Source organism: Hemitrygon akajei, chromosome 13 (assembly GCF_048418815.1).
Source record: "Hemitrygon akajei chromosome 13, sHemAka1.3, whole genome shotgun sequence".
NCBI lineage: Eukaryota > Metazoa > Chordata > Chondrichthyes > Myliobatiformes > Dasyatidae > Hemitrygon > Hemitrygon akajei.
This window is the reverse complement of record NC_133136.1, coordinates 28,056,821-28,325,305: the sequence shown is the minus strand read 5'-3', so window position 1 is coordinate 28,325,305 and position 268,485 is coordinate 28,056,821. Positions and strand designations below refer to the sequence as shown.

General features: G+C 40.5%; 1 protein-coding gene and 1 long non-coding RNA gene across 3 annotated transcripts; one reads left to right on the top strand and one right to left on the bottom strand.

Moving 5' to 3' along the window:
• Window positions 1-104,623: 104,623 nt before the first annotated feature.
• On the bottom strand, window positions 104,624-108,886 carry LOC140737728 (uncharacterized). Of its 2 annotated transcripts, none has more exons than XR_012101242.1 (2): window positions 108,749-108,886; window positions 104,624-104,814 (listed from the first exon to the last, which is right to left on the bottom strand). It is a non-coding gene; the product is annotated as an uncharacterized lncRNA (long non-coding RNA). The 2 variants fall into 2 exon arrangements; XR_012101243.1 differs by lacking the exon at window positions 108,749-108,886 and adding an exon at window positions 106,639-107,661.
• On the top strand, window positions 107,992-252,577 carry npr2 (natriuretic peptide receptor 2). The gene is made up of 23 exons (XM_073064307.1): window positions 107,992-108,363; window positions 108,462-109,242; window positions 110,417-110,616; window positions 111,598-111,711; window positions 128,297-128,432; window positions 155,572-155,666; window positions 157,805-157,940; window positions 160,639-160,723; window positions 162,053-162,173; window positions 180,536-180,610; window positions 189,491-189,568; window positions 189,659-189,763; window positions 201,242-201,313; window positions 207,667-207,826; window positions 208,099-208,254; window positions 211,525-211,693; window positions 212,029-212,175; window positions 221,712-221,835; window positions 225,470-225,538; window positions 235,955-236,129; window positions 238,653-238,751; window positions 241,870-241,961; window positions 251,942-252,577. The coding sequence occupies exons 2-23, from the start codon at window positions 108,462-108,464 to the stop codon at window positions 252,002-252,004; spliced, it is 3,252 nt and encodes a 1,083-aa protein (XP_072920408.1). The 5' UTR covers window positions 107,992-108,363; the 3' UTR covers window positions 252,005-252,577.
• The last annotated feature ends 15,908 nt before the right edge of the window (window positions 252,578-268,485 follow it).

Below are 268,485 nucleotides of genomic sequence, written 5' to 3'. Positions count from 1 at the left end.
ACAGCTTGACCCAACTTTCATTGGACACTGGGGGGAAATCCAGCAGCCAGCACCAAATCACTTCCATAATCCAATTTTGCCAGTACTTCATTACTTCATTGGAGCATAAGCCTTGATTTATCTTTGTGTTCAAGTTCCATTCTAGATTCTTAAATCCAAAAATCTCTTGTCATTTACAACAGTATATAGATGAGTCTCATGAGTGAAGAATGACAGAAAATTGTCATTCAATTTCTTGCACATGTCTTTGAGTATTTCTTCTCTAAACCCTGATTTTCATTTTCATAAAGAATCCCTTTTTTGAATGAGTTAATTCTTCAATATGCATTAGACAACCTGCATGCTTTCAGTTTGACTGATCATGGTCACAGTATTTAATATGCATTTCCAAGAATATCTGGTTAATGTTTTTATAAGTTTGTTTACAGTGTGAGCAAAGGGCAAATAGTAGTAATTGGTGACTGTAGCCTAGCAACTCAGAGGTTGCAAGATCAAATCCTCCCCGTGGCAAGTTGTGAACTTGAAATCCAGAAATCTGTTCATTATTATCTAGCATCATTTTCATTGCTAGATATGAGGGACTCTTACTCCCTTTTCAAAGAGACAGGCAGCCTGTCCAGCTCATGCCCCAAAATCCAATAAAGTATAAACTACGAAGGGTCTTGGCCCGAAACGTCGACAGCGCTTCGCCCTATAGATACTGCCTGGCCTGCTGTGTTCCACCAGCATTTTGTGTGTGTTGTTGTTTGAATTTCCAGCATCTGCAGATTTCCTCGTGTTTGCTAACTATGAGTGTTGCTTTCTTTCCTACACTTGCCTATTTGGACACTATGCATTGTGGTGTGGATGTGCAACAAAGGTTATCCATAGCCTGTGATGATGAGTCGCCGAGTCCAGAGTTCGAGGCCTGGAGTTCAGCGTCCATCATTGGTCAGTTCTGAAGTTGAGGCCTGAGCCTGCTGGGGAAGACAGAGACCCAACGTCTGTGAGTCCAGTGTCCCGGGGATGTGTGTGTGTGTGTGTGTGTGTGTGTGTGTGTGTGTGTGTGTGTGTGTGTGTGTGTGTGTGTGTGTGTGTGTGTGTGTGTGTGTGTGTGTGTGTGTGTGTGTGTGTGTGTGTGTGTGTGTGTGTGTGTGTAAGACAGTGGGTGGGTGAGAGAAGAGGGTGTTGCTTTGCTGTTATTTTGTTCCTGGTGTTCTCCTAATGTTGTTGCTTATGTTGTTCTGCTGAACATTGTCAGCATGCTCTGTCTGTGCCAAAATGTCTGGCATAACTTGTTGGCTGCCCCCAGCACATCCTTGAGCTATCATAGTTGTTAGCTCAAATGACACATTCCACTGTATGCATCAATGTATATGTGATAAATAACTTAACCTGAATCTGGTCTTTTTCCAAAGCAATAAGATTTCAAGTCCAGTTAAGAACCAGAAGATGCCTATGAGGACTAGAAACTTGCAGATGCAGAAGTCAATAAAAAGTTGGCACTATTAGATCATGGCTTAAAAGATGGCAAATGGAATCCTAGGTCTGTATAGTAAGGCAGTGAATCCAAGACGAAGGAAGCAATGTTCAATTTGTTCATGACTTTTAAGAGAGTTATTGGAATTATGCAGGTCTTAAAAAAACAAGCTTTTTCACTGAAACCAAAATATTTAAAAAGTCCGATGAGATATGATCTAGGTCTTTGAAATCCTGAGATGCCAATGAGATTGTAATAATGAAATTTAGGAATAAAAATACAATAAAAATGCAGATAACACACACAAAACGCTGGTAGAACACAGCAGGCTAGGCAGCATCTATAGGGAGAAGCGCTGTCAACGTTTCAGGCCGAGACCCTTCATCAGGAATGCAGAAATGCTTTTCATGAATCTCCCCTGAGAGTTTATCATTTATCCATAAAATAGAATATGAGTTAATTAACAACAGTAGTATCCTTATTATTTTTTATGTCTTTAGAGATTTATTTAGAGATCTAGCTTGGTAACACCCTATCTGGCCTAAAAAGCCCATGCCACACAATTACACTCATGTGGCCAATTAAACTACTAACACATGCGTCTTTGGAATGTTGGAGGCAACCAGTGCACTGGGAAGAGACCCACACGGTCACAGGAAGAGTGTACAAATGCCTTACAGACAACAGCAGAAGTGAACCCGGTTTGCTGTCACTGTAATGGTGTTACACCAGCCACCATGCTACTGTGCCACCTTAAGGATTTTGCATTAAGATTTAAAACAATCAGCTATCCTAAAGGTCTTTAGGATATACAGTTATTAGCTTAACACCAAGCTTTATATTTCTGGATGGGGGCAAATATTCTGTAAAATATGGAACTGCATTAAAAGTTAATGTAAAGTCTTTGTGGTTTATTTTTAATTGCATGAAGGGATTGATGAGCTATTTTGAACATGTACATGCTGATTTTTAACAGTCCATCATTTTTATTGGGTCCAGACAGTATTCGACCCCCATCTCTGAAATTACGCTATGGAATGCAAGGCAGAATGCTTTTGCAACTGACACCACATTTATATAATCTAAACTGTAAAAGTTAGGTGTCACCATATCAATATCACATAGAGTGTAACTCTGTTGCCAATTCAGAGATTGAGTGAATGGTTCTCCTCAAGGAATGTCATTCAATATACTTGAGTGTGTTGTCAGGCCCTGATGTTGGATTTGGGCTGTACTTAAATTGCAGTATTGCTACATAGCTACTGACAGTGTACTGGCATGAAAACGCCTTCAGATTCCCAAAGTTTAAACTAGCCTTTCATAATTTTTCACTTTGGTTATTTTTATTTTGCAAGACAATAAAAGGCGACATTGTGAAATACTTAATATTTTTGATTTACACTTTAACATTTCTTGAAACATTTAATGTCAGGCAATAAAGAAGCAAAAATAAAGGGGGGGGGGTTCAAAATTCCTGACGCCTCTGAGGGACCTTATCACAACAAACTAAATAGGATTTTGAGTGCCTCGATGTATGCCATTGAATTTACATAAGTGTAAGAAAGATTCCAGTTTTGTGAGTCACTTTGTCAACAATGAAGTCCTGTGTACTCTTCACCCAGAGAAAGGTACTGCAGTGGTAGAGAAAATCAGAATTGCTTCTATGCAAACATCCTGACTGCCCTCTAGGGGAGAGAGGAACACATTAACTATAAATACATTCTTCTATTAACCGAAGATTGTGCTGTTTTTGTTTATTTTCAGGTAAGTCGTGTTGGTGTCATTCATATAAATTTGGTATGTCAATGTTTAAATTCTGATATTAGTCAGTTAATTTTCCAAGGTTCCTCTAACCAATTAATCCAATTGAAAATATATTACAGAAATGATAAAAGTTTAATATGTGCCAAGTACCAGGGTGGGGGTGCGTTAATTTAAATTTGTTGGCTTTCAAAATAATATGCAAGTGCGTTCTTAACATTATGGGTAAACAAATGTATACTTATCTTTAATCTTTTATTTCGTCATGTCCACCCTTCCACCCATCTCTACAACTTTGCTCACTCCTCTGCCACAAACCCATGGCAGAGATACAAAATGCAAAAAGTCCTATTTCTGCTGGCCAGTTATTGACAATTGGCCTTTACTTGATAGCTGACAACTTTCCGGCTGAAAGACATTGTTAAACTGATTTTTATAGGTTTCCTAGCAATCAGGTGAATAAAAGGAAATACATATTTGCATATGATGGACAGTACTTACAAAACGAATGCATATGTGTATCAAATAGGTACACACTTGGGTGTACCAAAAGATGGGCCACTGTGATAATGTAACGGTTAGTGTAATGCTATTACAGCCCAAGGTCTTCTGGAGTTTGGAGTTCAATACTAACCGCGTCTGTAAGGAGTTTGTACGTTCTCTTCGTGGGTTTCCTCCAAGTGCTCCACTTCCCTCCAACAGTCCAAAGACATACCGGTTAGTAGGTGAATTGGCCATTGTAAATTGTTCTCTGATTAGGCTAGTGTTTAATAGGTGTGTTGCTTGGCAGTGTGGCTCGTTGGGCTGGAAGTGCCTGTTCTGCACTGTACCTCTGAATAAAATGAAATACTAAATCTTACTCCTATCAATACAGTCTAGCTAATGTGTCAATAGGATAGGGACAGACTTGATTTTATACTTGGATGATAAATTTACATATTTGCCCTTTCAGCCTGTGGCTTTAGGTACAGTTGTTTGCTTCTATATTTCCATCTAGATCAGGGGTTCCCGATCTTTTCTATGCCATGGATAAATACCCTTAAGCAAAGGGTCCGTGGACCCCAGGTTGTAAACACATGATTTGGATGAAGATTAAATGTGATTTAATGTCAAAGTAAAAAGGATTACTTTTTTAAGATGGACTTTTTGAATCATAGTTACTCTAAGTATAAACGTGCATGATTTTCAAAAGAATACAGAGAAGTGTTCAACAACTCCACATTGCAATTCATCTTATAAAGAGCCACAATCAGGTTTAATATCACTGACATATGTCTTGAAATTTGTTGTTTTCAACAGCAGTGTTTTGCAATACATAATAATAAAAACTATGTTACCTGTAATGTAAAGATTCATGTAAAGACCTGTAATGTATTCAACATTCATTCAATCTTTACATTTCTGTTTGCTTCTTACTTAGCATCACCTTATTTAATCTCTGTTTTAGATAATGATACTCTAAGCAAAAAGCTGAGTTTGGGGCTCTGCAGAGAGGAACTCAGCATCGAATCAGGTCAATGTTTCAACACAGTGAGGTTTCATTGGAGTTTTTGCTGATTATTTTCAAAAAAAAAGTTTTTCTCTGTTTTAGTCTGGATCGCCAGCAGATTTTGGTTTATCATCTGATGCTCCAACTCAAACAAAACATACAATTAAACTTAGTGTCTTGCCCTTTGACCTCTGCAAGTTCCTGCCTAACGCTTCCAAGTTTGGCCCTGATCCAAGTTAGGACCTTAACTCATATCAATTTTAAAATTAACAGAATTGTAGGCTTTGGTCACAAAATGCTTCCCCATTGACACTTCAGTCACTTGCCCTACTTTCATCCCTAAGAGGAGATGCAATGTTGCGCTAGGGTTTTTTGATTAAGGAAGTTTTCTTAGACACAGCTGACGAACTCCATGCTGTCCAAACACTTTGCACTGTGGGTGAAGCAATTAATATTAAGGAAGATAAAAGTCTCCCACTATTGCAGCCTCATCAAAGTAATCATCATGTCGAAGGGTTTTGGCCCAAATATCCAGTGTACTTCTTCCATAGATGCTGCCTAGCCTGCTGAGTTCCTCCAGCATTTTGTGTGTGTTGCTAGGAACCCTTTTTTGTTTCTAAGTTCCACTCAGATAGCCTCATTGGCCAATTCTCTACAAAAATCCACTCCAAGCACTGTTATGTCATCCCTCATTAAAAAGGTAATGACCCCCCCTCCCCCAACCCCTAAGCTCCTCGCTATCTGTACCTCCAATCACACCAGTTGCAGCTGTATCCTGGAACATTGAAGTACCAATTCTGCCCTTCTCTTAGCTAAGTTTCTGTTATAGCAATAATCCCCGGAACCAATCCACACACAGAGTTTGGCCACCTTACCTGTAAAGCCTCTTGCATTGAAATAAATGCAGTTTAAACCATTGTTCTTTCTTCTCTCTTTGTTGTGCTTTTGACCATCCTTACAAATGAACCAGCCCTCATTCATTGCAGTACTTATTCCCAACTTCTCAACGTCTACATATACCACCCCTGCCAATGTAGTTTAAACACTAGGTTAAAATAAGGAATAGAGACCAGAATTGGATATTTTACCTATTGTGCCAACTTCGTTATTCAAATAAGAACTGATCTTTACTTTTTTTAAAACTTGGAGATACAGAACAGTAACAAGCCCTTCTGGCCCAATGAGCCCAAGGTACCCAATTCCACTTGCGTGACCAATTAACCTACTAACATGTAGGTCATTAGTATGTGGGAGGAAACCGAAACACCCAGAGGAAATCCCTGCAGTTAGAGAGAGAACGTACAAACTCCTTACAGACAGCAGCAGGAATTGAACCCTTGTTACTGTAATGACGTTACACTAACCACAATGCTACTGTACCACACCAAAAGGTCAATAGCTCCAAACTATTTTCCAGTGCTAACCCTTCATTACCAGATTCCCTATTATCCAAAGAATCTTGTGGTCTCTATTCTGATAGACTCTTCAAATGAAACTCTACAGCCATCTGGGTTCAATACGCCTGGGTGTAAAGAATTCTTCTCATCACTGAATTGCATGGCTAATCATTATTTTGATAGCATAAATCCTGGTTCCAAAGCATCCCAGCCAGGGCAAAATTTGCTAAACTCCTGAATAATCTTGGACCTTTCAATGACATGACCTTTTATTTTTCTGAACTCCAGTCTATTTAATCTTCCCTCATGCAATAAGTCTTATATCCCAGGGATCAATCTGCTGCACTCCCTCTATCTCAATATCTCATATATGGTCTCACCAAGACCCTATTTATATAAAGAAAGACATAGAGTCACACGGCACCAAAACAGGCCTTATAGTCCAATCAGTTCACACCAACCAAGATTCCTATCTAACCTAGTCCCATTTGCCTGTATCCATCTATATCTTTTCTGTCCATGTATCTGCCCAAGTACTGTTTGTTAATGTACATTCCTCATGATTGCTTCTGGCAGCTAATTTGAAATACTGACCATCCTCTGAGAGAAAGTTGTTCCACAGATTCCTATTAAACCCCTCCACTCTCAAATTTAACCTATGTCTTCCAGGTCCTCTTTGAACAATCCTGGGGAAAAGGACTGTGCACATTCACCCTATCTCCTTCATGATTTTATACAGCTCCTTAGAAGCAGCCCTTGTTCTCCAACACTCCAATGAATATGGACCCAAACCTGCTCAATCTCTGTCTATATATACATCAGTTCCTCAAGTTCTGCCAACATTTGTATAAATCTCTTCTGGCTTAATGGTATCTTCCCTTTAGCATTGTGATCAACACTGAACACAGCTTTCCAAATGTGTCTTCACCAATAGCTTGTGCATCTTTGCTCATATACTCAAATCCTCTTAGCAAGAGGTTTACAAGGATGCTGCCCAGATTGGAGGGTTTGTGCTATAATGAGAGGTTGGACAAACTTTGCTTGTTTTCTCTGGAGAATGGAGGCTAAGGGATCTGATAAAGATTGATAAGATTATGAGAGGCATAGATAGAGTAGAGAGACAGCATCTTTTTCCAGGGTTGACATGTCTAATACCAGAGAGGGGATATTTAAAGGACACAAAGTACACTGCAGATGCTGTGGTGAAATCATGACGTACAAAAAAGCTGGATGAACTCAGCAGGTCGGGCAGCATCCGTACAAAAATGTTGGATGATGAAGAGTCTCGACCCGAAACGTCTACTGCTTCTTTCAACGGATGCTGCCCGACCTGCTGAGTTCATCCAGCTTTTTTGTAGGTATTTAAAGGAGGTGTGAGGGGGAAGTGTTTTTAACTGAGGAAGGTGTGTGCCTGGAATATGCTGCCTTGGTAATGGTAGAGGCAGGTACTTTAGGGACTTAAGAGACCTTTAGACAGGCACATGAATGTGAAGGAAATGGTAGGCTATGGACATAGTGTAAGCAAAAGGGTTTAGTTTAATTGGCCATGCGATTACTAAAGTATTTGGTTTAGTACAACATTGTGGGCTGAAAGGCCTGTTCCTGTGCTGTACTGTTCTTTGCTCCATGTACTACGTAAACATGACTAACATGCTGCATGACTTTTGCTATGTCTCCATGCTTTCAGTGATTTGTGTTCAAAGCAACCTATTTCCCTTTAAATGTCAACACATTTCAAATCTCACCATTCAATAAAATATAAAATGATTCCATCTTTTCCTACCAGATTAAATGACCTCACATTTTTCTACAGTATTGTCCTCCTCTCAGGTCCTCAGTTATTTACTTAACCTGCCTATTTTCCTCAGAGGTTTCATAACACTTATTGCAGCTCAGCTTTGCATTATCTGCAAATTTGAAAAAACTAGCTATATTGCACTTGATCATTTCATTCATGTTGTTGGTCTAGGTGCTTCCAGTACCAGATAAAGTGCCCTCTGTGTGTACGTGCAGGGCCTTCTGCTGCTGTAGCCCATCCACTTCAACATTCACATGTTGTACATTCAGAGGTGCTTTTCTGCACAGCACTGTTCAAACATGCGGTTATTTGAATTACCGTCACTCTCTGTCAACATGAACCAGTCTGGCCACTCTCCTCTGACTTCTCTCATTAACAAGGCATTTTCACCCACAGAAATACTGCTCACTCGATGTTTTTTGTTTATCACACCATTCTCTGTAAATTAGAGACCGTTTTGCATAAAAATCCCAGGAGATCAGCAGTTTCTGAGCTATTTCCACACTCCGTCTGCCACCTACAATCATTCCATGGTCAAGGTCACTTAGATTAATTTTCTTCCCTATTCTGATGTTTGCTCTGAACAACAACTGAACCTCTTGACCGTGCCTACATGTTTTTAAGCATTGAGTTGCTGCCACCTGATTGGCTGATTAGATACTTGCAGGTGTAAAGTGGTCACTGAATGTATATTCTAGTCCCCTGAAAATTAATGTTAACATCGTATTTGCCTTCCTTGCCACCGACACAACCTTCAAGTTAATCTTTAGGGAACCTGCATGAGGACTCCCAAGTCCCTTTGCACCTCTGATTTCTGAATTTTCTTCCTGTTTAGAAAATGCTCTTAGGTGCATGACCCTGTACTTCCCTACACAATATCGTATCTGCCACCTTGCTTCAAGAAACATAAGATGGTGGCATGCTTGGACTCAGAAGCCACTGCAAGTCCAATTAAAGGTGCAGTTTCATCTTTTATGTCTTTTTTTATTATTTCAAGTCACTGCTGTTCATGAAGATCATCAAGTACTGCAGATCTACCCCTTTAGCAAATTAATGGCTAGTGATGGGGGTGGACTTGTTATATGTGGTAGTTGTGTTGTCACCTGGTCTTGTTGCATACCATTGTTGTGCATAGAGGCAGTGCATGATACAACAGACAGAGTGAGTAATTGGCTTGGATGTTTTTCTTGTGATCACAAGACCCTATTGAACTTTGGCAACATGGAATATTGCAAGGCAGGTTCACTGGTTCATTGGTATGTCCAACGGTGGGAAAAGCTGTGTTGTCTTGGTTGTGGCAAGGACCAGCCCTCAGACCGCGGTATTACCTGCTGGAGCCACCCAGGAGTGGAGATACCAAGGCGGTGAGAGAGAAAGCAAAGGCCTCTATGGACCTGCCTGCTGGGTTGGAGGTTGACCCTTCCATCGGTGCTGCTCTCCAATGTTCAGTTGGTGGAAGAACAATCTGGACTAGGACAACATCTCATGCACCATCATTCTACTAGCCATTCAGGGACTTGGAATATATTATTTTTTTGTGACTGTATGTTTTCTGCTATTATAACCATATGTCCTACGTGTTGTGTGCTGTTGGTAATGTGTTTTGCACCTTGGCCCCAGAGGAACGCTGTTTTGTTTAGCTATATTCATGTGTGATTATATAATGAACTTGAATTTGAACTTGAACCTCCTTGTCTAGTCCCTTAATTAGTCTAAATCCTTTTTCAGATGCCCTGTTTCTCAACACTACCTGCCCCTTCATCTTTCAATGTATCATCCTCAAACTTGGCCACAAAGCCATCAATTCCATCATATAACATGAAAAGAAACAGTCCCAACACTGACTCATGTGGAACACCACTAGTCACTGGCAGCCCACCAGAAAAGGCCCCGTTTATTCCCACTCTTTGCCTCCTGCCAGTCAGTCAATCTTCTATCCATGGCAATAACTTTCCCTTAGGAACAAGTGGTCTCCTATCTTGTTTAGCAGCTTCATGTGCGGCACCTTGTCAAAGGCCTTCTGAAAGTTCAAGTAAGCAACATCCATTGACTCTTCTTTGTCTATCCTGCCTGTTATTCCTGCAAAGAATTCCAACAGATTTGTCAGGCAAGATTTCACCATGACAAAATTATTCTTAGCTACTTTGATCTCCATGGTACATCTATAGAAGTTCTTCAGTGTATTTGTTGATATGCCAAATCTCTTCAAACTCCTAATAAAGTATAGACGCTGTCTTGCCTTCTTTATAACCACATCGATATGTTGGGACCAGGTTAGATCCTCAGTGATCTTGGCACCCAGGAACTTGCAGCTGCTCACTCTCTCCACTTCTGATACCTCTATGACGATGACGTACTTAATTACAGATTCCAGTAATTTTCTCTCTTGTATTACTAATCCATTTCATATCCCAAAGATCTTTACAGAAAACCATTTTTGAACTGTTGTTGCCATAAATATTTTTGTACATGTAAATGCACACTCTTCCAAGAGGACCACGACTTTGTTGTAGTTTAGCAGTTTATGACCCTCAGTGACCCAGAGTGCTATGTTGGCTGGATTCAGGGCTTCAAGCTTTAGCTCTTGGTAGGGTCACCCAAGCCAAACAGGTCAAGGGTGGAGGCCAAACTAAGAGCGGTCCACTGATCCTTCAGGTTCAAGGGTTCAGCTCGGGGCTAACAATGCTGACTGATAAAACAAAATAGTTATGGAGACAACAATGAAGAATCCTTCTATATCTGAATGTGATGGAGTTTCTTATTCTCATCCCGGGTCTTGCATGTCTAACAGTAGGGGAAACTGAGGAAAGTGGAAGCTACCGACATGATTAAGGAAGCCCTGAACACCACCGAAGATGGAAACTTCATTGCTTCCCTAAATGCCAGCAGCATAATGTGCAGTAAGTAATTACACACTGAGTCAAACAGTCTGTTATTAGGCATCGTTTGAAGGATCAGTATTGGCAAGAAACTGAGTATAACTTTCCTACAATTTTTCAAGATACAGTGGGGATTATTAATGCCCAACCTCAAAAACAGATGGGTTCTATGCTTGATATCTATACTAAAAAATTGGGAAGAGAAATTATGAGGCTACAAGGCTAGAACTTGTGGGTGTGAATTGGGATGATGTTTTTGCAGGGAAATGTGCTATGGACATGTGGTCGATGTTTAGGGATATCTTGCAGGATGTTAGGGATAAATTTGTCCCAGTGAGGAAGATAAAGAATGGTAGGGTGAAGGAACCATGGGTGACAAGTGAAGTGGAAAATCTAGTCAGGTGGAAGAAGGCAGCATACATGAGGTTTATGAAGCAAGGATCAGATGGGGCTATTGAGGAATATAGGGTAGCAAGAAAGGAGCTTAAGAAGGGGCTGAGGAAAGCAAGAAGGGGGCATGAGAAGGCCTTGGCGAGTAGGGTAAAGGAAAACCCCAAGGCATTCTTCAATTATGTGAAGAACAAAAGGATGACAGGAGTGAAGGTAGGACCGATTAGAGATAAAAGTGGGAAGATGTGCCTGGAGGCTGTGGAAGTGAGCAAGGTCCTCAATGAATACTTTTCTTCGGTATTCACCACTGAGAGGGAACTTGATGACGGTGAGGACAATATGAGTGAGGTTGAAGTTCTGGAGCATGTTGATATTAAGGGAGAGGAGGTGTTGGAGTTGTTAAAATACATTAGGACGGATAAGTCCCCGGGGCCTGATGGAATATTCCCCAGGCTGCTCCACGAGGTGAGGGAAGAGATTGCTGAGTCTCTGACTAGGATCTTTACATCCTTGTTGTCCATGGGAATGGTACTGGAGGATTGGAGGGAGGCGAATGTTGTCCCCTTGTTCAAAAAAGGTAGCAGGGATAGTCCAGGTAATTATAGACCAGTGAACCTTATGTCTGTGGTGGGAAAGCTGTTGGAAAAGATTCTTAGAAATAGGATCTATGGGCGTTTAGAGAATCCTGGTCTGATCAGGGACAGTCAGTATGGCTTTGTGAAGGGCAGATTGTGCCTAACAAGCCTGATAGAGTTCTTTGAGGAGGTGATCAGGCATATAGATGAGGGTAGTGCAGTGGATGTGATCTACATGGATTTTAGTAAGGCATTTGACAAGGTTCCACACAGTAGGCTTATTCAGAAAGTCAGAAGGCAAGGCATTTAGGGAAGTTCGGCCAGGTGGATTCAGAATTGGCTTGCCTGCAGAAAGCAGAGGGTTGTGGTGGAGGGAGTACATTCGGATTGGAGGGTTATGACTAGTGGTGTCCCACAAGGATCAGTTCTGGGACCTCTACTTTTTGTGATTTTTATTAACGACCTGGATGTGGGGGTAGAAGGGTGGGTTGGCAAGTTTGCAGACAACACAAAGGTTGGTGGTGTTATAGATAGTGTAGAGGATTGTTGAAGATTGCAGAGAGACATTGATAGGATGCAGAAGTGGGCTGAGAAGTGGCAGATGGAGTTCAACCCAGAGAAGTGTGAGGTGGTACACTTTGAAAGGACAAACTCCAAGGCAGAGTATAAAATAAATGGCAGGATACTTGGTAGTGTGGAGGAGCAGAGGGATCTGTGGGTACATGTCCACAGATCCCTGAAAGTTGCCTCACAGGTAGATAGGGTAGTTAAGAAAGCTTATGGAGTGTTAGCTTTCATAAGTCGAGGGATAGAGTTTAAGAGACGCGATGTAATGGTGCAGTTCTATAAAACTCTAGTTAGGCCACACTTGGAGTACTGTGTCTAGTTCTGGTTGCCTCAGTATAGGAAGGATGTGGAAGCATTAGAAAGGGTGCAGAAGAGATTTACCAGGATGCTGCCTGGTTTAGATAGTATGCATTATGACCAGAGATTAAGGGAGCTAGGGCTTTACTCTTTGAGGAGAAGGAGGATGAGAGGATACATGATAGAGGTATACAAGATATTAAAAGGAATAGATAGAGTGGACAGCCAGGGCTTCTTCCCCAGGGCACCACTGCTCAATACAAGAGGACATGGCTTTAAGGTAAGGGGTGGGAAGTTCAAGGGGAATATTAGAGGAAGGTTTATTACTCAGAGAGTGGTTGGTGCGTGGAATGCACTGCCTGATTCTGTGGTGGAGGCAGATACACTAGTGAAGTTTAAGAGACTACTAGACAGGTATATGGAGGAATTTAAGGTGGGGAGATATATGCGAGGCAGGGTTTAAGGGTCGGTACAACATTGTGGGCCAAAGGGCCTGTACTGTGCCTTACTATTCTATGTTCTAAAATGACAATATCTCTGCACTAGAGTGTTTGCATATATTTCATTAAAATGTAATTACTGATGATGCCTTGCATTGCTTTAAAATGCAGTTAGACCACTTCATGCATCATTGTTTACATTTTTTCATTTGCCTTTAACAGGATCATGGAGAGCAATGTGTCAGTTTTCTTGCCCTGCTCCCCATAACAGAATCAGTGCTAGTGTGGAACCTGAGAATAGCAGGTGAAACGAAACCGACAACAATCTAAGTCCAATACAGTTCTCATAACATCTCAACAATGTTTTTCATCTCTGGAGACAACCTATCTATTGACATCTTTTATAAAGCTACCAGTTCCCACGGCTGTTTTGATAATACCTCTTCCCACCATGTCTCCTGTGAAGATGCTAGTTCCCTTTCTCACTAGTTCCCTTTGTCAGTACCTTTGTTTCTACTACATCTGCTCCCAGGATGAGGCTTTCATTCCCAGGATTACAGAGATGTGCTTCTTCAAATAACAGGGTTTCCCATCCTCGATCATTAAAGCTGCCGTCAAGAGCCTTAATAGCCCTGTTGGAGTAAGTGCTTTAAGGGCTGGTATTTCCTTATGTATCATTTCTTTATTTGGAAGGCCCTGACTCTTAAAAGTGATTTCCCTACCTGACAGAATGTTGGTGTAGTTGGTATGTTGAGTACAGGTACAAGATGCAAGATGAATGGCAAGTGTGAAGAGGGACAGTGTCCTGGGATGGGTGTGTCTATGCCAAATTGTGTTGTGAAGCTGAGCAATTGTTAGACTCTGAATGTCACTCACTGGATATTCAGTTCCTAAGCCTACCCATGGTTCCCAAGGGTGGTGAAGTTGGTATGTGGTGCCGTATGTGCTCTGGATGAGTTCCTTGCCCATGCTGGTCGGTAACAGGGGTATTAAAAAGGAAGCAACACACACAAAATGCTGGTGAAATGCAGCAGGCCAGGCAGCATCAATGGGAAGAAGCGCTGTCGATGTTTCGGGCCGAGACCCTTCGTCAGGACTTCTATTAAAAAGGAAAGATGTTTTGAATGATAGCCTTTCTCAACATAGTGTGGCCAAACTGTCCTGGGAACTGATTTTGATGGCCTTAGATTACCTGCTCACAGTGGAGATTGGTACTTGTACCGTTATTGGTCAAGAATGCTGCACCTACATTCCTGATGTGTCAGGTAGCATCATTCATTTGGTTGATCACATCAGAGAGTAAGTGTATAACATTAAGTAGGGGAGCCAGCTCATAGGCTATCATATTCCAGGGTGTGGCTAGTGGCCTGTGGGGGCATAGAGAGGCTGGTGGAGTACTGTAGTATACTGGGAGGTGATTATTGGGTTTACAGTATTGGGTATTTGTTACTTAGGGAGTTTGTGAGAGTCATACTAGTCTGAGGGATCGTCACGTTTGCAACTTTCAAGGGGTGGAGTGTCCTGTGGGGGCGTGCTTTATTCTGATTAATGAAAATCACTTTGTCATGATTAGTTAGTTTACAAACTGCAGTTGCTTTCCTATTGGTTAGCTGCCTGGTGTCCAGTTTCAATCATCCTGGGTATATAGAGAGCACATGTGGGATGTTCTTTCTTTTCCTTTGTTTAAGGCAAGCATTGCACATGACCATTGGGAAGGTATGCTCGGCTAAGTATGTTTGTTGAATGTACATATGTTTGTTGAATATTCAGCTTTGTAGTGTCTGTAACTTGGGGAACATGAATGTTTGGTCGATTTGTAATGTTTGTAAATAAATGATTAATATACTAATTCATAGTCAGTGCTTTCTATCTCACTTGCTAGACCAGCGAACCTGATTTAGCATTACACCTACCACCCTATGAGCCTCCACATCCAGCATATCATTCTTTGCAACTTCTGCCATCTTCAGTGGGATCCTACCACCAGGCACATCTTTACCTCTTCCCCCCACCTCCCCACACTTTCTGCAGGGCTCCCTCCATGATTTTCTTGTCCATTTGTCTCTCCCCACTAATCTTTCTCCTGGCACATGTCACTGCAAGTAACAGAAAAGCTACACCTACCCATTCATCTCCTTCCTTACCTCCGTTCAGGGCCCCAAGCAGTCCTTCCAAGTGAGGCAACATTTCACCTACAAATCTATCGGGGTTGTCTATTGTACCTGGTGCTCCCAATGCAGCCTCCTCTACATTGGTGATGCCTGATACATTTGTGGGGTCCTCCACTCCAATCACCAAGGGTGGAATTTCCAAGTGGCCAACCATTTAAAATCCTACACAAGGAAATCTGCAGATGCTGGAAATTCAAACAACAACACATACAAAATGCTGGTGGAACACAGCAGGCCAGGCAGCATCTATAGAGAGAAGCGCTGTCGAGGTTTCGGGCCAAGACCCTTCCTATCCCTGTTCCGATATGTCAGCCCATAGCCGTCCTCTTTTGCCATGATGAGATCACTATCAGAGTGTAAATATACCTCATATTCTGTTCAGGTAGTCTACAACCTTATGGCATGAACATCAATTTTTCCTTCCAGTAACTTTTCCCCTCCCCGTTCCCTCTTCTTCTATTCTCCATTCTGGCCTCTTACATCTTCTCTTTGCCTGCCTATCTCCTCTCCCTGGTGCCCCTCCTTCTTCCCTTTACTCCATAGTCCACTTTCCTCTCCTATCAGGTTCCTTCTTCTCCAGCCCTTTAACTTTCTCATCCTACTGGCTTCACCTATCACCTTCTAGCTAGTCCTCCTTCCCCTTCCTTCACCCTTTTTATTCTGGTGCCTTCCCCCTTTCTTTCCAGTCCTGGAGAATGGTTTCAGCCCAAAACTTCGACTGCTTATTCATTTCCTGACCTGCTGATTTCCTCCAACATTTTGTGTGTGTTGCTCCAGATTTCCAGCATCTGTAAATATCTTATTTTCCTGGTTTCATGCCTTTTTTTGTCAGGACATGTGCAACTTAATGTTACCAAGAACTTACTGGACCCTGATTTTTGTTTGGATCATTTAGATCATTTGGAAACAGGATATCTTCCTGTTTTGGCTGATAGTCCTACCTCAATATTGCAAGGATAAGGCCCTACAATTCCAATAGTGATGCACCATCAATAACTGACGCTGAGACTTAGGAAGTGAGATATCGGCTTTTATTGACTGGAAGAATAAACAGCACTACATCCTGGGGAAAATGAGGGAGAGCAGCAGCCCACAGTCACCTTTATACAGGGGTCTGTGGGAGGAGCCACAGGAGCAGTCAGCAGGGTCTGTGGGAGGAGCCACAGGAGCAGTCAGACAGGTATATCTAGTTCACCACAAACAGTCCATGTTGCAGCTGCTTTGTATACTTCCATGGAACTGAACAGATCAAAGCAAGGGAGGTTTTAAATTTGCTTTGCATTTCCTTGTGACCATTGAATGAATAGATTTGCCTTCTATCTCACCTGTAACTTCCCAATGGTTTTCTGTAGCTAATCACCAGATATTTCCATTTAACCACCATATACGCCATGACAAAACCCAGATCTGAACCTGGGATGTTTGAATGGGCTAGGAGCAGCAGGCCACAACTAATCATATCAAGAAACCCTCATGGAACTATTCAGACTGCAAAGTCAGAATCAGGCATCATGAAATAGGAATTATACTAAAATCAGTCACAGGAAACAAAATAAAGATTGGAATGTCTGGAAGAGGCAATACATAGAAAAAATAGAAGAAATTGTAGATTTTTTAAAAAATGGTCCCCAATGTTAATTTCATTCCAAGAGAATGAGATTCCACAGTCACAGAATTAAAACTTCTGGGTCTAGTTCAACAGTAATTATCCATTCACATGCCATTAAAAGCTCAGTTACATCACATTCCTGAAGCCCAAACTCTTCCTTCTGTCCTCAGAGCAAGAATAGCATTGCACAGCAGTGATTTCTGTACATGTTCCATCTTAGAAGATAAATTGGTAAATAGTTTTATTATTGTGGCATGAACCAAGGTACAGTGAAACATTTGTCTTGCATACTGTTCATGCAGATCAATGCAGTACAGGAATGCATTGTGGTAGTACAAGATGAAATAATAAGAGCACAGAAATAAAGTGTTAGAGAAAGTGCAGTGCAGGAAGAGAGTAAGATGGAAGGCCATAATGAGGTAGATTGTGAGGTCAGGAGTGCAGTTTATTGTATAGGCAACCATTCAACAGAATGGATAGAAGTGGTTCTTGAACCTGCTTTTATGCTTTGTATCTTCTGTCTGATAGGAGGGGAAGAGGAGAGCCTGCCTTAGGTCATATGTTGACTAGCTCCATCACAGCCTGGTAAGGAAACACTAAAGCCCTTGATCAGAAAATTCCACAAAATGTAGTGGATACGGCCCAGTCCATCATGGGTAAAGCCCTCCCCCTCATTGAGCATATCTACACCGAATGTTGGAGCAGGAAAGCTGCATTCATCATCAAGGAACCACCACCCAGGACATGCTCCCTTCTCACTGCTGCCATCAGGAAGAAGGTACAGGAGCCTCAGGACTCACACCACCAGGTTCAGGAACAGTTACTACCCCTCAACCATTAGGCTCTTGAAGCAAAGATAATAACTTCAGTCAACTTCACTTGCTCCATTATCGAAATGTGTCCACAACTTCTGGGCTCACTTCCAAAAACTCTTCATCTCATGTTCTCAATATTTATTGCTTATTTACTTGTTATTATTGTTTGCTTCTTTTTGTATATGCAGTTTGTTGTCTTTTGCACACTAGTTGAAAGGCCAAGTTGGTCCAGTCTTTCATTGATTCTATTATGGTTATTATTCAGTTATGGATTTATTGATTATGTCTGACCTGAGGGTTGTTATGGTGACATATCCAGTTTGTACTTTAATAAGAAATTTACTTTGAATTTTGCTGGTGTCTTTGGTTATGTTTTGGTTGACATGGCAACTGATCAACTGACAGCACCTTTATATTTTCATGCTTAATGGTGGGATCATCGGGTACCAGCGTGGGGGTCTAAGACACATTTTAATGGCTGTGTAAACAGAAATCATTACCAGTGGAGCAAAATCTACACTAGTATCTGAACAAACTGAAGCTTGGATAACTTTGATCAGAACCAGGATGGAGCTCCAGTACTGATGATGGACGGAAGCATCAATAATCAGAAGGGCCTGTTATCATGATGCATCTCTGTGGTAAACTATGTATACCTGTCTGGACATGCCCCTCTGCTGACTGTTCCTGTGGCTCCTCCCACAGACCCCTGTATAAAGGCGATTGGAGGCACTGCTCCTCCCTCAGTCTCCAGGATATCGTGGTCTCGTTTGCTGCTATTAAAAGCCTATCATTCACCTCCCATCTCCGAGAGTTATTGATGGTGCATCAATCTCTAAAAGATTTCTTCCTCCTGCAGATACTGCTTACTTCAACAACATATTTCATGAGATATGCAAGTGATATTAAACCTGATTCTGATTAACCTGGTTCCTCCAACCAGGTTGTTTGTTGCTCCAAATTCCATTATCTGCAGTCTCTTGTGTCTTTTGCCTCATATTTGCTTTCAATAACTTGTCAGGAAAAGTGTAAGGAGTGCTGCACATCATCAAAGGAGCATTCGGGGTGGCATTCATGGGCGTTGGCTCAACAGGCTTCAGTGAGAACAGGCGGAGGCTCTAAGTAAGTTTCAAGTAAATTATTTTTTCTCCTTCTTTGTTTAGCTAGTGCATTGACAATAGATTGAGGGTAAGTGGTATGTCTTTTGGGTGTAATGTGGGAACTCTGGGAGACCTCTGGTCTCTCTAATAAATACAATTGCATGAAGTGCATTCGAGCTGCAGCTCCTTAGAGACCATGTTAAGGAACTGCAGCTGCAGCTCGATGATCTTCAGCTCATGAGGAGGTGATAGATAGGAGCTACAGGGAGGGAGTCACCCCTATGTTGTGAGAGACTGGTAGCAGGCTGACTGAAGGAGAGGGAAGGGGAATAGGCAGTTAGTGCAGAGTATCCCTGTGACCATTCCCATCAATAACAATTTTACCACTTTAGAGACTGATGTGGGGAGGGGGTGGATGACTTATCAGGGGAAGCTGCAGCAATAGGATCTCCGGCATTAAGTCTGGCTTGGTGGCTCAGAACGGAAGTGGGGAGAACAGGAGTACAGTAGTGATAAGGGATTCCGTAGTGAGAGGAACAGGCAGAAGATTCTGTGGATGTGAAAGAGACACCCAGATTTTGTGTTGCCTCCCAAGATCGAAGGTCAGGGTTGTCTCAGATCGGGTCCATAACACTCTGGAGGAGGCGGGTGAACAGCCAGAAGTCATGGTACATATAAGTACCAACAACATAGGTAAGGAATAGAAAGTGGACCTGAGGAGATAATATAGGGTGTTTGGTAGAAAACTGAAAAGCTTAACCTCCAGGGTGAAAATCTCTGAATTGCTGCCTGTGTCACATATCAGTGAGGGTAAGAATATGATAATTTGGCAATTGAATGCATGGCTGAGGAATTGCTGCAGAGGACAGGGTTTCAGATTTCTGGATCATTGGGACCTCTTCTGGAAAAGATGTGACCTGTGCAAAAATGACATGTTACACCTGAACTCAAGGGGGACCAATATCCTTGCAGGTTGGTTTCCTAAAGCTACTGGGGATGGTTTAAAATAATTTGGCAGGGTGAAGGGAACCGTAGTAATAGAGCTGAGGATCGGGTAGTTGGTATGCAAGTAGATAGAGTGTGTACTGAAACTGTGAGGAAGGACAGAGAGATGATAGGATAAATTGCAGTCAGAAGGATGAGTTGAAATGTAACATTGAGGCAAAATTGAACTGGTTGATGAAAACAGAACTGAAGGCATTATAGTTGAATGCACACAGTATATGGAATAAGTTAGGTGATCATGTAGCGCAGTTAGAAATTGGCAGGTATGATATTGTGGGCATTTTTGAGTCATAGCTGGAAGATCAAACTTTGGAACTTAACATCCAAGGATAAGTATTGTATCAAAAGCAGGTAGATGAGGTGGGATGGGTCTGTTTATAAAAAACTGAATTCAAATCCTTAGAAGGAAGTGACATAGGATCAGAAGATATAGAATCCTTGTAAGTAGAGTTAAGAAACTGCAGGAATAAAAAAAACCCTGATTGTGAGTTATATACAGGCCTCCGAGCAGTAGCAAGGATGTGGGTTACAAATTACAATGGGAGATAAAAAGGACTATCTTACAATAGTCATGGGGGATTTCAATATGCAGGTAGATTGGGGAAATCAGGTCAGTGCTGGACCCAAGGGAGAGAATTTGTTGAATGCTCACAAGATGGCTTTTAGAGCAGCTGGTGGTTGATCCCACTAGGGAAAGGCAATTCTGTGTTGTGTAATGAAATAGATTTGATTGTGGAGCTTAAGGTAAAGGAATGCTTAGGAGACTGTGAGCATAATAGGATAGGATTCACCCTGCAGTTTGAGAGGGAGAAGCTAAAGTCAGATGTATCACAGTGGAGTAAAGGGAATTATGGAGGCATGAGAGAGGAGCTGGCCAAAGTTGATTGGAAGAGGGCAGGGATGATACTAGTATGGCTGGAGTTTCCGGAAGTGATTAAGAAGGCGCAGGATAGAAACATCCCAAAGACGAAGACGTATTCCAAAAGGACGATGACACAACTGTGGCTGACAAGCAAAATCAAAAGCAGCATAAGAGTAAGTGAGAGGGCATATAACATAGCAAAATTTAGTGGGAAGTTAGGGAATTGGGAAGCTTTTAAAAAATAACAGAAAGCAACTAAAAAGCCATAGGAAGGAAAAGATGGAATATAAAGATAAATTAATCAATAATATAAAGGAGGATGCAAATAGTTATTCTCAGATACATAATGAGTAAAAGAGAGGTGAGAGTGGATATCGGACCACTGGAAAATGAAGATGGTGAGGCATTAATTCGGGACGGATTAATGGCGGATAAACTTAATAAGTATTTTGCATCAGCCTTCACTTTGGAAGACACTAGCAACATACCAGAAATTCAAGAGTGTGTGGGGGCAGAAGTGAGTGTAATTGCTATTAATAAGGAGAGGGTGCTTGGGAAGCTGAAAGGTATGAAGTCACGTGGACCAAATGGGTAACATCCCAGTGTCCTTGAAGAGGCAGCTAAAGAGATTATGGAGACATTAGTAGTAATCTTTCAAGAATCATGAGATTTTGGAATGGTTCCAAAGGACTAGAAAATTATAAATGTCACTCCACTCTTTAAGAAGGGAGAGAGGCAAAAGAAAATAAATTATAGGCCAGTTAGCGTGACTTCAGTGATTGAGAAGGTGTTGGAGCAGTAGATAGCTCTGGGTCTGTACTCACTGAAGTTTAGAAGAATGAGGGAAGTCGTTCAAATAGTGAAACCTATCAAATATTGAAAGGCCTAAATAGAGTGGATGTGGAGAGGATGTTTCCTATAGTGGGGGAATCTAGTACCAGAGGGCACAGGCTCACAGTAGATGGACATCCATTCAGAAGAGAGATAAGAAGGAACGTCTTCAGCTAGAGGATGGTAAAGCTGTGGAGTTCATTGCCAGAGATGGTTATGGAAGCCAAGTCACTGTGCAATCATAAAGCAGAGATCGAACAGTTCTTGATTATTCGGGGTGTCCAAGGTTATGGGGAGCAGGCAGGAGAATAGGGTTGAGAGGGATAATAAATCAGCCATGATGGAATGGTGGAGCAGAGTTAATGGACCAAGGGGTCTAATACTGCTCCTTCGTCTTCTGGTGTTATGGCACAGTAGTCAGCATAGTCAGCTGGTGGTGCAGTGACATCAGTGCCAGACTCCGGGTTTGAATCCAGTCAGGCCATCTGTTCCCAAGTGTGCTTTCCATCCATGCCAGGTTGAGTGTTGAGCTCGCAACTCGACCTCATAAAATAAAGAAAAATACTGCAAAATGTCTGTGTGAGGAGTGGCGCAACGCACAGTCTATTATTCCGCGCCTTGTAAGGCATGAAAATGCCCGACGCTGGCCTCTCAGGCCTGAGTCAACATCATCATCATCATCATCATTTACAGCATCAGTGACTGGGGTTCAATTCCTGCCGCATTACCTTCTACAAGGAATTTGTAGGTTCTTCCCATGAGCATGCGGGTTTCTTCCTGTTTTCCCAGTTTCCTTCCACATTCCAAAGATGTATGGGTTAGTATTAGTAACTATGTTTGCCTCAGAAGCATGATGACGCTCCAGGACTGCCCCAGCACATCTTGGGACTCTGTTGGTTATTGACGCATTTCACTGCATTGTTTCAATGGTTTGATGTATATATGACAAATAAAACTAATCTTTATAATGCCTTCAATGCACATCTTTTACCCCACAATCATTCCACCAATGTAACTGAGACTGACGCCATAAGTTATTGCTAGGTCTTGTGTTCATGTATTTGTAAATGATCAATATGTTTTCTGTATTGGTAGATAAAATGCCAAAAAAGGGACTCCCGAAAACAAATGAAATTTCCAGTACATAGAAAAATCGCAAGAAAGCCAGGAATAGCGAAATTCATTCATTTTTGTCCTCTGAAATTCGTTTAGTTGTTTGGGGAGTTGTAAAGCCATTTCACTGAATACTTTCAAAAATGCCTTAATTTGTTTTTCCTTGAATTCTTGTCTCTTCCAGCAGATTAATTTATGGCTTGGAGGTCATTTGGTGGTTTGCCTGGCTATGCAGTAGTAGAATGGGGAATTCCAGATGGATTGAATTGCTTTTCCTGTCCTGATTTTGAATGCATGCAAAAGAAAAAGGGAAGTTAAGGGTAGTCGTAACACTTTTAAATGATGTAAATGAAATTTAGAACTTACCCAGAAGTTTGCACAATGACAGTAGCTTTTGAATCGTGGATTTGCTAATGCTACAATATATATATATCAATTAAATTATTTGCAGATTAAAGATAACAATCTTTCCCCAAGTATTCAAAATTGATCAAGAGGAGAGGAAGTACTGTATGTGAATAGGCTTTTATGAAGCACCATCATATTTATGAAGTTCCAGAAAATACGAACTGGATGGTAAATGAAAAATATTGCAGATACTGAAAATCAAAAATAAGAACTGAAAATGCTGAAAACCCTATAGCTGGTCTGAGAGCATCTATGAAGATAGAAATGAATATTCTAACATTTCAAGTTTGACTCTAGTCAAGATAATATATTTCCTGGCTGGAACATAGCAGCTGTAAAATAAGTGGAGCATGAAAAGTATCTTTATAATAATATTTATCACTAATGTTGACAGATTAATTGGTGGTTTTCAAGCTGTAGTCAATGGCTCCCTGGAAGTGCAGTCCTGTTTTCCTAGAGAGCATACAATGTCATATTTCTATCCAATCAGTTTTATTAAGATCAAAGTCACAGGCAATAAACCAGAGAAACAACACTGAATTCAGTAATGAATAAAGCCAAGAATTCAACGTCTTAGAGAAAATCACCAAGAAGATCACCCTAGATTTAATCTCTCCATACGACAGGTTAGCAAGTGAAATCAACAGTGCATTTCCTCAGACAGCACTTGAGGGATAATCTTCAGTCTCTAAGGTCAAGATCATTCAACCACGTAGCAGCTCTTCTCCCTTGTTATTCCTTTATTTTAACTCCTTACTTTTGTAATTTTATGACTTTGTGATGCTGCTGCAAAACAGCAAATTTCATGTCAGTGATAATAATTCTGATGCTGTTTCTGATTTTGCAACAAGTCACAAGAGCAGGAATGGATTTTGTTAAATTAAATAATCAGTACAAATCAGTGTTTTCAGCAGTGCTGTAGATGCAAGTAAAAATTTTTTTAAAACATTGTTAGGTCACAAGTTGAACCTATAGCTGCCATTGTATAGTATCTTATAGGGGAATGGGTTTACAGAAATGTTCAAATATGTTCACTGAATATAAATTACTGGATTTAACCAAATGAGAATATAAATGTTACGCAGATCTGGAGCCGCCTGGCAGAGAAGTTGTGGTACAGTATCTTTATATATTTAGAAGAAACTAAAGCCTTAATAATCTACCCAAGAGTTATAGACTTGTAGTATTTGTGACGATTGTATAAACTAACGCAGCACTGGATTGCAATATTTAAAAGCTTTAAAAAACTTTTAATGTATTACCTATATTTCCTCAGCTCATTATCATAGCAAAGTGGAATTTACCTGTTTTTGAATCAAAAGAAAGAAGTGTTATTTAAAAATTACATTTTTAAGTTCTTGATCTTTTTTATCCACCTGGAAATCATTAGTTTTACCAGTGACCATGAGAAATTCAAAAATAATGTTTAAAAAAACATTTATAAGGAGTAGAAAATAAGAAAAGTTTGATAATCCTGGTTTGATTGTCATTTTGTTAATATATCCAAGAATGATTGAAGCAGGCTTATTGGTCCAAATGCACCAGAAACTGTAGTTACATTTCAAATTTCAATTAAATCCAAGCACAACAATTTGAATAAAACCCAGTTCCAGTGGAAAACTGATCAGTACACTAACCCTCCTAGTGATTGGTTGAAGGTAGCAGGATTGTACAAAGTACAATATCAAAATGGATTGCACAGTAAAATAAATTGTGACAGTAATGGAACAGAACAGCATATGACTGTAGAGTATATCATTGAATTGGATTCAGAATCAGAATAACTGGTGTATGATGTGAAGTTTGCTCTGCAGCACTGGTACAGTGCCAGACATAAATCGTTTAAATACAGGAAAATGGAGGTAACCTTCAGGGATCCATGGACCATTGAGAAATCTGGTGACTGATGGGAAGAAGCTGTTCCTAAATCACCGAGTGTGGTTCCTGATGGTAGTATGAGAAGAGGGCATGACAGGACAGTGAGGGTTCTTAATGATGGATGCCAACTTCTTGAGGCACCATATCTTGAAGACATCCTTGATGGTTGGGGAGTATTGTGCACTGATAGCCTGGCTGAATCTATAAGCTTCTGCAGCCTCCTGCGATCCTGTGAACTGGAAGCTCCATACTTTGTCAGGGGCCTTGCTGATGTACGAAATCTCCACCAACTCCTAATGAAGTAGGGCCATTAGTGTGCCTTCTTCATGATTGTATCAACGTGTTGGGTTGATACTCTGAGGTTTTGAGGTCCAGGAACTTGAGTCTGTTTACCTTTTTCATTGCTAACTCCTCAATGAAGCCTGGTACATCTTTTCTTGACTTCCCATTCTTGAAGTCTCTGATTGTTCATTCAGTTCCTTGGTCTTGGTTGTAAGGTTGCTGTTATGAGTCCACTCTACCAGCAGATCTTTCTCACTCTTGTAAGCCTTCTCCGTGTCTTCTGAGATTCTATGAACATTGATGTTGTGTCATTGATGAATTTATGGATAACGTTTGAGCAGTCCTGAGCCATAGAATTATGAGTGTAAAGAGAGTAGAGCAGTGGACTAAGCATGCATCCTTGAGGTGAGCCTGTGCTGATTGTCAGTGAGGAGGAGGTGTTCTTTCCAATCTGCATTGACTGTGGTCTCCCAGTGAGGAAGTCAAAGATCCCAATGCAGAGGGAGGTACAGAGGCTCATGTTTTGAAGCTTGGATATTAGTACCGAGGGAACGATGGTGTTGAACACCAAGATTTAATCAATGAACAGCAGTCTGACGTATGTCTTATGGTTGCCTAGCCACTCCAAAGCAGACTGGAGAGCCAGTGAGATTGCGTTGGAGTCTCGCCTGTTGCAGTGAGCACAATGTACAAGTGCAGCTTAGAATAAGTAAAGCAAGATATACAGGAAATGCTGGAAGTACTAAGCAGAATAGGAAGAATCCATGGAGTGAGGAAGAAAGAAATCATAAAAATGAATAAAACAGGAAAAATCAAATGGCAAGAAGCATACTATAGAACACTTTATATTGCACGAAGATGTACATAAGTAGTCTGGTCAGTTGGGCAGAATGATGGCAAATAGAATTCAGCTTAGAGAATTAATTGTGGAGGATAAAGCAGGACAAGATAAGGAGTAAAAGATAAAGATGAACTTTATTTGTCAGATGTTCATCAAAACATAGAAACATACAGTGAAATGCTTCATTATGTGTCAAGGATGTGTTGATTGATCTCTGAGACTCCAGATACTGCAGGGATTTACGCAGGTGTAGTTTTATTTTCCCTTTCAAAACGTGCATAAAAGGCATTTAATTCATATGGGAGAGAAGCGTCTCAGCAATTCATGTTGGGTTTCATCGTCAGAAGTAATGGCCTGCAAATCCTGCCAGAACTGACGTGTATCCGATTCCAACTCTAACTTCAATTGGAATATTTTTTCACTCTTAGAATAGCTTTCCATAGTTCCCACCTGGAATTCTGATATAATTCTGGATTACTGCTCCTGAATGCCACAGAAGTAGCCCTCAGCAGACTACAAATCTTGCATTTCATCCACAGCTTTTGGTTTGGGTATGCTAAGTATGTTCTTGAAGGTACACGCTCATCCACACAGGGCTTGATGAAGCTGGTGAAAACAGTGGCATATTCATTCAAATTTGAAGATGATTCCGAGTATTGTCCAGTCTAACTACTCAAAGCAGTCCAGTAAGCATTCCTCTGCCTCCCTTGACCACTTCTTCTTGGTCTACACCTCTGCTGCTGTGGTCTTTTGTTCCTACCTGTATGCTGGGCATAGAAGTACAATCAAGAGATTGGTCTTTCCAAAGTGTGGGCGTGGGATGGGATGGTATGAATTCTTAATGGTCTTATAACAATAGTCAAGTGTGTAGGCTCCTGGGGTCATGTTGGTGGTAGTTGCTCAGAGACTTCATCAAGCTGGCTTCGGTGAAATCCCCCACAATAACAAGGAAGGCATCCTGGTGCACTGTTTTCTGGCTGCTAATCATGGTGCTCTGCTCCCCTAATGCCTGCCTGACGTTGGCCCGAGGTAGAATATACACTGCTACCAGGAAGATGGTGAAAAACTCCCTCAGCAGATAAAATGGACAACGATCGACCACCAGCTGTTCCAGGTCAGGAGAGTAGGCTGAGTAGAACTGGCACGTCTCTGCACCACTATGAGTAAATCATAAAGCGTACTCCACCACCTCTACCTTTAAAATTCTGAACTGGCCTGTCTTTGTGTGGCAAGGACAGTTAGGACCTAAGTACTGGAGTAACTGAGACAAGGATCAAAACACAATACAAGACTGAAATGAAGACAGGGTTCTAAACTAGATGCAAGATGAGAATCCAAAGTTCAGCTGACGTTAGAGCACTGAACCTCAGGTGCATGTTTTAACAGGAACCCCGACCCTACAGCTGACTGCCGATGGACCTGTCTGCCCAGAGAGAAGATGATGGTAATTATAAATGAGAGCCGGATCCAAGATGTCCCTGGGATCTCAGGAACCCAGCACCGTTCCTCTGGTCCAAATCTGTCCCAGTCCACGAGGAAATGCCAAACACTCTGAACCATTCATGGATGTAGAATTCTTTTTACAGTGAAGATCAGTTCCCCATCGACAAACCTGAATGGCTGCAGGACCGATGGTGGTCGGGTGAAGTGACTGGTGCTTATAGGTTTTAATTTGGAAATGTCGAAGGTGAGATTGATCTTGAGGGTCTTAGAGAGCTGCAAGGTGTAAGCCACTGGGATTACTTCCTTAAGAACATTGATAGATCCAAAGAACTTAGGTGCCAACTTCATAGACTCCACCCAGAAGGCAAATCCTGAGTAGACAGCCAGACCTGTTGCCCAAGCTGCAAAGCTGGTCCCTGTCTTCTGTGGTTAGCCTTATTTTCATTTATCCGAGTAGAGGCCAACAAAATCCCACTTGCCCTAGTTTATTTCTCCTTGCAGCATTGGATGAGATTTTTGGCTGTGGGTCTGCAAGCTCAGCCTCCTGCTCCGGGAGAAGTGATGGAGAATACTCACATCAAATGGTTGCACCACTTGTTTAGTTTTTCTGAGGCCAGGCATCTCCTGTTCCATAAACTGGTTCATCTGGCATTGGACTGTGGGCAAAACCCTGAGGAAAGACTGGCTGTTGGTCCAATCAGTGTACAGAATGCCCTCCAAAAACATGATGCAAAGTGAGTACCACAATTTGACAAAATGTCCACTGGAAACTCGTGGATCCCCAAGACCTCATGCAGGACAATTTCGGCCACCTCAGCCATAGAAGGTAGATTGTCCAAGGCAATGAATTTGCTGGCCTTTGAAAAATGATCTACAATTACTGTGATGACAGTCTTGCTCTTGGAAGGTGGAAGACCCGTGACAAAGTCCATGGAGATGTGAGCCCGTGGTCTGTCCACAACAGGCAAAGGGTGCAGGAGCTCTTGAGGCTGTGTGTGGGGCTCCTTGTTCTGAGTGCACGCCTCACATGCCTGCCTGTATTGTTGGACCTCTCTCACCATTCCGGGCCTCCAATATCTTCTCTTGATGAACTCGAGGGTCCTGGCAATCTTTAGGTGGGCACTCATTCTCGATGCATATTCCCATTGAAGTACCTGAGACCTGACAGAACTTGAGACAAACAGACGACCCAGAGGACCATTCTTAGGAATCTCCTCTTGCACCTGGGCCTTGGGAACATGTGCGTCGGTTCCCTCGTGAAATGGTGCTAACACCTTGGCTTGGGGCAAAATGACGGTAGGGTGCTTCTCATATTCTGGTTTGTCAAACTGACAAGCAAGGCACCCAGTTTCTGTTTTTTTTTACCCCAGGAGATAGGTCAGAATGAAATTAAAGTGGTTAAAGAAAGTAGACCATATGGCTTGCTTGGAATTCAGTCCCTTGGCCTTCTGAATATACGCTATGTTCTTGTGATCTGCCCATACAATAAATGGGTACTTGGCCCCCTAAACCCACTGACGCTACTCCTCCAGAACCAACTTGACCATGAGCAGTTCTCTACTTCCAATGTTGTAGTTCATTTCTACAGGGATAGTCAACTGGAGAATGCACACAGGTGCAATTTATTGTCCGATGGTGTTGGCTGAGACAGCACTGCACCACTCCTGTGGGATCCACGTCTATGATGAAGAGAAGGTACAGGTCAGGTGTAACCAAAATGGGAGCCATCATGAACCTCTGTTTGATTTCTGCACAGGCACTCTCCGCTTCGATAGTCCAAACAAAAGAGCCTGTGGATTCCTTGGTTAATGCTGTCGGCAGAGCCACCACTGAACTGAAGTTTCTGATGAACTTTTGGAAAAAGTTGGCAGATCCCATGAATCATCAGACATGCTTCTCACTGGCTGGTTGTTGCCATTAGAGATGATAAAACCCAAAAATGAAATGGTGGTTTTGTGAAATTCGGCTTTCTCCAGCCTGACGTAAAGTCCACATTCAAGGAGCCTCTTTAAGATATCTCTGACATGAGTAGCACACTCCTCCATGGACTTGGAGGAAGTCCTAGCACATGTTTACCGAGAAGATAAGTGGACACCCGGTAGGATAGCTACAAGAACTGGACCACTGATGTACACGGTGAACGTTGGAGATCAGACGGAGACGTCATGTGCACCAGATACTAAATGCTCAACCGAAGAACTCAGCTGTGTCGACTGCATCCAACAAGACGGACACATTACAGTCATCGGAGTTACCTCTCAGTGATGATGTCACTGACAGCAACGTGACACCGGAAACCAAGAATGTTGTCTTAGACAAGACAATCACCAAACCTGATGCCAGCCCACAGGTCCAGAGGCGCTATCCTGAAAGAAAGAGAGCACTGCCCAAAAGACTGAATCTTCAGAACTGTGAAGTTAGATATGGACTGTTATTGTGAAAGCATCTTTATTTGGAATGTGCGTTAAGAAAGGGAAATTGAATGTTTTGTATATACATATAGAGCTTATATTGCAGTAATCTAAAGGGAGAGGGAGGATGGATCTATTTCTTTTAGAGCAATGACCCTGCTCCCAGCACTATATGTTGTAGTGTTGTCTGCGCATGTGTATTGCTCTCTCTCTCTCTCACTGCAATATGAATACACCAGTTAAGACCACATCCCATGTACGTGCTTTTAATTAATTGATATGTAGTTGTGCACAGACACAACACTGTCTAGAAACCTTCTCACTGAGGTTGGCAATAACGGACAAGAGGCTTTGATAGCTGCTGGGTCCATGCTCAGCTCAATCACACTGTGACAGGAGACTGAGGCAAGGATGGTTAGGACCCAAGTGCTGGAATATTCGAGACTAGGATTGAAACAAAAGACGAGACTGAAACACAATACAAGACTGAAACAAAAACAGTGTTCTGGCCACCAGAAGAAAATCCAAAGTTCAGCTGACGATTGAGCGTCGAACCTCAGTGCAGGTGCTCTTCAAATATTGAAATCCTGGTACCTAAACGTGACTGTTAATTAGCAGGGCAGGCCAGAATCTTTAAAGGGACTGCACCGGCTCTCCATACTCTGGAGAGTTAGAGCAGCTATACCCTGGAAGCAGGCACAATCAGGTGTATCTCATAACACTTTGCAGAGAATGGTGAAGTAATTGGGCTGCAGTGCCGTGTTCAAAATGACAGGCATGAGCTATGCTTCTATGAAGCAAAGTACACTACAGTCTCTGATGTTCGTCTGGTACTGCCATATTCCTCAGAGATCCTGAATTTTATTTCCCAAAGAATGCTCAGTCAGCAGCAGGAGAATCAGGACTCCTTGCAGATTCCCCTTACAGATAGTGGTTAAATTGAACCCTGCCATTGCAAAGTGTTATGCAAACTGCTACGCCTCTCTGCTGAATACACGTGAATTTAAAAAAGATGCCTTAAATGAGAGCAGCAGAGGAACTAACAATCCCAGGAATGAATGCCCAAAGATCCTTGAAGATGGTTAAAATGGTCCATTTTCTTCATTTACTGAGGCACAGAACATAAGCATATAAGTTGTGGTAGAATTTAATATAACACTACTCGGACACCACTTACTGATTATTGCATACAAATCTGCTCATTATAATACAGGAAAGATGCATTGGGGAACATCCAGAGTAGATATACGAAGATGTTGATAGGACTGGAAAATAAGTAGCTATAAGACTGGATACAGTAGAGTTTTTTTTTCTTTTGAGCAGACAAGGGCTAGACAGACAAAATGAAAATACATTAGATTGTGAGAAGCCTTGATAAAATAGGAAGGAGACAGTTTTCTTAGTAAAGAGTTCAAAAACAAAAGGAAATAGAGAGAAGATAATCAATAAAATAATTAGAAAAAGAAGAACCTAAATTATTTCACCTGTGGGGTGGCAGCATTTCGGAACTCATGGCCTGAAAGAGTGGTCAGAGCAGAAAGCTTCATCACAATGAAATATACTATGGAGTCAGGTTAATTGGGACACATCGGGACCAGTACATTTTGCCCAGTTGAGCAGCTGCCCCAGTTAGCCAAAGTTTCATGGAACTAGGTAAAATGTATTAAAAAGACAAACCACTGAGTACCAAATTATGTATTTAAATGAAATACAGAACAATTTAGAATATTATCAATACTACTAGGGTTCTATGAAACTGTGTTAGTTTCCTATAATTATCAACAGAGGAATTATGCTGCCATGTTCATACGATTGATCATAAATGAACAAAATCAGTGCAAATACCGAGTGAAGATAATGGGACTGCCTTTATACAATTTTCAACAATTGCAGCCTCCATATCTTCATTTTCATTTTAACATTCCAGATGATTTTCGATGCCTTCAAATTCTTTATAATGCCTAACTCATTTTCACAACCGGCCATTCCTGCCATCTCCAAGCCTGAATGCTTTAAACCGCACGGCAAGCCAAGCAGTTCTGAGTTGGCTTGCTGCTTATTACTCACCAACTATCAGAGACGAAAATCACTGCCTTTTGACCACAAACACTCATAACTGATGCCATTTAAAAACTGTTTGCTCTAAGCACTGTGTAGTGACCAACATCCACACAAATGAGTACATCTGATGTTGGTTATAAATTGTATGGCAATAGTCTCCTGTCCCAATTAAGTGGCATAGTGTCCTAAATATGTAAAGGGAAGATTGTGTTTTCTTGGTTTTTCTTGTTCTTTAAGAGTAATCCCAAATAAGCAGCTGCCCAATTAACTGATGGCTCAATTAGCCAAAATCCATTGTATATGGATGTGTTTTGAAAACCCATTATTTGCAGAGCCTTAGACTAAATGTTAGAAGGAAGGATTAGGCTGGGTGTACCTTTTACAGCCAGCATGGTTGAAATGCATGAAACAGCTCATTTCCGTGTCCAAAATTTTCCATGATTCTATAATGCTATGAAAATGTTTTGGGTTGATAGCCTTTCATGGAAAGAAAACACACAAGCTCTTCCTGTAATATTTTCTTTAATTAAGATGCCTCCATTAAAAATAAAATAGTTTGTTTTCTGACATTTTTTGAATAGTATATTGAGCAAAGAACTGCACGGCATATTTTAATATCATTGTTCGAAAGAATGGGCAGCTCTGTGCACTGAGTTTGACAGCTGCTTTTCATTAAACTCATGACTGGCAAACTATTTAACAAGCATCCCAGGATAGTGCTTGTTTTTCTACTCCTTTCATAATAAAATTACACCCTTGTAAATTGATCAATTAGGAGCTCAGTAAAAGCTATACTGTATGTTAATCAGTTGACCAGTGGGTTCCTTTCCTCTGTTTCTTAAGACATTTTATAGTAACATAATAAGATCAGATTTCTGGCCAAAGCCATGGCAATACCTAAATATTCGACCACAATCCATTCCATTGTGTTGGTAAAAATACTGCCATCTGTTTCAGGATGTCATAAGTTTGTGTATGTTTACAGACCAGTTTCCGTCAGGAAGTAGTCAATGTTCCCAAAGCTGTCAATCACTTTGCCCTGTCGGGAAATTTAGATTTTTAAAAAAATATAATACTGTGGCGACCCACTCTCTGCGCAGGTGAACCGGCTCACAAATAGCCAGCGCCGCGAAGTTTGAATAAACTAGTCTCGAAACAACTTACCAACTGCGTGTTGTTATTTCAGCGCTGTGTGTAGCACATCACTACATTGGTGACCCCGACGGTCCAAACGGGATTTGGACCAAAGATGACCGACTCTTCATCTGTTCACGCAGTTTCGCTAAAACTGCCGACTTTCTGGACGCTGCGACCACGCGTGTGGTTTAGCCAAGCAGAAGCCCAGTTCCAGATTCGGCAGATATCTTCTGATTCCACGCGTTACTACCACGTGGTGAGCGCCCTTGACAGGAGACGGCCGCCCAGGTTGCGGATTTCATACAGTCGCCCCCGGAAGAAGGCAAATATGAAGCATTCAAAGCGCTGCTCATTGGGACCTTTGGCCTCTCACGGCGTGAGCGGGGTGCCCGCCTGCTTCACCTGGACAGTTTGGGAGACAGACTGCCATCAGCACTGATGAACGAGATGCTGGCCCTGGCTGACGAACACAAGCCATGCCTCATGTTTGAGCAGGCGTTCCTAGAGCAACTGCCTGAGGACATACATCTGCTGCTGGCCGACGCAGATTTCAGCGACCCCCGGAAGGTGGCAGCCTGGGCAGACGTGCTGTGGAAAGCCAAGAGGGAGAGCATGGCATCCGTCGGTCAGATTACCAGGCCACGCGCCCAACAGCGGACCAGACCAGGCCTGGCAGGGGGATGCACACAACACAGAGGCAGGAGTGATGAGGACAGTGAACAGTGGTGTTTCTACCACCGGCGATGGGGCACAAAAGCCCACGGTTGTCGCCTGCCCTGCAAGGGCCAGGGCCAGGGCCAGCAGCCGCTAATGACTATGGCGGCTGGCCACCAGGACAGCCTCTTGTACGTCTGGGACAAACAGTCGGGACGCCGCTTCTTGGTCAACACCGGAGCGGAAATCAGCGTCTTGCCCCCGACAGGGTACAACACCCGCAACAGGAAGCCAGGACCCACCCTGAGGGCTGCAAACGGCAGCACGATACGGACCTACGGCACCCGCACAGTGCAGCTGCAGTTCGGCACCAGCTGGTTCACGTGGGACTTCACACTGGCCACCGTGGCCCAACCACTCCTGGGGGTGGACTTCTTGCGAGCTCACATCCTGCTGGTCGACTTGCAAGGGAAAAGACTGGTACATGCCGAGACTTTCCAGACGTTCTCCCTGGGTGAAGCCAAGTTGCCGGTCCCACACCTGGACTCCATCACGCTGTCGGACAATGAATTCACCAGAATCCTGGCGGACTTTCCATCGATTCTGGCACCGCAGTTCACGGCAGCCATGCCCAGACACGGGGTACAGCACCACATCCCGACCCAGGGACCAGCCCTCCACGCCCGCGCACGAAGGCTCCCCCCGGAAAAGCTCCGCCTGGCGAAGGAGGAGTTCCAGAGGATGGAGGAATTGGGGATCGTACGGAGGTCTGACAGCCCATGGGCCTCCCCCCTGCACATGGTGCCCAAAGCAGCTGGGGGTTGGAGACCATGCGGCGACTACCGCAGGCTGAACGAGGCTACAACTCCAAACCGCTATCCCATGCCGCACATACAGGACTTTGCAGCAAACCTGCACGGGGCAAGAATCTTTTCCAAAGTAGACCTCGTCCAGGGATACCATCAAATCCCGGTGCACCCTGAAGACATCCCCAAAACAGCACTCATCACCCCGTTCGGCCTGTTCGAGTTCCTCTGAATGCTGTTCTGCCAGAAGAATGCCGCACAGATGTTCCAGCGGCTAATGGATGCGGTGGGACGCAACCTGGACTTTGCGTTCATCTACTTGGACAACATCCTTATAGCCAGCAGTAGTCGCCAGGAGCATCTGTCCCACCTCCGCCAGCTCTACTCCTGCCTGAGTGATTTCGGCCTCACGATCAACCCGGCCAAATGCCAGTTCGGTCTTGATACCATCGACTTCCTGGGCCACAGGATTACCAAAGACGGGGCAACACCTCTGCCCGCCAAGGTAGACGCGATCCGCCACTTTGCCAGGCCTATGGGAGTTCATTGGTATGGTGAACTTCTACCACCGTTTCCTCCCCTCAGCAGCCCGTATTATGTGCCCTTTGTACACCCTGATGTCGGGTAAAGGCAAGGACATTTCTTGGGACGAGGAGGCCGCGGCTGCTTTCGTTAAAGCCAAGGAAGCCTTGGGAGATGCCGCAATGCTGGTGCACCCAAGAATGGACATTCCGACTGCACTCACGGTGGACGCATCTGACACAACAGTCAGTGAGGTGCTGGAGCAGCTCATCGAGGGGCGCTGGCAACCCCTGACGTTCTTCAGCAAGCACCTACGACCACCCGAACTCAAGTACAGTGCTTTCGACCGGGAGCTGTTGGCACTGTATCTGGCAATCCGGCATTTCAGGTACTTCTTAGAAGGCAGGCCATTCACCGCGTTCACAGACCACAAACCGTTGACCTTCGCATTCAGGAAGGTGTCCGATCCCTGGTCGGCTCGCCAGCAGTGACATCTGTCCTACATCTCCAAGTACACGACGGACATCCAGCATGTCTCGGGGAAGGACAATGTCGTGGCAGACGCACTCTTCAGACCAGCTGTCCAGGCCCTGTCCCTGGGGGTGGAATATGCAGCACTGGTGGAGGTGCAGCAGGCAGACGACGAGATGCCCAGCTACAAGACAACAGTCTCGGGTTTGCAGCTGCAAGACTTCCTCATAGGCCCAGGTGAGAGGACCCTCCTGTGCAACCTCGCCCCATCATCCCGGCAGCCTGGAGGTGGCGAGTTTTCAACTCCATACACGGTTTGGCGCACCCATCTATCAGGACAACCATCTGGCTGGTCTCCAGCAAGTTTGCGTGGCATGGACTTCGCAAGCAAGTCAGTGAATGGGCCAGAACGTGCGCGCAGTGCCAAACAGCCAAGGTGCAGCGGCACACTAAAGCCCCGCCGCAGCAGTTCGAACCCACCCACCGGAGGTTCGACCACATTCATGTGGATATCCTGGGCCCCCCACCAGTGTCCCGAGGAGCGCGGTACCTCCTAACTATGGTAGACCGGTTCACGAGGTGGCCAGAGGCGGTCCCGCACACCGACACATCTGCCGATTCCTGCACCCGAGCACTGATTGCAACCTGGGTAGCACGCTTCGGGGTACCGGCCCACATTACCTCCGACAGAGGCGCCCAGTTCACCTCCAGCCTGTGGTCGGCTGTGGCCAGCCTATTGGGAACACACCTACACCACACTACTGCCTACCACCCACAGTCGAACGGACTAGTGGAACGCTTCCACCGTCACTTGAAGTCGGCTCTCATGGCCCGCCTGAGAGGACCTAACTGGGTGGACGAGCTTCCCTGGGTCCTGCTTGGAATTCGCACAGCGCCCAAAGAGGATCTGCACGCCTCGTCAGCCGAGTTGTTGTAAGGTGCACCCCTGGCCGTCCCGGGAGAGTTCATACCAGCCCCAAGGGGGCAAGAGGAAGAACCCGCAGCAGTCCTGGACAGACTACGTGAAAGGCTCGGCAACCTGGCCCCCGTACCGACTTCACAGCACGGACGGACCCCGACCCATGTACCCAAAGATCTGCAAGACTGTAAGTTTGTGATTGTACGAAGGGGCGGACACCGGGCACCGCTACAGTGGCCGTACGAGGGGCCGTTCAAGGTGATCAACAACAATGGGTCCACGTACGTGCTGGACATTGGGGGAAGAGAGGAGGTTTTCACAGTGGACTGACTCAAACCAGCCCATGTGGACTTGGCACAGCCATTCGAGGTTCAGACACCGTGGTGCAGAGGCAGACCTCCCAAACAGAGGCTGATCCAGACTGTGGACATTGGGGGGTGTATCGCCGGTTCTGGGGGGGGGGGGGGGTTATGTGGCGACCCGCTTTCTGCGCAGGCGAACCGGCTCACAAATAGCCAGCGCGCGGGGGAGACTTTGGTAATGCACCTCTGATGTCATTTCCGCCGGGAGAGGGTGGACGCTAGGGATTAAATGCCAGCGCCGCGAAGTTTGAATAAACTAGTCTCGAAACGACTTACCGACTGCGTGTCGTTATTTCAGCGCTGTGTGTAGCACATCACTACAATATCAACATTTGCAGGAACAGGCAGCTCAGATTCTAAATTTACCATGTGTATTGGAATCAAAATACTTTGCATGTTCCCTCATATCTGAAAATATCAGTTGCAGTCATAAAACTTTTCCTGAATCACTGAGAACCACTCAACTTTTTTGTTCCTTCTTGTTTAATAGATATACAAACAGCTAAGTTGGCATCATGATTATGGCACTTTGCTAATAATGCAGAGAACTGGACTAGCTGTACAAAGATAAAAGTTTAAATCCCACCTCACCACCTGGGATTTTTCATCTTATTGAACCTAATAATCTTAAAGTAAAAAGTTTCTGTCAAGTCATGAAGCTAGAAAATGGTTGTAAAGCTTTAGTTGTCTCACTGTGCTTCCTTGGGAAAACAAGTCTGCTGCTGACAGCTTATCCGGTTTATATGGACTACAATAATGTGGTTGATTTAATGTATCCTTTGCAATAGTTGACAAACCACTTAGTTGTGCAATAGGAAATTACAAGAACAAAACCAGATAAACTGCTTAGGCACTGGTCATGACAAAGACATTTAAAGCCTTCTTGCTAACGTCCAATTCGGGAAAGTTGTTCCACAGACTAAACAACTGACTCCTCCAAAACCATCACTGGATAGACCCTTTTCCTCCAGCCAGACAGACCCATCAGAGGTAGCAGTGTGAATACTGCTAGTATAAAATTATTCTGGGGATCCGAAATGTGTTATGGAGTCATAGAGTTATATAGAGTCCAACTTGTGCATACTGACCAAGCTGTTGTCCTGAGACAGTCCCATTTCCCTTCACTTGGCCTATTTTCTTTGAACCCTTTCCTATCCATGAACATGTATAAATGGCTTTTAAGTGTCGTGTACCTGTGTCTATCATCTCCTCTAGCAGCTCAATCCATATGCCCATATTTGTATGTGTGGAAAACCGGCCTCTTAGTTTCTCCTTAAGTCTTTTTCCTCACGCCTTAAATGTACTGTATTTTGGATCCCCCTAATTTCCCTTAACCTGGAGTAAGACTGTGTAACCTTCCAACATATCGTTACTCCTCATGATTTTGTAAACATCCACGTTCACCTGTCAGCCTCCCTCATTGCAGGGAGAACTGTCTCAGCATTTGGCAGTCTCTCCTTATAGCTCAAGGCTTCCAGATAAGAGCCATTCCCCACTGATAAACAGAAATGCTGGAGGAAGTCATTCAGTCAAACAGCATATATGGAAAGATAAATAGCAAATCCTTCCTCAGAACTGGGGTGGTGTGCGGGGTTGAGTTTTTAAAACAGAGCTGAGAGGGAGGAGTAAGGTGTAAAACAAAAAAATAAGACAAATCAGGTAATAAGCGGTATGAGTACTGACCAATACCATGACACTTTAAAGAAACAGACTTAAAGAACAGAGAGACTACAGATGCTGGAATCAGGAACAAAACTGTAGTTCTCCTTTTGCCTCCACAGATGTTGCTCAATCCTCTGAGTTTCCAACAGTTTGTTTTTATTTTTGCTTAGACAGCAACAGGTTGAGAAAGCAAAGCAATGATAAAGAGAAAGATAAGGGAGAGGTGTTTACCCAAAGTTTACACAGAACATTGATTGGTTTCTCCTTCTGTAGATGCTGATTGACTGGGAGTTCCTCCAGCATTTCTGTTTTTTATCTGATTCTTACACCTGCAATTTTATTTGTTAACCATTCCTCAAAAATTGGTATAAAAAATGAATATATTTCTGAGATTTTGAATAAGACTTTCCCTGTAATTAATGGTTGCAATCTACTTGTCCTGTTGGGAGTCAAAACCACTTTCTTTGTATACAATAAAAATCTTCTATTCTATCGGAAATCAACAGCAGGATATTGCATCTGAAGTCAAAGTTATTGTATATTGAGTTTTTTTTTGCTATAATTGCTTGGTTAACTTTTAATTGCATAATGAGATTTCACTGACAGAGGACACAGCAAAAGGTTCTCAGAAGGACTTTAAGCAGTTGCACAATTAAGTAGCTAAAAAAACAGTGGCTAACAAAATATATTCTAAAACAGTAGTTGACATACATATTCAAAAAAAATTAAGCAATTATATAAGAATAGGGAGATTCAAAAGTCGAACTTATTACAAGTGATGGCTCAGCAGTTTCAAAGTTTAAGCAATGTTGCAGAGTAATAATAATGTAATACTGTGCTGAAATAAAAGTTCCAGACAAGGATAGTCAATTTACCAGACTGAGGCTTTATTGCATCTTTAAGCAAAGTGTGACCAACATAAAGCAGACAAGCTGACTCTTGATGAAGGGTTTTGGCCCGAAACGTCGTCACTACCTCCTCCCGTAGATGCTGTTTGGCCTGCTGAGTTCTGCCAGCATTTTGTGTTTTTATTTATTTCCAGCATCTGCAGATTCACTCGTGTTGACCATGTCTGCATGCTTTTATGCATTGAAACATAGAAACATAGAAAACATACAGTACAATACAGGCCCTTCAGCCCACAAATCTATGCCAAACATGTCCCTACCTTAGAACTATATTGGCTTTACCCATAGCCCTCTATTTTTCTAAACTCCATGTAGCTATCCAGGAGTCTCTTAAAAGACCCTATTGTTTCCGCATCCACCACCGCCAGCAGCCCATTCCACGCACTCACCACTCTCTGTGTAAAAAACTTACCCCTGACTTCTCCTCTGTACCTGCTTTCAAACACAAAACTATGCCCTCTCGTGCTAGCCAATACAGTCCTGGGGAAAAGCCTCTGACTATCCACACAATCAATGCCCCTCATTATCTTGTACACCTCTATCAGGTCACCTCTCATCATCCGTTGCTCCAAGGAGAAAATACCAAGTTCATTCAACCTATTCTCATAAGGCATGCTCCCCAATCCAGGCAACATCCTTGTAAATCTCCTCTGCACCCTTTCTATGGCTTCCACATTCTTGCTATAGTGAGGAAACCAGAACTGAGCAGAGTACTCCAAATGGGGTCTGACCAGGGTCCTATATAGCTGCAACATTACCTCTCGGCTCTTAAACTCAATCCCACAATTGATGAAGTTCAATGCACTGTCTGTGTTGTTAACCACAGAGTCAACATGTGTACCAGCTTTGAGTGTCCTATAGATTCAGACCCCAAGATCCCTCTGATACTCCGCACTGCCAAGAGTCTTACCATTAATACTATATTCTGCCATCATATTTGACTTACCAAAATGAACCACTTCACACTTACCTGGGTTGAACTCCATCTGCCACTTCTCAGCCCAGTTTTGCATCCTATCAATGTCCCGCTGTAACCTCTGACAGGCCTCCACACTATCCATAACACCCCCAACCTTTGTGTCATCAGCAAATTTACTAACCCAAACCTCCACTTCCTCATCCAGGTCATTTATAGAAATCACAAAGAGTAGGAGTTGTAGAACAGATCCCTGAGACACACCACTGGTCACCGGCCTCCATGCAGAATATGACCAGTTTACAATCACTCTTTGCCTTCTGTAGGCAAGCCGGTTCTGGATCCACAAAGCAATGTCCCCTTGGATTCCATGCCTTCTTACTTTCTCAATAAGCCTTGCATGGGGTACCTTATCAAATGCCTTGGTGAAATCCATATACACTACATCTATGGCTCTACCTTCATCAATGTGCTTAGTCACATCCTCAAAAAATTCAATCAGGCTCATAAGGCACGACCTGCCTTTGACAAAGCTATGCTGATTATTCTTAATCATATTATGCCTCTCCAAATGTTCATAAATCCCACCTCTCAGGATCTTCTCCATCAACTTACCAACCACTGAGGTAAGACTCACTGGCCTATAATTTCCTGGGCTAACCCTACACCCTTTCTTGAATAAGGGAACAACATCCACAACCCTCCAAACCTCCGGAACCTCTCCCATCCTCATTTATGATGCAAAGATCATTGCCAGAGGCTCAGCAATCTCCTCCCTCCTTTCCCACAGTAGCCTGGGGTACGTGCCTTCTGGTTCCAGTGACTTATCCAACTTGATGCTTTCCAAAAGCTCCAGCACATTCACTTTCTTAATATCTACATTCTCAAGCTTTTCAGTCCACTGCAAGTCATCACTACAATTGCCAAGTTCCTTTTCCGTTGTGAATACTGATACAAAGTATTAATTAAGTACCTCTGCTATTTCCTCTGGCTCCATACACACTTTTCCATTGTCACACTTGATTCGTCCTATTCCCTCATGTTTTATCCTCTTGCTCTTCACATACTTGTAGAATGCCTTGGGGTTTTCCTTAATCCTGCCCGCCAAAACCTTCTCATGGCCCCTTCTGGCTCTCCTAATTTCATTCTTAAGCTCCTTCCTGCAAGCCTTATAATCTTCTAGATTCATATCATTACCTAGGTTTTTGAACCTTTTGTAAGCTCTTCTTTTCTTCTTGACTAGATTTACAACAGCCTTTGTGCACCACGGATCTTGTACCACACCATCCTTTCCATGTCTCATTAGAATGTACCTACTCAGAACCTCACACAACTATCCCCTGAACATTTGCCACATTTCTTCAGTACGTTTCCCTGAGAACATCTGTTTCCAATTTATGCTTCCAAGTTCCTGCCTGGTAGCCTCATAGTTCCCCTTACCCCAATTAAACGTTTCCCTAACTTATCTGTTCCTATCCCTCTCCAATGCTATGTTAAAGAAGATAGAATGGTGATCACTATCTCCAAAATGCTCTCCCACTGAGAGACATGACACTAACCAGGTTCATTTCCCACTACCAGATAAAGTACAGCCTCTCCTCTTGTAGACTTATCTACATACTGTGTCAAGAAACCTTCCTGACCACATCTAACAAACTCCACCCCATCTGAACCCCTCACTCTAGGGAGATACCAATCAATATTTGGGAAATTAAAATCTCCCACCACAACAACCCTGTTATTATTACTCCTTTTCAGAATCAGTCTCCCCATCTGTTCCTCGATGTCTCTGTTACTATTCAGTGGTCTATAAAAAAAACACCCAGTAGAGTTATTGACCCCCTTCCTATTCCTAACTTCTACCCACAGAGACTCAATAGACAAACCCTCTATGACTTCCTCCTTTTCTGCAGTTGCTGTCACATGATTGGATGATTAAATATTTGCATTAATGAGCAGGTGCATGTGGCTGTAATAAATATATGCAGGTTAGTAGGTCAATTGGGCACACAGGTGTAATTGTGTGGCATGGACTCATTGGACCTGTTACCATGCTGTATCTCTAAATTAAATTAAATTGAAGTGGACAGAATATACGTGTCTAACTAATCTGTTTGATCCCTTGATTTGTGTGCCAATTCAGTGTGGATTTAAAACTGAAAAGAATACAAGAAATCACAAATAACAAGACAAAAAGCACAAAATGCTGGAACCAGCCAAGAAGTTAAGAAGCCTCGTGGAAAGACAAACTGAGTTAACGGTTCACATTGAAGAGCCTTTGTCAGAAGGTGGATCTGCACTTCCAGCACAGACTAAGGCAATGCATAGATGAGAAACGTTGCTGCACTCCCAATTGTAACAAGAATGAGCCTTAAAGAAAGGTTTCAAAAAAGACATCAGAGTGCAAATAAATTGAAGAAAAGAATCAGGTAAAATTGTAAATATTTCATAGGATAAAGCAAACCCAAAATACAATAGACAAAAGCCAGGAAGTTCACAACAAATTACTGGAAATTGTTTAAAAATAATCATCAGAGAAAAAGTTTTTTTTTAACCAGGAAGCCAGCAAAAAGAAATATTTTGTTGTTGTTGAAAACACAACAAAATGATAAATGATTTTAGAACAGATTTGACGCAAATAGTTGAAGATCCAACCAACAGTGTTTCTATTCTCTTTTAATAAATAAAACTGTTGGTTTCTTTTTATGTGAGGGTCAAATTTTCTGGTGTTTTCTGGCTTGTTTCTGGCTTGTCCCTTACCAACTCAACACTCTATTTCCTGATTTTTCCTGTCCATTGACAATATTGAGCTCTTACAATTTATAATCTTACTCTCATTGATGTAAAATACACAATACAATTATTGAAAACAAATCCAAAGAACAAATTCAGATTTATATGCCAACTTTCTGTACATTCTTTAAGAATATTTCAGAAGTACAGTATTTTGGGGAAGAACATAGCAATCAGTCAGTTCAGCGTTGGCCCAAGTACACAGGGAGAAACGGGGAGAAACATTGCAATCTGTCAGTTCAGTGTTGGCCCAAGTACACAGGGAGAAACATTGCAATCTGTCAGTTCAGTGTCAGCCCAAGTACACAGGGAGAAACGGGGAGAAACATTGCAATCTGTCAGTTCAGTGATGGCCCAAGTACACAGGGAGAAACGGGGAGAAACATTGCAATCTGTCAGTTCAGTGTCCGCCCAAGTACACAGGGAGAAACGGGGAGAAACATTGCAATCTGTCAGTTCAGTGATGGCCCAAGTACACAGGGAGAAACATTGCAATCTGTCAGTGATGCACCATCAATAACTTTCAGAGACGTGAGTCGAGATAGGCTTTTATTAGCTGGAAGAAAGCACCGTCAGCAGCGTCAGCAGCAAGAGACCACCACACAACATCCTGGAGACTGAGGGAAGAGCAGTGCCCCCAATCGCCTTTATACAGGGGTCTGTGGGAGGAGCCACAGGAGCAGTCAGCGGGGGGTGGGGGGGGGTGTCCAGACAGGTATATGTAGTTCACCACAGTCAGTTCAGTGTCAGCCCAAGTATACAGGGAGAAATGGGGAGAAACATTGCAATCTGTCAGTTCACTGTCAGCCCAAGTACACAGGGAGAAACGGGGAGAAACATGGCAATCTGTCAGTTCAGTGTCGGCCCAAGTACACAGGGAGAAACGGGGAGAAACATTGCAATCTGTCAGTTCACTGTCAGCCCAAGTACACAGGGAGAAACGGGGAGAAACATTGCAATCTGTCAGTTCAGTGATGGCCCAAGTACACAGGGAGAAATGGGGAGAAACATTGCAATCTGTCAGTTCAGTGTCAGCCCAAGTACACAGGGAGAAATGGGGAGAAACATTGCAATCTGTCAGTTCAGTGTCGGCCCAAGTACACAGGGAGAAACGGGGAGAAACATTGCAATCTGTCAGTTCAGTGATGGCCCAAGTACACAGGGAGAAACGGGGAGAAACATTGCAATCTGTCAGTTCAGTGTCGGCCCAAGTACACAGGGAGAAACGGGGAGAAACATTGCAATCTGTCAGTTCAATGATGGCCCAAGTACACAGGGAGAAACGGGGAGAAACATTGCAATCTGTCAGTTCAGTGTCGGCCCAAGTACACAGGGAGAAACGGGGAGAAACATTGCAATCTGTCAGTTCAGTGTCAGCCCAAGTACACAGGGAGAAACGGGGAGAAACATTGCAATCTGTCAGTTCAGTGTCCGCCCAAGTACACAGGGAGAAACATTGCAATCTGTCAGTTCAGTGATGGCCCAAGTACACAGGGAGAAACGGGGAGAAACATTGCAATCTGTCAGTTCAGTGTCGGCCCAAGTACACAGGGAGAAACGGGGAGAAACATTGCAATCTGTCAGTTCAGTGTCAGCCCAAGTACACAGGGAGAAACGGGGAGAAACATTGCAATCTGTCAGTTCAGTGTCGGCCCAAGTACACAGGGAGAAACATTGCAATCTGTCAGTTCAGTGATGGCCCAAGTACACAGGGAGAAACGGGGAGAAACATTGCAATCTGTCAGTTCAGTGATGGCCCAAGTACACAGGGAGAAACGGGGAGAAACATTGCAATCTGTCAGTTCAGTGTCGGCCCAAGTACACAGGGAGAAACGGGGAGAAACATTGCAATCTGTCAGTTCAGTGTCAGCCCAAGTACACAGGGAGAAACGGGGAGAAACATTGCAATCTGTCAGTTCAGTGTCGGCCCAAGTACACAGGGAGAAACGGGGAGAAACATTGCAATCTGTCAGTTCACTGTCAGCCCAAGTACACAGGGAGAAACGGGGAGAAACATTGCAATCTGTCAGTTCAGTGTCCGCCCAAGTACACAGGGAGAAACGGGGAGAAACATTGCAATCTGTCAGTTCAGTGTCCGCCCAAGTACACAGGGAGAAACGGGGAGAAACATTGCAATCTGTCAGTTCAGTGTCGGCCCAAGTACACAGGGAGAAATGGGGAGAAACATTGCAATCTGTCAGTTCAGTGTCCGCCCAAGTACACAGGGAGAAACGGGGAGAAACATTGCAATCTGTCAGTTCACTGTCAGCCCAAGTACACAGGGAGAAACGGGGAGAAACATTGCAATCTGTCAGTTCAGTGTCCGCCCAAGTACACAGGGAGAAACGGGGAGAAACATTGCAATCTGTCAGTTCACTGTCAGCCCAAGTACACAGGGAGAAACGGGGAGAAACATTGCAATCTGTCAGTTCAGTGTCCGCCCAAGTACACAGGGAGAAACGGGGAGAAACATTGCAATCTGTCAGTTCACTGTCAGCCCAAGTACACAGGGAGAAACGGGGAGAAACATTGCAATCTGTCAGTTCAGTGTCGGCCCAAGTACACAGGGAGAAACGGGGAGAAACATTGCAATCTGTCAGTTCAGTGTCAGCCCAAGTACACAGGGAGAAACGGGGAGAAACATTGCAATCTGTCAGTTCAGTGTCGGCCCAAGTACACAGGGAGAAACGGGGAGAAACATTGCAATCTGTCAGTTCAGTGTCGGCCCAAGTACACAGGGAGAAACATTGCAATCTGTCAGTTCAGTGATGGCCCAAGTACACAGGGAGAAACGGGGAGAAACATTGCAATCTGTCAGTTCAGTGATGGCCCAAGTACACAGGGAGAAACAGGGAGAAACATTGCAATCTGTCAGTTCAGTGTCAGCCCAAGTACACAGGGAGAAACGGGGAGAAACATTGCAATCTGTCAGTTCAGTGTCCGCCCAAGTACACAGGGAGAAACATTGCAATCTGTCAGTGATGCACCATCAATAACTTTCAGAGACGTGAGTCGAGATAGGCTTTTATTAGCTGGAAGAAAGCACCGTCAGCAGCGTCAGCAGCAAGAGACCACCACACAACATCCTGGAGACTGAGGGAAGAGCAGTGCCCCCAATCGCCTTTATACAGGGGTCTGTGGGAGGAGCCACAGGAGCAGTCAGCGGGGGGTGGGGGGGGGTGTCCAGACAGGTATATGTAGTTCACCACAGTCAGTTCAGTGTCAGCCCAAGTATACAGGGAGAAATGGGGAGAAACATTGCAATCTGTCAGTTCACTGTCAGCCCAAGTACACAGGGAGAAACGGGGAGAAACATTGCAATCTGTCAGTTCACTGTCAGCCCAAGTACACAGGGAGAAACGGGGAGAAACATTGCAATCTGTCAGTTCAGTGATGGCCCAAGTACACAGGGAGAAATGGGGAGAAACATTGCAATCTGTCAGTTCAGTGTCAGCCCAAGTACACAGGGAGAAATGGGGAGAAACATTGCAATCTGTCAGTTCAGTGTCAGCCCAAGTACACAGGGAGAAACGGGGAGAAACATTGCAATCTGTCAGTTCAGTGATGGCCCAAGTACACAGGGAGAAACGGGGAGAAACATTGCAATCTGTCAGTTCAGTGTCGGCCCAAGTACACAGGGAGAAACGGGGAGAAACATTGCAATCTGTCAGTTCAATGATGGCCCAAGTACACAGGGAGAAACGGGGAGAAACATTGCAATCTGTCAGTTCAGTGTCAGCCCAAGTACACAGGGAGAAACGGGGAGAAACATTGCAATCTGTCAGTTCAGTGTCCGCCCAAGTACACAGGGAGAAACATTGCAATCTGTCAGTTCAGTGATGGCCCAAGTACACAGGGAGAAACGGGGAGAAACATTGCAATCTGTCAGTTCAGTGTCGGCCCAAGTACACAGGGAGAAACGGGGAGAAACATTGCAATCTGTCAGTTCAGTGTCAGCCCAAGTACACAGGGAGAAACGGGGAGAAACATTGCAATCTGTCAGTTCAGTGTCGGCCCAAGTACACAGGGAGAAACATTGCAATCTGTCAGTTCAGTGATGGCCCAAGTACACAGGGAGAAACGGGGAGAAACATTGCAATCTGTCAGTTCAGTGATGGCCCAAGTACACAGGGAGAAACGGGGAGAAACATTGCAATCTGTCAGTTCAGTGTCGGCCCAAGTACACAGGGAGAAACGGGGAGAAACATTGCAATCTGTCAGTTCAGTGTCAGCCCAAGTACACAGGGAGAAACGGGGAGAAACATTGCAATCTGTCAGTTCAGTGTCGGCCCAAGTACACAGGGAGAAACGGGGAGAAACATTGCAATCTGTCAGTTCACTGTCAGCCCAAGTACACAGGGAGAAACGGGGAGAAACATTGCAATCTGTCAGTTCAGTGTCGGCCCAAGTACACAGGGAGAAACGGGGAGAAACATTGCAATCTGTCAGTTCAGTGTTGGCCCAAGTACACAGGGAGAAACGGGGAGAAACATTGCAATCTGTCAGTTCAGTGTCAGCCCAAGTACACAGGGAGAAACGGGGAGAAACATTGCAATCTGTCAGTTCACTGTCAGCCCAAGTACACAGGGAGAAACGGGGAGAAACATTGCAATCTGTCAGTTCAGTGTCGGCCCAAGTACACAGGGAGAAACGGGGAGAAACATTGCAATCTGTCAGTTCACTGTCAGCCCAAGTACACAGGGAGAAACGGGGAGAAACATTGCAATCTGTCAGTTCAGTGTCGGCCCAAGTACACAGGGAGAAACATTGCAATCTGTCAGTTCAGTGATGGCCCAAGTACACAGGGAGAAACGGGGAGAAACATTGCAATCTGTCAGTTCAGTGATGGCCCAAGTACACAGGGAGAAACAGGGAGAAACATTGCAATCTGTCAGTTCAGTGTCAGCCCAAGTACACAGGGAGAAACGGGGAGAAACATTGCAATCTGTCAGTTCAGTGTCCGCCCAAGTACACAGGGAGAAATGGGGAGAAACATTGCAATCTGTCAGTTCAGTGTCGGCCCAAGTACACAGGGAGAAACGGGGAGAAACATTGCAATCTGTCAGTTCAGTGTCGGCCCAAGTACACAGGGAGAAACGGGGAGAAACATTGCAATCTGTCAGTTCAGTGATGACCCAAGTACACAGGGAGAAATGGGGAGAAACATTGCAATCTGTCAGTTCAGTGTCGGCCCAAGTACACAGGGAGAAACATTGCAATCTGTCAGTTCACTGTCAGCCCAAGTACACAGGGAGAAACGGGGAGAAACATTGCAATCTGTCAGTTCAGTGTCGGCCCAAGTACACAGGGAGAAACATTGCAATCTGTCAGTTCAGTGATGGCCCAAGTACACAGGGAGAAACGGGGAGAAACATTGCAATCTGTCAGTTCAGTGATGGCCCAAGTACACAGGGAGAAACGGGGAGAAACATTGCAATCTGTCAGTTCAGTGTCAGCCCAAGTACACAGGGAGAAACGGGGAGAAACATTGCAATCTGTCAGTTCAGTGTCCGCCCAAGTACACAGGGAGAAATGGGGAGAAACATTGCAATCTGTCAGTTCAGTGTCGGCCCAAGTACACAGGGAGAAACGGGGAGAAACATTGCAATCTGTCAGTTCAGTGTCGGCCCAAGTACACAGGGAGAAACGGGGAGAAACATTGCAATCTGTCAGTTCAGTGATGACCCAAGTACACAGGGAGAAATGGGGAGAAACATTGCAATCTGTCAGTTCAGTGTCGGCCCAAGTACACAGGGAGAAACGGGGAGAAACATTGCAATCTGTCAGTTCAGTGTCGGCCCAAGTACACAGGGAGAAACGGGGAGAAACATTGCAATCTGTCAGTTCAGTGTCGGCCCAAGTACACAGGGAGAAACGGGGAGAAACATTGCAATCTGTCAGTTCAGTGTCGGCCCAAGTACACAGGGAGAAACGGGGAGAAACATTGCAATCTGTCAGTTCACTGTCAGCCCAAGTACACATGGAGAAACGGGGAGAAACATTGCAATCTGTCAGTTCAGTGTCAGCCCAAGTACACAGGGAGAAACGGGGAGAAACATTGCAATCTGTCAGTTCACTGTCAGCCCAAGTACACAGGGAGAAACGGGGAGAAACATTGCAATCTGTCAGTTCAGTGATGGCCCAAGTACACAGGGAGAAACGGGGAGAAACATTGCAATCTGTCAGTTCAGTGATGGCCCAAGTACCCAGGGAGAAACGGGAAGAAACATTGCAATCTGTCAGTTCAGTGTCCGCCCAAGTACACAGGGAGAAACATTGCAATCTGTCAGTTCAGTGATGGCCCAAGTACACAGGGAGAAACGGGGAGAAACATTGCAATCTGTCAGTTCAGTGATGACCCAAGTACACAGGGAGAAACGGGGAGAAACATTGCAATCTGTCAGTTCAGTGATGGCCCAAGTACCCAGGGAGAAACGGGAAGAAACATTGCAATCTGTCAGTTCAGTGTCGGCCCAAGTACACAGGGAGAAACAGAGGCACAGACTGAACAGTTTACTGTGTTTTGATAAGAACAATACAGAACAAAGGGAAATAATAAACGCTAGACCAATAGGGCTGTTAGCTAAAAACTCTCAAAATAATTTAAAATTAATGCTGTCACTGTGATTAGTAACCTAGAACTAAATTAATATGGCTCCTTTAACAGTGCCTATCTGAATCATAATCTTCTTCCCTCGAATATGGACCGAGGTAATCAGGGAGAGTATCATCGCTGTGCTTTGATCAAGACTTGATAAGATCAAAACAAAAAGAAGAGAATTAAATACCATTACAAAGAAAATCCTAATCAGAAAGGGTGAATACAAGACTGAAGGTGTTATACTTGAATGTGTGATGTATAAGGAAAAAGGTAGACAAACTTGCATCACGGAATCACGGCTGAAAGAAGATTATAGCTGGGAGATTAATGTCCATGGATACACGTTGTATCAAAAGGACAGACAGGAGGGCACAGGGGGTTGCATTGCTCTTTTGGTAAAAAATTAAATCAAATCATTAGAAAGAGGTGACTTAGGGTCGGAAGGTGTTGAATCATTGTGGATAGAGCTAAGGAACTGCAAGGCTGTAAAGACTCTAATAGGAGTTGTATACAGACCCCCAAACAGTAGGAAGGATGTGGCCTACAGATTACAATGGGGGACAGAAAATGCATGCCAAAAGGACAATGTTACAATAGTAGTCGGGGATTTCAATATGTAGGTAGATTGGGAAAATTGGGTTGGTACTGGATTCCAGGACAGGCAATTTCTAGAGTGCCTACAACTTGTCTTTTTAGAGCAGCTTGTGATTGAACCCATTAGGGGATCAGCTATTCTGAATTGGGTGTTGTGCAGTAAACCAGAAATGATTAGAGAGCTTAAGGTAAAAGATTTTTAGGGGAAGATGATCATAATATGATTGAATTCACCCTGAAATTTGAGATGGAGAAGCTAAAGTCAGATGTATCAGTATTACAGTGGAGAAAAGGGAATTATAGAAGCATAAGAGAGGAGTTGGCCAGAATTGATTGGGAAAGAATATTGGCAGGGATAATGGCAGAGCAGCAATGGCTGGAATTTCTGGAAGCATTTTGGAAGCCACAGGATATATACATCACAAAGAGGAAGAAATATTCTAAAGGAGAGATGACACAGTGGTGACTAACAAGAGAAGTAAAAGCCAACAGTAAAGTCAAAGAGAGGGGATCTAATAGAGCAAAAATTAGTGGGAAGTTAGAGGATTGGGAAACTTTTAAAAACCAACAGAAGGCAACTAAAACAGTCATTACGAAGGTAAAGATGGAATACAAAGGTAAGCTAGCCAGTAGTATTAAAGCAGATACCAAAAATGTCTTCAGATATATACAGTGTAAAAGAGAGGTGAGAGTGGATATTGGACCGCTGGAAAATGATACTAGAGAGGTAGTATTGGAGGACAGTGAAATAGCAGACAAATTGAATAAGTATTTTGCATCAGTCTTCACTGTGAAAAAAACATTAGCACATTGGTGGAAGTTCCAGATGTCAGGGAAGTTACCATTACTAAAGAGAAGGTTCTTGGGAACTGAAAGGTGTGAAGGTAGGTAAGTCACCTGGTCCAGATGGTGTACACCCTAGAGGTCTGAAAGAGATGTCAGAAGAGATCGTGGAGACATTAGTACTGATCTTTCAAGAATCACTAGATTCTGGAATGGTTCTGGAAGACTGGAAAATTGCAAATGTCTTTCCACTCTTCAAGAATGGAGAGAGGCAGAAGAAATGAAACTATAGGCCAGGTAGTCTGAGTGGTTGGGAAGATTTTGGAGTCAATTATTAAGAATGTTGTCTCAGGGTACTTAGAGGCACATGATAAAATAGGCTGTAGTCAGAATGGTTTCCTCAAGGGAAATCTTGCTTGATCTGTTGGAATTCTTTGAAGAAATAACAAGCAGAATAGACAAGGGAGAATAGGTTGATGTGTATTTGTATTTTCAGAAGGCCTTTGACAAATTGCCACACATGAAGCTGCTTAACAAGCAATGAGCCCATGGTATTACAGGAAAGATTCTAGCATGGATAAAGCAGTGACTGATTGAATTGAATTGACTTTATTTCTTACATCCTTCACATACATGAGGAGTAAAAATCTTTATGTTATGTCTCCATCTAAATGTACAATGTGCAATCATAGCAATTTATATATAATTTATAACAAATAGAACAGTCAATGTAATATAGAGTACACTCAAGTCAGTGTGAGTTCATCAGTCTGATGGCCTGGTGGAAGAAGCTGTCCCAGAGCCTGTTGCTCCTGGCTTTTATGTTGCGGTACTGCTTCCCAGATGGTAGCAGCTGGAATAGATTGTGGTTGGGATGGCTTGGGTCCCCAATGATCCTACGAGTGCTTTTTACACACCTGTCCTTGTAAATGTCCTGAATCATGGGAAGTTCACAACTACAGATGTGCTGGGCTGTCCACACCACTCTCTGCAGAATCCTGCGATTGAGGGAAGTACAGATCTCATACCAGGTGGTGGCGCAGCCAGTCAGGATGCTCTCAATTGTGCCCCCTGTAGAAAGTTCTTAGGATCTGGGGGCCCATACCAAACTTCCTCAACCGTCTGAGTGAAAGAGGTGCTGTTGTGCCTTTTTCACCACACAGCTTGTGTGTACAGACCACGTGAGGTCCTTGGTGATGTAGATGCTAAGGAACTTGAAGCTGTTTACCCTCTCAACCCCGGATCCATTGATGTCAATAGGGGTTAGCCCATCTCCATTCCTCTTGTAATCCACAACCAGCTCCTTTGTTTTTGTGACATTGAGGGAGAGGTTGTTTTCTTGACACTGTTTCAGACAGATGACTTCTTCCCTGTAAGCTTCCTCATTATTGTTTGAGATAAGGCCAATCAATGTAGTGTTGTTGGCAAATTTAATTAGCAGATTGGAGCTGTGGATGGCGATACAATCATGGGTATACAGGGAGAAAAGGAGAGGACTCAGTACACAGCCCTGAGGGGCTCTTGTATTGAGAGTCAGAGGGTTGGAGGTGAGGGAGCCCACTCTTACAACCTGCTGGTGATCTGACAGGAAGTCCAGGATCCAGCTGCACAAGGCAGAGTCAAGGCTGAAGTCTCTGAGCTTCTTGTCGAGTCTGGATGGAATTATGGTTCCATCCTAAAGGATACAAAGTGTGGGAATAAAGGGAGCCTTTCCTGATTGGCTGACAGTGGTATTCCACAGGAGTCGTGTTGGGACCAATTCTTTTTACATTATATGTCACTGATTTGGATGATGGAATTGATGAGATGAAGATAGATGGAGGGGTAAGTAGTTGAGGAAGTGGGGACGCTACAAAAGGACGGACAGATTAGGAGAATGAGCAAAGAAATGGCACATGGAATACAGTGTCAGGAAGTGTATGGTCATTAACTTTGGTAGAAGAAATGAAAAGGTTGATTATTTTCTAAATGGAGAGAAAATACGATAAAACTGAGCTGCAAAAGGTTTGGGGAGTTCTTGTGCATGATTCCCTAAAGATTAATTTACAGGTCGAGTCTGTAGTGAGGAATGCAAATGCGATGTTAGCATTCATTTCAAAAGGACTAGAATATAAAAGCAAGGATGTAACGTTAAGACTTTATAAAGCACTTGCGAGACCTCATTTGGAATATTGTGAGCAGCTTTGCATCCCTTATTTTAGAAAGGATGTGCTGAAACTGGAGAGGGGTCATAGGAGGTTCACGAAAATAATTCCAGGTTTGAACAGCTTGTCATATGAAGAGTGTTGATGGCTCTGGAACTGCATTCACTCGAATACTGAAGAATGAAGGGTGACCTCATTGAAACCTAGCGAATGGTGAAAGGCCTTGATAGAGTGGATGTGGAATGGATGTTTCCTATGATGGGAGAGTCTAAGACCAGAGGACACAGCCGCAGAATGGAGAAGTGTCCTTTTAGAACAGAGATGAGCAGGAATTTCTTTAGCTAGGGAGTGCTGAATCTGTGGAATTCATTGCCACAGGCAGCTGTGGAGGTCAGATCTTTATGCATATTTAAGGCAGATGTTGATAGATACTTGATTGGTCATGGCATGAAGGGATATGGGGAGAAGGCAGGAGAATGGGTCTGGATCAGCTACTATGAAATGGCTGCGAGACTCGCTGGGCTGAACAACCTAATTCTGTTCCTATTCCTTATGGTCTTATGATATAATTGGCTGGAATATGTGCAGTCTTGTGCGTGTGATTGCTGTCTTCTTTCAGATGCCACCCTGCGAGAACACCCAGACTTTGTGATGGTGTCCGCGGTTGTGACAGCAATCAATTCGGCTGCATGGGAAGAACGTTGCGTTTAACATCTCAGTGTTGAAAATTACATTCATGTGCCTTTTTATCACAATTATTCAGTCACCTAATATTTCAGTCAGATTTGGTATGTTGGTATTACTAGCAGTGTTAATCTTTGTTGCCCATTCCTATTTGAGAAGATGTGAAGGTGATTTTCCACCATGTTGTTAAATAGGGAATTCTAGTACTCAAAGCTGGCTCTCTTAAACTTCTGAGTGATTCATTTTGTGCGACTTGCTTCCAGATAAAGCTTGACATGGTTATTTCTTGCATTGCTAGATAAACACACCCCTGCTGTAAGATTATGATTGCGATAAGTACGTCAGATATTAAGAAAAATCCTTATCAAATGGTCACCAGCAGAAATTTTTTGCTAATTACAGATATGTTTATGGGAATACATATCCCTTCTCAGAAATTCAATCCAAAACAAAGCAAAACACACAACAATCTAACTCTCTTTCTTTTAGGATACAATAAATGACAGTTAAGTCATTTCCATTTAATTATTTTGTCAAATTTAATGAAAGAAACTGATTCCAACTGGAGCATTCCTTTCAGAGAAATATTATTCTAACCCACTTGGTGATGGTTAAAGTTACGAGCCTTATAGGCTCATCAGGCCACTGCTTATGCCGGTTTCCATGGCGTGAAGCAACTGAGAGTATGACACTCCCCCCAGACAGGATCTGGATGCCAGTCTATCATGAGGTTAACCCTCAGCATTTTGCCGGTACCCATTTTCAGCTGCGTGGACTGGAGCAATGTGCGGTTAAGTGTCTTGCTCAAGGACACAACATGCTACCTTGGCTGGGGCTTGAACTCACGACCTTCAGATCGCTAGTCCAATGCCTTAACCACACGCCACAGACTTGGTGATAAAGTAACCAAAATTAATTGTTTGCCCTTTAAAAGTCCTAGAATGATAAAGTACAGAATCAGGCTATTTGGCCCATCAAACCCCTGCCAGCCATCAGCCAGTCATTTTATTGTCTGTTGACTCAGTCTAGAGTACTATCCATGGAGATGCAAAGAAAAAATCTAAACTGATCCCCATTACTCTAAATGATGTTGTTATTCACTTTCTGGCTCCAATATCCTTGATGGATATTGGATTCTCCCAGATTCTCAGTGCATCTGTCAATAGATTCAAATTACTCTGATCAAAGTCTAACAAAAACTCTAGAGATGGCGGGCGGGGGGGGGGGGGGTTAGAAAGATGGGGGTGGTAAAGGGTGGCAATAGTTATATGGCAGAATACCTTCTTCCCCAAATATTTTAAGGATATTAAAGACCCAAATGCAAGTGCATACACTTACTGTACACAAACACTTACAATTCCTTCCATTACAGATCAAATTTTAAAATATGTGCATGTCTCTGTCTGGAATTAATGATAAAAGAAAACTGTTTATCCTCAGGAGGGAATCGGCCAAAAAAGTTCTTTTCTCTCTTATTTCCACAGATGCATAATTTCAGTAGTGGTCACTGGATGGTGATCATGAGCAGAAACAATTCTCTCTCCCATTTCAGAATATAATGGCCAATTATGCGTCAATTTTGCTATTCTGTGGATCAGACATGCCTCAGCCTCTCTGTGAATAAACTGCTACTGTTTCACAAGAGCACCTAATATTTCACAGGCAACTAAAACAGAAGAGTTTTGGTTATCCAATGCACCATTGGTAATAATTCCTTAACAGGGAGTCCACTCCAAGAATAAAAGTTTCAATTACATTGAAAACAGTCCTTTAACTTTCTCCTTGAAACCCAATTCCTTGAGCAAGCCTTTGATGCTCAGATTTCCTTCATCAGTTTGCTTTCCCTCCATCTCAAGCACTAAGCTCAGGTTCTTTTTAATGTTTGAAAGCAGTATATAAAGGCAAGTTGTTGATTTTCCAGGCTTCATTGACTGCAATTAAACTGATTATAACTTGCATTGATTTTTCCATCGTGGAAAGCAATAAACTGTGATATGAAACCAATTAAAATACCTTTAAATCTTGTGCAAAAGCACAGTGATGTATATATGGTTTCCTCCACTGCAGGATTTCAATTTAAGGAAAATATATGTATTTAAAAATCCACATCATCTTTAAACACCTTGTTCTTTATTCACATGATAAAGAGGTTGTTCATTTTGCAAACAGTATGCAGTGTGGGAAATTTTCCTTGCCCAGGTTTCAAGATTTGTAAAGTTTTAAAAACAACCTTGAAAGTTACACTTTTACCTATAGCCTCAGGGTGGTGGCAGATTACATAAGTGCTACAGACCATCACTACTGGGGAAACAGGTTGGAGACAGAATTAATGTTGTAGTTGAACAGTGATGGAGAACTATCACCACCACTGTCTGTTTCAGTAATTCAGAAATCAATCCCTTTCTGCCTTTATTTTATTTGGACTAAAAGGAGTTGGGGAGTTTGTCAGGGTCTGCAGCACAGATTGAAAACAGAGGAAAGATACATTGTGCAGTGAGAGCACAGAGTCATTCAAAACACAAATGGTCATGTGGATCAGGCTCCTGAGAATTGCTGCTGAATATGACCAGAGCTGTTGTCAAAACCCAGTCTAATAAAACATACGTGGATGTATAACCCCAAGAAATTGTACAGATCCTGGAATCCAGAGTAACACATACAAGTTGCTGGATGAAGTCAGCAGGACAGGCAGCATCAATGGAAAGGAATAAACACTCGATAGTTCAGGCCAAGTCCCTTTATCAGGTCAGTTTCGACCTTTTCATAAATGCTGCCTGACATGCCGAGTTCCTCAAGCATTTTGTAGTTGTTAATGTATCAGCCACTCCTTTTTTAGGTATGTCAAAAAATTCCTTTAAAAGTCACTTTTACATTAGATTTATGTTAATCCTTTCTCAGTCTATTCTGAATATGTGATTGAGTATATAAAAAGCTGATGAAATACTGAATTCTAATTAGATCTATATGGAAAATGAAACAATTGCATTCATAGAGTGCTTTCCGTGACCAAAGAGCACTTTGGAAATACTATCACTGTTGCAGTGTAGAAAACTGTTCAGGAATTTAGACACAGCCAGGTCCTATGATGCAGATAATCAGCTTCAGTAACGGTACCTAAAGGCTAAATATTGATTATTATATCCCCTGTCTTTTGAAATTCTACCATGAGACTTCTATTTCCACCTCAGAGGTTATACCAACAGCCCAAAATGTTCTCGATACTTTACCTATATAGGTCAGCCTAGATTATTGTAACTCCATAACTTCTGCCTCGGGGCAGACATACCATTAGTATGGTCACAGCTCACAAAATCAATGATGAATGCTCATGCTGCTTTCCTGCATATTACTTTTAGCTTGTCATTAAACCATTTAAAATAAATGGGTCAAGGCCCTTTTGAAAATAATATGAAAAGTAAAGAAAGTCTGTTAACTGTCAGCAAGGAACTTCATTGATTGGAAATTTTATTCCATGGTTTACTATTTAAAATAGACTCTTGTGGTATTCCAAGTCTCATTAACATCCCATGTGCTACAATTCGGTGTGCATAATTAATTTTAATTAAATACCATTGTGCATTTTCTGTCACTTTAAGAAGAAGCTGTTGAAAGTGTATGCCATTCTTTCTGCCAGCATTGCTTCAAAGATCGTAAATGTTGGCACTTCTGTTGTCGATCCACATTCTTACAAACATGCTATCCTTGTGTGTCCCAATTTAAACTAAATTCAAGTGTAGTAATGTACCATTTTAAGTTAATGAGGTTTTACACCCATATACATTGTCTGTTGATTAATCCCTATAAATATTTTCCATTTCAGGAATTCCCGCTGTGCAGAAAAACACAAGCAAAAGATTAGAGAAAAAAGCAGTTTGTCACCTCCTGCTGTGGTCGGTGCCATTGAGGTATTATGTCCTGTTGCCCCAAACTGAAGTAAAATGAGAAGAGATTGAACTGGGTTGATTTTATAATTGGAAGTATGCAGTTTAAGTCATGCTTACTTTTAGATTGTTTATGTCAGTTGTGTCTCATTATACATTGTGAAGGGAGTAAAATATCAATGCGCCTGATGGAACAGAGAGAACAACCACCACATTACCACATTCCAGTTCAGTTTGAAATAAGTGAAAACACACGGCAGTTTCTGCAGACAATTATGATTTGAGTAAACTGTGCTGATCTAGTTATCAGTGTTGTTTTTACCAGAGATCAGCTAAACTGTTGGAAAGTAAGAGCAGTACATGCTAAAGTTCTGAGATTGGAGCCTGCATGCTTCTGATTTTTAGATCTGTGAGAAACAGGCATTTTCGAAATTGAGATACTCATGAGCTGAGAATTGAGCAAAAGTTTCCCCAGTTCTTATTTTATTTCTTTAATATCATGATTAAACCATCTCATCTACAATACCATCCAATAAATATATCATCACTGCATTCCTTTGTTCTCCTTTATATTCTATTAATACTCCATTCATCTAGTAATTTCAGTCCCAAATAAAGTATTGAGGTAAAAATGATGGGGCCAAAGCCAGGCTGGACTGGCACATGGAGGAAACAATTATAGAATTTGCAACACTGGAATCAGACATTTGGCCCAACAACCCTGAAAGAAAGCAAATTTATTCACTTACTGAGTATGTGAATTACCACCAAGCCACTCCTAGTTGTCCTTCAAAAAGTAGTGGTGTGTCATCATCTTGATCCACTGCAGTCCAAATGGCAGTATCATGAAGCAACAACAATATTTGTCAGTCAAGATATTGTGTGACTTTGAAGAGAACTTCTAGGTAGTCGCATTTTCATATGGGTTCTGGCTGATGGACTTACCAAATGTGCCAGAAAAACATTAACAAATGCTGATATTTACATTCCACATAATGTTTTTTACTGAATTCATATTTTGTGCACGACTTACTTGACATAGAACATAGAAATTCATAGCACATTACAGGCCCTTCGGCCCACAATGTTGTGCCGACCATGTAACCTACTCAAGAGACTGCTGAGAATTTCCCTAGCACATAGCCCTCTATTTCTCTGAGCTCCATGTACTTATCTAAGAGGCTCTTAAAAGACCCTATTGTATCCGCTTCCACCACAGCCACTGGCAGTGCATTCCATGCACCCACCATTCTCTCTGTGGGAAAACATACTCCTGACACCCCCTCGGTACCTACTTCCAAGCACCTTAAAACTATGCCCCGTCATGTTAGCCATTTCAGCCCCGGGAAAAAGCCTCTGGCTATCCACACAATCAGTGCCCCTCATCATCTTATACACCTCAATCAGGTCACCTCTTATCTTCCATCGATCCAAGGAGAAAAGGCCACACACTCACTGTAATTCACAGTTTCTTTCTCTCTGCTATCGCATTGTACTGCTGCCGTAAAGTTAACACATTTCACAACATATGCTGGTGATATTAAACTTGATTCTGATCTGACAACTACCTAAGAAACACTTCTGACATTTGTAATGGATCTACTGGGAAGTAGTCTCAGGTACTGGAATACTGGAATAGAAAGAAGAAGAACTCTGTGGCCCACTTGTGTAACTGTTCCTACTATGGTACTGTCCTTTTGTTGTTTCTCATGCAATAAGCCACACAGCAGCTGGCAACGAGAGGCCAGGTGGAGAGTAGGCAGAGGAAAATACCATTCAGGCCTATTCTGTTATACCGATTGTTTCAATTGCAATTTTAGACTGTACAAATCAAACTCTGTAATTTTAGTCTTATCAATTTTAATACTTTATATGCTTTTATATGAAGTTTTATTATTAAATTTAATTTGCTGTGAGAAGTGAAGATTTGTAGTTTTCTTCAAGACTGGAAAATAAGTACAACGTGTAAATTCAAACTGAGGTGCTGAAGATTTTATGTAGTGAGTGAATAACGACAAAGGGGGAAGCATGGTGATGTAGTTGTTAGCGTGATGCTATTACCGAGCCAGTCACCTGGGCTCAATTCTGCCACTGTCTGTAAGGAGTTTGTACATTCTCCCTGTAACTATGTGGGTTTCCTCCGGTTCCTCACAATTTCCAAAGACGTACAGGTTGGTAGGTCAATTGGTCATATGGGTGTAATTGGGAGGCATGGGTTTGTTGTGCTGGAAGTGCCTGTTACCGTGCTCTATCTCTAAATAGAAACAATAATGACACAAATATTTAAAGCTCTGAATAGGCTATGTAGAACCTGTATGAATAAATGGTGAGAAAACCCCTGGTGCTCATCAGTGAGTGACTTTTTAATGCACGCTTGTCAACAGGGGGATTATACATACAGTGGGAGCATGGGCACCTTGGCATTTAGCCATGTGTCCAGCAAAATCAAAGGCATCAAAAATCACCTCTGCTGATTTCCATAGCTATACTGCTGGAATATTACAATGATACAGGACGAGGACATTCAGCTCACTGGGTGTACACCAGAACAGTGGGGAGTAACCCTTTGATCACATTCCCCTTCTCCTTATATCCATGTGCACTCGGAATTTAACTCTCTCACACATGGCCAACAAGTCCATTTTGATTCCATGGTCTTTAACCCATAGGTTACTGTTCACAATTGTCCTACCATTACACCTTTGAAATGTAAACTGGAGCACCTAGAGAAAATGATCCTTATAATTACTTCAGTATAACAACAGTATGGCCACTTTACATTAAATGAACTTCATTTTATCTTGTTCAGATTGTACTCCTTCATGCAAAAATGTTTGTATAGTTTATGCCTTGTGGTGAACTAGATATACCTGTCTGACTGCTCCTGTGGCTCCTCCCACAGACCCTGCTGACTGCTCCTGTTGGCTCCTCCCACAGACCCCTGTATAAAGGCGACTGTGGGCTGCTGCTCTCCCTCTTTCCCCAGGATGTAGTGTTGTTTATTCTTCCAGTCAATAAAAGCCGATATCACGCTTCCGACCTCTCAGCGTGAGTTATTGATGGTGCATCATGCCTACTGTAATTTATATTTGAATCTTGTGTATCTGATACTGTGTGCCTGTAATGCTATCGCAAATAAGCTTTACATTGCTGCTGTGCATATCTGTACTGGTGCATGTGAAAATAAACTCGACTGTGAAAGCACAAACTCCACACAGACATGAACCGAGGTCACAATCAAACCTGAACAACTGCTGCTGCAAGATAGCAGCACCAACTGTTGTGTCGCACCCTGATACACTAAATACTGTGGGTTCCAGTAATGGGGACACATTGAAAGTAGTACATTTGGCCCAATTAAGCAGCTACCCCATTTAGCCAAAGTTCCATGGTAATTGTTTAAAAGGTATAAAAAAGACAAACTACCATTTAAGTGAGTAATAATTTATATATTTAAATGAAATACAAAACAAATTGGAGTATTACCAAAACACAACACTACTATAAAACCATATATTAGTTTTTAATAGTTAGTGATGGAGGAATTTGTCAAATGTACACTGTGTGTTCTTTTCATTGACTGTAAATGGACAAAATCAGAGAAGACACCCAGTGTAGATAATGGTCTGCTTTCATGCAATGCTTTCAATGATTCCATCCTCCAAATCTTCATTTTCATTGTAACTTTCAAGATGATTGTTGATACCTTCAAATGTTTCATAGTGTCTAACTTGTTGAAGTAGTGAAATTGTTTCATTTCCACTCCTGGCATCTCTGACATCTCCAAACCTAAATGTTTGAAACCGCAGTGAGCAAAACAGCCTTGAATTATCTTACTGCTTATTTCTTGCCAACTAATATTGGCAACAATCGCAGCTTTTTGAACACAAACACATATGTGATGCTATTTAAAAGCTCTTTACTCGGAGTATAGCGTAATGTCTTATAACCCTGCAAGAGCATACAACTGACACTAGTTAGAAACTGTTCAGCAACAGTCTCCTGTCCCAGTTAAGTGCCATAGTCTCCCAAATAATTGCAGGGAATCCCAACTATTTTCTCAATAAGTTTATGTTCTTTTAGATTGGTCCCATATAAGTGGCTGTCCCGATAAACTGATGGTGCAATTAATCAGAATCCACTGAACTGATATATTAAATTCACCAACTGATTAATGAATAGCATTGATATTTAACACACACAAGTCAACGAGCTAAAGATTGAAACATTAAAACATAGAGGGAAATGTGCTGTTTGTGTCAACAAGCAACCAAGTCCAAGGTGCCGCCATGCTTCTGGTGCCAACATAGCATGCCCACAACTTACTAACCCTATCTCATACATCTTTGGCATGTGGGAAGAAACTGGAGCACCTAGTGGAAACCCATGGGGTCATAGGGAGAATGTACAAACTCCTTACAGACAGCAGTGGGAATTGTACCCCGATTGTACAGCCAGCACTGTAAAGTGTTATGCTATCTACTACTCTACCTTGCCGCTCACTGCTAAGATATTTACTTGTCCTTAGGCTTGATCATTTGTCAGTTATTAATGCACTCAGAATTAAAAGATTGTGGTTTCAAATCCTGTTCCAGAAACTTCAGGATGTTATCCAGGCAAATACATCAGAACAGCATAGTACTGATCGAATCCAGCTAGTGACAGAGGTGCTATATTTTTAGATAAGACAATAATCTGAGGATGGGCAGGGTCCTTGTGGAAGTAAAACAAAAATCTGTGATTGTTCTGGAATAAGAAAGGAAGTGTCTGGTTAGTATTTATACATCAACCATGGAATATCTGGTTATCATCACACTGTGGGGCCTTGCCATATGTCTGTGTGGGTGTTCTCCAGAGAACAAACAGACTGGGTCTTCGAAACAGCAGAGATTGCATAAACCACTGATTCAAGTGCAGGATGCCAGTTGTGGGAGGAGACGTAGAATGTTTGCTACTTTGCATATCTTGATCTGATTAGAAGAAACTAAAATCCACACGGTACAGCTGGTTACTGTCAGTTAATAAAAACAAGAGGGAAATGTAACAGAATTATGGCAGATGAAGATTTTGCAGAGTGATGAGCAGGAATGGCAGAATTTCAACCAAGTTCTAAGGGAAAATTAAATCCTAGTGAGGGACAACTAGCTTTTATGGTATGCTTTTTCAGAAAGTTAAGAGATGCAGGAAAGCTTCCTGCCCAATGGAAAAATACAAGCTGAGGAAAAACCGTGGAATTAAATGGATTTGTTTTTTGAGATTTTTGAGAGATTTAGAAGAGTAAGGATTTAGGTGGATTGGGAGAAGGTGTAGGTGATTTTCTGTTTTTAGTTTTTAAGGTGGGCATCAAGTTGGTTTCAGTGTGGCTTCTGTGTAGGTGTGGACGGGGTGTTTAGTGGAAAATTACTCAAAGCTATAGAATTAATCACTGGATGTTAGCAAGCTGTACTGTTAATAGCATCCTTGCAAGACCTTCATAACAATATTAGGGTGTAAGAGATTTGAGAATGGGCTATTCATCCTCCTTTGTGGAACCTGCCATTCACTAGTGCCATAGCTTACCTTTTACCTCAGATGGTTGCAAAGATTCACTTGTCTTTGGGTTTCTACTCATCTCGGTCTTGAATGGCTGACACCTTATTGTCAGATTGCACACCTGCTTCTAAACATGACAACCAGAGCAAACATCTTCTTTGCATTATTTAGGTTTATTTATTTTATTTTGTTTAGTGATACAGTGAGGTGTAGGCCCTTTGGCCCTTCGAGTCACACTGCTTCAGCAACACCTGACAAATCTGATTTAACCCTAACCTCATCACAGGACAACTTACAATTACCAATTAACCTACCTGGTATATCTTCAGACTGTGAAGATAGACTGGAGAACCCAGAGAAAACCCACACATTCTAGTGGAAGGTGTACAGAAAATCCTTTCAGAATGGTGCCAGAATTGAACTCCAAACTCTGGAATTCCCTGAGCTGCAGTAGCATCGCGCTAACCATGACAATATCATACTATGTGCATTTCTGGTCACTGCACTACAGAAAGGATGTGGGGATAAAGAGTGTAGAAGAGAGTTGCCAGGATTTTGCCTGCAATAGATGTCTTTACTTATAAGGAGTACTGTATAAAACCCTTAAGATTCATGTCTATTTCAATTCTTTTAAACTCTATAGAGAAGCTCTCATTCCTTCTATACTCTGTGCTTAATGTTCCTCTTGGAACAACCCCCCACTTCAACAATAAATCCATTAAACGTTTATTGAATTTTAAATTCTTCCTCGGCACTCAGAAGAAGATGGTGCTATGAAAAAGACAACCAAAGAGTAACATCCTCCAGACGATTCGCACTTCAAATGTGGTTCTGCTACTGTTGGAGCCTGTGATCTACATTTTCGTGGTGTGTTTTCTGGCCAGTTGAGCAATCTAATGCTCTGCTTTCTCCAAGGGCTTGTTTGGTGAGGTTTCAAGCGAAGCATATGGCCTTGAGGCCAAGAAGCCTAGAGATGGGGCACAAACCCATTATACACTCTATTTCTCACTGACTTCACCATTAAAGTGATTAAAGCTTCAAGGAAGATTGAAATCATCGAGATGAGAGCGGAAGGTGAGTGGGTGTTCAGCACTGTTCACCAACCTCTTGCTCGCTGCTGCAGAGGGAAGGTGTCTGCATGTGAAGATCTCTCTTTCTCTCTTCCTTTCACTTGCTCCTCCTGGAGGAAGATTCTTGCATTCGAATGGTCTCTCTCTCACCCTCCCGCTCAATGCTGCTGGAGTCCTGGGTCTTCAGCAAGGTTTAATCAATGCTGTTTGTGGATTGGACTCTGGAATACACATTAAGATATCTTTCTAGTTTCTCATCACTCCTTTTGTTGCTGTTTTGGGTGATTTTGAATTAGGGCCGACTGCAGGTAATGAATTAGATTGAACTGAACTAAGCTGAACTGAATATGACTGGACTCTTTCAATTTTGTATTTTATATTCTGTGTTTTTCACTCATTTTTTCCTATTTTTCCCATTTGCACGATTTGTTATTTTTGCACGTGGGGTAGGTTGATGATTTCCTTTGAATGGGTTCCAGTGTTTTCTTTATTTTGTGGCTGGCTGTGGGAAGATGAATCTCAGGGTTGTATACTGCATACGTTCTTCGATAATAAATGTACTTTGAATCATTGATCTGGTCTTCTGATATAGATATGAAAAACATCTGCAGATGCTGGAACTCCAAAGCAACACACAAAAACAGCTGGAGAAACTCAGCAGCACAGGCAGCATCCATAGAAAGTAATAAACTGTTGACATTTCAGGCCAAGACCCTTCATCCGGACTGGAAGGGAAGGGGAGAAGTCAGAATAAGTAGGTGGGGGAGGGGAGGGGAGGGGAGGAAGAAGTACAAGGTGGCAGGTGATAGGTGAGAGGTGAAGTAAAGAGCTGGGAAGTTCATTGGTGTAAGAGATAAAGGGCTGAAGAAGGGGGAATCTGATTGGAGAGGACAAAAGACCGTGGAAGAGAGGGAAGGGGGAGGAGCACCAGGGGAAGGTGATGGGCAAGTAAGAGGAGAAGGTGTGAGAGGGGATCAAGAATGGGGAATGGTGAAGTGTGGGGGCAATTACAAGAAGTTTGAGAAATTGATATTCATGCCATCAGGTCGGAGGCTACCCAGTTTGAGTATAAGGTGCTGCTCCTCCCACCTGAGCGTGGCCTCATCCTGCTGGTAGAGGAGGCCGTGGACTGGCATGTCAGAATGGGAATGGGAAGTAGAATTGAAATGGGTGGCCACCAGGAAGTCCCACTTTTTGTGGCAGATGGAATGAAGGTGCTTGACGAAATGGTCTCCCAGTCTATGTCAGGTCTTAGAGGTATACAGGAATCCACACCGGGAGCACCGAATTACAGCCCCTTCTTCAATCGACAATAATAAGGTTCAAATATAGAAGTATTTTCCAGTGTATGGGAAAATGGAAGCAAGCTTTACCACTAATGCAACTGCTATTATTCCCTGTGAAATAAATGAAAGCTTATTGCAGCTACCAACTCAATTGTTTCTGACAGTTTATCTGATCTTAGCGGATATCAAAATGAGAAAATTAGTGTAGAGAGACACTCTGAATACATTTGGTAGTCTACTGGGATCATCAAATGCCCAGGAGAGACTTAAATGGGAACACGTTTCATATGAGAGGGAATTGCAAAGGAGTTGGGTACACAGGGTGGAGGTGCACCGGAGATGATGGGTTGCACAAGAGAAAAGATTAACAGGGGGTGAAGTTCAGCGGACATATACATATTGTAGGCTTTACAGATTTTCAAATTCTTTGACCTCTTGGGTGAGTATAATAAAGTGTTATAAAAATATATTGATTGTTGTAAATAGAGTCAAAGGAGACTCACGTGAAGCATGCTTATTTTATAGGGTGAATGGTCTTTTAATCTACTATATAACTTTATATGAATATAGAACATAAAACATTAAAGTACTGTACAGATCTTTCAGCCGATAATGTTGCACCAACCTTTCAATTTACTCTAAGATTAATCTAACCCTTTCTTCCATCATAGTCTTCCATTTTTCCATCATCCATGTGTCATGTAAGAGTTTCTTAAATGTCCCTAGTGTATCTGCATCTACCACCTCTCCTGGCAGTGTATTCCACATACCCACCACACTCTGAGTGGAAAACCTACCCCTGACCTCCACCATTCGAAGCAATGAAACTAGAAACTAAATGACAAATCCAAACAAGGGAACGGTTGAGTGTTGCTGGTATTTTCTGGGGTTTTTTTTGTTTCGGGTTTCCAACATTTGCAGATTATTGGGTTTTGATTGATTAGGAAAGGGTTTGGGAGTTTGGAAAAGTTGCTCCATATGCATTTGGTGCTTTTTGACCTCACTACTGATGCTCTCAGGTATTGAAAAAGAAAGAATGAGGTGGGGAAGGAAGTTACTGAAACTATTGGCATGATGATATATTCATATCTAATGCCTCACTTTACATTACCAAAGATACTCACATAACATCACTGAACCTAATCCTGAAGCATCTTGGGATATCAAATGTCACTATTTCCATCAGGTAGTCTGGATATGCTCTCTAGGTCTCCATCAGAAGGTAGATTCTCACCCACACTGCCAACCAATATACATCCATAGGTTTATTCTATGTGCTCCAACCTTCTTTCTTTTATTTTCTGTGATGACATTTTGCCCTTTCACTGGATACACCTGTGTTTCCTCTCTCACAGCTTTGATTTTCTAGCCTTAGAACTGGTACATGGGTCATAGTGAAGACTGCAGACAAGCATTGTACCAGTTTAGAGGGAGTGGGATGGGGATGGGGGTAATGGGGCTACAAAAATAATGGGAGAAGGCGACGACAGCGAAGGTCTACTAAGAATACATTTTCAAGGTTCCATATAATCTAAACCCTCTAGAAAATGAAGATATTACAACAATAATTTTTCATGCCTTAATGAAGCTGACAGCCATGATATTCCAAATATGTTCAATAATATCTGTAACAACAAACATAAATTATTAAATTTTATGTGATACCTTGGAGGGTTATATATTACACAAAGCCTAAATCTAATAGCACTGGAATCAAATTGAAAATAATCGAACAAAACTTTATTTTTCACAAGTTACTCATTTAGTCAGAGACACAGAGAAGGGCTACATATGAGCAATTTGCAACGATGCCCAAGATATCAAATAGCCATTATGTTGAATAATTTTGCCATGCCATGATGGATTTAGCCTCATTCATTCTCATCTGTTTTCACTTCTACATTATTGACAACAATTCCATGTATGACGTTGCAAATACAGCAAGAAAGAATATACAAATTAGTTCAGTGGATAGAAAGACTCACAAACGATGTAGAAAGCAACAAGGGGGTTTTGTGGTAAAATAATAATATAATAAATATCTTGAGACAGGTCAGTTTGCCTATGGCCTTTCCAACATCCGTGAGGACCCTTCAAAGCATTGCTCATAAAAAATACTTTACATTCTTTCCCTGTGAATGGCACATATTTGTGATTATTCTTTTGGGCTGATTTTGGACAGGGTTTGGATCTGTTGCATTTATTTCTGTCTCACTGCTAATGTTGGAGAAAAATTCTGATATGAGCTTACTTCATACCAAATAGCAAACTCCCTGCTGTGTTTCACTTGGGGGAAGATTCCTTATACTTTTGTCAGTCATCCTTTCGAATGTGGGCTTCTGGCAAAGATACCATTCATTACCCATATCCAACTGCTCATGAACTATCTGGCTACCAGTGAAAGCAATTAAGAGATAACCACAGTGGTGAGGGAGTGGATTGGTTTACAGCTCACACCAAGTAAGAAGAACAGATTACTTTCCTTCCCTAAGGATAATTAATGACTAGATGGGTTTCATGTTTTTTGTGGTGTTCTACTTGCTGTTATTGATACTGGCTTTCAATTCCAGTTTCTTTTTTGTTTTGATTAGGTGCATTTAAAATCCTATTTAAATTTAAATTCAAAGTTCAAAGTAAATATATTATACTACCTTGAGCTTTATTTTCTTGCAATCATTTACAGCAAATAAAAATAAATATGATACAATTTAAGAAAATCTATATATAAGCAAACAGAAGAACGCTGACAAACAATGCGCAGAAGAAGAAGAAGACAAGCTGTGCAAATAAAAAACAATAATACTGAAAACTTGAATTGTAAAATGTCCCTGAAAGTGAATCTGTAGGTTGTAGAATTGGTTCAGAGTAGCAGTGATTAAAGTTAGCCACCCTGCTTCAGGAGCCTGATGGTTGTAGGCTAATAACTGTTCCTGAACCTAGAATGTACTACATCAGACTGGCAAAACCTCCTTACATTTCTCTATAGTGTGGCTTGCATTTACTTTGAGTTTATGATCCATCATCGATATCCCAGCAACGAACAGTCTGCTGGAGAAACTTAGCAGATCAGGTAATGTCTGTGGGGGAGCAGGAACTGTTGACATTTCAGGTCAAAACACTGCATCAGGGTTGATTAACAAGTTGTTCTTCACGTTTCCAGCATCACTTGTGCTTCCATTTGTACCTCAGCCCAGGGAAATGTGTCTGCGCACCCACCTTAGCAGGCTCAGTGAATATTTCCATGGGATGACCTCTCAGTACTTTAAACCCTAGGAAGTATAAGACCAGTTTGCTTAATCTCTCCTTGTACAATGAACCCACCATCTCAAAAATCAAACCGTTGTAATGTCTCAATCATATATACCTCTGCTTTTAGGCATAAACTAGATCTATACACAATATTCCACAAGTCATCAGGGTCACATCTGGAATCAGGAATAGTTTTGTATTTAAATCCCTTTTCAATAAAAACAGAGATATTATTTGCCTGCTGTGTTATATAATTCATGAACAGGAACACTCCTTCTGAACATTCAAACCTTTCAAGCTCTCACTGTTCTTTACCTCAAATGACATCACACGTTTCTCTATTATATTCCCTCTTCCATGTCCATACCATTTATATATACATAAACATATTAAACTAATAAAATATTGTCATATTAATATGTATTAAAATGTAATATTCAAAAATATTAAAACTTTATATATACAAACATTTGTATGTATATATACATACACACACACACATACTGTGTCAGTTTGTTGTGTGTTTGGAGAGCCCTTCTGCACACCACTTTTGTAATGCATAATTATTTGAGTTACTGTCACTTTATTGCCAGCATGAAGCAGTCTGGGCATTATCTTCTGACCTCTCTCATTAACAAGGCAATTTCACCCACAGAATTGCCACTCACAGGATTTTTTTTTTGTTTGTTTGTTTTTCTCACCATTTTCTGGAAACTCTGGAGACTGTTGTGTATGAAAATTCCAGGAAACCAGCAGCTTCTGAGATACTCAAACTACCCCATCTGACACCAGCAATCATTCCATGGTCAACGTCACCTAGAACATATTTCTTCCCCTTTCTGATGTTTGGTCTGAACAACAACTGAATCTCTGGACCTTGTCTGCATGCTTTTATGCATTGAGCTCCTGTCAGCTGATTGGCTGATTAGATATTTGCATTAATAAGCAACTGTACAGATTTACCTAATAAAAGTACAGAGTGTATATCTTTTTCTTTAGGTGGTTTTTCCTTTCAAAAATCCATGCTAACTTTGCCTGAACTAATTATTATTTTCCTGCGCATTGTTTTTTAGGGTGGCAGGTCCACAGCTCACAGAAAGTATTGGCACGGCTGGAGAGTGTGATGAACAGGGCATTCGGTATGCTGGCCTTCATGGGTAGAGAGCTTGCATATAAAATGTAGGATGCCTTGGTCCAGCTGTACAAAATATTGACTCGACCACACGGAACATTGTGTACAGTTCTGGTCACCACACTACAGGAAAGATGTGGTGAGAAAGAAAGAGTGCAGGAAAGATTCACCAGCATGTTGCTTGGAAAGGATGGCTATAGTTACTTAGAGAAATTGGAAAAACTGAGTGTAGTTACAAAGAGAAAATGGAGAAACTGGATGAGGTATGCTTATCTTCATTGCAACACTTAAGGTTGAAAGATGACCTAATGGAGGTATATAAAATCATGTGGGACATAGGTGGGGTAGATAGCCAGAGTCTTTTCTCCATGCCAGAGGAGATCAGGACAAGAGGACACAGTTTAAAGTGAGAGGAGAAAAATTTAAGGAAGGTCTGAGAGGTACAGTTTTCCATGCATAACAGAGTGAATATCTGGGACAAGCCAACAAATGATGCAGAGGAAACAGATGCAATTTTAACATTTAAGGGGCATTTGTGCAGGTACTTGGATAGAAAAGACAGTGATAAATATGGGCAAATGGGATTTAAATATATCAGTATCGCTCTCCATGGGCAAGGTGGAGCTAAAGGGCCTGCTTCTATAATTCCATTACAATAATTGTGAGTGAGATATGCCAACTATTGGGGTAGTGCCTTAGCAACAACCTGGCACTCAACATCAGTAAGATGAAAGAGTTGATTGTGGACTTCAGGAAGGGTAAGACAAAGGAACACGTACAAATCCTCATAGAGGAATCAGAAGTGGTGAGAATGAGCAGCTTCAAGTTCCTGAGTGTCAAGATCTGTGAAGATGTAATCTGGTTTCAACATATCGATGTAGTTATAAAGAAGGCAAGACAGCCGTTATATTTTATTAGGAGTTTGAAGAGATTTGGCATGTCAACAAATACACTCAAGAACTTCTATTGTTATACCATGGAGATCATTCTGACAGGCTGCATCACTGTCTGGTATGGAGGGGCTACTGCACAAGACCGAAAGAAGCTGTAGAAGGTTGTAAATCTAGTCAGCTCCATCATGGGTACTAGCCTACAAAGTACCCAGGACATCTTTATGGAGAGGTGTCTCAGAAAGATGGCATCCATTATTAAGGACCTCCAGCACCCAGGACATGCCCTTTTCTCACTGTTACCATCAGGTAGGAGATATAGAAGCCTGAAGGCACACACTCAGTGATTCAGGAATAGCTTCTTCCACTCTGCGATCTGATTCCTAAATGGACATTGAATCTTTAGACACTACCTCACTTTTTTTTAATATACAGTATTTCTGTTTTTGCACATTTTTAAAATCTATTCAATTTATGTAATTGATTTACTTGTTTATTATTATCATTTTAATTTTATTTATTATTCTTATTTTTTTTCTCTGCTAGATTATGTATTGCATTGAACTGCTGCTGCTAAGTTAATAAATTTCACGTCACATGCTGGCGATAATAAACTTGATTCTGATAATAGTATTGAGCATTTTCCCGACGACCGAAGTCAAAGTAACAAGTTTATAGTTCCCTATTTAGTCTTTGTTCTTCTTCTTTTTCTTCTTCTTTAAATCATGTGATACTACTTTTGTTGCTTTCTAGTGTGTGGGAATCATTTCAATTCCATGGAATTGTGAAAGATAAAAATTGGTATATCCACTATTTCCACAGCTACTTCCCTTCAACTATTAAGATGCAGGTCATCACGTCCTGGGAAGTTCTTACCTTTCAGACTTACTGATTACTCCAATATATTTTATACTGATTCTAACCCATCTACCCTCCTCATTCACCTGAGGTCTGTGGTCCCACACTACTTCCAGGAGCTCTTCTCCCTTCTTCCTTGAAGTTAGGCACAAAATATTTGCTTATTTTCACTTGTTATTTCCTTAGTTCCTAATATAATTTCTACATCTTATTCCACAAGGGACGCACATTAACTTCTAATAAGCTTTACCTTTTTACACATCTATTTAAAAAATTTACAGCCTATGTTTATGTTTCTAGCTGGTTTATTCTCCTAGTTTCCTTTCCAGATTAATTCTTTTGACCTCTTTTGCTAAATTCTGAAAAGGTCTTACTCTTTGGGCTTTCTGTTTTATAACAATATTACAAGACTTTTCAATTGATTTCCAACTATCTTTGTCTTCACTTCATAGTCAGAGGAAGACACTTTTTTGGTGCTTTTGTTTACCTAAAAGCGAGAGATACTATTTGTGAACTATGTACTAATTATTTAAACATCAACCATCATGGTCCACTGTCATCCATTTTATGTAGTTTTACAAGTTATCATATCACTTTGTAGTTTTCTTTATTCAGATTTTAGACCCAGAATTCAACTTAACCAAAATTTATATAAAAATCCTTTCCTATTATAATCACTGCTCCATAAAGGTAACTTAACTCCAAAATCTTTCCATTCAGATGAAGAATCTCAACCCAAAATGTGAACTGTCCATATAGCTCCATGAATGCGGCCTGGCTCACTGAGCTCCCCCAGTGTTTAGTGTTCCCTTTATCTTTCCGGTCGGATGCAGGATCTCAACCCGAAACCTTGACCATTCATTTCCCTCAATAGATGCTGCTTGACCTGTTGAGTTCTTCCAGTGTTTTGTGTGTTAACTACTAGACCGTTACGCTTTCTCCTTACACAATACTAGAACTAAAATGGCCTGTTTGCTTGTTAGTTCCTCAAAAAACTGATTTTAGAAACCAAATGATGTGTACTCAATGAATTCATGTTGCTGTTACTAGTAAGTAGGTTTGCCCATTTTATATGGAAACTAAAGTCCCCCAGATCTATCGCATTTTTTTTGTCACAATCATCTCTATTTTCCAGCTCTATACTATGCTCTGCATTATCACTACTGTTTGTGGGCTTGTTGACAACATATTGAGATGCAAGTACATACACTTACTGCCACAAGCAGCATAGTATACTGATAAGAAAGTGGCCAAGACTATGTTTCTTTTATAATCACACAATATACCAATGAAAGGTTCTATTTCTTTTCTTTTCTGATAACTCACAGGAGTGTCTTCTTCCCCTTGATTTCCCTTAACTGTGTCCAAGCTTTTGCATTTCTGAACAAAGAGTATTCTTATAACGCTTCTCAGGCTTCCAGCCGAGTACAGCTATCAATTTTAACTGACGTTTCGATGACAAAGTCTGCCATCTTCATCGGGAAAGATGACAGAATGTGTCATCGAAATGGCGGTTAAAATTGATACTTGCACCTGGCTGGAAACCTGAGAAGAGTTTATTTGTTAGATACGCCAGGAAAATACTAGATCCTTTTTCAAAGGTTATTCTTCTGCTCAACATTTATCCCATGCTTCAAAAACAGGGCTAACTTGCCCTCCCCGTTGAAAGACATGAAACCTGGTATATTTAATTCTCTACATCGGTCTTTCTGCAACTATATCTAAAATGACTTTTAAATGTATTTATATTTGTGGCTTTAATTACCTGTCAGGTTCCAATTGTTTTCTGCACTCAGAGAAAAAGCCTTCATTTACTATTTCCCCTGCTCTGACTCTAACCAGGCTTATTCCTGTTTCATATGCTTTATCTTATTCTGACAAGTTTCAGAAATCACTCCCACTATGTTGCCTGAATTATGGCTTTATTTTCATCACACCACTTCCTTACTATCCCCACCTCATCTCTTCTCCCCACCACTTAGTTCAGGACCTTATTTACATTCCCATTATTCAATTAATTAGGATGTTGGTCTCAGTCCAATTCCACTGAAGAGGCACTGGAGTTGAGGTATCAGACGTACGGCTGAGGATGATAAGCATCAAATGGACTGAGGCAGGGCAAACTTGAACAACGTAACAGAAGTGGAATTTGCTTGTCTTTATGATGATGAAGATATCACATTTAAAATTCAGCTCAGGTTGAATATGTCTTGCTGCACTTGAGTATGTAGTTCTGGTTACCACACTACAGAAAGAATGTGGGGGGAGAAAAAGTATAGAAAAGATTTAGCAGGATGTTGCCTGCAATGGATGTCTTTACATTTAAGGAGAGATTGGAGAGTTTGGCTTGATTACCACAGGTCATAGGAGGATAAGGAGCGACATTACGGAGGTTTATAAAATTATGAGATGCATGGATAACATAGATGGTCAGAGAGATGTTTTCCTCTGGTGGAGTCTAAACCTAGGACACATAGTAGATCTGAGGTGAGAGAACGCCAAGTTTTTCCACACAGAGGGCAGTATCTGGAATGAGCTGTTGGAGGAAGTACTAGCAGTAGATAAGCTGGTAATGTTTTTTTTTTATTTAGCAATACAGAACAGTTACAGGCCTTTCTGGTGCCACAAGCCCATGCTGCCCCATTCCACCCACGTGACCAATTAATCTACTAACCTGTAAATCTTTGGAATATGGGAGGAAATCAGAGCACCTGGAAGATAGTCACGTGATCACAGGTGGAATGTACAGTAGCAAAATTGAAGTCAAGTCACCAGTGCTGTAAAAGTATGATGCTGACCACAACACTACCATGCCAAAAGGCATCTGGACAGGAAATTAAATTTGCTAAGAGTAGAAGGGTATGTGCCTAATGCAAGCAGCAGTTGGCATTGGTGAGCTGTGACAAAAGGGCCCATTTCCACACTGTACTTCTATTAAACCTAATTCCTCTATTTTTGTTCACTGCATCTTTTTGGTGCTTGTATTTATTTACAGAAATTTTAAACTTTTGAGGCATTTTATACATTGTGCCATTTTGTGAGATGTTTCTGAGTAAAATTTCACCCAGCTTTTTATGAAACGCTGCCAACTCTGTGGCTCACCTCCAGCACTGCTGTTTGTTTAGATAAGTCTAAGTGTTTTAAATGCCTACATAAATCAAAATGTTTTGAATTGTCAATGGAGACCATGTGTTTGTAATTGCACGTTAAATAATTGCAGATGTCTGCTTTCAACTTCAGCTCTGTGGTTGTCCCCTCACCCGCAAAGCACAAGGTAGTCAATTTAAGTTCGGCTCCAAAAACCAGAACACACAATCCGGGTTGACACTGCCATAATGCTTTAAAGCACCACCCGGACTGCCACCTCAGATGGATATAAACGTACAATGACATCATTAGAAAAGAACAAGCAAAGTTTCCTTCATTCTGGTCAATATCCCTCAGCCAACACCAAGCTAACAGATCATTTTCCACTGATTTTCAAATTTACTGTTCAATTTTCTACATTAAAACAGTGACTGCATTTCAGAAAAACTTCTTGACGCAGCGAGAATCTAAACATTAAGACATTTATGGTGAACTATAAGGCCTCTATAAGTTCTCTATGACTTGGTCTTCTTTCTATATTCCCCAATAAAAAGAAAGAGTTGTATGGTGATTCTCACGTCTGTAAAACATCACAATTTGATTTACAGACAATAACCTCTCTTTCTTGTTGTAAGCCATATAAGCCATGTGCAGTTTCAAGATTGTAATGGCACCTCCGGTGGGCTGATTTTTTTGTCAATGTTGTCTGCCACATTTTTCACAGTAAGAATAATAAATTGACGTCACTTCCATCAATTAAAGACTGTCGCAAAAGCAAAGCGAACCCCACCAACCCAATGGAAGGGTCTTAAGGTTATTTATTCATTTTCTTCCAGAGTAGACGGGAAGGCTTATGTAATGATATAAAAGTCATCTAGATAAGTACGTGCATTGAAAAGGTGTGGAGAGCTGTCAGCTAAACACGGGCATGGTGACTATTGTTGGGCTTTAAATTCTGCCCTGTGTTCGTTTAGGAAGAGAGACAACCAACACCGGAATATTACAAAACTTGGCTTTAATGCAGAAGCGTAACTGGCACAGCGAGGAGACAAGTCCCCCGCTGGAGAAGGCGCGTTCTGGCCTCCCCTGACATTCTTTTCTTATTTATACCCCTTTCCCTTAGCCCAACCCTCGCTACACATATTTGGTAATGCTGGACACTTGTGTCCTTGGTCCGATGCCATTTCTTCACGAGTTCCCTGTTTTACTGAATCACGTGACACTAGCAGTTTCGAAACAAAGGATCCCTTGTTTCGCTCCCTCCCTTGTATTTCTGTCTGCTAATATCACGCTGACCTGAACTGGCAGTCGCAAATTAACCCTAACACTATCTTACTGGGCAGCACAGTTGGCATGGATGAGTTGGGCCAAAGGGCCTGTTCCAATGCTGTATGACCCTATGGCTATTTCTCCAATTAAAGACTTCCTCAAAGGATTGCATTGTGAAATGTTATTGATAGAGTGTGGACAACGTGTTGGGCATCATGCCTGACCAAAACTGGTCCAAACGTTGAGATTTTTGATGGTCATCACTCACCACATGGCATAGTGCCCTTTTGGTGGGTTTTGTTGCCAACGCTGCATATATCCAAAGCCCAGTTCCAAGTTTCCTGAATTTTCTTTATTAATTCTGTACTTTGCCCTTGTTCCTTGTTTCTGCTGTGTTCTAGTTTCCTAAATCCATAATACTTTTTGCTACTGCCACCTGGATTAAATAAAGATGCTGATAGGATCTTAGTAGCAGTGTAATTTGTGGACTTAACACAACCACCTGGAGTTAAACTTACTAACCTTTCTGACACTGCGGGGAAATTATTCTGGCTACCTACTGAGAGATCTGTAATTATTTCATTACTTTGGTTAATTATTCACTTCTTAATTAATGTCATGATTCTGTGAAGGCATTTAAATATAATGGCTTTTGGCCTTAACATTTCAGATCAATCATTGTTACCATGTCTGCAGAAATGAAGGGATCTGAAGTTGATTGATACCAAGGCGTTCTTTAATTGGCAGCTGGTTTACATTTTCTCTTTTTGACCACTGAGGACAACAAGTTTCCACTCAACAAGTCTGTTCTTTGAACCGAGTTGCAGTTTTAATAACATGGCTGTACATGTAAAGGCATCTAGACCTATAGGAGATACTTAAATTATTGTTGTTTTCTTGAAAACATACAACAGTTACTTTTATAATAAAGAAAGAGAATGCTGGAAATTTAACAGATCTGCTTTGATATTAGATCAGATAGCAAACAATTCTAGTGCCTCCATTCAACCCTCCCAAAACACTAAAACTGTTTTGTTTACTGTTATGTTCTAATGGATTTAATAGCTCTTTTTTGGTGGGGAGGGAAAACTAGGCATCACTCACTAGGCCAGCATTTATTGCCCAGCTTGAATTCCCTCTGAGTGCAGCCGAAGGGTCTCGCTCCGAAATGTTGACGGTACACTTTTCCATAGATGCTGCCTGGCCTGCTGAGTTCTCCCAGCATTTTGTGAATGTTGCTTGGATTTCCAGCATCTGCAGATTTTCTCTTGTTTGAATTCCCTCCAGGAAGGGATGGTGAGCCATTTTCTCAAACCACTACATCTTCTTCATCAAGCAATTCCCTGATGGTGCTTGGTACAGATTTCTGAAATTTAGCCTCAGCAACAAGGAAAGGCCAGCGATACATTCCCAAGTAAGGACAATGTGTGATTTGGAGGGATACTTGCAGTTGTTTTGTTCCCATGTGCCTGCTGCCCCTGACCTTCCTGATGGTAGACGTTGCAGGCTTCGGAAGTCTAGGCATATAACCCAGAGAATTCCTAACCTGCGTCTTGTTGAAAGGCTTTGAGGAGATCAGGACTGAGCCATTTGTTGCCAGATACCTGGACTCTGACCTGCTTGTGGCCACCATACTTATGTACCTGGTCCAGCTGAAGAATCAGTCAATGATGACAACCACTGGGATGTCGATGGGGAGGAGAAGTTGGACAATAGTAATGCCAAGGATGGGCGGTTACATTCTTTCTTGTTGATATGCTCTTTGCCTAGCACACGTGATGTGAACAGACTAAGAGGCTGAGGGAGTATAAGAGCAAGGACTTGAGTGACTGAGGGAATATTGAAAGCAAAAGATTGAGAGGTCAAAGAAGTATGAGTGACAGGCTGAGAATCTGAGGGAATGAAAAGAGTGGAATGTTGAGATATCAATAGCAGTAAAAAAACACAAGATTCAGAGTCTGAGTGACTTCAGGAATGAGAATCAAGGAGACTATAAGCGGGCTGAATGAGAGCAGGAACCTGAGAGTGTGAGGAGATACAGACTGAGTGAGCATCCAGTGGAAATCTTTGTTAGTGGAAGAGATAGATAGATAGATAGATAGATACTTTATTCATCCCCATGGGGAAATTCAACTTTTTTTCCAATGTCCCATACACTTGTTGTAGCAAAACTAATTACATACAATACTTAACTCAGTAAAAAATATGATATGCATCTAAATCACTATCTCAAAAAGCATTAATAATAGCTTTTAAAAAGTTCTTAAGTCCTGGCGGTAGAATTGTAAAGCCTAATGGCATTGGGGAGTATTGACCTCTTCATCCTGTCTGAGGAGCATTGCATCGATAGTAACTTGTCGCTGAAACTGCTTCTCTGTCTCTGGATGGTGCTATGTAGAGGATGTTCAGAGTTATCCATAATTGACCGTAGCCTACTCAGCGCCCTTCGCTCAGCTACCGATGTTAAACTCTCCAGTACTTTGCCCACGACAGAGCCCGCCTTCCTTACCAGCTTATTAAGACGTGAGGCGTCCCTCTTCTTAATGCTTCCTCCCCAACACGCCACCACAAAGAAGAGGGCACTCTCCACAACTGACCTATAGAACATCTTCAGCATCTCACTACAGACATTGAATGACGCCAACCTTCTTAGGAAGTACAGTCGACTCTGTGCCTTCCTGCACAAGGCATCTGTGTTGGCAGATATAGATCTGCTTACTAGAGAGCAGGTTCCTAGGAGAGCGATAGGCTGGTCACAACCTGTTCCTGACTGTTCAAGTCATGTTTGTATGCAGCGACCAAACCAGGTACAAATAAAGTTGCAATCTTTCACATCATTTTTATAATTGCAAGACACTGGTAGATGCCAAAGACATCAAGTACTGTGGGACTTTCCCATCAATGAGTTGCTGAATAGTGATAGAGCTGGGCTTATTGTTATATTGTTGCCTGGACCTGTTGTGTCCTGTTGTTGTGCTGAGACAGTACGCGGGCTGAGTGATTGTCTAAGGTATTTTTATTGTGATTGGAAGACCCTGTGGTACATTGCTAATGTAATGTACAGCAAGTCCGGTTCACTGGTTCATGGGTGAGAAGGATGGCGAGGTAGCTACATTTTGTTGGTTGTGGCAAGGGCCAAGCCCTCAGACTGCAGAGTGGCCTGTTGCAACTGCCTAAGGTAGGAGACACAAAGGGGGTATGGGAGGGAGCAGAGGCCTCTGTGGGCTCTCTGCAATCCATCCTGGTTTGGGGGTTGGATCCTCCCATCGATGCTGCTCTCCAGTGTTCACTCGGTGCTGCCCTCCAGCATTGCTCGGTCGAAGAACAAGCTGGACCAGGACAACTTACCATCAATTTGCAGGCTATGCCTCTCAGGGACTTGAGCTATATCTTTTCTCTTTGTGATTGTACGTTTTTCTGAAATCACAGCCACATGTGCTACTTGCCGTGTGTTGTGTGCCGTTGGTAATGTGTTTTGCACCTTGGCTGCTGAGGTACACTGTTTTATTTGACTATATTCATGTATGATTGAATATTAATTAAACCTGATTTTGCACTTGAACTTGGCACTGAGTGGCAATGTCACATGAAAGTAGGTAGGTGACTGATGGCTGTTTCTTTCCAGACTCTTCTGAATAGTTGAGAGATTTAAATCAAGGGGCTGTCAATGCAGCTTAGAAGTTCACAATTAAGATAATTAAACCCAAACTAATTAAGTAAATTAAACGGCAATTGTTGGGCCAATGATATGTTGCAGCTGTAGCACTTAGAACTGGTAATCCTCACTGTGGTAAACAATGACCATATCTGTTGTGAGTGTTGGCTGCTTGAGGAACTCCCAACTCAGAGTTCATGAGCTGAAGCCTGAGCTTCAGACTGTCAGGGTAGGGAGGGAGAGTGGGAAATAATTATCCTGACTGCTCCAGAGCCAGCCACACCCTTAGGTTATTAATTTAAGTTTGATTCATCATCAAAAAAAGGAGTTATGGGTGCGAGAGACAATTAGAGGTGTCTAGGGGGAATCTCTGAAGGAGTCTCAGCATTTACCTTTAATTAACAAATACCAGGTTTTTGCTCTGGGGAAGGTTGATATTTCCATAAAATTCTTGTTGGAGGAGATTATTGGGGTAGGGGAAGCAAAATAGGAAATACTACATAGGTGACTCCCCCCTCCTACACACACGGTCATGGAGATCCGTCCTTCCAGAATTCACAAATCACTATCAAGAAGTCTCTGAAATTGAATAAAAATTCACTTACGAAAATTATGTGGAAGGTGTGAATAAATAAACAGAAAACCTTTTCGATTTTTAATTTTTGACACATGTACAGATGAAGCATGTTTGTATTATGGAAAGTCAAGACTCAGACCACTTTATAGGAATGCCACCCCTTCCTCCCCCCATAAGGTGGGGAAAGTGTGATGTAGAGCTAAGGGACAGACACTGTTCTCTCCAGCCAAAACAGAGGGTTGATAGCTGATCTGTTCCCTCAGTGACAGTGCCTCATTAATTGGATCTCATTTCTCCTCCAGCAATCTTTGAGCCATGCATTACTACTTAATATTATTTACCCTCTGTCAATCAACACAATTGGTCAGATAATCTGGAGATGATTACTTTTGTGGCTCTGTTTTTTAAAATTTTGCCCTGAGCTGCTCATAGTCCTTTAGCAATACCTCATTCCCAGCCCTATCTCTGCCATTAGTGCCCACATAATCTGCAGAAAATGGATCCATTCCTTTCTGTTTTAAATTCCTCTCCAGACTAGAAGTTCTTAAATTAGTACCAGACTGTTAATGGTTCCTTATAGTCACAGGTACCAAAATACAGTGAAAAACTTTGTATAGTGGGGATAGCAATAGGGAAATCACAGAGGAGAGTCACCAAGATGTTGCCTGCAAAGAACAGCTTCCTTTCTCTTTTTTCCCTTCTTTCTGCTTCTGCACTTTCATCAATCTCCCTCAACTTACATCTCTTCCTGGCCTTAACCAACTTCTAAATTACTAAATAACTTTTTAAAAAATTACTCACACAGCATGAATGGTATTGCAAAACCATCTTTGTTTTGAAAATTGATACAAATTGGGTTAACTTTTGTATAATGATAAATCCAGCTATATATCAAAAACAGCACATGATGAAAGATGATTTTGGTGTTTTGGAAGGAGTGGGATAACTACAGGAGCAACGGACACTGGAATATATTAATATCTGAAATAATATAGATTCAGATCTATTGTATATTGATTCCCAATAGCTACGGTTATCTTTGAAACTGTTACAAATGAGTAATTATTTTTTGTAATAATACCTCACTGCTCCAACAAAATGCTGCAATCGTCTTGTACACAACAGTCAACTTCTTTGATGACAAGTCCTCGGCCTGCAACCTCTATTACAAGTGCAGCAGAATACCACTTTCTCCAAGTTCCCGTGCTGGTTACACAGTCTCTGAAACATCTTATTGTTCCTTAATTGCCAATTGACTGTAGTCCTCATGTTAAAGATGAAATCGAATGCAAGGACCGCTGTGATTTAAAAAGCCAAAACAAAAGTACAATATGTTGGAAATACTTGGCAGGTCAGGCCGTATCTATGAGGAGAGAGTCAAATCTTCCTCAGTTTTAATAAAGACTCTCAGACTTGAAATGCTGACTTTGTGTCTCATCCCACAAATGCAACTTGACCTCCTGAGTATTCCCAGCATTTTCTGTTTTAGCATCTACAGTTAATTTTTATTTCCACTTGCTGGTCTGAAAAGGCAGCTTACTGGCTCCAGGCCAATCGTTAGTAGACATCAACATCCTGGGAATCAATGTAAAATGAAACATAAATGGCATCATGAAATTTTATAATGCCCAGCAGATTTATAATGGAATAAAATATGTAATTGGTACTGCTGGATAAATCTAGACATGTAAAACAAAACAAACCACTCCAATCACAAAGCTATTCAGTGATTTCTGAAGAAATAATTAAATGAAAATTCCAATGGGCTTCTATGTCTTTTAGACACATAATCAAGTTTTAACAATAAAAGATAATGAAAAAATTGCAGACTCTATTTGAACTCAGTATTGAATTCTCCTATTTTAAGCAGCTCAATCTCTCTAGATCAGAAATGGCAATTTCTGATCATTGGGTTATATTTTCTGATTCTGCAAAAATAGTTTAGCCTATTTGACACATCCTACAACAGGGGTGGCGAACATTTTTTTGAGAGCATGTGCCCAAATTGGCAATAATATACTAAAAAATGTACTCATGGGTCACAGTAATTTTCAGCAGATCTTATTATTGATTAACAATTTAGTTACAATAAATATGGACATTTTTAAGAAAATAGGATGAACGTTTTTGCTTATTTATGTATATTCAAAGTACATTTATTATCAAAGTATATATGCAGTGTAAAACCATTAGATTTGTCATCCCACAGAATCAGCATGGAACCCATTCAAAGAAAACATCAAACACCCTGTGTGCAAATAAAAAAGGACTATTTGCACAAATGGCAAAAACGGAGGGAAAAATACCGAATATAAAACATCAAACCACAGAGTCTTTGAAACAGTCCAGGAATGTTCAATTTAGTTCAGTTCAGTTCAATCTAGCGTTGACTGCAGACCGCAGAGCTAGGCCACCCTGATCAAAATCACACAAAATAGCAATTAAAAAAAAGAAACCAGAAATACATATAACATGAACTGCAAAGTCCAATCGACAAACCGCATTGATTAAACCTTGCCCAAGACTCAAGACTCAGGCAGTATCGAGCAAGAGGGAGAGAGACCGGTCAAGTGCAGGCACCTTCCTCTAAATGCAGTGAGAGAGAGAAACCAGACACACACTGGCACCTTCCTCCAGAAGTAGCGACTGAGAGGGAGAAAGAGATGAGTCAAATGCAGACAGACGATGCTAACAACTACTTACCATCCGCTCTCATCCCTGTTGACTTCAATATTGTTCGACACTTTAATTGAGGAGATTGGTGGGAAATGGAATCACTCATGGGCTCATGCCCCATTTCCAAACCTCTTGGCCTCCAGGCTGCAATCTATGCTCAAAACTTCACCAAACTCTGTTGGAGACAGCAGAATGCCAGATTGCCCGAAAACACATAATCAAAATGTAAGTCTCAGGTTCCAGTTGCATGCAGCTTAGTTCTAATGTTCTACACACGTAGTACTAATTTCATCAGTAAGTCTACTCCTATAATTAGACTTGACCAAGTTTATCACTGGAAACAATGATTCACATGAATATGTCAATGAAAATATAGTTAATATTCCCATTGCAAAAATTTTCAGACAGTTAGAAATTTCAGGAATGGAATTCAAGAGTTTCAGAACCTCATTGTCTGGATTGTTAGGCTTTGATCTAGTCACTAACCGATCACTTTCAATATTTTCTAGTTCAGATCTTAAGTTGACCAATTTTTTACTCTAAATTGTCCTACTTTATAAATCAAGCCATTGCATTTCAAAGCTATCCAAGTCAATTTGCTGCAACATTTCCAAATTCAGTTTGTCTAATGTTACACTGTCTGCATACTTTATGAATTTTGCAGTTTCTTCAAATGACCTGAACCTAGTGAATCTTAAAGAAAATTGTGCAGCCGTTGAACCAATGAACAAAAACTTACATTGGAAGGCTTTGAATGTCTGTCTTTTCAGGAATTTCAATAACTGCCATGTGTTTTATTTTATGTTTGGGAAATATGTAAAATATTTAAAAGTGCCATTTTTGGCATCATATTTAATTACTTACAGTTTGATTTCAAAGGTTTTTAAATTCTCAAACATAACATCAAGTATTTTGCCAGACCCTTGTAGTTTGGTGTTCAAGTCATTTTAAAATGAGGAGAAATCTGCAAAAAAGAGAGTCAATCTACAAATCTACACACCATGATATAATTCTTGACAAGAAAATAATTTATTTGCGAAAACAGTCAGATTTCATCCAGACACTCAAGAAATCATTTCAGGACAGAACCTCTATGAAGCCAACAAATATTGTTGTACTTAAGGAGTGTTATGTACACCGAGTTTGCCTTGCTCAGTAAATTATGAAATTATCTTTTTTATCAAAGCATGCCCTGAAATAAAATTAATTACCTTGGTTACAATATTCATCATTTCTTCATGTTCCTTAATGCCAGCTTTTGCACACAATGTCTCCTTGTGTACTATAAAATGAAAGCCTAACAGTGGATGCCCAACATATTTTGCAAACAGATTGACAAAGCCTGCCTCTTTATCAATCAGACAATTCTCTTATTGCTGTCTTACATATTTCAACCCTGTGGTGTAGTCAAGTAACACTTTCAAGTTAAGCAGTTTTTCGCATATTTCATCATCCCTACAAAGCCATGGCTAGCCTAGCTGATGATGTAACATCACTGCACTCAACAAAAGTGGAAGGAAGTTTACATGAACATCTTGTATTAGTTGTTTTGCTACATTTTCCAATTACTAATACTTTCTCTTTTACTGTGTTTCTGCTCACTGGTAATCCTTAATGTGCTGAATAATCTTTTCTTGTTCTGGAAAACTGTCAAAAAGAAAAAGAGAACATTCTAGTCATGATTCTTTAACATATTCCCAACACTGAGTGGTTTTCCATGTTGAGCAACAATCTTTGAAACCTCAAAACTGGCAGCAACTCAGCTGTAACTACCTGAAATAAATGTCATCAACATATCTGAGCACGTTTTTGTTTGTTACTGATTTCTCAAGAAATGTATTCATCTGGTTCCTGCTCAATTTAATTGCAAAGCAATTTATGAACAGTTTCATAGTGTCACTTTACAAAGTAAGTTCTGCACACTACTGTTTTAGAATATACAAAGTAAGATGCATAATGCTTGATCACAAACAAGAGAAAATCTGGAAATCTGAGCAATATGCACAAATTGCTGGAGGAACTCAGCAGGCCAGGCAGCATCTGTGGAAAAAAGTACAGTCGACAATAGTTTCACAAATATAATTAAAATATGCTTACTGCAGAAAAAAGAAATCACGGGAGCAGTAAACTACATACAGCATATACCAATGTCATCACTGAATATGCCGTGTTCATTCACAAATGACAGTAGAAATATCAGCCAGGACAAAGCCAATGCTAAATGGCCCAACTGTTTACTATACAAACACTGACCTGTACACCAGGTTTGCGTTGATTTCAAAACCTATCATCCAACATCATGTTTTCGCGCAACCATCTAGCTGGGTGCCAAGCTGTGAAAACTTCTCAATGCTCTCAAGTTGTAAAAATTCATTTATTGCTTCATTTGGCAGAAAAGATTATCAGGATTTTTTAACTTATGGATAGGGTTGGGGTTTAAAGAATCGGGGAGCGCACTGCTTTATACAGGCCAACAAAAATGTTTGCACGTGCTATCTTGGGTATGCGTGCCACAGATACAACACCCCCCAACAGCTTTGTCTCACCATTTACAACATATCACACAGACAAGGAATCTTATTGTGCTTAAAAATATGTCCACTGAACCATTTAGATTTACACTATCAGAAGTATTTCCATTGTTCTATGCATACCGCCCACCAAATGCATCCCCACATCTGAAACACATGAGGTTCTGCAGATGCTGGAAATCCACAGTAACACACACAAATGCTTGAGGAACTCAGCAGGTCAGGCAACATCGATGGGGAGCAATAAACAGTGGATATTTCTAGCCGAGACCCTTCAACAGGAAGTCCTGATAAATGGTTTCAGCCCGAAACATTAATTGTTTATTCCTCAACTGAAAACTACTTGTATTTCTCTGTTTTTCATTCTGATGAAGGATCTCTAAACTGAAGCATTAACTGTTTCTCTTTCCTCAGATGCATCCTAATTTGCTGAGGGTTTCCAGCATTTTCTTTTTTGTATCAAATTTTATCCAATTCATTTTTAAACATCCTTAAATTGCTGGTAACAAATACGGAAAAACATTGCAGAACATCATATGATTTATCAAAAAGAAAATCCAACAGGTTTTTAATAAAATTGAAAATGCATGAAAATATTAATTGTTCAAATCAGTCAGTCTTCAAACTCTGGGCTACGTTTTGCTTCTCCTCAAGAAAGAAATGTCTTCAATATTGGTATAAGTTCCTGTTTAAAATGAAAAGATGATTTGCAGGATGGGAGAGAGTTTATTACAGTGACATTTGCCCTTTTTCTTGATGATTCAGTGTTAGAGGAGAAGCAGGGATCAATTCTCATAAAGCTTAGAGAAAGGAAGACACCTGGCTGCTGGGGAATGCAAAAGCCACTGTGCTCACCCTCCCTACCCTGCTGCTGCGCTCAACAAACATGCTACCTTGAAACTAACTCACTGATGGAACCATGAGAGAAAATTTGAAATTAAACAGTACTGCAATACTAGTCTTTTTTATAACCCAGTGAATTAAGCCATTTCCTGGAGCTTATTACATTAGCACACAAAGTATTAACAACAGTGATTTAATAGATTGCACATCCTTCCTAGTATCTCAATGTCTACCCCTAGCCTAGATTGTTGTTTAATAGATTATGTCATTATGTATGAAGCAAATCATTTTATTTTTATTTGGTTTCCTACATTCCTTTATACTTCAACCACTTAGAAAGTGTTCACTAAATTCCTGGGGCAAATTGGAGGTGCAACACCCATTATTCTGTCTGGGTAGTCTCCAACTAGATGATATGAACACTGATTTCTTTAATTTCTGGTGACCACTCCTGTTTTTTCCTTACCTATCACCCCACTTCCTTTTCTTTTTCTCACCCCCTCCCACCCTCATGACCTTCTCATCATCTTCACCTTCATCCCTCTTGTTCCCCAAATTGTTCACTCATTCCATAATCTACTGTTTTCTCCCATCAGACTACTTCCCTGCCTATCATGTCTCAGCTTCTCACATTATTCCATTTTTCATCCCTCTTTCCTTCCGCCTGTCTTCCCCCACTCACCTGGATTTACAACTTGCTCTGCTCCTTTCCATTCCCCTTCTCTTTAATTCTGGCTTCTGGCTCCTTCCTTTCCAGCCCTCATAAAAGATCTTGACCTGAGACATCAATAGTTCATCTCGATGCATAGCCTGACTTTCTGAGTTGCTCCAAATTGCCACGCAAGTTGAGAGGGTAGTTAAGAATGCACACGGTGTGTGGCTTTCATTAGTCGGAGGACTGAGTTCAGGTGCTGAGTGTTAATGTTGCAGTTCTATAAAACCACATTTAGACCACATTTGGAGTATTGTGTTCTGTTCTGGTCACCTCATTATAGGAAGGAGTGGAAGCTTTCAAGAGGGTGCAGAGGAGATTTACCAGGATGCTGCCTCTACTAGAAATCATGACTTATGAGGACAGGCTGAGTGAGCTACAGTTTCTCTCTTTGGAATAAGGGAAGATAAGAAGCAAATTGACAGAGGTGTACAAGATGAGGCATAGATCATGTAGGTAGCCAAAGAAACACACACAAAATGCCGGAGAAACTCAGCAAGCCAGGCAGCATCCATGGAAAAGAGGTCAGTCGATGTTTTGGGCCAAGGCAGGCGACCTGCTGAAGTGTCTCGATCCAAAACGTTGAATACACACTTTTCCATAGAGCTGCCTGGCCTGCTGAGTTCCTCCAGCATTTTGTTTGTGTTGCTTTCATTTCCAGCATCTTCTTTTGTTTGTGATTGGATAGCCAGAGACCTTTTTATCTGTCAGACCAAACATGGCTAATACTAGGGGGCATAATTTTAATATGAATGGAGGAATATAGGGGGAATGTCAAAGAATATCAGAGAATGTCAAAGTTCTTTGCACAGACAGTGGTCAGCATGTTGAACGCATTGCCAGGGATGATAGTAGCGGCAGCTACATTACAGACATCTAAGAATTTCTTAGTTAGGCACGTGGATGGTTTACAATTGAGAGTTATGAAGAAGAAAAGGGGTAGATTAATCTTAGAGTAGGTTAAAAGTTTCCATATCATGAGCCAAAGGACCGGTACTACTCTGTGATATTCTATGTGCTAATTTTGTATGTGTTGATCCTGATTTCCAACATCTGCAATCTCTTTTGTATCTTGGAGGTGATTTTCATCCCTGGTTTCGGACTGCAACAGATGCTATCAAATAAAACATTCTGCGCAGAGCTTCTGCTCCAGCTGCCACCACTGCAGTCAAAGCCTTGAAAACAAGCAGGGAGGACTCTTGTTTCAATGGAGCAGGAGCGTCCAATGAACCAATGGGACCATGAACTCCTTCATTCACATTAACATGGTGAGAACCCAGTGGTGAATCCAAATAGTGCTTCAGGTGTTAGGGTTCAGAATTGAACCGCCCAACAATAATCAAAGGGGAACTCATTAGCAAAGAATCAGACCATTAGCAGCTCTCCAGAGAGTGTAAGATTTCCAAGAACTAATCTTATTTACTCACAGTAGGTCCACCGCCTTCCATATCTTGGCTATTCAATTGTTTGTCTTGATGCTTTTTAAATGCCTGCACCACCATCTCAGGCAACACACTCCAGATTCCAGCTTTACTGTGTGAAAAATGTTCTATGATCACATTACACTAACACAGAGTTTAGAACATAGAAAACAGAAGATAGTACAACACAATACAGGCCCTTCAGCCCATGATGATGTGCTGTCCCTTTAACCTACTACAAGGTCAATGTGACCCTTCCCTCCCAAATAAGCCCTCCGTTTTTCTTTCATCCCAGTTCTGATCTAAGAGACTTTTAAATGTCTCTAATGTATCTTCCCTGGCCATGCACCTACCACTCACTGTGTAAAAAACCTACCTGAGGTAGACTTTGTTTTTTTTTTGTTCTAATTGTGTTATTTCTTGTAAACATTGTGTAGAATTTAAGCTTAATTTATGTTTTATTCTTTTGAATTCCGCTTAGAAGATACAATGTTGCTGGATGCTACTGCAAGTAAGCTTTTCATCGCACCCACGCATTCATGTACTTGTCCACAAACCTCAATGACAGCTTCTACCCCGTTGTAGCAAGACTATTAAATTCTTCCCTAGTATGATATAATGAACGCTTGACCTCAAAATCTACCTCATTATTGATTTTTTTATTTTATTTACGGATACAGCACAGAACAGGCCCTTCCAGCCCAATGAGCTGCATCGCCCAGCAAACCACCTACTTAATCCTAGACTAATCACAGGACAACTTACAATGACCAGTTAACGTACTATCTGGTACGTCTTTAGGATGTACGAGGAAACTGGAGCACTCAGAGAAAACCCATGCCCTCATGCAAAGGACGTATAAACTTCTTACAAATGGCATCAAAATTGAACACCCAACTTCAATGCTCTGAGCTGTAATAGTGTTGCACTAATGGTTATACTACTGTGGCACCCCTTACACTACCATGGTGACAAATTAAAAGACAAAGAACAAAGGGGTTGTGATCATCTTACACCAAAAACTAAAAGTTCAAAGTAAATTTATTATCAAAGTACACGTGTGTGTATGTATATACATATAATATCTGAGTTTCATTTTCTTATGGGCATTCATAGGAAATACAAAGAAACACAACAGAATGAATGAAAAACCATGCACAGCGAAGACAATCAACCAACATGCAAAAGAAAAACAACTTTGCAAATACAAAAGGGAAAATAAAACAAAATAATAATTATTAATAAATAAGCAATAAACATTGAGAGCATGATTGTAGAGTCTTTAAAAGTGAGTCCAAAAGTTGCAGAATCGGTTCAGTGAAGTTATCCTGGTTGAGGGTAATAACTATTCCTGAACCTGCTGGTGTGAGATTTGAGGCACCCAGCAGCAAGAAGAGAGCATGGCCTGGATGGTGGGGGTCTTTGGCGGTGGATGCTGCTTTCCTGTGACAGCTTTCCTTGTAGATGTACCTAACAGTGAGAAGGGCTTTACTTGTGATGGACTGGGCTGCAGCACCTACTTCTTGTAGGCAAAAATAAGACATTCCAGAGATAAAAATAACAAATAAAATAATCAGATCCAGGGGTACAATACTTGCTGCAGAAAAAGTTTTAGAAAAATACAGAATCAGCTATACTATAATTACTGAAAAATTCACTGAAGAGATCTGGACTCATTTACTTATCCTATGTACACTGAAGCATACAGTGAAATGCATCATCTGTGTTAATAGCCGACACGATGTGATAAAGGCAGCCTGTAAGTGTTGCTACTCATTCCAGTGCCAACAGAGCATGCCCACAATGCCCAGTGAAACCACAAAGCAGAACACAGCAAGCAACAAACCAACAACAGTGAAACAAGCCCCTTTGCTCCCTCCCATCCATGCGTATACACCGTCCTCCGACCCAGGGACAGGCTGTCTTCAGCCTCCAGTGAACTCACGGATTTACAATTTCCATGTATAAAAGGTGATTATATAAAAAATACAATCAAGCACAGGAAAAGCTAGACTATGAGAAAAATAATGATTTTATACTCCAGTCCAACACCTCACTATTTGAAAAGGTGAAACATTATTTAGACAACTTGACTCGGGTGAAGAGATTCTCTCTCCGGGCTTGGCTGAACCCAGCAGTCTAATTTCTATGTTTGCCAGCAGAGATCAGATACAACAGCAGTCGTGGCTTGACCAGTGCAGTCCATTGGAGTATTAAATAACCACTCCACGTCCTGGGGGGGTTTCAGAGTGGTCTACTGCCTCGTGCACAACCTCTCCGCACAGGAAGCGGAGCAGCTGCTGGCAGATGGAGAGGTCAGTCTACCACAGGGAGCTGACGAACAGCATGGTGGCAGGACTCCAACGTCAGCCGGCAGCCAGAACTCTGTGCCAACGCTTCACTGAACTTCCCTCACCTAAACGATGCCTGCGACCACAGCAGCGTCCATTGCTCACCTAGAAATTCAGTGTAACCAGCCTTTCTTCCCACCTGCAAAGAGATTTAAATTCATTAAATCACCATTCATGAGCACGTCACCTGGCTTTGCCAAGACTACACTTCGACAACAACACTTGGCAGGCACGTTCATAAAACAAGCATTTTGAACTGTAATCATGTTCATAAATGCCAAAAGAAATAATAATCACTCAGACTTTAGCTTATAATGGATTTTTAGGTTTATTTTCTCACAAATACTACAAAGTACTGCTAGAGGCAGCTAAGCTTTAGACTTTGAGGGGATAATATCTGGCAACTTCTTGGGGCTCGATTTTGGAAGATCTGGTTGTAGGTGATTTATTTATTTTATTTAGAGATCCGGTGTGGAACAGGCCCTTCCGGCCTTCGAGCCACATCACCCAGCAGTTCCTGATTTAACCCTAGCCTAATCCTGGGACGATTTACAATGACCAATTAACCTACCAATCAGCACATTCTTGGACTGGGGGAGAAAACTCATGCTTTCCACAGGGAGGATTACGAACTCCTTACAGAGGACACTGGAATTGAGCTCCTAACCTCGACACCCCAAGCTGTAATAGCATTGCATTAACCACTACATTACTACTCCCTGCTGTCTTTCAAAATTTTGAATCTTCTCCCCATGACTGCATGAGTTTTGTCCAGGTGCTCGGATTTTCTCCCACAATCTAAAGACATGTTGGTTGGTAGGTTAATTGGTCAGTGTAGATTGTCCCACTATCAGGCCAGGTTGCTGGGCAGCATACCTTGAAGGGCTCAAAGGGCCTATTCCACACTATTTCCCAAAAAATAAATAAATAGCATCTTTGCGGATGTTGGGGCAGTTGACCTCAGCTACATTTCTGTCAACATGCCAGACGCTACTTGGTGGGATAGGGATGTGACTTGCTATTATCAAGAGCCAGGGCAAAATATGTTACTAAGGCATAGAAAGTTCAAAGTAAATTTATTATCAAAGTACCTATATGTCACCAAATACAATTTCCCACAGGCATTCACAGTATATACAAAGAAACACCATAGAATCAATGAAAACCTACACAAAAACATCACAGACAAACAACCAATGTGCAATCATTGAAGTGAAGTGGCACCATTTTACAACATATTATCGGTAAAATCCCCAGCAGATGCTCCCAGATTTGAAGACATTGTTGAGGAAATATTGATGAAAAGGTGAGGAGGTAACACAGAAATGTTCGATCCCAGCTCCAGCCAATTCACAACCACTCCTCAAATGCTCAACATTTCAGGTTGAGACCTCTCATCGGGACTGGAAGGGAAGTGGATAGAAGCCAGAATAAGAAGGTGCAGGGATGGTAAAGAGTACAAACTAGCAGGTGATACTTGAAACTAAGTGAAGGGGACTGTGAAGGAGATAGCATATTTAACATTAAGTTGGATCTTGATCAACTGGGCCAGTAGCCGAGGAGTTGGATTCAGATTAATGCAAGGGGTTACAAGGTTAGACAAACTCGGGCAGGACTTACACAGCAAATAATAGGACTCTGAGAAGTGTTGTAGAACAGAGAGACTGAGGGGTAAAGATACATGCTTTCTTAAACATTGGTAGACAATAAAGAATGAAGGAGGTATTTGGCATGCTTGTCTTCATCAGTCAGAACACTGGGTATCACAGTTCAGGTGTCACGTTACATCTGTACAAGACGTTGGTAAGGCCACATTTAGAATACTACATATATTTCTGGTCACACTGCTGGATGTAATTTAAACTGGAGAGGGGGCAAAATGATTCATGGGACTGTTAATGAGTTTGAAAGTCTTATGTTATCAGGAGAGGCTGGATAGACTAGGATGTTGTTCCCTGGAGTATTGGAGGCTAAGGGTGTGGTGAATGTCATGGTTTTTCGTGCCTTACAAATGACCAGGAGACGCAGAAGATTCTTCAAGAAGGGTTAAACTTTAATTTGCAAATCAAAGCTGAGACAGTCATTGAACTAGTCGCTGATTGCCCCCCGATCCTCGGACACAGCGGCTTTTAAAGCAAACTCTAGCTGCATTTTACACGTGCTGCACGTACACTGTGCATAGCAAATAATAAACTCAGAACTGAGCAATGTTCTAGTCTACATTTCTTTAGTTCTTTAGCTACCTCTCATTAACACACCATTGTCTTCCACATTTTTAAGATCTCTGTCTCCTACCAAATTGAATACATGCATAGAAAATAATAAACTCAGAACTGAGCAATGTTCTAATCTACATTTCTTAGCTACCTTCCTTTAACACACCATTGTCATCTTCAGACTGCAGTCTCCTACCAAATTGGGTACATGCATAGCAAATAGGAAAACTCAGAACTGAGCAATGTTCTAATCTACATTTCTTTAGCTCTTTAGTTACCTCTACATTCCTAAGATTTCATTCTACTAAATTGAGTACATTCATAGCAAATAACTGAGTTTATACTTTTTAACTGAGTTTATACTTTTATACTCCAATATGAACTACATATACCTGTCTGGACACGTCCCCCCCTGCTGACTGCTCCTGTGGTTCCTCCCACAGACCCCTGTATAAAGGCGATTGGAGGCACTGCTCCTCCCTCAGTCTCCAGGATGTTGTGTGATGGTCTCTTGCTGCTGATAGTGCTCTCTCTTCCAGCTAATAAAAGCCTATCTCTCGCCTCACGTCTCCGAGAGTTATTGATGGTGCATCAAAGGGTTAACCTTGGACTTACAAAATCATGAAGGACACGAATAAGTGAAGAGTTAAAGCCTTTACACCAGGGTAGGGGAGACCAAAACTAGAGATGATTGGTTTAGAGAGAGAGGGGAATGAGCCTGGGGAGCAATTTGTGCTAGTGAGCATACCAAATGCTCACGGAATAGAATCAACAGGAGGGCCTGAGCTTAGCTTCACACACCAGATGTACAGTAAGTGGTCACGAGACAGAACCAGAGGAATCTACAGTTTCAGGACCAGACAGAGAAGCAACCTTAGTGAATCTTAGCTTATGGCAGGTGAGGGGGATCACATTGCAGAGACAGCAAAATGGATATTCTCAATATTTTATATTAAGTGTTCAAGTTTCTGGAAAGAACTTGAATGCACGATCTTCAGAATTTCAGATGGAGGTTTGATTGCTGTATATTAAGATAGGACCTGGTCCTGGTTAGGTCTGGAGCATAAACAAAAAGCAAAGAGAACATACTTTATCTTAAAGGATGCATTTTTCATCATAAAGAAATCATATCCATTGTCTATCATGCAGTTCTGATGAAAGGTCATTGATCAACAATGTCAACTTGTTTCTTCTCTTTTCAGTGATGCAATCTGAGCCGGTGGGTATTCTCTGCATTTTCTGTTTTATTTCATGGTGGGTGGGACAACAGTAACATGATTACAGTTTCCAGTCATTACATAACTGAATGTAACTCAAGTTGATAATTATATTTTAAAATCAAATTTCCTAATTATTATTATGTTCTCACTGTTGTCAGGAAATGCAGAGGATGCTTGACTGAAACGAAGAGCAGCAGAGGCGTTTCAACAGTGAACAATCACTTTAATATTGTGGCTCACAAGGAGCCAGAAAAGAAGAGAGAACAGATACTAAACTCAAGGCAACAAGGTAACTGAAGGCTAGGAGAAAGTGGTTCAGGTTGGCTAGTTCAATGAGTGAACCTGGATGAGAGCTGGGTTTAAATAGGTTGCAGGTGACGAGTTGGAAACAAGTGGCAGGTGCCTCCGGCCAGTTGGGTGGAGACCGTGATGTGCCTGCCTGTGCAGGACTGATAGGTTTACTCTCCCATGGCCAGCACCCAACAGCCCAAGGCATCTGGATGGGTCTGGTGGAAATCCTTGAAGAGTGATGGATCCCAGATGAAACTGGATGACACCCAAGACCCCTCTTATGGCCTATTATACTCTGTGAGCAGCCCAGCATTGAATTCTGAAGCTGATAAATGAATCTCATGGCTGTACATGGTGACATAAATAGCCTTTGATAATAAATTTACTTTGAACTTTGAAGAAGGTCCTTGGATCTACCTGGTGGTGCGGTTTTCCCGGATGCAGTTGGCATTTGACGCATGGTGATCGGCGGCTCTGCAGTAAGTGCACAAATTGTTTCTCTAATGATGTTCATGATCTGGAGAGTCATTCCATGAGACATTTGTCAATTTGAAGGGCCAGAGTGATAAGGCTTTCAAAGTTAGTGGACATTTCTTGGGCAGACAGCTCATCATTCCGAGAAGCCATGATGGTAACGGGTCAGCAGTGCTTCTCCATTCCAGCCGCACTCTGTCGCAAGGGTCCTGAATTCCCCAGTGTAATCCAGCAGAACATGTGCTTTGATGCAGGCAAAGTATCCATCCTCTGCCTCCCTTCCGCTTCCCAGATGGTCAAAAAACCTGGCGCAACTCAGCAGTAAAACTTTCTTATTGGTTTCAGATGGGAGCTTTATTGTCCTAGTTAGCAGCGGCACAGGTCAAAGCTCACTCAGTCAAGTGAGAAATGACTTAAGCAACCTTGGCTCAGTCTGTAACATACAGAGATGGCTGGAGCTTGAAGTGTAAGGTGCACCAGGACAGGAAGTTGTGGCATTAGGTTGGGGAACTATCAAGGCATTTGAGCAGTGGAAGCCAGGGCTCTGAAGGAGGAGGTTGACTGGAGCGGGGATGTTGTAACAAGATGGAGCGTTGGTTGAGTTTGGTGAGCAGATATTCAGTGGTTTCCTGCTGCTTCTGGATCACGTACCCTTGTGGATGGACAACATCCTTTAGGCATGCAAACTCTGCTGGGCCAATCGCTGGTTCACTCATCCTGTCCGGAAATGTAGAGGCGGCTTGACCCAAACATGGAGCAGTAGAGACAATTCAGCAGTGAGCAAAGATATTAATAAACAAGAAGCCACTGAAAATGTTCAAGATCATAACGAGACCAAGAGTCCATCTCATTGTACAAGAGATCCATACAAGAATCTGTTAACAGTGAGATAGAAGCTATCTTTGAGCCAGGTGGTACATGCTTAAACCGACTCCAATCCATGTGGTAAAGACACTAAATTGAGACACTGGATCCACTCGCACCCAATTTTCATATGCATCAAAAGTAACTGCACTAGTGGTCTCTTCTGGGTGAAACCCCATCCACTGTAAAACAGTTCCACTCCCAAATTACTTCAACATGTCTGACTTTATATAGTATCATCCCAAAGCCATACACAACAGCATTAAACAATCTGGCTTACACAGCAATATTTATGTAAATCTCCAGAAAGCCACAATACTAAGCACCACTAGAATAGTTTGAAAGTTCCAGGAATTGTGCAAAGAGTGCACTTGGCTATGTCCGTACTTCAGGCTTTACCAACTTGAGTTGAGAAAAAATATATAATAATAAGTTAGTAATGAATAATAAGGGTTAATAAATTTCACAACACATGCCAGCGATATTAAATCTGATTCTGATATAGAGAATATGAATTGTAGCGTCCTTGAAAGTGAGTACAGAGATTGTGAAATCAGTGTTGAAGTGATTGAGGCTAACCACTCTGGTCCAGGAGCCTGATGGTTGAAGGGTATTAACTGTTCCTTAACTTTGTGGTGTGGGACCTAAGACTCCTGTACATCCTTCCTAATGGCAACAGCGAGGAGAGAGCATGGCCTGAATGGTGGGGTCCTTGATGGAGGAGGCTGGTTTTGTGGCAGTGCTCCTTGTAAATATGCTCAAAGGTGGAGAGGGCTTTTCCTGTGACGGACTGGGCATAACCGCCACTTGAATTGGAGCCTTTGGATGCAACCCGCAAGCTCCAGCATCTGTGAACAGTCACAAAGTTATTTCACTGCATTTTTACCTGTTTAAAAGGGACACTGGTGACAATGGGATCACTGATGTATCAGCTTCCGATTTCAATGCTGAGTGTAACAGTAGGTCTTCTTTTCATTGCATTTAGCTATTCAGAAGCTTATTAAATGGATGCTTCAGTGATGCCACTGTTGGCTGTCTGCTGTGAGTAATCATTCTTTCTAAGTTGCTACTAACTCTGCACCAGTACCAGCAGCTGTCACACCAGTGCTAATTATCTCTGTACAAAGTAGTATCCTATTTGCCTTAAATGAGGATGCAGCTCAAAAAAGATAGTGTGTTTAGATTCTATTATAACAGAAAAACAAGTAAAAATCTCAAAACGTCATTTTTTTCCGGGAAGTTGTATATGCTAGCTCCTTTCATATTTTGCGACCTTGTTTGTGGTTTTGATGTCTTACTTCCACATTCCAATGTCTCCCCTGTGGCTGCAGCCGACCTACTTGTCCACACAGACAGCCCTGGAAAAACTCTTGCCCTATGTGGGAAGGCATCAGGCCACGGCCCATGGCTCTCTGAGGGATTGGCTTGCTGTGAGTCACAGGGAAGAGGTCATGGTGGAAGATGAAAAGCTGTGTGTACGAGAGGGGGTGGGGGGGGGGATTGTATCAATGACCTAAAATTGACCGGTGACTTGGATGCACAAAACCATGAAGGAATCCAGCGTTGAAACAGGCCATTTGTTCCATCAGTCAGGAGGTACGGAATCCTGAAGTCCCACACCAACAGGGTAAGGAACAATTAGTTTCCTCCAGCCCTCGGGTGCTTGAACCTCCCTGTTCAACTCTAATCCTACCACAGCAGTGGGATGAGACAACCCACATCTGTACACTACCATGGACTTGTCTTTGATTGTGTCGTTTGTTTCCTTTTGCACAAAGTCCTGCATTTACAATCATTTTTTCCTCTTATTCTCAATGTATGGTATAATGTTATGTATAATTTATACATAACGTATATTCTGTGCATCGTCTGGGCATTCATGCTATGATGCTGCTGCAAGTACTACACAGCGTACCTGCGCACGTCTACCTCGACTGGGCTTGAGTTCCTGCCGGCCGCCAAGCATTCGTTTACACTGATCCGATACTAATCCTTTTTATCTTTCCCACATTCATCTCATCCCTGATTCTTCCACTCACCTACATTTAGGGGCAATTTACAATGGCCAGGTAAACTACCAATTCGTGCATTTCGAAGATTTCTATTTATTTATTTATTGAGATCCTGCACGGAATAGGACCCTCCAGTCCTTTGAGACACACGACCCAGCAACCCACCGATTTAACCCAAGCCTAATCATAGGACCAATGACCAATTACCCTAATAAACAGAACATCTTTGGACTGAGGAGGAAACATGAGCACCCGGAGGAAACCCATGCTGTCTCTGGGAGAACATACAAACTCCTTGCAGTCAGTGGCAGGAATTGAACCCAGGTCATCGGTATAGTGAAGCATTGTTCTAACCACTGCACTACCGTGCCAACCCCAAGATGTGGGAAGAAATGCAAGAGATCACAGGAATGTAGAAACTCCGCACACTCAGCACCACAGGTTAGGAGTGCATCCCAGTCACTGGAGAGTGAGGAAGCAGCGTTGACTATATCATCCTGACCTCTCTCTCTCTCTCTCTCTGAGCAGGAAGTGCTGGCATTCAGTCCACTCCACCCTGACCTCCAGACCCAGCTCCTGGAATCCTAGCCGCAGCGTCTGGTCCCTTCTCTCCTCCGAGTTGTATTTGCCCACTCTGAGCAGGACTCATGATGGTGAAGGGAATGAATCAGGGAAGGGATGGCAGCCAAGGACATGACTCTCCTCCTTCACAAGCGGAACAAGTCTTTTACTGCAGAAAAGCAATCTATTGCCAAGTACCATTTCACCGTTCATGGGGGACAGCTATTCATTCACATGCAGCATCACCCTTACTCCTATAGAACTGTAGGATGTTCATTAATAACAAATCTATGCCTGTGAAGAATGTTGTGGCTAACTAAAACTGAGCTCAAAGTTCAGAAAGTTCAAAGCAAATTTATTACAAAATACGTACTGCATATGCCACAATATACAACAATGAAATTCATTTTTTTGTGGGCATACTCAATAAATCCAATATCCATAATAGAATCAATGAAAGACCACACCAACAAGGCGGACAACCAGCGTCAAAAGACAACAAGCTGTTCAAGTATAAAAAGAAAGAAAAATGAAGAAATAATAATAAATAAGCAATAAATATCAAGAACTTGAGATAAAAAGTATTTGAAAGTGAGTCCATAGGTTGTAGGAACAGTTCAGTGATGAGGCAAGTGAACATGAGTGAAGTTTATCCTCTCTGGTCAAACTCCTGGAGGGAGAGAGTCTAGGGAAAACCAAAAGAATCGCGTTCTCCTGACAGGATGAAGAGGTCAATACTCCCCAATGCCATTATGCTTTACAATTCAACCGCCAGGACTTAAGAACTTTTTAAAAGCTATTATTAATGCTTTTTGAGATAGTGATTTAGATGCATATCATATTTTTTACTGAGTTAAGTATTGTATGTTATTAGTTTTGCTACAACAAGTGTATGGGACATTGGAAAAAAAAGTTGAATTTCCCCATGGGGATGAATAAAGTATCTATCTATCTATCGATCTATGATGTTTTATACTTTGTCTGTACAAAGATAACAAATTTTTAACTCCAGTTTCAATTGCTATAACATTTGGAATATAGTTAGATAAATTCACAGAAAATTACATATTTGCAATGGCAGCACATATTCAAATTTGTTGTCTGTTCCAAAGGCTAGATGCTCAAAATATAAACAGAAGAGATTTAGCAGAAGCTGGAAATTCAGAGTAACACACATGAATTGCTAGAGGGATTCAGCAGGTCACTCAGCATCTATGGAGAGGAATAAAGGGTCTTCGTGTCAGGACCTGATGAAGGGTCTTTTCCCAAAACTGATTCTTTATTCCCCTCCATAGGAGCTGCCTGACCTGCTGAGTTCCTCCCGCATTTTGAATGTGTCGCTCAAAATACCCATTTTATTACCGTGCTGAAGGATGGCTACACAACTAACCAGATGAATGAGTGACTATCAGAATTAGAATCTAGTTTAATATCACTGGCATAGATTGTGAAATTGCTTAACAAGTCTGTCCTGTGCTGTGCCTGAAGTGGCAGGGAAACACCTTCAACCATATTCTAATAGCAGGAACATTCATCTGTTGTCTTTCTCTATGTAGTTTCAATGGGACAGAATCGAATGATTGGTTTCATTAGCCACAAATATCAGTTGGAAATTGCATACAGATTTTATTTCCAAAGATTGGTGTTCATTTTGGTTAATCCATAATTACGTTATCCATAATTTCATGACCTGAAGATGAACCCTAACAAAGGGCAACAATCAATTCATGAATAGCATCCTACTGCTCAATGAGAAAAGTGAATTGGCCTCTCCCTGCTCGAGGGAGACACCAAGCTGCTTACTGAGAGCACATTACTATTCTCCCAGAGCTTTGAACTGTTTGCATATGACAGAAACCAGACCACTATCTGAATGTGGGGCAACTGCACAAAAACAGTGAAGTTCATGCAACCTCAGTCAGTGCCTCTGTAACAAATGCCCATCGAAGGCAGAGTGGCCATCTGTCTCTACAGAACCTCCTGTGGGAACATGGAGATGGATTCCCTTACGATCCATAATATCCCATAAATTTGGTGAGTTGGGTCTGACAGCTTGCTTTGCATCTTGTGTACGCCTGTGAAGCCTAATGATGGAATTGTCCCAAACATGCGTGTCACCCGAGTTTTCTGGATTAGTACAGATACATCCAGCAAGCTCACACGCCTCAACCCTTTTGACTCATGTCAGGCAGCTGTCCACTAACCCCAGGCAGCACAGTAGCATAGCAGGTACTACAACAGCACCAACGATCTGGGTTCAACCCCCATTGCTGTCTGTAAGGAATTTGCATGTTCTCCCTGTGATTGCTTGGGCTTCCCCTATTGCTCCAGCTTCCTCCCACATTCTAAAGACATAGGGTTAGTATGTAGTGGGCATGCTATGTTGGCACCAGAAGTGTGGCAACACTTAGAAGCTATTCCCAGCACATCCTCAGACTGTGTTGGTCTTTGATGCCGACAATGCTGGAGGAACTCAGCAGGCCAAGGAGCATCTACGGAAAAAGTACAGTCACCGTTTCCATAGATGCTGCCTGGTCTGCTGAGTTCCTTTAGCATTTTGTGTGCGTTGCTTGGATCTGCAGATTCTCTCGTTTGTGACGTACTTTGCTGTATGTTTCAATGTTCTGATACACTGTACTTTGCAAAAATATCAGGCACATATATAAAGTTAGGGTGCCTAAGAATTTTGCACAGAACTGCAGTAGTTTTATGTATTGCACTGTACTGCTGCCGCAAAAAAATACAAAGATTTCATGATATGTGAGAGATGTTAAATCTGATTCTGACATGGGTCTCTATTGTGGACTGAGGGTGAGTGGGAAGGGGTCAGGGAGAGGGGAATCATGGTTGGGAAAAGGGGAAGGGAATGGGAAGTACCAGAGAGACAGTCTGTAATGATCAATAAACCAATTGTTTCGAATCAAATGATCTTGCCTGGTGTCTCAGGGCTGGGTGTGTCTGCACCTGCGACCCCCACCCCTGGCTCTTCTCTGCCACCAGTCCCACACCACTCCTGGAGCCCTCCACCAGGGCTCACCATTCCTAACACTTTTGCACCCGCCAGATTTCAAAACTCACTCTCCACTCCATGTTGACAAATACAGTTCTGTACAAAATCCTTAGGCACTCTTGTTTTACATATGACTAAGACTTTTGCACAGTATTGTACGTGTGACAAATAAAGTTAATCTTTTAATCTAAACCATTGTAAGCTCATTCCGTGAGGAGTCAGGCACAAAGACCCACTTTTGGTCATATTCATTTTCTCTCTTAGAGCCATGGAGTGACCATACCCAGAGTCAGAGACATGACTCGTGGTCATTACTTTATCACAGTGCTGGTGAAGGAGTTCGGCCCCAAATATCAACTGTTTGTTCCTCTCTATGGACGCTGCCTGACCTGCCTAAGTTCCTCCAGCATTTTGTGCGTGTCATCCATGTCAAGGAAGGCTCCTACTTGAGCGAGTCCCATTTGCTGGGATTCATCCAACGTCACCCAAAACCTTTCCAATCCATGAACCTGCACAAATGTCTTCTAAACACTGTATCGTATGGCACAGCACATAATGAACAAATAATTTATACATATCTCTATCAGTTCCTCCATTGCTCATTATACCCTCCACCGTCTGCACAAAATATTTATTTCTCATGTTCCATTAAAATATTTCCCCTCTTGCCTTAAACCTACATCCTCCAGTTTTAGACTCCCCTAACCTGGGTAAAAGACAATTCGTCTTACCTCAGCTCTTCATGATTTTATAATTCTTTAATGTCGCCCCTCAGCCTCCTACAGCAAATTTAAATAAAAACAGCCTATCGGCTTCTACTCGAAATGTGAGCCACCCTACCCCGGCAACATCTTTATGAATCTGCTCCGCACTCTTTCCAGCATAGTTAAAGCCTTCCAATAGCTACACAACCAGAACTGTACACAATACTCCAAGTACGGATCACTCACAGATGTAATGATATTCCAACTCTTGCACTTAGTGTTCTGAGCAGTGAAGACAAGCATGCTGAAAGCTTTTTTCATCATCCATCATGTCAACCCCTGTGTTAACACTTTCATGGAACAATGCATCCTTTAGAGTCATAGATTCATAGTGAAGTACAACACAGAAACAAGCCCTTTGGCCCATACGGCACATGCCAAGCCATTCAAACTGCCTACTCCTGTTGACCAGTGCTGACTGAGACAATGACCCTCCATACTCCGGCCATCCATGTACCTCTCCAAACTTCACCTGAAATGTTGAAATTGAGCTTGCACACACCAGTTACACCGGCAGCTCATTCCACAATCTCAAAACCCTCTGAGTGAAGAGGTTTCTCCTCATGTTCCCCTTAAACTTTTCACCTTTCACCCTTAACCCATGACCTCTAGTTGTAGTCCCACCCAATCTCAGTGGAAAAAAAGCCTGCTTGCTTTTACCCTGTATCCCTCAATTTGTATATCTCTATCATATCTCCTTTCAATCTTCTACGTTCCAAAGAATAAAGTTCTATCATTCAAGCTTTCCTTATAACTCATGTCTTCCAGTTCCAGCAACATCTTTGTAAATTTTCTCTGCACTCTTTCAACCTTATTTACATCTTTCCTGTAGGCAGGTGACCAAAACTCCACACAATACTCCAAATTAGGCCTCACCAATGTCTTATACAACTTCAACATAACATCCTGTACTCAGGTCAATGTGCCAAGATCTTTCTTTAGGACCTATTGTGGTAAACTATGTGTATACCTGTCTGGACACGCCCCTCTGCTGACTGCTCCTGTGGCTCCTCCCACAGACCCCGGTATAAAGGCAATTGGAGGCACTGTTCCTCCCTCAGTCTCCAAGATGTTGTGGTCACTTTGCAGCTATTAAAAGCCTATTGTTTGCCTCCCGTCTCCGAGAGTTATTGATGGTGCATCACCTATCTCCTTGTGATGCCACTTTTAATGAATTATGGACACATATCCCCAGATCCCTTTGTTCTACCACGCTCCTGGTGCTCTTAGTTCACGGTGTAAGATCTACCCTGGCTGGTCCTACTGACGTACAACACCTCTCATTCATCTGCACTCCATCTGCCCTTTTTCAGCCCGTTTTTCCAGCTGGTCCAGATCCTGCCGCAAGCTTTAATAGTCTTCCTCGCTGTCCACTATGCCTCCAACATTGGTGTCATCCGCAAATTTGCTGCGCCAGTTAACCACATCATCCAGATCATTGGTATCTCCTAGTCTTTCGGCCCACTTATAACTAGAAATACAGACACATTTCCTGCGTCCCCCATTCGCCTAAACCTAATGGCGTAGCAGTTAGCGAAACGCTTTGCAGCGCCAGCTGTACGATCCGGTTGCCGTCCATAAGGAAGTCTGGTCGTTCTCCCCGCGACTGGGTGGATTTCCCCCCGCATTTCGAAGGGGTTGGTAAGTCGTCGGCATGCCGGGTTGGCGCCAGGAGCAAGGCGACATTTGCGGCGTTACTCCGGTACATTTTGGGGTGGATGACGCAAAGCAACGCACTTTGCTATGTTTTGATGTAGGTGTGACAAATAATCTTTATCTCGAAACATTCGACATTTTGTGCTCCCAGCGACACAGCACTGGATTCCGCGCCACTCATTCAGTGTGCAAAGTTCTCCTGACACTTGCCCTAGTCAAAATTCCATAGACCTGAATCAGCCACAGTACCCGCAATTACCAGGAAACCAGTTCCAACTATTAACCGCGCAGCTTGTTTACCATTGACTAACACGGAAAGAAACTAAAAGGTTAAAGAATTGCAAAACCCAGAAAGATCACAGAGACGTGAAACTCGACCCACCAGACCCCAGATTCAGTGTTCTGTAAATGCAGCACTTCCTACGACAGTCTTAGTGCCATTCTAAGGTTTCTGAGCAAAAATATCCTGTATGATGATTAACTAAATTACAGGAACGGTAATTTCAAAACATGAAGATGCAGTTATTTATACTGAAGAGATGTTTTTTTATTCCTGGTGACTTAAGTTTGCACTAGCCGCACCGATGCGTTCAAAATCAGTGATTTAGGACAAGTGAAACTAATCTTTAATTAAAAAGCAGCATTTTATTGATGAAAGACGTTAGGGACGCTTGAAAATATTTTGGATTACAGCAAATAAATTTAAGAACGCCTCGTTAATTTATTCCACACGACGCGACCAGAAGTAACGAAATTTAGTCATTTGATTAACATCGGGAAAACAATATTATTAGACACCACCAGATGGCAGGCGAAGTCCGAAAAAGCAAGCCAAGGGAAAACAGAGACGACTGCAAATATTTCCAAAAGTTGAGCGTTTATGGCGACCTGTTTAAAAAATAGACAAGGGGAAACATGTCACAACAATTTAAAGATAATATTTGCAACAGTTTGGAGTCAAAATCCTGTTTATAAAGATCCGACGCTTCCCCGTCCTACCATTCAGAGAGTATCTGTTCTGATTTTTATGATTGTCCCTGTAACGTTAGATTTGATTCTTTTATCATGAATTATTTAATTTGACTTTCCAAATTGCACATTAATTGTGTTAGTACGCATTATTTAGTTTTGCGCGTTATATCTTAGTTTTCAAAGTTTACCACGGCCTCCGTCAAAAGAGACGTACCTAGGTGCAGAGCTCCCAGTACATACAATTCCACTGCTGTGTACAAATGAGAATATTAAATGAAAATAGTTGTTAAAATATTGCTAACGACATGTGAAGAAGCGATGAAAAAAACTAAACATGCACGAGGGCAAGGTAAATTCTCGTCAGCGTCCAAGCCTCGCTGATGAGTTTCCACGTTACTATATATCAGGGTTTAACTCAGTGGAGAACTATCCAATACTCAAATTATCGCAATCTATGATCTAACTCAGAATTTATTTTTTTTTTAAAAAGCTATGGTTTAAATTGTTAGCATTTCACGTGGTAACGTGCCAAATTCAACCTGCATTGCACGAGGCATGTTCCTACCCTGATTGCTAAATCGCTGAAAACAAAAACGCTTTTCCGTGCTTCGGATAAATCTAATTTGCTATCCAAGGATCCATTCGACATTTTCTGTTTCTAACATATATATTCTTTGTTGTATCAATATACATGAAATTTTACTGAATATTAATAAAATCGCTGTTTTGTATCGTTATCCATTGGACCCCAATAAAGTTTGTTTTCCTGCATTCTGAATTAAACTAATTGTTAATGCAAAACTCCCCTCCTCCATCAATTAGCTGATAACTAATCAATACTTCGACCTCATGAACGAACCATGGCTACCTTGGTCTACAAACCCTTCACCAAATAAAAATATGCCCATCTTTTGAATAATTCGTTTGGCACAGCATTTACAATCAGACGGGGAAAGAATTTCCAACATTCACCGTGCTTTACGCTAAAAAGTAAATGCCTTGACTTCGGGGTGAAACTTTATTCTGTGTCAGAGGGTGTGTGCTGCGGGGTGGGGGGGCATCTTCCTTTGGTCTTCGATCTCAGTTAAATGAAGCGTCGTCCATTCATCATTCTGGTGACACAAGCTTCAAATCCTCTTATAGCTATGTATAAATTAATATAAATGTAAATACCATTAAAGAAAATTTAGCATTCGAATTCCTCCTCACATCCAAAGTGATTGACTCATACTTTTGCGCATTGAACTTAATCTGGCACAGATAATTTGCCGCGTTTAATGTGTCTGTTTCATTGTGATTTCTCAGGTCATCCGCACAATTTGCTGTCACTTGTCATTTAATCCAGTCTGAAAATTTGGGAGATATCCTTTTCATTCTTTCATCCAGGAGACAGAGATCTGAAGATTCCGCTATCAATTCCCCCAAGGAACAACACATTTTACATTCACCAATCAATATGCACTCCCTTTCAGTTTCCGACATCTCGGATCAATTGCCAAACCAATTAATAATAACCTGATGTAGCCTCGCGTTATTCGGTCATCACCTTTGTTAAATAAACAGATTCCAAAAACTGAGGAAAAAAATCTTAAAATATTCTACAAAATCTTTTAAAATATATTTAATATTCAATTTATACTTGTATTTCGTGGTAGTTGCGTTCTAACGGAGAGACGGTAATCACTGGGTAGCATTTGAATAATAGTTATTAAATAACTATTTAATATCCGTTCAACTTACTGAGAGGCTCGCCGCGCAACCTTATCATATTTAACTTCCCTCTTCAAAGTGACCTCTATAAAGCAGTGATAGCCTGATTGTGTGTTTCTTATAGTTACTGGCACAGGAACAACATTTCTTCTGGGAGGCGGGGAGGGTTACTGTGCCGTACAATATGAGGAGAGAGCGGATTATACCGTTCCGTGGGGTTAGAGGAAGCTTCGCGCATTTCGTCGCTAAATGAAAACAGCTGCCAAACAACGAAACACTGTAAAAGAAAAACCCCTCCGATTCCATCCGAATACTCGTCATATTTTGATTACTACGTTTTGACAAAAAAAAGCATTCGGAAGAACACGGGTCGCGCGCTTCCGCCGACAGTTCCGGCACCAGTAGAAAACTAAATTAATCCAGATTTTGTCCAAGTCTCCACAACTGTTCACGAAAGGCGCGGTCTACAATTTTCGCGGCCAATTCGTGTGATTTTTAGCATTCCGCTGCAGTTGACCTTTATCCCACTGTCGTTCTGTTGCTTCGCAAAATTCTTTCAATAATTTTCTCTCCAGGTTCATTGTGTATAATGACCGAAACATCTCTTCAAAGGTTTGTCACTATTAATACAGCAGGTGTCTTGCCTTTCGCTTAGTTACTAAATAAGCCTGGTTCGAAACTCGGTTTAACTAGTGTTGGGGTAGAAACCTTCGAAGTTTAGTCTGTAAAGATTCCACCGTCTCCAATAGTCTGCCCTGCATATTATTTGTTCCCCCAGATTATTTCGTGCCCCATGCCTTTACTTGAACAAGCAGCACAAATGATAGAAGTCAAGAGAAAATCAGCAGATGCTGGAAATCCATGCAACACGATAAAAAAAAAGTCACGACTGCATCTCCCCCCTTTTCGACGCGATTAACACCACGAGTCAGTTAGAGGGAAATTACGACCTTCGGCTGAACATTAATTCGTCTTAGCGGGATGGGTAGCAGATATGCTTTAAAAAAAAAACAGCGGAGTGTGTTCTGTTCTTGAGAAGACGGAGTTAATGTTGACAACATTTACATTTATATTTACATTTTGTGTTGACTAAATTCGGCATATTTAATTATTGATTTGGTACATTAGATCTGTCCAAACGGTGCGACCGAGCAGCGAAGCCACCGAGCGGAAAAGTGTTAAAATTCCGTATCATTCTTGATAAACTTCCTTCAAGTTCCAGTAAGCTTGCCCCCTCCTTTTCTCTATCCCCTTCTTAATTTCCTGCTAGAAATGAACATTGTAAAATCTTTGAGTGTGACTGACTTAACGAAACTGGGAGGAGTACCAAATAACGGGTAACGTACGCGTTTGCTGCTGGCAACGTACTCGCCAGCCATCCGTTTATTTTATGCCGTTTTATACAGCCCTGGAGGTTTCGCGGCAGTGAGAGGCGAGGATGCGGTGTTGGGGTCGGCTTGCACCGGCAGATGGCGCTTTAGCCCCGCTTGACTCCAGCGTGTTGCCTGTCGCTGACGTGCTCGCCAAGGGCTGATCGCACCAAGTGGAGGCCCTCTATGGTAATGACTGGGGTTGGGAGGGATTCTTTCCCCCCTTAAACGATCGATGTAGATCGGGAGGCGAGCAAGAAAAAAAGATGAATGAACCAGGTCTGATCAATTGTCACAGAAACGGGACAGCTCAGAGCCGAAGAATGAAGACGCGTAGAGAACTGGTGAATGCCGTTTGAACGGAATAAGAGGTGCTGATGACCAAGTAAGTAAAACAAGGGTTTTCGTCAATTTCGTCACTTTTGCTCTTTCTCAGCAACCTTTCCCAGTTGCATGACTGCACTTTTTTGTTCTCCCTTGCAGATGCCTGCCTGGAAAACAAGGATATTTTTAAAGATACTGATTGGTTTCCTTGCCATACATTGTTCATTCGCGCGAACCATGAAGGTGCGATGTTTCTTTATTTTATTCTACTTCGTCACCGGCACGGGCCGATCGCAAGGAGCCCTTAAAACCATCAATATGGCCATCCTGTTGCCCCACAACAACACCATCTATCCCTGGGCTTGGCCGAGGGTAGGTCCCGCCATCCAACTGGCCATAGAGAGGATTAACCAGGACAAGGAGCTGCTGAAAGATTACGAGCTCACCTACAAGTTCAAGAGCAGCGAAGCGGACGGCTCGTGTTCCAATTACGCCGCCCCTTTCAACGCCGTAGAGTTTAAGATGACTGGCGACCCCGATGTGTTTGTGGGACCCGGCTGCATGTACGCCACCGCCGCGGTGGCCCGATTCGCCAGCCACTGGAATCTACCCTTAGTCACCAGCGGTGCACCGGCTTACGGCTTTGACAACAAGACCGGAGAATACAACACCACCATCCGGACCGGCCCGAGCCACACCAAACTTGGGGAATTTGCCAGACACATCCACGAGACTTTCAACTGGACCTCGAGGGCGGCACTAGTTTACTGGGATTTAAAATTGGATGACCGTCCCTATTACTTCACAGTGGAAGGGATTTATACCTCTCTGGAGTCAGAATTTCGAAACATGACGGTGAGACACGAAAATCTTATGGACAATGAACTGCAGCCGTCGGATATCATAGAAATTATACAATTCATTAAAGACAATGCCCGGAGTAAGTGTATTTCTGGACCCCACCCCTTCTGTGTACATGGTGACAGTAAAGAGGTTTGATGTTATTTAGGCGGTAGCGTCGCACCATAGTATAAGTAAGAGAAATGCGCCTAGTCTTCGCTATTTTCCCAAAGTAGATGATTCAGAGGGACAATGTCAACAAATGATGTTATATTTTATATCCTAACCATTGATATTGCGTCTTCTCCATTCACGCCCCTACTTCATAGCTTTTTAATAAGCTGTTTCTTTAAATTACTAAACCAACCCACTGTGATAATAGATTTCCGGCGATCCTGAGGTCCAGAATATTTCGCCGAGTCCATTTAAATCAGATTGAAACCTCGGTTTTGTTCTGCGGACATAGCGGAGATGACTCCGTCCCCGCTACCGAGAAACACGGAATCAGAGGAGCTTTAAGATGTGAGGGTTTACACTGGGTTTAAAAGGATGGATGCAAATAAAGGGGTTAGTGTAACATTTCACTTGTTAGATCAGTGGCAGTTCAGAATCAGAAAGTATCACGCGTTCATAGTGGCAAACATTGTATCCGGTGTTCCACGTGTAAAGTCAAATGCAATACAGCAGTTACTAAACTGTTAGCCAAAACAATTAGGAAGTTGACACTTTGAGGAAAGGGGTTACGCCGCTTGATAAATTTGCGATGAAAAAGAAAACTTTTTGATGATGATATGAGAAATCTCTGGGAGTAGGTTAATGAACATAATAAATTGAATTGCACACTACGAGCGGAGCGCATTGCACTGGAATATAATTAAGGTATTGTGCGAGTGTTTTGGACCACAAATAGACTGCAGACAGATGTACCACCTAACGTTTACAGTTCGCAGTCACCCATTTCCAGTAATGAACCGTGCGTGACACAACCCTGTATCTGTAACAGACAAGGGAAGCATTTGAACGATCGATTAAACTGCCCATTACCCAGCGCTCACAAAGTGCCTCGCGATATGAATCTTAGGATATTTTTCTGAGCGATTACCTCAATTTTATTTAGAATTGCTGAACTCAGATACTTCATCCTACTTGACAAATAATCACCCCTCTGAGTTTTTGCTGTGCTGAAGTTAAATGATCGGTTTTAGTTTAATGAGGGTTTTATTATGTACAAATGGCGCTTTGATTTACACGGCGTCGCATCTCTTTTTTTTTAGTTGTGTATTGGTGTCTTCCTTTGGAAAAGTTTCGGCAGATTTTGTGGCAAGCGCAAAAAGAAGGGCTGACGGACGGCGAATACGTGTTTTTCTATGTGGATCTCTTCGCCGAGAGTCTCCGAGTGAAGGCGACCGGACAGTCCACGAAATATTGGGAAATTAAGCACAACAACGAACCCCTCTTTCCAGAGGTTTTCAAAGTAAACACAGGTTTTTTTTCCAACTCATTTAACACATGGTGTACAGATACCTTTCTCGTTCTATTAGAGGTCGTTATGCCGACAGGGAGACTGTCATGCAGATTGCAAAACTTCTAGTCTGTGTTAAAGCGTTGTTTAAAGTGCCGTCGCAATCTGTTTTTACCTGTCACCGAGCGACCTACATCTAAACGCCATTAAAGGAAGCAGGGTTATTAATTCAACCACCGAGCTCGTCTCCCCCCCCCCCCCCATTTAATGGTTAATTAACCTAATTTAGCCGTTGTTTAATATCTCAAGGTTATGTTGCCTATTAAAAAATAATTTTAGAGCGACAATATATAGCGAGGATATTCTAAACAAATAATAACTTTCACACAAAATGCTAGAGGAATTGTGCAGGCGAGGCTGTATCTATGGAAAAGAGTAAACTGTCGACGTTTCGGGCCGAGACCCTTCATCGAGACGTTTTTTCCATCGATGCTGCCTGGCCTGCTGAGTTCGGACTCTGTGTGTGTGTGTGTGTGTGTGTGTGTGTGTGTGTGTGTGTGTGTGTGTGTGTGTGTGTGTGTGTGTGTGTGTGTGTGTGTGTGTGTGTGTGTGTGTGTGTGTGTGTCTCTCTCTCTCTCTCTCTCTCTTTGGATTTCTAGCATCTGCAGATTGTCTCGTCTTTATAATCAATTTCACTTTGCTTTAGGTTGTCCTACCATTGTTATGTGTCTTACCGCTTTATTTCTAATGGTTCGTACCCTCACATTGAACCCCCGAGCCATGTCGAGAACTCCACCTTCATATTTTACTGGACTCAAAAAGAGCTTAATCGTTTTCCGATATACGGTTTTCCTAGTTCTTTGGCAGTGGTTTCTGCGCCGTGTTGCATGTTTAAAAGACTGGAGGCGAAACGTTTTGATTATGGCCGAATCGTTATATCCGCAGACGCTGCTCTGGACGCTAACTAAACCATTTATAACTATTTTTCTTCAGTCAGTGATGATCATTACCTACCGGCATCCCGAAGACCCTAAGTATTCTGATTTCCAAGAGGATTTACGTGAAAGAGCCAGAAATGTGCCGGGCGTTGATTTCGACAACTCTCTGGTAAGCGTTATATTGAAATAGAGACAGGGTATAGTTGGTTGTTAGTATCAAGTTAGTTGACAGTATTAATCAATTGATTAGAGAAAGAGGAAGAGCTCGATGGCATTGCAAGTAGCTGGAGGGATACCTTGCACTGATGCCAATGAGCATAGGACATCTCTCAGATTTGCTCTGGGACCGGCGTCTGATTCTCATCCTGTTGCAATGTAGCCACTGAATGCGCTTGACATGAGGTATGCCCTGTGAATGTATGTCCAAAATACCCTGGTTTACTTTTTCTTCGATCCAGTGATGTGCACAGCAAGTTGGTATGATGTTACCTTGAAACAAATATCAGTGCATTTCTAGTATATTGCAGCCCATCTGAAAATAACTATCTCGCCGAACCCGTGGTAATAAGTATATCACTATTCAATTTCTTACGTGTTTATCTATTTCATAGAAGGGTCGATTCCTGTAGGAAGTATAGTAATAGCAGAAATACAGGAAATTCTATAGTTTTAAGTAAACTAACAACAATGTTCATGTCGTCGTTGACTCGCAAACAGAATAGACTTCAATTTATTGTTAAATTATGACACTTTTAGACAAGGTTTTCTGATACCGTGTCATGCTTAAAGTGGACATGGCTGCTCCTGGGCCAAATGAAATGCTAAGCTGACTGTTCTTTGCTGATGGTTTTGGGGTTGGGGTGCTGATTTCAGCAAAGAAGTTCCTTGCTTTAACCTGTACTTCTTAAATGCTGACCCTCTGAGAAATGTCATTGTTACTTTGTTAATTTTCTTTCTCCAAGTCCATCCATTTTTTGCAGTGATGTATATACTCTTACATTTAATTACACTGTGTATATATATATGTATATATTTCATGTTATTTATTTTGCTACGAAGTGTTTCCAGTGAACAACCAAAATTTAGTAATATGAATTGAATTGCTGAATGCTTTGGGGTCTGATGTTTCATACTGTTTCTGTTCAAGAATTTGTATCATTGACAATTGTAAATTTTTTTCGAACACGAGTTCTGTTTTGTTCTTCTGTTGGAGCTTTATATTAATGTATTCATAACGACACTGTTTTTGCAAACCTTCATCCAGTAACCATTAGATCTAGGCCCATTCTTTCGTCAGTTAATTCCATGATGTGTTATATCATGCTGCACAAATGTAATCTGAACTATAAAAGTCTTAAAACTATTGCGGTACATTCCCAGACAATGTCTAATCGAGTTATGCCATCTTTCTCACGTAATCCACATTTGCCACCACAACAAATATTCAACACCAGTGTCTCATTATTAGTCAATGCTTCCATTAGCTCTGTTTCCTGATATTCAGTAGGTATATTCATGCCTCTGTGAAACTGACCATGATTTCTGTTTACCACACCAGTGCATTTAAATGCAGACATCTAGAAGTTCTTCTTGGTCCTTCGTACTGTGTTGCAGTCTCTGTCAAAAGAACCAAAGCTGAATCAGGAATTGAAATGAACTTCACTGTTTCATATGTAACAGTTCATATATAGCAGGTTTTACAGCGATTCAATACATTAATTCTGAATACTGTAATAGAATTGAAGACAAACACAATTTTAAAAATTCCCCGTACTTTAAGTTGATAATTGCTCTTCTCAAGTTTCTGACATGAAAGGCAAATTAACTATGGTCATGAGAAAGTGTTTACAAATCTGTGTAAATGTTGGTGCTTTTTATTTCTGATTTGGGGTATGGCAAAATTCTTAGTTCTGATTAGAAATCCATCTCAATGGGATTATTATTCTTTGACAATGTGGATCCCCCCCCCCCCATGCTTCACCCCTCAAAAAAACTGCCTCTTGATAACTGCACACTTGGGAATGGAGAGGTCACCTCACAGAGCCGACAGAAGGTTTCTGCATGATTACTTCAGTGTAAGCAATGAGCATCATTACTTTGCCATTGATTATACAATTCTGGGCAATGTACTTTATGTTAATTAATTCAGTAACATGCTAGTATTAAGTTTACAGTTCCTAAATTTAAAAATGTAACAGGCAAGGAATAATAGAAGTTTGTGATTCAAATATGCAATCCTTCAGAAAGCAAGCAACATGAAGCCAGTCACAAATATTTTTGTTCCCTATTTTCATTGTAAATTTATTTAACATACTGTATCCTATTGAAATAACTAAAGACTAGTTGTGGATAAATCTAAATCGATTTCACTTATCCACCACCACTTTCAGAGATTTTAAATTTCGGATGTAAATTCAGTTTCAGCATAAATACCAATGTATTTGCCATGTTATGAGTTTAGAAATTAATTAAATTAAACACAATACGAACAATGAAATAAGATTACACTACCGATACAAGATAGAAGTACATGAAAATTTTAAACATTATTTTAGAATAAACTTCTTTGTTCCTAACCAATTCATTTGTTTTCAAAATTCAATCCAATAACACTGATTCATGGAAACAAACATAGTCCAAAAATTTTGAATCAATATCATAGATTTAGAGTTGAATTTAACAGTAATAAAATTAAGCATAAATGCTGATAGATACATTCTTTAGACATGGTTCTATATGGCTCTTGATGGATTAAGTGCAGGCTATGCAATACTATTTGGTATAAACAAACAAATCAAGTGGAAGATAAATAATGGTTATTTCTACCAATATGTATTTTTATGGGTGGTTATCTTGATTATCCTTTTTAATCACATTGGATTTTTCTACCTTAAAGAGCCCCAACACCTTCAGTTAATTTACCTAACATGTGGATGTTGAATAGACTGGGTGTACTACTGTTAGAAGTATTAATGTGGAAGAGTCAACTTTAAACGTTAGAATTTTTTTTGGAGTTTTGGCTGTATAACTTTTCACTTAAGTGAAAGATAAACCTCATCAGATAATTTTTCAGCTTTCATTGTCACATTCTTTAGATTGTTTGAAAAGATAGTTATTGAAAATCACTCCCTGAGAAAGTTTCAGTCAATTAACTTGTAGTTCCTGTTGCTGAGATCTAAACATTCCTATTTCTGAAGCCCTCTCAAATACAAAATTCAAAGTAAATTTATTATCAAATCAAGTATAAGTCACCATGAGATTCATTTTCTTACAGACATTCACAGTAAAACAGAAGCACAGTAAATTCAACTGAAAACTACACACAAAGACTGACAAGCAACCAGTGGGCAAAGAAAGGTAGACTTTGCCAGGGATTCTCAAACTTGTTTATGCCATGGACACTTACCATACCAAGGAGACCACGGAATCCAAGTTTGGGACCCCTGTACTATGCAAATCCAAAAAAATGATAATAATAAGTAAATAAATAATTCTGAGAACGTGAGTTGTTGAGTCCTTGAAAGCGAGTCCATAGATTCTGCAAAATCATGCAATTTAGCATGGTGAATAATTGTTGGCCTTGCCATAGGTATCCAATCTCAGGAATTAATCAGTAATTCAGAACCAGAATTTGGGTTTGAAGTTTGCCTTGAATTAAACTATATTCACATCGCTGCATCATCAAGTACTTTCTCTTTTGTAGAATAATTATAGTAATAAAATTCAGCTCAGATTCATTCTCCAGACTTGTCTTTGTGTACATCTCCTGAAGGATCAAGAATGATTCATAAAATAGAACCTAGAACAGTACAGCAATGTTGTGCCGAACTACCTAAAAAGCAAATCAAAAACACCCAAACACTAATTCCCTCTACCTCAACCATGTTCATAACCCACCATTTTCCTTGCATCCAAACATCTCTTAAAAGCCTTTCACATATTTACCTCTACCACCATACCAGGCAGCACATTCCAGGCATCCACATCTCTCTGAAAGAAAATCTTACCCCTCACATCCCCCCCGAACCATCCCCCTCTCACCTTCAATGCATGCCCTCTGGTATTAGACATTTCAACCCCGGGAAACTGATACTCTCTGTCTATCTATGCCTGGCATAATCTTGTTAGCCTCTATCTCCCCTCAGCATCTGACATTTATTTTGAAATAGTATTTATTTGCAAATAAGTAAAGTAGAATTTCCAATGAAATATACAGGAAGATGATGTTTCCTGTTTGGCATTGCTGTCTAATGCACTTCAACAGTGCCCTTAAGTTAACTACAGGGTCATCAACCAGGGTCCACCATTCGTTGATGTTTCACTCCCTTAGCCTTGGTAATAAGTCAAGTAAAATTTCAATAATAATGATGATAAATATTGTAAAATGTTCTTTCTGTTCAAATGGATCTGTGTAATTATTTGAGTGCTTAGCAATCTTAATTAGGTTAATATTTGTGCTTTGAAATAGCAGAAAGTCCTCCAGTGTTCTGGCCAGGACAGAGGGTCAAAGGCGCATCTGAATTTGCATTTGTGGGGATCTTCGTGGGTACCGAGATGTGATTCGTAAACCATAGATAATGGTGGCAGCTGGGAATTGCACTCTAGGCTAACTAGAATTCCATTAAGGCCGAACAATCTGCTTCTGTTCTTTCAAATTTTCTTAATTCAAGTTACTGGTCAATAAAGTAGTGGTTAGTGGTAATTGGTTTATTGTTACATGCACTGATAAAGTGAAAAGCTTATTGGTATGAGGGAGAAAATGAATGCAGAATATATTGTTGAAGTTACAGAGAACAAGCAGTGCAGCTTTAAAAAGGTTAGATACATAAAATGTGCAGGACAAAGTTTACTCCTGGGATCTGGAGTTTCTTCTGAATTCATAGACTGTTTTGGTGGAATATGCTAAAACTGAGGAAGTCAATGGAAAGCTTACATAGCATTTGCACAGGTCATCGAAAACAAGATTCTGCTATGTTTTGTTAAGTTTACAGTTCAAAAGTTGGCAAGTTATATTCATAGTGCCATCTCCCCATCTTACTTTGTCATTGGGAATCATACAAATGGGAATTCTTTGCAGACCTACAAGAACACTTAAAAGAAGCAAGTTTTCTTTTCGGCCATGAGGGTCTTATCTAAACAGCACAACATACATAAAATGCTGGAAGAACTCAACAGGACAGGCAGCGTCAATAGAAATAAAGAAATGAGTGTTTTGGGCTGAGACACTTCAGGACTGGAATGGAAACGGGATAGAATAGTGGATGGGGGGAGGACTAGCTAGAAGCTGATGGGTGAAACCAGGTGGGTGGAAAGGGTAAAGAGCTGGAGAAGAATGAATTTGATAGGAGAAGTGTTTGGACCATGGAAGAAAGAGATAAAGGAGGGGGGGTACAGGGGGAAGATGAGATGATTCAAATAAAAAGGAAGGGTTTATGAGAGTACAGGAGATACCAGGAGGTCAATACCAGGGCAATGATTCGGAAGTGGCAGAAATATTATTATTATTATTATTATTATTAAATAATTTGGGTACTTATGAGATAATATAACTGGACATTGCTTTAGATTATAAGATAAATAATGTAATGTATTTAAAATAGAAAATGAATGTGTATGTAAAATCAAACCCTAAGAATTCTAGGTCTTCAGGAACAATGCCCATGCATTAAAAGAATCTAAAGGACTATGGATACCTAATTAAATAAATATATTTAAAAGGGGATACAATATGCCTGGTGAAATATTGACAGCATTCTTTCCTTCAGTGGTTAGGGTGTTAAATTTGAAAGTAGGAAAGGCATATTGTAGTTGCATAAAATTCTGGTCAGCCCATATAGAAGAAAACCTACAGGATAAGACAGGCCTTTCGGCCCACAAAGCTGTACCAAACATGTCCCTTACCTTAGAACTACCTAGGTTTTACCCAAAGCCCTCTATTTTTCTAAGCTCCATGTATCCATCCAGGAGTCACTTAAGAGACCCTATCGTTTCCACCTCCACTACTGTAGCCGGCAGCCCATTTCCACACACTCACCAATCCCTGCGTTTAAAAAAAAAAACAAAAAAAAACTTACCCCTGACATCTCCTCTGTACCTACTTCCAAGCACCTTAAAACTAGGCCCTCTTGTGCTAGCCATTTCACCCCTGGGGAAAAGCCTCTGACTATCCACATGATCAATGCCTCTCAATATCTTGTACACCTCTATCAGGTCACCTCTCACCCTCCATCACTCCAAGGATATTTGGAGTATTGTGTGCAATTTTTCTTGCTGTGAAGAATGTGGAGGCTTTGGAGAGCATGCTGAAGAGGTTCTCCAGGATGTTTCTAGAATTAGATCATTTCATGGAGTTGAGATGTTATGACGCTGTTATATGAGATGCTGGAGTGGCCAAATTTAGAGTAATCTGTGCAGTCCTGGTCACCTATCTGCAGGAAAGATATCAATAAGATTGAATGAGCATGAAGAAAATTTCCCAAATGTTGCTGTGACTCGAGGACCTAATAACAGTAAATACCCCACAACCATCATGTTCTTGAACCAGAGGGGATAACTCCACTCAATTTCACTCATCCCATGACTAAACTGTTCCCACAACCAATGGATTCACTTTCAAGGGCACTACATCTCATGTTCCCAATATTATTTGGTTATTTATTTATTATGTATTTATTATTTTTCCCTTTTTAAATTTGCAGATTTGTTTTTCTTTCGCACATTATTTGGGTTTTTTTTTGGTCCTGTTCGGTGTGGTCTTTAATTGATTCTTTTGTGTTTCTTATATTTACTTTGAAGTGCTTTGATAATAAATTTCCTTTGAACTTTGAAACTTTGAGTTATAGGGAAAGGTTGAATACGTCCCTGGGATGTAGGAGAATGGAGGAAGAAATTGAGGGGTAAAGATAGGGTGAATACAAACAGGCTTTTCCCACTGAAGTTGAGTAAGACTAGATCTAGAGATCATAGGTTAAGGGTGAAATGTGAAATATTTAAGTGGGAACCTGACGGAGAGCCTCTTCAGTGAGAGGGTGGTGCAAGTGTGGAACTAATAAGTTAGGACTTTATTCCCTGGAGTGGAGGAGAATGAGAAGAAATTTGAGGTATTCAAAATTATGAGAGAGTATAGATATGGTAAATGATCAGCTGAATATGTAAATGCACATATGATCCACATAGAGATAATCTAGTTTGATCTGATAGACCTTATGGAGACATTTACAAGGGGATCAAAACTGGGAACTCAGTGTTCAGGGATATTTGATAGGTAGGAAGGAAATGGATGTTGGATTTGTTTGCTAATGAAAACATAATGAATTCAAAGTGAGAATTACTTTAGGTGTAGAAGGTGCAGAAACCCTTTGGGTGGAGATAAAAGCTTGTAACAAAAAGTTGATAGTGGTAGGAGTGGTGTACAAGCCCAAAGCAGAAATCACAAAGACTGTAAATGAAGGAATAAGGAGGAGGAGGGCAAGAGAGTAGAGTAGTGCACTGGTTATTGGGTTACCTTAATTTTCATGTAGATTGAGTTAATAAGTTTGGGAATGTCTTGAGAGTGAACTTGAAGTGCATTTAGATTAGTTTAGATTAGTGTCGGTGGAGAACATTCAAGTGGTTACATCACCATCTGGTATGAAGGGGCCACTGCACAGGAGCAGAAAAAAGCTGCAGCAAGTTGTAAACACAGCCAGCTCCATCATGGCACTAGCCTCCCCAGCCTCCAGGACATCTTCAAAAGGTGAGGTGATGCCTCAAAGAGGCAGCATCTGCCATTAAGGACCTTGATCACCCAGGGCAGGCCCTCTTCTCATTGTTACCATCAAGAAGGAGGTGCAGGAGCCTGAAGATACACACTCAATGTTTCAGGAATAGCTTCTTCCCCTCCACCATCAGATTTTAAAATGGCTATTGAAACCCATGAACTCTTCCTTAGTATTTTTCCCTCTCATTTCCCACTACTTATTTAATATTTTAATATACTTTCTATTGTAATTTATAGTTTTCATTACTCTGTATTGCAATATACTGCTGCTACAAAACAACAATATCACGACATATGCCAGTGATATTAAACCTGATTTTGATTCTGTTTTCCACAGCAATGGGAACTAAACCACCAGAAAACTGGTTACCGTATTTTGGATCTTGTAATCTATAAAGAGACGCATTTAATAAATGATTTCAGAATAGTGTATCCCCAGAAATTGATAATCATAACATGATGAAATTTAGCAACCAGTTTCAGAGTGTAAAACCTGAGTCCCAGTTTGAGTGTAAAACTTGAGCCTGAAATACTTGTCTTAAAGCCACATAAGAGAAGAGGGACTGCATAGTATTGTAGTGGGTAGTGTAACATTTTACAGTGCCAGCTGGTCTGTAAGTTCCCCCATGACAGTGTGGGTTTCCTCCTGATGCTCCAGTTTCCTGTCACATTCCAAAAACATCTTGTGCGTTAGAGTTAGCCTACAACACATCTCGAATTGATGCGAACATTGCATTTTACTGTATGTTTTGAGGTGTGTGATAAATGAAGCTAACCTTCAGATCTTTAGTCTGAAATGACTATGGAATGAAGATGGAGTTGGCTAAAGTGTACTGGGCAAATCTGTCAGCAGGTAAGACAGTAGACAGGCAGTGACAAGTATTTTAAGGAGGTGATTCATGATTTGCAGCAAAAGAAGTAGCAATCCCGATAGAAAGGGAAGTTTCAAAGGGGGTGAGAGGAAAGGACAAACCATGGCTAACTAAGGAGGAAATTAAAGTGAAGGATAGGATGGCAAAGGTTACTGGTAAACTTGAAAATTAAGTGAAAATCCTGTAATGAAGGCAAAAATAAAAGTGAGGTCAAATTAGCATGTAATATAAAAACTGACCTTCAGCAAAGGAGGAGAGAAGTTATAGTTATTTGGAGAATGTACCAAAGGAAATAATTATGGGAACCTAGGATATTGCAGAAAAATTGCAAAGATACATCGCCTTAGTCTTTACCATAGGAGACACTATGAACATCCTACTAATACTAAAAGTACACCTCAGTAAGTTCCTAATACATGTTCAAGTGTATATGGTGAATAACGTTGATGCTTGAAATGATAGGGTATTAGCAGATAAGATTAACTACCATCATTAAAGGAATAACATTAGGTAAGCTAATATGTCCTCTGGACTAAAGGTTTGTATCCTCAAATCTCAAAAGGAATGGGTGTAGAAATAGTGGATACTGTAGCTGCAACCTTCTTAAAATCTATAGGAGACAAATCGAAGGATTACAAAATGCAACTGCAATACCCTTATTCAAAAAAAAAGGTAGGAGGAAATCAATAATACATCATAGGAGGTAAGAACAGAACCTTTGGAAGTTCATAACCTGAATTTCCAAAAAGGCAAACAAGAGAAAATCTGCAGATGCTGGAAATCCAAGCAACGTTCACAAAATGCTGGAGGAACTTAGCAGGCCAGGCAGCATCTATGGAAAAGAGTTGACATTACAGACAAAGACCCTTCAGCAGGACTGGAGAAAAAGAAATATGGGGAGTAGATGCTGCCTGGCCTGCTGAGTTCCTCCAGTAAAGGCACCATGGTTTCATGGATGTGAAACAATTTTATTTGAGGCAGCTAGACTAGACAAAGAAACCAGCATATATTTTGTATTTAGATCTTCTTAAGCTATTTGACAGAGATCATGCTCTGCAGTGTTGGAACTGATTAATGATTTAGAAAGAAGGAAGTTAATGTTCTGGAACCAGATTTGGAGATAACTCAAAATTAGGAGAGAAGAGAAACTGTATGAATACAAACCGTTTACAAAAAAGTCTTGATAGAGGGGGAAAAAGTTAGCAAGTGGATTAAAAAGTGGCAAAATAGGAAGTTGTTCATGTTCTGATAAAGCAGATTATTTATTTTTCCAAAGAATATAGGTTGTTGATAGCTGAAGGAAGAGTTTTGATAGAATGGATTCTGAGAGAATGCTTCCACTTCTGCAGAGAAAATAATCAAATATATTAATCAAAGGAGAGTCATGCAGAAATCCAATGGGGACCTCGGGGGAGACTCTTTTTTTTACTGCAAAGACTGGTAAGGATGAGAAACCCACTACCCCAGAAATTATTGAAGAAGATCATTGTATTTATGGGGATGAATATGAAGATGAAGTGAACAGCTAGATTTAACAAAAATATAGGATGAGGTTTGGACATATAATAAATGCTGTGCCATAACTCCATTGTAAAAACAAATTTAAAACCTACTTTTATCGTAAATGTCTTTTTCCTCTCGACCTTTACAAAAACAAGTTTACAATAAGACAAAGATGGAAAATGTCCCCATGAATGAACTCCTAAGAAGTGGCTCAGATGTGCTTAGAATGCACAAACCTTAAAAGCATTTTAAAGATTTTCCTTATCGATTGCTGAGCAACGCAGAGAAATTTATAGCAGCCTGCGCTAATTGCATTTATTTGTTTTTGGCCAAGGACTGTCGTGCTAAGGAAAAGTAATAAACTGACAACACAGTTTTTCTTGTCACAGTTTCTGATTTATTTCTGTTGGGTTGTCCAGTATGGTCAGTTTTGCTATGCTACAATGCAAAACATTATGTTTTGATCAGCATTGAAGCTTAACTACCTTATTAAATACCTGCATGAATAGAACGAAAATAGATGTTTGTGAATCTGCCAATCTTCTATTAGCATCAAATATCTGTGAGTTATTTTGATATGCTTCCCAGCTGATATATTACTTAGGAAATTCAGTGGCCATTATGTGAGCAAACAGATCCCCATTAACTTCTCCATTATTATGATTACTTTGGGGGGGGGGGGGTGGATAGTGGAACACATTACTAGGTATGGAACAGTTCCTGAGTAGAATTTCATTCTCTGGTGCTTGATCAAGTGCTGCAAATACAGTTAGCTGCCCAACAAACCACGATAATAGAACATTGACCACTATGACACAATACAGGCCCTTCAGTCCACAATGTTAAGCAGAACTTTTAATCTACTGTAAGATCAATCTAACTCTTTCCTCCTACCTAGCCCTTCATTTTTTCAGTCATCCATGTGACTATCTAAGAGTTTCTTAAATGCCCCTAGTGTATCTGCCTCTACACCCCAGCAGGGGCATTCCACACACACATGTGGACTATGTGTTTAAAAAAAAACTTACCTCTGGCAACCCCCTATACTTTCTGCCAATCACATTAAAATTATGCCTGGTGGAATTAGCCATTTCTGCCCTGGGAAAAGGTTTCTGGCTGTCCACTTGATCTATGCCTCTTATCATCTTGTTTGCTTCTCATCCTCATTGGTTCCAAAGAGAAGAGCTCTAGCTGATTCAACCCAACTCCGCTCCCACCATTTAGCTACTTCTATTCTGCCTATTTAGTGCCTGCAACCTGAACAAATTTCTTCCACGTTTTGTTCTGAAGAATAACAGCTGGTTATGTCAAAGAGCACGGGACCTTAAACAGCTTGATCTTGGCTGAGGGAGACATCCTGGACTGATTACTGGGTGAAATTCCTGCTGCTCATTGCATGTTGTTACAAGATATTCAACGGAGTAGGTAAATAATATTCAACTTAATGTTCCAGTTGACATGTCAAGTTCTGAGCCGGAGGCTTGAACCTTCAACGTCCCTATACTGGAAGTTTAAGATGATCACCTGAGCCTAGAAGGCATTTAGAAACTCATAATGAATAACTATTCAGGTCATGTGTGAATTAAAGTTCCATGCCATAACACTGGCAGAACTGAGATCATTCTGCTGGACTCTGATGACAACTGTCTTCCTCTGTCTTCAGCATTAACCTGTTCTTTTGACTGATCTAGTGCCACATATACGTTTACATTGCTGTTTAACCTTGTGTTGCACCAATTCACCAAGAATACCTCTTCCTATAAGCAGGGTACTATTACGTTTCTATTTAATCCCTCTCACAGGTTAAAACACCAACTTCCATTCTCTCAATTTAATATACTTCTCCATCTTTATCTTTTACACATTTTAACAACATAGAACTTTGCAGCATGAATAAATTCTCAAATTCCTTCTGAGCCATCATCTCCAGATCGGCCTAGATCCCAGTGTAAAGGAAGTTAACATTGTTCTCACTTGCATTTTCAAATCACTCCATGCTCTTACTCAATTCTGTGTTGAAAATTATCTTCAGTAGTGACACTCAGCCATTTTCATTTTGTACTCATTTGATTCCAGTTAATGCCTTTCAAAACTCTAACTTCTTGATAATGCATTTTGCCAGTTACTTTTCCTTGCGTCCTACTTGGTGTCAAGTTTTACTTCCACCCCCTATCTGCCACTGCAAAGTGTTCTGTCATGTTCAAACGCACTGTGCATACAAAAACTTATCCTTTAACATTGTTGAAACCAATGCTATATATGTTAATGGCCAACGTTCATCTTGGGATTCACTGCTTTCTCTGCACGCATACACTCAGTGGTCACTTTATTAGGTACACCTGTACACCTGCTTGTTAATGCAAATTTCTAATTAGTCAATCATGTGGCTGCAGCTCAGTGCATAAAAGCATGCAGACATGGTCAAGAGGTTCAGTTGTTGTTTAGACCAAACATCTGAAATGGAAAGAAATGTGACCATGGAATGACTGCTGGTGTCAGGCAGTGTGGTTTGAGTATCTCAGAAACTGTTGATTTCAGGGGATTTTCACCCACAGCTTAGAGTTTATAGGAAATGGTGTGACAAACAAAAACATCCAGTGAGCAAAACATTCTGTGGACAAAAAGCCTTGTTAATGAGAGAGGTCAGAGGAGAATGGCCAGATTGGTTCAGACTGACTGGAAAGTTACATTAACTTGAATAATCACATTATAGATGAAGAGCATCTCTGAACACACATGTCGAACCTTGAAGTAGATGGGCTACAGCAGCAGAAGACAATTAACATACAGAAATACACTCAGTGACCGCTTTGTTAGGTACCCCTGTGCCTAATAAAGTTCTGACTATTAAATCACTTTAGTAATAAATGTTATACTGCTCATGTTATTCTCTCATATAGTGCTACCTCAGCTTTGGTAGAGATATATAGAAAGAGCTTTCATCAGTACAGCAAAGACTCATTCATAATCAGAACACAACACCATGGATGGAGAGATGACTAATGCGATAGGGACTGCTGTGACCTTGCTTAGAGAAAGTTATGAATTTCTCTGAATTTCAGCAGCATGAAAGGCAGAATTTAAAAAAAAACTTGGTGTTGGTCTGCTGCAATGCCCTGGCGAATATTTGTTGCTCAGGAAACCTCAATAAGTAACAGACCATTTGGCCATTACCACATTGCTGTTTGTGGGAGCGTGACCAGTTTTAGTTTGTTGCTATGTTGCCTGTCTTGCACTGGCAGTCATCTGCCACATCAGTGATGGTTTTTAAAATTTATACAAATGAGCATCTGCATTGATAAAGCACAAGAAGTGCTGGAGGAACTCAGAAGGTCAGAAAGCACCTATGGAGAGGAATAAACCATTAACGTTTCAGGCTGAGACCATTTACCATGACCTTGAAGAACTATGAATTGGGAGCAGGGTTAGACCAGAAGCTTACTCCAGCCTCTTTCACCATTTACAATGATCACAGCAGATCAGATTATAACATTCACTCTGCATTCTTGTCCACAAGTCCATCATTCCAAGTGCAGATCAACCTCTGTCTTAAAAAATTTCAATTTCTTCCATTGCTCTTTGAAGAAATGAGTTCCAATGACTAACAGCATTCTGGGAGAGTACAAAATGCCTTGTTTGTTTAAATCAGGGGTTCTTAACCTGGGGTCTGTGAACTTGGATGGGAAAAAAATTACATCTTTATTTTCACTAACCTCGAACTGCAGTTTAGCATTTCCTTCAATTATGAATTCAGGCAACAAACCAGAGTAGTTTCAGCAGTACCTGTGACTTCGTCAGCAACAAAAGTCACAGATATTTTCATTTAACATTGCAGTTGATACAAAATATCTCAAATAAAATGTAATTTAACTTGCCTATATTTTAAAAGCGTAGTCTTGTTACTTAATGTTATAATAAAAAAGCACATATAGTACTATATCACAATTTTAAAACTATTTTGATAACTGTATTTCAGTATGATTGGTTTCTTTTGTAATTGTGTATATTTTATTTTATATATTTAAAAATACATTATTTTGAGAAGGGGTGCATAGACTTCACCGGACTGCCAAAAGGGCCCATGGCATAGAAAAGGTTAAAAACCCCTGGTATAAATGGTGATGCTGTGGCGACCCACTTTCTGCGCAGGCGAACCGGCTCACAAATAGCCAGCGCCCTGGGAGAGACTTTGGTAATGCACCTCTGATGTCATTTCCGCCCAGAGAGGGTGGGCACTAGGGATTAAATGCCAATGCTGCGAAATTTGAATAAACTAGTCTCGAAATGACTTACCGACTGCATGTCACCTCTAGCTTTGTATGTAGTACATCGCTACAATGCTTTATTTTTAAACTCTGACCTCTAGGGGCAGTAGAGCAATGTAGCAGTTCACAATTGTTTTACAGCACCTGCAATCACCTTTTGAGGCTGGATTCCTGCTACTGTCTGTAAGAAGATTGTATAATCTCTCCATGACCATGTGGATTCCTTATGAGTGCTTTGGTTTCCTCCCACATTCCAAAGTGTGTAGTACTGTTAGGGGTAGTAAATTGTGGGCAGAAGCTGCCCCCAGCACAGTACTGATTTAATTCAAAGCAAATGTATGTTTCAATGCACGTGTGGTAAATAAAGCTTATCTTTATCTTTACTTCTGGATTCTCCCATAAGAGATATTAATCATTTAGCACCTTTTGAGCTATTCCAACACCAACCCCATTTTATTTTCCCACATTCCAATCAATTCCTTCTGGCTTCTACCACTCTCTGATGTGCCGGGGAAATTTACAGTGGCCAACGAGCCAACTTTTAAGTTGAGTGAGGCCATCAAAGGAGCAGGCGGAAGCACGCATGATCACAGGGAGAACATTCAAGCTCCACGTCGACAAGCAGTGATGCTTACAGCACTGGTAATACTAATGTTTTCACTGCCCTCTGAAAGGACCCAGCAAGTGGGACAAAGAATCAGACAGAAAAATTATTGTGGACATTTCTCATCCAGCAAAAAACTGCCTTTTCCTAAGGCTCCCTTCTGCTAAGTGTGATTGGGCTATTAAAACAAAAACCTCACACCATTTTAAATGTTTCTTTTCCCTAGGCAGTTCATCTCATTAACTGTTTTAGTTAGACACCCCCACCCCTTCTATCTATTGCCTCAGTCACTGTACTGTACTGTAACACCTTAAACCACGTTTCATAAATTTGTTTACATTGTAAATGTGCTGGTATTAATGTATTTGTGTACATGTTATTCCATATCTGTACTGCTAACTTTATTTTTATATAATTCAACAATTATACATAATAAAGAATGTTCCCTTTTTGATGCAATTCACACTAACACAGCACAGCAATTTCCTAATAAATGTATATGGTGAATAAAGTTAGTTCTTGAAGATAGTTGATTGCATCACATTACTGACTATGTAGGCTGCAGTGATTTAAGTGCAACCAAAGATGGACACGATGTCCATATCCTGTAAGTAAACGAAAAATAAACTGTAGGAGAATTAGCATTTAGGAAGAGTTTGCTGTATACCTGCAGTTGCATAGTTGATAATGATGCCACTATATGGCTCAGGTGGTTGAGAGTTCAGGTTCTAGCTAGCTTAATGAAATATAGAGAATGTGCTCCAATAAGCATCTTTCAGGTGAGACATTCATCTGAGGCTCTGAATGTAGAATATAAAAGATGCATATGTACATTTCTGAAGAACAAAATATTATTCCTAAAGAGAGGCATTATCTGTCTGTCACAACATAGCTTTATAGATATTTCTTATAGATAGTCAAATTTGTTGTTATTGTTTTTAAGGTTATGATGAGCAAATTTCCTGCTGCATTTCTTATACTGCTGTCATGATTAAACTTTTAAAGACCTTCATTAGCTATAAAGTGCTTTGGGTAGACTGACTGTTTGGAAAATTTTAGTGTGAAGTTTTTTGTATACTTTACTTATACTAAGGATGGGGCTGGGAATCCAGTGGGGGAGGATATGAGGTTCCCCTTTATTTTGTAGAATTGGAAATACCAAGTCTCTGGGCTTTTCACATATTATCTCCTTTGAAAATGGTACTGGACCTAAGGAAATATCCTATAGTTCCAAGCACAAATTATCTCCCCAATAGGCTAGAAACTGTAGAAACCACTATGCTTTAGCTATATAAGTATAAAGGTATACAGACGAGATTTTAGATCTAGCCATTATTCACGCAATCAATAGAGCAAGAACAGGCAAGCTACCTGGCCCCTTCAGGTAATGTAGCCAGCATATCCTTCTTGCTGGATAATTCCAGAGGTTCACTACCCTCTATGAGAAATTCCTATAGATGTCAACTTTCAATGACAATCTCCCAATTCGGTAACTACGTTCTCTGGTATCTCCTCATTCCAATCTTCCCATCGGTGGAAACATCTCAACACCTACTCTGCTATGCCCTCTTAGGTCTTCTATATTTCAATAAGATCACCCTTGTTCTTCAAAATTCTAAAGAATGCAGGTCAAATTTGTTTAGCCTTTCATGAATAGATCAAGTATAGTAAAGACAACCACCTCCCGACCCCAACCATCAGTCCAACTGAAGCTGTTGACTAAAATTGCATTTTCCATTTTTACTTTTCAGGTGAATTTTATTGCTGGTTGTTTTTATGACGGGGTTTTGCTATATGCTAGGGCTCTCAATCAGACACTAGCAGGAGGAGGGTCCAAAAAGGACGGAATGTTAATCACAAGGAAGATGCTGGACCAGCAGTTCCAAGGTACGTTAGAAGATCCATTACTGATGCTTCTGATTGATAATTTTTAGTTTGCTTCTTACTGCTGCCTATCAAGGTGCTGGTTCTTAAAATTCATATATCTAATCCAAAAAGGCATATCTTTAAAATACATTGCAGTTAATATATAACAAAATGTTTGGTAGCATTATAACTATGTGCTTAATATTGTTTTGTTTAAAAGCACAAAATGCTGGCAGAACTCAGCAGACCAGACAGCATCTACGGGAGGAGGTAGTGACAACGTTTCGGGCCGAAACCTTTCATCAGGAGTGAAGTAACATGGGATGGTCGAGGGGGGATAAGAAGTGGGGGGAGAGATGAAGTAGAGAGCTGGGAAATGATAGGCTGAAGGGAAATTGGATGGGGGAAGGTGGAGAATTATGGGAAATAAAAGAGAAAGAAAGGTAGGGCTGGGGGAGATTATAGTGAGGGGGGAAAAAGAGAGAGAAAGAGAACCAGACTAAAATTATAGATAGGGATGGGGTAAGGGGGGGGGGGGGGGTTGGTATCAACGGAGGTCTGTGAGTTGAATGTTCATGACGGCAGGTAGGAGGCTACCTAGGCGGGAGATAAGGTATTGCTCCATCAACCTGCGTGTGGCCTCATCTTGACGGTAGAGGAGGCCATGGACAGACATATCGGAGTGAGAGTGGTCTGTTGAATTGAAGTGTGTGGCCACAGGGAGATCCCGCCACTGCTGGAGGACAGCAGTCCTCCGAAACAGCAGATTGTTTTGTTTATTCGTTTTCTGGCATCTGGGCATCACTAATGAGGACAGCATTTAATTGCCATCCCTAAATACTCTCTAAGATAGTGGTGAACTGCTATCTCGAACTGCTGAGCTCTTTCTTGAAAAGATGCTCCCAAAATTACAGGGTTTTTACTTGAATATGGACCCAGTGACAATGAACGACCAGCAATGTATCTGTATGTTAGAATGTTGTCTTGGAGACAGATCTGCCTGGAAACATAACTTTGCACATCCTGCCTTGGTGTAGCAAGCAGAGTAAAATGGATTTTTAAAGGCCTCTGAATTCAAATTGACTGCTGTCAAGTTTCAAATGGATCAGGCCCACTCTAGTAAAAAAAAACAAAATGCAGTTTCCTACATTGCCTATTGGTAAATTTGCAGTGTCATCTTACTAAGGTCATTATATCGTTCTTGAGTGCCAAAATTGAAGCAACTTGCCAGATGGAATCTGCCCAAAACTGTACAGCTGAAGTATAATTTTCATGCCTCTGTGTTCCAGCCTCATTGAGATTAATGGTTACATTCTATTTTCTTTTAGTTTTTCATATCTATGTGCAGTCTTTAATGATTTATACAAATGGATAAAAATCCATTTATTCCTGAGTTAGTTTTAATTCATTCCAAGTTACTGAGTCTTTTTCTTCAATCCAAAGTGAATCATTTAGTACTTCCTTACATCAGTATCATCTTCCACAGTTATACATTACTGGAAGTAGGTTCCAATAAAGACTCAGCAATTTTGAGTGTCTCCTGATACTTGTTTCAATTGACATCAATGTCTATTGACTATGTAATTTTTTTTATCTTCTGACCTCCATCTACATAACTATTGGTCCTAACTTAATGTCACCTGTAAACGTGGCTATAGTACTCCACTCTTTCATCCAAGTCATTGCTTTTTATCGTGGAAAACAAAAACCCCAATACAATACTGTGCCAAATTTGCTAGTAGTACTCTAATTTCTACTTCTCAACCAATTGACAATCGATGGCCCACAGTCACCTCCAAATCTATCTACTCTTATTTATAGTTATAATCTTGTGTGTTAAGCCTTGCTAAATACTTTCCAAAGACTACATCGAAAAACATATGTTTATACATTCCAAATAACATTCTAATGATAATCTCAAAAAAAAAATCCCACAAGCCAAACTATATTTCCTTCTGGAAATTCACATTGATTTGCTTTGAGAGATCTGCTTGTAATTGTTAAAATATTCACCAACTTTCCAGTTCTAGATTGAGAGAGCTTAGAAACTCTTAACTTATGCTATTGCACTTATTATTTATGATTCTTTTAATCAAGGAGTCCATTTAATTTGTTGAGATCAATAATTGCCCGTTACCAGTATATGTATATACAGTATATAAAATTCTGAGGGTGCTCATGGCGGCTTAGCAGTTAGTGTGGCGCAATTACAGCACCAAAGTTAGGAGTTCAATTCTGCCACCACCTTTATGGTGTTTGTATATCCTCCCCGTATACGCTTGGGTTTCTGGGTACTCCAGTTTCCAACCACGTTCCAAAGGTGTACTTGTTAGAAGGTTAGCTGGTGATTGGAAAATGTCCTGTGATTAGGTTAGAGTTAAATATGTGCTGTCTGGGCATTTCAGCTTGCTAGGCCGGAAGGGCCTGTTCCATGATGTGTCACTAAATAAATAAATAACTAAATAAATAAAATTTCCATTTTTTTTCCCCTCTTAACACTTCTGGAGCTTTCATATGCTGTTGGTAGCTTGTCTCAACTCTTGGTTGTGGAAAAATATACAGAGGGTTTATTTAGTGAGTTTGACATTTGCATGTCATCCATTATCGTCGCATCATTACTAAAGCAGCTTTTCATAAATACCAATTCCCGTTTTGGCATCTCCCCTACAGCTTCTAAGGCCATGCCTTTAAATACGGTACCTTATTTTTGTTTTCCACGATTAGTGTCAAGTTTCTCCTCAAGATGTCTTTTTTTGTCTTACCCTACCATTGTGTAACTTGTACATCGATTTCATCCGTCGTTATACTCTTATGATTTTATCACTGCAACCCCCCCCCATGCCACGCTTCATAACAATTTTACAGTTCATGTCATTTTACAACAATGACTGCTCTTCAAAAATGTGTTTGAAATGTATTGTGTGTGGCATACTTACTGACATTGAAAGGTGCTATAAAAGTAGTATGACATATACAGTTCCATTCTCAAGTTTATTTCAGATTTGGTATTTACTTCCATTAACTAATTTTGCCACTGTAAAAGGATTTCTTTCTTTTGTCATTCTTCATCTCTGTCTTTCATTAAAATCATGGCATTCGATCTCTCTGGATCTAAAACCCCGAGCATTATTTTGGATTTCTGATTATTTTTGTAATTCTCTCAGCGTTCACAGGCCTACTTTACTCCCATTATTATCAATTTCTGTAGCTATTATAGTCCTTCAGCAATTCACACTCCAGCTCTCAAGTTACCCACCTTTTCCCTGCCTTTCTCTTGACTTATATGCCTCCTCTCTTCAGCTTTTATACTCTGTATTTTCATTCGACTGATCACCATTTCTCACACATGCAAAATGTTGGAGGAACTCAGTAGGCCAGGCAGCATCTATGGAAAAAATTACGCTCGACTTTTTGGGCTGAACCCTTCAGCAGGACTGGAGAGAAAAAGGCTGAGAAGTAGTTTTAAAAGGAGGGGGAAGGGAGAGAGAAACACCAGGTGACAGGTGAAACCTGGAGGGGGAGGAATGAAGTAAAGAGCTGGGAAGTTGATTGGTGAAATAGACAGGAGGCCACGGGAAAAAGAAAAGGGGGAGGACAAGGGAAAGGGAAATGGTGAAGGGAGGTGGGGGGGGGGGGTATTACAGGAAATTTGAGAAATCGGTGTTCATGCCATCAGGCTGGAGGCTACCCAAATGGAATATAATGTGTTGTTCCTCCAACCTAAGTGTGGCCTCATCACGACAGTTAAGGAAGTCATGGATGGACATATCGGAATGGGAAAGGGACGTGGAATTAAAATGAGTGGCCACTGGGAGATCCTGCTTTTTCTAGTGGGCAGAGTATACCTGCTCAGCGAAGCGGTCTCACCAATATAAAGGAGGCCACAGTGGGAGCACTGAACGCTGTAGATGACCCCCAACAGACTCACGGATGAAGTGTCGCCTCATCTGTAAGGACTGTTTAGGGCCCTGAATGGTAGTGAGGGAGGAAGTTTAGGGGGCAGGTGTAGCACTTGATACGCTTGCAAGGATAAGTGCCAGGAGGATGATCAGTGGGGAGGGATGAATGGACAAGGGAGTCATGTAGGGAGTGATCCATGCAGAAAGCAGAATGTGGGGGGGGGGGGGAATTGGGGAAGATGTGCTTGGTGCTGTGGTCCCATAGGAGATGGCGGAAGTTTCGGAGAATTATGTGCTGGAAGTAGAGGCTGGTGGGGTGGTAGGTAAGGACAAGCGGAACCCTATCCTTGGTAGGGTGGTGGAATTGATGGGATAAGAGCAGACATATGTGAAATGGAAGAGATGCAGTTGAGGGCAGTGTTGATGGTGAAGGAAGGGAAGCCCCTTTCTTTGAAAAAGGAGGACATCTCCTTCGTTCTGTAATGAAAAGCCTCATCCTAAGAGCAGATGAGGTGGACATGGAGGAATTGAGAGAAGGGGATGATGTTTTTACAAGTAACAGGGTGGGAAGAGGTACAGTCGGCCCTCCTTATCTACGAGGGTTTGGTTCCAAGACCCCCTGCGGATACCAAAAAACACGGATGCCCAAGTCCCTTATTCAACCTGCCTCAGTCAGTGGTCTTTAGGACCCAGCAGAACCTCGGACTGTATTTAACCTGTCTCAGTGCGGTGGACATTAGGACTCGGTGGTGTAGCTCTGAATCCGCAGTGTTTCTGTTCACGAAAATAATCACGATCACAATTGAAATTAAGGTGGAAGGAATAAAGTGATCAGAAAGAGGTGAAACGCCATCGGTCATTGGAAAAGCATTAGGCTACAGTCGGTCAACGATCGGAACAATTTTAATGGAGCATGTGAAAGACCCTGCCCCGATGAAAGCTACAATTATTACTAAGCAACGCAGTGGTTTAATTATTGAAATACGTATGTTTCTTAAGTGTTGTATACATAGAAAGGTAAAATATGTACTATATACTAAGAAAAACGTTTGACTAACTGACGCTAAATAGTACCAGATGTACCTGTTCCGACTTCAAATCTGACTTAAAGATGCACTCAGGAATGGAACTCATTCATAACCCGGGGATTACTTGTACTTTTAAGTCATTTCTAGATTACTTATAATACCTAATACAATGTAAATGCTATGTAAATAGTTGTTATACTGTATTGTTTAGGGAATAGCGACAAGAAAAAATAGTCTGTACATGCTCAAACAATGAGTGGTGGAGAGAGAACTTCCGGGTTTTCCTGGTCCGCGGTTGGTTGAATCCGTGCATGCGGAACCCGCAGATAAGGAGGGCCGACTGTATAGTCCAGGTAGCTGTGAGAGTCCATGGGTTTATAATAGACATCAGTGGATATGCTGTCTCCAGAGATAGTGAGATCGGGAAAGGGGAGGGAGGTGTTGGAAGTAGACCAGGTAAATTTGAGGGCAGGGTAGAAGTTGGAGGTGAAGTGGATGAAGTCGATGAGTTCAGCATGGGTGCAGGAAGCAGCACCAATGCAGACATGGATGTAATGTAGGAAAAGTGTGTGGCGGTCACCAGTGTAGGCTTGGAACATAGAGTAGACTGTTCCACATAGTTGACAGGCAGGCAGGCAGGCATAGCTGGACCCATGCCCATGGCTACCCTTTTGTCTGAAGGAGTGGGAGGAGCCAATGGAGAACTTATTTTGAGTGAGGACAAGTTCTGCAAGGTGGGGTACAGTGGTGGTGGAGGGAAACTAGTTAGGTCTGGTGTCCAGTAAAAATGGAGAGCTTTGAGGCGTTCCTTGTGGGGGATGGAGATTGCTACTGAAAATGGATTTTAATTACTATGATGGTGGTGATCTTCATTATTAGCGGTTAGTCTAGCAGTTGTTTGTAATATTTTCCAGTTACTTCCCCCTCTTTTCTCATGCGTCCAATGCCAGTGAATGAAAAGCAGTGATCCCACGGTTACTTTTAATTTCTTGTTCAATGTAGATATCCAAGAATCTATGCTTGGCCGTCTTCTTCCTCCTGCACTTTTGGAGACATCAATAAACATTTTTATTATTCTTTAAGACATCAATCGGATGGAAAATATCTTGCTTCACCCCTCGACTTAAGTCTTCCCTTTGTTAAACTGGAGAGAGTAGATTCTTTTACTCGCAATTTAATTTTGTCCTTCTTGTTTGACACCGTGCTAAATGTGTCCAACGATCTCCAGATAACCATTGGAAAATGCATATTGGTTTCATTTACAGTCTGTTCCCTTACTTGTATTCCATTTTCATCAATTTTTTAGCATTTAGATACAACATGGAATTGGCCCTATCGGCCCTTCAAGCTGCACTGCCCAGAAGTTCCCCAACTTATCGCTAGCCTAATCACGGGACAATTTACCATGACCAGTTAACATACTAACCAGTACATCTTTGGACTGTGGGAGAAAACCAGAGCATCCGGAGGAAACCCACACAATCATGGGAAGAACATACAAGCTTCCTTATAGCCTATGGTGGGAATCTTAACTAAGATGTTGCAAGAGATTTGTAGTTCGGGTTGAGGATACTGTTGTTGAGTGGCTCGCCAATCTGGCTTATTAGCTTGCAGATGTTTCATTATTCAGCTAGGCAACATCATCAGTGCAACTTGGAATGACATGTTGGTGATCTACATTGTTCATCTTTTTATGTGTCCTGTGATTTTTATGCAATCAATGATGACAACGTTAATCCTACATAACGATCAACTAACACAGCCCGGACAACAATGATCACCTAATCAGATTTTAACAAACCAGTCACGGATTACATAATCAGTAACGAATAGAAATGGCACATATACCCACACACACACACACACACACACACACACACACACACACACACACACACACACACACACACACACACACACACACACACACACACACACACACACACACACACACACACACACACACACACACACACAAACGGACCAATCACAGGACACATAAAAGACGAACAATGTAGATCACCAACATTTCATTCGAAGTTGCACTGACGATGTTGCCCAGCTGAGTAATGAAACATCTGCAAGCTAACAAGTCAGTTCGGCAAGCTACACAACAACAATGTATTACTGTAATTTCCAGGCTACTGCTATAGAAAAAAATCTGCTATTGACCTTTTTACAAACCATTTATGGTTTGTCAAAATTGTTGGTAGAGCCAATAGTTATTGGCCTTTCATAATCATTGAGCTGCCAACTTGGAGCATCACTGTTTTTGTGGTGAAGATACCCACAAGCCACTGACATGTAAACTTTAAGTACTAAATTTAGGTGATTGTCTTGTCTAGATCAGTGCTGAGCACTGTGAATACTTGCACTCACCCAGACAAGTAAAAATTATCCCATCACAGTCTGCCTCAAGCATGGAAAAAGGCTGAACCATTAGGATCTGAGTCACTTTCTGCAGAATGCTGAGGCTCCAATTTGCCCTTGAAGCTGGAACATTTGCAGTATATGAATGGTCCAGGTAAGTTTCTGATCGCTAGAGATCTTTAAATGTTGATGTTGAGGAAAAATGGTGAAATGGTTGATGTTTAGAGAAGGTTGTTATGGAGATAGTCATCAGTTGTTAGTTGCCATTCTTAAATGCTGTTTAGGCCATAATGCAATTAGATACAAACTGTTCAATTTCTCACAACTTTGTGTAATCTTCTCCAAACTTTCTTCTTGCTCCCTGAGCTTATGCCAAAAGGGTGGTCACTGCTAATGCCATTTAACATGTTGAGGACTAGGATGCTATAACGAGGAAATCACAGGGCTAAGAACACACCTCTTCAAGTAATAATCCTTTTCCTTTGTGTGAGTTTTGACTCTGAACTGTGAGTTTTCTTCTTCCTTCCCAGTGTCTTTCAATTACCAGGGTCATTCATACCTCTTTCAGGAAAGTGTCACCAGCATGTAAAGGACAGTCAATCTCTCATCACATCCCAAATCCAGCTCTTTCATTGACATTTGACAAAAGGCTGGAGTGGGCCTGGTGCAGAATTAATTAACCATTATTGGTAATTGAGGATTGTTGCCACATGGCCAAGTGGTTAAGGCTTTGGGCGGGCGATCTGAAGGTCGTTAGTTTGAGCCTCAGCCGAGGCAGTGTGTGTGTCCTTAAGCAAGGCACTTAACCACACACTGCTCCTGCATGTTCATAGCCCAGTGGTGGCGGTTGGTGCAGTATGGACAAGAGACTGTAGAAGCTAGAATCTGGATCAACAAACCACAGGACCACAAAGCATAGGAGCAAAATTAGACCATTCAGCCCATCATGTCTGCTCCACCATCCCATCATGGCTGATCCTAGCTCCCACAAACCCCATCCACCAGCCTTCCCACCATATCCTTTGATGCCCTGACCGATCACTTAACAATCAACTTCCACCTTTAATATACACATGGACTTGGCAGCCACTGCAGTCTGTGGCAGGGCAATCCACAGATTTACTACACTCTGGCTAAAAAAATTCCCCTTTACCTCTGTTCTAAAGGGTTGTCCCTCAATCTTGAGGTGTGACCTCTAGTTCTGGATACCCCCACCATAGGAAGCAACCTTTCCACATCCTTTCTATCTAGTCCCTTCAACATTTGGTAGGTTTCCATAAGATTCCCTCTGCATTCTTCTAAATTCCAGCAAGTACAGGCCCAAAGCTGCCAAACACTCCTCATGTTAACTCCTTAATTCCCAGAAACATCCTTGTCAACCTCCTCTGGGCTCTCTCCAATGTCAACACATCCTTTCTGAGATATGGGGCCCAAAACTGTTGACAACACTCTAAGTGTGGCCTGACTAGCATCTTATAGAGGCTCAGCATTATCTCCTTACTTTTATTTTCTATTTCCCCGTGAACTAAATGCCAACATTGCATTTGCTTTCTTTACAATAGACTCAACTTGTAAATTAACCTTCTGGGAGTCTTGCACGAGGACTCCCAAGTGCCTCTGCACCTCTGATGTTTGTACCTTCTCCCCATTTAGATAATAGCCCACACAGTACACTGGAACAGGAGCTCCGAACCTTTATCATGCTACGGAACCCAACTATTAACCGATGGTCTGTGGACTCCAGCTTGGGAACTCCTGTACTAGAAGAACTCCATGGGTTGAGCAGTATCCGAGTAGAGACAGAGCAGGAATTATTGATATCTTGACTCAAAACCCTGCATTAGGATTGGGGGTTGGTAGGGAGATGGTTTGCATGAAGAGGAGAGGGGTGGTACCATCAGGTGATTGGTGGGCCAAGGTAGGTTGAAAGAACATGGGCAGCTGGCTCATAGAGAAGGTGAAGAGGTTCACTGGCCATCACCCTCAGTTCTGATGTAAGTTTTTGACACAAAACATTAGCGATTTCCCCTCCTATTATCACTTGACTGCTAACTTCCTCCAACATTTTGTGAGTTGCTCAAGATTGCAAGTATCTGCAGAATCCCTTATATCCTCCAGTAAACGACTTGACAGTAATTTGAATAAATCCTTCCTTAGTTAATTAGTTAATTATTCAGCTGGTAATTAACTATACACAGCTGTGGCATGTTCTGATTTTTCCTCTCAACAAACTCCAACTTGTGCAGAGTCCACTCATTGAATACTATTAACACATAATAGCCTTTAATAAAATTGAAGGACTGCAAAAAAATTGGTCAAGGGATGGAAGCAATTTTTTTTGCCCAAGAGAGTAAATGCTGCTGTTCCTCGTACTCAACAAGAAGGTTCTGGTTATTGCTGATGTAAACAATGTGTGCCTGGGCTATAATTTCAGTCTGCAAATGACCTAAAGCTCTGAAGTGTGACAAAAGGTGATAAGGAAAGTAACTAATTTTCGGAGAACTTGGAAATGGAATTGGTTTATTGTTGTCACAAACATTCAGTGGCCACTGTATTAGGTACACCTGTACACTTGCTTGTTAATGCAAGTATCTGATTGGCCAATCATATGGCTGCAACTCAATGCATAAAAATATGCAGACATGGCCAAGCAGTTCAATTGTTGTTCAGACCAAGTGTCAAAATGGGTAAAGAAATGTGATCTAGGTGACTTTGTGGAATAATTTTTGGTGTCAGAGAGGTTAGTTTGAGTATCTCAGAAACTGCTTATCTCCTGTGATTTTTCATGCACAGCAGTCTCTAGAGTTTGCAGAGAATGATGCTAAAACAAAAAAAGTCTAGTGAGTGGTAGTTCTGAGAATGAAAGTGCCTTGTAATGAGAAAAGTCGGGGTAAATGGCCAGATTCGCTCAAAGTAAGTCAATAAGATTTAGGAGTAGAATAGGCCACTTAGCCCCTTGAGTTTGCTCTGCCATTTCATCATGGTGGATTCATTTTTGCATTCAGCTCCAATCTCCTGCCTTCTCCCTGTATCCCTTTCTGCCCTGACCAATCAATAATCTATCAACCTTTGCCCTAAAAATATGTAAAGGCTTGGCCTCCTGTAGCAATGAATTCCACAGATTCACCACTCTCTGTCTAAAGAATTTCTTCCTCATCTCGGTTCTAAAAGGATATTCCTCTATTCTGATGCTGTGTCCTCTGGTACTAGGCTCTCCAACCATAGGAAACATCCATTCTATTAGTGCCTCTCAACATTTGATAAGTTTCAATTAGGTCACCCCCATTCTTCTGAATTCCAGTGAATATAGTCCCAAAGCTATCAAATGCTCTTCTTAAGACAAGCCGTTCAATCCTGGAATCTTTTGTGAACCTCTTTTAAACCCTCTCCAGTGTTGGGACATCCATAAGAGGCCTAAAGCTGCTGATAATATTCTGTGAGGCATCACCAGTGCTTTATATAGCCTCAACATTAGCTCCTTGCTTTTATATTCTAGTCCTCTTGAAATGAATACTAACATTGCCTTTGCCCTCCTTACCTCTGACTCAACCTGCCCATTCTCCTAATCTGCCCAAGTCTTTCTGTAACCTCTCTACTTCCTCAAAGCTACCTGCCCCTCCACCTAGCTTCGTATCATCTGCAAACTTTGCAACAAAGCCATCAATTCCATCATCCAAGTCATTGACATATAATGTAAAAAGAATCAGTCCTAACACAGATCCCTGTGGAGCACCACTCATTCAAGCTGACAGAAAGGCGACAGTACCTCAAATAAAAATGTGTTACAACGTTGGTGCATAGAAGAGTATCTCAGAATGCAGTACACCTCAATCCTTGCAGTGGATGGGCTACAGCAGCAGAAGACCATGAACCCCACGAAGTGGCCATTTTATTAGCCTCAAGAGGTACCTAATACTGAGTGTATTTTGATACGGTGAAAAACTCAGCTTTGCAGACCATCCATGTAGGTTATTTCAATACATTAGTACATTGAGGTATTACAAAGGAAAATCAATAACAGCATACAGAATATAGTGTTACAATTAAACAGAAAGTGTAGATGTAGAATACAAGGTTCAAGAGCCTTGATGGGTGTTTTGGGTTCCCTTTGCCCAATTTTGTTGATAGTTGGTATATCTTTGGATACTCATTGCCTCTTGGAAATTTTCACAGACTCCATTCCTCCACTTCAGCTTATAATCTCTCTTGAGAATGACCAATGTATCAGTATTGCATACATTCTAGTTTTTTTTATATAGTTCAGTTTTCAAAACAAAAATGATGTTCCAATTAACAGCAAGTAGGAGGACAGCAGGAAGCATTATATTACACTCAGTACTGTTGATTCAAGCAGTTGTCTCTGTTGTCTTTCAAGCAAGGTTGCTGCACTCTATAAAGTGGCCATAATTTATTTTAAAGAAAAGGATGGAAGGTCAGTCTGAGAGCCACTAACATTTCTCTTTTAACTGGTCAATAATTATCTTGAAGAAGGATATGGTTGCAGCTTATAAAAGTTAATGTTGTGTAATCAGCAGTATTTATCTTGCTGTATTTCTTAATGGTATTAAATAATCCATCTTAAAACTAAACTCCATAAATATTTAAAATTGTTAGGTAACCGGAAATCTAGAGTTGAAAATAATGTGCCTTATATCTGTATTTAACCCCCAAAGCACTCATCACACTTGTGGCAGCTGCAGTCATTTCCTGTTTACTTTGCAGAGAAATAGTTTATTATTTTCTTTTCTAACTCTGTAATCTTCAAAACAACTGATTTATTTCTTGCAACATCTATAAAGAGTATAATTATGTGAGAAATAGGAGCTAGCAAATCTACATTGCATTGGCAGTTGAGTCACTGTTTGGCTAAGGATCAGAAAAGCTGCTCTCAGGAGTGTCTGAAGGCTAAATTAGACATGTTAGGAGAAAACAGTGGAAATGGGGAGATTGTTCATTAAGTTGAAAAATATCCTACAACATCCTCAGAGGGGAGCACTGTTTTAAAACTCAAAATCATAGCTGCTGGAAATTTTAAATAAAAAGCAAAATAGTAGAAATACTCAGTGGGCCAGGAAGCATCTGTTGAAAGAGAGGCGGTGGTATGTTTTAGGCTGAAGACCGTTCATCAGAACAGGAAAGTGAGAAACCCTCTTGGCTTTAAAACAAGGCAGAATATTTCTTGGAGGCATCTGCAGACCTGAGCTTTGGATAACCTTACACGAAAATAGGCTGCACTGTCCACAGTAAGGCAAACAAAATTCAAGATGCAAGATTGTTGATGGTCACTCTTCAGTGCATGTGTTTAAGTGAATAGTTTCAAGCATCTGGGTGTTAACACCTCTGAAGATCTATCCTGGGCCTAACATATTGATGCAATTACAAAGAAGGCATGACAGTGGCTATATTTCATTAGGAGCTGATTCTGATTCTGATAAAGGAGAATTAAATAATTATTACTCCAGTTCTGATGCAGCATAAAAAGAACACAATAAATTTAAATACATAAGATTAGCTTACATAAATCAATGATTTAAAAACAAACAAACAGCAGTTGAGGCAGCATTTGAGGAAATGGGTAATATTTTTATTGGGATCAGGCAACAGTTAGAAATCAAACTTGTTTTAAGTTTGTAGGGGTTGGAGATGTGGTGGAACTAACAAAGGGAATGCTTGTGATATTGTGATGATCAGGAGAGATTGAATAATTCGTGCAGTTGCGGTGCCAGATGAGCGAGGATGGTGAAGGATTGATTGTTAATTACAGCTGATATGTATAACCATATAACCATACAAAGGAGAACTCGATGGAAGATCTGAGAACAGAGGAAAGGGGTGAGGGGAGAGAATGTTGAATATGGATACTAAATTCTGCCGATGCTTGAAATTAAAATAAGAAGAGTTGATGGATCCACTCAGCAGGTTGAGTAGCATGTGGCGTGAGAGGAAAAATGGAGTTAACATTATTGGTTGCTGACCTTCTGGTAAAACTAGAATGCCTGGTTATCTGAAATTGTTGAATCCATTATTCCCTCCCAAGAGCTGTCTTGTGCCTTGGTTGAAGATGTAATGCTATTCATTGAGCATAGGTACCATGTTAGATGTAGGATTATGAAGGAGAATTAAAGTGAAAAGCATCTAGAAAGTTAAGGTCACACATACAGAGAGCTGCTCTGGAATGGGGTCAACCAAGCTGCCTTTGATTTTTTCTGATGTAGAGGAGGCAACGTTGTGAGCATTAAATGCAATACATTAGATTCAAAATAGTACAACCAAATTACTCCTGCACCTGGAAGGAGTGCTTGGCTGGCTGAATGGTAGACCAGGAACAGATAAAAGGGTGAGTATTGCATTTGAAAGTGCCATGAGAGAGGGAATACATGTTGATGGAGATAGAAACATGACTCATTGAACTGGAGAGCGACCACCAGTCCTTTCAAAAACCTAGTAGGGATGATTTGTACAGAGGTTTTTTTATTAAATAGGAAGAGGTATTTAGTGGAACCTAGCTATATGTAAGAACATTGATGTAAGATGTATATTTATAGAAATGGAAGAGTTAAATAAGTTTTCAGTTAAAAGCATTAGTTTATCTAAATTTCTTTCAAGGCCTGTCTGCATTTGTGACATCTAATATGATGAGTTTTTCAAATTGATTACACAGGACAGGTGCAGTTGAATCATTCGTGAATATTTTATTGCTGATAATGACAAAAGTATTTCAAAAGTTCAGATTAACTTTATTGTCTAAGTACATATATGTTACTATATACAAGCTTGAGATTTCTTATGGCCATACTCAGTAAGTGCAAGAAACACAACAGAATCAGTGAAAGACTACATCCAACAGGACTGACAAACAACCAATGTGCAAAAAGCAACAAACTGTGCAAATACAAAAAAGGAAAAAAAGAAATAATCATAATAAATACATTTTGAGAAAATGGGATGAAGATCCTTGAAAATGAGTCCATAAGTTATGGGAACAGTTCAGTGATGGGTCTACTTAAGTTACCCCCAATGGTTCAAGAGCCTGATGGTTAAGGGGTAATAACTGTCCCTAAACCTGCTGGTGTGGGTCCTGAGGCTCTGGTAGCACCTTCCTAATGGCAGCGTCAAGAACAGTGCAAGGCCTATGTGATGGGAATCCTTGATGATGGATGCTGCTTTCCTGCAAGAGCACTCTGTGTAGATCTGCTCAATGGTGGGAAGGGCTTTTCCATGATGGACTGGCCACATCCATTAATTTTTGTAGGATTTTCCATTCACGGGCATTGGTATTTCCACACCAGACTGTGATGCAGCCAGAATATATACTCTCCACTACACATCTATGGAAGTTTCTCAAAGTTCTAGATGTCATGGCGAATCTTTGCAAACTCTTAAGGAGGTCGAGGCACTGCTGTGCTTTCTTTGTAATGGCCTAGGGCAGATCCTCAGAAACAATAATGCTAAGTAATTTAAAGTTGCTGACCCTCTCCACCTCTGATCCCCTGATGAGGACTGGGTCATGGACCTCTAGTTTCCTCCTCCTGAAATCAATAATCAGCTCTTTGCCTTACTAGCGTTGACTGAGAGAATGCTATTGTGACACCACTTTGCCAGATTTTCAATCTCTCTCCTATATGCAGGTTCGTCACCACCTTTCATTTGCCCAATGACAGTGGTGTTGTCAGCAGATTTAAATATGGCAATGGAGTTGTGCTTAGCCACACAGTCATAAGTATACAGCTACTAGGGCAGGGAGCTAAGCTCACAGCCTTGTGGTACTGACAGCCTAATAGAGCTCTTGCTGCCAATCCAAAAAATGACTGGTCTCTGCAAGTGAGGTATTGAGGCCAAGGTCTTGAAGCTTATTGATTAGATTTGAGGGGATGATGGTATTAAATGTTGAGCTGTAGTTGATAAAGAGGATCCTGATATATGCATCATTGCTGTCCAGATGTCCCAGGGTTAAGTGAAGAACCAATGAAATGACATCTGCTATGGATCTATTGTGCAGGTGGGCAAACCGTGTGGAGCCAAGTCATTTCTCAGTTAGGAATTGGTATGTTTCATCGCCAACACTCAAGGCACTTCAGTCAGTGTAAGTGCTACTGGATGATAGCCATTAAGGCAGATTATCACATTCATCTTGGGCATCAGTATAGTTGAAGCCTGCTTGAAACAGGTGAATACCGCAGACTGATGAAGTGAGAGGTTAAAGGTATTGGTGAAAACTCCAATCAGTTGATCAGCATAGGTCTTTAGTACTCGGCAAGGTACCTCATCTAGGCCAGAAGCTTTCCATGGGTTCACACTGCTGAGCGATGCTCTCTCGTTGGCCTCAGAGACTGAGAGCACAGGGTGATTGGGAGCTGTGGGAGTTTGTGATGGTCAAAGTGAACACAAGGCATTGAGCTTACCTGGGAGCAAAGCCTTTTTGTCATCTATGTCATTTGGTTTCATGTTGTAAGAGGTGATGGTATTCGAGCCCTGCCACAGCTAATGAGCATGCTTCAGTGATTAAAGTTTGGTCCAGAGTTGCCACTTCACATGTTGCCAGACCTGATGGCACTGATCTGGCTCTTAGCAGTTTGTGGATCTCATGGTTCATCCAGGGCTTCGCGTTTGGGAAGATGCTGACCGATTTTGTGGGGACACACCCATCTACAACTGCTTTTTATAAAATCTGTGACAACCCTGTTTTTTTTTCATTCAAGTTCTCTGAGTCCTTGAACATATTGCAGTCCACCAACTTGAAGCAGTCTCTCCTCTTCTGCCACCCGAGACCACATCTTTGTTGTCCTTATCTGTGGAGCCTTTCTCTTGAGCCTGTACCTGTGTGCAGCTCGGAGGAGGACAACTGAGTGATCAGATTTCCCACAAAGCGGTTTCGGCATGGAATTGTGGGTATTCCTTATCATAGTATAGCAGTGGCCGAGTCTGTTGGGACTCATGGTGCTGCAGACCTGGTGATGGCCACGTTCAATATCTTGAGTGCCTGATTAATGCTGGCCTTTGGTGGTATTGAAACTGCATTAAGGATCAAGGAGGAGAACTCTCTTAGTAAATAGAATGGTCAGCACTTAATTGTTCAATGTTCTGCATTGGGGAAATACGACAGAACTGCCCATCCAAGTACCGCAAAGAGTTTATCATGAAACATGGATCTCCAATTTTTGTCTTCTCTGAATCAGCAGTTCAGTCCATCCTTGTATGGGGAAGCCCTCGAGTCTTACCAACACATCTGGCTTGTCCGGAGTGAGCCATGTCTCCATGAAACACAGAACACAGCAGCTCCTCTTTTCCCTATGATGCAGCAATCTTGCCCTTAAATCTGCAATCTTGTTCTCAAGCAATTGTGTATTTGCTGCTGGATAGAGAAAGTTTCATTCCTCTGCATCTGAGCCTGGTATGGAGTCCTCCCCTCCGTCCTCTTTCTGTCTGCTTAAATGTGCCGTACCTGTACGATGGACGGTTACGTTTGCTGAGTCTTTTAGAGGATGATAAAATCACCACGTCTTTCAGAAGATCACATCTCAAAAGGGAATTGAACAATAGAAGCAGTTATGAGAAAATGATGATTGCAGAAAAGGTGAAATGATGTTTTATGCAAAAAAATGTAAATGTGCCTAAATTTGTGGAAGGTGTTATACTTTATGTGCTGTTTCTCTGTCAGTAGCTGTCTGAGATTTAATACCAAAAAAAACCTATTGCTCTCACAATAGCGGCTAGGAATGCACCATAGCTTCAGTAGGCTCCAATAAAAACAGAATCAGAATCAAGTTTAATATCACTGGCATATGTCAAGGCAGTACAATGCAATACATGATAAATAAATATAGAGGAAAAAACTGAGTTCCATTAAGTATATGTGTGTCTATTAAAATAGTTCAGTTAAAATAAATAGTGCAAAATAACAGAAATAAAAAAGTAGTGAGGTAGTGTTCACGGGTTCAATGTCAATTTAGAAATCAGATGGCAGAGGGAAAGAAGCTGTTACTAAATCACTGAGTGTGTGCTTTGAGGCTTCTGTACCTCCTGATGACAACAGTGTGAAGAGGGCACGTTCTGGGTGGTGGGGATCTTTAATGATAGACGCTGCCTTCCTAAGGCATCCTAAGACAAAATGATTAAGGCAGGAGTTTTCGTGAAACCTCTCCCCTAATAATGTAATTTTGGGAGACGTGTATGTGAACAAGTTTTCTGCCTCAGTAGTGCTATGTTCACACACGAGCACGGAGATAACCTCTTCACCACAAAGCTTCAGTCTGTAACAATTGGCTCAGCAATTTTTCTGGACTCATCCTGATGAAGGGGTTTATTTTCAATACAAAAGAAAATTAATAAACACTAATTGATAAATTCCTAAATAAACACTGAAAAAACACTCAATTGTTCCCTGTCTGCAGAAGAACCAAGTTAACTTTTTATGTCAGGATATCAAGTTATGGATTGCTGTCAGCACTATGTTAGCACCAATAACCTGTGATAATATCTAAATTTACATAACTGTTTCTTCCAGCAATACCTTTTTTTTTCCCATTCCCTGAACTAATATCCATGGTGCTTCACAATGTGACACTCTTTGATATTAGATGGACTGCATATTTTATATTGAACATGATCAATGAGGAACTGGAGGTCTGCAGACTTCTTAAATTAATTTTACTTTAGAATTTCAACAATCATCTGAGAAAGCAGAATTCCTTCAAACAACTTGAGCTGGATTTGACCTTGCTTATAAATATGGAAATATAATTTTGCTATTCATGGTACCACCCATTTCCTGATCTTGTTAGATTTGGTTTGGTTGCACCTTTGTCTGTGTCCTTTATATGAAGAAGGTTCTGTGTATATTAATTATATTACTGGACTAGCAACAAAGTCACTACTGTGCAACTATAAGCATAACCCTTCCTTTGTCAGAAGCATTTTATATCAAATTGTGATTAAATATATCCCTATTAGGGTAATTGCATCACACAGTCATTAGTGTCTCAGAGCTAGATGCCAGATATCTCTAGATTAAAAATGCTACCTTCAATATTGTATCAATAACAAATACATTAAAATATTTATTTTGAAATTATTTTAAGTACTAGTTCATGAAGTGTTTGCTTTTTTTTCTATGTCTGTTAACCCCTGTGAAACAAAATCCACAGTGAACTGATTGATGGATTCTAGTCAGGCTGTGGAATATAATCAGATTTATTTTCAAGTGCACTCAAAAAACATTCAGAAGTATGATGATCTTTTTTTTAAAAAAAAAGCACATGAACAGAAACAACTTGATTCCTCAGAATAAAGCTTTTGTGACCATTTCCAGGTCAAATCGTGACATTTTCCTAAATTTGAATGGCCATGCTTAATTGCCCTTCACCACTTCACGTCAGATGTAATGTACACGTGAAACTTGCTTTCTGATGATGATACTCTCTATGCAAGGATGGAAGGCATTTCAATGTACCTTCCCCAAACATAGATTATGGTCTATTGCTTGTGTCATTACTGTTGAATTCCCACCGTGCTGCTAAGCCTTGGACACCTGAATAGTACGGGTTCCTGTCTCTTTCACCCCAGACCTGTGTTTATAGCACAGACGTTATGTCTGTAGAAGCAGATACAGCTCACTACAACTACTTTATTGCTACTCAAGTTCTGGTATAAAGTTGTTAAATTTGGGTTTGTTTCAAGCAGACAAGCTGACTCTTGATGAAGGGTTTCGGCCCGAAACGTCGTCACTACCTCCTCCCATAGATGCTGTCTGGCCTGCTGAGTTCTGCCAGCATTTTGTGTTTTTATCTAACTTGCTTAGTTCAAGGAAGCTTGCAGGCTAGATAGATAACAGCATATCAAATAACTGATGTGTTTATAGATGGAAGGTTTATGTACTCAAGGAGGTTAGCTTTACAGCATTAATTGTGAACAGTGATTGTTAAGCTGAGGATTATGCCTCCAAGATGTTTTTAGACTGTTTGTGTTAAAAGGGTATCTGAGGAAATATCTTACGCATGTGAAGACATCCAAGTGAGAGAGGACATATAAGTGTAGAGAACAGTTCACACTTATTAGGAATGGGATAAGGAACATCAAAAAGAAATGTGGAAGAAAGACGGTGAACTAGCTTCAGCTTCTGTGACAGACAACTTGTTTGTCTGCATCATGGTATGGCATTTTAGTGTATAGGGTTGTACCTGTGTTCTGAAATCCATTATCCTTTGTGCTTTGTGTTTTGGAAATAGTTTGTGTTTTAGAAATAGTTAGTAATTTGGAAATGTTTAATATAGAAATCCTCTGTAAAGTTTAACTGTTGTTTGGAGTAAAATATGTATCACTGAAAATAAATGATCTGGGTTTTATACTGCTTTCTTAGCTGAAGTATCTTCTCCTTGGTAGAATAGTGGGTTTTGGCAGCTAAACTCACCATGGAGAATAAACAGGAAAGTAAGCCAGTCTTTGAACGATTGGGCAGCTGCAGTATAATATCACTTTAGTGAGAGTACTTGTGGCTATTTATGTCCCATGGGGCTTAAGATCTTTGAGTTTAGAACTCTGAAGTCAGCAAATCTAATACTATCACAGCAGCATCCTGGTAAATCTCCTCTAAAGATTCCACATCCTTCCAATAATGAGGTGATCAGAACTGAACACAATATCTCAAGTGTGGTCTAACCAGGGTTTTATAAAGCTGCAAAATTACCTTGCAGCTCTTGATCTCAATCTCCACATTAATGAAGGCCAACATACCATACACCTTCGTAATGAAGCTTTCCGGAGTTTGTAGGACTTCTTTTTAATGGGATCCCTGATTGAAATGTTTTTATTGTCATATTGCCAGAATGCTGTCTTCAACTGACAGTTCTATAAAATTTGCAAAACATGCCATATCTGCATCTAACACAGAGAAGGCTCACTCTCGCAAGTTGATTGATCATGGCAGTATCTATACTGATGACAAAAAAGGTGTGCACCTAGTGTGATCCTAATGTAACTGGCAAACTTGTAATTCTGCAGATTTTCTAGACCACTTTGTTTTAATTCTCTGTGAAATATCATAACTGTCTTGAGATTTCTCGAAGCTTCCATTCTTCTTTGTTATAAATTGACTTTGAAGCATGCAGGCAATAATTTTTGCAGATGTTCTTTGACAGTATGGTTTATAACTTAAATATTGTAAAGAACTTTCAGTGCTTAAAGATTAAGGATTTGTTTTTAAAGATGCTGGAACACTAAATTAATTTAAGAATATGAATAAAGTTCTAATAAAAACCTCAAATTCTGCAGTGATTTTGGGAGGGTAACTCCACAGTACTTGATAAAACTTGCTTGATTACTTTGTTGTTGACTCTTCATGGGTGTTGAAATAGTTCCAATGAGTCCATACAGTGGTCAAATGGATTAAGCAAAAGTCAGAACATAGTTTCACATAAATTATGGTTTTGAAATTGTTGGATCTGGCCTGATTAAAGTATGTTGTAATTATTGCAACATTTTAGTCTTTGGGGATTTAGAAATAATGATGTTCTCTATGACCGTCTATACTAGCGAATCTTCCATGGCATTGTTCACAGAACGTCTGTAGTTACTGAGACATTTGTTTTTTTTAAAGCCAACAAGATGATTTATTCTTTTGTGATCAGTTTCTGAGGAAAATGGTACAATTAAGCAAACTTTAGTTATATGAGGTCAGTCAGAGACCAGTTCCAACTACCTGTAAACTTATGAGAAAGTTGAGAGTGTCTGATTTTTTTTTTAACTTCTCCTTACCCTTATAATATGTAGAACTTAAAGTTTGAAATTTGGTGTTCACTGGCACAGATGGGGAGTATTTACAGATGTGTAAAACAGAATTATCTATGGAATGTTAAAAATTTGCATATCATATCTGCTTCCTGTCTACAAATATTATTTCTACTTGTCACAGTTTAGTTATGTTTTTATGTCAACATTTATAATTTAGTTTCCACTGAGTAGTTATTTTCCTTTTCTAAACATTACTCTTAGGATGTTCTGTTAACCATTGCCCAGTAGTACCATTTTGGTGCCAATTGCTGCCATCTTGTTTGTTCCCAATCTGTTTATCAGATAGATAGATATTTATTCATCCCCATGGGGAAATTCAACTTTTTTTCCAATGTCCCATACACTTGTTGTAGCAAAACTAATAACATACAATACTTAACTCAGTAAAAAAAATATGATATGCATCTAAATCACTATCTCAAAAAGCATTAATAATAGCTTTTAAAAAGTTCTTAAGTCCTGGCGGTTGAATTGTACAGCCTAATGGCATTGGGGAGTATTGACCTCTTCATCCTGTCTGAGGAGCATTGCATCGATAGTAACCTGTCGTTGAAACTGCTTCTCTGTCTCTGGATGGTGCTATGTAGAGGATGTTCAGAGTTTTCCATAATTGACCGTAGCCTACTCAGCGCCCTTCGCTCAGCTACCGATGTTAAACTCTCCAGTACTTTGCCCACGACAGAGCCCGCCTTCCTTACCAGCTTATTAAGACGTGAGGCGTCCCTCTTCTTAATGCTTCCTCCCCAACACGCCACCACAAAGAAGAGGGCGCTCTCCACAAATGACCTATAGAACATCTTCAGCATCTCACTACAGACATTGAATGACGCCAACCTTCTAAGGAAGTACAGTCGACTCTGTGCCTTCCTGCACAAGGCATCTGTGTTGGCAGTCCAGTCTAGCTTCTCGTCTAACTGTACTCCCAGATACTTGTAGGTCTTAACCTGCTCCACACATTCTCCATTAATGATCACTGGCTCCATATGAGGCCTAGATCTCCTAAAGTCCACCACCATCTCCTTGGTCTTGGTGATATTGAGACGCAGGTAGTTTGAGTTGCACCATATCACAAAGTCCTGTATCAGTTTCCTATACTCCTCCTCCTGTCCATTTAATTCAAAGAGTTTAATTCAATAAACTGAATCATCAGGACATGATTCTTTAGTCTTCTTCTGTATTAAAGCTGCCAGAACTACCAAATTTTGCTTGACACAATGATGCACCATCAATAACTCACGCTGAGACTTAGGAAACGAGATATCGGCTTTTATTGACTGGAAGAATAAACAACACTACATCCTGGGGAAAATGAGGGAGAGCAGCAGCCCACAGTCACCTTTATACAGGGGTCTGTGGGAGGAGCCACAGGAGCAGTCAGACAGGTATATCTAGTTCACCACACACCATTTTCGAAATTTGTCCAGTTTATTTATGTTGTCTATCCCAAGTCAGGAAACTCCTAGCAATCTTGTCTTTCTTTCCTCATAGTCCCTTTAAGGCCTGTTCCTATTTCAGCCCATCAAATCTAAGCTGGCTCTCAGTGCAATTCCATCAGTCCTTTACTTGTTTGTCTATAAACTTTTATTTGTCATGTCTCTATGACTTTTCACTTATTCTCCAGCCACCCAGCTGTACTGGAGATAATCTTCAGCTAATTAATCTATCAGTGTGCCTTTGGAATGTAGGAGGAAACCAAAGTTCCTTACAAAAACCCATTTGATCACTGGGAGAATGTGCAAACACCATACACAAATCATTGTAAATCAGAACTGAACCTGAGTCCTCGGAGCTGTGTAATTAGTGTAGTAGTAGTCTTTACTATTGTGCCAGGTGTTAAATTGGCTATCTTCAGTTTACAACCTCTGCCTTTATGATCTTCCTTTATAATGTCCCACTGTGATCTCTCAAATTCACACCTCAAATTCATAAGCTCCAACAACCCTACAGTTACTCCTTATTTTGCTAATTTATGAATTTGTTGTTAAATCATTTCATTTCTCAACATTTAATTTCCAATTGCCCACTGCAGTTTTATTTTCAAAATCTTTCTGGTTTTCATTGTCCCATGACTTCTGGGGATCCAATATTTCATGAAATAGTTAACACACTGATTGCTGCTTATTCGAGGGGCATCTTTTAGAATGGAGATGAGGAGGAATGTCTTTATCCAGAGAGTAATGAATCTGTGTAATTCTTTGCCAAGTCTTTATGCATATTTAAGGCAGTGGTTGATAGATTCTTGATTGGTCAGGGCATGAAGGGATATGGGGAGAAGGCAGGAGACTGGGGCTGAGAGGAAAATTGGATCAGTCATGATGAAATAGTGGGGCAGACTCGATGGGTCAAATGGCCTAATTTTGCTCCTGCTTATTTCTGCTGTAGTATTCTTTTGTTGTTGGTGATTCATAAGACACTACTATTTGGTTACACAGCCCCAGAACTCTTTTGGTGCAGCATCATAGAAAATTTGAAGGCAGGAGAGAGCTATTTATTAAGCCTATGTCTGCTTTCCTTAGAGCAATCTATTCAGTTCTATTGTCTACTCTTGCATCACCTAAGGCTCTGATCACTGAGATGATTTTGGATTCTGTACAGATCAGTTTTAGTAACTGTGCTTTGTTCCAGTTAATTCTGCTATCACATCTTCTTCTTCTTACTCGACTCAGGCCTAGGAAGCCAGTGTCGGGCACAATGACAGACTCTCCACTCCTCCCTCTCCCTCATCAGTGTGTTCAGTTCATCTACATTAGCCGCGCCGCTATCTTCTAGAAGTGTGTTGACCATAGTTTTGGGAGAGCGCCCAGGGTTCATCCTCCCATGCTTGGGCTCCCATGTGATGGCAAGGCTGGCAGGTAGCCCAGGTTGGCATAGACAGTGCCCCGCTAGTTGCAATCTTCTCACCTTGATTTTAGTAGTGAGCATCGGTAGGTCATCATAGAGCTCGACGTTCATCATGTGCTGTTGCCAACTCACGTCAAGAGCCATCCAGAGCATTCGTGTATAGCAACCATCTAGTGACTTTCTCATGGTCTTGGTGAGTGTCCACATCTCGCATCCGTATGTCAGAATGGACGCTGTGACTGCTATGTAGATCCTCTTTTTGAGCCCTCTGGTCAGGTTCAACCTCCATATTTCCTTCATGTCATTCATAGCTCTCCACGCCAGCACCTTCTATATCTTTATGTCCTTATCTGAACTCATCATTCTTGACTGAGATACTTGTAGTCTGAGACTTTCTTAATAGTGTCATTCCTTATGGTCTTGAGAGTACCATCGTCACAGTTGAACACCATGTACTCTGTCTTTTTAGCAATAAGGTGAGATTCAACTTCATTGCACTCAATTTCCACTTTTGTCAGTAGCTGCTGTGCTTCCTCCATCTGGTCAGAGAGCAGGACTATGACATCTGCAAAATCAAGATCTGTGAGCGTAACTGGTCTGACCCTTTTGGTTCGTCCTGGTTTTATGGTAAAACCAAGTTTGCCATGATCTTTGGTAGCTTGACATAGAGCGTAATCAAGGACGATTATAAAAACGTAGGGTGCCAGAGTGTCTCCTTGCAGCACACCAGCTAGGAGCTCGAACACTGTTGTTTCTCCGTCTGGTGATACAACTTTCGCCATGGTCTTTGTATAGCTGGTAGCAGTGTCAATGCAAGTGAGACTGAGTCTGCGGCAACCCAAAGCCACAGGTCCCAAGAAGATAGACAGAAGGCATTCTCCTCACAACTTATTCTTCAAGCCCAGTACACTGTGGGAGTGAGAAATCGCTTCGGCCCACTGGAGAGGGAGGAGGAAGAGGCTGCCACTGACCGCTATCAACGGCTCATAGACACACTCACAGATGCGACAAAGAGTCTGCCTACTGTGAAGCGAATCAAAAAGAGCCAGATCTTGAAACATCCTGACGTCGTCGCAGCAAGAAGTGTGGTCAATGCTTGTCATGCTGAACTTAGAAGGAGCGAAACAGAAGAGCTAAGAGACAAGCTCAAGACAGCAAAGAAGAATCTCTTTGCCACCTACGAAGGAAGCGAAACTAGCTGAGAGGATTAATGGGGTAGAGGCTGCTAATGAAGACAAGCAGCATGGAGAAGCATGGCGCCTAGTCAGCAAGATCAGCAGACGGAAGAAGTCCCCGTCAGGTCAAATAAGTGGCAAAACAACAGAGAACCGTGTCTGGACATGGTTTACCCACTTCAAGAACCTGCTGGGAAGCCCTCCAACGACCACGGAAGAAGAAGAGGACATACCCACGATACTAACGCAAGTCGACATCAATGATGGCCCATTCACCATAGGGGAACTGAAGAAGGCCAGATATGCACTCAAACAGGGCAGGAGCGCTGGACCAGATGGGATACCACCAGGTGTCCTGAAGAACTGTGACCTGGACGACATCTTGCTGGACATGTGTAATACGGCACTGATGAAAGGCGACAAACCAGAACAGTGGTCACTCTTAAACGTTATCCCTGTCCCCAAGTCTGGATCCCTCACGAAGACAGATAACTACTGCGGTATCAGCTTGACCTGCATCTTAGCAAAGCTATACAATTGGATGTTCACTGCACGCCATTGACCCTAAGCTAAGATTCAATCAGAATGGTTTTCGACAGAAGCGCACAACAGTAATGCAAATACTTGCTCTCCGTAGAATCTTCGAGGAAGTCAAGAAGAACAACCTACCAGCTGTGTTTACTTATAAGATTTTCGCAAAGTATTTGACTCCATTCACCAAAGTAAAATGCTGAAGATCCTGAAAGCTTATGGAGTGCCAGACTGTCTCCTGCTAATCACAAGTGGAGCTAATAAGGTGTGGAGTTGGCTGCCCTTCCTAGATCCAAAATTGAAGTTGGTGGGACCCTTTGCAACTGATTGAATGTACACACACATTAGAATGCTCTTGATATATAGAGTTTGATTTTTAGAGTTTGGGAGGTATTTCAGGTGGTGGTGGTGGTGTGCACATTTGATAGCCCTCTTGGGTAGATACTTTTTTCTAGATCTGATTTTTTAACATTGATCTTGAATTAGGATTAGCAGGATTAGGGATCAAAGGCAAGATAATTTTAAAGTTTTTCTTGTGTGGAATGAGGTGAAGGCATGAATATTGGTCCAGTGACAATGGGGGGGGGATATATATTTCCAAATAAGGAGATCTATGACTTAAGATACGTAACTTGTACTTGTGGATGAATTAGATTACAGGTTTGGAAGTTGTGGTTGAAAAAGCTTTGGCAAGTTGGTCCAATGCATCTGCCAAACCAGGAGGATTGGAAATGGAAGGCTTAAATATTCCCTGTGCCATTCCTGACCCTGCATCATAAGATTTAAAAAGTTTATTAATAAATTGCTTTAGGGTTTTGACTCCTTATCCCCAACATTAAGTTTGAAATGTTCTGACTGCTCCTGCCTGCAAGTAGATGTTTAAAGTTCCAATGTGAGTCTGATGAAAATCAAGTAAAATTCCAGTATATTGAAACACTGACAGAAAATGCTGAACAAACTCATCAGATCTGGAAGAAGCTGTAAAAAGAGAAACAGGGTTAATATTTCAGACATTTTGAAAACTGATAGAGAAATCAAATTAATTTTGATCTGCAAAGAAGGTATAGGAGAAATGGATGGGACATAAGGAAGTGTTGAAAGACTGAGATCAGGGCTGCTCAGTGGAGAATTGATAGGTGTCCAATGATTTGTGCACTTAACGGAAGAACACTGCCAGTTATCTAAGTACAAACCTTTGAGAAAAGTGTAAGATGTTGGCAAGTAAGTTCCATGAGCAATTTTAACTGGTTGATTTCTAGTGAGTAGCCAGAGTTAAAATATCCTCCGACTTGTGAGAATACATATCACAATATAGGAATTGTATACATGCTATTTATCAAAACAATGCTCAATACTTGCAAGAAAACTCTGGTAATCACTGCCAATCTACTAAAATTAAAATTTGAATGAGTATTATTTCTTTAAAACACATTAAAATGTAATATTTCTCAACATTAAGTTATTTCAGGTGTATAATTGCTCTTCTTAAGTTATTATTTATTTGGGATGTTTTGCTTATTTTTAATTCTAGGTGCTACTGGACTGGTGACGATTGACAAATATGGTGATAGACTCATTGACTTTAGTCTCTGGAATATGGTCAACACAAAAACTGGGGAATATAAAGTTAGTCCTTTCATAATTTTTTATTTTGCGTATTTTGTTATATTTGTATTGGTGATAGATTGGTGCAAGTATACAATCTTCAAAATGGTGAACAGAATAGTAAATTAGAATTTCATAAAGGGGGAATTCAATGATTATCTTATTCAGTGAGAGCTCAGGTTGGAAACACTGAAGTGTCACTTCTGTAGCACAACAGTGAAGCTGGAATTTCACGGTAGCACTGAAAGAACTCAGCAAGTCAGGCATCATCTATGGAGAGGAATAAATAGTCAACATTTTGGTTTGAAACGCAAAACTTTCACTCTTTATTCCACTCCATTGATGCTAAGTTCCCCCAAGATTTTGTGAGTGTCACTTCTTTTTCTGGGCCTTGCTCCCAATGAAAAAAAAAGCTAGATTAGAAAATCTATTTTATATGTATTTAAAATATGGTGGAGAAAACCTATTAATGTGGACCAGTTGTAGAGTGTTCATACTTGAAGCATATGGACTAATCAGAATTTATATAGATCTATAGTGCACAGGAATAGGCTCTTCAGCCAAACTCATCCTGTTGGCCAAGTGGACTTCCTGAGCTGGTCTCATTTACCTGCATTTAGCTCATATCCCACTAAATCCCCCAATCTATGAACCTGCCCAAATATCTTTCAGTCTCGGTGTTTTCAAACCAGACACAAAGGATGAACCAGGAGATCCACTACCTACTGAAGTCCAAGACTGGGGCATTCAGATCAGATGACCCTGATCTATACAGGGTAGCAATCATACACTCCAATCAAAGTAATCACTCCCTTCCTATTTGTAAGTGCCACCCTCCAACCTTACTGGACATTCTCTCAGGAATATCATCTCTCAGTCTATAATATCCACTCAAATCAAAATTGAACACACACACATGCCCTTACTTCTACCTCTAGCAGACTTGATGTATATAACCTGGAACCACAAGTCCTGCCTGTCTGTTCACTAGATTTCCATAACAGCTGTGATATCACAATCACACGTTGTCAACTATGTTCTGTGCTTATCTGTCAGACTTGCATCAAAGTAAGTGGAGTGTAGCTCATCAGACCTTCCTTGTACTCTGTTGTATTCCTGCGTACTGCCTAATGGACTTGCTTTAAATTGAATATTTCCCTCAACTTTCTCATCTGGCACACTATGACTTTATCTACCAACCCCCTATTAGACTAGTTTAAACCCTCAGTACATAATCCATATAGGTTTTTATCTTCCAGATACTAATTTTATGGTAATTATTGGGATCACTTCAACTTAAATTACTAGTGTGAGTTACTGTCATTATTCACAGGTAGAATGTGGCATGACTCAAATTCATTGCTCATCCTTTATTTCTGCAGGGAAGGCTGAGAGCTGCTGCTGCTGCCTTGACCCACTGCAGTCCTTGTAGTCACTGGCAGGGGGAAACATTTCAAACTGGGAACTGCCTATTCAATGCAAAGCAAAGAACTATAGTGATATTACTGGGCTACAAGCGGCCAACTTACTTTTGTCAATGTGCTACCGGCACCTGCTTGAAAACAGATTTGTATTTTGAGGGCTATCAAAGGAATCTGGGCAGGAGGGGAGACTTGATTTGAAGTAATGTATTGGACCCCAAAGAAATCTGCTGAGAATTGTGGAACAAATTGACTGGTAGATTGAGTGCCATTGCACAGAGTATATTTAAGAGCCCTTAGCACTGGAATAAGACACCTCAGTAACATCAGTCTCCACCTTGAGTGATAAACCCAGGGAAATATATTGATTTTCAAAGGTAAGCTTCACTTGCTTACACAAGTTCAGCATAAATATCAACAAGGCCTTTAATGGTTTAAAAGTTTCCAATTAAAAGTTTCAGCAGGTTCCAATCTCCTCATTTGGACAATATGCACTTCCATTAGGCTGAGTTCTACACTGAAAGTAAGCATTTATAACATTGAATACTCTTTTTTTTATCTTGGGGTCACCAATACATTTTCAATAATTTCTGGAGCAGTCGGAGAGGTATGCAAGTTCACATTCACTTTTATTGTGATTTCAGAATATGCACAACTATAGTTGTTAAATATTTGATTATGTCAGAACAGTGAAGGCCAAATGCTGTAAATTTAACAGAATTTCATTGCTTTGTACAGATTGTTGCTCACTATTTGGGAACGAAAAAACAGATTTACTGGATTCCCAATGTAAGGATTCTTTGGCCATTGGGCTCTGTTCCAGAAGACAACCCGACATGTGTGTTTGAAGCTGATGAAACAATCTGTGAACAAGGTATTGTTTCTTGCTGTGTGAAGTTTTGAGGCCTTTCAGTATCTTCAGAATCACCACATATGATTCTATGGTATAAAAGTGTAGAATAATATATGATAAAAAAAAGCAGTGTGGTACCCAGTGCTGGAGAATAATAATCAAAGTTTTTTTTAAATCTTATTGACTTGAACAGCTATTTTTTTCCTAGAACAGTTTTTGCAATGGATTATTCCCCAGAGCCCTGTACTTAAGAAACAGGACACGGTGTTGAATCTAGTCCCTCAAGCTTGATCCACCATTCAAAGCAGTGAAATTTATGATCTAATATCCTATCTCTACTCTTTTTCTGTCCCTTTTCAAAGTTCCAAGTAAATTTTATTATCAAAGTACACATATGTCACCACGTACAACCCTGAGATTCATTTTCCTGTGGGCATACTCAGCAAATCTATAGAAGAGTAATTTTAACAGGTTCAATGAAAGATAAAATAGAGCATAGAAGTCAACAAACTGTGCAAATGCAAATATAAGTATAAATAAATAGAAACAAATAACGAGAACATGAAATAACAAGATAAAAAAAATCCTTAAGTGAGATCACTGGTTGTGGAAACATCTCAATAGTTGAGTGTAGTTATCCCCTTTTGTTCAGGAACTTGGTGGTTGAGGGGTAGTAACTGTTCTTGAACCTGGTGGTGTGAGTCCTGAGATAAAGTAGTGACCATAAATAGTGGCCTAATCCTTAATCAGACAGAATAATATAGAATCATAAAATTGATGAAGCACAGGAGAAGCTCATCTAACCTATTGAGCCTATGACAATTCCTGGAAGAAACATCTCTACCATCCAATCTCTCTGCTCTTTCTCAGTCTCCCAACCTTATTCTCTGACAAATGTCTATCTAAATCCTTGATTTATCCCGTTTCTGCCACCATTTCAGTCAATGAATTCCAGTTTCTCATTACACTAAATAGTTTTTCCGTGTATCCCCATTGTAACATTTTATGTGATTTCCCCCCCAGTCATTGAAGCATCAACCACTGCACCAGCTTTTCTCTATTAACCCCATTTACAATCTTGTACTCCACTATCAAATCTCCTCTCTACCTTCTTTGTTCTAAGGTGAACAGCTCCAGCTTCTCCTATAACTGAAATCTCTCATCCCTGGAACACTCTAATAGATCTTTTCTGAGCACTCTTGGGGATCTTCACATCATTGCTAAAGCATGGTGAGTGGAAGTGGATGGAATACTCCAGTTATGACCTAGCCAATATATCATGCAGTTCAACGTAACTTTGCATGTCTTTCAAATGCTAGGATATGTGCAGATGATCACCCTTCAGTACTGCGTCATTCAGTCAAAAATGGCTCTCCTTATTCTTCCACCAAAGTGTATGGCTTTTCATTACTTTGTATTAAATTTAAGCTGCATCTTGTCTGTCCATTCAATCAGATTGCTACTTACTGACTCGCAAACTATGGCTATTTTCCTCACTGCATACAACACTTTCTCTGCGTATATGGTCATATTACCTTGCATGCCCATGTTTAATGCATAATTGTGTATAGCACTGACCTAGGAACCATCATTTTCCACTATCTTTAAATCTGGAAAATCTACTTTATCTATACTCAGGCCTTGAATCCAGTTTTCATGCTGTTTCTGATCATTAAGCACAGTGCATCTCAGCTTCATTAACTGGCCATCTGTTAGGACTTTATCAAATGCTTGAAATTTTTTTAAAAACTGCAGGTGTTGGAGACCTAACATTAAAAAAATGCTAAAATATTCAGCACATCAGGCCATATATGTGGGAAAAGAAGCAGAATTAATGTTTCAGGTCATAGAATTGTACAGGGAAGGAAAGAAAATAAATTTTGTAGAGAGGGTGGGGAGTGGGGGATTGTTACCATGGAAATCAATGTTATCTGGTCAATGGGTGATTGTGAGCAGTTCAAGGGCGAGGAAAGAACAGAGGTGATAGATTGCAGTAGTTGCAAAATTCAGAGCAGGAAGGCAGGCATGGCAGGTCAGGTTGGGAAGTTTTCCACTCCCAAAGGAGGGAGAACAAAAACAAATGAATGGAGTAAATAGTGCAGATGGATGATCGATACAGCGAAATCAAGTAACCCAAAGTTGTAGAACTTAATATTGAATCTAAGATGCTGCAGAATGTCCAAATGAAAGATGAGTTGCTGTTCCTCAACTTGCTTTGGGTCTCATTGAGGCAGTGCCATACTATGGGGGCATCCTATATTGTGACCATGAAGATGAACAGGATGTTTCGACACACTTGTGCCATCATGCCAAAGTCTTGTATCGTTGTGATAATTGTAATTGGCCGAATCAAGACTGGACGTTAATAATTACCTCCATCCTCAATATTTTTGACCAAAGGACTCACTGCAAAATACCTTCATCCCAGTAAAAACTGGACAAACTCTTTACAACTTACAGCAAAAATATAGGTGGCAAGTGAAATTTTAAAGCCTGCACTGGATTTATATGTGATAAATGTTTCATTATCTATGTATCTTGGGTATATCATTATAACTGAAGCAAAGCTATTCCCATAAATGTAATGCTGCTTTATCTTTTTAAATAGGAATGAGAAGCTTTTTGTTTTTCAAGGTGTCTTTAGGCAAAGTATGAGTTTCATATTGAGTTGAGTAACCAGGTACTGCTTTAAAATGTTTTACTGTTGTTGCTTCCTTAGCTGGTTTATCAATGTTGGGAATTGTCACACTGGGAACTGGCTTCATTCTGGCAATTTTTGTGATCTCCAGTTTCCTTGCTTACCGGTAGGTAAAGTGTTGGAGTTCTGTACTTTAAAAAAAAAAGATATTTGACAAATTCTGATTTTGTTTTTTTAAAAAATAATGCTTTCTATTCTTTATTTAAAGCCATTGAGATTAAGAACTAAAACCACATTAAAACAAAAGTATGTTAGAATAACAAGCTGTTAGAATCTGAAACAAGAAATGCATTGCCTACGGAATTCAATGGGTCGTGCAGCAGTTGTAGAGGCAGGAGTAAAGTGAGCTGCATGTTGAGACACGTTCAGGACTGAGAGTGTAGAGGAGAGGTAGCCAGTATAAAGAGGTGAGAGGGAGAAGGAGGCAGAGGCTGATATGTGGAACCAGTGATGGGTAGATGGAGTCAGGTGGGTGGTAGAGAAGGAGGGAACGAGAACCAACGGCTGAAAGGTGATGTAGAGCTGTCTGACGCTGCTGGAATCTGTTAAGGTAGGTAATACATGGAAGCATATAAGGATGCTGGGCAGATGGAATCACTGAAGGAGGGGATAGGAGACCCAGTAGGTGAAATGTGTGGGTATTAATTAGATGGAACTAGTTGGGGTGAAACAATGTATTTAATATTTCAGTAATATTTGAGTAAGCATTTTTTGTTTGTTTACATGATTCATTTATAGGTTTATAGGTGTAGGCCTCTGTTAGGATCGATAGAAAGTTTCCAGGGCGCAAGCCTGGGCAGGGTTTTTTTTTATGGAAGATCGGCAGTTGCCCAAGCTGCAAATCTCCCCTCTCCACGCCACCGATGTTGTCCAAGGGAAGGGCATTAGGACCCATACAGCTTGGCACCGGTGTCGTCACAGAGCAATGTGTTGTTAAGTGCCTTGCTCAAGGACACACACTCAGCTTCAGCCAAGGCTCGAACTAGCGACCTTCGGTTCACTAGACAAACGCCTTAACCACTTGGCCACGCGGCAACACATGGGTTATAGGTAAAAATAACACGAATGTCATATGTCATTACGCAACCTCATCGTATGTAAGCGATACATTCAAGAAAAGGAAAATAAAGCTAAGTCGATATGTGATCCCGACTATTTTCTGGAGTTAGAAAACAAAATAGGGATTGGTAAAAGATAGGTGAGAAAATCTGTGTGGATCAGAAGGAGAGAGAAAGGGTGGAGGCTGTGGGTTATCTGAAATAGGAAAAATCATGTTCATGCCTTTGGGTTGGAGACAGAACATGAGGTACGGTTCTGCCAAAGAAGATGTACCTGTGTTGCTAATTTATTACTTTAAAGAGACTTAATTGTAGAGTTGATGTTGCATAGCTATTGCAGGAGTAATTCATTGCTCAGCTTAATGATACCTTAACAGCAAACTAAAGCTGGAGAAGGAACTGGCCAGTATGCTGTGGCGGATCCGTTGGGAAGAATTGCAAATGGGGAACACCGATAAGTACCGGAAGAGTGCTGGAAGCAGGCTTACATTATCCCTGGTAAGTGTTCACACGACTATTACAGTGCAAATTCCCAGGCTCGATGAAGTGTATCCTGAAATACTGTGGGAAGCCAGGGAAGAAGTTACTGGGGCATTTGGAAAGGTTAATGGATAATTTTAAAAAATGCTCTCGAGGGATGTGGGCCAAATGCAGGCGAATGGGAATGGTAGAGCTCATCTCAGGTAAATAACTTGGCATGGTTGAGTTGGGCGAAAGGACTGTTTCTATTCTATGACTCTGTATCCATGAGACCAGTAACAAGTCATGAAGGCATCATAATGCTGCATCCTGGACTTGTAGAGCTGCTATACATTGACTACTCTAGAAGGCACGGGCAGTTTAATCCCACTCAGGAGACTGTACCAGAAAAATCTAGGTGTAGGTTTGAAGGTGTGCTGGACAGTTGAGTGTTCCGTTTCTTTTTCTGGTTTAGATGATAAGGGACCATCAATTTGGCCTCTTTAATTTAAGCTAAAGATCTTGCTGTATTATTGTGAAGTAGTGGAGTTAATACTGGTGCCCCAGAAAATATTTTGTAGCCCAGGAAAAATACACACTCAGGACAACAAACACTTTTTCAGATCTTCAATTCCTTTATCTGTTTTAAATGTCTTAATGCAGAAAGAAGTGTCAAAATAAAAACAACAAAATGACTTTGAAAAAAAAACACAGTTCCTGCTGTTACAATCTCAGTTTAACTTCACTGCACAGATTTGTGTATCAACTAGTTACGTATGCAGTATGAAAATAAATATACAAATCCACTACGGAGTGGCAATTCTAAATAAAAATACAAACATTAGAATCCCACAAATCCTGTACCTTATACACAACATCAAAGATACGAATAAATACTCCTCATCTTAATTAAGAGGTATTCTCACTTTGGCACACGTATGCTTAATTTCCAAACAAATATAGGCTATACCCTGAAACAAATCGTTCACATTGCATGAACAGAGATTAACGCATTCACATTACTCCATGACCGAATATGAATGTAACGAAACAATAAAGTAAGACAAAAATAAACTTGTACTATATACTGCCTTGTAGTTAAATTACTTGAAAGCCTTCTAGGCTAATAAGGAACTTCACACAACCATGCCATCCAGCGTTAATACTTGCGAAAATCTAAAGCATTCACATGTAAAACATGTTAAATTACCAAATATTCTCGATTTACAAAAAGTATAAATGAATTTGTGTGGATATTATCAAATATTGTTCATATCTCCTCACCATACAACCAGTATGTACTCCTAGGGAAAGAAACAGCTCCCGGTACTTAATGTTCGTTTTTCTAGAACATTGTAATCCTTGCTACTCCACATGTGCATAATGACTTCACCATTTTCTCTTAAAGGCACAGGCAGCTACTTTAGCAATACCAATGTGAATGCATATGTGCAGTTTAACAATAAAAAATTATATTCAAAGTAAGAAGCAATTCTTGGGTTTTTTTTGGGAATTTGCTGTGCATAGATTGGCTGCTGTATTTTCCATATTGTTGCATTGATTAGACTTCGAATGTATTCCATTCATTGAAAAGCCGTTTGGAATATCTCAGAGCTCTGAGGCTATTATTAATGGAAGTCTATGTTCTTTCTGTTCTGCAAATGTTCATCCAATCAGCCGTTCTCTGTGTAACCTGAAGAGGCTGTATGTATGTCAAAGAAGAGAGGGAACATGGCGGCTGAGACTGAGCTGGATCTTCTATGGGTCAGGATTGCAAATTCTGGCTCCTTTGCTCCTTTGAGCAAAGAACAGAGGCTATGTTTTTGTTATTGCTTTCTCGCTTGCAAAATTCAGTTGCACTCAAAGCCCAGATAAACGTTGTGTACGTTGATGGCTGATGCTTTGTTACAGAGAACCAGGGTGACTGGTGGCCACAGGTCTGATTGAATCTAACATATCGGCTGAATAAAGAAACTCTGGGATCAAGTGGTTATGATTGCATAGTTCTGGCATGAACGGTTGAGGGCAAGTCACAGAGTGAAAGGCTTTGTATGCCTTGTTATCTCCCTCTTTTACTGTCTATGTTACCCGAACAATGTCAACAATTTGAACTATTGGGAAAGGTCCTTATTTCACACAATGTAGTGTACAGGGTCAGTAACATCCTTTACAGTCACAAGTGTCATTACTTTTCATCCACATTCACATTTCTGGAACTTCACATTGCAGAAACAATGGAAACCACAATTCTTAAAGGTCTAATGGAAATTTGTCTGACATATATATTTATAATAATGAATGACAAAATGGAGAAAAAGGCCAGCGAGCTAACCCATCTCCGAATCTTTACATTGGCACAAAGCCTTTGATGCATCTTGGCAATTTCAGATTCCTGCGCATCAACATCTCTGAGGACCTAACCTGGTTCCAATGTATCGACACAGCTATAAAGAAGGCAAGACAGAAGCTATATTTTATTAGCAGTTTAAGGAGATTTGGTTAGTTATCCAAGACACTCAAAGACTTCTACAGATGTATCATGGAGAGCATTCAGGCAGGCTCCATCACTGTCTGCTATGGGAGGGGGTGCGAGGTGGGTGCAGGGAGCTACTGCACAGGATTGAAAGAAGCTACAGAAAGTTGTAAAATTAATCAGCTCCATCTTGGGTTCCAGCCTCCATAGTATCCAAGCCATCTTCAAGGAGTGATGCCTCAAAAAGGCAGCATCCATTATTGAGGACTCCTATCACCCAGGACACATCCTCTTCTCAATGTTACCATCACGATGGAGGTACAGAAGCCTGAAGGCACTCAGCGACTCAAGAACTGCCATCCAATTTCTAAATGGACATTGAACCCATGAACACTACTTTTTTTATTATTTCTTTTGTTGCACTATTTTTGATTTATACATATACTTACTGTAATTTTTTAAATTATCTTTTTCCATATTTAGCATGCATTGTATTGTACTGCTGCCACAAAGTTAACAGATTTCTCGATGTACTCCAGTGATATTAAACCAGATTCTGATTCTGTTTCTGGTTGGTAGTTTGTTTTTTTATTTGATTCTATTTATGTGCAGTTGTTCAGGGACTCTGATCAAATTATGCTGCAAAGCCAAGTGAGCAGTGTGTGTTAATCCTTCTGAGGTATCCTTTATTCTCTGAGAGACACCCTCCTGGCTCAGGGCATTTTGAAATCTGGGCTCTGTTATATCGGTTGTAGGGCTGCCCTGGACTTTATCTTTGCTCTTGGTGGTGACAGGTCTCTGGTATTTCTGTTTTGGATGCATTTTTTTTAGTCAGACTAATCACAATACATCACAGGCACTACAGTACATGAGGCACAGCCTTAAGAAGACAACATCTGCCATCTAACATCCCTACCATTAGGGTCATGCATTTTCACGCTGCTACCATAAGGCAGGGAGGTACAGAAGCCTTAACTCCCATACCACCAGGTTCAAGAACAACTACGTCCCTTCAACCAACCAGCATAACCTTGATCACTACGGTTTAGCAACAGTATGAACCACTTACCACTATAAAGTTGACTATTTTTATTATATCTGTGTCCTTTCTTGTAAAATTTGTGCATAATTTATAGTCAATTTGTGTTTTCCTTGTGAGCACTGCTTATATGATGCTATGCACTGTGATGCTGCTTCGCTGCAAGTAAGCATTGTTGCACTTGTGCATCTGACAAGACTTCGCCTCCAACTTTCCACAGTTATACTTCCTGTGGATGGAAGAAGAGTTTTATCTTGTCTACATAGAATTGTTCAAAGTCCATTGGCTGGGGTATTGAGAGAAATTAAGATGCTCCAGTAAGGGTCTGATCAACATGATCTGGCTGTCTTGGAAGACTGTGGCTCATTCTCAATGATCAGCACTTTGACAATGTCCCAAATCAGGCAACAATTCCTTTGAGCTTGGCAGTGGCTGTTTTCTAAGTCTCCCGAGAACTTGAGAAATGATCATCTGTAAATGAAAGAGTATTTCTATCGGACTGAAACGGGTCAGGTATAACTATTGGTCAAGATCAGTCAGGCATTAGTTGAGAGCAAAGGGCTTCCGTTATCAATTCCATTGTAGAGATCTACACTTTGTGGCATAGTTCCCGTCTATTTTGGGCTAATTGCATAGCAATCAACAAACAGAGTTCAATTCCTGCCGCTGTCCATAAGGATTTTTTATACGTTCTCCCCGTGACCACATGAATTATTCTCCTGGTGTTCCAGTTTTCTCCCACATTCCAACAACACACAAGTTAGGGTCAGTAAGTATAGGCCTGCTATTTTGGTGTCAAAATTATGGTGACACTTTTGGGTTTCCCCCAACACAATCCTCAATGATTCGATTTGACCCAAATGATATATTTCACTATGTTTTCATGTATTTATGACAATTAAAGCTTATCTTTCTTTATCTTTTTCCCAAATTCTGGGGTGGCAGCTGTTCACTCCCAGATGTGAGCAATGCATGTGAGCTACCAAGTTGTTCCTACATAGCTCGAGAGTGATGCCCTTGAACCTCTGATCACATTCCCTTAGGTGCCCAGTTCATCCTGCTTAGGAGCTGGGTTCATCTTGCACTTCGACTATTTCCCTCCTATCCCAGTCATTGACTGCATTGCTTCATTCTGTTTGGTGGTTGCTTCTGTCTCCTGCATTGGTAATTGAAATATTCGACTGTTTCTGGCATTTTGAATACCTTCAGCTCATTTTCCTTGGCATTGCTTGTGTCCTTGGCTAACCTCTGCTGCCTGTCAGTATTTGACACACTTTCAGGCGAGTAATCACAACAGAGCTTTATTTCCAAACTAAAGCAACACATGCTGGAGCAACTCAGCAGGGCAGGCAGAATCCATAGAAATTAATAAACAGTTGATGTTTCAGTCTGAGACCCTTCTTCAGTACTGAAAGAAGGGGGAAGATGCCGGAATAATAAGATGGGGGGGGAGGGGAAGGAGGCAGGGTAAAGTTGATAGGTGAAGCCAAGTGAAAGGTAAAGGGCAGTGCTCACTGCTTCTCCTCTGTGACCTCTGCTGCCTCTGACTCTCAATCAGACCTGCTACCACAGCCACGTATCCTTCCTGGGAGCTTGTCTTTGCAGCCATCTTGTTCCACATGGCATATCAGATTCCTCTGACTTCAGCCTTTCCCACCCACGTGGCTTCACCTATCACTATCCAGCTAACCTCCTTCCCCTCCCTCCTCCTTTTTATTCTGGTATCTTTCTCCTTCCTTTCCAGTCCTGAAGAAGGATCTCAGCCTGAAACATGAACAGTTTATTCACTTCCATAGATGCTGCCTGACCAGCATTTTGTGTGTGTTGCTTTGGATTTCCAGCATCTGTAGATTTTCTCATACTTTTGTTCTACTTTATTAAATTCATGCGCAAACTGATGATTTAGCATTCACCATTACACTTGATGTACTATTACCAAATTGACCCTCACTTGCAAACTGGCCAGGTTCATGATGAGGGGTTTTCATGACTCCATCCCAAATGTGGGGTGATTACTTTGTCTTGGCTACTGCTTTGTCAAGTCTCTCACGTACTCTCTAGATCACTCCAGTTTCCTTTGCAACCAATTGTAAGGCAATAAATTCATTTCTTCTCCAGATGCAAACTTGTGTTTCCAACTTCTTCACTTGTGATCTCCACTCCTTACCTTGAGGTTATCTTTTGGCTTTACAATCCATCATCTGTACCGTCATTCATAGCAAGTTGAACAGACAAGATACATTTGTCTTATTATGCAACACTGATAACTGGAGGTCATTCCATGTTTCCCACAGCTCTGAGTCTGAACTTCCAGCCTAGCCAACTCCTGGTCTGGGGAAGCTCCACTCTTCTAGCTTGTTGGGATACTTGACACCTCTGTTTGCTTCAGATACGCCTTTTCCTGGAGAACACTGACCCTCACATTCTATGCCTACATCCTCTCATGCATTCTCTGCCATCTCATTGATTTCCATTGACTTGCGATCACTGTGCGCATATAGTGTTCTGCTGTGTTTACCTGTCATTCATAGGTCACAAAAAGATGGTTTCTTCATCCTGTAATCAGCATCACAACATCCATCAGTGTTCTGCTCCTGTGTGCTATCAGCTGATCTCCTACAAGACTGTTGGTCATATTCGTGACCTGGTCTTGTTTTTATCTCTCCACATGTCCGATCTCCAGAATATTTCCCGAGGTCTCTGTTTTTATCTCTTTGAAGTGTGTTTTCTTTCAGTACACTAATCCCAATAGCAGGTGAGAAAGCTTCTGCTTCTGACAAAATCTTCATCTGGTTCATTTGATAGATAGATAGATAGATAGATAGATACTTTATTCATCCCCATGGGGAAATTCAACATTTTTTCCAATGTCCCATACACTTGTTGTAGCAAAAACTCATTACATACAATACTTAACTCAGTAATAATATGATATGCATCTAAATCACTAACTCAAAAAGCATTAATAATAGCTTTAAAAAAAAGTTCTTAAGTCCTGGCAGTTGAATTGTAAAGCCTAATGGCATTGGGGAGTATTGACCTCTTCATCCTGTCTGAGGAGCATTGCATCGACAGTAACCTGTCGCTGAAACTGCTTCTCTGTCTCTGGATGGTGCTATGTAGAGGATGTTCAGGGTTTTCCATAATTGACCGTAGCCTACTCAGCGCCCTTCGCTCAGCTACCGATGTTAAACTCTCCAGTACTTTGCCCACGACAGAGCCCGCCTTCCTTATCAGCTTATTAAGACGTGAGGCTATAATATACCATTTCTTACATGGCTTTGATGATACATCCCCATGCATCTATTACTCAGATAAACCACAAATGAAACCAGTCTGTTGCACAAGGTCTCTGGTCTTGTACAAATACCAGATCACTGACTCTAAAATGAGTGCCAGCTCCAGTGGTTCACCAAATCCAAATACATTCAGCCTACTTTTGATTTCTCCTCTTGCATCTTTTTATTCTGTCATAGACTGAGCTGCCCTTTCTGTCAACTTGTTTGAAGCTGGGTGGCATGGAATTGCATGCATGTGCTTGAACCATTTCCACCTTGGGAATTAAACAAGTTAGATCCTGACAAAAGTCTGTCATAAATAGCAATAAAGACCACAAGAAACTATTCTCAATTTTGAAGTTGCCATTTGATATAGAAATATATATAGGAACTGTTTTATTCATCTTGCTTATGATCACTTTTCCCATCAATGGACCTGCAAAATATGTACTCTGCTCATCCAGGGTTTGTTCATCCATGGCCAGAGGGGATTTACTGGTGAGCTCTTGGAGTGTTCTTGAGAGGGCACACATTTCATCCAAGTATCTTCCCTATTGCTTGCCTATTCCTGACTCAAATAGAACATCTAGAAACTAGATATTTCTTGGTGTCCTTCGTGCAAATGTATCTCTTCCTTGTGGTGTAATAACTCTGAGTCACCAAAGAAACATAAGAAACTAGCTGTCTAACTATACTACCAAAGTGTCATTTTCCCATTCTCCATCCCATTGGCTACGAGGTATTGCAAAATTTAAAGTAAATTTACTTAAAAGTATAGTCTCATTTTATTAGGTCACTTTTTAAATCAAGGACTTATATGTGTCCAGGGCAACGATGTGGGCAGATAAAAATCATTGTGGATACTACCCACTCTGCAAACTGCCTGCATAAAGTTGATCCCTGATCTTGCTAGCAAGTTGTTGGGTTGTATTGGGTGTGCTGTCCATCAAAGGCACACTTGCCCAGTGATTTGCCCACTAATTTCCAATAGAGTCAGTGCATCCACATTCTGATATTACTCCTGTATATCATATAGTTATCATAAGCTGGCAATGTTTATGCAATGCTCCTCAGACAGGATGAAGAGGTCAATACTCCCCAATGCCATTAGGCTTTACAATTCAACTGCCAGGACTTAAGAACTTTTTTTTTTTTTAAAGCTATTATTAATGCTTTTTGAGTTAGTGATTTAGATGCATATCATATTATTACTGAGTTAAGTATTGTATGTAATGAGTTTTTGCTACAACAAGTGTATGGGACATTGGAAAAAATGTTGAATTTCCCCATGGGGATGAATAAAGTATCTATCTATCTATCTATCTATCTATCTCTGCTGTCTAGCTGCAGCCATCAGGGTACATGATTATGATTTTCATACTGCAAGCTACTTATGATGAATCCGAAGTTTCAACCATAAAATATTAATGGAATTTTGTCACCCTCCAAGCAAAATCCTAACTACCTCAAAATAGCTGAGTATTAGCAGCCCTCCTTTAGAATGGGGCTTTGATGATAAAATCAGTTGGTACCATATCTCCAGTCCCAGTAGGTGTGACAAGACTATTCCAGCACTCTAAGGTTTTACACCAGCAGTAATGTGGCTGGATCATAACAAACAAGAACATTTGCACATGGCAGCAACTTCAGTCCAAGAGCACAGGTTGATGTTTTGTGATGCAACAATACATACAGGCGTCTGTGCACTTTGTTTACAAATAGTTTACAAATATGATAGAAAAGCGTCATGTGCTTTCTTCACTAATCAGTAAGGTTATGGCTGATCTTTTACTCAGCCTCACTTTCCTACACTAATCTTGCAACCCTTGATTCCCTTAATATTGGAAAATCTGTCAATCTGTATTGAATATATTCAGGGGCTGTGCCTGAACAGCCTTCTTAGTTAGGGAAACCCAACAGTTCATCATCTGGGTGAAGATATTTCTTTAAATCTTAAACCTGAGTGGCAGTCCCGTATTTTGTAATACTAACCCATGGTTGTAGCTGTGCCCATTCAGGAGGAATGTTGTATCTAACAGCTACCCAAATCAAGACTTACAGAACCTGAAGCCTTAGGCAGATATTTGATTCAGTAAATTGGCCTACCTTCTTCCGGCACTAAGCACGCACAAAATGCTGGAGGAACTCAGCAGATAAGAGTCATAGAGCATTACAGCACAGAAGTAAGCCCTTTGGCCCATCTAGTTTGTGCCAACTTATTATTCTGTCTCGTCCCATTTAGCTGTATTAGAACCATAGCCTTCCATATCCCTCTCATCAATGTACCTATCCAAGCTTCTCTTAACTGTTGTAACTGAACTTGCATTCACGACTTCTGCTGGCAGCGTGTTCTATACTTGCACCTCCCTCTCAGTGGAGACGTTCCCCTCAGTTTCCCCTTAAATATTCCACCTTTCAGCCTATACCTATGATCACTAGTTCCAGTCTCATCCAACCTGAGGGGAAAAGTCTGCTTCTGTTTACCCCATGGAGGGAAATAAACAGTAGCAGTCTCTTCATTGATACAACTTGTCCTTTTGCCTCTTCTTCCCAGTCTTTTCCTGCAGGCTGTAAGGCACATTCTGCACTTAAAAATCTAGCATTCACCTTCTGGCTAATATTGGTTATTACACATCGAATGCTTCCAAGGTCATTAATGTGCTTAACAAGCACAGATCTTCATTCTTCTGATCTTTCTCTGATCTTCCTTTGCATACATGTTCACAGATTATTAGTCAACGAACAATCATAGAGGTACGTGGGTATTCTCTCAGATTCCTCATATAATTTATGGGTGGTAAAAAGGTAAATAGGTTTGGAGAGGCATTGACCAGATGATATCCTGCCTGTAAGCTGCTACTGAAGCTAGAATGTTTATGCAGTTCTTCCGAGTAAGTTTTATTCAGTCATAAACCTGTGAATATTGACAATGATGATTTGATGTCAAAAACCCAATTGAACATCTTGCATTCGTTTTATGCCATGCCGTATAGCCATGATTGCTCTTGGCAAATGTTTCTACAGAACTGGTTTGCCATTACCTTCTTCTAGGCAGTGTCGTTACAAGATGGGTGACCCCAACCATTATGAATTCTCTTCAGAGATTATTTGCCTGGTGTCACAACCAGGACTTGCAATATGCACCAGCTGCTCATACAACCATTCACCACCTGCTCCCCTGGCTTCACAAGACCTTGATCCAGGGGGACAAAGCAGGTGCTACACTTTTTCCAAGCAGGTTAGTTGAGGGAAGGAGTGCCTTACACTTCCATTGGTAGAGATGTCTCTCTACCCTGCTACCCACTGTTGAACAGACAGACAGACATACTTTATTGATCCCGAGGGAAATTGGGTTTCATTACAGCCGCACCAACCAAGAATAGTGAAGAAATATAGCAATAATTAAATAATAACAACTTAATCATGCCAAGTGGAAATAAAGTCCAGGACCAGCCTACTGGCTCAGGGTGTCTGACACTCCGAGGGAGGAGTTGTAAAGTTTGATGGCCACAGGTAGGAATGACTTCCTATGACGCTCAGTGTTACATCTCAGTGGAATGAGTCTCTGGCTGAATGTACTCCTGTGCCTAACCAGTACATTATGGAGTGGATGGGAGTCATTGTCCAAGATGGCATGCAACTTGGACAGCATCCTCTTTTCAGACACCACCGCCAGAGAGTCAAGTTACACCCCCACAACATCACTGGCCTTACGAATGAGTTTGTTGATTCTATTGGTGTCTGCTACCCTCAGCCTGCTGCCCCAGCACACAACAGCAAACATGATAGCACTGGCCACCACAGCCTCGTAGAACATCCTCAGCATCGTCGGCAGATGTTAAAGGACCTCACTCTCCTCAGGAAATAGAGACAGCTCTGACCCTTCTTGTAGACAGCTTCAATGTTCTTTGACCAGTCCAGTTTATTGTCCATTCGTATCCCCAGATATTTGTAATCCTCCACTGTGTCCACGCTGACCCCTTGGATGGAAACAGGAGTCACCGGTGCCTTAGCCCTCCTCAGGTCCAGCACCAGCTCCTTACTTTTTCACATTAAGCTGCAGATGATTCTGCTCGCACCATGTGACAAAGTTTCCCACCATAGTCCTGTACTCAGCCTCATCTCCCTTGCTGATGCATCCAACTATGGCAGAGTCATCAGAAAACTTCTGAAGATGGCAAGACTCTGTGCAGTAGTTGAAGTCCGAGGTGTAGATGGTGAAGAGAAAGGGAGACCAGACAGTCCCCTGTGGAGCCCCAGTGCTGCTGACCACTCTGTCTGACACACAGTGTTGCAAGCGCACGTACTGTGGTCTGCCAGTCAGGTAATCAATAATCCATGACACCAGGGAAGCATCCACCTGCATCACTGTCAGCTTCTCCCCCAGCAGAGCAGGGCGGATGGTGTTGAACGCACTGGAGAAGTAAAAAAACATGACCCTCGCAGTGCTCGCTGGCTTGTCCAGGTGGGCGTAGACACAGTTCAGCAGGTAGACGATGACATCCTCAACTCCCAGTCAGGGCTGATAGGCGAACTGGAGGATGAACTAGGCTCTCTTGATGGAGGTGGTACTGCCTGACACTTGGTGGAGTGAAGGTAACCACTGGCATGTGTCCTAACCAGAATGTTGTTTGGAACTTGCATGTGAATATAGACTGCTTTGTTAAGATTGCATTGATCAATTGCGTTTTTATTATTTTATGGAATGTGGATTTTGCTGGAAAGGCTGACATTTAGCTGCTCATTCCCAACTGTCTTTCAGATGGTGGCAGTGAGCCACCTTGAACAGCTGTGGTCTGTGTGTTGAATGCATTCCCACAGCGAAGCTAGGGATTGTGTTCCAGGACTTGGTGTCACTGCCTGGAATATAGACAGCATGGAAGTTTTGCAATTCACCAGAGTAAGCCTGAATGCCATCTATGTCTTGTACTTTAGGACTGCTTCATTATTTGAGGAGTAGGGAGAAGAATTGAAGATCATGCAAATATTCCCACTTCGGTATGACGGAGGGAAGGTTGATGATGAAGTAATTAAGAGGTTGGCCCTGGAACATTACCTTGACAAACTTCTGCAGCAAAATTCAGGGGTTGTAATACTTAACCTCCAGCAAGTACAGTCCTCTTTCTTTGTGTGAAATAAGGTTTTAAACAGTGAGGATTCCCCTAACCCCCACTCCCTCTGATTCTCCTTGATTTCAATTTTACAGTTCACTTTGCTACTTACAGTTAAGTGTTGCTGTGATATTAAGCACATATACTCTCACCACACCCTAGAATCCAGATCCTTTGTCTGTATTTGGACCAAGGCTCCAAAGGTATCTGCCTCTGTATGGTCCTGCCAAAAAGGAACATCAGTGAGCGAGCTTTTGTTGGAGAAAGGACCAATTTTATAGCATCCTTGCCTATGCCTTCCATACCTTATTGATGACTGAGAGTGGCAGAAGTGATCTTTTTGGTGACAGAAGATGCATGGGGGATTTAATGCATTGTTTGAGTGGATGCTGTTGTTGTAGCTGAGTAAGAGATGCAGCTATTGTTCCTGTTTCCTAAGGTGGGGGAGTCTAAGACCAGAGGACAGTGCCTCAGAATAGAACTTTTGAGGGACTTCTTTGTCCAGAGAATGGTGAATCTGCAGAATTCATTGCCACAGGCGGCTTTGGAGGCCAAGTCATTGGGTGTATTTAAGGCAGGGGTTAATAGATTCTTGATTAGTCGGGGCATGAAGGGATACGGAGAGAAGGCAGGAGATTGGGGCTGAGAGGGAAAATGGATCAGCCTTGATGAAATGGCAGAGCAGACTTGATGGGTCAAATAGCCTAATTCTGTTCCTATGTCTTGTGATCTTAAGTCCGATGCAGACAACTGTTTATTGATATTGAGAAGTTATGCCTGGTCTACCCAAGTCGAGCTTAATAATGTGTATCATCAAAAAGAAACAATGATTATGACATTGTCTCCTGAGGAACTTCTGTCGTGGTTTCTAGAAATAACCAGGAGACGCAGAAGATTCTTCGAGAAGTTTAAGCTTTGCAACCAAAAGCTGAGACAATTAATGAAAGTGTCACTAGTTGCCTGCCGAGCCTAGTTCACAGTATTCTTTATAGTACTTTCTTATCTCAGTTACATTAGCATATACTTGTTCTAATGCCTTGACTGGTTTTCACACCATCACACCATCGCACAATCCTGTCTAGTCTACTCCTTGGAACATGTGTCCCCCTTCCCGGCTTTGACTAGTTTTCATACCATCACTCCACTCCACGATCCCGTCTACCACCGTTATCTCTACATGCTTACTTTCACTGTTAGCTACCTTCTTAAGGCACTGATGCATTCAATAGTACAGAGACAATACAGAGATTACATTCTGGCCAATAAATTGGATACATAGCAAATAGCAAACACAAGGCTGGCCACATAGCAAACGTTGCAACTTTATTCTCCAATTCTTCCCACCAGCTTGAGAAGCAGTCATTTATTTTGACTGCCTGCTTTCTACCCTCAGCCAGTTTTGTTTCCAAACAGTCGCTGCTCATGGACTATAAGTTGAATATGGTACTTCAGAAATGCGAACTATTAAAAATATAATACATAACACATTTTCTCTATTAATTCTCACCTAGTATGTTTTTTAGTCAAGTACAATTTGCCCTTTAGGAAAGTCATGTTGGGTTTCACCTATCAACTCATACTTAATTAGTTTTGGATTTTTTTTTCCCAGACGACTTCTTCTCAGTGTTTTCTCACACTTTTGGAGCTATGGGCCTAATGCAGGTGGATCAGAATCAGGTTTATTATCACCGGCATGTGATGTGAAATTTGTTAACTTAGCAGCATCCGTTCAATGCAATACCTAACATAGAAGAAAGAAAAAATAATATTAATAAATAAAGTAAAATATAATAATAGCAAACAAGTAAATTAATTACATATATTGAATAGATTAAAAAACATGCAAAAATATATATAATTTATATATTGAAAAGTGTGGTAGTGTCCAAAGCTTCAAAGTCCATTCAGGAATCAGATGGCAGAGAGGAAGAAGCTGTTCCTGAATCGCTGAGTGTGTGCCTTCAGGTTTCTGTATCTCCTACCTGATGGTAACAGTGAGAAAAGGGCATGTCCTGGGTGCTGGAGGTCCTTAATAATGGACGCTGCCTTTCTGAGACACCGCTCCCGAAAGATGAGCTGGGTACTTTGTAGGCTAGTGCCCAAGATGGAGCTGAATTGATTTACAACCTTCTGCAGCTTCTTTCAGTCCTGTGCAGTAGCCCCTCCAGACTGTGATGCAGCCTGACAGAATGCTCTCCACAGTTCAACTATAGAAGTTTTTGAGTGTATTTGTTGACATGACATGGGATAAATGTAGGTACATCTTAGGCAGCATGAACAAATTGGGCCAAAGAGTCTGTTTCCATACTGAATAACACTACAAATCTCTTTTAGTTTAACTGACCTGTACACAGAACATTTTTTAGAAGTCCTTCCCCCCCTATTGAATAGGATGCAAGATTGGCAATGTCTATAGTTTTCCTATTGAGATAAGTAAAGTTGTGATATTTGCCGCTTCTACATTTCCTTCCCTTGATAACCTGGATTGCAGTCAAACTGGATAAGGTGGTAGTTCTCTGTTGAACCCTACCAACCTTCTCATAAATTCCTCCAGTTCAGTTTCTCTATTGCTGTTACATTGATTTTGGCAGCAACCACTTTGTTGGTGGAGACACTGTGGAGCTGTGACTAATAGAGTTCAGTTTTAGGACACAGTGTTATTGCCTTATGCTAAAAATCATAGGCTTGACACACTGGAAACAAAGCTGTTCTTACCAAAATATTATAACAAAATATAATTATATATAATCTACTCCCCTCAGCTGGTGAATACTACTTAATTGGACATTAAGCTGACAACTTTTGAAGAATGACCTAACTAGCAAATAACTCATCATCTAAAAGTATATTAAAACAAAATACAAGTATGTTGCTCTTCTGTACAGTTAATTTATTGGTGCTAGTTGACTGACTACATAAACAGTTTTAACATGCTTTCTCAACATTCTTGTAGTTGCTTAATAAAGAGGCTTTTATTCCCTTTCAACAGAGTCAGAGGTTTATAGTGGTCCATCATGGAAAAAGACCCTTCTATGAGCCCAACTCATCTATGTTGATCAAGATTCCAACCTACACTAATTCCATTTTGTCCATATCACTATAAAACTTACATATTAATGCACTTGTCTAAATTATTTTTAATGGTGTAATTGAACATCCTTTTAAGCTTATTCAATATTACCACCAGAGACGTGCCCCTCAAATCTCCTTAAAATCTTTGCCTCTCACATTAAACCTATTCTCTCCACTTTCAGACTCCACTACCATGGAAAAAAAAGATTTTGCCTATTTGTGCACCTCATAATTCTATAAACTTCCACGAGGTCACACCTCGTCCTCCTTCACTCCATGAAAAATAGTCCCACATATGCAATCTCTCCTTATTAGTCAAGTCTTATATTGCAGCCAACATTCATGTGAATTGCTTACTCTCTAGTTAAATCACATCCTTCCTACAGCACAGTGACCAGAACTACACATAATATTCAAACTGCAGCCAAACAAATTATTTGTACACTATAGCGTAATATTCCCAAATCCTAAATGCAATATCACATTATGAAGACAAACATATTTCACATCTTCATCTCTCTGTTTACCTGGTGCTATCACTTTCTGGAAGTGATTTTATATTTATCCTCTGAGAGCTCGCAGTTGCAAAATACACCTCAGGGTGGATTGAGTTTTTGGGCTCCAGGGTTGTATTTTTGAATGGGTTATAGCCTTGGCCAGCAAGGGGTTCCCGAATGCACTGTGTCCAGCCGTGTGAGCAGAGTACTGGGCAGGTTCTGTGGAGTGTGTGCAAACATCTTGCTGCCTAAATGAGCCTAGTATAGGGAACAGCTGTCTACTGCAATAAAAATGACACTTTGGATATTCTCAGTGAGTGGAAGTCCATGAAAAGAAGCGACAAATAAAATTAAAAGCCTATGGCAACCAAAGAATCACAGATACTTAAAGAAAAGCAGCAGATGCATCCACAGTAAAGGTCAGAAAGGGAATGAAGTAAAGAGAGACCAGGTGAAAAGGGAAGTCAGCATGTAACGGAGCAGGAGACAGCAAGCAAAATAGTGATTCTTAACACTGAGGTCATACATAGTAATATGAGTGTATTTTTGTGCCATTATAATTATTCGAGTTATTAGGCACATGCGTTACAGCTTATGGGAGCTGTTTCTGAATTGAAGGTGTTGTTAAGAAAAAGTGGATCAGAACAAATAATACAATATGTGTAAAAATAAGAGGATAGCTGATAAAGCACCAATTATGAAACATGACCCCGGGTTGACATTGTATGAATGAGACTTGAATGAAGAACTGATTAAATCTGAAGTGAACACTTTAGAGAAGTGCTGTTTGCAGTGATGAGTTTTGAGGCAGAAAGCATTTTCAGACTGAGTAAGCATACATTTGGTTAAATTTACAATTATATATTTATAGCTTTGTGAATAATTAATTGCACAGTTTCATATGCAAACAGTGGGAACAGTGTAGTATGTAAGAGTAAGCATGTCTTTGAAGAATTGAAAATATTATATAACCTTGATGTATCATGGTTCCTGATATTCAGTTAGAAATGCTTGCCTTCAGCTAAAGGATGTTCTGTTCCTGGTTCTGCACTGTTTTGGTGATAATACTGGCAACAACACCAAAGCAACTCCCAAACTCCATGACCTGGTTATGTTTTCACAGGGAATGTGAGAACGTGGGAAAATAGTTTGATGCAACAGAAAATTCAAAATATGGATATCTTAACTTGTGACAAACAGTTTCAAAGTTCAAAGTGAATTTATTATTGAAGTGCATAAATATGTCACCATGTAGAAGAAACACAATCAAATTAATGAAAGACCACACCCAACAGGGTGGACAACAACCAATGTGGTAAAAAAAAGCTGAAAATATAAAAAGAAAGTGAAAAGAATAATAATAATAAGTAATAAATATCAACAACATAAGGTAAAGAGTCCTTGAAAGTAAGTCCAGTTCAGTGATGGGAGCGAGGGAAGTTTTCTTCATTGGTTCAGGAGCCTGATGGTTGACGAGTAATAGCTGTTCCTGAACTTGGTGGTGTAGGCCTTGAGGCTCCTGATGGCAGCAGTGAAAAGAGAGTATAGCCTGAGTGGTGGGGGTCCTCGCTGTGACAGTGCTCTGTATGAATGTGCTCAATGGTGGGGAGTGCTTTACCCATGATAGACTGTGGTATATCTACTACTTTTTTTAATATAAGGACATTGGTGCTTCCATATCAGGCTCTGATGCAACCTGACAATGAACTTTCTACCACACATCTCTAGAAGTTGGTCAAGTTTTAGGAGACATGCCGAATCTTCACAAACATCTAGGAAGGTAGAAGCACTACCGTGCTTTCTTTGTAATGGCACTTATATGCTGGACACAGGACAGAGCCTCTGAAATGATAATACTGAGGGATTTAAAGTTGCTGACCCTAGCCACCTCTGATCCCCCTTGTTTAGGGATCAAACAAACCCAACTTTTACAATCTGCTTTTTGAAATGGTATTTACATCAAGGAATTAGAATTTTTAATTATGTGAGGGATCTGAAAATCTAGGATTGTCCTTAAACAGAAAAGATTTTAACAGAAGTATTCAAAACCATGAAGTACTTTGATGTGGAAAATTATTTCTGGTGTCCAAAGGTTTGTTAACCAGGAAAGATGGTGGTGAGTTGATAAGGGCAAGGAGATGTGGAAAAATAATTTAAAAATCAGTTGAATAATACACTATCTTTAAAAAAAGCAGAATAATAAAAGTGATTAGAGTTGTAAAAAATAGGCATGGAGTCATAGAGCAGAGAAAACAAGTCCTTAAGCACAACTCATCCTGGCTGATCAATTTGCCAATCTGAGCTAGTCCCGCTTGACTTCATTTGTCTGATATTCTTCTATCCATGTACATATGCAACTGTCTTCTAAGTGTCATAATTGTGCTTGTCTCTGTCACTTCCTGGGAATATTTTGTTTCTGAGTACCTCCAACTGACAGACTGCTGGGCGGCAGATTCTGTGTGGGAAATTGGGTGTTAATGCTTGGACAAATGTCTAATAAATCAAACTAAAGGGTAATTTGATTTTGCAATGCAAGTGTAAAACACTTACTCCTGAAGTTTCAAGCTTTGCTGTGCCTAATGTCCTCTGTCAATTCAGTTAAAAGTTTCTCATGTTTAGAATAGATGGAAAGATTTCACTTTGGTATAAGCACTAAAGTTTCTGCTGAAGCTGGAAATCCAGAGTAAGCACGGTTTCTCTTTAGTGTGATTTTTAAGGGTTTTATTGCACAAGTCAGGGTGCTCTGCAATTTAAATCTATAATGGCAAGTGTATCTTTAATATATGAACTTCAAGCTTCATCAGCGGGAAAGATTGGTTTGATTTTTTTTGGAAGCTATTTAATATATTACTAGGCTGTAATTCTTTCAAGGTTAAAATGGACGATGTATTCTTCAATAACGCTCTTCCGTTTCCTTTGTTTCTGTTACAGCGAGGCTCTAGTTATTGCTCGTTAGTAACAACTCAAGGGAAATACCAGCTTTTTGCAAGGACTTGCTACTTTAAGGTACTCATCTCATTTCCTTCTTCAGTGCATCCATTTGCTTTGTGCCAGTGATGTCAGACTTTCATATGAGAAAGGGTGTAAGAAGATATAGAATATGCAATGTGCACACCAGTTTGCTGCTAGACATCCACAGCCGACGGGGTGAAATCTCGCGGTGAAATCTGTTTGTCAGATTGATGTAATGCTTTAAATTCCCTCGGGTATCCATGGTCAGGACCTGTATCTACAAAGTATGTCACTGCTAAGAGCTGAACAAGGATGGAAGAGCGATCAGCTTTCACTCTCCCCATGTAAATAAGGCACAGACAGGAAAGAGCTTCACTGCATAATTAATGTAATTGCAATAAACCAGATTCAAAATGGGATGTTTCTCTTTCTCAGCAACAATCTGACTCTCTTCTCTTGCCCTCTGCCAATCTGTATTATATTGCTTACATCTCTTGCTTTCAGCATAACTGCGCTAGACATTATATAAATAGGTTTAATCTGTTGCTAGCAGAATGAAAGTGCTCTGTCTCCTAGTTCTGCTTCTGCTTTCAAAAACAGGGGTTAAGAGACAAGTTAATCTTCACATAAAGCCATAGAGTATCAAATAATAATAAACCTATCATTCAGTACAATTTCTATCTTTACCACTTCTGCACTGAAAGTACAGCTTAATGATAAAGCAGTAGAATTATTACAGTGTATGTAGAAGTAAAGCAGTATCTGCACTGCCATCTTGTGAGTCATTGCACTTTCTACAGGTGACAAAATGAGTAGACTGCATCTTTTCAGGTGATCGGTAATCAGTTAAAGACTCGTCAATGATCAGTCTTTCAATCAGAGAAACTCTTGGTCATAGGGTATTACAGCATAGAAACAGGCCCTTTGGCTCATCTAGTCCATGCTGAAACATTACTCTGCTTAGTTCCATCAACCTGCACCTGGACCAGAGGCCTCCACACCCTTCCCATCCATGTACCTATCCAATTATTTTCTTAAATGTTGAAATCAAACCTGCATCCACCACTTGTCCTGGCAGCTGCTTCTACACTCTCACCACCCTCTGAAGGGAAAAAAAGTTCCCCCTCATTTTTCTCTTAAACATAGAAACATAGAAAACCAACAGCACAATAGAGGGCCTTTGGCCCACAAAGCTGTGTTAAACATGTCCTTACCTGAGAAATTACCTAGTGTTACCCATAGCCCTCTATTTTTCTAAGCTCCATGTACCTGTCCAGGAGTCTCTTAAAAGACCCTATCGTATCCGCCGCCATCACCGTCTTTGGCAGCCCATTCCACGCTCTCACCACTCTCTGTGTAAAAAATCCTACCCCTGATATCTCCTCTGTACCTACTTCCAAGCACTTTAAAACTGTGCCCTCTCATGCTAGCCATTAAAACTGTGCCCTCTCATGCTAAACATGTCATTGGAATTGAAAAGAGTTGGAGATATAACCAGGGTGTAGGGAGTAAAGTTGGGGTTTGAGGATGATGGGTGGGGACATGAATGCATACCAATAGGGAAGTGCATAATAGAAGAGAAGACAAGAAAGATTAAATGGAAAGAGAATTAATGATGCAAGGCAAAAAAGTCAAGTTGTAAAGAAATGGTAGGTATAAATAGAAATAGAATCACTATCACAGTCAACATTTAGCAGTCTAATCAAGAAATGAGATATTTCTTGTTGATATCATAATAAAACCTTCATGGAATAGCCCAAGAGGATGAAGACAGAGGTCAGAGTGTGAGTGAGATAGGGAATTAAAGTAACAGGTGACCAGATGCTCAGAGTCACACTCTAAGACTGAATGGCAGTGTTCTGCAGAATGGTCACCTGCTCGATGTTTATGCATGCTGCTTCTTGTGCAGTATATTGAGTACAGTGGACTGAATGAGTCTCTGCTAAATCATTGATTCATTCAGAGTCTTGGATAATGAGAAGAAAAACGGTATAATCAGTGTAGCTGAGGGATCCAGTGATCTATGACTTGATTGGAGTTTATCCACCAAAAGGGAGAGTGAACACAGCACAATAAGATAGAATTCAAATAAATGCAGTAAATAAGATTACAATACAAAGTGTGGAAAAGCTATAGTGAATTTCATATCACCCTTTGCACAAAATTGCATGTCTAAAAAAGTGTGCATCTAGTCCCTTTGTCCTGTCAATATTACTTTCATTCGGGTTTTAATAGTATAGTCGAAGCTGTATTACCTATCAAAATGTTTTAAGTTGGTGAATCACTTAAAGCCTCAAATTCTAGTCTCATGCTTATGATGTTGATGCACCATCAATAACTCTCGAAGACGGAAGGTGAACGATAGGCTTTTATTAGCAGGGAAAGGGAGCACGGCCTCCAATTGCCTTTATACAGGGGTCTGTGGGAGGAGCCACAGGAGCAGTCAGCAGAGGGGCGTGTCCAGACAGATATACATAGTTTACCACAGATGTAACATCACCGTAATGCAGATAATGAAGATAGATAGGTATATTATGAAAGGAACATTACATCATGATATTTACAAAAGAAATAAGATAAAAATCTAGAAGACAAAAAGAACTATAGTTTTATAGAACTTTTTATTATCTTCTTTTTATGGAAGACAAAACGTTACCAATAACTTATGCATGACTTTACCAGCAAAAGTTCAGATGGATAATTTCAATGTCAAGCAGTAGGAATGGAGATAAATGAAGTGCTAGAAATCATAATTTCAAAGTCTACTTTCTGAAACATAGAAATAGATTTAGACCATAAGACCATGAGATATATGAGCAGAAATAGGCTATTCTGCCCATCGAGTCTATTCCACTATTCAATCATGGGCTGATTCAATTCTTCCAGTCATTCCCACTCCCCTGCCTCACCCCATACCGTTTGATGTCCTGGCTAATCAAGGACCTATCTTATCTCTGCCTTAAATACACCCAATAACTTGGCCTCCACAGCTGCTCATGGCAACAAATTGCACAGATTTACCACCCTCTGACTAAAGTAATTTCTCCGCACCTTAGTTCTAAAAGGACATCCTTCAATCCTGAAGTCATGCCCTCTTGTCCTAGAATCTCCTACCATGGGAAATATCTTTGCCATATCTAATTTGTTCAGGACTTTTAATATTCAGAATGTTTCTATGAGATCCCTCCTCATTCTCCTGAACTCCAGGGAATACAGCCCAAGAGCTGCCAGACGTTCCTCATACGGTAGCCCTTTCATTCCTGGAATCATTCTGGCTTTCTAAATTAAGGGGCCCCTTATAGAGCCTCAACATCACATCCCTGCTCTTATATTCTATACACAAAAATACAACTTCAGATGCTGTGGATCAAAGATGCCAACATTGCATTTGCCTTCTTCACGACCGACTCAACCTGGAGGTTAATCTATGGGCTATCTTGCACAAGGGCTCCCAAGTCCCTCTGCATCTCTGAATTTTGAATTCTCTCCCCATCTAAATAATAGTCTGCCTGTTCATTCCTTCCACCAAAGTGCATGACTGTACACTTTCCAACATAGTATTTCATTTGCAAATTCTTTGTCCATTCCCCTAAAGTCTCTCCGCAGGCCCTCTGTTTCCTCAACACTACCCACTCCTCCACCTGTCTTTGTATCATTGGCAAATTTAGCCACAAATCCATTTATACCATAGTTCAAATCACTGACATACTTTGTAAAAAGCAGCGGTTCACTGACCTCGGTGGAACTCCACTGGTAACCGGCAGCCAGCCAGAATAGGATCCCTTTATTCCCACTCTGTTTTCTGCCAACCAGCCAATGCTCCATCCATGCTAGTAACTTATCTTGCTAAGCAGCCTCATGTGCAGCACCTTGTCAAAGGCCTTCTGAAAATCCAAGTACACCACATCTACTACATCTCTATTGTCTACCCTGCTTGTAATTTCCTCAAGGAATTGCAGTAGGTTTGTCAGACAGGATTTTCCTTTCAGAAAACTATGCTGGCTTTGGCCTATCTTGTCATGTGCCTCCAGGTACTTCATAATCTCATCCCCAACAATCGATTCCAACAACTTCCAAACCACTGATGTCAGGCTAATAGGTCTATAGTTTCCTTTCTGGGGCATCCCACCCTTCTTAAGTAGCGGAGTAACATTTGCCATTTTCCAGCCATCCGGTACAATGCCAAAATCTATCAATTCTTGAAAGATCATTGTTTTTTTTTTGATTTTTTAATATAGTTACATGAAATAGAATAGTAGAATAATGATATATATCAGCCCTCCCCCTCCCCTTCACCCTCCCCCCCTCTTAACATCCCTATCTAAAAAAAAAAGAAAGAAAGAAAGACAGACTGACTGGATATCGGAAGATCCCCACATGCTCCATGGAATTCAAAATAGCTTTAATATATATATATTTGATTCTTTCCCCAGATGACTAATAACTTTATCTTCAGAGCACCTATATATTTAATCCTATCTTTTGTAAGGGCACCAAATTTCAGAAAAAGGTCATATTTATTTCTTAAATTATAAGTAATTTTTTCAAGTGGAATGCAGCTAAAAATTTCATTATTCCCACAATCTATACTTAAGTATGAATCCGATTTCCAAGTAACTGCAATAGTCTTTTTGGCTACTGCCAATGCAATTTTTATAAATTCTTTCTGATATTTGTTCAATTTAGGTTTCGGTTTTATCTCTTCAATATCACCCAATAAAAATAATATTGGGTTATGTGGAAGTTGTGTTCCGATAATTTGTTCCAGTAAAACTCTTAAATTTATCCAAAAAGGTTGAATTTTAGCACAGGACCAAGTAGAATGTAACTTCTGCGGCAGTTTTATTGGTAGTGTTTGGAATAAATACTGTAATCTAGGAAATATATTTATTTTTACAGCATTGACTCTACCTACTAATGTTATTGGTAACATCACTCATTTATCAAGATCTTCTTGAATTTTTTTCAGTAATGGCAAATAAATTAATTTATATAAATTCTTTATATCGTTATCAACTCTTATACCTAAATATTTTATATCATTTATCGGCCATCCAAATTGAGTTACTCATGGACATTGACTATAATCTCCTTTAGTAAGGGGTAAAATTTCACTTTTATCCCAATTTATTTTATACCCTGATATTTTCCCATATTCTTTCAACCTAAAAGAGAATGCAATGGGTTTGTTAAATAAATCAGAACATCATCAGCAAAAAGATTAATCTTATATTCCTCCCAATTAACTCTGAAACCCATAATATCTGAATCGGTTCTAATTAATTCAGCTAATGGTTCTATCGCCAATACAAATAGAGCAAGTGATAATGGACAACTTTGTCTAGTTGAAGTTTGGTGTTGAAGTTTGGCCATTTGTCACTACTTTAGCTTTGGGACTAGTATTTAAGGGTTTAATCCAGTTTATAAAAGATTCTCCTAACCCATATTTTTCCAATACTTTAAATAAAAAATCCCATTCCAATCTATCAAATGCTTTTTCTGAATCCAAAGCAACTGCCACGCTCATTTCATCCCTCTTTTGTGCCAAATGAATTATACTAAGTAACCGAGTTACATTATCTGCTGATTGTCTATTTTTAATAAATCCTGTTTGATCCATATGTATTAATTTTGGTAAGTATTTAGATAATCTATTAGATAAAATTTTTGCTATTATTTTATAGTCAGTGTTCAACAAAGAAATAGGCCTATATGATGTTGGTTTTAAAGGATCTCTATCTTTTTTTGTCAATACTGTTAAAATCACTGTCGAAAAAGATTCTGGAAGTTTATGTGTTCTTTCTGCTTGATATAGAAACTCCATAAAAGGAGGGATTAATAAATCTTTAAACTTTTTCTAAAATTCAGGCGGAAAACCATCCTCTCCTGGAGATTTATTACTCTGGAGAGATCCTAGGGCTTCTTCAACCTCTTTTAATGTAAAAGGCATATCTAATCCCTTCTGTTCTTCCGAATTCAATTTTGGAAGAGTTTTTTGTGATAGAAATCTTTCTATCTCAACAACATCATTTTGTGATTCAGATTGATATAATTCAGAATAAAAATCTTTAAAGGTTTCATTAATTTCTAAAGGTTTATAAGTAATTTTATTTGCACCTTTTCTAATTGTGTTTATCGTTTTGGAAGCCTGCTCTGTTTTCAACTGCCAAGCAAGAATCTTGTGTGATCTTTCACCTAATTCATAATATCTCTGTTTAGTTCTCATAATTACTTTTTCTGTTCAGTATGTCTGGAGCGTATTGTAGCTTCTTATTGACAAGTTGTCTTCGTTTTTCTTCTGTCGTATATCTTTGAGATTCTTTTTCTAATTTTACAATATCTTTTTCCAATTGATCCATTTCTACCATATATTCCTTAATTTTAGAAGTATAACTTATTATCTGGCCCCTCAAATATGCTTTCATTGCTTCCCATGGTATAAATTTATCATCAACTGAATATGAGTTTGTATCCAAAAAAATTTGAATCTTTTTTTCCATAAAATCACAAAAATCTCATCGTTTTAATAATATTGAATTAAATTTCCATCTGTAAATCAATTCCTCCTTATCCATCATTATCATTATTATCAAAGGGGAATGATCTGACAGTATTCTCACTTTATATTCCATACTTTTCACTCTTATCCTGAATATTCGCTGATAATAAAAAATAATCTATTCTTGAATAAGTTTTATGTCTATTTGAATAAAATGAATAATCTCTTTCTCTTGGATTAATTCTTCTCCATATATCAATCAAATTTAAATCTTTCATCAATGATAAAGTTAGTTTTACTACTTTTGATTTTGTAATAGCAGTCGATCTGTCTAGAACTGGGTCTAGACAAAAGGTAAAATCTCCACCTACTAATAATTTATCATGTGCGTCAGCCAAATTCAAAAAAGTTTCTTGTATAAATTTTGCATCATTTTCATTTGGTGCATAAATATTCATAAGAGTCCATAATTCCAAAAAGATTTGACAATGTATAATCACATATCTCCCCGCAGAATCAATTAATACATTTTGTATTTTAATTGGTAAGGTTTTATTAACCAAAATTGCAACTCCCTTCACCTTTGAATTAAATGAAGCTGCAAAAACACTTCCAACCCAATCTCTCTTTAATTTCTGATGTTCTATCTCTGTTAAATGTGTTTCCTGCAAAAAGGCTATATCTACTTTCATTTTCTTAATGTATGTTAGAACTCTTTTTCTTTTCACAGGTCCATTAAACCCATTAACATTTAAACTTAAAAAATTCAGTATATTAATCATTGTTTTTAACAAGGTTACTCCAATCTATAACAGTACATAATATCTCAACTCTCATAGTACCTTGGGGAATCTCTTTAAAATTTTTCATGTTGCTATGCGTCTCCCCCCCAATCATCCAGGCAAAGAAAGAAAAATAGAAGAAAGATAGATTATAAAGAAAAAGATAACAACATACCCCCCTACTAATGTTGTGAATGGAAAAAATCACAACATTACCCCCCTCCGTTTTACGGGTCATGGCAATCACCATGATTACACACGTGAATCCCGTAGCAATCGATCAGAAGCTTCCCCAGCTCCCCATAACAAAAAATATATATATAAGAGAAAAAAATTAATATCACTACTCCCGATTAATATTCCTCAAATTTTTACCTTCCTCCCCTGCTATCATATAATTAAAATATATTTGTATATTCTTCTACCCTTACATATCCGTCAAATCCATTCCCAATTTCAGTCTTCATCTTTAATCCATTTCGCTTCCATAAATTCTTTATTGTATCTAGCGAATAGTTGAAAGTTCTTGTGCAAACTCCTCCACTTTCCGATAATCAGTAAAAAATCTTCTTTCTTCGTCATCCAAAAAAATTACCAGCATTGCTGGGTAGCATAATATAAATTTGTAACTCTTTTCCCATAAGACTTTTTTCACTGGGTTAAATTCCTAACTCCTCTTCAAAAGATCAAAACTTATGTCGGGATAGAAAAGAACTCTTTTCCCTTCTATCATCAATAGCCCATTTCTCTTTCTGGCATCTTGAGCAGCCGCCTTCAGGATCCTTTCTTTATCTTGATATCTTAAGCATTTTATTAAGATTGATCGCGGATTTTGATCATGTTGGGGTTTTGGTCTTAAAGCTCTATGAGCCCTTTCGATTTCAATTAACTGACTTCCTTCTTCCATTTCCAAAGTCTCCGGGATCCATTTTTGAAAGAATTTTATTGGATCTTCTCCCTCTATACCTTCTTTAAGACCAACAATCTTAATATTGTTTTGTCCGCTAAAATTTTCAAGCACATCCACTTTTTCCAACAACCGTTTTCTTTCTGATGTCCAGGCAAGGATATTATTTTCCATCTTGTCCACTCTATCAATGGTGTCTCCCGTTATTTGTTCCAGCTTTTTAACTTTCTTATCTGTTTTCTCCTGTTTTTTCACAACCTTATCAAGCGTAGTCTTTATTGCTTTTAATTCATGCATTATTTGTATCAGGGCTTCTCTTATGTCTTCAGAAAGTCCTCCCTTTTTAATTTCTTCTGGTTCTTCTTCTTCCTCTTTTTCCTCATCTGTGTTGTCATTCAAGGACTTCTGAAATCCATTTTCCTTGCATACTAGTCATGAGCAGATTCTGAGCTAATGGAAACTTTTTATGAATTAATCCATTGCACGCTGTTGGACAATTCAACTGTTGTTAAATGGATTTAATGTTCCAATATTGATATGAATAAAATGTTTGTAAAATGTAAGTAATACAACATGGAAGTAAATAGTGTCAGATTATTATTTGTATCATTTATTCAAAACTATAAAATACTTTTAAAATATTTCCTCCCATTTCTCTAAATAAAGTTTTGACGCTGGCAATAGATTTAATTATTGTATCTTGGCCACTGCAACTTAAATACTAAAATATTCATCTTTATTTTCAGGGTAATTTAGTTGCAATAAAGCATGTGAATAAGAAAAGGATTGACCTCACCAGGCAAGTGCTATTTGAATTAAAACATGTAAGTATGCAAATTTCTGAGCGTCTTCAGAAACTATCTTATCAACTCTGTGCGTGAACTCAAGTATTTCTAATAATTTGTCTGTTACAGATGCAGGATGTGCAGTTTAATCACTTGACAAGATTCATTGGAGCCTGCATTGATAGCCCAAATATCTGCATTGTGACAGAATACTGTCCTCGAGGAAGTCTTCAGGTAAGATGGTGACACCATTGAGATTATAGCAATTTTGCTTGAAGCATAGCTACTTGGTCACTGATGTAGCTTGCTGCAAGAAATCACTTTACTAGTTTCAGTTTTTACTTGTTGAGGAATCACTTATAGCTAATGGGTTATTAAGGTAAGAACTGTTATTCAATGGAAAATGATACATAACTTTTGGTTGCAAGTGAAACTTGATTTGAAGGGACTGTAACTGAAATCATTCACATTGTCAACATAGTATGCTATTATATTTAATGCTTTTGTGAAACAGGGGTGGAATGAACTGGACTTCAGTTGGCAATTTCTGAGAAACTGCTGGGTAACAGCAATGTTGGGACAAGCTCATCTCTGACATCCATGTCTGTACATCGGAAAGCAGAATTCAGAGGTGAGCTGGAGGTTAGATGCCAGCTTATCTGACCTCACTCTGGCCTAACCACTGAGTCCAAGAGCTAAAGAATTCCAGTCTTGAATTGTGGGCTTGGATTTGTTTTTGAATCTAGGTCTTTCTATTTTATGCATTGTGACCACGATCCCTTGAATGAGGTCACTCATATTGCTTAAAGGGTAAATGCAAGTAAGTCTTCTACATTCTGTTATTTTTATAGAGCTCTCTGGCACACAAAGAGGCTCTTTAGCCCATCTAGTCCACGGCAGCATGATCTTCTGCCTAGTTGAATCTATCTGAACTAGACTAAGGTCCTCCATATCACTCTTATCCAAATTTCTCTTAAATATTACAATTTGACTTGCATCTGCCACATCATTCCACACTTGCACCATTGTCTAGTTGAAGAAGATCCCTCTGAAGTCCAGTAGTTCACCTTTCACACGACCTGTGTTACGGATTCAGCAACAATAAATATATGAGTGAGGCAGGGGTTTTTATAACAATTAAAACATTTATTAAACACTGAAAAACAAACCCCCAAAAGTAAACAAATCACTAACGTAACTGGAAATCAGCTGCTGTGCAGCAGCTTAAACAGTTCTTAAAGCAATGAAGCTTAAACAGTTTTTAAAGCGATGTTGCAAAAACAGTTCTTCTAAGTAATATTGCAAAAGTTCAAAATGCTTCCAGTCCATTTAAGGGAGAGACTTTTTTAGACGATTTAAATTCTCTTTCACGTCGTGTCGTTGCGATTCCCAGTCGAACTATACTTTTCCCACGGAAGAGTTTACGAAGATGGAAAATGAAATGGCTTAAAGGCACTGACCTTTCCTTTACAAAACTGTTCCCAATCCTTTCTGCTATTCACAGGGATTAACACGGGGACAGTCAATGAATTCCTTCCGAATGAGGATCAAACAAGGTTGAACCTGTTTCACCGTCGAAATCAACTTTCCTCGATCTTTTAACTCCCGAACTCCAATCTTCACTCTCTACTGATTTTTAACTAGCAGTATTATAAAGAAACTGCTGGCAATGACCTTTTAAACTTTAGGCATTAAATAAAACTCCATCTTTCAACTAAACTGCATCATAACATTAAATCACACAGTGGCATGAAGTCAACATGGCAAATCCAGCCACGAACTGCCCCTCCTCACAGGGAGGGGTCCTCCTTTTATACCCTGTAAAAAAAAACTGTCACATGACCTCTACTGGCAGGAAAATGACGTTACTCCACCATCACAAGACCATTACCTCAAGTCCAGTATAGCGTCAACACCTGTCACGTGACAAGTACACCACTGTTATGTGTCACAGGTACGTAACACCTGTATGACCTCTCATTCCAATCTTACTCAACCTGAGGGGAAAAAGCCTACAAGCATTCACCTTGCCTATAACCCTCATAATTTTGAAGATCTCTCCTCATTCTTCTGCACGCCAGGGAATAAAGTCCTAATCTTTTCAACCTTCCTTATAACACAGGTCCTCAAATCCTGACCACATTCCTTTAATTATTTTCTACATATCAGATGTAATTAGCAATAGTTTGAAGAGGTCTTTGCTAGTGGGGAACTGTTAAAAGACCATGTTAGGAGAGGGGCCTGCAAAAGGAGTGGTGAGGGGAGGAATGTAGATACAGAAACCTGGCCTCATCAACTGATTTCATGGAACTGCAAATGTGAGTGTATCTATGAAAGATGCAAGTGTTGAATTTACAATTTTAATGATGCTCCTGGTAGATTTTGACTTCAAGTGCAGCACCTGCCTTATTATTATTCCCCCAAAGACTGGAGCAGTGACAAATCTACTGCTGCTGATTCACACTGAGCTCCGGCTGTGGAGTTCAGAATTGAGTGAAACATGGACTTTCCACTCCCATTGCAAACATGGTGCATTGTATTTACTGAAACTGTCAAGCCACATAGCCACTGTAAACCATGTAAAATTGTGGGTTGTGCCATTTGTAATTACAGAATGCTCATAATATAGTTTGTTGGATTCTGACTCTAAAACTGGATCAGGCTTGGATTTATAGTAAGATATGGTTTATTTTATGATTTTGTATTTTAAACCAAGATTTTGGTGAATGATGTTTTTCACTTGTTTTTGCCTGTGTAAGTAATCAGATTGTGTTAAACTGCTACAGGATCCTTTAATGTGCTGGATTGTTTCTGGTTTTTCATGACATTTTATGTATTTATTGGCTTGAATTTGTTGGCCTTTTATCATGTACCTTTGATAATTTTTCTGTTAACCACCTGGTCCTGTTTTGCCGCAAGGAACCCTTCTGTCCCTGGAAAGAGGTCTCCAACTCTTTTTTTCTTGCTTTCCTTTTGTATTTGCACAGATTGTTGTCTTTTGCACACTAGTTGTCACGCCACTGGTGTGATCTTTCACTGATTCTATTATGGTTATTGGATTTATTGCATATGATCACAGGAAAATGAATCTCAGGGTTATATATGGTGGCATATATTGTGTGTACTTCAATAATTAATTTAATTTGGACTTTGAATCGTTAGAATTTAGAAACAAAAAGTATGTTGTACAACTGAAAATAGAGATCAGGTGAGGAATAGCCAAATGGAAATTAGCTTAATTGTCTAAGCTGAATTTCTTGATTGAGTGTGATTTCTCCCTGAAATGTATTAAAGATCACTCTGCTTATGCTTATCTTTGGTGACACTCTGCAGAAAAGAATCTTTTTCATTTTATATATCCGAGTACCAGCTGAAATTAGTTTCAGGGTTAAAGAATTCAAAACAACATTATATTGCTTCTCTGTTTCCACAGATTCTCCACTGCTTATTGAAAGAAAGATTTGAAACTTGGAATTTCTCCTTGGCTAAATTTATCTGTATTGATCTGGCTTAAAAAATGTATTTTCATTGCAACTGTGCTCAGCAGTAATGAATACAGAAAGTGAGGCTTGTTGGAACAGCTAATAGGAATTCTGCAGCAGTAAACAGAATTCTAAAGCAGAGAGTCTAAATCCTCATTGGTAGAAAGAATGAAACTTAAAGATGAAACTGAAGAAAATCAAAATATATTGAAGTGATTGAGCTGATTTTTTATTACCAGAAGATGAATTAATAGAGAAACTTATGGAGAGAATTACATACCCAAAAGCCTGGAGAACTGAAAACACACTGTAGATGTCCATGATTGTACAAATCAGGGATGAATGAGAGACCAGTACAAATGTTAGCTGCAGGGCTGGTGATTAGACATAGGGAAGGGAAGAGCTATGGTGATATTTGAAAATAAATGAGAATTTTATATTTTTCTCATCCTCACAAAGAAAGCCAGTGTCTGTTAGCTAGAACAGGAGTCAGCTGTGAATGGGGCTTAGTGTGTGATAGTCAGAGTTAAAGGCCCTTTGAGGTTTGTGGAGGGTAAAAGTTGGCTGAATTTCCAGGAGAACTCCTGAATAACAGAACCTGGAAGTGACGAAAGGGTTGATTAGCACAAATGAGTGGTCTGGGTTGTTATGGGAGATAGAAATAGATGAAAACAAAAAAGAAGGGTGAATTTTTATTTTATCTATGTTTTAAGGTGGACTTCTAAAAATCAGTCATGTAAGAATATTTTATTCAAGGAAAATAAGGCATGTATGTAATTTTATTTATCAGCCATCAAGTGGCCAGCATACAGTTGAAGGCAATCTAAACAACCAATAATCACTGGAAGGCAATTTTTTTTCAGACATGTTACTTCCTTATGAATGTTTTGTAGTTATGATAGATCACTGGAAGCTGAACATAAATGTGAATTCCAATTACTTGTATCACATAGGAATTTGGAGAAACAGGAAATGAACTGTTATTGAATATGATGCATTTAATTGCATAATGGTACTGATCCTTTGCAATAGTTCAAGCTAAAACTGTTCTGTTGATATTCTTCACTTGTACTCAGTGTTTGAGGCTTCTTGCTTAAGTGTCCAACAATAGTCATCCAGCCCTGATGGATTCCAGTTGCTCTGATACCTTTTCTCCATGACCGCAATGACCAGGTGAAACGTTTCACCATGCTCGTTACTGACAGCACTAAGATTTACAAGGAAGAATCTAAATGGGAATGCAGAAAATGAATCTTTAGTGACACGTTGCATTCATGGGGTTGTATGCTTGAAGCATGTTGTCATCCAGCTTCACATAGTTTGGTGCTCTGTAGTTGCCAAGAAAATTTTCAACAACAGCCTTCAATGCCTTCCATGCGATTTTCTCCAGTCCCACTAGAGGTACTTTGAATTGCCTGTCATTGGTGACCTGTTCAATTTGCGGACCAACAAAAATGGCTTCCTTATCTTGGCTTCAGTTATTCTGGGAAACATCTTTCTCAAATATTGAAATCCTTCACCTTCTTTGTTCATCACTTTCAAAAATTTTTTTAACAAGCCTCAGTTTTAAGTGAGGAGGAGGCAAAAATATCTTTCTGTGCCACACTTTTATGCCCTGAAATCAACTGCTTATAAAGGCCGATCCTTTTTGATGTAATGAGATTCCTTAGCATGGCTATCCTGTTCACAAATGAAACAACAGTACTTGGTGTATCCGAGCTGCATTCACAGTAGTGGTGTTACTGTTTTCAGATCAATACCGATGTTCCAGTTATAGTTGCTGTACTGTACGTGTTTCAGCGACTTCCAAATTTCAGCAGTTTCCTTTGATGCGTACTGCATAACCAATTGAAGGGTATTGAAGGGTGGACATAATGTCATGTAACAGCACAGCTTTCAGGCTTAACACTGAAGAATCAATAAAAAGATGCCATTGTGGGTCATCCTGGAAACCCAAAGTATGCCTGGACAAGACTGAAAACTTTTCAACTTACAATGAGGGCAATACTTTAATTGATGTGATTTATGAATTGAAATAAAAATATATAGATGATTCCAAAATAATGGTGCAAGATAAGGAACTTTCATGGCAATTCTCATGATCAGCAGCCCACAATCCATAAGATATTTTCAAATAAAATACAATCCCCAATATATTCAGAAAGCAGAATCTTTGTTGTCCAGTATAATCAATGGTATTCACAGTTTAAGTGTGTGCGCATATCTAACACCAGATTCCCGAAATGGACACTCAATTCCAAGTTCTGTTATGGGGAGAGATTATTAGTAAGACAGAGAAAATAACTTCAAAGAAGTACTCAAGGCTGACTTGAAGAAATGCAATATTCCCACTGACTCCTGTGAATTTTGGGCCCTCAGTCCTATGATCATACATGGTGGAGAAAGAGCTCTCAAAATGATACTAGCTACCAGCTACTAGCTGTCCATCTACTTTCCACTTAATGTAGAAAGCGGCTGGCATTCTTAGGGTTGTCCTCATTAATCAGCCAAGGGCTTCAAAACTGGAGAGTAAAGGAGTTATCCTTGACTAGAGGAGACTGTCAAAGTAGGAGGAGGAATTGAGGGTTACAGAAACTGGCACAGAAGAGAAGTTGGGACCAGAATAAATCATTGATGATTAGATCAAATGACAGGGCAAGTATGATGGACCTGGTAGCCTGCTTCCCCTATTTTCTTGTGCTCTCGTGTCCCTTGGATATATTGCTTCTGTATTGTACCAAACTATCTTATTGATAGTAGTAGATGCCTCCTTTAAGAAGGGAAAATAATAATTATAAACTGTACAGAAAGAGAAAATGAAAAAAAAAGTTTGGCATTCCAAAGTGGTTCCTGGTTATTTAATTTGTTCTGCTTTAGGTACCAAGTGGTATGAGAGCCACTGAGCTAAATCAAATCTCTAAATGTATATGAAACCATTACTGTATTTGCAATGCATTTTGTAGCCTTTACAAGTTCAGAGTGGATGCTGTTGGCTTTGCCCATATTCGTTATGTCAGAAACATAGGATCGCAGCTAACTATTATGTGACCTCAGACTAAGATGTTTTTATATGACTGCCCCATCCAGACTTGAACACAAATATTCTGGTCACTTAGTCTGGGCCCAGCATGCACAGATCTGTTCAGGATATTGTATGGTGCTGGTAAGGGCAGGAAATTAAGTAATGTGAGGTTGTTTTAATCCTTTTGCTTATATGTTGTGTATGAAACCAACACTGTCTGTAATTGTGCATCCTTGACAAGAGTGCAGCAACTTCTTTCACAGAGGAGTCCATTATTGAAGTATTTGAAATGGGAAGTGGAAAAAAACCTCCCTAATTGGGACTTACAGCTGCTGAAGTGCTCAAATTACCAGGATGCTATACCAATGCAATCCTTTGTCTATGAGCACCACCCTTTTGCCACCCCCTCACCTTTATTTTACAATCCACATTGTTTGCTACCTGGGTGGATCAACACGCGTTTCTCCTTTCTTTCTTCCCTAGAACTCTGATCTGAATGAATCCACATTCTTAGTGATTTCAGGTGCCATCTAGCCTCCTTTGCACCAGCCTTTCCCCTGAACTCCTTTACACTTTTATCTTCACAGTACATTACAGCACAGTACAGGGTCCTTGGCCCATGATGTTGTGCCGACCTTTTAACCAAATCTAGGATCAATCCAATCCTTCGCTCCCACATCGCCCTCCATTTTTCTGTAATCCATGTGCCTATCTAAGAGCCTTTTAAATATCCCTAATATATCTGGCTCTGTGTGTGTAGGCCTCCGTTAGTCTCGATAGACCATGGAATTGTGCCTAGGAAAGTTTCCGGGGGGCAAGCCTGGGCAAGGTTGTATGGAAGACCGGCAGTCTTCCATGCTGCACCACCATGCTGCAAGTCTCCTCTCTCCACGGCACCGATGTTGTCCAAGGGAAGGGCATTAGGTGTCATCGCAGAACAATGTGTGGTTAAGTGCCTTGCTCAAGGACATACACGCAGCCTCAGCCAAGGCTCGAACTAGCGACCTTCAGATCACTAGACGAACACCTTAACCACTTGGCCACTTGGGCTTGTATACACTGGAATTTAGAAGGATGAGAGGGGATCTGATTGAAACATATAAGATTATTAAGGGATTGGACACACTGGAGACAGGAAGCATGTTCCCGCTGATGGGTGAGTCCAGAACTAGAGGCCACAGTTTAAGAATAAGGGGTAGGCCATTTAGAACAGAGATGCGGAAAAACTTTTTCACCCAGAGAGTGGTGGATATGTGGAATGCTCTGCCCCAGAAGGCAGTGGAGGCCAAGTCTCTGGATGCATTCAAGAGAGAGTTAGATAGAGCTCTTATAGATAGCGGGGTCAAGGGATATGGGAAGAGGGCAGGAACGGGGTACTGATTGTGTATGATCAGCCACGATCACAGTGAATGGCAGTGCTGGCTAGAAGGGCTGAATGGCCTACTCCTGCACCTACTGTCTATTGTCTATGTAAAAAAAAGTTACCCTTGACATTTCCCTCCCCCCCCAATACTTCCTTCCTTGGCAATGCTGGCTGTTTGAATTGCCACTTGCAGGAGTTATGGACTTGCTCCCTCGACCTCTGTACACAAGTGTTCCTAAGTGTCCTGCTTGTCTGGTTTAAACAGTATCATCCATTTCTCTGCCTGTATTTCCAACTGGTCTGTATGCTGCTGAACCCTTTTACAACCTTCCTCGCTATCTACAGTTCAGATCGTTTTTGTCATTTTGGATAATTGCTACTCAGTCCAAGCATTTTCATCCAATTAATTTGGAGGTCCTTGTACTGATCCTTGCAGAACAGCACTCTATCTTCTATGGCTCAGCCAATTTTACATGGAACCTACCAAGTCACTATTGATTCCATGTCCTTTAATCTTCTGGATCAGCCTACAATGACTGATCTTGTAGCAGGCTTTACTAAAATCCTTGTATACAATCGAGACAAGAACATTCTTCCTCTTCTTAGGTTTATTTGATTACTTGCACTTAAGTTTCACCACTGCTGTGTTGAGATTCAAGCTGTGTCTCTGGATCAATAGTATAAAACTTTAAACCGTATTCCAGTAATTTAACCTTGCATAAGTCATCCCCAATAAGTGCATTAACAAGGACGATATTAAGTTGCAGCTTTAGTAGTTTGTTTTCTTTCATCTACAAGCAGAAAAATCATTCTATTCTGAACTGAAAGGAAATGAATCATTTTCATATGAAGGCATCACCCATCTGAAAAATTGGAGGCACACCACATTGCGATGGCAATCCCCTTAGCTTAACCTAGGACAGATCCTCTGAAATAATAGCACTGAGGGATTGCTGACTTTCTCCATCTCTGATCCCTCGATGAGGACTGACTCATGGACTTACAGTTTCCTCTTCACAAAGTCAATAATCAGCTCCTTGATCTTGTTGACATAGAGGCTTTGAGAAATCACCAAAATAACTTAAGGCCACATGAACATAAATTTGACCAAGCTGAGAGAAATATTAATAGGAAGGAATAATTTCTGAAATACAGCACAGTTTTCTCTTTTCAGAGTGATTCTGCTTTGACCTGATGAGCTTATGCTTTTTTCATTTTCAAAGAACAAAAGGTGATCCCAAAGAAATATATAACATTCCAATGAGCTTAACAGGGTAGATGATAGCTGTGGAGACTCTGTCAGTAAGAATATTTGCAACAAGTAATGATAGATGTTGGAAAGTAGCAAAATGCTGAATGGCCTACTCCTGATCCTTTGCCCCTATATTCTTATAAGGTAGGTGTGGTGAACTACATATACCTGTCTGGACACGCCCCCTGCTGACTGCTCCTGTGGCTCCTCCCACAGACCCCGGTATAAAGGCGATTGAGGCCTGAGCCCGGCCTCTCTGTCTCCAGGATGTAGTATGGTGGTCAACCACTGCTTGTTCTTTCTTCCAGTCAATAAAAGCTGATATCTTGCCTTCACATCTCAGAGAGAGTTATTGATGGTGCATCAGTAGGACTGTTTACAAACAAGGCTATTAAGAAAAGTTAAGAACCAGGCCTAGGATAATTCATGGACCAGTGAGGTGAGGAACATGGAATTACTTTGAGTTTAGTTACAAGCAGTTTTTTAAAAAAAACAAGGAAGTGCCAAACATCAGTGCTTAAAACAAGGGTTCCCAGTCTGGGGACCCCTTGTTTAATAGTATTGGTCCATAGCATTAAAGAAAAGTCAGCAACCCTTGGCTTAAAGTGGCGGGGGGGGGGGGGGGAAGGAGGAAGAACATAGCAGAAACCTACCAGCGCCCCAACATTTGGGGAAGCGTACATAAGTTAGGACAAAATTAAGCAAAAAGTTACAATTTATAGAACAAGTAAAATCATATTAATGCTTAAAAGAAATGCTATTTCATGGCTGAAATGAAATAGAAGCAATTTAGAAATGAGGAAGGTGGAAAATTGTTACTAATGGGAACTGAAGCATTAAATTGGAGTAAATATCATGTTCGAGTGATTTTGCTGAATAGAGCCAGATTGGAAGATACTGAAAGGAGTGATAGTGTGTGTAAATTGAGACTTGTGCTCTGAGCTTCACAGAAAAGGCACTGATTACTTAAGGTGATGCCAAGAGATTCTTGCAGCGGTTTAAAAAAAAATACCTAGCGTATTTCCAGAAGAGAAAAAGAATCTAAGCAGTTTAGAAAAGGTGAGCGATACAGAGAAAGTAGTATTTTAGTATAAGAGCAATAAAATAAAACTTAATCAAATGTTAGAAATATAAATCATAAAATCTGAAATGGCATTAGTTAACCAAAGCAAAATTTGGAATAGGTTTGATGTGTCCTCAGTAATGGGCCAAATAATGACAGACAAATTTAACACAAAGAACAACTGCAATTGTACCAAATGGCAAGTGTTGTCACACACTCTCGTATGATCTACTAGCCTTTGGCATTCGCAAGCCATTATACCTTTCACACCCAGAAACTGGCATTCAATTGCTTATTGACCAGCTTCTTATACAAAAAAGTAATGTATTACCTGAAAATTATTTTAATACAGATCAGAAATTGACTAAAGGGAAAAATTAAAGTTTGTCTTTTTTCTGTATTTTGTTTTCATCTGTACAAATATATTATTATAAATTTAAGTTCTATTTAATGGTCTGGAGCTGATGTCATACAAGTTTCAGTGATGAATTTTATTTAAGCAAAATGATTTGTAAAGTTTGCGTCATTGAGTAGCACCATGTAAATATCAATGAAAATTATATTACTGGCTTAATATATTTATCAAAAAGACTTTCTCTACCAATGTCATTTACACTATGCATCACAATATAAATATTTGGTAAATATTTCCCATGTAAAGTGCAGCTATATTACTGAAAGTATTGCAATAATTGTTTAAATTAGCACCTTATCAAATATGACAAAGAATAGCAAGTTAGGACAGATAATGCTGACGCCTATATAATGCCCCTTTGCTCTCTGGACACCCTGTTTATGATGGGTGGTCCTTTTGACCTGCAGAGGGCACTTCTCCACTCGTTAGAGCATCCATCATAATATTCAGGACCTCATCAGTAAATGAGGACTTCCTACACCATCCTCCCTTCAATTTGCTTGTTCCGCTGCACCCATTGTAATTATTCTCTATCATAAATTGAGAATCTTAGTAAGTGACTTTATTGTTGTTTCTTTTTCTGATCAGCTACACAACTGTGCTTTAGTTGTAAGCCATCCAGTCTCCAGAAATGCATTTTTGTGGTTCTATAACTAGACTATAAAAAACAGAGAATATACTGAATATCAAATTATTTCAGTGTTCTCATTGCACTTTAGTTATAATTGTTGAAAAATTAATTTATTGCTGTTAAGTGTAGTTAGTAGTCCTAATGATATTTTTGCATAGCTCAGTGAAATCATTTCATCATCATCGTCCACCATACCCACTCCAATCTCATTGAAGCTTTCTGCAAACTGGGGTCAATTTCTTCAGCTTTGCTCCTGAATGCCAACATAAGCCAAAGGCTGCAGATTTAAATTGCAATATCTTCAGACCATGCTGACAGTGGCTTTGTTTTAAAAACAACATTTAGATAGAGAAAACATTTCAAAAATTATTCTAATATGTTGGCATGAAATATCTATTTAAGGAATAGATATCATTGCAGATTCATTACAAATGAGAGAAGATCATAAGTTTAAATTAAAAGGCTCCTATTTTTGTCATTGCAGGATATACTTGAAAATGAAAGTATTAATCTTGACTGGGTCTTCCGCTATTCACTAATTAATGACATTGTGAAGGTAAGTTATAGGAGATCAATATATTATAGAAGGGGCTGACTTGAATTATGAGGTATGTAATTAAACTGGTTCAGTAAATCACACCTCCAATCTGTTGCAAATGAGCTGAGCATAATAAGACAAAACATAGAACATGGAACATAGAACAGTACAGCACAGTACAGGCCCTTCGGCCCACGATGTTGTGCCAACCCTCAAACCCTGCCTCCCATATATCCCCCTACCTTAAATTCCTCCATATACCTGTCTAGTAGTCTCTTAAATTTCACTAGTGTATCTGCCTCCACCACTGACTCAGGAAGTGCATTCCACGCACCAACCACTCTCTGAGTGAAAAATCTTCCTCTAATATCCCCCTTGAACTTCCCTCTCCTTACCTTAAAACCATGTCCTCTTGTACGAGCAGTGGTGCCCTGGGGAAGAGGCCCTGGCTGTCCACTCTGTCTATTCCTCTTAATATCTTGTACACCTCTATCATGTCTCCTCTCATCCTCCTTCTCTCCAAAGAGTAAAGCCCTAGCTCCCTTAATCTCTGATCATAATCCATACTCTCTAAACCAGGCAGCACTCTGGTAAATCTCCTCTGTACCCTTTCCAATGCTTCCACATCCTTCCTATAGTGAGGCGACCAGAACTGGACACAGTACTCCAAATGTGGCCTAACTAGAGTTTTATAGAGCTGCATCATTACATCGCATCTCTTAAACTCTATCCCTCGACTTATAAAAGCTAACACCCCATAAGCTTTCTTAACTACCCTATCTACCTGTGAGGCAACTTTCAGGGATCTGTGGACATGTACCCCCAGATCCCTCTGCTCCTCCACACTACCAAGTATCCTGCCATTTACTTTATACTCTGCCTTGGAGTTTGTCCTTCCAAAGTGTACCACCTCACACTTCTCCGGGTTGAACTCCATCTGCCACTTCTCAGCCCACTTCTGCATCCTATCAATGTCTCTCTGCAATCTTCGACAATCCTCTACACTATCTACAACACCACCAACCTTTGTGTCATCTGCAAACTTGCCAACCCACCCTTCTAACCCCACATCCAGGTCGTTAATAAAAATCACAAAAAGTAGAGGTCCCAGAACAGATCCTTGTGGGACACCACTAGTCACAACCCTCCAATCTGAATGTACTCCCTCCCTCTGCCTTCTGCAGGCAAGCCAATTCCGAATCCACCTGGCCAAACTTCCCTGGATCCCATGCCTTCTGACTTTCTGAATAAGCCTACTGTGTGGAACCTTGTCAAATGCCTTACTAAAATCCATGTAGATCACATCCATTGCACTACCCTCATCTATATGCCTGGTCACCTCCTCAAAGAACTCTATCAGGCTTGTTAGGCACGATTTGCCCTTCACAAAACCATGCTGACTGTCCCTGATCAGACCATGATTCTCTAAATGCCTATAGATGCTATCTCTAAAAATCTTTTCCAACAGCTTTCCCACCACAGACATAAGGCTCACTGGTCTATAATTACCTGGACTATCCCTACTACCTTTTTTGAACAAAGGGATAACATTCGCCTCCCTCCAGTCCTCCGGTACCATTCCCCTGGACAACGAGGACAATAAGATCCTAGCCAGAGGTTCAGCAATCTCTTCCCTTGCCTCGTGGAGCAGCCTGGGGAATATTCCATCAGGCCCCGGGGACTTATCCGTCCTAATGTATTTTAACAACTCCAACACCTCCTCTCCCTTAATATTAACATGCTCCAGAACTTCAACCTCACTCATATTGTCCTCACCGTCATCAAGTTCCCTCTCAGTGGTGAATACCGAAGAGAAGTATTCATTGAAGACCTCGCTCATTTCCACAGCCTACACTTTTATCTCTAATCGGTCCTACCTTCACTCCTGTCATAATTGAAGAATGCCTTGGGGTTTTCCTTTACCCTACTCACCAAGGCCTTCTCATGCCCCCTTCTTGCTCTTCTCAGCCCCTTCTTAAGCTCCTTTCTTGCTACCCTATATTCCTCAATAGACCCATCTGATCCTTGCTTCCTAAACCTCATGTATGCTGTCTTCTTGCAGCTGACTAGATTTTCCACTTCACTTGTCACCCATGGTTCCTTCACCCTACCATTCTTTATCTTCCTCACTGGGACAAATTTATCCCTAACATCCTGCAAGAGATCCTTAAACATCGACCACATGTCCATAGTACATTTCCCTGCAAAAACATCATCCCAATTCACACCCGCAAGTTCTAGCCTTATAGCCTCATAATTTGCCTTTCCCCAATTAAAAATTTTCCTATCCCCTCTGATTCTATCCTTTTCCATGATAATGCTAAAGGTCAGGGAGAGGTGATCACTGTCCCCCAGATGCTCACCCACGGACAGATCTGTGACCTGACCCAGTTCGTTACCTAATACTAGATCTAGTATGGCATTCCCCCTAGTCGGTCTGTCAACATACTGTGACAGAAGTCCATCCTGGACACACTTAACAAACTCTGCCCCGTCTAAACTCTTGGAACTAATCAAGTGCCAATCAATATTAGGGAAGTTAAAGTCACCCATGATAACAACCCTGTTATTTTTGCACCTTTCCAAAATCTTTGCACCTTTCCAATATGCTCCTCGGTATCTCTGCTGCTACCAGGGGGCCTATAGAATACCCCCAGTAGAGTAACTGCTCCCTTCCATTCCTGACTTCCACCCATACTGACTCAAAAGAGGATCCTGCTACATTACCCACCCTTTCTGCACCTGTAATAGTATCCCTGACCAGTAATGCCACTCCTCTTCCCCTTCCCCCCTCTCTATCCCTTTTGAAGCACAGAAATCCAGGAATATTGAGAATCCATTCCTGCCCTGGTGCCAGCCAAGTCTCCATAATGGCTACTACATCATAATTCCATGTATGTATCCAAGCTCTCAGTTCATCACCTTTGTTCCTGATGCTTCTTGCGTTGAAGTACACACACTTTAGCCCTTCTACCTTACTACCTTTATACCCTTTATTCTGCTGCTCTTTCCTCAAAGCCTCTCTATATGTTAGATCTGGCTTTACTCCATGCACTTCTTTCACTGCTCTATCGCTCCAGGTCCCATCCCCCTTGCAAATTAGTTTAAACCCTCCCGAACCATGCTAGCAAACCTACCAGCAAGGATATTGCTCCCCCTTGAGTTCAGGTGCAACCCGTCCAATCTGTACAGGTCCCACCTTCCCCAGAAGAGATCCCAATGGTCCAAAAATCTAAAACCCTGCCCCCTGCACCAACTCCTCAGCTACGCATTCAACTGCCATCTCCTCCAATTCTTACCATCACTATCACATAGTACTGGCAGCAATCCTGAGAACACCAGCCTTGAGGTCCTGTTCTTCAGCCTTCTGCCTAGTTCCCAAAACTCACACTTCAGGACCTCATCCCTCTTGCTGCCTATGTTATTGGTCCCAACATGTATCACGACTTCTGAACATGTATCCTGCTTTCCCTCTTGTACCAGGATGTCAAAAATGAATCATTTGTTAGGAAAACATATTCATAACATGTGTCCACATGACTCCAGGAATAATAGTTATGTTTGTAAATATAACTGACAAATGAATGGCTTCTGATATGGACAGTTATAAACAGACTTGCTTATGTTTCGTAATCAGAAAGGTACTTGTAAAGAGTTTCAAACATGCTGTTCTTTTTAATGTTGGAAACCAGCAATTGAGTAGAAAGAGAGAGAGAGTTAACATTAAAAAAAACACGAAATGCTGGCAGAACTCAGCAGGCCAGACAGCATCTATGGGAGGAGGTAATAACGACATTTCAGGCCGAAACCCTTCATCAGGAGATGAAACCCTGATGATTAACATGATGCTGTCTGGCCTGCTGAGTTCTGCCAGCATTTCGTGTTTTTTTTATTTATTTCCAGCATCTGCAGATTCACTCGTGTTGCCAGAGAGTTAACATTTTGTGTCAGTGACCTTTCCTCAGAAGTGTTCTGACAGATTGTGTCCCTCCTGCAATGTTAACACTTAATCATTTCCATGTGTTTATTCTCCAGCCCCACAATACCATTAAGTATTTCCAGCAGTCCATTTTTATTTCAAATTTCCTGCATCTGCGGAATATTCTTTTACTTCCAGTAGGGCAGTCCCAGGCCTTTGCAAAGACAACATTCCCAGGCTATTCCATCTGTCCTTACAGATAAAAATCTCCAGTCCTGCCAGAATGTTTGTACATCTTGTCCACAGCTTTTTCTGTGTGATCACATCTTTCATGTAACTGGGTGATCAGAACAAAAACTATGAATAGTCTCGTGGCTTCTTGACCAAATGATTGGGCTCCCGTCCCATGATCCTTTCCCTTCTCCAGCTCTGTATCCCTTTTGCCAATCACCTTTCCAGCTCTCAGCTTCACCCCACCCCCTTCCAGTCTTTTCCTATCATTTCTCATTTCCCCTCCCCTTCCTACTTTCAAATCTCTTACTATCTTTCCTTTCAGTTAGTCTTGATGAAGGGTCTCGGCCCGAAACGTCGACAGCGCTTCTCCCTATAGATGCTGCATTTTGTGTGTGTTGCTTGGTATTTTATATTTTGATTTTGTAATCTATGCCTCAGCTAATTAAGCAAATATCCCATACTCCTCTTTCACCACCCTTATCTTCTTTCCTGTTATATTTAAAGACCTGAAGATGTACATGCCAAGATATCTTTTTCCCTCCACTGTAATGATCCTCCCACCTACTGCATGTACAATATATCTTAATGCACCCACTCAAATACATAGCCTCAAACTTGATTAATAACTTCAGCCATTTTTCTGCCCAAATAGACATGCTACACGCTAACATGATTTTCTTCTGGTCAGGGATGGGTGCCTAAGATTGTATCATTTTTAATTTTGTTATCCTGAGCTCTTTATATTGGATAAACTGTGTGGAGATTTTTTTTTTGGCGTTATGATGATGTGAAACAGTCAAATTCAAGATCTGATAACTCCAGCAGTATTGTGTTGGTACTCGTTGGGTTTTGACTCAGGATACAAAAGACACTTAACTACTGAGTGAGTTTCTCCCTGATAATCAGTTCTATGTACATTATGTGGTGGGTGTAATCTGGTGCGTCACTGTATGTAGCTCCCAAGCAGGGGAAGTTAGCGTGAGTGGGATTAGAAGACAGGGCAGGTGAATGATAGATGGAAGCAGACAAGGAGAGAGAGAAGAAAAAGGGGAATAAAGAACAGATGGAGCAAAGTGAGGAGAGTGTGAAGACACGCAGTGGTTGCAGGAGGAATATACGCAGGAACACAAAGTGCTACCAGTCCTGGACACTGCTAAGCAAAGAAGGTGAGAGTGTGAATCATTAGAGGAGAAAGGTGAACAACAGTTGGAGTCAGATTGCAGTGCTGGGGGTGCAGAGGAAACCTGTGTTTGATGCAACCCTCCACCTCATTCACCTGCCACTGTCTTCCAACACCACCATTACTCCCCTACTCTACCTGACATGACCTGCCTGTCATCTTCCTCGGCCCACCATTTCCTCAGAAACCTTTCCCGTCGCTCTCTTTCTCCTCCTTGTACTAGCCATCTCTCCTCTCTCTGCCCTAGTCCTGATGCAGGCTATCAACCCAAAATGTTGTTAGTTCCTTTCCTCCCAAAGATGCTGCAGGACCCACTGAATTTCTCCATCAAGATGGAGTCACAAGACGTTCTGCAGATGCTGGAAATCTGGAGCAATGCACACTCAGCAAGTGAGGTGGCATCTGTGGAAGGAAATAAACAGTCGATGTTCATTTCCTTCCGGGGATGCTCTCTGAGCTGCTTCATTCCTTCAGCTTTTTGCATCTGTTGCTACATGGTTCCTCCAGCAGATAGTGTATGCCTGACTTTGGCACTCATGAATGTGCAGATACTGAACACTGCCGAAGTACTGAAGATTGTATCCTTTATGGGTGACAGGGATGCCAATAATTAGTCATTTGCCACCCAGTGTTGTACAACAGGTGTAAAGCAAAACCATGGCAAAAAGACTGGCATTCAGCATGATTAGTAACAGACTTATTGATATATCTCTATGAAATTCAGGTGCCTCTTACTTTTTTGCAAAGTCACAATCCCAATTTGGTAACTTGGGTAATTGTTCCCTTGATACAAGGGGAAAAAATATGGTATAAGAACAATTACTATTCCTATTGAACCATGTCTGTAAGTTACTTACCGGTTGATATACGAAAAGTCTAAATTTAATCATGAGTGAGTTAATGATCAACTGAGAGCGAGTCTATACCAAATCAAAATCGGTCTGATTTAAAAGGTGGTACATATTCATTTGTGACTTTTCTTTCACAGTCATTTAGCTAAAGAAGTTCTTGACTGATTTGATCACCTTTATTCCACAGGGAATGTCATTTTTACATAACAGCATAATTGGGTCACATGGAAATCTTAAATCATCCAACTGCGTTGTTGATAGTCGTTTTGTGCTAAAAATCACGGATTATGGTTTGGCGAGCTTCCGTTCAGTGTGTAATAATGAAGATTCATATGCATCCTATGCAAGTAAGTTTAAGATGTGTCTAAGTTTTGCAATGGAATCACCATTTAAATTTTATATTTGCATCTTTTGAAGTTTGGAAGACTATCAAGTGCAAATAACAACTGGTGAAAATGATTTTTGTGTGAGCTTGGTTGTTGTATCCACATGTGACTCAACTGAGCCATGGACTGTTAAACTTGACAGAGCTGATTGTCAGCTTTTATCAGCTATGCATGGCATAAACTTTGGAGGGTGCAATTAAAACTTCCAATTTAGTGCTCTTTCTTTGCAACAGAGAAACTTTGGACGGCACCAGAATTAATTAGATGGGGCAGAGCACCACCTCAAGGTACCCAGAAAGGAGACGTTTACAGCTTTGGTATTATACTTCAAGAAATTGCCTTCAGAAATGGACCATTTTACATAGAAGGAATGGATCTCAGTCCAAAAGGTATGCTTTGTCTCTCAAATGTCCTGCCTTGTACTATATGTCAAAATCAAGAGCGATCTGACTACATGAGATAGAATAGTGAACATGTTGTAACCCAGAAACACTGTGAGCATTCAAGAAGTCCACTCATCATCACTCCTTCAAGGGCAATTATGGAGGGAAAATAAATTAATACCGACTTTACCGGTGATGCCCATTACAGGAAAAATAATATATTATTTTAAATTGCCTCAGCAAATTTTTCAAGGGAAAAAGGCAGCCAGGATTCCTGATGATGGTAGTGATTGTATGTGATTAATGGAAGAAGTCTGTAGGCTGTTCAGGGACATGTTACCATGAATGGCATGTCATAGTGCTCAGCACTAAGGCCATGACTTTTAGAATATGTGCAAATGACCAGCATTGAAGGCATGGTTGCTAAATTGCTAATAATGCATGGATAGGTAGAAAAGCATGCTGTGAAGATGTAAGTTGACTAACAAACACAAACAAAAATCCTTGTAACTGCAAAGGGAATATTAATAGGTTAATCAAGTGACAAAGTTCTGTAACCGGGTCAAAATTGTGGAATGATGTGAAATTGCTCATCTGGGCAGGTCAAGAAACACGGATCTATTATCTGCATGGTGAGAGATTACCGAGTTCGGCAGCTGGGTGGCCAAGTGCAGTTTTAAGAAAGCTAACAGGATGTTATTTTTTATTGCTGGGGAAAATTTTACATAAAAATTATGCTTCGGTTGTACATGAATTTGACAAGACCGCAGCAGGACTATTGTTCAAAGTTCAAAGTAATTTATTATTAACGTATATGTCACCATATATAACCAAGAGATACATTTTCTTGCGGGAATACTCAATGTCCATAACAGAATAATATGCATAATAGAATAAATGAAAGACTGCACAAACTTGAGCATTCAACCAGTGTGCAAAAGACAACAAATTGTGCAAATACAAAAGAAAGAAATTAAAATAAAAAATAAAATGTCAAGAACATGAGATAAAGAGTCCCTGAAAGTGAGTCATAGTTGCATACTGCATTGATATCCTTAATTAAGTAAGAATATTAAATCATTAAAGACAGTTCAGCAGAGTCAAGGGATATGGGAAGAGGACAGGAACGGGGGTACCGATTGTGGATGATCAGCCATGATCACAGTGAATGGCGGTGCTGGCTCGAAGGGCTGAATGGCCTACTCCTGCACCTATTGTCTAATGTCTACTAGACTAATAGAGGGATTAAACCATTTGGAAAGGCTAAACTTGTATCTATCAAAGATCGGACAAGTGAGAGGTTGAAACACATAAGATCTTGGAGGGTCTTGGCAGGATGTGGAGAAGATATTTCGGGTGTGGGAAAATCCAGAAGTTTAAAAAATGGAAGATGGAGAGCTGAGGTGATTTTTGCTATCACAGAGACTCTTCTGTAAAGGAAGGTGGAATTAGAATGTTTGTATCTACCTTTGCCTTAAGTATATTCTTTCTTGATAAGCAAGAGTTAAAAAATCATGGAACATAGATGGGAATGCTAAACAGAGATTGCAGTCAAATCTTCCTTGATTTGATTGACTGGCATGGATTTAAGGACAACTGATTTCATACAAACCTTTTAATGAGTCAGCTGATGGAGTTTATAAGGATAATGCTGTCAATATATTTTATATGGACTTTGAGAAGTCTTTTGATCAAGCTATCAGCAGATTTGAAGCATATAGCCTGAAAGCAACATAAACAACATGGACATGAAATTCACAGATAACAAAGTGTTAACACACAAAATGCTGGAGGAATCTAGCAGGTCAGGCAGCATCCATGGATGGAAATGAACAGTTGACGTTTTAGACCAAGATCTGAAGTGAAAAAAAAGAGAGCAGAAGCCAGAATAAAAGGGTGGGGGTGGGAATGAAGTAAAAGCTGGCAGGTGATAGGTGAATCCAGGTGAGAGGTGGAAGGTAGATGGGTGGGGGAGGGGGGAACGTGGGAATGATATGAGAAGCTGGAAGTTGAGAAGCGGCACAACAAAGGGCTATTGGACTCATGATAGAGGACAGTAGAATAAAGGGAAAAGGTGGGGAGCCAAAGAAAGGAAGATGTGGGCGATGGTCAGGTTATGAGAGCAGTGGAGGGGTAAGAGAAGAGGTAAAGGGACCACAGAGATAAGGAAATTTTAAAAAAACAGTGGAAGACAGAGGACGTGTTTACTGGAAATTAGAGTAATTTCAGCTTGGAGACTGAAAATATGGAATACGAGGTGTCGTTCCTCTAATCTGCATCTGACCTCAACTTGGCAGTAGAGAACCCGCAGCAGATGGTTTTAGAATTCAACCTCTAGGATGGGCCCATGTATGTTTTTTTGTGGTTATACTTTTAAACAACTGAACTTCAAAAATGTTTTCCCTTATTTCACAAACGTTGGACATTGTAAAAAATTGAGACAAAGCTGGTTTTCTCTGTCTTTGTAATGGTCTGTAGTTTTTGGTTCATTCCCTTACAAGTTATCCACAATTGGCCTGATTCCTCGGATTCTCAGGAGCTCTACACAGTGATTGCTTCACTGGAAATTCAGGACATAACAATCACTACCTTCTTCCAGAATTCTTCCTACTTTAAAGGCAATTTTGTTTGTCCCAGTTATCAAATAAAATGGGGTATTTTAATTTAAGAGCCAAATGTTTTAAGTCACCAATGGGAAGAGCAAAATGCCACACTTCCACTGCCCAGTGATAATAATTGCATAATAATTGATAATAACTCCTTAAAAGGGGGTGGTAAGATGTACCTTCAAGGAATTTTGGTGAGACGTGAACCTTGCCAGCCACTGGCTATGGGCACTGAGTCTGTGCTTGCAATTCTTATTGAATAAAAGGTAAACATTAATCCAGCTGTTAGAGATAAGCAGCACTTATGAAACAAGGCTAACTTATGTCTTTTAAAAAAAAAAGAAATTAAAAGTCTGACGTAGAAAAATTCCTTCTCAGCAAAAGTAAAGAGCTGTTCAAAATTTTGGCAGTATGCTTGAACTTCTGAGTAAAAGATGTTTCCTGTAATTATATTGATTGAGTGTAAAGAAAATAGACCAATAAAATATCAGAATTAGAATTTAGTGGACAACTGTATTAATTTTTCTCATTGTCAAAAGTCCATATAACATTGCTTTCGGAAAAATACTGAAGCTGAGCCCTTCTCCTTTAAAAAATGATGGTTGAATATATTTTGTTATCTTACAGAAATGCTTTTACAAGTTTTATTGCAAGTTCTTAATCTTTTCAGAAATTGTGCAGAAGGTCAAAAATGGTCAAAAGCCATATTTTAGGCCAACAGTTGATACCAATTATCACAGTGAAGAATTGGGTAACTTTATGGAGAAGTGCTGGGCTGAAGATGCTGCTGAAAGGCCTGATTTTAACCAAATTAAACTTCAGATAAGAAGATTCAATAAGTAAGTAGTACAGCACACCGTGAATACTGCACGTATTTCCAGCAATGCATGGAATAAACTGAGACCTGATGCTGAGCTGTAATGTGATTAATGTTATATTTATAAATGAAGGAAACCAGAAGAAAAAGTACTGTTAATTGCAGTAGTGAAGGTAATTTTTCTTGGTGTAACTGGTGTATGTCTTAAAGCATATAAGGATATTGTTTGAAATGGAAATGAAAACAGATCTTACATTTGTATCCAAGCCTCGCACCTAAAGAGTCAAATTAGCCTTCACTCCTTTGTGTGGTGATGCCGATCGCTCAGTCTTCTTTCTTTGCTTCCAACAATTTCAGCGAAAGCAGGGGCAGTATCCTAGATAACCTGCTGTCAAGAATGGAACAGTATGCCAATAACCTGGAGAAGCTTGTGGAAGAAAGAACACAAGCCTACCTTGAGGAAAAGAGGAAAGCAGAAAATCTGCTCTATCAAATTTTACCTCAGTAAGAGCAAACTTTCAAGCTTATAATCAGAACACGCTTGTCTAATGAATTCCTGCTGCATTCCTTGTTATACAAATGATGCAATATTGCTTTAAAAACCTTTCTTAGAGAAATTACCTGAATTGAAAACCAAAACCATAACTGGAAAATTACAAATCTGCATGTGTGTATACATAGCTATTTAATACTTCTGACAAGGCTTGTGAAATATTACAAATAGTGTATAGGAGAAATAGCAGTTACTCACATACCAAAAGTAGTATGGTGTTTATAGAAAGTAATGTGGCACTAAGTATAGATTCAAAATTCAATATTAGACCATAAGATGATAAGATATAGGAGCAGAAGTAGGCCATTTGGCTCATCAAGACTGCTCCATCATTCAATCATTGGCTGATCCAATTCTTCCAGTCATCCCCATTCGCCTTTTCCCCATACCTTTTGATGCACCAGCTAATCAAGAACTTCTCTCTCTGCCTTAAATGCACCTAATGACTTGTTATTATTTAATGTCATTTCCTGAATGTAAGTGCAAAGAGAATGACCTGAATAAGGAAGTGGAGGGATAGTAAGTTTGCTGATGACACAAAGGTTGGAGGTGTTGTGGATATTGTTGAGAGCTGTCAGAGGTTACAGTGGGACCTTGATAGGATGCAAGACCGGGCTGAGAAGTGGCAGATGGATTTCAACCCAGATATGTGTGAAGTGGTTCATTTTGGTAGGTCAAATATGATGACAGAATATAGTATTAATGGTCAGACTCTTGGCAGTGTGGAGGATCAGCGGGATCTTGGGGTCCGAGTCCATTGGACGCTCAAAGCAGCTGCGCAGGTTGACTCTGTAGTTAAGAAGGTGCATGGGATATTGGCCTTCATCAATTGTGGAATTGAATTTAGGAGGCGAGAGGTAATGTTGCAGCTATATAGGACCCTGGTCAGACCCCACTTGGAGTACTGTGTTCAGTTCTGGTCGCCTCACTACAGGAAGGATGTGGAAGCCATAGAAAGGGTGCAGAGGAGATTTACAAGGATGTTGCCTGGATTGGGGAGCATGTCTTATGAGAATAGGTTGAGTGAACTCGGCCTTTTCTCCTTGGAGCTACAGAGGATGAGAGGTGACCTGATAGAGGTGTACAAGGTGTTGAGAGGCATTGATCGTGTGGATAGTCAGAGGCTTTTTCCCAGGGCTGAAATGGTTTCCACAAGAGGACACAGGTCTAAGGTGCTGGGGAGTAGGTACAGAGGAGATGTCAGGGGTAAGTTTTTTACTCAGAGAGTGGTGAGTGCGTGGAATGGGCTGCTGGCAACGGTGGTGGAGGCGGATACGATAGGGTCTTTTAAGAGACTTTTGGATAGGTACATGGAGCTTAGTAAAATAGAGGGCTGTAGGTAAGCCTAGTAATTCCTGAGGTAGAGACATGTTCAGCACAACTTTGTGGACTGAAGGGCCTGTATTGTGCTGTAGGTTTTCTATGTTTCTGTTTCTAAATAATTGTGACTCCAGATCCAATCCAGCACAAAAAACACAAAAACACAAAAGATAAAGAACACAATAAATATAAATACATAAGATAGCATATCTGTAGATTGGTTGTATGGCCGTAGAACCAGTGGATTACTTTGAGTTATTTTTGCTTGATAAATATAAAATGATATAATGTGTATATTTATCTGGAATTCACCGTATGCAACCAAACCAAGCCTGTGGTGTAGATTTTCTGCTGCAGAAATACAACATTGGTCTCGGTACGGAAACTCCACCCAATCTGTTCCAACATGGGCCTTTCCTTGGAAGAAGGCCACTTCATTTCAGTATTAACTTAAAATCAGGCGAATCCTGTACATAAATTCCCATTACTCTGGTGATATCCATTCAATATTTAAGGCTGTTAGGCAGTAGAGAGTGTGTTTGGCATTACCAGAAGGATAGAAGTGAACGTACTGAAACATAACAAAATTTTTCAAGGCCTCCACAGTGCAGATATACAGTAGGAAATATGTATCCTCCGGTACAAGAGTCTAGAACTTAGAGACAGCCTCAAAGCAAGGTTTAAGCAATTTAGGATTGAAATGAGGAGTCATAGAGTCAGAAACATTGTCATGGAGAAATATCTTCACTCAGTGATGAATATTTGAAATATTTTGGGGGTTTTTTTGGGGGGTATCAGTATTTGGCTAGCAAGGCTGGTGTAGTTTTGATATTGATAGTGGGTTCTATTGTAAAATGTTCCAAGATGCAGTGAAAAGATTGCCTTGATCTGTTTAAGTTGTCCACCAATAATTAATGGCCGTGAAAGGCAGCCTTGAACCTTGTGATATAGTTCCTTGTAGAGTGCAACTGGATTGGTAGTTGTAGAATTTAGACCCAATAAGGACGAAGATTTGGTGATACATTTCCAAATCAGGATGTTGATTCAATATTCCAGTTGTTCTTGCCCTTCTACGTAGTACAGGCTGCACCTTTAGAAGGTTTAACCTGTCTAAGTAGTCTGGATGGATCATTTTGCCGTAATCTGTATGCTCCAGCAATGGAGGGAAGGAATGTGGAGAGTAGTTAATGGGGCTTCTAATTTAGCACACTGTTTAGACCTGAATACTGAGCAACACACACAAAATGCTAGAGGAACTCAGCAAGTCAGGCAGCATCTTTGGAGGGGAGTAAACAATCAAAATTTCAAAAGAGAGTGTGTGTGTGTGTGTGTGTGTGTGTGTGTGTGTGTGTGTGTGTGTGTGTGTGTGTGTGTGTGTGTGTGTGTGTGTGTGTGTGTGTGTGTGTGTGTGTGTGTGTGTGTGTGTGTGTGTGTGTGTGTGTGTGTGTGTGTGTGTGTGTGTGTGTGTGAAACATTCACACATTCAAGGTTTCCAGCATCTGCAGAATTTCGCATGTTTATAGTCCTGAATTTTATTGAGTTGCTTGACAGCTGCAGTTGTATTCTTTCAGGAAAATGGAAAAAATTCCATCACACTCCTGACTTGGGTCTGTTGGTTGGCAGAAAGGCTTTCAAGTGTAGTAAGTGAATCACTCACTAAGAAACCCAGTTTCTCCACCACCAATGTAGATCATTAGTAGCTCAAATGCATTTGCTTTTGATTGATTTCGACTTGCAGTTGCTATAATTTTACCTGTCCTTAGTAGAATGTGAAGTTCTATTATGAAAAATCTTTTGAAGTTTTATAAGGCTTCTGTAGAAAAATCTGAAAGCTGTGCAGGGAGAATAACCAGACAAAACTATTAGAATTGTGATGGGGATGGGAGAAGGTTTTTCAGTAGGTGATCATAATCACTCAGGGTATCCAAGTAGAAATGCTCTTGTCTGAGACTCAGTGAAAAATCACAGGTGCAATATCTGCTCCTCAGTAAATTCATTACATCAGTCTAGTGGACAGTCCATGAACAGGTGGTTAGAATGCACCCACAAAAGATATGAAGTGAGACATTGCTATGCTGAAACTATGCTTTCTGTGCCTATATTGCTATACTCCATCAAAGAGACACTAAGAGTTGTGATGGCCAATTTAAATTTAAACTTTATTAGTCATATGTATGTTGAGACATCGAAACATCGAGTGAAATGTGTAATTTTGCGTTATTGACCAATATTGACAGAGATCCTGCAGGTAGTTTGCAAGTGTTACCATGCTTCTGGCAGTAATATAGAATGCCCACAATTCATTTACCCTGACCATGGGAGAAAACCGGAGAACCCAGAGGAAACCCACGCGATGGTGGAAAGAATGTACTATCTCCTTTCAGACAGTGGTGGGAATCGAACCCTGAAAGAAGATCACTGGCACTGTAGAGCAACTGCACTGAGTAACCACTACACTCCTGGTGAATAATTTCACCATCCATGAGGACACCACACTTGTCACAGCTTTACAATAGGCAGCTGAGAAACATGAACAAGATGAAAAGTGGAAGGAAATGAGTATTGCTCCTTTTGCCCAGTGTGGCTGATGCATCAGTCCCAGTTCTCCATTTTGAAACACCTTGTCTATTCTCTGTCAGGTGCTGCTTAGTGACGATCTAGAGTACAGGTAATCATCAAATGAATAATCTCATACACTACAGATGCTAGAACCTGGAGGAATACACAAAATGCTGAACAAACTCACCCGGTATTTGGAAGGAAATGGGTAATTGATATCTTGGGTCAAGAACCTTCATCTGGACTGAACCATAGAGGGGAAACACCTAGGATAAAAACATGGAGGGAACGGATGGAGCAAGACCTGGCTGGTGATAGATGGATCCAAGCACGGGGAGTGCTGGGCAGGAGATGGAGGGGGAAGATGAGAAGTGCGAAAGAAGGGGAGAGGGAGAGAGGAAATGTATCCTTCCTGTACTATCATGTTCCATCCTCTTTTGTCTCTACCACCTATCACCTTCCAGCTTCTGATACCATTTCCACTCTCCCCCTGCATCATCGACCGTGCCCCTTCTCTGGACTCACCTGTTTCCTGCCAACTGGTACTGCAACTGTTCTCTTAACTTCATATACTGCCTATTTCCACTCTATCTTTCAGTCCAGTTGAAGGGTCTTGACTTGAATCATCAATTCATCATTTCCTTCCATAGATGCTGCTTGACCCATTGAGTTTTTCCATCAGTATGTGTGCTATTCCAGATTAAATTAGACCACAATCTATCAATGTTTAATTAGTTATCTTTGTTCTTCCTTTTAGTGATTGTTTGCCGTGTTTTACATTGACTGTTCTTTGGACTCCATCTACTACATTATGCCTGAGAATAAATGCTTAAGTATTATTGTTCAAGGAGCCATGCTGTTGCTGGTAGTTCTAACACATGCCATAGATCCCCCATAGAGAAAGCCACACTGTCTTGGATGTCTTATTCCATGAATCGACACGCCAAAGCCTACAAAAAGTCTGCAGGCAGCTGCAAGTGTAAATAACAGTGAGTGCTGTTCATTCACTACTGACCACAGAATCCAGGCCAATAAACTTCAGCTTGATTTATGCAACTACAACATGAGTTTTGAGGCAAGGTTTGTTGAACAGGTTTTCATGAATATTCCTGCTTGGATTTTCCAGTTCCACAGTGCCAGCATATGCTGAGAGCACAAATCAGTAAATTATGGACCCTGGCCATATTCTGACTAGAGGGACTCCAGTGGTAGAGTAGTTTATTAACAGTGTGACATGTTTACATAGAATCACACGGACCATCAAATACAAAATACCATTTCATCAACCTAGTCACTTTTTACTTGACGTTCCTCCCATTTTTCTTAACTTCCATTTAAATTTATCCATACAATTTTTCACAATCATGCCACATTTCAAGTTAGAAAATGTCATATGTTCACTGGCCTGTGGATTAAAAAAATTCTTCTGCTTTTTAAGTGATGCTTTTTGTCTGGTATCTACTCCATTGAAACTTCATTTCATTTTAACTACCTCTATTTTGTAACTTCTCTGAAAATTTATTTTCTTCATGCTTTCCAATCCTCTACTTCCTCTCTGAATGTGAGCAGACCAAGATACAAAACCAATTTAATGTTGCTCTTTACCTTTAACCCACTTTATGAATGTTCCTAGCGCCTGATCACAGGCAGAAATCTTTATGAAAATCTTCTTTATTTGGGAGTCTCTAATAGTCTTTGCTGCCTCTACCCAACTCTTCTGCTGATTTGGGAGATGAAGCTGTGATCACTCAGTGGAGTCTTTCCACTTGTAGCTGCCCATTCTTCCTGTTACTCCTGCTTCTGCTGTTCTTCAGCCTCTACCTCCTAGTTGCCAGGCTCTGGTCTTCTCTGAAGACCATATACCATGAAGCACATAATAATAAATCCATCAGTATCGTCTTGGTATTTGACTGCAGAGGACAATATCTTATTGGGAGACAGTTGGGTTTTTCCACTACAGTTCTGGTGATACTCATTGTAGTTGTGCTCACACATTATGATTGAACCGTGCATTGGTATGAGGAGTCAGGGAAGTGGAGAGTAGTCCTTTCCCTCAGAGTCCACACTTCAGGCAATGGAACCATGGCACCCCCAGGAAATCAGTATCTCAGTGACTATAAGCTAGGAAGAAAACCACTGTTAGTTGCAACACCCACAAACGCTAGAGCAATTCAGCAGATTAGGCAGCATCTACGGAGGGGTATAAACAGTTGCTGTTTCAGGCCAAGGCCCTTCATCACAACTTCATCACTGTTTGTTAGATCTGAGGATCCCTCTGTCCTACTTAAACACTTGAATAGTGAAAAAAGTAGCAGTGCATCACAATGTGTTCCTGCTTGCTACAACTGTTGTGTGATTGTATTGTAGAGAAAGTGATTCCAATTTAAAACAGTACTGGTAGAAATAGGTTATATTTAGGTGTCATGTAGTTTTCTCCTGTTACTGGCAAAAGTCCGACATATCAACATGAATCATATCTTCCCTAAGATGAGGAAGACTTTGTGTGGGTTGGCAATGCAGCAAGTACAGCAGAATCCAGTGAGCTGGCTTCGATCCTGACCTTCAGCACTGACTCTGTGGAGCTTGCATACTCTCCCTTGGAATTTCCTCCAGGTGCTCAGGTTTCCTTCCCCACCCCAAATAATTTTCTGTGCTAATGTGCTGGGCCTGTCTCATTCAGCGCTGAGCAGGAAATAGTGAGAAAGGTCAGAGATCTGCTGCTGGTTGGAATAATTCTCTGGCAAGGAAGCTGGGAGTCAATATGACCCAGATCTTCATGCAGAGAACAGCCCACACACAGAGACATGCAGTAGTTGAAGGTTTTCTTGTAAAATATCATACAATGATAGGGTTGGGAGGCCTCAGCTCCAGGAATACATTACACATCAGGGAGCTTCAGGTAGTTAGAAGTAAACTTGAAAAGCTCTGTGGATTTTGAATTAAGAGATCTTCCGCCCCCTGTCCCTATGACTTCAATTCGCCCCAAATGAGTGGCAATGGTTGTTATGCCTCCAATAGCAGAGTTGTCATTGCAGTCAACACTGAAGCACTCAGGGAGTAAATACCTTACTGGCTACATGCTACAAAGATCGCCACTGTTAGTTATAGCTTGCTTCTTTTTGAGTAGCATTAAATCTGATCCGAGGCTTCCTGTTCAGATCTTGTTTTCCCATTTAATAGTGGATAAAGCAAGAGTGTAAGCAGAAGGGTTAACATATTGACGGCTCTGGACCTGTACCCACTGGAGTTTAATAGAATGAGGGGAATCTCATTGAAACCTATTGAATATTTAAATGCCTGGATATGGTGGACATGGTGAGGATGTTTCCATTGGAGCGTGAGACTAGTTCCAGAGAACACAGCCTCAGAGTAGAAGGACATCCGTTCAGAACAGAGATGAGGAGGAACTTCTTTAGCTAAAGGGTGATGAATCTGTGGAACTCATTGCTTACAGATGGCTGTTGAGGCTAAGTCACTGGATATATCTAAAGCAGGTATTGATAGATTCTGGATTAGTAAGGGCATCATAGGTTACGGGGAGAAAGCAAGAGAATGTAGTTGAGAAGGATAATAAATCAGCCATGGCAGAGCAGGCACAATGGACTGAGTGGCTGAATTCTGCTCCTATGCCTTAGGGTTTTGCAAACCCCATTTCCAGAAAAGTTGGGATATTTTCCAAAATGCAATAAAAACAAAAATCTGTGATATGTTAATTCACGTGAACCCTTATTTAACTGACAAAAGTACAAAGAAAATATTTTCAATAGTTTTACTGGCCAACTTAATTGTATTTTGTAAATATACACAAATTTAGAATTTGATGGCTGCAACACACTCAACAAAAGTTGGGACAGAGTTAAAATAAGATTGAAAAGTGCACAGAATATTCAAGTAACACCGGTTTGGAAGACTCCACATTAAGCAGGCTAACTGGTAGCAGGTGAGGTATCATGACTGGGTATAAAAGTAGCGTCCATCAAAGGCTCAGTCTTTGCAAGCAAGGATGGGTCGTGGCTCACCCCTTTGTGCCAAAATTCATGAGAGAATTGTTAGTCAGTTCAAAAGGAACATTTCCCAATGCAAGATTGCAGAGAACTTAGGTCTTTCAACATCTACAGTACATAATATTGTGAAAAGATTCAGAGAATTCAGAGACATCTCAGTGCGTAAAGGGCAAGGTCGGAAACCACTGTTGAATGCGCGTGATCTTCGAGCCCTCAGGCGGCACTGCCTAAGAAACTGTCATGCTACTGTGACAATTATAGCCACCTGGGCTCAGGAGTACTTCGGAAAACCATTGTCACTTAACACAGTCCGTCGCTGCATCCAGAAATGCAATTTGAAACTGTATTACGCAAGGAGGAAGCCATACATCAACTCTATGCAGAAACGCCAGCGAGTTCTCTGGGCCCGAGCTCATCTCAGATGGACCAAAAGACTGTGGAACAGTGTGCTGTGGTCAGATGAGTCCACATTTCAGCTAGTTTTCGGAAAAAATGGGCGTTGAGTTCTCCGTGCCAAAGATGAAAACGACCATCCTGATTGTTATCAGTGGAAGGTGCAAAAGCCAGCATCTGTGATGGTATGGGGATGCATCAGTGCCCACGGCATGGGAGAGTTGCATGTATGTGAAGGTACCTTTGACTCTGAGGCGTATATTAGGATTTTAGAGAGACATATGTTGCCATCAAGGCGACGTCTCTTCCCAGGACGTCCATGCTTATTTCAGCAGGACAATGCCAGACCACATGCTGCACGGGCTACAACAGTGTGGCTTTGTAGACACAGAATGCGTGTGCTTGACTGGCCTGCTGCCTGTCCAGATCTATCTCCTATTGAAAATGTGTGGTGCATCATGAAGAGGAGAATCAGACAACAGAGACCACGGACTGTTGAGCAGCTGAAGTCTTATATCAAGCAAGAATGGACAAAATTTCCAATTGCAAATCTACTACAATTAGTATCCTCAGTTCCAAGACGATTAAAAAGTGTTATTAAAAGGAAAGGTGATGTAACACAATAGTAAACATGCCTCTGTCCCAACTTTTGTTGAGTGTGTTGCAGCCATCAAATTCTAAATTTGAGTATATTTACAAAATACAATTAAGTTGGTCAGTAAAAGTATTGAAAATCTTTTCTTTGTACTTTTGTCAGTTAAATAAAGGTTCACGTGAATTAACCTATCACAGATTTTTGTTTATATTGCATTTTGGAAAATATCCCAACTTTTCTGGAAACTTTTCTGGTTTGTATAATAATTCAGGCTTCCCTGAATGTTCAGATAATACAATCCGTGCATCAGTGATAAGCTGGAATATATGTAAGCTGTTTACTTCAGACTTCAACCAATGCATTTTTCAACAGGTAATTTAGGTTCTGAATATTAATTGTATTAAATTAATTGTACAATAGTTAGTGCTAAACTAAAAAGATGTTTCGCAAAGTTATTAATGTAGATGGCAATTTAAGGTCATGTAATATTTGTGACAAAGACTAATGAAAAATAACCTCGAACACCTAATTATTAATGTGATGTTTCTGGGTAAAAATGCTTTGTGATGTGGCATACTGATGATATGTTATTGAGTCCTGTTATTCTGTATTGCAGCTCAGTGGCAGAACAACTGAAGTGGGGTGAAACAGTCCAGGCTGAGGCATTTGATAGTGTCACAATTTATTTCAGCGATATCGTTGGATTCACTTCAATGTCTGCTGAAAGCACACCGTTGCAGGTAATATATTAAAACCTTCCAAACTGGTATTGGCGTAATACTACATTCTAATTTCAGTGAAGGGAATAGCTTTCTTGTGAGGATGTAATGGACAAGCTGAAGCAGTCTAATTGGCATCAGAAAGTTCTATTGACCAAATACCAGATTGTCCTTCCTAAAAGTACATGATTGGAAAACTGCTTATGTTGTGATTTTCTTGACCTCAAAACCTTAGACGGTGCTTTGCACCCAATAATCTAGCTTTTAACCAGTCATAGTTGTAGTTGATGAAATTTGATACACTGAACCAGATAAAAGCTCACTTATTGTTGGAAGCTGGTGTATTGCATCACGGACAGGTTGATAGAGAACTTTGGCTTTGAAGACGGCAGACCCATCCTCTCATTTGCTAATGAACTAATGACTACTTGGAGCTCAGCCTCTGAACATGTACACATGCAGGTCTCACATGCAAACAAAGCTGGAGGGTTTCAGGGAACCTTTGTTCTAAGAAAGATTCAGATTCAGGATCAAAATCAGGTTTAATATCACTGACCTATGTTGTGAAAGTTCTTGTTTTGTGGCAGCAGTACCTTGTAAAACAATAATCAAATCTATAAATTACAATAAGTATATATTAAAAAAGAAAATTTAATGTGAGTAAAAGAATTTTCCATTTGCTCTGAAAATTGGAGCTGTTTATCATCGTCTTTCTCCATCTCCTTAGACTTCAGGTGCATTACCTGAAGTCTACCTGAATTTACCTGAAGCAATGAAGGACCAATCTTCAGTGCATCCAAATATGACAACTTTTTAGGCGTTAGAGGAATAAGTCCAGCAGGCATGTGAAAGTTCCACCTGAAAGTTTCAGAATCAGAATCAGAATCAGAATCAGGTTTGTGAAATTTGTTACCTTAGCAGCAGCAGTTCAATGCAATCTAGCAAAGAAAAAAATAATAAATAAAATAAAATAATAATCAATAAACAAGCAAATAAATTAAATATATTAAATAGTTTTTAAAAATGTGCAAAAACAGAAATAGTGTATATTTTTTTAAAAAGTGAGGTAGTGTCCAAAGATTCAATGTCCATTTAGGAATCAGATGGCAGAGGGGAAGAAGCTGTTCCTGAATCACTGAGTGTGTGCCTTCAGGCTTCTGTATTTCCTACCTGATGGTAACAGTGAAAGAAGGGCATGCCCTGGGTGCTAGGGTTCCTTGATAATGGACGCTGCCTTTCTGAGACACCGCTCCCTAGAGATGTCCTGGGTACTTCATTGGCTAGTATCCAAGATGGAGCTGACTAGATTTACAACCTTCTGCAGCTTCTTTCAGTCCTGTGCAGTAGCCCCTCCATACCAGACAGTGATGCAACCTGTCAGAATGCTCTCTATGGTGCAACTGTAGAAGTTTTTGAGTGTATTTGTTGACATGCCAAATCTCTTCAATTCTCTTCCTACCTTCTCTTACCATTATAACAAGGGAATGGAAATATATTGCTGATTCTCACCACTGAACCAAAACACTGGAATCTTCTACTCAATAGTATTGTGAGACTAGATTCACCACAGAGATTGTATTGGTTGAAGAAGATTGGCCATAACCATAAGAGCGTTAAATGCGGACCTTGTCTGTAATGTCTATTTCCATAGGTTCAATGCAAAAGTGCTGCATTGAAGGAATTGTCTTCTCTTGAATGGTTGCCTTATCTGTAATATTTCTCAAAATCCCTACAGATGTCATATGATCCTAAACCTCATTATCTAACCATGGAAACCTTACTTAGTCAATGAGATGAGGCATCAGTAGCTAGGCCCATACTTGGTGAACATGAAAACATTGACAGACCTCCCTCTTTCCTCAAGTACATTGATGTTCTGCTGTCCTTGTTTTTGTATTTTCTGTTGCTTTGCAATTTATATCATGGATCCTATACAGCTGGAAACTCTTAGAAAATTAAGTCTTTAATTCATTATCCCCATGGACTAGTGCCTGGAAATTAAGTTTAAAAATAACCATTCTATGTATTTGATAAGAATTATGGCAAGAGCATTACCCAGAGTTTCTAGGGATAAATATTTAAATGGCAGTATAAATAAGTTACAAACCCAACTGAAAATAGGCAGTGGGAGTGAGTACTCTTTTATGGGATTTTTAAAAAAATTTACCAGTACGTAAGATTATTTCAGAATTCATTTGTGTTGGTTGGATTCTATACTCCTTTTGGTAACAGCCATAGGTTTGGTTCCATACAGTTCAGTTCAACTAAATTTCGAAAGGAGTGTACAATGAATAACCTGGGCTGCCATCAGGAGATGCAGGACTCAACCACTAGTTTCAGGAAACAGTTATCAAGCATCAGGCTCTTGCACCAAAAGGGATAAATTCACTGAACTTCACTTCCCCCTCATTGAAATGTTTCCACAACCTATGGATTCATTTTCAAGGACTTTTCATCTCATGTTCTCAATATATATTGCGTATTTATTTATTATGATTATTTCCTTATTTTTGTATTTGCACAGTGTGTTGTCTTTTGCACACTGGTTGAATGCCCAAGTTGGTGCAGGCTTTCATTTCCTCTATTATAGACAGACAGACAGACAGACATACTTGATTGATCCCGAGGGAAATTGGGTTTCGTTACAGCCGCACCAACCAAGAATAGTGAAGAAATATAGCAATATAAAACCATAAATAATTAAATAATAATAAGTTAATCATGCCAAGTGGAAATAAATCCAGGACCAGCCTACTGACTCAGGGTGTCTGACACTCCGAGGGAGAAGTTGTAAAGTTTGATGGCCACAGGTAGGAATGACTTCCTATGATGCTCAGTGTTACATCTCAGTGGAATGAGTCTCTGGCTGAATTTACTCCTGTGCCTAACCAGTACATTATGGACTGGATGGGAATCATTGTCCAAGATGGTATGCAACTTGGACAGCATCCTCTTTTCAGACACCACCGTCAGAGAGTCCAGTTCCACCCGCACAATATCACTGGCCTTATGAATGAGTTTGTTGATTCTGTTGGTGTCTGCTACCCTCAGCACACAACAGCAAACATGATAGCACTGGCCACCACAGTCTCGTAGAACATCCTCAGCATCATCTGGTAGATGTTAAAGGATCTCAGTCTCCTCAGGAAATAGAGATGGCTCTGACCCTTCTTGTAGACAGCCTCAGTGTTCTTTGACCAGTCCAGTTTATTGTCCATTGGTATCCCCAGGTATTTGTAATCCTCCACTATGTCCACACTGACCCCTTGGATGGAAACAGGAGTCACCGGTGCCTTAGCCCTCCTCAGGTCCACCACCAGCTCCTTAGTCTTTTTCACATTAAGCTGCAGATGATTCTGCTCGCACCATGTGACAGTTTCCCACCATAGCCCTGTACTCAGCCTCATCTCCCTTGCTGATGCATCCAACAATGGCAGAGTCATCAGAAAACTTCTGAAGATGGCAAGACTTTGTGGTGATTATTCTATTATAATTTATTTTATATGCTCACAAGAAAATTAATCTCAGGGTTTATATGATGCCATATACTTTGATAATAAATTTATTTGAACTTTGAACTTTAGTTGCTTTTATCTTCAACATTATTTGTCATTACTTTAAATTGTTGCTGAATTGTTCAAAAATTGTCTTTCAGGTTGTGACCTTATTGAATGACCTTTATACCTGTTTTGATGCTATTATTGACAACTTCGATGTCTATAAGGTATGTAAATTATATCATTACAAATGTTTAAAATATTCTGGGCAGGACTTTATAATAGCAATGAAAAGGCAACAAGTTTCCTGCTTTCTTGACAACCATAATCTAACAAAGAAATCCTGAAGTTTCACCTTCCATTATCACTTTCTCAATTATTGGATTCCAGAACCGTTGTCTCTTGCTTATCACTCTCTTAAGTGTCTCCACCTTGATCCTCCCTTCTCCACAACTGTCTCCATCTGTCTTTTTTAATTTGTTTGTCCCCATCCACCAGCTTCAATCTCCCGACTCCACCTCTTCCTCTCCCCTACCGGATTCAAACCTACAGATTTTATCATGGTCAGCACACACAAAATGCTGGTAGAACACAGCAGGCCAGGCAGCATCGATAGGGAGAAACACTGTTGACGTTTCGGGTCGAGACCCTTCGTCAGGACTAACCGAAAGGAAAGATAGTAAGAGATTTGAAAGTAGTGGGGGAGGGGGAAATGCAAAATGATAAGAGAAGACCAGAGGGGGTGGGATGAAGCTAAGAGCAGGAAAGGTGATTGGCGAAAGTGATACAGAGCTGGAGAAGGGAAAGGATCATGGGACAGGAGGCCTCAGGAGAAAGAAAGGGGGGGGGGGGGCACCAGAGGGAGATGGAGAACAGGCAAACAACTGAATATGTCAGGGATGGGGTAAGAAGTGGAGGAGGAGCATTAACGGAAGCTAGAGAAGTCAATGTTCATGCCATCAGGTTGGAGGCTTTCCCGCACATCTGCCCTCACCCTATCCACCCGCCACCCCACTCGGGATAGGGTACCCCTTGTCCTTACCTACCACCCCACCAGCCTCCAGGTCCAACATATAATTCTCCGTAACTTCTGCCACCTCCAATGGAATCCCACTACCAAACACATTTTTCCCTCCCCGCTTCTTTCTGCTTTTCGCAGGGATCGCTCCCTACGCGACTCCCTTGTCCACTCGTCCCCCACATCCCTTCCCACCGATCTCCCTCCTGGCACTTATCCTTGTAAACGGAACAAGTGCTACACCTGCTCTTACACTTCCTCCCTCACCACCATTCAGGGCCCCAGACAGTCCTTCCAGGTGAGGCGACACTTCACCTGTGAGTCGGCTGGTGTGGTATACTGCGTCTGGTGCTCCCGGTGTGACCTTTTATATATTGGTGAGACCCGACGCAGACTGGGAGACCATTTTGCGGAACACCTATGCTCGGTCCGCCAGAAAAAGCAGGATCTCCCAGTGGCCACACATTTTAATTCCACGTCCCATTCCCATTCTGATATGTCTATCCATGGCCTCCTCTATTGTCAAAATGAATCCAAACTCAGGTTGGAGGAACAACACCTTATATACCGGCTGGGTAGCCTCCAACCTGATGGCATGAACATTGACTTCTCTTAGCTTCATCCCACCCCCTCCGGTCTTCTCCTATCATTTTGCATTTCCCCCTCCCCCCACTACTTTCAACTCTCTTACTATCTTTCCTTTCAGTTAGTCCTGACGAAGGGTCTCGGCCCAAAACGTCAACAGTGCTTCTCCCTATCGATGCTGCCTGGCCTGCTGTGTTCCACCAGCATTTTGTGTGTGTTGTTGTTTGAATTTCCAGCATCTGCAGATTTCTTCATGTTTGGATTTTATCACAGTGGAGGGTTTCTTGCTCCTGTTGGATAATGTCTTTCCTAACAAGGTGGGTCACTGCGTGGCAGGGGAGACTTGTGGCTGTGAAACAATCTCAGGTCCTGGGGCCTCCTCCATGCTGGTTGTAGGAATTGACTCTGGGACTGCAGAAAGTGGTTCTGACAGCTCTGGACACCTTTCTTCTGGATATGTTGGCATCTGGAATGGTGCATAGCAAGCTGGTCGATCTGCTGATCTGTCCCAGGCCACCAGACAAAGCTTCAAGCCAACGCATTCATTACCATGCCCAAATCACCGGCATGTAGCTCCTCCAGCACTTCAGCTCCCAGCTTCAATGGGACAACCATGTGACATAACTGCACCTACATCATAAGGCAAGGCATGACAGACAAGCTTCACTGGATGATATGCATCATGATGTGTGAGTACAGTGCCTGATGTCACCATTTCTTTTGCCTTTTGGAGAGAGACGTCACACAGCTTTGTCCATTGTCGTTTCTTCCTGATCTGTGTTAATGAGCTCAAGGAAAGGAGCAGAGTGGCCAGGTTTGGCAAGAACTTGTTATAATAATTGACAAATCCTAAAAAGGATGGTAAGTGTGACATTTTCTTTGACCTTGAGGCATCCACTACTGCTTCAATTTTCTCAGCATACTTGTGTAATACTTGTGTGTCAATAGTGTGACCACAGTAAGTCATTCTTGGTTTAAAGAATTCGCACTTGTTGCATTGTGCTCTGAGCCCATAATCCTCTAATCTTTTTAAGACTGTTTTGAGATTTTGGAGATGTTCCTTGTCATCCTTACCCCTAACAATGATGTCATCCAGGTAACACTTGCAGGACCTGGTGCATGGCTTTCTGCAAGAGTACATGTGCAGATACTACTCCAAGAGTAAACCCTGGGTGAGTGTTTATGGTGAGAAATAGTTTGGACTCTTCTTCCACCTTCATCTGTAGGTAGGTCTCATATAAGTCCGTGCTGCTAAAGTGTTTTCCTCCAGAAAGGTTTGCAAAGATATCCTCTATCCGGGGCAGACCGTATTGTTCTACTTTCAGTACTGGGTTGAGGGTGACCTTAAAATCACCCCAGATCCTGACAGACCCATTCCTCTTAGCTAGTAGGAAGCCATGGGCTCCACTCAACATTGGAAAGAATTCCTTCGGCCTTCATGCAATCTTCCTCACTGACTACTTTATCACAGATGGTATAAGGAACCGGATGAGCTTTGTAAATCTTCGCTGTGGCATTTTCATTTAAGACTATGTTACCCTTGATATGCCTGAGCTTTCCAAAGCCATCCCTGAAGACTGCTGCAGCATCATTTAGTAACATTCCTTACTTGCTTTCAGATGGGTTCATTGCAGGGGATGTGTAATGCAAACTGTGGCTAGATTTCTAATCATAGATTTCTCTACTAATCATAGCTCTACAATGCTGGCCTCCTGTTTTTACTAAACACACGTCCAATATACCTTGTTGATTATTGTGTTTCACTGTTATGAATGTCTTTCCCATGGGTGTTATCTTTTCTCCTGTATTAGTTCTTAGTTGAATATCTGAAGGCTTCAGTTCTGGGGGTATCTTTGAAATGCTGTTGAAACCCATTTTATGGAATAACTGAAACATCCGAGCTAGTATCCAATTCAATGTTAATTAATTTGCTCTTCACTTCTCATGTAAGCTATGTTGCCTATCCATTGTTATTTTTCACATTGTAAATCTTAAGGCTACTCAGGCCTGTGTCATTCTCATCACTATGAGAATCTTCATCAACAACATGTGGAATTGTGCTCATTTTGAAACTGCACCCTGACGTTTTATCTTTTTCCCTTCCCTATGCAGTCCATTTACTTTTGTCTGCACAACATGCTCTTTGTATGTTTCCTACTTTGTTGGATTTTCTGCAAGTTTTGCCCTTAAACCTGCATTGGTCTGATGGATGTGAGCCCCTGCCATTAACAGAAACACAATCTGTTTGGCCAGTCGGGTTTCTGTTTAGAAACTGCAATTTTATTCAAGCTTATTTTCATTCCTGGCTGCAACTCAATTGTGTCTCTAGCTGCAGTTTCCGTTGATACAGCAATTTCAACTGCTCTTTTTAATGGGAGTTGTGCTTCAGTTAGGAGCTGTTTTTTGAATGCTTTCTTGTGAGATTCCACAAACTAAACTATCTCTCCGTGTATCATTAGAATTAATCACTGAGCTCACAATGCTCAGAGAATCTCTTCCATTCAGCCACATATGCTGAAATAGACTCCCCTTTATCGATTCTGCTTATGAAAGCTAGTGTTCTACAATTAACAATGGTTTCGGTTCTAAATGTTCCAACATTACTTTCATGATATCTGCAAAGCTCACTTTGGCTGGCTTGGTTGGAACAATTAAACTTCAAAGCAAATTGTTTACATTTCCACCAATTACATTCAACAAAACTGGCACTCACTTTCATTGGATATTTCATTTGCTTTAAAATACTGCTGAATTCACTCAGTATATATCAGCTAGGTTATCTGTGTGCAGTTGAATGCATCTATCTTTCCAATGTCGCCAGCCATTTCTGCTCTTTTTTAAAATTTAGGATAGCTATCATCGGTACGTACAGTTTGTGAGCCCGTGAATTCATCCGTTTTCTTGCCTTTTTTAATGAACGTCTCTCTGCACTTTAGCAGGAAGGTAGTCATCTTGGATTTGTTTAAAACGTCCTAGTCACCACTGTAACATTTTGTAATGACAAAGTATAAAACTGATTGAAGGAAAAACATGGAGCCAGGAAATCTGTATCTTAATTTTGTTTCCTTACCTTTAGCGAGGTGCACACATATGACATGATGGCATAATGACGATGCCTTTCACATACTTTTACATGTAACACATATAATTATTTAAACTAAGAAAAATACTTAATCAACCAATATATTTACAAGAGTCCAGTCGATGTTTTGGGCCGAGACCCTTCATCAGGAGTCCTCAGCTCGAAATTTTGACAGTTCTCTTTTCCGCAGGTGCTGTCTGACCAGCTGAGTTCTTCCAGCATTGGGTGGCTGTTGCTCGGATTTCCAGTATCTGCAGATATTCTCTTTGTTTTGGAATATATTTACAATATATTGTCAACTCATGAAAGTGTAGCTGTCTGTAAGGCTGTCGTTGCAAGATGTTGAAGTAGATTGCAGATACTGCAGCTGCCCAGGTTGGGACCCAACCCTATTCAAACTCAGGGCCATCTGCCTCGAAGTCCAGTGCTGAGCTGATGCCCCTACACCACCAATGCACAATGCATCCCCCAGATCCCTGTAGGAAGTATTGTTGAAAGCCAACTGTCCACACTACCTCTATCCAAGCTATTTATTCAAACAAACATAATGGGAGAACTTTGCTTATTACGTTTGTTTCCTTTCTGCAGCAGTAACCATAAGAGACCAGTTAATGCTTGAAGGTTTATTTTTGCTCACATTGTAATTTGTTTCACATGGTTTAATATTGTTGATATAAGCCTGCTGTTCAAAATATTTGGACTCTGGCAATATCCCATATAACTTGTACCTTAGCCTTCACTTTAATCTCGATTGGAACCAATACAATATTTAGTCACTCAATGCCAAAAGGTAGCATGTATTTTAAGACATTGTGAAAGAGAATTGAGAAAATCGATTGCCACCACAATTGCCATGGCGATATTTAGCCAAGCGTGAATGCACTTGCTTCATAATTGTAAAAACATATGCGTTAAATTTCATTTGTGTTGCCATTTGGCTGAATCATACTGTGCAGCACTATGATCAACCCATTGTCCCCTTGCCATTATCCAATTAGTCCCAGCACTACTCTTTGCTAATAACCCTAAGGGCCCTGGTAGCCCTACCTTCTTTAGATATATATCCAATTCCCCTATGAAAGTTACTGTTGCATCTGTTTATGCTGCCCATTGAAAAACATTCTAGATAATAATAACTTGCTTCATAATCCCCATCGCCTCTTTCTAGTTCATTTGCTAATTATTATAAATTTGACTATCATCTATCATTGCTGAGCTTTGTGTCGGTAGAAAACTGTTGGTCGTGTATTCTTGTGTTATTATTCCCTGCGCTGTAAGCAGTATGATTGATTTTGGGTAATGTTATCATGTCAGGTATTCCAGAAGTAAATTTCAGATAATTTATAAACCCTTTGTTGCATCAAGTAATTATTGTGGGATTAGTTTTCAAAATGTCTAGTTTGGAACAATTTCACACTTGAAGTTACAAATTGCCACTATTGCAGATGGTAAAATACATTTACATTTGTACAACTTTCACTGCAGTGGCTGATATAAGTTTTCTAGTCCTTTGCTCTTTACTTAAGCATACTAAAGCACAAAGACTTGTTTTCTGTTAATGAACATCTGTTTTATGTAAGTTGTAAGGTACATTATGTTTTATAGAATTGATACGTTATATAGAATGTAAGTATAGAATTGCTTCTATACTTATATTGTATTTTTTGGTTTTTTTTATTGTGTTCTTTATGCTTATTGTGGTTTTCCTCTGCTGCATCAGATCTAGAGGAACAATCATTTTGCCCTCCATTACACTTGAGTATTGAAATATGATAGTGAACAATCTTCAATCTTAAATTGTGCTGAATTTAAATTAATTTTGTCCAGAATTATTTTCAAAATTATGGAACTGAGTTACACCAGAGCAAAGCCTATGTTACGTAGTGAGCTTCTCGTCCACTATGGATGTGGACAGATCACACATTCTCTTTCATTCACCAGTTTGTGCAAGATTTATTGATTTCCACAGCAGCAGAGGAAACCAGTTTATGTTCTTGAATCCAACTATAAAGAAAGAAACCTTCAAACGTGATCTTCATTACTATTTACTCTCCTATATCCTTTGGTGGGTGATAGGAGAGTGCTGATGAAAGTAAGATTTTCTATTAAAATCTATTCCTGTGCTTGATTAAACTGTCTGCTGAAATCACTATCCAAGCACAGTGACAAGGAATTACCTATTATGCAAAGTATTCAATGGTTCACCGGTTCAATTTAATATCGGAGAATGCGTACAGTATACTACCTGAAATTCTTCATCTTCGCAGACATCAACAAAACAGGAGAAAAAAAGAATGAATGACAGAAAACGATAGAACCCCAAAGCTGCCCTCCACCCTTTCACACACAAGAAGCATCAATCCCACCCCCCCCCCCCCACAACTTGCTCCAGCAAAATCATCAACCCCAATTACCTTCAATGCAAGCAAGAGCAAATCTCCAACTTGACAGTAGCATTTCACCACCTGCGGTCGGGATGTTTGAGAGTTTCCAACAGACAGCAACTGAAAAAGTTATTAAGAAGGAAAAGAAGGAATAGGGAAGTAAGGTAGACAGTAATATTAAAGAGGACACCAAAAGTTTCTTCAGATACATAAAGTGTAAAAGAGAGGTGAGAGTGGATATTGAACCACTGGAAAACAATGTTGGAGAAGTAGGAATGGGGGACAACAAAATAGCAGATGAACTGAAGAAGTATTTTTCATCAGTCTTCATTGTGGAAGACACCAGCAGTATGGTGTAAGTTCCAGGTGTCTGGGGTCATGAAGTGTATGAAGTTATCATTACTAGGGAGAAGGTTTTTGGGCAACTGAAAGGTCTGAATGTAGATATTTCACCTGGACCAGATGGTGTACTCCCCAGCTATGTTCCCTCTAAGCTGTGCGCATGTGCACATGCACACATGTTTTTCAACCAGCGCACAAAGGAAATTAATGTGCACACAAAAGGTTAGTTACCTAAAATAATGTAGTAATTAATAATTATACTTACTGAAAATAATCTTTTAGCTAAGTGTTTCTGTTAACTAGTTAGTCACGTTTTTCAAATACCACAATGCACGACACTAATTTACGTCACCTCACCTTTCCTGTTCCGGTTTGTACAGCTGCATCACGGCGGCAGCCATCTTTGACGGACAGTGCTCATATCGTAAAGTTTACAAAGATCTGTTTCAAATCCAGTAGATAGCTTACTAAGTTTTTATTGAAAAAAATATTGATTCACTGTGTTGAATTCAAAAGAAGCAAAAGGCATGAAGCGCAGAAAAACTGCAAACTTGTTTAAAGTTGAATGGCTTAACAAAATAGTAGAAACTGCTACACCAAAAGCTCATGAGGTCATGAACGTTCAGCTACGAGAAATATTTATGTATGATTTGGAAACTGGAGTAATCTGTTTGTATTGTCGTGATGCGAAAGTTGCTGGAGAATTTGCTAGTGGAAAGAAATGGGATGATATTTGGAAACTTGACTTTTTGAAGTGTCATTTGACAAGCAACTCGCTGTACAAAAGCTCAGGCAGCAGAACCCATCATTACAGGAGTGCTACGCATGTTATGGTTGAGTGCAGATGAGCAAGAGCGAAAACGATCACACCCAGAGGAAATCAAAGAATGGGTAAATGCCAAAGACAGGAGAGAGAAAAAATAACTGAGTGACTTAAATATGTATGTTATTTTGTTGTTATTCTGTGCAGTTTTATGTCAAATATTTTGTAAACCTACATAAACTGTGCCATGTGTGCATTCAATGCGCACGTACTTCTGTCACAGGAAAAAAAATTTGCACACCGTAAGATTTTTGCACACACTGACTACTAAAAATTAGAGGGAACATTGCACCCCAGGGTTCTGAAAGAGGTGGCTGAAGGGTGGAGCCTTTAGTAATGATCTGTCAAGAATCACTATATTCTGGAATGGTTCCAGGAAACTGGGAAAATGTCACTCCACTCTTCAAGATGGGGGGGAGACAGAAGAAAGGAAATTATAGGCCAGTTAGTCTGGCCTCAGTGGTTGGGAAGATGCTGGAGTCAATTGTTAAGGATGTGGTTTCAGGGTACTTGGAATTCTTTGTTTATTCTGCTTGCTATTTCTTCAAAGGAGAATCGGTTGTTATTTGTTTGAATTTTCAGAAGGCCTTTGGAAAAAGTGCTACATATGAGGCTGCTTAACAAGCTACAAGCCCATGGTATTATAGGGAAAATTCTAGCATGGATAAAAACTGATGCTGACTGGCAGGAGGCAAACTGTGGGAATAAAGGGACCCTTTTCTGGTTGGCTGCCAGTGACTAGTAGTGTTCCAGAAGGGTTTGTGTTGGGACCGATTCTTTTTATGTGAAAAGTTAATGATTTGGATGATGGAAATGGTGGCTTTACTGCAAAATTTGCAGATGACATGAAGATAGCTGGAGGGCAGGTAGTTTTGAGGAAATAGAGAGGCTACAGAAGGACCTAGACAGATTAGGAGAATGGGCAAAGAAGTGCCAGATGGAGTACAGTATCTGGAAGTGTTTGTTCTAAATCGAGAAGAAACAAAACAAAAAGAGGGACAAAGGGACTTAGGAGTGCTTGTGCAGGATCCTTAAAGGTTAATTTTCAGGGTGTCTGTGACGAAGAAGGCAAATGCAATGTTAGCATTCATTTCAAGAGGACTAGAATATAAAAGCAAGGATGTAATGTTGAGACTTTATAAAGCACTGGCAAGGCCTCACTTGGAGTATTGTGATCAGTTTAATGCCCCTTATCCTATAAAGCATTTGCTCAAACTGGAGAAGGTTCACAAAAATGATTCCAGGTTTGAGCAGCTTGTCATATGAAGAGTGTTGATGGCCTGTATTCACTGGATTTCAGTAGAGTGAGGGGTGACCTCATTGAAACCTATAAAATGGTGAAAGGCTTTGATGGAGTGGATATGGAGAGGACATTTCCTATGGTGGGAGAGACTAAAATGAGAGGACACTGCCTCAGAATAGAGGAGCATCCTTTTAGAACAGAGATGAGGAGGAATTCTTTAGCCAGAGAGTGGTGAATCTGTGGGATTCATTGCCACAGGCAGCAGTGGAAGCCAAGTCTTTATGCATATTTAAGGCAGAGGTTAATAGAATCTTGATTGGTCAGTGCTTGAGGAATATAGGGAGAAAGCAGGAGCTTGGGGCTGAAAGGAAAAATGAATTGGCCATGATGAAATGGCAGAGCAGACTTGATGGGCCAAATGGCCTAATTCTGCTCCTATATCTTATGGTCTTAACATTCTGTTACATCATTAAATTAAACAGTCACTTTACAATATAACTGTAAAACATTTTTCTAATAAAACATGAATGTTGATAATTATAAACATTAATACCTTTTCTGAGGATTGTTTTCAGTGGACACAGTGGAGTGGAGAAATACTATAAATGGAAACACTGTGGAGAGGTCACTCCACAATGGTACACATGGTTTTACAGAATAGCTGAAAGTTTTTTGCTCATCATTTTTATGAGCTATTAAAAATAATAAAACCTTTAAAAGCAATAGAAATGGAATTTTTTTAAAAATAACAACGCAAAGGGAAAGATTTTAATTGGAGAGAGAATGACAGTTATTAGTTTAAAATTGCATAAGGTGACAGATAGAGAAACTAATATTTTGACACAGTGCCTTGAAGCTGAAACTTTTAAATGATTTTTGTAGTATTCACAGGCTTTGAGTGAAAGAAATATTACTGTGTACCTGTATAGTCTGGTGACCTTGAACTTGCTGAAACAATGTAAGGAGATAAAAGCATCAATTTGGTTTATACTTTGAGAGTTCTGCTGTCAAACCTGTATAAAGAAAAAAGAATCTCAGTGAATTTTCAGAGTCAAAGGTTCTATGGCAACAATAATATTTCACTTTAGTACACTACACTGATAGAAAATAGAAATTTTTTTCATGTTAGCCTCAACTAATGCTGTGCTTGTGTTTTTCCCATTCAGGTGGAAACAATTGGAGATGCCTATATGGTTGTGTCCGGGCTCCCAGTACGGAATGGGAAACTCCATGCACGTGAGATTGCTAGAATGTCCTTAGCATTACTGGATGCTGTGAGATCGTTTAAAATACGACACAAGCCCAAAGAACAGCTAAAGCTAAGAATAGGCATGCACACAGGTAAATTACCTTAATATCTGCTGTGGTTTTCATTAGGAATGTATGGGTTTTCTTTAGAGATTTTGCTAACACCCTTTCCTGGCTGTGATTCTGCAGGGGTTCTACTCTTTCTCCTTGGGTCACAGTTACAATGTGCATACCGACGGACTTTTATTTATTTTGCCACTTTTCAATCAAAAGTCTGAGGCAATGAAATTGCATTTTAGCAAGGTACCTCGCCAAGGTCAGTACCTATAACATTCCACACCAACTTGAGAAGAAATATTAGAAAAATGGAAGTTTCCTGTCATTGGCATGGTGAGATTTTTGTGGTAATCAGCGGTAGACATTTAACTAAGGGCTTTGAGTCATGAAGAAAGCTTCTTTGAGTCAGGACTGAGGAACAAACACTGAGACAGGATATGGTGCAGAATTTTAAAATAAAACATAGAACATAGAATAGTACAGCACATTTCAGGCCCTTTGGCCCACAATGTTGTGCTGACCCTCAAACCCTGCCTCCCATATAGCCCCCCACCTTAAATTCCTCCATATATCTGTCTAGTAGTCTCTTAAACTTCACTAGTGTATCTGCCTCCACCACTGACTCAGGCAATGCATTCCACGCACCAACCACTCTCTGAGTAAAAAACCTTCATCTAATATCCCCCTTGAACTTTCCTCCCCTTACCTTAAAGCCATGTCCTCTTGTACTAAGCAGTGATGCCCTGGGGAAGAGGCGCTGGCTGTCCACTCTATCTATTCCTCTTAATATCTTGTACAACTCTATCATGTCTCCCCTCATCCTCCTTCTCTCCAAAGAGTAAAGCTCTAGCTCCCTTAATCTCTGATCATAATCTATACTCTCTAAACCAGGCAGCATCCTGGTAAATCTCCTCTCTACCCTTTCCAATGCTTCCACATCCTTCCTATAGTGAGGTGACCAGAACTAGACACAGTACTCCAAGTGTGGCCTAACCAGAGTTTTATAGAGCTGCATCATTACATCGTGACTTTTAAACTGTATCCCTCAACTTATGAAAGCTAACAGCCCATAAGCTTTCTTAACTACCCTATCTACCTGTGAGGCAACTTTCAGGGATCTGTGGACATGTAACCCCAGATCCCTCTGCTCCTCCACACTACCAAGTATCCTGCCATTTACATTGTACTTTGACTTGGAGTCTGTCTTTCCAAAGTGTACCACCTCACACTTCTCCGGGTTGAACTCCATCTGCCACTTCTCAGCCCACTTCTGCATCCTATCAATGTCTCTCTGCAATCTTCAACAATCCTCTACACTATCTACAACACCACCAACCTTTGTGTCATCTGCAAACTTGCCAACTCACCCTTCTACCCCAACATCCAGGTCGTTAATAAAAATCACGAAAAGTAGAGGTCCCAGAACAGATCCTTGTGGGACACCACTAGTCACAACTCTCCAGTCTGAATGTACTCCCTCCACCATGACCCTCTGCCTTCTGCAGGCAAGCCAATTCTGAATCCACCTGAATCCAGAAAAGAATTTGGATATGTACAGTTCGACCATTTCATTTGATGTGTAAGGTGGTGGTTAGGATAAAAAGATTAAGTAAAATTAGCTTCAATGCTATGAATCAACTACTGGACTAAACTTAAGGAACAAAAAAAGCAGAACTAAACAAATTCCCATGAGATGCGTTTTCAGTTTTATATCTATAAATTGTTAATTAGTTCATCTATTTTTATGTAATCATAGAATATGAATGTCATTGGGATGGCTATAATTTATTGCCCATCTCTAATTGTCTTTCAACTGAATGGCAGTGTCTTGAAGTCAAACATAGACCAGACCAGGTATGGATGACAGGTTTTTGGAACAGTTTCTTCCTAACTGCCATCTGATTCCTGAACGGTCCATGCTCACTACCTCGCTATTCCGCTTCTACACATTTTATTCATTTGTATTTCTATGTCTTGGTCTGTACTGCCACCATAAAACAACAAATTTCATGACATGTATCAATATAATAAACCTGATTCTGATTTGCTGAAGGGCACATGGTTTGCACTGAAGGAATTGGTTCTTTGGTACAGCCTCTGCAACTGCAAGCCAACTGGTCTAAAACTGCTTAAATTATTAGACCAATGACTCCTAAACCAAGAACAGTTTCCTTTTTCCACAGCCCCCATCCCACCAACCTTCTGTAAAACCACTTCTTGAATTGTTCTTCATTGCTTGCAATGTTCTATGTCCCATTATGATTCCACCCTGGAGTCACGGCCAACTTTAAGGTAATCTTACAGTTAAAAATAGGGCATGAAATTTGTTTCACCTTGGGAGGGAATTAATTTTTCTTTACCAAGTGAAAGTAGACAAATTTTTGCCAAAGAAAACATACATAATGGAGTTATTTAGGAAGACACAACATGTTTTTAATGATTCATTGCTTGTGCCCGTTCCAAAAAGTTCCACAGTGAAATATCCTGTTGTGTGTAAAAGATAATTTTAATGATTCAAAAATAATTGGGAACCATTTTTCTTTTTGCTTACTCCACCAGGTCCAGTTTGTGCTGGGGTTGTCGGGTTAAAAATGCCACGTTATTGTTTATTTGGAGACACTGTTAATACAGCATCCCGTATGGAATCTACTGGAGAGGGTAAGCATTTATTAAGAAAAAATATTTTTTAAAGTTGTTCATTTTATCTAATGTATTATGATAAGTACAAAGAGTGTTTTTATTTTGAATATTTTAAGATATTCATTGGAAATTATAAAAACTGCTGATTGAAGACTAAGATTTTTTGATGTAGCCAAAAATTAGAACTAGAATTTATAGAAATTAGATTAGGTGATATTTCAATGTACTCTTCCATACAGTGTGAAATCTTGTTAATTTTCATTTGAGGTTGATAATCAACCAAAGGAATGAAGGGATAAAGTGACTGGGTGTTTGTAGGTAATCTACAGATCAGCCATAAACACATTGAGTATTGGAAGTGGCTCATGGATACAATATTCCGTTCCAGTCTACTATTACAGCATATCCCATATCCTGTCATTGAAATCATGTCCAACTCCATTACTTCTGCTTTATAATTGCTGCACTTGGTAGCGGTTCTAAGACTGTTTCTTAAATCCTTCCCATTGCCCCAAATCACAAAAGCAACCATTGGATTACTGTATTTCTCCGTGTATGGACATTTGCCCTCGTATTAATTTAAAATTGGGCTAGCAGCCATGGAAAAGGAATTTTGCTACTTTTAAAATGGATTTAACTTGGAGACTTCAGAATTCTTTCCAGAGTACTCTTTACAACTTCCCTGGTCCACAGACTGTGCAAATATTAGATCTTTCAATTAGAGCTGCTGAGATGTTCATTCACTGGGAACCTCAGCAGTGACACTGATACAGCACTGGAATCACTTTTATGACTATGCCAGCTACTTGGGGTGGATCATAGATCTCAGGAATTTTTCCCTGCAGATTTTGGCTGATTAGTTATAGATTTATACAGCACACAAACAGGGCCTACAGCCCAACTCATCCACGCTGACCCGGTTGCCTACCTGAGTGAGTCCCATTTCACACCTCATATGCCCCATATCTATCGAAACCTTTCCATGTGCTTGTCCAAATGTCTTTTAAATGTTGTAATTGGATGTACCTTTTCCACTTTCCAGGCAGCTCATTACAAATACCCCATCATTCGCTGTGTGAAAATGTTGCCCCTCAGGTGCTCTTTAAAGTTTTTGTCTCTTAAATCTATGTCCTCTAGTTTTAGACTCGTACTCTGAGAAAAAGACAGTAACCATTCATTTTATCTATGCCCCTCATGATATTATGTACTTCTATAAAGTCCCTCCTCACTATCTCACTCCAGTCTATAGTCCCATTCTCTCCTTATAGCTCAAGCTTTTCAGTCCTAGTAACATCCTTGTGAATTTTTTGTACTCCTTTTTCCAGCTTAAAGGTATCCTTCTTATAGCTAGAACTTTTAACAATACTCCAAGTGTGGTCTCACCAATGTTTACTATAGCAGTAATATGATGCCCCAACTCCTGAACTCAGTGCCCTGACCAATGGAGAAAAGCATACCAATCACCTTCATCATCCTGTGTGGCCACTTGCAGGGAATGATGTACTTGTGCCTCTCTGTTCTACAAAATTGTCCAGGGTTCTCACATTTACTTTGTAAGTCCTTTTCTCACATGGATACGGGACAAACAGGATGGGAAATGGGACTAGCTCAGGTTGGTAACTTTGCTGGCATAACTGAGTTGGTCTGAAAGACCTGTTCATGTGTTGTATAAATCTTTAACTAATAAGCCAAAATGTGCAGAAGAGCATGTCCTGAAATCGGTGGCCAGCATGGCCATAACATTTCTAGTGCTTTCATCAGTGTCCCAGTGAATGAACATCTCAGCTGCTTAGTGTTGAAAATTTTAATTTAGTTTGGTTTAATTTATCAAAATGGGAGGTTTTGTCCTTGCCAGTTAAGTTCTATCTGCCATTCCTTGGCCTACTTTCTCAGTTGGTCTAGATTGAGTTGAATTTTAAATAACCTTCTTTACTATCCATTATGCTGCCAATTTTATACTCATCCACAAACTTACCAACCATGCAAATACATTCTCATCCAAATTCTTAATATCGATGAAGAACAATAGAGGACCCAGCATTGACCCCTGGTGCACACTACTAGTCACATGCATACAGTGTGAAAATCAAACCTCCACTACCACCCACAATAACACACACAAAGAGCTGGAGGAACACAGCGAGTTAGGCAGCATCTATGGGAAGGAATAAAGAGATGACGTTCTGGGCTAAGACCCTTCATCAGGACATCCCCTGTCTCCTTTGTTCAAACCAACTATTAAGCAATATTTGGCCTGTTTGCTATGCACAGCTTTTAGCATGCTAAAAGTAAGTGAAATCCAGTTTGTAGGTGCATCCATCAATAAAAAGTGGGGAAAATTCCAATCCAGTTAATTCCTGCCCTAACTTTAACAAAATGACAGAAAGGGCATTGACAGTGCCTGCAAACTAAATTTACTCCATAGTGAATAGCTTAGAGTCCTCTCTAGCTGCACTGTGCTTGACTGTGTTTAGAGAAAGGAACGGTACAGTACACTGCAGGTCCTTTGATCCACGGTGTTGTGCAGGATTTTTATCCTTCTCCAAGATGAATCTAACCCTTCCCTTCCACATAGACCTCTATTTTTCTTTCATCCATCTGCTTATCTAAGTGCCTCTTAAACATCCCTAATGTATTTGCCTGTACCACCATCCTAAACCAGGTACCTCCTGTACCTAATAAAGCGACTACTGAATATATGTTCATTTGTCTTCTGCTGCTGTAGCCCATCTGGGTTCTGGGTTCATGATTACTTTTGTAATAGGACTCAGAAGAAAAAGTTCTAAATAGCAGTAAAAAATATTTTATTTTGATTTAAAATGTGTTAATAGTTAAATCTGTAACATTCTTTGGACTAATTCACAAACTAAAATAGATCTGAGGACAGTCATCCCAGAATTTGACTGAGTTACTATACCCTTGAAACGTGATAGTCAGCTTAGTCGGCTGCAAGAACCCTCAGAGGCCATATAAAAATCCAAGCTAAGATAAACCCTTAAGCTAAACAGTTCCTGAAATTAGAACCATATAAAGAATTTGGCAGCAAAAGCTAAAACACAAAAATCAATTTAGTGAAAACTAGTCTCAAGTACACTTCTGTTTTCATTTCATTGTCGACATTTACCTTTGTTGCTAGCATTGAAAATCCACGTATCCTCAATGACCAAGAATGTTTTGGATGAATTCAAAAGTTTTAAACTGGAACTCCGTGGAGACGTTGAAATGAAGGTAAATTTATATCCAAATTAGGTTTAGCGTGATGGTAACCTCAGAATCATGGTTTTTGATGATATGAATGGAACATGAGCCATCTAGAAAATTTTAAACGATGGAAGATAGATGCTAACAATACCGTTTAGTATTGACTGTGATATAATGGTGGTTATAAATTCATACTTCATTCGAAGTTCAACTGAGGTGCATTTCTTGCTAAAGAAAGATGGAACAATGCAATTAAATGATGTGATGATCTCCATGACAGTTTTTAGAATATCTCACAGGTTATGAAGTATTTTTGAAACATGACTGCTGAATATTTAATTTTTAACCTCATATTTAATTTTTGCCCAGTAAATTAAAAAAAAAATTACCCTGAAATCCTATTGCTAATATACAAAGAATTTTGCAAAAGATTTAAATAATGAAAAAACGGTACATCCCCATTCTTTGAAGTTTCACATGTGGTAAAGGCAGAAATCCCACATGGTCGGTAAATGATTGGATGGACTGCCTGCCCATTGTGTTTTGTAAAATTTCTGCAATTAATGAAAATTGTACAGATATTATCCAAAGATGATCTGGCGTTTTGGCTCATCATCCAAGCATTGGAGATTAAAGTCATAGTAGAAAGGTTCATAAGTTCTAGATCTCGAGAGCAAAGGTTCACAACCTTTTTTAATGCCATAGAGTATTACCATTAAAGTAAGGTGTCTATGGACCCCTGGTTGGGAACCCCTGCTCTAAAGTATGCTCCATCAACAGAGAGTGCAGCCATGTTGAGTAGTCTCAGTGATCCAAAATAAATTGAAAAACTAATTTAGACTGTCATTTTCCCAATGTTCCCAGTTTGTATTAAGGCAATGAACATATAAAAGACAGGCGCAGAACTAGGCCATTTGGCCCATCGTATCTGCTCCACCATTTTATCATGGCTGATCCATTTTTCCTCGCGGCCCCAATCTCCTTCCTTTCCCCACCCCCCACCTCCAAATCCCTTCCTGCCCTGACCAATCAAGAATCTATCAACTGCTGTCTTAAATGTATATAAAGACTTGGCCTTCACAGCTGCCTGTGGCAACAAGTTCCACAGATTCACCACTCTCTGGCTGAAGAAATTCCTCTATTCTGAAGCTGTGTCCTCTGGTCTTAGACACTCCCACCATAGGAAGCAACCTCTTCACATTCACTGTATCAAGGTCTTTCAAATTCAAAACCGTTCATTCTCCTGAATTCCAGTGAATACAGCCCAGAGCCATCAAACGCTCTCATATGAAAAGCCATTTAATCCTGGAATCATTTTCATGAAACTCCATTGAACCGTCTCCAGTTTCAGCACATCCTTTCTAAGATAAAAGGCCCAAAAGTGCTCACATACTTGAAGTGAGGCCTCACCAGTCCCTTATAGAGTCTGAACATCACACCCTCACTGTTATATTCCAGTCCTCTTGGAATAAATGCTAACATTCCATTTGCCTTCCTGACCACAGACTCAATCTGCAAATTAACTTGTAGAGAATCCTGCACAAGGACTCCCAAATCCTGTTGTGCCTCTGATTTTTGTATTTTCTTTCCATTTAGGGAAAAAAAAGTCAACCCTTTAATTTCTTCTTCCAAAAGACATGGCCATATATTTCCCGACCCTGTATTCCATCTGCCACTTCTTTGCCCATTTTCCTAATCGGTCTGTCCTTTTGTAGCCTGTCTATTTCCTCAAAACTATCTGCCCTCCACCTACCTTTGTATCATCTGCAAACTTTGCCACAAAGCCATTCATTCCATCATCCAAATCATTGACATATAACATAAAAATAAATATGTTGGAAGCTAGTTAGCTAATGATCATGCTATGGCTCTATATATTTGTATGGAAGACCATTTGCATGGTCAGCCAAAATTCTACATTCAATCATAGATCTATAAATTAACGTGAGTTACCATTTTCAGGAAAAAAAGTATTTAAAAATTGACTAAGATTGGTTTTGACAGCAGTGTGGGAAATAGCCATTCAAATCTCTCAAAACACTAATGATCATTTTGGTCTTTTTGTGACTGGCCATAATTTTGGAGCGAACAAGAAAATAGATGGATAAGTTTTCTTTGAGACAAATGTGGTGGAAAGCTCACTGATAGATGCACTTGGATCATTTTTAGCTTGCATTTGTACTGAGGACACAAAGGCTGCTTGCCAGGGATATCCATGTGGATTAACTTTGCAAAGCTCTGTATAAGAAATACCTATTGCATACAGTAGATAATGGATAAAGAACCAGTTGCTCCAAAATGGGCTACTGCCAAACATTGTAGAAATCCCTTTGAAGACTCTGTTGCTAATTCTCATATGGCCTTCCTTTCTGTCGGCCTTCTCAGACAATCTGTATCATCTTTGCTAATTGTACAATCAACCTTCACCATCTTCTCTCTGCATGGAGAATTGGCAGATTTCCCACTGCCTTTCCAATTAGCTGGTTGCCTTTCAGCACATGATATGCATTGACAACTTGACAAAGATGCCAGAAATAGACTAAACCATGCTATTGTTTCAGTTCTCTACCTGCTGGTGATTTAGTGACCTCTGCTCTTCCACTGACCACTCAATAAAAAGTTAAACTAAAAGTTACTTTTAAGATCACTTCAGTGATAATCATGATAAAAAAACTGCAAAACTCACTTTCTCATATCTAGTGTTTAAGACATAAAATCTAATCCTACTGGATTTTTGCACATCTTGAACCTTTTGAAATCAAAGGTTTATAGTACAGTGCTTTGCAAAATTTATCCAAATAGATATCCTTGACAAGTAGTCTTTCTTTCAGTAGAAATGCAAGTTAAAAGGTTTCCAAATGCAGTAGTCATACCTTTCCATGAGTAAGTTAACCAATCCAAATCAGGTGATTGATAACCGAATGCCACATAGTTGAATCACAAACATGAGGAAATTTGCAGATACTGGAAATCAAAGTTATAAACACAAAATGCTGGAGTAACTCAGCTGGCCAGGTATCTCATCTGTGGAAAAGAGTAAACAGTCAATGTTTCAGGCTAAGATCCTTCATCAGGGCTAGGAAAACAAGATGAGAAGTCAGAGTAAGGAAGTGGAGGAGGGGCTGGGGGGGGAGGAAGAAGAAGAGTAGTAGCTGATTGGGTAAAATTGGCAGTGGGAGGGGTGAAGTAAAGAGCTGGGAAGTTGATTGGTGAAAGAGATAAAGGGCTGGAAAAGGAGGAATCTGATAGGAGACAACAGAAGGCCATGGAAGAAAGAGAGAGGGGGAGCACCAGAGGGAGCTGTGGGCAGGAATGGAGATAAAGTACAAGAGGGAAATGGGAAAGGGGAATGATGGGGGGGGGGGGCAAATGCTGGAAGTTCGAGAAATCAATGTTCATGCCTTCAGACTGGAAGCTTCCGAAAGAAAATACAAGGTGTTTCTTTTCCAACCTGATTGTGGCCTCATTGTGGCAGTAGAGGCGGCCATGGACTTACCTGTCAGAATGGGAATGGGAAGTAGAATTGAAATGGGTGACCACCAGGAGATTCTGCTTTGATTTGGTGGATGGAGCATAGGTGCTCGGCAAAGCGGACTCCCAACCTATGTTGGGCCTCACTGACGTACTGGATGCCACACCGGGAGCACTGGATACAGTAGATGACCCCAGCAGACTCGCAGATGAAGTGTCGCCTCACCTGGAAGGATAGTTTGGGACCCTGAATTGTATTGAAGGAGGAGGTGTAGAGGCAGATGTGGCACTTGTTCCACTTGCAAGGTTAAGTACCAGGAGGGAGATCTGTGTGGAGGGGCATATGGAGAAGGGAATCACGTAGGGAATGATCCCTGTGGAAAGTGGAATGTGGGGAGGAGGGAAAGATGTGCTTGGTGGTGGGATCCTGTTGAAGATGGTAAAAGCTATGGAGAATTATGTGCTGGACGTGGAAACCAGTGGGGTGGTAGGTGAGGACAAGAGGAACCTTATCCCTGGTGGGGTGGTGGGAGGATGGGATGAGGGCAAAATGGAAGATAAATGGGTGAGATTAATGGTGGAGGAAGGGAAACTCCTTTCTTTAAAGAAGGAGGACATCTCATTAGTTCTAGAATGAAAAGCCTCGTCCTGAGAGCAGATGTGGTGAAGATGGATGAACTGAGAGATAGCATTTTTAAAAGTGACAGGGTGGAAAGGGGTATAGTCCAGGTAGCTGTAACAGTCAATGGATTTATAAAAGATATAAGTAGATAAACAGTCTGCAGAGATAGAGACACAGAGATTGAGAAAGAGTGTTTGAGATAGAGGAGGGAGGTGTCACATAGTTGAATTGCTCCCAAATAACACAACACAAAAAAAACATGGCTTTTCAAGATCTATTTGTACTTTTTGATGAATCAATCATTTCTCTAAGGGTTATATAATAAGTTATTCTACCCATTTGTTTCACTAAAAGTGTACAATATAAGCTTTGTAGCAAGGCATGAAACTGGTATTTGTAAGACGTTACATACAGCACCACAGCATATTCCATGAGAAGTTGGTATCCTGGCCATTTTCTCTTTTGGCAACCCACACATATACTTCTGTTTACAGGTCAGTGAATAACGTTGAGAAACAGAAATCATAACCATTTCTCCTTGTCTAATCCTGCAGTAATTGAAACCAATTGTAGCATTTTAATGCCATTCTAAACTCAGTTAATCATTTGAGGCTGCTGTGACCTGTACAGTTAAGTCAATCATACTTTGAACAGGCAAACCATTGGGGGACGAAATCAGCTTTGTATAGTTTTTGAAGGAACATTAACTGTTTTTACACAGAATCTGTTCTCCGTATGTACTGCTGTTTTCTTCCATTTCCTTGTCAAGGTTCAGAATTGTATACAGTGTATCAATTTAAATCCTGTGGACAGAGTCTGATTAACTTGTTTGCTCAACTTAAGCCATCAATGTCTCTCACTTTCTAAAGTGCTATGATCTTGTCAATTCTATATTTTCCTTTGTAAAACAAAAGCTAATTCACTCTCTGTAATATAGAATTGTTTCAGCTTGAATCTGTACATAAACATGTTCCATCCTACACACACAAAATGCTGGTGGATCGCAGCAGGCCAGGCAGCATCTATAGGGAGAAGCACTGTTAACGTTTTGGGCCAAGACCCTTCATCAGGACTAACTGAAAGGAAAGATAGTTACCATTTTTCCTTTCAGTTAGTCCTGACGAAGGGTCTCGGCCCGAGACGTCAACAGTGCTTCTCCTTATAGATGCTGTCTGGCCTGCTGCGTTCCACCAGCATTTCGTGTGTGTTGCTTGAACTTCCAGCATCTGCAGATTTCCTCATGTTTCCATTGAACACAATTACTTTTAAAGAACAGTTACAGGGAAGGAAAACAAATTGAATGTGAATCATGAATTCATTCAACGTCTATTGATATTTTCTGGTATAATAACTAAGGAGAAGCATTAACAGAGACGTGAAATATTTATGGTATGTTTCCTATGAATGATAAGGACTGGAGAAAGACAAGTTATGGAAGCTGGGACTCTAAAGAGATTTAAAAAAGAAAGTTCTTTACTTAAATTTGTAATAACAAATTTAAACTATATTAATGTCAGTACCATTTGGCACAAGGACCCATATCAGGGTTGTAGTCCAACTGAGTCATTGATGAAAAATGACTCAATGCTGGTTGAGTGATCAAATAATTTAGTCAATTCCAGCAAAACTTCAGCCCACAGCTTTAAATCTTTAGCAATCATGTGTATTATCAAGTCACTAGAGAAAATTCACCAATATACATAAAAAAATTAATTGCCAGTTGTGAGAAATAATTAATTCCATTCCCCAGAAATGGAAATTTAGCCATTTTGCTTCAAAGGGCTTCATATGTGTGCTAATCATCTGAACCTTTAAGGTCCTTAGAAATTCCTTCAGCTCACTGGGGTAATAAAAAATTGACTCTGTTCCCATTTTCCATTTTGCCATTTCAAATAAACAACTAACTTAAAATCAATGCAGCCAGATTATATTTTGCTCTGCTTTCAAAGCATTCAGTACTAATATTGAATAATTCAGGATCAGGCATTTCAAAACATTCAAATGCTTTCAACTGAAGCACCAAAACAAAATGCCAAAGTCTTAAGAACAGTATCTAAAATAAGCATCACTGCGAAGAAACAAAACTGGGAACGCTCCCCAGTGTTTTCATGAACCATTTTGAAATCCAGTTACAACTACAGCTCATTAATTTAAAGGAGCAAAACATTTGCCACTTTGCTATCCCAGAATAGCATCATATAATTTCAACAAAGTGGGTATTTAATGTCCTCAGATGTACCTGGATTCAGAGCCGCTGGAGCATGGAAGAATGCCACTTGGTTTATCATGTGTATGCCAGCTCCCTGCAAGAGTAACTATTTAGTCCCAATTCTTTCTTGGAGTCCTGTTCTTTCCCTTTTCTGCCTTCCCTCTTTCTGGGATCCATACAACTCCGTAGCTGAACTTGCTCCAGCAAATTTCTGTTGTTTCAAGTGTGGCATTGTAGGAATCCAAAAAAATTTGACCAGGTAGATAAATGCCAGCAGTTCATAAATGCAGAAGCTGTGGCCACTCGTCACTAGTGATTTCTCGGCTGAATTCCAGTAATGGATTCCTCATGGCGTTCAGGGGCAGACTACAGATTTGTAGCAAATCTGCAGTGTGCAGATTGGAGGATCTGCCCTGGAAATTGGATTAAACTCATTTCAGAGCCATGATTCAATTTCAATGGCTGTGAAGGGACAAGGTAAATTTTAGATAACTTACCTTTTAAAAAAATAATTGAGTTAAATGTTTTTAAAATTATTTAATAATTTCTTGTGCTTTGTTTATTTTAAAAATAATTCTTTCAATTTTTCATAGCTTTTGAATATTACTGACTCTGAGAGGCATTCATAAATGTTCAAAGTTTTTGATACATTTAACATTAGCCATGCATAAGGTTATACCAACCTCATAAAGGGCATTTTTGATTTTTAAAATGTTTATTTTTGTCATTGATATCGATGTTGCTCACAAACAAAGGAGCAAAACCTCAGTATGGTGCTAACGCTGGCACTAATCTTGTTATTTTATTATGATGATGCACCTGGTGGTGGCAAATGCACCTTTCCCGATTAAGGTTAGGAATGGAAAATATTCTATGGTTCATGAGTTAGTGTGCATCCTTTCATGTCTCAGTCCTGGATTAGCCTCTAGTTGACAATGGCTTCAGAAAAGGCTCTGACCAAGTGCTGACAGGATCTTTTGACTGGAAAAGTTAATACTGTTTTAATTCCCAACAATGCAGCCTAACCAGTTGGATATTTCCAGCATTTTCTGAGTTTATTGCATTAAAGTCTCACCTGACTTCTGGCTTAACAGTCAAGCCAGCTCCTTGGAAGCAGGAACCAACAATGCAAAACGATTCCTGATTAGGCAATCCCATTTGGAAAGACTATAGGGTGGTTGTTAAATGCCAAGTTTATCTGTTGGACCCAAATTATGGGGCAATTTGTTTGACAGTGGATCTACAAAATGAGGAGGGACACTACTAAATATTTGATTATCCAGGATATGATTTGATATTTGAGATACTGATACCTAAGGCATCATGAATTGAAGGACTGGGTTGGAGCAGGGCAAATGATTGTTCTGCCATTCCAAGAAATTTTGGCCCGTCTGCACCTTAAAGTTATCCAACTGATTATGAGTTCCATTTCCCTTTTTGATATTGTCTTTGATCTTGAGTTTAAGTGTATTATATAGCTAACATCTGCTGGCTTTTATGAGTGTTTCACGCTTTAGCCAGCCTCTGCAAGAGGAAATGTTTCCTGGCTCTGATATTAGGAATATGTCCCCATGGCCTGGATTTCCCATGAAACAAAAGTGTTTTGTTATATTTACTCTATCAGTTCTTTAAATATCTGGACATTTTCAGTGAAGTATTGCCATAACATCTTATATTCCAGTGGGTGCAAGCCTAATTTACAGGATCATGGTTAAAAATCTAACTTTTGATCCAAGTAACTTTCATGTGAATCTGCACTATCCTTTCAAGGCCAGGGTTCTTTTTTCAAGGGAGCTGTCGGAATTATACACAGTACTCCAGTAGTCTGACAAGCCCTTCCTACAGCTGCTGTGAAACTGAATTCCCTTTATACACCAGTCATCTTGATCTAGAAGCTAATATTGTTCCTTTCCATAGATGCTGCCTGACTTGCTGAATCCCTCCAGCATCTTGTGTGTGTAATATTCTTCCCTGTTTCTTTTGGATCTGACCTACTATATTTAATGATCTTACCTACAGATATGATCTGTTTCAATCTTCAATAATCTTGCCATCTCATCATTGAGCAGTCACCACAGTGTGGGACAAAATGCTGGAGGAGCTCAGCAGGTCAGGCAGCATCTGTGGAAAGAGTAATCAGTCAACGTTTCAGGCCGAGACCCTTCTTTAGGACTGACAAGGAAAGGGGGAAGATGCCTGAATTAAAAGGCGGGGGAGGAGAAAGAGGTTGGCTGGAAGGTGATAGGTCAAGCCATGTGGGTGGGAAAGGTTAAGGGCTGGAGAAGGAAGGATCTGATAGGACAGTGGACAAATGTGGAAAGGGATGGAGAGGGAGGGGACCCAGGAGGAAATGATAGGCAGATGAGAAGAAGTAACAGGTCAGAGTGGAGGATAGAGGGAGGGGCTGTGGAGGAACTTTGTTCAGCGGAAGGGGAAATTGATGTTCATGCCATCAGGTTGGGGGAACCCAGATAAAATACAAAGTGTTGTTCCTTTACCCTGAGGGTGATCTCATCTTGGCACATGAAGAGGCCATGGTTTCTCACATCGGAATGGGAATGGGAATCAAAATTAAAATGTTGGCCACTAGAAAGTTCTGCTTAAGCACTGACTATCATAAACTGGAAATGCATGTCCAGTGTATTGGCATAGTCAGAATTACAGGTGAACAGGACCCGGGTCAGGAGCAGAAGTAGGCACTTTGCATATATAAGCACAGGGTGGATTTCACTGAATTGGTCCACCTAGGAATTCTTAAAGGGATCATTGCTCACAACCACAGAAATATGTATTTGAGAACAAACTCTTACCTGAATGCAGCTCCAAGAATTCCAATTCCTAAGTCATTTACATTGATACAGATTACTGACAATCTCTTATCCCCATTCACTTGTCATCCCCATTGTTTTTGCTATATCTAATCCTATCTTCGCCCATGTATTCTTTTCAATTGAAGCAAGATGTTAAGAATAATAATCTGTTTCTTCCTTGTATTCAAAATTTCTACAGATAAGTAGACAGAAGCTAATTGATCTCAAAAACAAAGTTGTGAGATTGTTATTAAATCCCATCTGATGTACTAATATTTTTAAGGGGAGTAACTTTGCCATTCTTACTTATTCTAGTTTATTTTTCCAACCCAAAGTCTCCAAAGTTCTGGATATCTAATTGCCTGTGAACTACTAAGGCAAATAAAACTAATTTTATCTGTGGAACTCAATGCCAGAAATGACTTTGGAGGCCAAGTCATTATATATATTTAAAATGAAGGTTGATAGGTTCCTGATTAGTAAGGATGTCAAAGGTTGTGGAGAGAAGCCAGGAAAATTGTGTTGAGGGGGAAAATAAATCAGCCATAAGAAATGGTGGAACAGACTTGATGGACTGAATGGCCTAATTTGTCTCCTATGTCTTATGGAGGCAGTTAAAGAAGAGCAATAAATGGTGACATTGACAGTAACAAACAGATTTTGCAAAAAAAGAGGAAAAACAGATCAATTCCATAAATTACCACTGATTTGCTATAAACTCATTGCAGAAGAAAGAGTTGGGATATAAAGTTTTTCTTCTTTATCTGGTTAAATGCCATTATCCAATAGGCAACTGGGTGAAATGATGTTTATTGAAATTGCAAAGATTGCCAAATATGTGTTTTTGGATAGTTTTGGCTCTATGTATGTTTAACATTTGCTTTGTCTTTGACAGGGCAAAGGCAAATTGAGGACGTACTGGCTGCTTGGTGAACAGAAAGAATTTTCTGATATCTAATATGATGTTTGATGTGAAATTGCTTGTACACTATTATACTGCAGAACAGTGATTGTTCAAGCTGTAGTTCATTTGTTACATAAACAAATTTTGGCTATGTTAATTTCTGGAGAACAGATTTTAGAAGATATCTGTAGCCTAGAATTATCCCGGGTATATTTCATACCTGAACAAATCTGCAAAATAAGTAATTTTTATTAAGATAATTTTTCTTCTTAGCTGAATACTTTTAAACAATAAACCCTTATTTTTTGTGCTTTCTATATTAAGATTTATATAATGTGTTTGAGAAGAAATTTAACTATAAAGTGTAGAAAGTTGTCTTTATTCTCTGGAGCTAACTGGGTGTGAGAGCTCTGATTGCTTGTTGTAACTGCTTCCTGACATATTGGTCTCTACGACGGAACAAAATGCTAGGATGGGGCGATTCTTGCTATCTAATTTTTCTCACATCCATTTAACACTGGTAAGTAAAGGTGAATTTCTACCCTAAGATTTTTCCCATATAAGCTGTACATACTGTGTATCTAAGATATTGCTAAATATTTTGTTCAAATAAACCAGATAAAACCAGATTGTCTGTCATTTCAGTTACTGCTTGGCAGCGTGAGAGGTGACTGTATTGTGTGTGGATATTATTATTTAAAATCAGAGATACTTTCAAGACTAAAAGAATTTGGGGTTGGCGTTAAGAACAGAGTAAAATGGGAGTAGTAAAGGACCACCTAGCTGCTCAAGTCTGCCCTACCATTCAATAAAATCGTACATGATCTGCCCCAAGCCTCAATTCCACTTCTGTGCCACTTCCATTGCAATTAATAACCTGATCTTTCAAGAATTTAAATACCCATTCATAGTATCCTCTGAATGTTTGAATAGGATCATCCTTCATTCTTCACACTCCCATGAATATAAATCTAACCTTTTTAGATAATCTTCTCATCCCAGGAATTAGTCTAATAAATAACCTCTAGACTACTTCTATTGTGATGGTATTGTGTTTGCTGACTGCAAAATTCTAAGCTAAAATGAAGATTTTAAGCACTGTCCAATGTAGCTCGCTATGAGTGCCCTCACTAAAGGGAGGTTATGCTGTAACCACTTACTCTTTAAAAGTTAGTTTACTTCCTTGTTTATACTGCATGGCAGGTTTAGCTGCCAATGACCACTATTTGAGTCGTGGATAAACCCTTCCCCTAGCAAGGAGGAGATGCTTCCAGCTAACGAAGTAGTTTAAAGACAGTTCAATTATATTTAATGATACACATTTAAATCCAGACAAAATCCTTAAAACACATTGAAAACTCAGAGGTCTTCTATCTTATATAAGATTTCCAAATTACAAATGATTCTGAAACACAAAGATTTCTAAAACACAGGTACAATTCCTACATATTAAAAAGACATATAACAAGTTATGGATGAGTAAATCGCCATCATAGAAAGCCAAGGCAGAGGAATGGATTCTAGTCACTCGGTCTTCCTGTCATTCTTCGTGCTGTTCCAACTAGTAATAGATCGGATATTTGATGTGCTAAATGATAGTATCAATCTGGTCCACAGGTTTCCTTCAACTAAATAACTTAGTTGAACGCATTGTCTGATTTCAAACAGACTAATTAATATAACGCCATTGTCCTGCACTGCAACCAGCCCAGTGCTATGGGCCAGCATCCTGTGCTCTGTGTTGATTGTTTGCAAAACTATCCTTTTAACTTCAGACTGATTATTACCTGCAATTTACATTTTAAAAAATGGCTCCAGTTTATGACAAGAAGCTGAACAAAGAATATTGGTTGGAATTTTAACTTACCCAAAAACAATTTTTTGAGCTCCACAAGTGTCAGCTGCTATGCTAGAAAGCTAAGCTTGGCAAAAACAAAATGACCCCATGGCCCTAAACAGTGAATGTCCATCATAGTATTTCCTTAAAATTGTTTAGCATAACTGCATTCTATACTCCAGGTGCAATTGTTTCAACCAGTATGTCTTTTTTCTTTGAATTTTTTCAACTCAAATGTTTCCAAATTACTCCTTCCTTCATAGCTTACTATCTTTGAAAGTATTGCTCTAAATTACATTCCTTAATCTGATACTACTGGGTCTTTACTTGTTAAATATTATGCATTCTTGTCCCATTCAATCTAATAGAATACTTGCCTTGACAAGTATTCCTACAACTAAATAATTAAACTGGTAAACTATAATTAGCCAATTTACCCGCTATCTTTGTGGTGTGAAGATAAAAATTAAAAGTCTAAGATATAGGATACAGATAAAAGAAGATAAGGTTACGGAGGGATATAAATTATCTGGAATATTCAGCAGAACAGTGGCAGATGCAACTTAATCCAGAATGTGAATTGTGATTGCAATGGAACCTTGAGGTAAAAATCCACAGCTCTTTGAAAATTGAGATACAGGTGGACAGAGTGACAAGGAAGACAATTAGCTTGCTTACCTTCAAAGCTGGAGGTATTGAATATAAGAGCCAAGACTTCATATTGCAGCTGTACAAACACTGGGTAGTCCACACTTGCAATATTGCTTGCAGATCTGATCACTAAAGGATATAGAAACATATAAAACTTACAGCACAATGCAGGCCATTCGGCCCACAAAGCTGTGCCGAACATGTCCTTACCTTAGAAATTACCTAGGATTACCCATAGCCCTCTATTTTTCTAAGCTCCATGGACCTATCCAGGAATCTCTTAAAAGACCTTATTGTATCAGCCTCCACACTTTTGCTGGCTGCCCATTCCATTCACTCACCACTCACTGTGTAAAAAACTTACCTCTGTCATCTCCTCTGTACCTACTTCCAAGCACCTTAAAACTGTGTCCTCTCCTGCTAGCCATTTCAGCCCTGGGAAAAAGCCTCTGACCATCCACATGATCAATGCCTCTCATCATCTTGTACACCTCTATCAGGTCATCTCTCATCCTCTGTCACTCCAAGGACAAAAGGCCGAGTTCACTCAACTTATTCTCATAAGGCGTACTCCCCAATCCAGGCAATATCCTTGTAAATCTCCTCTGCACCTTTTCTGTGGTTTCCACATCCTTCCTGTAGTGAGGCGACCAGAACTGAGCACAGTACTCCAAGTGGGGTCTGACCAGGGTCCTATATAACTGCAAAATTACCTCTTGGCTCTTGAACTCAATCCCACAATTGATGAAGGCCAATGCACCGTATGCCTTCTCAACCTGCACAGCAGCTTTGCGTGTCCTATGGACTCGGACTCCAAGATCCATCTGATCCTCCACACTGCCAGGAGTCTTACCATTAATACTATATTCTGCCATCATATTTGACTTACCAAAATGAACCACCTCACACCATCTGCCAAGTTTTGTATCCTATCCATGCCTGCTGTAACCGAGACATTAATAGGATATGACAGAACAAAACACACAAACTGCCAGAGGAATTCAACAGATCAGGCAGCTACTATGGAAATGAATATACAGTCGAAGTTTCAGGACAAGACCCTTCATCAGGACTGGAAAGGGAGGAGGAAGATGTGAGAATAAGAAGGAGGTGGGAGTAGAAGGAAGACAAGCTGGAAGGTGATAGGTGAAGCTAGGTGAGTAGAGGAAGGGAATGAATTAAAAAGCTGGGAGGTGATGGGTGGAAAAGGCAAAGGCCTGGAGAAGAAGGAATCTGATAGAAGAGGGGAGTGGACCATGGGAGGAAGGGAACAAAGTGGAGCACCAAGGGGAAATGAGGAGAAGAGGTTAGAGGCCATAGTGGGGAAGAGGGGATGAGGGAAGTGGGAGAGATGCTTCCTGGAAGAGAAGACATTAATTACAATGAGATTGTATAAAATGGGATTGTTCTCACAGGAGTATAGGCGGCTGGGGGTTAACCTTATAAAGGTTTTTGAAATGATGAGAAGCATATAGAGGGGAGATAGAATTTTTTTTCCCAAAGTAGGGAAATCTAAAACTGTTTAAGAGCAGAAAAACGATTTTAAAGGAGAGCTGAGGGGAAAGTTTTTCCACACAGTGGTTGGTGGAAATATGAAATGAGCTATCAGAAGAGGTCTTAGAGGCACGTAAAATCATAGTGTTTAAAAAGCATTTGGATAGGTACAAGGATAGGAAATAAATGGCAGCATATCAAAATACAATGTTTAAAGTAAGTTTATTATCAAAGTATATATATTTTTTTAAAATTTATTTATACAACCCTGAGATTCATTTTCTTGCAGGAAATCACAGCAAATATAAGAAATACAATTGAATTGATGAAAGACCACATTCAATAGGATGGACAACAACCAATGTAGAAAAAACTGAAATAATAATAATACAATAAATATTGAATAAATTAGATGGTCATTAAAGGTGAGTCCTTAGGTTGAGGGAACATTTCAGTGATGGGGTGAGTGAAGTTGGTGAAGTTATCCCCTCTGGTTGAAGTGCCTTTTGATTGAGGGCCAAATGCAAAGAAATAGGATTAGTAATATTACTTGTCTTGGACATTATAGATGAGTGTGCTGAAGGGCCTGTTTCTGAGCTCTGTCACTCTAGTCTTGATGATTTAATTTTTTTCCTCACTTAAAACTGAATAATTTCAAGAACAAAATGTGGAAGCATGAGTAAAATTTTACAAAACTGCATGACTGAAGGAAAATTGATTTGGCTAATCTTCATTACTATTCCATTTCAGACAATTAAGGTGAATCAGTAAGTGAAACAGTATCATTATACATTGGGGAGACCCACCGCAGACTGGGAGACCGTTTCGCCGAACACCGGCGCTCAGTCCTCCAGCAGTGGCGGGATCTCCCTGTGGCCACACACTTCAATTCCACAGACCACTCCCACTCTGACATGTCTGTCCATGGCCTCCTCTACCGTCAAGATGAGGCCACACGCAGGTCGATGGAGCAATACTTTATCTCCCGCCTAGGTAGCCTCCTACCTGAACATCCAACTCACAGAGCTCCGTTGGTACCCCTGCCCCCCCTTACCCCCATCCCTATCTATTATTTTAGTCTGGTTCTCTTTCTCTCTCTTTTTTCCCCCTCACTATAATCTCCCCCCAGCCCTACCTTTCTTTCTCTTTTATTTCCCATAATTCTCCACCTTCCCCCTAGCCCATTTCCCTCCAGCCTATCACTTCCCAGCTCTCTACTTTATCCCTCCCCCTACTTCTTATCCCCCCTCAACCATCCCATGTTACTTCACTCCTGATGAAGGGTTTCGGCCCGAAATGTCATCACTACCTCCTCCCATAGATGCTGTCTGGCCTGCTGAGTTCTGCCAATATTTTGTGTTTTTAATCATTTCACATTTATGCATTTAATACTGAAAATAGTGTTCTTGGGGAAAAGCAATCAAAGCAAAATGACATGGAACTGGAGGAAGAAATATCCTTAAGTACAAATTTTGCTTAAAACTTTGGTTTACAGGGAGAGATGTACTGGATGAGGGGAAGTGGGTGAAACAGATTTAACACATAAACCTCCTCAACATGGAGCCTCAGAAAATGGGTCTGTAGCTGTGTTTTGTTCCTTGAAGTTTACTATACAGTATATAGCAAATGCCAGCTATTGCAGAACTGGCAAATATTTCAGATATTACAAAGCCATGAAGGATTTACATGCAAGGTTGAACATTTAAAATTATAGCTATTGGGAGTCAACATTCATGATGCAGGATATCCTGTCCTTGGACTTTTTTCCAATAAATTTTCATAACTTGTGTTAGACCTATTGACCTGTAATTCCCTGGATATCTTTACTGCCTTTTTGAATAAAGGTACCACATTCATTTTCCTCCCGTCATTTAATACCTTTTCTGTGGCCAAAGAAGTTAAGAATTTTCTTTTTCAGAGACACATAAATATCCTCCCTCCCTTCTCTCCCATAGCAGTCAGGGATACACCTCTTTACCATGTGGACATTTATCCACCCTTGAGCTCGGTACAGCATCTAGAATCTCCTCCTGTTTTGCTGACAATTTATTCTAGAATTCAAAAACTCTTTCCCTACATTCTACAACTACAATATCCTTCTCTGTAGTGAATATAGATGAGAAGTATTTTTTACAACACCTACATCCTCAGTTTTATGTAGATTTCCACTTTGATGACTAATGGCTTCTATTCTTTCCCTAGTCATATCTTTGCCCTAGTGCTTTGAGATCTTCCTTAGTAACCAGTCCATTCTATTTTACATCCCATTGTCACCATCCTAGTTATTTTTTAAGTACTATCCCATCTCTGCCCTTCATACATACATATATTATTCTACACGGCATCTTGTTCCACCAGAGAGAAAGAGCCACAGCAAATTTACAAGCAATGGCAATTTTTAAGTACCATTGAAGACTTTCTGATTATGGTTGGCAGGTCCAAAACTGTAGCTGGAGAAAGATATTCACTGTGGCCACTTTGTGGTCCACCTGCTCATGAATGCAAATATTTAATCAGCCAATCCTGTAGTAGCAATTCAATGCAGAAAAGCATGTAGACATGGTCAAGAGGTTCAGTTGTTGTTCACACCAAACATCAGAATGGAGAAGAAATGTGATATAAGTGACTTTGACTGTGGAATGATTGCTGGTGTCAGATGAGATGGTTTGAGTATCTCAGAAAAAGGTGATCTCCTGAGATTTTCATGTACAACAGACAATAGTCTCCAGAGTTTACAAAGAATGGTGCAATAAACAAAAAAAAACCAGTGAGCCGTAGTTCAGAGAATGAAAATACCCGGTTAATGAGAGCGGTCAGAGGAGAATGGCCAGACTGTTTCAGTCAGAGAGAAAGTTAACAATAACTCAAATAATAACATGTTACAACAGTGATGTGCAAAAGTGCATCTCTGAGAGGATGAAATGTTGATCCCTGATATGGATCAGCTACAGCAACAGAAAACCTCAAATATATAATCAGTGGCCACTATATTAAGTACAGGAGATACCTAATAAAGTGAGCACTAGGCGTAGGCAGAACCAATCCACACAAAGCCGTCTCTAAAATTAGTTAAGTATTATTGACAGTTCAATGAACTCTATCATTTACATACAAGACAGCAGCCATGAAATTGTGGTGTACATAATGAATTTCATCATCAGTCCTTCATCTCACTATCAATGTCACTCTGTTGAGTTTTAGAGAGCTCAGAAACCCAGGCATCCCAAACTTGCAGTTGAAACCTATTTTAATAAGTTGTTAACATAGTTAACTTACCAATTGCCTTATCCATTTGTATTTCTGGATTGTTGCCCAATATGCTTTCATTAAATCCAAATGTCGATGGGGTTTGTATCTGCATTTCTGACGGGCTTAACGAGAAAACCTACCAACTCTCCAGAGTTAAACCCTCCACCTTTGTCACTGCTTACTCCCTGTCACCAGAACAGAACACCAAACAGAACAGCACCGGAACAGGTACTTTGGCCCACAATAATTAAACTAGCTATTAAATGCCTAATTAAACTAATCCCTTCTTCATAAACAATGTAGTTATCCCTCCATTATTTGTATATTCACATGCCCATCTAAGAGCCTCTTAAATGTCTCTGTCATACTTGCTTCCACTATTATCCCAGGCAGTGCTTTCTAGGCACCCTCTACTCTGTAAAAACTTGCCTCTGTTTTAATTTACCCCTCTCTTCTTAAATACAAGTGCTCTAGTTTTTAAAATTCAAACATGGTATAAAGATACTGGCCAAAAAGATAACCTAGCTGTGTCTCTCATAATATTATCAACTTTTACCAGGTTTCTTCACAGCTCCTTCCGCTCTGGAGAAAACAACCCAAGCCGATCTAACCTCCCTTTCTTGCGCGTGCTCTCTAATCCAGGCAAACCTTTTCTAGACCCTCTTCGAATCTTCCACATTCTTTCTATGATGTAATTCTCCAATGCAATCTAGCCTGAGTTTCATAAGGTTGCAAAATAACTTCCCAACTTTTGATGTTAGTGCCGCAATTAATAATGGTAAGCATGCTAAATGCCATTTTTACCATCCTACCAACTTCTGCAGCCACTTTCAAGGAATTTCAAGATCCCATTCTAAATCAACACTGTTAAGGGTCTTGCCATTGACTGTTTAATGCCTTTACAGTTGATCTCCCAAAATACAAAATCTTACACTTGGCCAGGTTAGATAGATAGATAGATAGATAGATAGATAGATAGATAGATAGATAGATAGATAGATAGATAGATAGATAGATAGATAGATAGATACTTTATTCATCCCCATGGGGAAATTCAACTTTTTTTCCAATGTCCCATACACTTGTTGTAGCAAAACTAATTACATACAATACTTAACTCAGTAAAAAATATGATATGCATCTAAATCACTATCTCAAAAAGCATTAATAATAGCTTTTAAAAAGTTCTTAAGTCTTGGCGGTAGAATTGTAAAGCCGAATGGCATTGGGGAGTATTGACCTCTTCATCCTGTCTGAGGAGCATTGCATCGATAGTAACCTGTCGCTGAAACTGCTTCTCTGTCTCTGGATGGTGTTATGTAGAGGATGTTCAGAGTTATCCATAATTGACCGTAGCCTACTCAGCGCCCTTCGCTCAGCTACCGATGTTAAACTCTCGAGTACTTTGCCCACGACAGAGCCCGCCTTCCTTACCAGCTTATTAAGACGTGAGGCGTCCCTCTTCTTAATGCTTCCTCCCCAACACACCACCACAAAGAAGAGGGCGCTCTCCACAACTGACCTATAGAACATCTTCAGCATCTCACTACAGACATTGAATGACGCCAACCTTCTTAGGAAGTACAGTCGACTCTGTGCCTTCCTGCACAAGGCATCTGTGTTGGCAGTCCAGTCTAGCTTCTCGTCTAACTGTACTCCCAGATACTTGTAGGTCTTAACCTACTCCACACATTCTCCATTAATTAAGGTTAAGCTCCATCTGCCATTTCTCTGCCTATATCTGCAATTGATCTGTGAACTTACTTATCCACACATCCACATTTTCATCCAAGTCACTTATATCACAAACAGTAGTGGTTCCTCTACAGCTCCCTGCAGAACTAATCATGGACCTTTAGCCAGATTTACCACCAATTGACCACTACCTTTGTCTTCTATGGGCAAGTCAAATCCAAATTCAAATGTTCAATTCATTATGAATCGCATGCATCTTAAACCTTCTGAATGTAGGACCTAGTCAAATGCCTTACTAAAATCCAGGTAGACAGCATTCATATCTCTACCTTCATTGATCATTTTCATCAATCAAGTTAGTCAGGCGCACAAAACCATTCAGGCTGTCCTTAATTGAAGCATGCTTTTCCACATGACACTCACTAATCAATAGTTTCCAGAATAATTCTGATTTCTCCTCTTGAGCAATGGAACAATAATTGAATCAAATTTTACAACCAAATAGTTCAAATCCCAGAGGAGTTTGGTATCCTCCCACTTGTATCAATGCTGATGGAACGCCACTAAATCCATCCCCACTGAGGTCTAAAATTTGGTAAAGAGGACTTACCAGTGAATAGATAAAGCTAGAAATTATTATTTTAACTATTGTTTTAATGATTGGTGTGAACTTTCTCAAATCTCTCAATCCAGGGAGAGCTGGCTAATTGGATTATAGAATTCGTATAATGTTAGGACGCAGAGGGTGATGGTAGAATATTGTTTCTTAAACTGGAGGCCCATGGTGTTTCCCAAGGCTTGGGGCTTGGTCCATTGCTATTTGATATCTTATCCAAAGTATTGACACCTTGTTGTGAGTTCCTGAGATCCTGAGGACAATGCATCTGGAGATCAGCTCCTAGTAGGATCATCCATGGTGCTAAGATCAATGGGAAGACAAAGAGAAATCCAACCAAGACCTCAACAGTAGAGCAAGCAGAAGATAGTGACGTATCACAGTGGCAGTGAAGGTAGGGGAAGGCTGCAGCAGTGAAGGGTCCCCAGTCAACTTGGATGTCATGCCATTAGACCCTGAGCACAATTTGTCAAGGACTGTGTCATGGCTGTCTGTGTATAAGCCTCCAAGTGTTAAATAAAGTCACATACACAGGCATTCTCCATTGAGGGAGTAACCCCTTGGGAGAACATTATACTTGACTTTGGTGATCAGATTACTACTATTTGTCATCTATATTAATGACTTGGATGAGAATGTACATCTGCAGATGACACTAAAATTCCTTGACTATGATCAGATGGATATCAGGATTTTCAAAGGGATCTTGATCAGCTGGCACTGTTGAAACTATATGTTAACTATAACTATATGTAACTATGTGGTTTTGTGTATGTCTTGTAGCTTTAGGTTTTGTCTGATGGGTTTGTAGTTCCTTTCTGGGGAACGTGCTAAGACGGTAGCGCGATATCGATACGCAGCAGCCTCTCCGGACTCTGGAGTGGGGATTACCAAACGTTATGCGGTTTCTTGTGTGATCCGTTTTGTGCTTTTTCGTGATATCATTCCGGAGAAAGTTGTCTCATTTTTTAACTGCATTGTATTTGTGCTTTATAAATGACAATAAACTGAATCTGAATCTGAAGCTGAATCTGAAATGGAGCTTAGTTCACTTAACTGTGAGTTGTTGCATTTTAAGAAGTCAAACCAGGGTAGAACTATCACAGAGAATGATAGGACCCTGTGGAGTGCTTTAGAACAGAGGGATTAAGCAGTATGAGAACATAGTTCCCAGAAAATGGTATCTCTGGCAGATAGGGTGAAGAAGACTTTTGGCTGCCCTTCATGAGCACTGAGTATAGAAGCTGGGATGTTATATTTCAGTTGTACAAGACATTGGTTTAGGCTATGAGGGGAATATTGTGTTCTGGAAAGATGTAATTAAGCTGGCAAGAGTGCAGAGGAGAATTATAATGATGTTGTCAGGATTCAATGGACTGAGTTTTGGAAAGATGTTGACTAGTTTCAGATTTTTTTCAATGGAGCGCAGGAAAATGTGAGGTAATCTTCTAAGGTTTATAAGATGATGAGGTATATCGGTAGAGTGAATATGCACAAACATGAGAAAATCTGCAGATGCTGGAGATCCAAAGCAACACACACAAAATAGTGGAGGGACTCAACAGGCCAGGCAGTGTCTAGGAAAAGAGCACAGTCGCCGTTTTGGGCCGAGACCCTTCATCTCGGCTCAAAACATCAACTGTTCACTCTTTTCCGTAGATGCTGCCTGGTCTGTTGAGTTCCTTTAGCATTTGGTGAATGTGTAGTCTTTTACACAGGGTTGGGGAATGAAGAGATAGACGACATGAGCTTAACTTTCTCACTCGGTGACTGGTCAGAATATGGAATGCGTTGCCAGAGGAATTGGTTAAAGAGAGTACATTAGCAACATTTAAAAGGTATTTAGGCAAGTATATGAATAGAAAAGGTTTAGACGGATATCGGCCAAATAGGCAAGAGGCTTGTTTAGATGGGATTTTTGGCTGTCATGGACCAGTTGAGCCTTAGGTCCATGCTGCATGGCTCTATAACATCAGTTTCAAATTGTCATCGTATTTAAGTGCCTTTTCTTCCTGTCTTAGTTTAAAATATGTACTTTGTTAGCCTCAGTGGAAACTTCCACAAAAGTGCTGAGATGGTGCTTTAAAATTGTTTCAAGAAGTCAAGAAAAATATCCATTCTGTGATGATATCAACAACAACTCACAAATAATTTGGATTTGGCCAGCCTAAGTGCTTATCTCATTGCTAGTGAAATACGCTAATCAGAATGCCAAGATTTTTTTCTTATGATAATTGGAGTAAATATCTCTTATGGAGTATAATTCCATAACTTGTGGAGTATAATTCCAAGTCCACTTTTTAAATACAACTTAAATTAAACAAATGGTCCACCAAGCCCTTAGAAAGTTCTGGGGACTTTTTATGTATTATAATTTTAAGAGTAAACCTGCACTCTTGACTGCCCTTATATCATTAAGTATCAAGTACCTGATATTTAATGATATCAGGTCAAAGCATGCAATTTTCCCTTCCCCGATTCTAAAAACTTTCTACAGGAGCACCATCGAGAGTGTCCTGCCTGGCTGCATCATTTTTCACTATGCAAGCCACATGGTGTCAGACTGCAAGAGCCTACAGAGGAGAGGAAAAGCTGCCACGAGGACCACTGGGGTCTACTTCCGCCGTATTTGTGATATTGTCATATGTCGACTGTACTTCCTTAGAAGGTTGGCGTCATTCAATGTCTGTAGTGAGATGCTGAAGATGTTCTATAGTTCAGTTGTGGAGAGCGCCCTCTTCTTTGTGGTGGCGTGTTGGGGAGGAAGCATTAAGAATAGGGACGCCTCACGTCTTAATAAGCTGGTAAGGAAGGCGGGCTCTGTCGTGGGCAAAGTACTCGAGAGTTTAACATCGGTAGCTGAGCGAAGGGCGCTGAGTAGGCTACGGTCAATTATGGAAAACTCTGAACATCCTCTACATAGCACCATCCAGAGACAGAGAAGCAGTTTCAGCGACAGGTTACTATCGATGCAATGCTCCTCAGACAGGATGAAGAGGTCAATACTCCCCAATGCCATTAGGCTTTACAATTCTACCGCCAGGACTTAAGAACTTTTTAAAAGCTATTATTAATGCTTTTTGAGATAGTGATTTAGATGCATATCATATTTTTACTGAGCTAAGTATTGTATGTAATTAGTTTTGCTACAACAAGTGTATGGGACATTGGAAAAAAGTTGAATTTCCCCATGGGGATGAATAAAGTATCTATCTATCTATCTATCTATCTATTTACTGGGGGTGTTGCAGACGAAGTGCCCAGAGCATTGTTGTGGATCCCTACCATCCATCCTACAGTTTTTTTGACCCACTACCATCAGAAAGGAGGTATAGAAGCATTAGGACTAGGACTGCAGAATTTGCAACAGAATTTTCTTACCTCAGGCTGTGAGATGAATGGATACTCTGCCACCACTGAGGTCTCGTCGCTAAGTCAGCAAGCTGCTTACTGTTCTCTTGTGTTGGGCTTTACTATGTGCATTTTGAATTATATATCATTAACTTATTTGTTTTTATTGGAGAATAAAGTTGCAACGTTTGCTGTGTGGCCAGAACTATGTGACCAGCCTTGTGTTTGCTATTTACTATGTATCCAACTTATTAGCCAGAATGTAATCTCTGTATTGTCTCTGTACTATTGAATGCATCAGTGTCTTGAGAATGTAGCTAAGTGAAAGTAAGCTCAGTGCCTTAAGAAGGTAGCTAACAGTGAAAGTAAGCATGTAGAGATAACGGTGGTAGACGGGATCATGGAGTGGTGTGATGGTATGAAAACCAGTCAAGGCCGGAAGGGGGACACGTGTTCCAAGGAGTAGTCTAGACAGGATCGTGCGATGGTGTGATGGTGTGAAAACCAGTCAAGGCACTAGAACAAGTATATGCTAATGAAACCAAGATAAGAAATTACTATAAAGAATACTGTGAACTAGGCTCAGCAGACAATTAGTGGCATGCTTATTAATTGTCTCAGCTTTTGTTTGCAAATAAAGGCTTAAACTTCTCGAAGAACCTTCTGAGTCTCCTGGTTATTTCAAGAAACCACGACATTTTTAACGTAAACAGGTGGAACAGAGAATTGTGCCTGTTGTTTTCTGGGAGGAAAAATAGCATGGGACCTTCAACCCCATGTGGCCTTAAATGCATGCTGCCCACATGCGCTTAGGTCATCGTGTTGTCCATAAGGGGAGGCAAGTAACAGCATTGCTGCTCCTTGTGTTTTGATTTATTTTAGTGACCATGTGCAGCCACGAGAGGTGTGCTACTTATGCAGCTCCTTTTGTACACTGCAGGACAGTGTAGGTCTTCGTGTGAGTGACTGCTTTAGCCTTTTATTTAATGCCTTTTGCTCCACTTGAGTTTGTGGTATTTGTATGGCTATTCTTAAATTTCCATATGAATCTGAGGCACTGAAAAGCTTTATTATCCTGGTGTAGTAACTTTGCCTAACACACATTAGTGCACTTTATTTGGTCTGATGATAAATCAGAACTTGTATTTTGTTTGAAATCTGACTTGCCTCTCTATGTACAATGGTTTTAAAAAAGCTTCATTTTATTAATAAAATTTGTTATAACTTTATACTAATTTGTTGGACTGCCTGCCATAAAGAGGTCTGGAATCTGTTTGTATTACTGGCACAGTAGCTACAACAATATCTTGGTTTATGTGGAATGTGATATATGTTGTATGGGTGCACCTTGGTCAGAGGAATGTTGTTCTGTTCAGTTGTATATATGTACAATCAGATGACAATAAATTTGAACTTGAAAGACAACACTATACAACAACATAAACAGAAACAAATAACATAAACACTGGCATAAAATGGTTAATTTCCATTAACATATAATTTAAAAGGTTTGTTTAGAAATAGAGTTGTAGTGGTCTGTCAATTCCTATATTTTTCCAGAGTGCAATATGATTATGGTAGTCCTAATGAGGGATCGAGGGCTGAAACATCACTATTTATCCACTCAGTCCATGTTACCTGCTCCCCAGCATTTTGTGTGTATTACACTGGATTTCCAGCATCTGCAGAATCTCTTGTGTTTCTGATTATAATTACTTTAGAAACGTAGAAACATAGAATATAGGTGCAGGAGTAGGCCATTCGGCCCTTCGAGCCTGCACCGCCATTCAGTATGATCATGGCTGATCATCCAACTCAAAACCCTGTACCTGCTTTCTCTCTAAACCCCTTGATCCCTTTAGCCACAAGGGCCATATCTAACTTCCTCTTAAATATAGCCAATGAACCGGCCTCAACTGTTTCCTGTGGCAGAGAATTCCATAGATTCACCACTCTCCGTGTGAAGAAGTTTTTCCTCATCTCGGTCCTAAAAGGCTTCCCCTTTATCCTTAAACTGTGACCCCTTGTTCTGGACTTCTCCAACATCGGAAACAATCTTCCTGCATCTACCTGTCCAATCCCTTTAGAATTTTTTTCGTTTCAGTAAGATGCCCCCTCAATCTTCTAAATTCTAGTGAGTATAAGCCTAGTCGATCCAGTCTTTCTTCATATGAAAGTCCTGCCATCCCAGGAATCAATCTGGTGAACCCTCTCTGTACTCACTCTATGGCAAGAATGTCTTTCCTCAGATTAGGGGACCAAAACTGCACACAATACTCTAGGTGCGGTCTCACCAAGACCTTGTACAACTGCAGCAGAACCTCCCTGCTCCTGTACTCAAATCCTTTTGCTATGAATGCCAACATATCATTTGCCTTTTTCACCGCCTGCTGTACCTGCATGCCCACCTTCAATGACTGGTGTACAATGACACCCAGGTCTCGTTGCACCTCCCCTTTTCCTAATCGGCCACCATTCAGATAATAATCTGTTTTCCTGTTCTTGCAACCAAAGTGGATTACCTCACATTTATCCACATTAAATTGCATCTGCCATGAATTTGCCCACTCACCTAACCTATCCAAGTCACCCTGCATCCTCTTAGCATCCTCCTCACAGCTAACACCACCGCCCAGCTTCGTGTCATCTGCAAACTTGGAGATGCTGCATTTAATTCCCTCGTCTAAATCATTAATATATATTGTAAACAACTGGGGTCCCAGCACTGAGCCTTGCGGTACCCTACTAGTCACTGCCTGCCATTCTGAAAATGTCCCATTTATTCCCACTCTTTGCTTCCTGTCTGCCAACCAATTCTCTATCCACATCAATACCATACCCCCAATACCTTGTGCTTTAAGTTTGCACACTAATCTCCTGTGTGGGACCTTGTCAAAAGCCTTTTGAAAATCTAAATATACCACATCCACTGGCTCTCCCCTATCCACTCTACTAGTTACATCTTCAAAAAATTCTATAAAATTTGTCAGACATGATTTTCCTTTCACAAATCCATGCTGACTTTGTCCGATAATTTCACTTCTTTCCAAATGTGCTGTTATCACATCTTTGATAACCGACTCTAGCATTTTCCCCACCACCGATGTCAGACTAACTGGTCTATAATTCCCCAGTTTTCCTCTGCCTCCTTTTTTAAAAAGTGGGGTTACATTAGCCACCCTCCAATCCTCAGGAACTAATCCAGAATCTAAGGAGTTATGAAAAATTATCGCTAATGCATCCACTATTTCTTGAGCTACTTCCTTAAGCACTCTGGGATGCAGACCATCTGGCCCTGGGGATTTATCTGCCTTTAATCCCTTCAATTTACCTAACACCACTTCCCTACTAACATGTATTTCCCTCAGTTCCTCCATCTCACTGGACCCTCGGTCCCTTACTATTTCCGGAAGATTATTTATGTCCTCCTTAGTGAAGACAGAACCAAAGTAATTATTCAATTGGTCTGCCATGTCTTTGTTCCCTATGATCAATTCACCTGTTTCTGACTGTAAGGGACCTACATTTGTCTTCACCAATCTTTTTCTTTTCACATATCTATAAAAGCTTTTACAGTCAGTTTTTATGTTCCCTGCCAGCTTTCTCTCATAATCTTTTTTCCCTTTCCTAATTAAGCCCTTT

What these genes read in the sequence shown, in the direction of transcription:
- npr2 (XM_073064307.1), top strand. Translation starts at nt 108,462, where the DNA reads ATGCCTGCCTGGAAAACAAGGATATTTTTAAAGATACTGATTGGTTTC. An exon ending in TTCATATGCATCCTATGCAA is followed by an intron (nt 207,827 to 208,098) that starts GTAAGTTTAAGA and finishes TCTTTGCAACAG; the next exon opens with AGAAACTTTGGACGGCACCA. An exon ending in AATGGATCTCAGTCCAAAAG is followed by an intron (nt 208,255 to 211,524) that starts GTATGCTTTGTC and finishes TAATCTTTTCAG; the next exon opens with AAATTGTGCAGAAGGTCAAA.